This window comes from Mustela nivalis (genome assembly GCF_964662115.1).
Source record: "Mustela nivalis genome assembly, chromosome: 9".
NCBI classification, from domain to species: domain Eukaryota; kingdom Metazoa; phylum Chordata; class Mammalia; order Carnivora; family Mustelidae; genus Mustela; species Mustela nivalis.
In genome coordinates, this window is record NC_139028.1 from 99,775,801 (window position 1) to 100,019,593 (window position 243,793).

Sequence of the window (243,793 nt, forward strand, 5' to 3'; positions counted from 1 at the left end):
CAAAAACAAAATCAGAACATGCCCTCATATACTGGGGAGAGGAACGTCAGACAAATCTTGTTGGTTAAAAGAAAAAAAAAAGCTAAAAGGGATATGGCAGAATCATATAGAGGGAAGGATTAGAAAATAGTTCTATGAAAAGAAATTTGGGGGAGAAATAGTATAATTAATATTCACTTCCCCCTTCTGGTCTTGAAAAGAGTAGATTCTGACATGCCATTCAGGGAAAATGTAAAGAATCTGAAATTTTTCTAAGCAGAAATAATTTTTCTTTGGAGAGAAGGAATGTGAGCTAATGAATGTAAACCTGTATTAAAATGGAAATAAAATTATGAGCAGAAAGAGGGAGAGGGAGGAGCACAACAGTTGTTTTTAAACATTCAGTCTAAGTCTTACTCAGTCTTAAAGTATTTATCGTTTCTGTTTTAGGGTATGTCACATGTTAAATATCTCTTTTTGGGGAAATTGATTTGACGCTAGAAAAGCCTTTGAAAATTACGAAGTTTAAGATTTGAACTTTTTTCTCTCGTATGTTTGGAAACTTGGGCTATAGAAGCTATGTGTAAAACAGGCATTATTACGTATTAGAAAACATCTTAAAACATATTAGGATAGTTAATGACAAATACATGAAAAAAGCATTAAAACTATTGAGTCATAAATAAGAACCATATGATATGTCAGTACCAGAAAAAAATGCGGGACAACTAAGTATAAGAAACCATTATCATGTGAGAGTTCTATGGTAAAATCTAAAATTTAAATGAGGATGATTTTTTAATTGGCACCACTGATTTAATTTAATTATATTTAAGCCTTGCTGTCCAAAATTAGGACTCAAAAAATGCAAATATCCATCATCCTATTAGGGGTTTTTAGAGTGATCATAATCATTAACCTGTATCTTTTCTTATTTCTATAGGAAATTGTCAAATTTTATCTTCGGAAGAAACTTGGAGACTTTTTTAAAGGTGAAATTTTCATCTTTAGGTAAGGAAACGTTTTCTATTGTTTATGCATCTGTTGAAAAGAGAGCATTTCGATTAGAGAAAAGAAGAAACATGAACTTAAGCATTGCTTATGATAACTGATATAAAATATAATGAAGATGATAGAAAGCTGGGTTTTTAAGTTAAGTAAAACAAATTGTTGAAAATTTTTCATTTAAAAAATCAGTTTGTTGGGGAAAAAAAGAGGCACCTTTTTTGCACTTTCTAATAGACAGGCATTATAATAGGATTCCCATTATCATCTTTTCTAAGTATTTAGGACATAACAAAATTAAAATTATATTTTTCAAAATCTAGAGACACCTAGAGTATCCCTAAACATAAATATAGATGTATATAATAATAAAAAATAGAATATTTTGAAAAGCTGGCAAGACTGGTCACTGCTTTAAAAGCAGGCTAGTGAAATAAAGTTATTTAAGGTTTGGACTGTAACAAAGAAGCTTAAACTCTAGGATCTATTCACATGCTAGGAAAATATTGCTTTGTAGGGTCATAATGTAAATATAAACAGTTTGTTTAATCAAGCAAGAACCTGTCCTTTGTGTGTGACCTCTTTTCAGTTTTTATTTGTGTCATACTGGTAACGTATGAAAAGGAAAGACAGATTAACTTTTTGAGCATATTAAAATATTAGCAACTCATTCTATTTTTGGCAATAATTCTATTAGTGCAGTTTACTTGCATGAACAGTATAAACACATATATGAAAATCAGATGTTTTAAAGCAGATAAACTAAAAATGCAGTTAAAACGTCTAAACAATCATCATACTACAATGCTTTGAAGTATTTTATGAAGCTAAAAGAATGAAAGAAATAGTTAGAGAAATGATACATAGAATCTGTTATAAAATATCCAAATTTGTACATTCCAGCTTTCTCACCAATACCACATTTGGAAAAAGAAATAAATTGCAATGTTTGTCTTTTATTAACATATATTCTGAAGATTAAACAAGACTTCTCCTAATTTTAAATATATAAAACAGTTACATATAAATATTTTTAAAAATTATAGAATAGAGGTTTCGGTCTTTAAGAAATGCATGTAAAAATTCATATGGTTAAATAAAATCTAAAAACGTTGGGAGAAAAGTACTAAGTTTTTTTAATACATGGATTTGAAGAATTCATTTCTAGAATGTATTTTTCTCCTAATAAAGACATCCATATTAATATTAAGTATATAGGATGAGACTTACTTAAATTACTTAATTAGGTTATACTAAACTTCTAAGTTATTTTTGAAAGAAGAATTTTGTTAATCTGAAAAAGATTCTAACATTATTTCTAATGTACTCTTTAAATAAGTCTTTAATAGGTCAGTTTTTAAATCTTATATTTTAAAAGATAAAAAATAGAAAAACCTAGCCTTCTAATGGAAAATATAATTTAATAGCACTGAGAAAAGAGTTGTAAGCATGTTATAAATATACGAGGAGATCAGTTTTGTTTCTGACTTGTTTTTGAAACTTTCTTATGAATCATATGTTTTAACATCAGAAGAATAATATATAAAATATGCATTACATTTTTATGGTCTAGCAGATATTAAAAAATAGAGAGTAAAAATGCAACTTTGCCTAGCTAAGTCCTAACTAAGATGTTAAGTTAAAATTAGAAAAATACAAAAGCTAAAATAGTCTAATGAACTAAAATTTTAAAGCATATTTATGTATATATTTTATGTCTTGGCATATAGCATTTACCTTAATTGTAAATGAAACTATATACTGTAATATGAATGAAAAAAAAATTAATGCTGTAGAAGTATTTTTTCATTGTAGTTTGCTAGATCAAAAAATTTACTAATAAGCTAAATGTATTATTAAGGGTCATGTTTAAAATAAGATTTTGTAGAGTTTTGCTGAAGACGTATCTTTCCCAAAGGGCTTTGGGGTTTTTGTGTGTGTGTGTTAGGATTTCTGAGTTTTGTGATTTGAAATTCATGATACATTTTGAGTGCCCTTTCATCTGGCAAAATGTTTCCAAGGAAAAATCAGACATTATGTACATTTTGTTTTATATTTTGGTGTGAGAAAAATAGCAGATACTATAGGAGAAATCTAGTTGTTGTTTTGGTGCATGCATCAAATACTGAAGCATTATTTTGTCTGTCAGTCAGTTACACGTCTGAGCAAGTTACAATTTGTGTAAGTACATCTTACACATTTAATTTATATTGATGATACAGTGATCTCTACATGTGATTGTCGTATTTACTGAAATTATGGGCAATGTATTTAAAAGAAATGCATTTTGAAACTTGTTTTTAATTAAAATGAGGAACTTTAAAGGAGTTCTTTCATTAGCAAAATAGGTGATTGTGCAGTTTTCTGAAAGAATGAACTCTTGGTTTTCTTTTCAAATTATATGAAAATGTTTCCTGGCTAGTTATTTGTTATTTTTTAAAGTCAGAAAGGAATAAAGTAGTAGTATATGCTATTTCTGATTATCTTTCTATCAATAGAGAGAAAAAGGGAAAATAAAGTATGTTGACACAATAGTTCTCCCTTTAAAAAAAAAAAAAAAGATCTTGAAATCGAAAAGATATATATCGCCTATATCTAATTTTTCTTATTAGGACTTATTTAGAGTTGCATGAATTTTTTGAGGAAGTGTATCTTACAAAAAGCAGAGATTGAGACTATTATAGCCAGCTATAGGATAGTCCTTCTCTATTGTTGGTTCCCAGATTTTAGAAAACAATTTTTAAATTAATAATGTTGAGTACCAAAATATCTGTGTTACAAGAAGTTAGAAAAATGCCAGAAAATTATAAAGGCAAAAGGAAAGATTGATTGAAGTTAAATGTACCCCTATAAATGAGAAGTATTTAGCAGTGTGAAGAGTGCTCTGGGGATAACAAGTAGTACTCTGTCAGGGATAATTTTCTGGGCAGCTGAGGGGGTTTGAGTGATAAAGGAAGGCAGGGAAACAGCAGAACTGGAACTGTTTGACAGAATTTGCAAAGTTAGCTTTGGATTGTGAGGGAGAAAGTTGGTGCAACAATTGGGTTCTGTCACGGGGAGGGGTGAAGGGCTCGCCAGCTCCGGCGCCACGACAGGGTTAACGGCAGCGGCGCCCGGTGCACTCTGGGAGTTGTAGGCCGCGGGTATTGTGGGAGTTGTCGTAAAAGTTCGTTCTTTTGGTGTGATGGCCGCCGCCAGGGCAGGAATTGGGGGATTCTGTTATTCCGGACGGCTTGGGGGGCTCTCTGTACCATCAGAAGGCCACCGACAGCCCCCAGGTTACCGAGGGCCTGTTAATTGTGTGCCAGGGAGGTGGGGAGCGGTGTGTTGGGTTAAGCTTGGGGCCTGGTGTCGCTAGATCGGCCTGGGGGCCTCTGGCAGCTAAGGGCTAGATGAGGGGCTCCAGCCTGCCAGACCCTAGCCGTCTGGGCTTTCAGCCTTCAAAATATCTGGGTGGCCAGCGCCTAAGCATTTTGGAGCATGCCTTGTTTTGTTGTGGTCTGTATCCTGCACCTCTCCCACTTTTCTTACAGTGTTGCACTGTGTTCCTGTAGTCGTTGATGCTCAGGACCCTATTTGAGGTTAGGTTGGGCTTGTTTTCTTGGGTCTGGTGGGATCTGTGCAACAGGTGAAATTTTGGGAAGTCTGAAGGGCACTATCCTGAGTGTTGTCTGTCTTGTTTTCGGTGTGAGAAACTGCGTGAGTGGTGAACGTGCCCCTGAACGTGTGCTTCACCTTCTCTTGCGTGTGGTGAACCTTGCCCCTGTTTCCTAATGCCCACAGGCCGTGCTCCGCAGTTCCTCCTTATGAAATGCCTTTCTGTTAACGTGGATGTGTTCTTAAACCTTTGTGAGCCTCTGGAAGACTGCTTTGCAGTTGGTCGTAGAACAGTATTGTAGAACAGTATTGCAAAAAGTGAATGTGAAACAAATACCCTTAGTTCTAGGGAGCAAGCCCTAGAACTAGAACTAGAACTAGAACTAGAACTGTGGGGTGATTTGGGTACTTAAGGGAATCAGATTTGCTTTTAGATGCCTTACCTTACTCTTGGCTCCCAGGGTTCCTCTGCCTGTTGGTACACTTTGATCTTACTTGTTTTTCCATACTCTCTCAGCTTGAGTCAAAATGGGACACTGTGTACTGACATGTAACTGCATGTATCAGAATCTCTGGATAACACCAAATTGCCAAGCAGGTCAGTACCTGTCTTAACACCCCTGCACACCCTCACTATTTCTGCCATCAGGTGCTGCTCCATAAAATTCTGCCTTATTTAGATAGTCTGGTTGTTGTTTATATGACTTAAGGCCTAACTGGCCATGAAAAGCTATTTCTCAGACAATATTATATAAAAGCTTTTTACTCCCACAAATAGTACTGGTGTCTAGAAAGTTTTTTCATTCAAGGTTGGTGAAAGAGGGGATTTAAAATAAGGTACCGCGTGGTTTTGGAAATCAGCTACCAATTTTTAGTTTGGGGGACAGGCCATGTAACAGAAATGATTTATAGCGAGAGGGAAAAAACTGTTCTTTTTCTTGATATTTTAGAGCCTATAAAACCTGTTTCTGTGTCATTTTATTGGACTGCTTTCATATACCATTAAAAAACCCTTCGATGTGTTGTGTATGAGTTTTCTTGATGTATCTGTATGGGTTTTCATAATTACCCTTTTGTCTGAGTTTGCTTAGTACTTGAATATTTGAAAATATAGTAGTGGTATAGAAGGGAGCAAAGTGGATGGGTTTGTATACATACTTCTGTTGAATATGATTTTGGGTACAGATTGATAGACTAATACTGTTGGCTTGCTAGTCAGGTCTCAGGATGTATTTCCTTCACTCTGACCTGAAGCCAGTGTATCTTCAAATATTAATTAACTTGCCAATGGAAAAAGATTGGGAAACTTAATTTTTAAGTACTATACTGTTCATATTGTTGTTGTTTGGTAATATGGTAAAATACTGGTGAGTTGGTTTTGTATCTTAGGAAAACTGTATCTTAGGAATGGATAGAATTTGTAGATTTGTAGAATCATAAAATCATTCAAAACCAATGACAACCACAGTTTGCTTTGAAAGTGGATGCACACCTTTTTTTTTTTTTTTTTTTTAAGGTTTTATTTGAGGGAGAGAGTGAGCACAAGTTGGGTGAAGTGTAGGGGGAGAAGCAGGGTCTCTCATGAGCAGGGAGCCCAATGTGGGGCTTGATCCTGGGTCTCTGGGATCCTAATCTAAACCGAAGGCAGACACTTAACTGTTGGAGTCACCCAGGCACCCCAAGAGGCATACGTTTTTAATTGCCAAGTTACCTATGACTCAGGTCCTCAACAAATGGTTCATTTGAAGGTGCTTGGAATAGGTAGGTACTTACTTTGAAAAGTTTAGAAATAAATGTATCTCTGTATTTTCAGAGAGCCCTTCTGGACATTTGTGAGTAGACACATCTCCAAGAAATGGTGAGATTTTACACCCAAACATTTTAACATTTAATCCCTGAGGCCTTTGTTTTGTACTCTGCTTTCTACCAACATCATTTCAATTCTGCTGGTGTGAAATGTTTTTTGAAATACAAGGTCAGTTATGCTTCCAGAAAAAAATGTGGTAATAACCACTACCTTCTGGAGAACATGATTCCTAAGGTTGTGCATATGTATTTGATAAATGTGTCAAAGGTGATCATTTTGAAACTTAGGCTTTGTATGGTTTTGACAAAACTCCTTTCAGTGAGCTATAATAGCACCAAAGGGTAACTGGTAGCATTCTTTTTGTTGTTGTTGTTTAATTAATTCTTTTTAAAATTAGCCTCCCCACCTAACATGGGACTTGAACTCATGATCCGTAGATCATGAGTCACATGCTTTATCAACTGAGCCAGCCAGCGCCCCACTGGTAATGTTCTCGATGTAGGTGTTATAAATGAAAGCCTTTGGTTCTGCTGTTCATTCAAAAATAAATACAAACTTACTTCCAAATAATACAGTGTAGAAGATAACAAAAAAATAAAGTTTTTATTTTAGTTTGTAACCAAAATTTGGAAACACGGGTGGGGAGGGATTGAGTGGGAATATCTGTTTGAGCCCTTTATGTAAAACCTTTCTAATTTCATTTCCCTATACAATACTGATCACATTGCTGAAAACACACATTTTTATTAATGTACTTCGGCATCTGTGAACATTTGTGTGTGGGAAAACTGCATGTACAAGACAACAAAACCACCCATTCAGAATTTGGCCCTTAGTTTTCCTTTATAGTATTTGAAGTGGAAGAATTGTTGGTTGTACTTTGTGCACTTGTTTATATATTTTGTTTTCAAATAACAATACTCTTAAACATGGAGTGCATCTCCACCCACTCACTCCACCTTTTTTGTAGGATAATTAGGTGTCTGAAAGAAAGAGGAAAAAGTTTTAAATTTTTTTCATGCCTTTCACTGAATCTTATTTTCTGCTCTTCCTACATATATTTCCAGGACAGGATACATTATTTCTGCTCTGCTGGATATTATTTCTTGAAGACAGATTATTAATCGTAGGATTTTTCTAGACAAGACACAACACACCAATGGTTACAGCAAAAGGTTGTATCTAGGTTAAAAGATATTACTTTGTTTCCTATTGGAAAGAAAGCAAGATCATAGGCATATATTCCAAAACTTAAAGGATTTTTTTTTTTAAGATTTTATTTATTTGAGAGAGAAAGAGTGAATGAGAGAGAGGAGGAGGTGGAGGGGGAGACAGAGAAGCAGACTCCCTCCTGATCAGAGAACCCGACCTGGAGCTTGATCCCAGGATCATGACCTAAGCTGAATGCAGACACTTAACAAACTGAGCTACCTATGCACCCCAGATTCTCTCTAGATCTTAGAAATTCAAGAGCCCTGAAGAGATTATTTTGCTTTGTCCTCAACTTTTCCTTGTTTTTCATTTTGTTTAACTTACTCCCTCAGTGTGTTTGTTTGGCTCTAGAACTTAAATGGCATTTTTGTTTATTTTGGTACTTTTTTACAAATTATTTGCTTCAATTTTTAAAAACCATTTTTCCTCTAAAATATCGATAATATTCATTCTAAATATCCATTCTTCAAGGAATCAAGAAGAATATTCTTGAAAAAAAAAAAGAGGAGTCTCAGCAGAGAGATGATATTTGTGTGTGTGTGTGTGTGTGTGTAACAAAATGTTAGGACTCAAATATACAATAACCAAAATAAAACCCCAAATTCCCTGGAGGTCCTCAATTGCAGTATGGAGATGATGAAGAAAAGAGTCCGTGAACTTGAACCTAGAGCAATAGAAATTATCCAGTCTGATGAACAGAGAGGAAAATGATAGAAAAGGTAAATGAACAGAGCCAATGGGACAATATCACAAGGTCTAATACTCATTTTATCAGAATCCCAAAAGGAGAACAGGAAGAGTAGAGTGCAAAAAACAACTGAAGAAACAGTAGCGGAAAACATCCCAATTTTGGTGAAAGATACGTGCTTAGAATTTCAAGAAAGTCAGTGAATCTCAACATTGATATTCAAAAAAACCATACTGGACGTATTACGGACAAATAATTATTTTAATGAAGTATTACTGTTACATAATATTTTTTTAAAGATACATTTATTTATTTATTTGAGAAAGAATTTACACAAACAGGGGGAAGGGCAGAGGATTCTCGAGCAGACTCCCTGCTGAGCGCAGAGGCCAACTCAGGGCTGGATCCTGCAACCTTGAGATCACAGCCTAAGCCGAAATCAAGAGTTGGATGCTTATGGTCTGAGCCACCCAGGCTCCCCTTGTCACATTACATTTATATAATTAAAATGCTATATATGCTAGGTTTCTATATTCTGGGGAAAAAAGAATTAATGATTTCTTTAAACCTCAGCACCAAGTTCCAGAATGTGGCCTGTGAAAACATCTAGGGTGTATGGCTTTAGTCTCCTTTTCTATTATTAACAGTCTTTAGTTAATGAAGATCAGCATGATTTTTCATTTTCAGACAAGTTTTACTTGAAGACAGTATTACACTCATGAGATGCAGATTTGTGAAATTTTTATGAAGACCGTATAAGAAGATATTTTTAAATTGATCTCAAAGAATAGAAGTTATGTATATTTACTAATCTAAAAAAAATATTTATAAACCACTTTCATTTTTTTTAACTCCATGTTTTTGGATTTTAAATTGTTTTTCAAGAAGTTTTGTTTTTGTTTTTGTTTTTTCCCAAAGGGATAGGAACCATACTTTCAGTGAAGGTGTATTAAAGGAGTGGTCAGCTTTTTCCTTTATATTTTAGTATTAATCGAAGATACAGAATTTGTACAGTTTATAAGAGGGAAAGAAAAGACCCATTGCATTAGTTAAAATGAAGACATCTGTGATTTTAAGCTTTTCTGTACTATTTGTTATAATTAAGGAATTTGAACTTATAATATGGAGTTAATTTTAAGATATTTGTGAAATGACTTATTAATTCTATAAAATATCATTTTTTTGAGATACACAGATTTAAGTAAAGTTTTCTTTTCTTTCTTTCTTTTTTTTCTTTTAAGACAGTGCCAGAGCACTTGAACAGGGTTGGGGAGGAACAGAGAGAGTGGGAGAGAGAGAATCTTAAGCAGGATCCATGTGCATCATGGAGCCCAGTGCAGGGCTTGAGATCATGACCTGAGCTGAATCAAGAGTTGGGTGCTCAATGGACTGAACCTCCCAGATCTCCCCAGTTTTTTTCATTCTAACACAAGATTTAAAAAAGAAAACTAATGGTAAAGTAAATGAAACTGACTTGTAGTCTTCTACCTGAAGAGGAAAACTTGGAAAGAACATAATTTATAGAAATGTAAAAGTTTGAGATATGTAATTTTGAGTTTTATCAATCAGTAAGAGAAGATAGAAAGGCTAAGCTATGGTTTGACAAAAGAAAAAACAATAATGTCATTGCATAACGTAGCAGATTATGTTTTCCAAAGATGACCACAGCAATATCTCCCAGCTGACATGTTCTTCTGCAGTGTGATTGATGTCACTCTGTCATCAAAACGTGGCATCTCTCCACTTCTTTAATTTTGAGTAGGCTTTTTGACTGCTTAGACCAAAAGAACATGGTAGAATGGATGATATCCTAGTTACAGGTGTTGTTCTTACCTCACCTGGCAATTTCTTCCTGCCTTTTGGAACCCACCCACTAAGTAAGAGATGTAATTACCTTCAAATTACTATGTTCTAAGAAGGCCAAAGTCATCTAATGAACTCCTGGAGGATAAAACATCTGGAGAGGCCAAGGAGCATTGAGGAACCAGACATGTAAGTGAAGAAGCCATTTTGGAAATGGATCCTCCAGCCCCACCTGCCATTGACTGTTGCTTTGTAAATCAGATGAACCACCCAGGAGAGCCCTTCTCAGTTTTTGGCCCACAAAATCATGAGCAAAATAAAATGGTTTCTTTTAAACTTATGAGGTTTTGGGTGCTTTGTTATGCGTCAATGATACCTGTAAAAAAATACTGGGGTAGAAAAGATTTCATCATTTTTATAAGAGATGGCAGTATAGGGGAATATGTCTACATGTATCTACAGTGTAACGGAATGCCTAAATAATCAAAAAAAACAAGAGCCTCAGTAGAAAAGTGTACCAAGGATATTAAATAGGCGAATGACAGAAAGGTATGCTCAAACTCATTAGTAATGAGAGAGGGTCAGATTAAAGCCACAAGAAAATTTCTCTTAGTACCCAACAGACTAACAAAAAGTGGAAAGATGGATGGATAATGTCATGTGTCGATGGCGATGGGGGTGAATAGGAACCCTTATGCACTGTTGCTTAGTGTAAAGTGGTGGAGCTGTTCTGGAGAGCAGTCTGGAAAAATTTAATATAGATATTAATAAATCGTCCTGGATACATGTCCTCAAGAAGTCTTACACAGGTCTTTAAGGGTACAAATATGAAAATAATAATTATATTGGGCTTTTTGGTGACAAATTCCAAGTCAATATAGGTTGTTTTTTTTTTTTTTTTTTAAGATTTTATTTATTTGAGAGAGGGTATACACAAGCAAAGGAGGGAAGGAGCAGTGGGGAGGGAGGGAGACAAGCAAACTTCATGCTGAACACAGAGCCCAATGCAGAGCAAGCCAAAATCGTGTTGGATGCTGAACCAACTGAGCCACCAAAGTGCCCTACCGATCTAGGTTTCTTAATCACTGAGAGAGCTAGTTAAAACTTGGTGAAGGCTCACATATACAGTCGTGCGTTAGAAGCAAAGGACTGCATATATCCTCCACATCTGCATATGTTTTAAAGATGCAGTTTAGTGAAAGTAATAAACAATGGAGTCTATAAATACCATTTGTATAAATTTAAAACAGGGAAATAAAAATATCCTGTAAGAAAATATTAAAAAACCTACATCAAACACGTTGGAATGGTTTCCTAAGAACAAGAAAAAAGTCGCCCATAGAGGGAGGAGTGGGGAATGAGGTAAAAGAAATTAAAGTCCAGTAGTGATGGTGTGCTGTGAACCATTGTGTATGAGCAAATGTTCTGTGCCTGAGGTCCAGCAATGAACTCCTCTGTTCAAGAGAAGATTATAATTCTTCAGGAGTCCAAAAAAGCAAATTGAAAGGATAGAACTATTTGCCAAATCTGCCGTGCTTGGGGGTTTTAAATGAGAGCCGTACTTACAAAAGTGTGGTCAAGGGGTGCCTAGGTGGTGTGGTCAGTTAAGCCTCTGACTCTTGGTTTCAGCTCAGGTCATTCTGTCGAGGTTGTGAGATCAAGTCCCACATCGGCTCTGTGCTCAGCATGGAGTCTGCTTGAGATTCCCTCTCCCACTCCCTCTGCCTCTACTTGTGCTCTCTCTTTCTCTCTTTCTCAAAACTTTAAAAAAGAAGTGTGCTCAAACAGGCAATCTCATATTTTTTGGATATATAATCTGGTATGACCTTTATATATGACAATATTAATGAAGAGCCTTAAAAAAATGCTCATGTCCTAGCCAAAACAAAAAACAAACAGAAACTATAGAATGAAATTTAGAAAACAAACCATTTAAATAGCAACAGCAAACAGGAAATACTTAGAGATTTATTTAACAAAGTATGTGTAAGGAAACTATATGGAATGTATATGGAAACTATAGAACACTGCAGAGAGAAACTAAAGAAGACCAAACTAATGGGACAGATACCGTGTTCATGGATTGGAAGACTCAATATTGTTAAGATTTCACCTCTCTAAAGATTGATCTATAGATCCAAAAAAAATTCCAGTCAAAATACCAGTAGGATTTTGAACTATTTTTATAGAATTCAGCAGGCTAAATTTATATGGAAATGCAAAGGCTCTAGAGTAGGTAAGTCCAAAAAGGTGCACTATTTGATTTCAAGACTTTATAGTAATCTAGAGAGTGTAATTTTAATGATGATAGATATATAAATCAATGGGACAAAACAAAGTGGAGGTATATAAATATATCATCAAGTGATTTTCAACAAAAGTTCTGAGGTGAAATCAGTAAGGAAAAATTTTTCAACAAATGATGTAGGAACAGTTGGATATCATTGGCAAAATGATGGACTTTGTTTCTGGTCTCACACTATATACAAGGATTAACTTGAAATGGATCCATAAACCCAAACACAAGAGATAAAACTTATAGATAAAAACAGGAGGAAGATCTTGAAGATCTTTGTAATCTTGGGTAATGCAACGATTTTTTAGATAAGCCACAGAAAGTAAGAAGCATTAAAAAAAGTTAATAGGATGCCTGGCTGGGTCAGAGGTAGAGCCTATGACTCTTAATCTCAGGGTTGAGTTTGAGCCCCATGTTGGGTGTAGAGATTACTTAAAATCTTTTTTAAAAAGTTAATAAATTGGGTTTTACTAAAATAAACATCTTTATCAAAATACACTGTTAAGAAATAAAAAGATAAGGCATAGACTGGGAAAAAATATTTGTAACACATCTGATGAAGGATTCCTCTTCAGGAAATATAAAGAAATTTTAGTACTCAGTAATAATAAGACAGGCAACCTAATTAAAACAGAGCAAAACTTTGTTAAGTAAGTGAGGCAAAGATCATCTTTGTGTATTGGCTGCAAGTTTATTTCTTGTTTAAAATATTTTATTAATTTATTTTTCAGAGAGAGAGAGAAAGTGCACAAGCAGGAGGAGCAGCAGGCAGAGGGAGAAGCAGGCTCCCCATGGAGCAAAGAGCCCGACATGGGACTGGATCCCAGGACTCTGGGATAATAACCTGAGCCAAAGGCAGATGCTGACCCAACTGAGCCACCTAGGTGTTCCTCCAAGTTTATTTCCTTTTGACAGTCTGAAAGCTTTTAGCTATAAAAGCCCACCAGTGCCAAACTCAAATTTTTATACATTCCATTATTTACAAAATAGTCCGAACAGGTGGATTTTTAGAATCTGCCTGCTTTGCATACTCCAGGAAACCAACCTCCACATCTGCTGGCAGTCAATAAGATAAATCCTGGGGGCTCTGGGTGGCTCAGTGGGTTGGGCACCTGCCTTAGGCTCATCACAATCTCAGGGTTCTGGCATCAAGCCTCACTTTGGGCTCCCTTATTGGTAGGGAGTCTGCTTCTCCCCCCTGCTTGTGCTCGCTCACTCATGTGCTTTCTCCCAAGTAAATAAATAAAATCTTTAAAAAGAAAAAAAAAGATAAGCTCTGGGCCCATAAAGTCCCCAAGCCTTTGGTGCTGCCTTTTTAAAGCTCTGACACAGAAACACTCTACCATGCTGCTAGAGCACATCACCTGGACATGTAATCCTCCTGTCTGATTGCCCTCTCCTCCAGGAGTTCCCTTGCCCTCCTCCCTTTTTGGGCAGTGACACCCTCATTGTCAGCCTCCAGTCTCGTGCTCTGAGGGACTTCGTGCAACCCTGAAAACTCCTGTAACTCTACGTACTGCCCAGTACGTGTGTTCTGATCTTGATCGATCCCCAAATCCCCAACAAGACTTTGATAGACATTTTACCAAAAAAAGGAATGACTGTCCAATAAGCACATACAAAGATGCTCATCATCTTTATTCTTCAGGGAGATGCTAGTTAAAGCCACATTGGGTTACCACTATATACCCACTAAGTGAAAAAGACTGACACTACCAAGTGTGGTGAAGACATGGTACAAAACGATACAGCTGCTTTGGAAAGCAGTTTGTCAATTTCTTATAAAATTAAACAGTTACCATTTAATCTGTAATTCCACTTCTCATTATTATTTAGTCAAGGAAAATAAAAGCATTTGTCCACATGAAGACTTGTATGTAAACATTCATATTTGTTTTATTCATACAGTGAAAAATCGTAAAGTCGAATGTTCATCAACTGAAGAATGGATAACCAAATGGAATACTACTAAGGAACGAGAAGGGATAGACTACCAATACTGACACCATGGATTAATCTCAAGGATGTCATGCTAATGGAGAAGCAAGACAGAAAAGATTATATACTGTATGATTCCATTTATCTGCATTTCTAGAAAAGGCAAAATGAGAGAGTGAAAACAACTATTGGTCACGATGGATGAAGGATCAGGGAGGGAACTGACTATAAAGCATGAGGAAATACTAATCTTGATCATGGTAGTTATGCAAATTTACAAATTTATCAAAAACCATCAAACACTTAAAATTCATGAATCGTATTTTCAGTTATCTCTCAATAAGGTGGACTGAGGAAAAAACAAAGTACTCATGCTTTTTAACACAGCATTGCATTACTTTTCATAAGTTTTTTTTAAACTTATCTAAGTAATCTCTACACCTTGAATTTACAACCCTGAAGTCGTGAGTGATGTGCTCTACCAACTGAGCCAGCCAGGCACCCCAAAATTGCATACCTAAGAATTTAGTATAAAGAAATCATAAGAGATGTGTTTGAAACAGAGAGTGTTCATTTCAACATTATTTATAATAGCTAACTTGAAACAACTGAAATGCCCAGCAGTAGAATATTGTTTAGATCTGTCTATGATACATTTATACAGGGAATTTGTCAAGCTATTAACAATTACATAGAAAATAGGAGTTGGAGAAATGTGTGCCACTTTAAGTAAAAAGGCAGATTAAAATACAGTATGTGTCTAGTTTTTTACTTGAGTTTTTATTTTAAAACCAGAAGTTAATAGAGTACAATATTTTTACTATGTCATTGATAAATGAGGGGCGAGAGGGATTTTCATGATATTATGCAAATAAGATCTGAAAATCTGCTACCTCCATATATATTTTTTTCTTCCAATGGGAAATGAAAGAGATTAACATTCAGACCAATGTTCTTTTGCAACAAGATAGGCCAAGTTCATTATTACTTTTTACAATAAAATAGGGATTTATATGCACCCTGAAGGATATTGACTAATATTTACAAATCCTCAAGGTGATACCCCTAGCTTTGACTTTATTTTAAAAGCTCCCTCAATTAACTTAAGAGAACACTTATCCATCTGTATCTAAAAATCAGAAGAGAGTTGAAATGAACTTAATTAGACATGGACACACAGTACATTTCCTGGGGTATGTTAGGGATCAGAATATCTCATCCCGTCTAAAGTCTGCAGGTAAAATGTCCCTTATACTGGCTGAGCAGGATCCTGGTCAGGAACACTTGGACTATTCAATATTCCCACCCTGGGTCAGGAAAGGTAAAACAGGTAAATGAAAGGTGTTTGAATATACATTCAATAGTGAATAAAAGGCCTGTGAAATTCCTTGATTAGTCTCTCTCTTGGTATCCTGAGATTTCCATTGCATGATTGAAAGACAGAATCGATTAACTCTGAGATCTCCAGTTTTGTATCTCTAATTTTTACAGACTCTAGAACATTAAGGAAATATCCAAAATTGGACATATTTTGCAATGCCTGACTGGTTCACTTGGTAGAGGTTGCAACTCTTGATCTCAGTCAGCATTGTTAAGTTCAAGCCCCACACAGGGTGTAGAGATTACTTAAATAAAAAATCTTTAAAAACTAAAATAAAATTGGTTATATTTTTAGTAGCCATTATTTTTTTGAAAGTAAATTGGAAAAATGTTTATGGCAGTATTCGATTTTTTTTTTTTAAGGGGGAAAGGGGAGAGGAGAGGGCAGAAGAAAGAGGGAGTGAATCTTAAGCAGGCTTCATGCCCAGTGTGGAGCCTGAGGCAGGGCTCAGTCTCACAACACTGAGATATTGACCCGAGCCAAATCAAGATTTGGATGCTTAATTGGCTGAGTCACCCAGGCGTCCCATCCCCTAAATTTATTTTTATTTTTTTGAAGATTTAATGAATTTATTCCGAGAGAGAATGAGAGAGAGCACAAGCAGGGGGAGCAATAGGCAGAGGGAGAAGCAGGCTCCCTTCCCAGCGAGGAGCCCAATTCAGGACTTGATCCCAGGACCCTGGGATCATAAGCTGAGCCCAAGGCAGGTGCTTAATTGACTGAGCCACCCAGGTGCCCCTTCCCTGAGCAATTTAAATCATGTTTTCTATACACTTGGAAACCTGTAATCAAAAATTATAATCTTGTTCACAGATTGGTTTTTTTTTTATCTGTAAGTTTGCAATTAATTGGATTTCTATAAACAGGGTCTTCTTTTATGTTCAGCCCAGTTCACTAAAAATTATGTGTAAATAAGAAATATTCTTGGTTTTGGAAAGCAATTTTTTTTAACATTGCCATGCAAATCGTTGAGTAGTTTATTTATGAGGAATGTGTGAAAATATTAAAAGTGGGTCTTTGGTCTCTCTACAAATCCAGACCCAAAAAAGAGCCATATTAAGGCACTTACAGAAAGAATGTTCACTCAAACGTCTTCAATAAACACACATGTATAGACAGAGAATAAAATGAGATATAAATAAGGCAATTCTCATGAAGACATATCTAAGACAAAGTGTGGATTGGGAAGAGAAAACAGAAAACCTTGGGACTGCTTGTGTGTTGCAAAAAGGTTGTTTCTCCCTAGTTAAAACCAGTGTCAACGTTTTATTCCCAGATGACTGGTGTCAGAGAGCTATTGTCATTTATACCCATACATTTTGTTTCTTTCTGAATTTCACCTAACAAAGGTATACCAGAGCCAGGAGAAGCTGTTTACATTGCATCCAACTATAAATCAAGACCACAAGCGTTGTGCTCTGAGAAGGAATCTATTTCACCTTTACTGTATTCACATACTCTCTCTCTTTCTCGCTCTCTCTCCCTTTGCCTTTGGTATTCAGAAAATGGAATGCTGTTACCCAATTAGACTATTTATACATGTTTCTGGTGATTATTTGTGGTGAGTCTAATTACTGATTTTACATCTGTTTTTAGCAACTCACTTTTCGGTAGTTCTTAGTTTTTAGCAACTCCATTTCAGTTAACCTAACTACCTATTTTCACAGCTTACTGAAACACTTTTTTTTTTTTTCGTTAATCCCACTTTCTTGCTAGCTTTTCCTGTCCATCCTAATGTTCTCAACTTGATGCATCTTCCATGTGTGTCAACTTTAAAAAAATAAAATGGTCAGTTATTTTTTAGCAAAATGAGTTTATTTGGGAATAGCAGAGGAATTGTGATTTAGGACGAGTAAACTGGAAAAACCATAGGCAAGTCCAAAGAGACAAAGGGAAGGTAAGCCTTTATTAGTTTTCAGGGGAGGGTTGTTTCACACAAAAGTTCGTTATACGTGGTGGTGGTTTCTCACTGGCTGCAAGTGTTGCTGCTGGGGCAGAAAGAGATCTTCTTCTTGCCTGCTGTGTAGGCTGCAACCAGGGGTATGCATGTGAGCGCGCCCCCTTTAGGGCTTCCTAACTCCATTTTCAATGCTGTTTCCTTCACTACTTTTCATAGAAATGAAAGTATGCTGGAAACTTTGGAAGAGGAAGAAAAAGTATGTAGTGTGTGATCACAGGGATATTTGATTTAGATGTGCTTCAAACAAAAGCACATTAGTCATATCAACAATTGCAAAGAGACCATTAAATAAAAAAGACACTAATAAGGCAAAAAGTTGGGACTATCTGATGGTAAGAATCCTGTTAATTTTTTTTCGGTGGGATAATGGTATTTTGTTTTCAAAAAAGAGTCCTTTATAATTTTACAGGTACATGCAGAAATAACTACAGATAAAATGATTATATTTTCTGTAATTGGCTTCAAAATAATTCAGGAGAGGGGCACCTGGCTGGTTCAGTCAGTGGAGTGTGCAAATCTTGATCTTGGGGCCATGAATTTGAATCCCACGTTGGGCCTAGAGATTATTCTTTTAAAAACTGTAGGAAAGGAGAAGTGGATAGTTGTATAAACAAGATTGGGCATGAGCTGATAGTTATGAAAATTCATTATACGTGGGAGTTCATTATATTATCTTGCCTACCTTTTCATATGTTTGAAATTATCCATAACAAAATGGTAAATGCATTTCTATTAGGGTTAATAGGGGCACCTGTGTGGATCAGTGGGTTAAATATCCCACTCTTGATTTTGGCTCAGTTTGTGATCTCAGGGTTGTGGGATCAAGCCCCACATCAGGCTCCACACTTAGCGTGGAGTCTGCTTGGGGTTCTCCCTCTCCCTCTCCCCCTCCCCTTGCTGCCATGAGTGCTCTCTCTCTCTCAAAATAAGTAAAAATAAAATAAGCAAGTAAATAAACAAAAGGGTTAATAAGCCCATACAAATAACCTTGTAAAACCTTTAACAAATCATTAGGAAAAAGAGAAATATGCCAAGTGAGCAAAAGATATGAAGAGGTAGTGTGCAAAAGAAGTAATAAACGGTAAATAAGCATATGAAGAGAACTTCAGTCTCAAAAACATGCAAATTAGGACAATGTGTGATATTGTGATTTATAGTGAGAAACATATTTGGTCTTCATCCACTCTTACTGGCTTGCAACTCTCCAAACCTTTGGAATTTCCTAATGAAAAAAAGCAATGGGAGTATCTTTTTCATAATATTTAGCCTTGTATAATGGATTCCTGAAATAGCTGCATAGCCATAAGGCTGGAAGGAGTGTATTGTTATTCATAACAGGCCCCGTTCAATCACACCTAAATTAATGTTAATGTGATGAGTTTCGGAAAACTTCTAAGGATGGGGGCAAACCAGCACTGGAGGGTTGGAACTTTCAGTCCCATTCCTCACCCTATATCCAGAAAGACGAAAGGGTCTGGAGGTTGAATCAATTGCCAATGGCCGATGATTTAATCAATCGTGTCTATGTGATGAACCCTCCATAATAACCCAACAGTGTGGGGTTCAGGGATTTTCCAGGTTGCTAAACATGGGGGTGTGCTGGGAGGTGGCATGTCTGGAGGGCACTAGACTGCCATGTCCCTTCCCATATCACTTATCTTCCCCTCTGCATCTTTTCCATTGGGCTCTTACTGAATTGTATCCTTTTCTAATAAACTGGTAACCTAGTAATGTAAACTGTTTTCCCAAGTTCTATGAGCCACTCTACACATAACAGAAGCCAAGCAGGATGTTGTGGAAACCTGCAGGGACAGCCAGCAGGTCAGGAAAGCAGGCAACAACCTGGGCCTGTAACTGGTATCTGACGTGGGGACAGTCTTGTGAAACTAAGCTTGTGGGATCTCATGCTATCACCAGGGAACAACCAAACGGAATTAATTTAACTTCTTGGTGGTGTTGGAAAGCACATTCAGAAAGGAGATACTTTTTTTTCACCTGTAGAATTGACAAAACAGTTTAATGAGAACTACTGTTGATGAGAATGAGGTAAAGCAAATAGTCTATCTACCGCTAGTGGGACAGTAAATTCAGTAGGTCCCTAAGCGTTCCTGGTTGTCATCTCTATCTTCTCCAAAAGAGTGGGCATCATTTGCCATTGCCATTTGATATGTGAGCTAACTAAATACCAGAATTATCCAAGGTCACACAACTGAGGGCTTGTTTTTTTCCTCCTACCCCTGGAAAAGAAGAATCTGTTGATGAAATATTTTGCAATATATATGATAATGAGTTCTCTAGAGTTATTTTCTGACCTAGGTGATCTCAGATGATTGAGAAACCGAGCAGACGTAAGCCCAGCCCATGGCCAGGAGCAAAGCTCTGCTCTTAGCAGCCTGTGTCAGCCAAACCCTAGTCTACCCACAGACAAGGGAGAGAGAAGTAAATGTAGCTCATTGTACACCAAGGAGGTTTTGCAGTTGCCAGCAGCTACCTGAGGACTCGCCTCCTTTCTCTTCCTACTGCGCTTACACTCTAGTCCTACTCTTGCTCCCTCCCCGAGTGCTTTAGTCTTACAGGCATCAGATCCCTCAATACTGGGATGCTAAGAAAGGTGGGTTATTTCTCCATTGTCTGTACCTTGTTTCAAAGATTTGAGGAGGCTTATTAAAATTCTCATAATGCAAAGTAAAGAAAGATAGAAGGGAGCTAGAAATAGGAAAATCTTTTTAGATCCCCTATATAGATAAAGGGAACCTAGTTCACTAATGATACCTACTTCACAGAAGCATAACCACTATTCTGATTTTTCAACGTCCTATACACGGGGTAACGTGAGACAGCAAAGTGGCCACGAAGTTGGAGACTTGCCAGATGGCCCACCGAGGAGGCCAAAGAGTAACCACATAACTGTGCCCTGTTTTTAAGAGCTTGTTTTTCTCACCTGAGACAGCAAATGAACTGGTTGTGGGTAGGTGAGACCATAAAACGTGACTCTTAACATCATCACCCCATTTCGGTTTTTGGTTCTATACAGGAAGAATTCATGTGTTATGACTGAAGAGGAAAATAGAGCTGAGAGACAAACCAAATAATTTTTAAGATGTGACCGATTTTATTTTTCCACTGGAAGTTATCTCTCCTTGTCACTAATTTTTACCCTTTCCTTCAGCAATACTAATCCATTCGTTCGTTTAATGAGTGTGTATCGAGTGGTTACTGTTTCCCAGGGCTGTGTCGGTGAATGGAACAGACCTTTATGGAACTTAAAGTACGGTTGCTGTAGGATGAACTTCGGTGCTTTTGAAGACTATGGGGGAGGCTCTTATGGCTTGAATACAATAAACAAGAGAGGAGGGTGGGGCCTGATTCAGGTGTGCTTCCTTAGGACACACACACACACACACACACACACACACACACGCAGGGTATTAGTGTTCTATTGTTGCTCCTATAAATTCCCACAAATTAGTGGCTTAAAGCAACACACACTTATTATCTGACAGTTCTATAGGTTAGAATTACAAGATGGGACTCACTGGACTGAAGTCAAAGTGTTCCTTTCAGAGGGTCTCAGGAAGGGTTTGTCTCCTTGCTGCTTTTCAGCCTCTAGAGGCTGCCTCCGTTCCTTGGCTCAAGGACCCCTTCCTCCATCCCCCCAGCCAGCATCAGCGCCCCTCTCTGACCATTCTTCCATACTTTCATCTCCTTCTCTGACCAAATCTGAGGCAGGTTCTCCAATTTTAAGGACCCATGTGACATAGATTAGCCTCACTTGAATAATCTTCCCATCTTGAGTCCTTAACTTAGTCATATTATCACAATATACTGTTTGATACGGTAACATTTGCAGGTTCTTGTGGTTAGGATATGCATCTCTTTAAGTGTGGGGAGGATCATTATTTTGCCTAATACACACTTACACAAACAAAGGTAGTTATGGCATGAATATTAAAATTTATATAGAACTTTTTCTCAAAAATATAACTAAATAAAATAAAGGAACATACACAAAAAAACTGCACCCCCAAATAGAGGCATGATCATTTTGGAAAAAGTTTTTCATGTATATATTATTCATGAATGTCTCTGATGAGATATTGCCATTGATAGTGAAGAAGAAAGAAACGGAGAGGTACCTCTACAGTAAATGACGTAAATAATTCTAAGAAACGTGGTGTTAAGTAAAAAAGCAAGTCTCAGAAGACTCCCCAAGTAAAAGGCTTAGGTTTACACATGAGTTTCCTCAGAACTACTATAACAGATTGATAAAAACTAGGCAGCTTTAAAGAACAAAAAATTATTCTCTCGAAGTTTTTTTTGGCTAGAAGTCCAAAACCATGGTATGGGCAGGGCCCTCTGATGGCCTTCGGGAAGAATCCTTCCTTGCTCTTCGAGTTTCTGCTGGGTGTTGGCAATCCTTAACATTTTTTATTTTGTGTCTGCACAACTGCATTCTCCAGCTCACAGGGCCTTCGTTCCTCTGTCTCCCTGCGCAACTCCAAATCTCCCTTTATAAGGACCCAGTCATTGAATTCAAGGCCCACCCTAGTCCCGTCCAACCTTGTCTTAATTTGATTACATCTGCAAAACCCCTGTTTCTAAACACGGCCACATTCATACGTTGGTGGCGTAGGGAGAGTTAGGATTTCAACATATCTTTTGGGGGACACAATTCAAGCCATACAGTCAGAATTGCAGCATCTGTAAGGGAGTGAGGGAAGCAGGATTAAGCTGACAGAGCCGTTGAGCTGTGATGCAGGTCTAACAGAAGCCTGGGCTGAGCCCACAGGGAGCTCCACAGTTAGGATGGCCTCACAGATGTCCATAATTGAGGCCAGTAGCCAGGCATGTTTCTTCCTGCAGTATCTAGGCATTGGATGCAGGTAACCCATGGGGGCGGGGCAAAGCAACGCCCTTCGACCAAGAACAGTTCCCATGTGGGGGGGGGTGGACACACAACTGGGAGCCCTCAGCAACTAGCACTCTCTGCAAATGAATGTCTTGGTCGTGGAGAGGATATCAGAGTTGCATACTCCAGCATCCACTATATTATGGTTTTCAATAGATCTCAAAAAATAAGCCAAAGTGTACAATATATTATTATTTAATATACAATTGTGATAGAGTATTTACATACATGTATATGTATATATATATTTATTTATATGTACATAAGTATTTATTATATACACCTAAAAGCTGTAGAATGATACAGAACATTTAGGACTGTAGGGATAGGAAGGTTCCTGGTTTTTTGGTTCTTAAGTTGGGTGGTGGGTTTATAGTTTTTCACTGTATTATGATTTATAACTAGCTTATGTATTTCATGTAATCTTTTGTATGTATCAAATAAGTATTCTCTACACCCAATGTGGAACTCGAACTCATGACCCCAAGATCAAAAATCGCATGCTCTATGGACTGAGCCAGCCAGGCGCCCCTGCATCAAATATATTTATAAAAATAATAAAAAGAAGAAAGAAAACTAGGCAAAAGTCATAGCAGTTAAAGTATAGAACTTTAGAAAAAATATGAGTAGATAGAGCAAATCCAGATTTGCAAATCCTCTGCTACAGTAGGCATTCAGATGAAGAAATACTTCCCTGAAATTCCCTAATGTTACTTACTTTAGTTTGCTTGCATAACCATCCTGAAATTTTGTTATTTTTGGCTGGAAGTATGATGTTGATAAAAATATATTGTTTACTTTCACTTTTGCCTAGTTTTTTTTTTTTAAAGATTTTATTTATTTATTTGAGAATGAGAGAGAGAGAGAGAGCATGAGAAGTGGGAGGGTCAGAGAGAGAAGCAGACTCCCTGTAAAGCAGAAAGCCTAATGCGGGACTTGATCCCAGGACTCCAGGATCATGACCTGAGTGGAAGGCAGTTGCTTCACCAACTGAGCCACCCAGGCATCCCTCACCTAGTTTTAAATTGATTTGTTCATCATGGCACTAATTTTTTTTTTTTTTAAGTGAAAGAGTATTTTGGGTAAGGTTGTTGGAATGCTTAATAGATCTGTTGGTGCAATAAAAAAATCTGGTTCATGCACAATATTGACATGTCAAGTTTTCACCATGATATTTTTTAAGTGTATTCATTTATAATTTAAATAATCTCTACCCAATGTGGGGATCAAACTCACAGCCTTGAGATCAAGAGTCTCATGCTCTGGGGTGCCTGGGTGGCTCAGTGGGTTAAGCCTCTGCCTTTAGCTCGAATCATGGTCTCAGGGTCCTGGGATCGAGCCCTCATTCGGCTCCCTGCTCAGCGAGGAGCCTGCTTCCCCCTCTTCCTCTGCCTCCCTCTCTGCCTACTTGTGATCTCTGTCTGTCAAATAAATAAGTAAAATCCTAAAAAAAAAAAAGTCTCATGATCTTCCAACTGAGCAGGCCAGCCACTATTCACAATGGTATTTTTAATGGTACATTGAGTGGAGAAAGAGAGCTGTTGGATTATGTTTTATGATCACAGTTTTTACTTTTTTTTTAAAAAAAGGGTATATTGTCTATATTGTGCAGCTTTATATTTACATAGAAAAAGAAATGGAAGAAGGCACTCCAAGTAGCCAACTGCCGTTTGTGGGAATCAGAAATAGGGTGTGATACTTTTTCACTTTATATACCTCTGAGATCCTTTGAAACTAAAAAAAAAGTAAAATATTAAAACATATTTTTTGACCACTTTTTTCAAAACAACTGGTTTGAGTTTTCTTAGTTCAAGAGTCTGTTTCCATGTTGGAAAAATGGGAGTGCTACTCAGACCTCGGAATGGAATATTGTATTTGAAGTCAATTTCGGACACGCTAATGCAATAACAAAGCATAGTAAATGCTAATGTGCGTGCCTTATGGTGATATTGTCTGTGAAAGAAATTAAATGGTAATAATGTTTGTTAAAGAAGTATTAACTTTTTGGAAACCTCCTGATTTCTTTCTATTTTTTCTTTTTTCTTTTTAAAGATTTTTATTTATTTATTTTTGCAAGAGAGAGAAAGAAAAAGAGCACACAGGAGCCAGGGGGGTGGGGTGGTGGAGGGGCAGAGGGTGAAGCACACTCCCTGATGTAGAACTCGATCCCAGGACCCTGGATTCATGAAGGCAGAAGGCAGACGCCTAACTTACTGGGCCACCCAGGCTCTCATGGAAACCTGATTTCTCATGCCAAAAATTTCAATTTCTTTTAAACCTGGTTGTTAACCATGGCTCTCTCTTTCTCTCTCTCTCTTTTAAATCCAGGACTGAACTCCTTCTCAACTGAACTTAATGGAGAGATTAAGTGCCTTGCTTTGTGAGCTATGTTTAAATGAAGATGAGCTAGAAGACAGAACTGTTAAAAATATGTAAGTTTTATTATATAGCCAAATGAAGGATTCGGCTCTCTTGTAATGGTATTCTGAAAAATTCCTAGCTTCTGTGAAATTCCCTAATTATGGAATTTTCTTTCATGATATGGAGCTACTCCTGATTTCATCATGAGAATCTGATCTGAAACTCAATTTACGGAAATACTGAAAATGAATTTCAAATTAAATGAGACCATCTGTATACTAATATGATGCAATACTGTTGATTCACATTTTTCCATATTAAAGACTGTTCTGAACTCTAAATCTTTTAAATAAATGAGACTGAAATTTAATGTTGTTGTGTCTGAGTATGTTACTTGTATAACAACCAGCTACTTGCAGGAACTCTTCACCTCTCTGTTAATCATTTTTTTATGTTGCCTTTCTGAGCTACTTATCAAGATATGATTTCATAACCACACCTTGGTAGCTGAAATTCCAGTTCTGCCACTTAATCTCTATGTGTTAGATATTTTAGGCTTCGTTTTTCTCACTGAATACGTAATGCTTTTCTGCCAATCACTGATAAATGCTTATATAGTATTGTCCAATTTTACTGTTGTAAAATTTGAATGCTTAGTAGCTAAAGTCATACACAGTCATACAGCTAATAAGAGGTAGAGTTGAAGTCTGGTTCCAGATTTACCTGATACCAAAGCCCAAAGTTTTAGAGTATTGCTTCCTCTTTGGAGAGTTAATGTTTTCATATGTTTGGTAGAATACCTGCCCATCTTTGGGAACCCGGGTCTGTATGTTAAATTTTAGCATAGAATAGTGCTGAATAGGAGTAGACCATCATTGTAGGTTCCTGTATGCATTAGAAGTTTTAAAAAAAATTGTTTAAAAAATATTTTTAAGAAAGATTTTATTTATTTGACAGAGACAGACACAGTGAGAGAGGGAACATAAGCAGGGGGAGTGGGAGAGGGACAAGCAGACTCCCCGCTGAGCAGGAAGCCCAATGTAGGGCTCAATCCCAGGACCCCGGGATCATGACCTGAGCCCAATGACTGAGCCACCCAGATGTCCCTTTAAAAATTTTTTTAGAAAGACTTTTTTTTTTTTTTTTTTGAGAAGCTCAAGTTGGGGTAGGGACATGAGAAGAGGGAAAGATAGAAGCAGACTCCCCACTGAGCAGGGAGCCCAATGTGGGTCTCGGTCCCAGGACCCTGAGATGAAGTCAGACACTTAAGTGATGTGGGCCTTGAACTCCAAAGCTAAGGTATGAGCAGGGCCCTCTGAAGCCAGACACTTAACCAACTTAATCCAGGTACCCCTGCATTAGAGGAATTTTTTTTTTAAGGTTTTATTTATTTATTTGACACAGAGAGAGAGAGAGAGAGATCACAAGCAGGCAGAGAGAGAGGGAGAGAGAGGGAGAAGCAGGCTCCCCACTGAGCAGAGAACCCGATTCAGGGTTTGATTCCAGGATGCTGAGATCACGACCTGAGCCAAAGGCGGAGGCTTAACCCACTGAGCCACCCAGGTGTCCCTGCATTAGAGTTTTTAAGTGGTTTATAAAATTTATCTGTAGACAAAGATTCCTATTCAATTCCAAAAGTATATAGCCCTCTGGACCTCAAAGGAATTTCTTTGACACAGATCACTTCACTCTGTGATGCCACTTTTTTTTTCTTTTAGTAAATATATGTGTGCACTCTTAATAAAGATTATTCCTGTTAATTGCAAGAGTACTGCTCATACCTTATAGGAAAAAATGGGCACCCAACTGAGGTGGATTCAATCAACATTCCTTGAGTAAAAATACCATGCTCAATATGAATTCTAAGAACAGTAGAAATTGCATTTCCATGGTGCCTGTCCTTATTCATTAAAAAAAATCCCAAATCATCAATTATTTTTTGTTGCCTGTTTATTTTTTTTTAAAGATTTTATTCATTTATTTGACAGACAGAGATCACAAGTAGGCAGAGAGGCAGAGAGGCAGGCAGAGAGAGAGAGGAAGGGAAGCAGCCTCCCTGCTGAGCAGAGAGCCCGATGTGGGGCTCTAACCCAGAACCCTGTGATCATGACCTGAGCCGAAGGCAGAGGCTTTAACCCACTGAGCCACCCAGGCGTCCCTGCCTGTTTATTTTTATGTCAGATGCTGTCGTAGGTGCTAGAGGCACATGTGTGTGTATGCGTGTGTATTCTTCAGAATCACAACAAAACCCTCAGTGGGTATCTGTTGCGCTCTCCTTTCCTCTACCCCATCCTACTCCACCAGATTCATTTCTACTTTGCCTTAGATCCCAGCCCAAAGGTCACTCCCTTAGAAAAGCCTTTCAGGGCAGTCCCCTCTTCTCATCTAAATTAGGTCTTCCCATTTCTTTGTACTCATGACAATTTTTATCATATCACTAGTTCGATATCCTTAAGGTCTGCCTCTCTAGCTAGACCATTTCCATGCAGTCATCATTCATTCATTCAATGGGTATTTTTTGCAGACCTACTAAGTGTCAGTTATTCTTCGGTGTACATCTTAGGTGAAGATACCATGGTGAGCAAGAAAAGGTCACTGTCCTCATGAACTTACATTCTATTGGGAAGATGGACAAAAACCAAAATAATCAGACAATTTGAAGGCATTAAGTGTTATAAGGAACGTAAAGTACGGTGAAAGTATAAGTGGTGACAGGGCAAAGGAGAGGAGGTGATTTGGTCTATTTATGTTGGTCCATCAGAGAAAACCACTCTAAGGGGAAGAATGTGTGCACAGAAGCCCAAATAATATAAAGCAGTGAGCCTTGGGAGACCGAGGGCGAGAGGTTCTGGAAAGGAAACAGGATATAGAACTGCTCTGAGACTGGAAGGAACTTGACTTATTTTAGAAACTGCAAGACATGTGGCTGGAATCAGGTGAGCCCAGGAGAGCATCACTGATGCTGTTGGAGAGGTCAGGGAAGAAATAACTAGTCTTGGAGGATTTTGTTCTTAATCTGATTTGTAAAGTCCTTGAAGGGATTTGAGCAGAAGAAATGATATCTAATTTACTTAAAAACAAAAACAAAAATGAACACAACACTGCAGTTGCTTCGTGGAGAACAAACCCCAAGACAGTTTCAGGGACACCAGTGAGGACGCTGTTGCCATATTCCAGGCAAGAAATGCTTGTGATTTGGATTAGGTTGGTAGTAGTAGTATTGGAGGTAGTGTGAACAAGACTGCTGAAGTACTGAATATGGGAATGTAATAGGAAGAAACAAATCAAGGCTGACAGCTAGGTTTTAAACCTTAGAATGCCGGTAAATAATGATATCGTTAACAGATTGGAAGAAAAGAAGTGTCTCTGTGTGTGTGTTGAGTCTGTTTTGAACACCTTTCAGTTGAGATGTTTATTTTTATTTTACCTCTTAATGGAGATGTTGAGTAGGCATAGAGATTATGTGTTTATGCATACCTCTGAGCAGATGTTCAGCCTGGCCAGAGATATTTCGACTTCATTAACTTACAGTTGATATTTAAAATCAAGGGATTACATAAAATCACGTAGGGAGATTGTGTAGAGAAGTACAAAGAACAGAGGTCTGAGCCCAAAGGCATAGGATCATGTAGAGGCCAGCATTAGTGACGGGCCCTGAAGGACTCTGGGAAGGAGCTGGTAAGGAAAACAGAGGCCACTCCTTATTGAATGGTAGAATAGGATGAGGATGAAGAATTGACCATTTTGCTCACTATTGTTATTATATCCAGTACCTACCTAGCTCAGTTTCTGGTACATACTTACAGCACAGTAGCATTTGTTAAATGAATGAATCTTCACTCCCATTTCTTTCTCAGATGTTTATTGAGGTCTCACGGTTCCAGGCACTGTTCTAGGTCCTACAGATTCACAGCATAGTGTTCCCAATAATCGTAAGTTCTAGTGTGGGTCATGGACATACATACAAAGGCAACACGAACACATATTATTTGTTTAGTTACTTTTAAAGATTCTATTCATTTTTTAAAGACTTATTTATTTATTAGAGAGAGCCAGTGGGGGAAGGACAGAGGGAGAGAGAGAATCCCTAAGCAGACTCCCTGCTAAGCGTGGAGTCGTTGTTTTCGCAGGGCGCATCCCACCACCCAACATCATGACCTAAGCTGAAATCAAGAGCCTCCCACTTAACGGACAGAGTCATATAGGCATCCCTAAGATTTTATTTGGAAGTAATCTCTACATCCAATGTGGGGCTCAAATTTACACCCCTCAAGAGTCACCCGTTCCACTGACCAAGCCAACAGGCATCCTTGTATTATTGGTTTATAATAGCTCTCTTCTCCTTCTTGCCTATTCTAAGGCGCATGGATATCTTGAGGGCCCTTAGTTGGTGAGCAATGTTGAACCGGGATATATGCATTTGGAGCTCCACTGCAGGTGAAGACTTTGGCTAGAGGGAGATGTTGAGAGAGAGAGAGGAGTGGTGGGATTTCATTGAATTGGACAGACAGCCTCAGTTAAGGGGATCAAATTCAATTAAAACAAAATGTACCTGCTCAACTCACATGACTGAATTCTGCTAGACAGCTGACAGTTTATAAAGAACAGTATCAGCCTTAGGGGTTATACTCAATCTGATAAGATGGTGGAAAAAGAGTAGGGGGTTGGGCAGGGAGAGATAAGGTTCTGGAGCTACATATTAGAAAATTACTACATTATCTTCAAGATCTGTTGTTGATCCTTAAAATTATTACCCTTAAATTCCTGCCTTTTAAAAAGGCCTCAAGTTTCGAATCAGGAGTCCCTACTGGCTAAGAAAAATTTCAGGTGTTTTATACAAGTTCATGCCAGAAAAGGAAACCAAAACTCTTGGTGGATGCAAGAGTAAGTGTGAAGCACTCTATTGCATTACACAGTCTCTCATGCTTACCTTGGGGAACTCTGCAGAGGTAGTTTTCTTATCTCTACCAGCATCACATACTTTTGTGTTCCTTCACACCCCACCTCTACCCCCCCCCCCGCCTCCGAAAATGTAAATTAAAAAAAGAGTAAAACAAAAAGTCTCTACTGTCCTTTAAGGTCCAGTTAAACATGGAGTCCCTTCCTCAAACTGCTTATTCATCAAGCTGAGTTCCCTCTATTTTGCATTCGTCTTACAGCTCTTATGCCGCTGTGTATTATAGTTTTTTGAGTCCATGAAGTTATTCGCCTTGAACTCCAAGACCTTGGGAGCAATGCTGTTTAATGCTCAGAACGAGAGGGAGGGTTTAGAAGCTCCATAATAAGTGCATGTAACGGGAGAAGATGCTCCGGGAAGGAGACATAGAAAGGGGAAAGGGGAGATGCAAGCCTTTATTCGGAAAAGTTTATGGGAACAGTGACAGCATATTTAACAATGATATAGATGTGTCTAATACAGAGGGGAAAATAAAACTACGACTCCGCGCCCACCTTTTACTATACCATCTTCCCATTCACAACCGGCTTCTCAGACCCCATTCCCTCCTAAATACAGAGCTCTAACGAGGCTGGGTCTCCCTGGCCAATCGGAGCGCACTCTTCCGCAGTCGTGAGGACCGCTGCAGCCAATGAGAGACGTGGGCGATTTGGTGGGGTGAGACAAGCCGCCCTCTGGTGGAACCCTGGGGGCGTGGTGACGCGTTGGGCGGGACTGAGGTTTGATTGGCAGGGGAGAGATCTGCCGGCTCCGAACAGAGACCAGGCCCGGTGTGCGCGAGGGGGAGGACATGGGCGGGGTAGCGAAACTGGAGTCAGCCAATAGCTGACGCACTACTCACAGAGGGACCGCTAGATCACCAATGGCGGCACGGATATGGCGCCGTGGGCGGGGTTTAGGCCAAAAGAGGCGCAGGAGCCGCGCCTGTTAGTGTCGTCCTCACCGTCACGGCGGGCGTCTCTTCCTGGATTCATTCATTCGTTTTTCCATTCACGAAGGTAGTAAGGCCTAGTTGAAAGCCATGGAGAGCGCTCTTCCTGCCGCCGGCTTCTTGTACTGGGTCGGCGCAGGCACCGTGGCCTACGTGGCCCTGCGCATCTCGTACTCGCTCTTCACGGCCCTTCGGGTCTGGGGTTTGAGTCACGAGGCAGGGGTCGGACCGAGGCTCGGAGAATGGGCAGGTGAGTGCAGTCCAGCGCCGCCGGTCTCCTCGCTCCCGCGGCGGCTCGCGCGGCTTCCGGCCGGAGTCTGGCCGGTGCTGCCCAAGTCCGGGCCCAGCGCCTGGCCTTCCGCTTTCCAAGTCCCCTCTCCCTCCTGAGGCTCCTGCGTCCCTTGGACCCGCCTGGCCCCTAGCCTTGGGGCCCCAAGCCCTGGCTTGCCTGGACTTGCGAGTTTTTAAATAGGAAAGACGTTGTTGGCCCAACTCCGCGAATCTCACATGCCACTTGGTGGGTGCGGGGACAATTTGCTTGAACCCGCAGGGGCTGGTGTCCTTTAAGCCATTTCGGGTGCTTGGCCGGGAGTCAGTCACCTTGCTGCCTCCTCAGTCACACTCTGCCTACCTAGGTTCGCCCCGTATTGAGTGTTTTTAAAATAAAGGTTTTCGCTTGATTGGAATAGTGGTCCCCTGCTAAGGATGAAAGGCATTCTGTTGACTTTGGGGGGGGGGCGAGGATGAAGGGAGAGGACATAGAATTTCCGAAGTCTTTCTGCTTTTTAGAAACTTGGCTCTCTCCTGTTACTTGGATTCGGCCGAGTTCATTTCAAGATATACAAGGTTTTTGTTTTGGTTTGTTTTTAAATTCTCCTTAAACTTTTCTGGAGGCCTGATGGGTAACGTAATTATTGCTTCTGCAGAACGGTAACTCTCCGCGTAGCAATCAGAAATACTTTTGGTAGAAGGACGCTTATAGGAAAAAGTATTCCCCCCAAAGAGTGAGCTAAGCCTGTGGATCTTGTTTCATTTTGTTGGAGGATTTGAGAAAGGTCAGTTTGGAGAAGTTGGGAGAATTACCTGCAGGGAAGTTTTGTGCTTGCTGTTTTTCTTTTTTGTTGCTTTTCTTTACTTTTCGTTTCTTTTTCTTTTCTTTCTTTCTTTCTTTCTTTCTTCTTCTTTTTTTTTTTTTTTTTTTAACCAAGGGGTGTGCTGTGATCGTTCTCTGTGATTATTTATTCTGCTATTTCATGATTGAATGTACACTTCACCAAGCATTTCAGTGAATTTTGGGATGGTTAGGGGTTGCTTTCAGACTAGGTTCAACTAAGGTACACAAATAATGGGACTCTGTATTCTTCACTTTATTCACTCAAAATCATTTAAAGAACTTAGTAGGAAAAACATAAATTAACTTTTGGGGACAGCAGTGTGAAGAGAACACATCTCAAGTAGGAAGGGATATGTAAGAACTTTGTGATGTGAAGCAACTGTTCACATTATAATGCTTGTTTTTATTTTTTTAAAGATTTTACTTATTTATTTGACAGATACAGATCACAAGTAGGCAAAGAGGCAGGCAGAGAGAGAGAGAGGAGGAAGCAGCTCCCCCGCCCCAGCAGAGAGTCCCATGTGGGGCTGATCCCAGGATCCGGGGAACATGACCCAAGCCAAAGGCAGAGGCTTTAACCAACTGAGCCACCCAGGTGCGCCCAATACTTATTTTTAAAAATCACTTGGTGTTTTCTGATATTCCTTAAAAAACAAGTGAAGTGCTCAACTTGATTGTAATAAAGTTTATGATTTCACAACTGACTTGCCCAAATTCTTGATTGTCACATCTGGAAAACTTGCTAATGAACTTTTGAGATAGTTGCACAAGATTCTGGTGCATTACGAAATCCTGTAGCAAGATGAAGTGTTGTGATTTGTAAGCAGAGTCATGTTAGTAACTTTTAGAAAACTGAAATAGACTGTAGACTAATAACTCAGATGGTCCAAATCACTATTGAAAAGATTTGTCCCAGAGGAGGGATCCTTGCTAAATTGAAAGAAATGTTTAAAAGATTTAGAAATGAAATTTGAACCAAACACTGGGAAGTCATAAAGTGACATTGTGATTGTTGAGTTCGGTCTACCCTGGATTGTTAGGAAAATCTCTTTTTTAAGTACTTAAGCAGAAGTAATGATCAAGTTGTTATTTGTAACATGACATATATGTGGTAGCCTGAATCTTAAAATATTTCCTTTACTTTTCCAAATTCAGGGAATCTTTGAAAAACAAAATTAAGAGTACTTCATCTTAAACAGCTTCTTTGTTGGAGGGATGAACTGAAATAATTTGACAAAGCAGCAGCGATGATACTTGAATAATTAGGGCTAAATGTGATTAAAATTAGGTAAATGATTTGTTCAATCGAAGTTAGGATTATTAGAATTAATTTTTGTGTATAAATAGCACTAGTAAGTTTTCTGCCCCATAAAATTGGTATCTTCTTTCTGTGCAGTTTTCTTTGAATAAATGGTGGTAGCCGGCAGTTTTAGGGAGACATTTTTTACTCTCTACTACTAACATTTAACATCTTCCTCTCCATAACCAATTAAATGTTTTAAGTATAATATAGTAATGTGCATTGAATTGATAATGTTTTTATTGTTATTCTTAAGTCTCTTCATGTGAGTATGTTTAATTTCTCCTCAGATTTTAGAATCTGAAGGGGAGGGAGTGTGATTCCCCATTTTTTTCCTATTCCCACAGTAACTAGTGTATTGATCAGATTTAAGTGCTTCTAAATTTAAAAACAAAAGCTTGGAAAAATAAATAAGTTATGGGACATAATGTACAATATGGCAACTGTAGTTGATAATACTTTACTACAAATTTGCAAGTTGCCAAGAGATGAAATCTTAAAAATTCTCATCACAAGGGGTGTCTGGCTGGTTTGGTCGATGGAGCATGTGACCCTTGATCTTGGGGTCATGAGTTCAGGCCCCACACTGGGCAGGAAAAAATTCACAAGAAAAAAATTCTGTAAATATGTATGGTGATGGGTATTACCTAGAGTTACTGTGGTTCATTTCACAATATATACAACTATCAAATCGTTATGTTGTACACCTGAAACTAGTATAATGTTGTATGTCATATTATCTCAACAAACAAAACCCTCAAAGCTTGTCAAAACATGAAAATAGGTATGCTTTGTAGTCAATAAAAATATTTCAGACCACATATTCCTTAATCTAGTTAGGGTTTTAAGATCATAAATTACTTGACGCATACTCTAGTTTATCTCCTTCTTGTAATCCAGAGTTGAGTCATCTCTTCCCTAATTCTCTCCAGTACCATTCCCACTCAAGTGAGTTACACCGATTTCATCAGGTCCCTAGCAGATGGGTTTTGCCAGTTTTGCCTGACATCCTGTCATCGTTAGGGGATACTTCCCGTATTTCTTAGGAGAACAAAGAGCTCCTATGGAACTGGAGCTTTACTTGCTTGAAGGTCACTGTAGCAAGTAATCAGAAGAAGAGTGCTAACAAAAGTGGTCAGTTTGTACTCAATAAAGGGGAGAACAGTCATTACTGTGGAACAATAAAGAATGTAATCTGTAGGCTTTGATTTGAGCATAGATAAATTTTGCATTTATTTGAGCAGTTTCCATCATTGCAATTCATCCAAAATGATTGATACTGAACTACTGTGGAGGTGACAGATGGAAAGGCAAGGTAAGTAGACTTCTAAAGCCAAGATACTTTATAACTTTAAAGCCAGGACAGCACTCTGAGTTCTTATTTTTAGATTTTAAAGGAGGGGATATTGCTCCAGGTGGCAAAGAATAAAGGATCCACGAAGCAGTTGGATTTTAAAAATAGCCTTGTTGAGATAGAATGTATACACCATATAATTTACCCATTTAAAATATACAGTTTACAGAGTGCCTGGGTGGCTCAGATGGTTAAGTGACTTCCTTCAGCTCAGGTCATGATCTCCAGGTCCTGGGATGGAGCCCCATGTTCTGCTCCCAGCTCAGCGGGGAGTCTGCTTCTCCCTCTTCCTCTCTGTGCTCTTCCCCTGTGCTCTCTCTGACTCTCGCTGTCTCTCTCTCACGTGAATAAGTAAAATCTTAAAAAAAAAAATTGTACAGTTCCAAGATTTTTATTATACTCCCAGGGTTGTGCAACCATTATAGTCTAATTTTGGAACATTTTCATCTTTCTTAAAACAAGCCCTGTACCCATTAGCTGTCACTCCTCAACCCCCACACCCTCAATCCCTAGTCAACCACTAATCTACTTTTGGTCTATATGTATACATTATATATATGCCTATTCTGAGTATTTCCTATATATGGGATCTTATAATGTGAAGTATTTTATGACTGGCTTTCATTGAGCACAATATTCCCAAGGTTTCCCCACGTTGTAACGTGTTTTAGTGCTTCATTTCTCTTTATTGCGGAATAGTATTCCATTCTGTGGAGTGAGTGTAGATTTTGTAAAGGGTCTTTACCTCTGCATTTTGCTGTCTGCCCATCTGTATTCGCAGCTCCCTGAGATTTTGCAGCTTTGGATGCTGATGGAACTCATTTGGCCCTGTAGTATTCCAAGACAATGAACACTTAGAAAGGTCATAGGGTAGTGGTGGGGTTCTTTTGTAGAAAAGCTATCCATCAAAATGGCTTTGCTTAGCCAAGCTCCAAGAGTCAAAGGATTCTCAGAATCGAGTGTGGCGCATCATTTCTGTTTTTACTTCGGATAACTCCTCAAGATTGGTCTAGGTCTCCAGTGGCTAAGGGCTGCTTGAGTAACCAGGGGCCATTGGCAATAGGTCCCTTTCTTTCACTGGGCTTTGAGGAATCACATGATTTGAGGAATTATTTATGAAATGTTAATAATTTAAATTGGCAAGCCCAGAAGTCATATGAAGAACTGCCGTTTATTGAATGCTTGAAGTATTCTAGGCACTTGACAGATATTATCTTTAATCAGTCTTTGAGCGCTGACTTATTATCCCCATTGTGTAGAAGAAGAAATAGAGGCTTAGGGTAAATGACTTCCTTTGTCTGTGGTTTCTCAGCTAGTGAGTTGATAGATGAGGATTTGAAGCCAAGTTGTCCATTTTGCAATATGTATGTCTTATATGTTGGTGATTGGTTTATAGACTGCATGGGTACTTGGGGGGTGGATTCCTTTATATCTTAGGAACATACTGCTTTATTTTATTTTTTATTTTTTAAGCTTTTATTTTTTTAATTTTTAAATTTTTTAAAAAGCGATTTTATTTATTTATTTGACCAGCAGAGATCACAAGTAGGCAGAGAGGCACGCAGAGAGAGAGGGAAGCAGGCTCCCTGCTGAGCAGAGAGCTGAATGCGGGGCTCGATTCCAGGACCTCGGATCATGACCTGAGCCGAAGGCAGAGGCTTAACACACTGAGACACCCAGGCATCCCTTTAAATTATTTTTTTAAAATTTTATTTACTTGAGAGAGAGAGCGTCGGAGAGAGAGAGAGCACAAGCCAGGGGAGGGGCAGAGGGAGAGGGAGAAGTAGGCTTCCCACTGAGCAGGGAGCCCTACCAGGCCCATCCCAGGACCCTGAGATCATGACCTGAGCCAAGTCAGATGTTTAAGCTTTTATTTTTCCGTAACCTCTACCCCCAACATGGAGCTTGAACTCAAAACCCTGAGATCAAGAGTCACGTGCTCTACCAGACAAGCCAGCCAGGTACCCCTGGAACATTCAGCTTTTTAATCGAAGGCACACTTTCAAATTTGCGCATGCTTGATGCTTCCAGAAGCATCGTGGATTGGTAGCACATGTTTGAATCTAGTAGCTCGGGATTGGTCTGAGAGAGCCGCCCTGCGGGAGCAGTGACTGAAGGGAAAGGAGGAGGCTGGACATGGGAGGGCTCTCTCGAAATAGGGCCTGAGTGACTAGAGCCAGGAAGGGGTGGGCATGATGTAAACTGAGAGTGGAGTGGGGGGAAGGAGCCAGGAAGCAGGGCTGTTTAATCTGTCCCAAGAACAGGGAAGACAATAGAAGGGATTTTAATCAGAAGGGTGATGCAATTGAGTTGCAACTTTAAATAGAATTCTTTGTTTCTCTGATCTTCCCCAGGTCGTTGCGTGACCTCAGAGATGGACCAGTGCAAGTTATTCAGATAATCTCAATCAAAATTGCCTTAAAAAACGCCAAACAACCCCAAATGCAAATTCATACTGTAGAGTATGGGAGGCCACTTTTGTGTTATTGTCTTTCAGAGACCATTTCTCCCTGGGGGGGAAAAATGTAATCCTTGCGATGTGGGAGGTTATACTCTTACCAGGGACTGGGTGATAGGGTTGTTGCATGAACCCTGAAACTGGGTTACTGCATGAAACCATCCATGGTGTGGTAGTTGAGAAGCCTGCCCCAAAGCCCGGATCAGAGGGAACACTTTGTTTTATTTACACACTTTGTCTAGCAAAACAATGGGTTTGCCCGTCTCAGAGGGGCGGTTCCAGGGAGACTATCCAGTTCCTTTAAAGTTATCTTTAGCACCTTTAAGTGAAGTTATTTTCTATTTAAATGATGAAGCCAGTGGGGTAAAGGAAGAAAGGCTACCAAATTTAAGATTTAGAACAATTACCTTTTCTCAAGAGTGTTGAATTACATCAGTTAACAATAGTGATAATGGCTTTGGCTTTGGAGTCAGCCACAAGGGTGAGCTTTGCTATTGGAGAAAATGTTTGTCGTTGGGCAAAGATAGTTAACCTCTGAGAATAACTTTCTTCCTCTATCAAATGGGGCTTATACTTTTCAGGAGCATTGTGGCAACGAAAAGAGGTGTAAATAAGGCTCTAGTGTAGTCTTTTGTGTGTTTTATGGGTACTGAGTAAATATTTAAGGACTTTTTTTGTTTGTATACATTACTCTTATTTGATGAAGAGGAATTGTTGAAACTAAGAATAATGTACGTCACTCAGCTGATAAACTATTAGAAATTTGAAGTTATGAACATATCAAGTAAGAGGTAATTAGTGTTACTTGAAGATTTCTTGCTTTTGTGAGAAGATTGATGAAATGCTTCCCTGAAATATGGCTCCCCTTAGTGAACCTAAGATATGAAGGTTTTAGGAAAATTTGGTTATGTGCAACTTTTCAATTAAATTTGTAAAAACCTTGGAATTATCTTTGACTCTTTTCTCACCCTCTATACAGTCTATTAGGAAATCCCATTGTCTCTAACTTCAGAATATTCAGAATCCAGTCCCTTCTGCACTGGTGTAAGCCACTGAAATCTCTTGGCTTGATATAATGGCAAGATTAAAGTTTCAGCAAAACCTTGCTAATTGGTAAAGTTGAGTGAATGAATGAAAAAAATAAATTCTAGGATCTGTTGACCAAAATATAGTTTGGTTATTTTGAAAGCCTGATAAAATATGCCCACGCCTTCTAAACCTTTAGACTTTTTGAATTGTTGGAGACATTGAACCAAATTTCCTGGAAAATCTTTTGGGTGGGAAAGCCATTGACTGGTAAATGTATGTAGCCAATAACTTCTAGAAAGTTAACTGTAGAGCGCTGGATATGTAGTTTATTTGCCTCATGGAAAGAAATGAATACAACAATTGGTTGATGATTTTTACAAAACTTTAGTCAGTCATTTTTGTGAGAAACTTAAGAAAATTGAAATGTTGGGGTGCCTGGGTGGCTCAGTCGGTTAATAGTCTGCCTTTGGCTCAGGTCATGATCCCAGGACCCTGAGATCGAGCCCCACATTGGGCTCCCTGCTCAGTGGGAAGCCTGCTTCTCCCTCTCCCCTCCCCCTGCTTGTATTCCCTCTCTTGATGTATCTCTCTCCCTCTGTCAAATAAATAAATAAAATCTTCAAAAAAAAAAAAAAAGAAGAAGAAGAAGAAGAAGAAAATTGTAATGTCATTAGGAAGCAGAAAAGAACAGTGACGGAGTAATGAAACCAGAAGAGCTTTGGGTGACCTCTTCAGTTGAACTATTAGGGAAATACGCTGCAAGATCATGCATCCAGTTAGAGAATGGCCAGGTAAGGCGGGTCACTGGGAAAGCCAGAAAATGGTGGATGCCTCTGTGGTAGACTGAGTAAAAGCAGTGGTGGGAGTGTTGAGCATCAGGTTCTGACGTAAAGGAGAAGAGACATGTCAGGGCGATCAGTGGTAACACTGAGGATGCCGGCAGAACTGGACATGGTTATGTACCACTGCAGCTGGTATGGGATAAAAACAGTCCTCCCTTCTAGAAGAACTGACATGCATTTCTAGCCATGGAGGGTACCGTTAATGCCATGTTCTCGGTACACCCCTTCGCAGACATTAAGACTTTTTCATTGTATACAGTGAATTTTTTCATTGTATACAGGGACCTTTTTCATTGTATACAGTGGTATAAACTAAGTGAGTTGATCTAGTATCTCTTACCTACTGTCTCAGCTGTGCTTATCCCCCCCAACTATGGATTATGTTGATGACTGAATTGCCAAAGAAATAGTGTATTGTTTTAGTATGTGCTCCTCAAGGTGGCCAGGAAAGGCTACAGTATCTTTTAGAAGTTTAAATGCCAGTTTTAGTGCTCCCTTAACATTTCTAGTATGTAGAAAACTCATTTTCCAGATTGGTTTTACTGTAATGACTAGCATTAACTGCGCACGACCAAGCTAACTCCAGTAGAAATATTGCCAAGCTTGCTTTAATGATAGCTGAACCTCCCGACTTGTCACATAAACAGAGCTGATACAGTAAACAAGCTTTCCTAATCTTGCACATTCAGTCTAATAATTTTGCCAGGGAACAGGGAGCTGCTGCTTATCTGTGTTTTCCAATACCTCTCATTGCCTGTCATGTGAAAGGAGGTGATGATCTCTTTATAGATAATGTGAAAAAAAAAACAAGCAAACAAACCACAGTTGGTTAGACAATGGTGTTCACACACTCTGAATTAGAGGAGGCTGAATTAATGAAGTTTTACTGTAATGATGACATATTAATATGCAAAGTGATTTTGCAAGCATTCTCAAATGATTTCCACAACGACCTGTGAAGCAGGTTAGGGTTGGGTTTGTTCTTTCTTTCTTTTTTTTTTTTTTTAAAGATTTTTTTATTTATTTGTCAGAGACAGAGGGAGAGAGAGTGAGCAAGCACAGGCAGACAGAGAGGCAGGCAGAGGCAGAGGGAGAAGCAGGCTCTCTGCCGAGCAAGGAGCCTGATGTGGGACTTGATCCCAGGACCCTGGGATCATGACCTGAGCCGAAGGCAGCTGCTTAACCAACTGAGCCACCCAGGCATCCCGGGTTTGTTCTTTCTATGTAACATGCCTGCACCAGAGGGAGAGACAGTGGCTGGCGGAAGGGTTACAGCCAGTGCCAGAAGAAATCAAATCCAGGTTTTTGGACTCCAAGCTCCACGTTCTTTCTACTTTCCTGCCAAAGTTCCTGGTAATGATTTTTAAGGCCGTTTGGAATACCCATACAAGAGCTTCTAAACTGGAGGTTTCCTCAAATGTTGCCTGGAACTAAAAGGTCTATTTATGCTGTGGCAATATCCAAACTCACATGGTTCATAAAAATAACTGGATGTGCTTGTTAAAAACACAGAGTCTAAGGCTTCGCCATAGACCTACTAAATCAAAATCTCTAAGAAAAGAATGTGGGCAAGTGTATTTTTAGCAAATAAGATGATTCTTAAGATCACACTTTTTGGGAAACACCGGACTATGGTCAAGATAGCCCTAGAAGAAGACAGGGGACTAACATGTGCAGACTTTCTAGCTGGGTGTCTTTTCTTGGTTGCAGGGCTTGATTTATAATAGTGTTAAAACTCCCAGTGATTTCTGTACTAAATATTATAATTTTGACAGTGAAATAGAGATTCTATTTTAGGCTAGTTCTGTGTTTCCATATTTGAAATAGATTGGGGGAAAGAAAACCCCAACCACTTGGAACTTAAGTGTGTTGCTGTAGAATAAGAACTGTAGGCAGCACATCCAGTATTTCCCAGGCTTTACTAATTGGAGATTGGGGTGACACTAGGGGTCTCAATAAGAGTGATATTTTAGTAGATGCAAATAATAGAAGCTTACTTTAAGTAAGACCATAGAAGGAGAGCTGAAGACTTTGGAAGCTTAAGTAAAAAGAATTGAATATTTTCTTATTTTCTGTTTGTGATACTATTTTTTTGGTGGCTTTTTTTTTTTTTTTTTTAGTTTATTACATTTAGCAGAAAGGAAGCTTTAAGTCTGATTCCCTTCTTTATAGGTGGATTTTAAAAAATTATCTTTTTTGTGAAATTAATGTAAGTGATACATACTGGTGATTCTTTTTGGGGGGGAGATTTTATTTATTTATTTGAAAGAGAGAGAGTATGTGAGCATGAGCAGGGGAGGGGCAGAAGGAGAGAGAGAAGCAGACTCTCCGCCAATCAGGGAGCCCAGTGCGGGCTCCTTCCATCCTGAAACCAGGACTCTGGGCCCATGACGTGAGCGAAAAGCAAATGTTTAATGGATGGAGCCACCTAGGTGCCCCTGTACTGATGATTCTTACAGGCCAAGAAACTAGAGAAAATGTTCTAATTATTTTTTTGTTTTTTAAAAAATGTTAAGTCTTCCAAATGATGAAGAAAGAAAATGGTCCTAGGTTTAATCAGAAGAAATTTTCCTTTTAGTTGGCTGTATGCCATACTCAGTACTGAGTATAGGAATATAGTAGTGAGTAAGAAAGCCATAGTCTCTGTCTCCATTGTTCTAGCAGAGGACACAGATCTTTATATAAGCAGCTCTGGAAAGTGTAATATGACCAGCTTTGGGGACACTGACCTGGTTCAGGGGCTTAGAGAAAGTTTTCTAGAAGAAATAACATTTAATCCAAAGTATGGAAGAAAAGGAGAAGAGGGAAGAAGATGATAATGTTAATAATGGTAATAAGATGTAATATTTATAAAAAAGCTAACCATGTACCAGATACTTTTCTAAATACCTCAGTGAATTTACTTAATTCTCACATAATCCAATAAGGTAGGGCTTATTAATTTCCCCTTTTTACTCAAAGAAAGCTGAGTTAATAGAGAAGGCAAATGGTTTGATCAAAGTCATATAGCTAGTAAGTGGAGGAGGACCTCGGATTTGAACTCTGTCTCCCGAGCTTCCTGCTAACCACTGCAAATTACACTGATGAGTTAAAGATGCGCAGATAAGGGGAGTTGGAGGACAGGGGAGTACTTTGAGTAGAGGGACTGAACATTCAGGAACTTTGGGCTGAGAGTCCTGGAGGTGAGAAGCAAGATGTTAAGGCAGAGAAGTAGGGGTGAGGGAGTGTGGGCGGGTGGTCATAAAGGGCCTTGAGGCTCTGATGAGAGTTTTATTTATCCTAAGGGCATTGGGAAGTCACTGAAAGATTTTAAGCAGTTGAGGGTCATGATCAAATTTATATTTTGGACAACCAAGACATTGGAGAATGGATGTGAAGAGAGCAACTCAGGAGAAAGGAGATCAGAGGAGGGTGGCGGTGGTGGCCGCCGTGGGAAGCCAGGCATTGGGAGATTGTGGCTTGGGTCAAGATAATGAGGGCAGGCACTGAGGAAGGGAGTCAGACGAGAGAGAAGAGGTTCAAGTTGCAAACCTTTGTCATAAATAGGTCATGGGGATGAAGGGGATCACAAAGTCAAGAAGGACGGTGGATTGTCTGGACTCTGGGCAGATGATGACACTTGTCACGGCCGTTGGAAACACAAAGGGAAGGAGCAGGCTCGGGGAGGGAAATAATGAGGTTGATCTCCGATAGGTTCTGTGTGGATGTCAGTCAGCCTTTCAAGAGATTAGCACCAGACTGAGTCTACTGTTCCAAGTTCTTTACCAAAGGCCTTTGGTTCAGCAGTTGTTTATAGTTGTCATAAAGTATATGTTATAGGAAAGTTTGGAGCCTCAGCATGTAATATTTTAGGAAAGGGACAGTAGTATTTTTGAATGGCTTGAATCGAGTGTATCCCATGTAGCACTTTGTGCCTTAGTTCAGTCACTCTTTGCTGTTTCCTTTTAGGCAGAAAAGCAGGGAAGTATGGTGGAAAGTATACAGAACTTACCAGAAGACCTGAGTTCATATTCCATGTTCTCACTTTGACACTTATTAGCTGTGAAGTCTTTGGTCAGCCACACTGTTTATTTCATCTTTCAAATATGTCTAAAGATACCCATTTCATCTTCAGAGATGTAAGAGACTGAATCCTCTTTGTAGACAATACAAAGCATTTTACACTCATTAGACATTGGGCCTTTTTTTCCCTTTCCATTTTCAGTTAGAAATCTAGAAATAGAATTGCCCCAGGAGTTGATTAAATTGTTTATGTGCGATTTAATTTGCTTCAGAGATTTATTTTGAGATCTGTTGTAACTTTGTCGTGATCAACACCTGAGTTTTCTCTGATGTGATTATCTAATACATGTCAATTTTAGAATGTACCTAAAATAAAAAAAATTTTTTTTACAACTTTGTGAATGTAACCTGGGTTTCTGTATTAAAAGTGAAGCTAATTTAACCACAAATTGTGTTAGTTTTAAAGAAGTGCCTTAAACTTCAACTTTATTCTTAATATATACCAAAGCTATGGTTAGGTATAGTGGATTAACGATATCGTTAAAATATTGGCAGCAAAATGTTATTTCAACTGTAATATAATTGGATGACTTTCAAACTTGACATAACTGTTTAAAGTCCCATTATTGTATTACAAGCATTATTATAAAAGGTGATTATAAGTTCCCATCATTTCTTACTCAGTACCTCACTGTTCCTGTCTCAGGCTTAAAGATATTTAGAGTTCTTTCTTTAGTGAAAGATTTTCTATTGTTCTCATCTTGGTTTCAGCTAGATTCTTATGATTTATAAGGTTGATGACAAAGCAGTACCTTTTAGATCTCTATAGCAAAGGTATTATCTTGGAAATGAGGGGATATTTTTTTTAGAATGTACTTGAAATCTAATTTTTTAAAATTTAGCAAAGTTGAGGACTATATGTAAAACCCAAATCTTTTAATAATATTTGCTTCAAAGTACATTACTTCTTTGGAATTCACGAGTTAATTTTTTTTTTCTGGGGGGGGGCAATTTATTTGTTACTATTACTGCAACTGGAAACGTGTTTTTCTCTCCTTTTGCATTCCTGTATTTGGGTTGTCCCAGAAGCAAATGTTAAAGGACACGGACTCAGGTGCTGTCAGTTTATTTGGAAGGTGATCCTAAGAAACACCAGGAGGGAGTGAAGCAGGGAAGGGAACACAGCCAGTACAGGAGGCATTATCAAGCGCATTGGTCAACTAAAACTTGATCCCACTGCGGAACTCTAGAGCTAGTGCAGGGCACACATTGCAGAGTTATCTAACCTGCAGGTCCGGGAAGCTCAGATAATTATATACCAAGAGCCATTAAGCGTTGGTGAGGGCTGTTGGTGGGAAGGAACATTAATTTGATAGAATTTCTGTCTGCCATGCACTTGGGTGTTGCTGGCTTCAGCCACCAAAATCCTTGGGGAAAGCCATGCATTTGAAATGTGGGCTCCAATGGTATTGCCAGAGCGGAGGGTGGAGCACCAGCTTAGCTGTATTTCCAGTCTCAGTACTTGTGCACGGTCTCTTTTTCTTTCAACAAAACAAAATAAGCCCATGGGGGGAAAAAAAATGGAACTAAGTTCTGGCAAAAAGTAAAGAAATCTAGTAGATTTGAGGCAGTTGGGAGGGTGGTGGTAGAGGTTCTACCACATCTCAGGGTTGATGTATTGACCTATATTCAGTATTTTAACATTAGAAAAATACAGGTGACTGATTCAATATTGAATGATTAAATAATTAAATAATAATTATATAAATAAATAATAATTAAATAATGAAACCTTATGAGTTTGTTTGTGTTATACTGTGAGTTAATCTCTTCCTCTTCATAATTTACTTCTGATCTACCAAATGGGAGGTGATTTCCATGATCAGTAGACAGTGAGTACAGCATTTGGGGAAGCTGGCAAATGTGGTTGGTTGCTTGTTGACGGAATCCCAATTTTGTGTGAGTACTGATGACCATGTACCTCAGGGGAGGTTGGCTTACTCCTCAGTCCCAGGGGCCCAGTCTTGGGTAGTTTAAGCTTATCTTGGTGATTCTTTTTCCCTTGCCGGAGGTTGGTTTAGGAATGGGCATGTATCACAGTTCCTGGCCATGAGACGGGAGAGGTGATCTGCCAGAGGAAGGGCTTCTTCTTCTTCTTCTTTTTTTTTTTTAAAGATTTTATTTATTTATTTGACAGACAGAGATCACAAGTAGGCAGAGAAGCAGGTAGAGAGAGAGAGGAGGAAGCAGGCTCCCTGCTGAGCAGAGATCCTGATGTGGGGCTCGATCCCAGGACCCTGAGATCATGACCTGAGCTGAAGACAGAGGCTTAACCCACTGAGCCACCCAGGTGCCCCAGAGGGAGGGCTTCTGAGGAGCCTTTTCTCCTCAGTAAAAAGAGAGAAGGAAAAGTGTTAGGTGACAATGTGATGGCCTGCAGCCATCCTTGGGACCGGAGGGTACAAACTGGGGGAAGAACCAATACACTGAGGACTGCAGAACAGAGAGATGAAAAGCACCTGGGACTTGATGCTGTCACATACTTCGGAATGTATTTACATTGGAGGTGCCTTATACTTCCTGTTATTAATATATTAATATTAATATTAATAAATCCCCCTCTTTTTAAAATTAACATATAATGTATTATTTGTTTCAGGGGAACAGGTCTGAGAATCATCATTCTTACACAATTTACAGCACTCATCATAGCATATCCCCTCCCAAATCCCTCCCACCCCCCTCCCCTCCGGCGTCCCTTAGTTTGTTTCGCGTGATTAAGAGTCTCTCTCTCTCTTTTTTTAAAGATTTTATTTATTTATTTGACAGTCAGAGATCACAAGTAGGCAAAGAGGCAGGCAGAGAGAGGGGAAGGGAAGCAGGCTTCCCGCTGAGCAGGGAGCCCAAGGTGGGGCTTGATACCAGGACCCTGGGATCATGACCTGGGCCGAAGGCAGAGGCTTTAACCCACTGAGCCACCCAGGTGCCCCCCATGATTAAGAGTCTCTTATGGTTTATCTCCCTCCCTGGTCCTATCTTGTTTCATTTTCCCCTCCCTTCCCCCCATGTACCCCTACCCTGCCTCTCAGATTCCTCATATTAGAGAGATCATATGATAATTGTCTTTCTCTGATTGACTTATTTTGCCCAGCATAATACCCTCTCGTTTCATCTACGTCATTGCAAATGGCAAGATTTCGGGGTTTTGATGGCTGCATAGTATTCCATATTTGTGTGTGTGTGTGTGTGTGTGTGTGGGTGGATGGGTGTGTTGTGTATACATACACACAACACACCCACACACACCATATCTTCTTTATCCATTCATCTATTGGCTATTGTGGACATTGCTGCTAAACATTCGGGTGCACGTGCTCCTTTGGATCACTACATCTGTATCTTTGGGGTAAAAACCCAGTAGTGTGATCGCTGGGTCATAGGGTAGCTCTATTTTCAACTTTTTGAGGACCCTCCACACTGTTTTCCAGAATGGCTGCACCAGCTTGCATTCCCACCAATGCAAGGTGGGAGGAGGGTTCCCCTTTTTCCGCATCTTCACCAACACCTGTCATTTCCTAACTGGTTAATTTTAGCCATTCTGCCTGGTGTGAGGTGGTATCTCACTGTGATTTTGAATAAATCCATTTTTTCTTTAAGCTATTTCTGTTACTTGCAGCAGAAAGCACCCCAGTCTATAGCTTCATTAGAAAAGGGGGGAAATTTCTTGTTCTGAATAACGATTTATAATTAAAATCCTGTAGATTTGGGTGAATGTAATTTGTTGCTGTTCATTTTCTTTTGAATATGGTTGACACTGTTGCTGTTCATTTGAAAACTGAAATGAATGAAAGGAGGCCAGCTTTGGTATGCGATCTGATTGCAGATCCCATTAAATAAAATTTCATTTCTGATTATGCTGGTTGTTGAATATTGGGCTTTTATTTTTATTTATTTATTTGTTGCAAAGATTTATTTATTTGAGAGAGTATGCGCAAAAGCTGGGGGAGGAGCAGAGGGTGAGAGAGAGAATCCTCAGGCAGTCTCCCTGCTGAGCGTGGAGCCTGATGAGGGGCTCCATCCTAGACGCCGAGATCATGACCTGAGCCAAAACCAAGAGTTGGACACTTAACCAACTGAGCCAGCCAGTCACCCTTGAGTGTTGGGCTTTTAAATTATTTAGTGCCTAGGTCTACAGTTTATAAATCCCAAGAGAATATGTGCATAAGGATTGTCTTATTGTCATTTTTGAGAACTGTTACCAAAGGATTTAGGAATATTGGGCATTCATTTAGCTTGAAGTAAATTTCTCAGTATGGTCTACTTTAAGTTAGTTTAAGTAACTCTTTATTTTTAGGGAGTACCTGGTAATCCGGGGACCTTGGCCCTGTATAGTTTGATGGAATTAGAAAAAGGTGAGGACTATGTATGAAGAGGTTGAAGGTGGTGTGGGCATGTGTATGTGTGGGTCTGTGTCTGGTACAATCCTGAGTGCGTATTTCTCTCCAGTACATTCCAAAGCCAATAAGAAGTCAGTAGTGTTCATTATCTTGTTAAATTTTTAGCTCCACCATTTCCCCATATAAATATATTATTAAATAAAAACTTGTGAAATCTGTTTCAATGATTCCTGGTTTGGGAAGATAATCAAGTGTAAAATTAGAGATTCAGTGTTACTTAAATTCCCTTAGTTTTAAAGTCCAAATGATGGGGGAAATGTGCCATATGGGTCACTTGAAAGCTGGAGCCAAGATATATGGAACTTGGGGACATGTACTCTGCTTTGTGTACCATGTGGGGATATGGCCTTACTGATGCTGAGTTTGTTACATGAACCAGGAGAGCCTGATGTGTGTTTATAATATATGATATATATAATAAATATACATATTTATTATATATAAAAATAATGTATAATAAAACAATATTGTTTTAAAGAGAATGTAGAGATTGTTTATCTTGAATACCAGTAATACAATGCCCAAGTCTTAAAGGACTATAGTGCAATAAGAAATCAAGATTTTCAGGTCTGTCAGGATGGACTGGCTGTGTACTTGGCCATGTACTATCAAAGGAAGCTGTACTTCTTTGTGTGGTACTGTCCCTTCTGATAAGAAAGATTTGCCCTGTGAATGAAGGTGTGCAAGTGTGTGTATGTGCATTCTTTGTGCGTTCTTTTCCTGCCTTCCTCTTTTACATATGAAACACTCATTGGCCTTGGAGAGATGACTGTTCTTGTATTTAAGGAACAAGTCTTAATTAAGGTAAGGTACTGTTGATTAATAAAAGAACGTGATTCTTTGATAACAGACAGCTCTTTTGTTATGTTCTTATATTACTATCACTTCTCTCCCTTTTATTAACTGGTACGTCATACTGGGCATGTGACCTATATTGTGGATATATCATCAAGGATAAGATATCATCAATGAGATTGTATCCTCTATTCTTGAGCTTTTTCAATACTCCCATAATTATCCCTTCATGTATGGATTTTTTTTAATTTTAATTTTTTATAAACATATATTTTTATCCCCAGGGGTACAAGTTTGTGAATCGCCAGGTTTACACACTTCACAGCACTCACCAAAGCACATACGCTCCCCAATGTCCATAATCCCACCCCCTTCTCCCAACCACCCTCCCCCCAGCAACCCTCAGTTTGTTTTTTGAGATTAAGAGTCACTTATGGTTTGTCAAAAATATGGAACGCTTCACGAATTTGCGTGTCATCCTTGCGCGGGGCCATGCTAATCTTCTCTGTATCGTTCCAATTTTAGCATATGTGCTACTGAAGCGAGCACCATGTATGGATTTTTGATCCCCTTTTTTGTGTCAGAGACTTGGCAATGTGCTGGGGGTACAGCAGTGAACAACATGGGCAGAGTCTTGGCTCTCCTGGAGCTTGCATATGAGTAGGGAAAGAGGAACAATAAGCAAACAAATGAATATTTGGTAAGTCTGGTGATGAGATGCACCAAGAAGAAAAATGAAGCAAGGTAGATAATAGACGATAACTGAGGAGGTTGGAGGGAAGATTGTATTCTGCAAAGTTGCATAAGACCATTGGGCAAGATTTTCCCATTAAGTTGACGTTTGAACTCAGATCTGAATGGAATTTTCTGTCTTCACTTCAACCGTACTGGCCTCTGTGTTGTTCCTTGTGCATCTACAGCACAGACTTTGTACTAACTTATCCTTCTGCCTAGAATACTCTTACAGGTAGTGATGATTTAAATAAATAGGAAGAAGGATTGGGAATGATCAATTGTGTTATCAGGCATTTGGAATTCCTTCTCTTAGAATGGCAGAGGTGGGTCTGTCTGCTACTGGATTATGTTGAAGATCCTAGCTGGGACTTTTTTTTTTTAAGTGAATCACTTTTATTTATTTATTTGTTTGTTTGTTTATATATTTTTCACCATGAAAGTGGTTTTACTGTCAGTAGAGTTGAACGTACAAAAAAAATTTCTCAGCTGGATGGGACCAGGCAGTCCCAGTTATAGACAATACCAGGAGTGAGGAAAAGTAAAGGACTCGCAAGAGGTCCACATCATCTAGAGCATCCAGGCCCCAGTATTCTACAGTGGCCCATGGGTGTCCTCAGACTATCCTGTGATAGTAGAAGAGGAAGAGGTAAGAGGGGAGGACAGTTGAGGGTCCCTGAAAGGGAGCTTGAAGAGGGCAAGAAAGCTTGGACATCTTAGCTCATCTCACCTGTTCAAAGGGAGTGAACAGAAATAATTTCTTATTTCTTTTAACAGAAAATAACAGAAATAAGTTGTTTAAAAATCCATGATATTTAGATGGTCTTTTTGGTTTCTTTTAAAGATTTATTTATTTGAGAGAGAGATTGCACATGTGTGGGTGTGGAGGGAGGGCAGAGGGAGAGAGAGAGAATCTCCAGCAGACCCCCTGCTGAGCGAGGAGCCTAACTAACCTAACCCTAGGATTATGACCCCAGTGGAAATGAAGAGTCAGATGCTTAACCAACTGAGCCACCCAGGTGCCCCTCAAAAACAATTTTTAAAACAACAAAAGACCGAAGTTTTATAAGTTCCTCTGAAAACCATACATTTATTGACTTTATCTAGAAGTGCGGTGTTTACATATCTCTTTACTAATCTTTTTTTCTAAATATATTAAAACTATTTTGCACTGCACCTTAGGATTGCTTAGGTTTATAAAGAAAAGGGAACTGCGAATGGATTGCCAAATAGCATCTCCTGTTGGCTTATCTCTAAAAGAATAATGCAAAAATAGAAAATAAAAACAAGTATTTTTGCCAAGTGTATGATTTATGTCATAGCAAAAGTGCAGTTTAACACCGCATTTTCATGGAGATGCCTTGCATTTTCATGGAGCTGTCGAGACTAGTAGCTGTGTATACTCTTGTTGACGAGGACAATTTCCGTTTGCATTTATTCTTCAGGTTATTCTGGACCTAGAGTCATTCATTCATTTGCACTTTTTAAAAAAACGATTCTTTGCTTTCCATCTTCTTCTTCTTCTTCTTCTTCTTTTTTTTTTTTTTTTTTTTTTAATAGGTGTGGGTGTTTAGAACAAAGGTTTTTGTTGTTGTTGGGGTTTGTTTGTTTGGTCTTAGCTGTTAGCTAATTAGTGGTTCTCTTTTATAATGGTTTTCAAGAGCAGGGATGAAATTCAGATACATTACTGAAAGATCCTTTCTGATAGCAGCTTAACCTCTTCTCACCATACAACACTTTTTCTGGAACTGTAGGACCAAATTAGGTTTCACCAAATTTTCTTTTAGCTAACTGTGCCCTCCAGTGGAGAAAACACAGGGCGGTCGAGTAGCCGAAGTGTAAAAGTAGCAGGGAGGAGAGGACATAATGTATCCAGGTAAGATCCGAGCTGCATAAGTATTTTCTACAAAAAGAGGTTGTTTTCACCCATTGCAAGCAAGAATATTATGCATGAGTACTCTGAGTTTGCTGAAGATTCAAAGAAGGATTTATTAGCAGTGCTTTGACATAATCGCCTTTCACCGAGTAGCTGATTCGGTGGGTTGCTGTGTTTTGTCCCCTCAGTGATGACGTATTCGGCAAGTCTAGTAAGAGTTGAGGGTAGGAAGTATTGGATTCGCTGCCCCTGCCCCAACCCTCCCGTCCCCCTCAACGAACTCAGTTGATGACTTTTTATTTTTTTTTAATTTTTGAAGACAAAAAAATACCCCCAATTAATTTAGTGAGTATAAACAAGAAACATTTGCTGCAGCACCTGTGTATGACCACAGCACTCAGAAAATAGTGAATTGACCACCACTGTCCTCTTTTCTAACTAGAAAGGGCTGCTCTCTTGCGCCATGACTCCTGGCCTGAATTTTGGTCACTTGGTGTCTGTGGGAATGATGACTGCCCATGCCTGAGCTCCTGAGAGCCCTGCAGTGGCTCATGCTTGCAACACCGGCTGGTACAGGAGCAGGGCCAGACTGGGCACCTGAACCAGACCCAGCGGGGGGGCTGAATTTTGCTGCATGATGATGTGCTCATTGTGCCTGCAGACTTCCTCCGTCTCTGCTAGGGGGAGGGAGGGAGAACCAGATAACTTAGTTGAAGCAGAAACAGAAAAGATTTGATAGTTTGGTGTTCGGTACAAACTGGAGGTATGCTTCACTGAAATAATTTAGTGAGTAATATCTGAGAAATGGTAAACACAGGCTTTCTTCTTCTTGACTCTTACAAAACTTGGGCCATTTGTCCTTTCAATGAATTGTCATTTGATTTTTTTTATATGTCCAAGAAATAGAAGCTTCCTTCTTAATCTTATTTTAAGTGACTATGTATTAAATAGACCTTTTTACATTTAGAGTGATTCTTAAAATTTAGGCATGTGGAGGACAATTAGAAATAAAAATACCTGAATAAAAACCTTGAATTTGTAAGTGTTTAAGCAAGGATCTTTGCATAATAAAGTTTAAACAGCATAGTATCTTTCATTTGAACTGTCTTCCAGCACAACATACATTTTTTTTAAAGTTTATCTGAGAGATAAAAAATTATCTGAGAGAGAGACAGTGAGAGAGAGCATGAGCGAGGACAAGGTCAGAGGGAGAAGCAGACTCCCCATGGAGCTTGGAGCCTGATGCGGGACTCGATCCCGGGACTCCGGGATCATGACCTGAGCCAAAGGCAGTCGTCCAACCAACTGAACCACCCAGGCGGCCCACAACATAAATTTCTTTCTTTCTTTCTTTCTTTTTTTTTTTTTTTTTAAATATTTTTTTATTTGTCAGAGAGAGGGAGAGAGAGCGAGCACAGGCAGACAGAATGGCAGGCAGAGGCAGAGGGAGAAGCAGGCTCCCTGCCGAGCAAGGAGCCCGATGTGAGACTCCATCCCAGGACGCTGGGATCACGACCCGAGCCGAAGGCAGCTGCTTAACCAACTGAGCCACCCAGGCGTCCCCACAACATAAATTTTCTTAAAGAGATCCTGCCAAACTGAACTCATTAAAATAGCATGATATGTGGACTTTTAGAGGGGGATTTTGAAATTTTTGAAGGAAAGTGATAATATGAGTGTGATTTATGTTTCTTAAGAATTCTTTACCTTTATCACTTTTATTTTAAATAATGAATTACTATGTTTAAAGATCTGCAGTCACTTCAATAACTGAACTCTAGAGGGCGCTGATGAGCACCAGACACTTTCTGCAAGTTTGTATTGAAGGTGATTTTTTTTTTTTTTTTTAAGATTTTATTTATTTATTTGACAGAGAGAGATCACAAGTAGGCAGAGAGGCAGGCAGAGAGAGAGGAGGAAGCAGGCTCCCTGCCGAGCAGAGAGCCCGATGCGGGACTCGATCCCAGGACCTGAGATCATGACCTGAGCCGAAGGCAGCAGCCCAACCCACTGAGCCACCCAGGCGCCCGAAGGTGATTTTTATTAGTGAAGCTTCCTCTGGGTTTTCATATAGTTCTTGAGTGTAAACACACAGCTTGCCTCCCAGCAGATGCCAAAGCAAAGATACTTTGTTGTTGTTGTTTTTAATTGGGTAAATAACTTACCATTGCACTTTGAAATTCTTTGAAAATTCCGTTGAATTTGTGCACTTTCTCTAAACCATCTTTGGATCCCACTTTTGTTTAATATTTCAAAAAGAAGAGACCTAATTCATGGCTCTAAAATGTAAGTCTTAGTACTGGATAAATTTGTCTTTTTTTTGTTTGTATGTTCTTTAGAAAGGAAGGGAGAGAGAGAGAGAGACCGAGAGAGACCGGGGAGAAGGCAGAGAGAATCTTAAGCATTCTCCATGCCCAGCTTGGAGCCCCATGCAGGGCTCGATCTCATGACCCTGAGATCATGATCTGAGCTGAAACCAAGAGTCAGACACTTAAACAAGTGTCCCAGTTTGTCTCTTTTAAATTCAGGTAAGTTTGGGGACATTTGGGTAGCTCAGTTGGTTTAGCATCTGACTTCGGTCATAATCTCAGGGTCCTGGGATCGAGCCCTATGTCTGGGCTCCCTGCTCATCAGGGAGTCTGCTTCTCTCCCTCTGCCTCTGCCCCTCCCCCTGCTTGTGCTCTCTCTGTGTCTCAAATAAATAAATAAATAAATACAATCTTAAAAAGATTTAAATTCAAGTTCAGGTAAGTTTTGAAGAGATGTTTATTTTATCTTTAGAAAGGAGCCATTTTAAAGTGTACACTAAAGTTATGTTTTAGAGAATTAACATTTAGCTCTTAGAGTCCCAAATAACATATGCCTTGTATGTCTTAGCAGGCCTACTACTTTAAAACCATAGTGTGATACACCAATTTGTAGAAAATTATCAGAGTTTTAGGATGAGAAAGCTCTAAGATAATCGCTCCCTTATTTCAAATTCTAGAGGTGGTGATGTTGATGTAGGTGAAGAGAATGGTCTACATTACAAGGAGAGTTGATACGCTAAACAAAATGAATTGTCTTTAATTAGAATATTAGTCATGTCAAAAGATGAATTTTAATGTAAACTTTTTGCATCCTATCAACCTATGAAAAAATGATGTACTTCCTTTTCCTCAGACAGTGCCCCCCTGTTTAACATTTCTTTTGAAATAATGCACTGTTTTCATTGCTACTGGCTGAAAGTCATATTGGAAGACTTCTCTCAGCAATCTGATTTTAAACTGTTTTTTTCATTTAAAGCTGTCGTCCAGTAGAACTTTCTTTTTTTTTTTTAAGATTTTATTTCTTTATTTGACATAGAGAGAGCATGAGCAGGGAGAAGCGTCAAAGGGAGGGGGGAAGTGGGTTCCCTGCCTAGCAGGGAACCAGATGCTGAACTTGATCCCAGGACCCTGGGAACATGACCTGAGCCCAAGGCAGACACTTAATCCACTGAGCCACTCAGGCGCCCCCAGTATCACTTTTTATGCATTTTTAATAATATTTTCTGAAACACTATAATATTTTCGATCCCACGACCCCAAGATCCTGACCTGAGCCAAAGGCAGAGGCTTAACCTACTGAGCAACCCAGGTGTCCATGCCTTATTTTCAAATATCAACATTTAGTGAAAAGAAGAGGAATTGTGTCCTGAAAACTAAGTTACTAAGTCTAAATGGACCTAAGTAGGTCTAAAATCCTTTGATTCTTAAAACCGACCTGTTTGGTGTTTTTGCCTGTTTGGTGTGTCTCAAGCCCCGAGGGTTTTCTTTGGTGCTTTTGGATTAAAATACAGATATACAGGAGAGAATAGGTGGCCGCAAAATGGAGTGGCTTGATTTAAAAAAAGAGAGAGAGAAACAACAAACCAGAATTATATGTACCTGTGTAGGAACTTTATTTGGGAGTTGATATGCTTTTCTGAATGTCCTCAAGTTAACAAGTCTTCCTATTTTGAGAGCAAACTTAAGTATTAGAATGAGGAAATTTGTACTCATGTCTGGCAAATAATGATAAAAAGTTTGATTAATGCTTTATAGTTTCCTAGGTATTTGTAGTTTCATCTTCTGCTTGAATTACTTGACCCCCTGCCCTTTTTAATTTTTATTTTTTTTAAGGATTTTCTTTCTTTCTTTGACACAGAGAGCAGGGGGAGCATGAGGCAAAGGGAGAGGGAGAAACAGACTCCTTGCTGAGCAGGGAGCCTGATGTGGGGCTTAATCCCAGGACCCAGAGATCATGACCTGAGCCGAAGGCAGCTGGGTTAACTGAGCTACCCAGGCGCCCCTACTTGCCCCTTTTTATAAAGGCGAGAACCATGATTTCATGAAAGTTGAAACATTCATTCATTCAACAGATATTTGTCGCTAACTATTACATATAAGTTTCGAGGTTGAGAATGGAAGAAAAGTCACTTCCCTCGAGGAACAGGGAATCTGTAGCAGGCAATTAAACAGAAGACCAAGAAATTGTAATAAGGTATGCCCAATACTGTGTGATATGATAGTGTAATGTTTCTGTGGTTTCAGTTACCTGTGATTAGCCTTGGTTCTGGAAGCGGATGATTCTCCTTTTGATATAATTGTTATTCACTTCATCTCATTGTGTAGGCATTTTATCATCCAATATTATCAGAAGACGGATGAGTATAGTACAGTCAGCTATTTTGAGAGACTACGTTCACATAACTTGTCATAGTACATTGTTATAATTGTTCCATCTTCATATTAATTATTGTTGTTAATCTCCCAATGTGCCCAATTTACAAATTAAACTTTATCATAGGTATGTATGTATAGAAAAAAAACGTAGTATGTATAAGGTCTGGTACTGTGTGTGGTTTCAGGCATCTGCTGGGGCTCTAGTGTGTGTGTGTTGGGGGACTCCTACATGTACTCACAGGATGCAGTGGGAGAGCAGAGGCACCTGGTGTGGGAGGTGATTGATGAGGGAGGCAGGAGTCCTCCAGGTGAAGAAGGGAGGGGAAGGGCACTTCAGGAAGAGGAGACAGCAGGGGCAAAGGTGTGAAAGTGCTAATGTTCTAAATCAGGGAATAAATTTAGTACATTAAAGATATCTGAAAATTCAGGTGCACAAAATTTATTCGTGTTCTTATATCATCTTGACCTTGTTTTTCTTCTAGTTCAGTCGGAAGAAGGACTGGGCTAAAAATAGCTTCTGGTACAGTGATAAAACATCCAAGTAACAATTTCAAGGAGAAAGTTAAAACTAGATTTAGTTATTTGGCAAACACTTACTTAAAATATTGATGGGCTAATTAAAAATCACTTTATTTATTAAAGCAGATCCCCGAAGGCTTCCCCTTGTTCTTACTAAGCTTTACAGGGCTTTAATTCATGGCTCTTTTTCCCGGGCCTCAAACAGTACCTGGCACATATTAGATGCTCAGTAAATATTTGGTGAATGAAGAAATGAGTCCTACATTTTTATTTTAAAAGTCACTGTGAATGTTTAAAAGCATTAAAAAATGTGTTTTTTTTGAAATTAAAACATTTAGACATTTCCATATTCAGATTGGCCTTTCCTCCATTGTTTCAGTTACTTATTGCTATGTAACAAGCTGTCCTAAACTCAGTGGCTTAGAAGAACAACCAAACATACTACTGCTAATGATTTGTGAATCAGACATTTGGGCAGGGCTCAGTGGAGACAGCTTTTCTCTATTTTGCAAGGTGTTGGCTGAGACAGATACACTAGGGCTGGAGAAATCAAGATGACCTCAACTCCCTGTGTGGGGCCTTGGTACTGGTTACTGACTGGGGAACCTTAGTTCTCCATGTGGCTTCTCCATAGGGTCTGTCATCATTTACTACACTCAGCTATTCTTACAGACACTGAGATTGTTCCAAGGAAGTAAAAACAGAAATTGCATGATATCTTAAAGCTTTGACCTGGAAGTTATATAGTGACATTCCCGTGGCCAAAACAAGTCACAGAACCCATCCAGAATCAGGCAGAGGAGAAAAAATTCCACCTTGTGATGGAAGAATGGCCTATTCCCATTGCACAGTGGCATAAGATGGGAGGTGGTGTTGCAGCCATTTTTGGAAACGCTCCACTACAGCCAGCCCTCTGAGCATAACAAGTCACGTCGCTTCCACCCGCAGAATACACTTCTAAATCTCAGAAGTTTTCTCTTATTATGGCATCAACTTAAAGTCCAGGATCTTATCATTTAAGTAAAGGCCAAAGTACATGAAGTTTCTCAGGCACAGCTGCTTTGGTGTGGCTTCTGATCTGGAAGTCTGTGAGCTAAAAAGACAAAGTTACCTACCCTTCTACCTTACCTGCCCATACCCAGCATACTGTGGTGAGATGGGGACAGGAAAACTGCAGTAAATACTCCCATTCAAAAAGAGAAAGAAAGTGAAGAACCTAGCCATCACTGGTCCATAGCAATTTTGAAATCAATCTGTGCACATGTTGCCAGCTCTCTTACTACACACACTGAGGATCATGAGAGTACTGCTCCTTTCATTTATTTCCTAATATATTTGTTTTTGAGGCTATTAGTTGTACCCTCTGCTCTTGGCTTTCTTCTCTGCTGCTTTTTTTTCCCCCATAAGAAATGAATTCTATTTGCTTTTCAACCCACTTCTCCTCTGTGTGAAGTTGTGAACCCTCAGAGTCTTTTTTTCTTTTCTTTTCTTTTTTAATAGTTTCTGTCTCTTTTAATCCAACCTGGTGGGAGTTTTAGTACTTTAGTTTTATTAAAAACCTTGAGAGTTTTCTATGAATTTTATTGGTTCTAAGCCCCAAAAACCACATCCATAAGTCCTTTCCAACGTAGACTTCTCAATGCTTTGGAGTGATTAGACTATATATATAAGATAAAATTCTCAAGATTCTTAGAAGTAACTTTGTATAGGCGAGAAGGTTTTGTTAGGCAATACTTAAACCTTTCCAAGGTCTCAACAAAAAATTTTGAGGACAAACTCTTAATTTGCTATTTAGCCTGAGGCCATTTCTTAATTTGAGAATCTTATGTTGGTTGGCAAGACTGTCCTGTGCCTTTAAATTCTGTACCTTTAAATTCTGTGTCTTTAAGTTTAGCTTGAAAATTAAACAGGTCTTTATTTCTCTCTTCCTATATCTTATCACAGGCAGTTGAAAGAAGCCGGTTGGCACTTTTAATGTTCTACCTGGAAATATCTTTATCCAGAGCCACCAGTTTATTAAATAGTCTAGCTTTTAGATTATTGTGGGCAACATCCTTGTCAGACATCCCACCACTATATAACCTGGCTTGCTTTTTCTCCAGCCTCTAATAGCAATTTTCTAATGGCACCTCTGGCCTTTGCTAACATTTTGCTTGTCACTTTCCAGCCTCTACCTTCCCCTCAGTCCCAAGCAAATGCCACGTTTTAGGTTTTTGTTTTTGGCATCTTACTTTTGGGTATCAGTTTCAATCTCAATTCTCTATTACTGAGAAACATGCTACCACAAAAATATAATTGCTTAAAACAATAGTCATTTCATTCCTTACCATTCTGTGGGTCAGAAATTTGGGCAGGTCTGGCTGGGATGGCTCACTTTGGTACCATGTGGAGTCAGCGAAGATGACTTTGCTGGGGCAGGTTCAAGATTACATCCTCACATGTCTGGATGCCTAGTGCTGGTTTTGGAGTATTGATGGGAACCCAGAGGATCTCAGATGGCCTCCCTCCATCTTTGGGGTCTTGGATCTCCACAGGCCCTCTCATCATTCAGTGGTTATAGCTGGACTCCCTTACATGACTGCAAAGCCTCCCAAAGGCCTAGGTCAGAAGACACAAAGCAAGGCAATCAAACTAAGTCATATATCCAAGGGGAGGGGAAAATAAATTCCCTCTCCTGAGAAGAGGAATGAGAGTTGAATATTGTCAAAGGGCATGCAGAATGCGAGGGGCTGTTGTAGTCATCTTTAGCATAATATTTCATACCTACTAAGTCTAAATTTAGTCTAATTTTACTATAGGGGAGAAATTAACAAGTGGTGGCCTGTGTATATATCTAGTTTACAGATATGGTTTATTTGGCAGTATTTGATACAGAGTTTTAATTTTTAGAAAAAGCACAATAAGTTGTCAACATTAGACAATTAGATGATTTCATTTAGAAAGTTGTATATCTGACCTCTGTTGAGAAATAGTAAGCAATAGTATTAGGCTTGCCTTTTCACATTAGCTGGAAATTACCTCTTCACTCACACCACCTGTCTTGATTCTATAGGTATTTGACTTTGTATTCTCTGTTGCTGTAGGTGACAGTTCTGTAAGACAGAGAACTTTAAGTAGGGAGAGATTGACAATAATCAACTAGGCCCATAAAGAATATAATCACTGATGGTGATATGTGCTCTAATGGAATAAAGCAAGGTAAAGAGGATAGAGAGTAACTGTTGTATGAGTTAGAGTAGTTGGGGAGACCTTTTTGAAGACATATTGAGTGGAGACCTTATTGATGAGAAGGAGCCAGTTTTCTGAAGCACTGGGGGCAAGAGTGTTTTAGACGGGGAAAAGCAAGTAAAAAGAGCCATGGTAGGACTGGGCTTGATGTGTTTGAGAAAAAGGAAAGACCTTTGGCTGAGCTACATAAATAGGAAGAGAGTATACAAGGGAAAGATGGTAGTAGAGGAGGTGAGCATGGATGAAATCATGAAAGATCCTGTAGGATTTGGGAAGAACTTTGGACTTTATTCTGAGTAATGGAAAGTCACTGGAGGAATTCAAGAGGGGTAATGATGTAATGTCATTTGCTTTTTATAAAGATGACTTTGGCTGCTCTGCGGTGAATAGTGGCCAATGATGGAAGTCGGATGGACATTAATGAGCCTCAGTAATGTAGGTTAGATACAAATGATGGAACCTTGAACCTAGGGAGTGGTGCTTTAGGGAATGAGAAGTGCTTATATATGATATGTATTTGGGAGAGAGTAGCCAGGTCTTGTGGATGATTAGACACAGAATGGGGAAGAAGGGACTCAAAGCTGACTAGTAGGCTTTTGGGTTAGTCAGTGGAATGAACGGATGGTCCCAGGGGGAATTCTGACAGAGGAACAAGCTTGAAATCAGAATTAAGAGTTTTATTTTGACCATTATTAAGTTTGTGATGCCAACTCTGAAGATAGATCAGTGATCATCAAAACTCCTAAAGTTGAAATTGCTTTTATCTTACGGTTCTTTATACATGTATTTTTTTCATTAAGAAACTTTTCTGTTGTTTAGATTGAGATGTGAGCTGCAGTGGAAGGAGTATATGGATGAGCATGAAAGGATATAGTTATTTAATGTGTATTTACTGTGCAATGAGTAGCACAACTGAATACCATTAAGAATTTGGTGGTACTGGTATTGTGTTGTGAAAATGTCATTGGTCCCTGAAATGTTGATCTGTTTTCTTTAACTTTCTATTTATTCCAGCTGGGTGTGTGTGGTCATAAAGAATCGAGTGTGGATATTATTTGTGTTATATTATTAGGAAGAATTAATTCATCTTTACTATTAAAAATGGTGGTATGGTAGTAATCAAAATGTTCTGGGAGAGCTTCCTGGAGGTTTATAACTCTTAGAGTTGAAATTACCATTTAGTTAAGACCAGAATCTTAGTGCGTAAGGCAGGATTGAATAAGGTGAATGGATTTGATGAATTAAAGTGCTGCCCGTAAAGGATAGAAATTCGCTTTTGCATTTTAGCCAACAGCTTTTTATTGTAGAGTTTAACTGCAAAATGAGGTAATAGGTTTTCACCCCATCTCCAGAGACATTTGGACATATCATTTTGACTAGATCTGCCATTCAAATCAGCATGGCTTAGAAACAATTTATAATTTTATTTTTAGATCGCAATTTTAGGATATTACCACGAGATGGTCATAATACTACTCTGTTTTACTGTAATTGGCTTGGGAGAAAGATCTCTTAAGATGAGTTAACAGTTTATTGTTATTACCATTTATTTTATCTTTTTTAGTAAATATATACAAATATATATTGTATAGAGAACATAACTGATTTGAAACCATGTAAAATATCTTCTCTTGCTAGCAAAACGTTCAGTTTTTCTTTCTTTGTGAAACCTTGAGTCAAGATGTACTAGGGAGTGAGTGTTTGTATTCCGGTGGTGTAGCTGAGCCAGACAGGTCTGCGGCACAGTGGGTTATTTTTAGACACTGGGTTGCCATTTTTATCCTGCAAAAATATTCATCAGTGCCTTGCTGACAGGCCATCAGTTTTTATAAATGTGTCACACAGACCAGATTTTGTTCTTTGTCTCATTCTCTTTCCAACTTTTGTCTTTTCCTTTTGATTTGTTCTTACGACTCTTTGGAGGAGGAAAACGTTTTTTATTTCGGTTCATGTATGTATTAGATACTTCAATTCACAGATTTTCAGCGTCACACAATTCATTCATCTGTCTGCAGCTGCTTACACCTCTCTCCTTATTGTCTTTCATGGGAAACTGCTACAGATCACTGAGTTGAATGGGGGGAAAAGAGAAATGTGTGCGTTGCAAGCTCTCTTTATGGGTCCATTCAGTTTTTGGCTCTCTATCTTCTCCAAATAAGTTGTTTTATATGTGTGTGCGTGTGTGTTTCCTTGTCTCACCCCGCTAGGGACTGATATTATTTTGTATGAGCAATGGCTGCCTAAAGGCCTGGGGGTTACCATATGTGGCATACAGCCTACTGGTTTGCACTGAAAATAAAGCCATCAAATCCATCATTATCTCTAAATGTGTACAACACTAATCATTTAATTCATTAGGAGACCTTTTTTTTTTTTTTCTTATAGACCCTTGAGTGGCAAATACAGTCCAAACAGGAAGATTCCTACAATAATGAGAAAACAAAGGGAAAGTCATACATATAGTAAATAATTTTTAAACAATGTATATTCTTGTCTCATTTTTAAAAAGCTTTAATTTCCAAAGCAGGCTTGGTATTCACTTTTCCGTCTTTCTAATGAATGTTTACAGAGTAGATATTTAAGGGGCTAACACATTCATTGCTTTGGTGGATACCATGGCTTGGATAATAGGATTTCAAAGCTTTAGAGCTTAATTATTTTAAGGAGAGAAGACTTCTTTATATATATTTTACAGACTTGGCAGTGTTGTACATTAGGTCAAAGTATACGCACTGGAGCCAGGAACTTGGGTTTACAACTTGTCCTAGTTATTTCCTATTTGTGTTACCTTGGGTAAGCTGTTTTAGCTTCCCTGAGCCTCAGTTTCTTCATCTGTAAAATTGGTGTGTACCTCACAAGTTACTATTATGTAGCAATATGCTAAAAATATGGAATGTCATATCCAGAACATAGTAAGCACATACAAATACTAGTTAATTCATGATAATAACAGTAATAACTCTAGCAGGGATAATAACAAATATTTTACCAGTATTCTATGGTGCTTTAATAGTCGGGAATGTATTCAGCTGTAAGCAACAGAACACCTCAGTGTGGCGGTTCAAACAGATTTATCTAATAAGCCTGGGGTAGGCCAGAGTGCGCAGTCAGCATTCAACAATATTTATTGAAAATATATTTGCCAGGTACTATTCTAGGCACAAGGATTCATCCATAAATAAAGTATAACAAGCTCCATCCTCATGAATCTTATATTCTAATTGGGGAGCGAGGCAAATAAACAAAAGGAAAGTGCAAGTTATTAATATATTAGATGGTGGGCCTCAGAAAGGAGGGGCCATTTAAATTAGCCCACAAGAGAACGACTGAGTTTCAGTAAACAAAGGCTTAAGAGAAAGGCACAGCAGAGGTAGAGATGTGAGAAAGGGTGGAGGTGTCACCCTCAAAATGGACTTTTGGATGAGAGTGCTGTTAGTCAGCAAGTAGTCGGGAACCATGAATATAAGATTTGTGTAAGATTTCTTTTTTTTTTTTTTAAAGATTTTATTTATTTGTTAGAGAGAGAGAGACAGAACACAGGCACAGGCAGACAGAGTGGCAGGCTAGAAGCAGAGGGAGAAGCAGGCTCCCTGCCGAGCAAGGAGCCTTATGTGGGACTTGATCCCAGAACGCTGAGATCATGACCTGAGCCGAAGGCAGCCGCTTAACCAACTGAGCCACCCAGGCATCCCAAGATTTCTAAATTTTAAAAATTTCACATGTTCTTATTACTGTTCTCACTGTCTATGACGACGAGCAACCAGATACTTAAAACAAGTAATGACACTAATATATGGTGCTGTTATATCAAACATTGCTCTAAACAGCAGAAATTATATATATATATATATATATATATATATATATATATATATTAGGTCTCCTAATGAATTATATATATATATATATATATATATATATATGTATGTATGTATGTATGTATGTATATATATGGGCTGATGCTTCATGTCAGTCTAATTGTGTGTCAGGAACTGTTACAAGATTTGCTATCCATACTCCTACCCCAGTCTCTGAGTTAAGTACTTCTACTGTGGCCATTTTATGGATGAGTGAACTGAGCTAGTTAAGTACCTCAGACCAGAGTTATTTGTGAGGACAAGTAGAAGGGGTGGGGTAGGTGAGAGTAATGCTGATGAAGTGTAAGTAGGTTGACTCCCAGGAGCCTGAGCAGAGGAAGAAAGGAGAAATTGAGGGTGTGTGTCGGGCTGAGATGGCTCATATAAACAGTTACCCCAATTTCTGTAGCTCTGCCTGAGACCTACCTTTGGTTATGATTTGGTCCAGAGCTCTGTCCTACTTCAGAGACATGCTTCCTAGAGTCAGGCCCCAGGACTATACCTTTACTCAACAGTTACCTTTAGAATCTTTCGCTCATGGAAAGAGTGTCTTTTTGTTTGTTTGATTCTCCACTTGATTGAATGAAAGGAATTTCCCAACTTCATTATTGGCCTTCTAATGGACTGAGCTTCCAAAATTAAATACCTTCAGGTAGTATCTGAAAAACTCTTATAATAACAAACGTTATGACATGGCCTATTAAAATTTCCATCTGGTTTCTTGTACACATTCTGTCCCAAATTAGAAGCTGCCAGCCTGTCAGGATACAGGTGTGGTCCACTCTTAAGAAAACCTGGTATAAGAAAATATAAATTTACAAAAATAGCTGAAGTGTGGGGTGTGTGCATTCCCAAAAGATTCTTAAGACTTCTATTAAGTTAATTGGGGAGAGTTGCTTTGCATAATGATTCAAGAATAGATTTCATTTATATAGTTTATAAATGCAAAGCTACAGCTATTGAAGGGTAAACTTATTAAATATACTTTATATTAAGGACTTGTCAGTATATAATATGCTCATTCTCATTGATGGGGACAGATCGTATATGACAGAGAGGACTGTGGCCTCTTACAGGCCAAGAGGTCGGCTGAAGCTGAGGGTAGCCTTGTTGGTTCTCTTAGATTGAGTAATGTTAGAAGGAATAAGTAGACTTTATCAGACAACAAATTCAATGTAAAATATTACAGCAGCTCTCATTATTTTCAGTAGCTATTTCCCTGAGTATTCTTTTTTTTTTTTTTTAAAGTAGACTCCATGTCCAGTGTGGAGTTCAATGTGGGGCCTAAACCCAAACCCCAAGTTCAAGACCTAAACTGAGATCAAGAGTCGGAGGCTTAGCCAACTAAGCCACCCATGTGGCTCTTCCTGAGTGTTCTTATGTAGTATCTGCTCACTTGCTCAGAATAGCCCTGTCATATTTAAATAAAACCCGAGTAGAAGGGTCTATGAAGACCCAGTTTAGAAAGAACTTTATATGAACTTTGAGATTATTTGAATCTTCAGTATGCTAGAGGAGTAGCTCATGATTATAAGACACTTTGTGGTATAAATTACCCCCAGAGAACATACCCCCATCTCCTAATGCTGTTTTACAATTCTTTCTTCAAGTACTTGCTATTAGGGTAAAGCCATAGAAACTCACAAAAATCCCCCTCTCTGATCAGTCCTGTTTCTCTCAGGCAATGTTTCTCAACAGGCAATGTTGTACCTCTTGGTCTCAGGCCAGGAGAGGTGGACTTGAAGCAGGCAGTTGGTGCATAGTGGGCAGTGGCTGCCCACTTTTCCAGAAGTGGCAGAATAGGTCCAGTGCCTTTTATTGGTTTCATTTCTGGAAAGCCTGAGTTTATTAAGTGCTATTCTGTCCTAGGCTTTAAATGTTAATTAAACAGACCATCTCACTGTGGCAATAACCATATAGGGGCTTCCACAGTGTAATTCTGCTTAAGTTAGCATTTGCAGAATATAATTTTATACTTTAAAAAAAATTATCCAAGAAATGCCTTTAGTTATTATTTAGAAAAATAGGAAGTGCTGCTAAATAAATTAAAAGAAAAAGTACTTAACAGTCCTCTGAGGTAATTCCCATCAACTCCTTGGTCTATGTATGACCTTTTAGATTTGTTTAGACCTTCTCCAGTGTACACACAAACATACATGCTTGTGTGCATATAAATCTTTTTTTATATAAAAGATGGTAACTGGACTTGCTACTTCTGTTGCACCTGGGAATTGGCTTATTTATAAGCAAGATCATTGGTAAACTTCTTTTGGCTCATCATTAGATAGTGGTCATTGGAAATTCCAGCTAAGGGGATGGGGGGATGAGGGTAAATGGGTGATGAGCAGTGGGTGTTACATGCAACTGATGAATCACTAAATTCTACCCCTGCAATTAATGCTACACTATATTAACTAACTAGAATTTTCATAAAATCTTTTGAAAAAAAAAAAAAGTGAAACAAATTCTAACTAAGGGTCTTCAAGAGAAATATTGTTAAAACAAATATGGTCAGTTTTGCTCTACACAATTTTGCTCTAATTTGTCCTCACTGAATAGTTATTATATACACCTTTTACTGCCAATTACTATTCTTTGGTGCTATAATTTTTGATAGATGCACTGTGTTTCCATTGTATTGATATCCTATATATAATATAGATATGAGTATATTCTACATTACTATATATGCCATAATATTATACCATATTCACTATATATAAACTATATATACATTGTGTATATACACTATATGTATTTTTTAATTATATATTATAATTTATTTAGTGGTTCTTTAGCATTAAATGGTCTCAATTTTACTATTGCAAACATTGCTGCAATGTATCAGCATCTTAAAGGTCATGTTCATTCTGAAAAACTGAAAAGGAAAGGCAGTGGAGCATTAAGTTAGTAAGGACCAGCAGATGGCATGGAAAGGTGTGTAACATTTAAAGAATTGCTTCAGATGCTCTTGTATCCTAAGGATCAATGACCAATTAAGAAAAGCATGGGACATTTTACGTCTGATAGAATCCAGTAGAACACTGAATTTATAAATTTAGCACTGTCTTAATCTTATGAGGAATCGAAGGTGTTTTTAAAACATTAAATAAGAGGTAATTTTATCCTTCCATCATACCTTCAAGGTAGAGGAGTAGATCAGTAAACAAGACAACTTTTAACTTAAGGCATCAGAGATCTTTCTCTTTAAGTTAGTCTGGTTCCAGTAATGAAACTCTGTTAAATCATTTGCATTTGAAAAAGAGAGAGCCTGAAAGTAACAGACCAGAAAGGAACAGAGACCATATACAGTAACAGTCACTTTACAGGTAGTACAATGGCACTAAATTCATATCTTTCAATAATTACTTTAAATGTAAATGGACTAAACGCCCCAGTCACAGGACACGGGGTATCAGATTGGATAAAAAAGCAAGACCCGTTGATATGCTGTCTGCAAGAGACTCATTTTAGACCCAATGACAGATTTAAAGTGAGGGCTTGGAAAACAATTTATCATGCTAATGGACATCAAAAGAAAGCTGGGCAGGGTAGGGGGCAATCCTTGTAGCAGACAAATTAGATTTTAAACCAAAGACTGTAATAAGAGATGAGGAAGGACACTATATTATAATTAAAGGGTCCATCCAACAAGAAGATCTAATAATTATAAATATTTTTGCCCCTAACATGGGAACAGCCAATTATATAAACCAACTAATAATAAAATTAAAGAAACACATCGAAAATAATACAATTAGGGACGCCTGGGTGGCTCATTTCGTTAAGCGGCTGCCTTCGGCTCAGGTCATGATCCCAGGGTCCTTGGATCGAGTCCCCTATCTGGCTTCTGGCTCAACAGAGAGCTTGCTTCTCCCTCCCACTCTGCCTGCTGCTCTCCCTGCTTGTATTCTCCCTTCCTGTTAAATGAATAAATAAAACCTTAAAAAAAATTCTTAAAAAAAAAAAAAGAAAATAATACAATTATAGTAGGAGACTTTTAACACCCCACTCCCAGCAATGGACAGATCATCTAAGTAGAAGATCAGCAAGGAAACAAAAACTTTGAATGACACACTGGACCAGATGGACTTCACAGATATATTCAGAGCATTCCATCCTAAAACAACAGAATACACATTTTCTCGAGTGCACATGGAACATTCTCCAGAATAGATCACATACTGGGTCACAAATCAGGGCTCAACTGGTACCAAAACATTGGGGTCATTCCCTGCACATTTTCAGACCACAATGCTTTGAAACTGGAACTCAATCAGAAGAGGAAATTTGGAAAGAACTAAAATACATGGAGGCTAAAGAGCATCCTACTAAAGAATGAATCAACTGGGAAATGAAGGAAAAATTTTAAAAGCTCATTAAAAAATGAAAATGAAACACAACTTTCAAAACCTTTAGGATGCAGCAAAGGCAGTTCTGGGGTGGGGGGTAGTATATAGCAGTACAAGCCTTTCTCAAGAAATAAGAAAAGTCTCAAATACGCAGCCTAACCTTACACCTAAAGCAGATGGAGATAGAACAGCCAGTAAAGCCTACATCCAGGAGGAGAAGAGAGTTACTAAAGATTAGGTCAGAAATCAGTGAAATAGAAACTGAAAGAACAGTAGAACAGATCAACCAAACTGGGAGCTGGTTCTTTGAACGAATTAATAAGATTGACAAGAACATGAATGGAAAAGGAAAGATCACAACCAACATCAAATAAATCCAAACAATTATAAGAACATATTATAAGCAACTATATGCCAAGAAATTAAGCAATCTGGAAGAAATGGGTGTATTCCTAGAGACATGTAAACTACCAAAACTGAAACAGGAAGAAATAGAAAACCTGAACAGACCCATAACCAGCAAGGAAATGGAAGCAGTAATCAAAAATCTGGCAACAAACAAGAGCCCAGAGATGGCTTCCCAGAGGAATTCTACCAAACATTTAAAGAAGAATTAATACCTATTCCTCTGAAACTGTTTCAGAAATCAGAATGGAAGGTAAACTTCCAAACTCTTTCTATGAGGCCAGCATTACCTTGATCCCCAGACCAGATAAAGACCCCACCAAAAGGGAGAATTACAGACCAATATCCCTGATGAACATGGATGCAATAATTCTCACCTTTAGGTTCCAACAGTACATTAAAAGGATTATTCACCACGGCCAAGTGGGATATATTCCTGGGCTGCAAGGGTGATTCCACATCTGCAAATCAATCATTGTGATACATGACATAAATAAAAGTAAGGACAAGAACCATATGATCCTCTCAATAGTTGTAGAAAAAACATTGGACAGAGTACAGCATCCTTTCTTGACTAAAACTTCCCAGGGTAGGGATAGAGGGTACATACTTCAATATCATTAAGGCCATCTGCAAAAAGCCCACAGTGAATATCAGTGGATATCAATCTCAATGGGGAAAAACTGAGAGCTTTTCTCCTAAGGTCAGGAACACAGCAGGGATGTCCACTCTCACCGCTGTGGTTCAGCATAGTACTAGAAGTCCTAACCTCAGCAACTGGACAACAAAAAGAAACAAAAGACATCTGAATTAACAAAGAAGAAGTCAAACTCTCACTCTTCACAGATGACATGCTAGTCTATGTGGAAAACTTAAAAGACTCCACCCCAACATTGCTAGAACTCTTAGAGGAATTCAGCAAAGTGGCAGGATATAAAATAAATGAGACAGAAGAAAGAGAAATTAAAGAGTCAATCCCATTTATAATTGCACCTAATACCATAAGACACATAGGAATAAACCTAACCAAAGTGACAAAGGGATCTGTACTTGAAAACTACAGAACACGAAACAAACTTGAGGAAGACACAAAGAAATGGAAAAGGTTCCATGCTCATGGATTGGAAGAACAAATATGTGAAAATGCCTATGCTACCTAGAGCAGTCTACACATTGAATCCAACCTCTATCCAAATCCATCAACTTTTTTCACAAAGCTGGAACAAATAAACCTAAAATTTGTACAGAACCAGAAAAGGTCATAAATAGCCAAAGGAATGTTGAAAAAGAAAACCAAAGCTGGTGGCATCACAATTCTGGACTTCAAGCTCTACTACAAAGCTGTAATCATCAAGACAGTATGGTACTTCCACAAAGGCAGACACATAGATCAATGGAACACAATAGAGAACCCAGAAATGGATCCTCAACTCTATGGTCAACTAATCTTCAACAAAGCAGGAAAGAATATCCAATGGAAGAAGGACAGTCTCTTCAACAAATGGTGTTGGAAAAATTGGACAGCCACATGCAGAAGAATGAAACTGGACCACTTCTTTACTCCACACACAAAAATAGACTCAAAACGGATGAAAGACTTCAATGTGAGACCGGAATCTATCAGCGTAGAGCACAGGCAGCAACCTCCTTGACCTCTGCTGCAGCAATTTCTTGCTAGACACGTCTCCAAAGGCAAGGGAAACAAAGGCAAAAATGAACTATTGGGGCTTCATCCAGATAAAAAGCTCCTGCACAACAAAGGAAAACAGGTAGCAAAATTAAAAGGCAAGCCACGGAATGGGAGATATTTGAAAATGTCTTATCAGATAAAGGGCTGGTATCCAAAATCTATAAAGAACTTAACAAACTCACCACCCCAAAACCAAATAATCCAGTCAAGAAATGGGCAGAAGATATGAACAGACATTTCTCCAGAGAAAACCTACAAATAGCCAAAAGACACATGAAAAAATGCTCAATATCTCTTGGCATTAGGGAAATACAAATCAAAATCACAATGGGATACCGCCTCATACCAGTCAGAATGGCTAAAATTAACCAGTCAGGAAATGATAGATGTTAGTGAAGATACAGAGAAAGGGGAACCCTCTTACAGTGGGGATGCAGGCTGATGCAGCCACTCAGGAAAACAAAACATGGTGGTTCCTCAGATAGTTGCAGATAGAGCTACCCTACAACCCCATAATTGTACTGCTGGGGATTTACCCCAAAGAAGAAATGTAGTGATCCACCTGCACCCCAGGGTGTCTAGCAGAAGTGTCCACAATAACCAAATTATGGGAAGAACCCAGATGTTCATCAACAGATGAATGGATAAAGAAGAAGTTATACACACACACACACACACACGCAGTGGGATACTCCTCAGCCATCAAAAAAACGAAATCTTGCCATTGCAGTGACATGGATGGAACTAGAGGTTATTATGCTAAGCAAAATAAGTCAACCAGAGAAAGACAATTATCGCATCATGTCACTCATTTATGGAATGTAAGAAACAAAACAGGATCTTAAAGGAAGAGAGGAAAAAAATAAGATGAAATCAGAGAGGGAGACAAACCATAAGAGACTCTTAATCATAGGAAACAGTATTGCTGGAGGAGAGGGGGTTTAAGGGATGGGATAGATGGATAATGGACGTTAAGGAGGGCATGTGATGTAATGAGCACTGGGTGTTATCTAAGACTGATGAATCACTGACTTCTACCTCTGAAATCAGTAATGCATTATATGTTAATTAATTGAATTTAAATTAAAAAATGTTAATTACTGGGCCAGAGACACTTAGCAGAGCCAGGACTAGAGCATAGGTTTCCCCCGACTTCTGGTCAACTCACAGCTATTTTTTGTACAATACAGTCTCTGGAACTCAGAAAAATAGTGTTGGATTACATGAAGTTCCTTTAAAAGATTCTGTTGGAAATATATCTCGTTGAGTGCTCATTTTGAAAAGTGTGATAGTTGTTGAGTTGCTTAGCATAATTGCATTGGCAGTCCTGGGTTTTCCTAAAAAGTAGAATGAGGATCTAGCCAGATGTTGTCTGACAGGCGGGAATTGTGCTTCCTTGGTTTTGGCTCTTCAGGGATGAGGGGGGGAAAAAACTTGGAGAGAATAGATTAGATTTCTTTATTTCCTACCTCACATTTGTTGTTGAGGGGAGCCTGGCTGGCTCAGTTGATAGAGCATGTGACTTTTGATCTTGAAATTGTGAGTTAAAGCCCCACCTTGAGCAAAGAGCTGACTAAAATTAAAAAATAAATAAATTAATTTAAAACCTCTTTAAAAGATTTTTGTTGTTGATACATTATTTATCTCAGTCTTCAAGGTATATATCATAAATTGTTTATCAGACTATCTTTTGGGGAGGATTTTTAAAGTTCTTGATCAGACATGAGTCCGGCAGGACAGCAGATGAAGTTGCTTTCTCCTAGGTAAAAAGTACCTAGGGATATGGTGAGGTCTCTTCGACTAAATCATTAACATTTGACTTTTCAGGGAACTCTCTATTCCTTGAGGAAGAAATTGTTCACTAGGATATTCTGGCTCTAACTATGACTTTATTGTAGTGTTACTGTGGTAAACCTAGTGGTTTAAAAGCAGATTGGCGTCTTAGTGCAGAGGGAGGGATTTACTTCTCAGAGTAACGGAAATCCAAGGTCTCTTTGTTTTGGAGGATTTTACCCACTTAGCTGAAGAATATTGTTAAAAGCTTAAACTGGATGAGTTAAGTTGGAACAAGCCACATAATTTATACTAAACTCTGTCTGGATATTTATCTACCTTGGTGTACATGAATTTGGGCCATTCAGTAAAAGTTAATTATTGGAATTACCAAGTAGATCTCCTTACAACTCTCAATTTTATCAGGCCTGAATTGTATATTTTAAGGAAACTCAAGTAGTAAGCACTATGGACTAATTAGTGTGTTTGCCTAATGTTTATAAGTTAAGGAAATGTTTGATTTAGTTATTACTCTGCCGGTTAAATGTGTACAACCATAAGATATGTCAAAAGCTGCTATTTTTTTTTTTAAAGAAGATTTTATTTATTTTAATGAAAGAGAGAGAGAGAGAATGAGCAGGAGGGGCAGAGGGAGAGGGATGGAGGATCTCAAACAGACTCCACACTGAGCGTTGAACCCAACCTGGGTTTTGATCCCAAAACCCTGAGATCATGATTTGAGCTGAAACCAAGAGATGGAGGCTCAACTGACTGAGCCACCCAAAAGCTCATATTTCTTATTTTGAGCTACAGGACTGTTTCAATTTGGACCTGTTTAAGTGAATTCAAGCCTGTAGGCATTTATGAGATATAGATATCTTACATAGAAGTAAAAGAAATGTGATAATTTATGTTGAACGTAAAACAGTTGCATAGATGGGACAGTTATCATTTGAATGTTAACCACTCTGTCTACATTAAAAAAAAAAAAAAAAAAGCCACAGGGCATCTAGGTGGCTCAGTCGGTTAAGCATCTGGATCTTGGTTTAGTTTCATGGCATGATCTCATGGGTCATGGGATCAAGCGCCGCCTTGGGCTCTGTGCTTCAGCACGGAATCTGCTTGTACCTCTCCCTTTGCTCTTCCCCACTCGTGCTCTCTTTCTCTTTAATACCCACACTTTCTCTCATAAATAAATAAATAAATAAATAAATAAATTCTTCAAAAAAGAAAAAGCCAGGATTATAGAACATTGGAGATAAGCATCTCATAACTCTAGCGCCAACTCTTTTTCCTTACTATGTTTCATGACCTAATTAATCATTAGGATTAAGAGCCAGACAAAAAGTCAGGAATGGTTTTGTTTCTTTGCTTCCAGTTATCTTGAACTTATACACATTCTTTAGCTTGCTGATTGCAAGGTGGCTGATGGCCACCTTGGGGAGTGAAGAGAAATGCCACTTTTAATATAAGGATTGAGTTGGGCACACAATGGAGCCGATTGCCTAATATGTTATATTTGGGAAACACCGGACAGACTGCCTTGGGCTAAGAGGCTGGTTAAGGAATAGTGAAAAAGTCAGATTCTGCATTATGGGACTAATGAGGAAGGGACTCGATATTTGTGTATGCAACATGCATTATTGCTAATGAGTATTGTAGATTGTTCCAAGTTTGTAGCTCGTGTTCTGTTGTGTGGAGGATTAATGTTCTGACATTTAGGTTGATATGACCATTGGCAAGTCACTTAACCTCTCTTGAGATGGTTTTTTTATTTGTAAATCTAGATGCTATAGCCTTTTATTTTCTGGGACCCTCGTTTAGTTTTGGGGCAGCTACTAATCATGCCTAATAGAGTGTGGGGACAGTTAAGACAGTTAAGACAGCGTCTGTAAAGTACTTGCCATCCTGTGTTTGGCACAAAATAAGTTCTCAGTATTAGATAGATGAAAAGAGACCGTTCTGCCCATAGGGGCAGTCCAAACTTAGGTTCCTCTGTATTCTGTTGTGTAAATTGAATGATGTATTGATTGGATTTTTGCTTCCTAAATTCAAGGGACAATGCAGCAAAATTCAATGGATGATGCAGCAAGAGAAATAGCAATTTCTTTTCCTTTTTTGCTCTAGCCCTTGGTAAAAAGCTAATCTTTACTAACTTTTGAAAGAGTTTTTTTTTAATTGAGGTAAAATTCTTATAACATAAAATGAACCATAAACCATTTTAAAGTGTACAATTCAGTGAGATTTAGTAGCTTCACAGTGTTGTGCAACCATCACTTCTGTCCAGTTCCAGCACATTCTTATCACATCAGAAGGAAACAGCATATCCATTGAAGCAGTCACTCCTCATCCCTTTCTCCCCAGCTCCTGGCAATCACTAATCTTTTCTTTCTCTGTGGATTTTCCTATTCTGGGTGCTGTATAAATGGAATCATACAGCTTGTGATCTTTGTATCTGGCATCTTTCAGTTAGCATAATTTCATACCGATGGTTCATTTGTATTTTGAAACGTGTCAGTACTTCATTCCTTATCATGGCTGAGTAATATTCCACTGTATGGATAAACCACATTTTGTTTATCCATTCATCAGTTGATAGGCATTTGGTCATTTCCACCATCTGGCTGTTGTGAATAGTCCTGCTAACAAACATTCATGGACTATTTTCTGTTTGGATACTTGTTTTCTGTTCTTTTGAGTATATAGGTAGGAGTAGAATTAATGCGTCACATCGTAATTCTGTGTTTATCCTTGTGAAGAACAGCTGAACTGTTTACATCAGCAACTGCACCATTTTACATTCCTACCAGCAGTGTACTAGGGCTCCATTCTCTCCACATCCTTACCAACACTTGTTATTTTCCATTTTCTTGCTTAAAAAATTGTGGCCAAACTAGTTTGTCATTGTACTTTTGGTTTGCATTTCTCTAATGATACTGAACATTTTTTCCTGTGCTTTTTGGCCATTTGTTTACTTTCTCTGGATAAATATCTCTGGAAGTCCTTTGCCTATTTTAATATTGAGTTGTCTTTTTATTTTTGAGGTATTAGGAGTCTTTTATATATTCTGAATCTGGACTCTTATTAAAACTATGATTTACAAATATTTTCTGCTATCCTTTGGTTTGTCTTTTCAGTCTCTTGATGTTCAAGAAGGTTCAGGTTTTTCCTTTTTTGTTTTTAGGATTTTATTTTTAGGTAATCTCTACCCCCAATGTGGGGCTCAAACTCATGACCCCGAGATCGAGTCGTATGCTCCACTGACTGAGCCAGCTGGGCACTTGCAAGAAGTTTTAGTTTTGATTAGCTCCAACTTGCCTATTTTTTCTTTTGTTGTTTGTACTTTTGGTATCATATCTAACCTTAGTAGCTCTTTTATTTTTCTTTCTATACCCCTGTCACTTTCTAGTGTTGTCTATTGCTAACATTTATTGGAAATTTACTACTTGTCAAGTTGTGTGCTAAGTACATTGTATTATATACATTGTCCCGTTTAATTCTCAAGTAATCCTGAATGCTGAATATTGTTATTAACATTATCTTATGGAATTTTTACAATGACTGTGGGATGCATAGTATTATCTTCACTTTGCAGATAAATCAAGATACTAGCGGTTAACCAGCCTCTGATAGATGGCAGAGTTGGAATTTGAACCTGGACTTGAACTTTGCTGGTCTGATTTTTCCACCCATATTCTTTTTTTTTTTTTTTTTTTAAGATTTTTATTTATTTATTTGACAGGCAGAGATCATAAAGAGAGTCAGGCAAAGAGAGAGAGGAAGGGAAGTGCACTCCCTGCTGACCAGAGAGCCCAATGCGGGGCTCCATCCCAGGACCCTGGGATCATGACCTGAGCTGAAAGCAGAGGCTTTAACCCACTGAGCCACACAGGTGCCCCTCCACCCATATTCTTAACCACTTCACATACTGATTTTTGTACCAAAATAGCAGAAGCCCAAAGTCCTTGCACTGTAGGGAAGGAAAAATTTTTCTTCTACCCTTCAAGGTCTTCCAGCTGAGCTAACAATTACATTTACATGAGACAGGTTAACAGGAGGGAAAAAACCCAGCATTTTATCTGCACCTGGAGGCCCAATATTGAAATTGAGACCCAAGGAAAAGACCAAGGCAGACAGTTTTTATACTTTTTGGCCAAGATACAGTACATTTTTGAGGAATTGATGGGATGAAGAGAACATGTTTGGGAGCTTTGAGGAGTAAGGAATTCTAAGCAGAATTGGGGCTGAGATAGTTAAAAAGTTACCTTTTAACAGATAGTTAAAAAGTAACAGGTTTGTTTCTACAGCTTTCTTGGTTCCTGTCTTTAGAAAGAAGCCTTTCTAAAGTTCCTGTCTCCCGTGATAAGGATGTCTTTTTATTTCTTAGCATAGGGAGGGTACCTTTCATGTGAGAGATTTATTTCTTGCTCTCAGAGGGACAGAGGAGGGTCTGAGTGCCCTTGGAATTAGGTAACTTCTTTCAAAACAATCAGTATGCCAGAGTGGCACATTTTGGGGTAGGCTGCTCTTGGCCTCTAAACTACTGTGGTGTATTCCTAGGTTTGTGATGCAGAGTAGTAACTTCTTTGTTCCGGTCAGAATTCCTACACGCATTCCAAATTTCCCCCTGGTTTTGGCTATCCCCAAAGGAGACCACAAAGCAGTCTGAATCCACCAAATCACCAAGGCGCAGGGCTTGATAGCCTTTCAATTCTTTTACAATGGTTTGAATTTTTACAGAGGATGTGGCAGTCACTGAAATGAATCCTTAGCTGGAAAAGTTTTCAGTTAGCCAAGCAAAGTGACAAAGTCAAGCAGAAGGTCTTTTTGGGGTGTGGTGCCAGCAGAAGATGAAAGGCCTTGCCCGGAAGACCGTCCCCAGGATTGGCTGCCTCAAGAGGGTGCTGCTTGCAGTTCCTCCTCCCCCTGTCCTGAACCTAGGTGCTTTGAATGGTGTTTTGGTTTGATTTTTCGGTTGGTTAGTTTTTGAAGTGATAAACTCTACCTGTCTGCAGTGTCTGGTTGGGTCCAGAGAAGAGGAAGGGGGAGGTGAGAAAGGGCCCGCTGGGTGGGGAAACCTCATGGGCAAACTTGAGTGGGAAAAGGGACCTCGCTGTTGGGACAGCACATTTGGAAGCTGGGCATTTTCTTTCTCTCTAGTAATGTATCGTGCTTGAAAAAAGGCGTGTATTTTTCCAAACCATGGGGTTGTGGGAAATGCCCACACTGTCTGGGCTTATGCATAATCTGATTTAATTTTCCCTGTAAAATTACTTTTTGATCAAAATATGATTAGGAGAATAAGTGATAGTTGTCTTATTTTGTATCCCTTTCACTGCCTTTCTCAGATAAAAATGCAGGAAGTTGCTGCTGTTTTATTAACTTGCAGCCTGCATGCTTCTCTTTGTTCTTTGTTAAATATGAGCTGGCATGTGTTAAGACTACGTTAGCATTTGCTCTTTGGGACTTCAGTGGTTTCTAAATTCAGCACTGCTAAGCCGCTTCCCTGTTTGCTTGAATCAATTGAGGCTGCTATTTTTAGCAACAAAAGGGAATTGAAATAGCAATTTTTTTTTCATGTAATAGATCCCCAGGAGGAATACTGATGCAAGCTCTCTGTCATTTTCTATTCTCCCCATCCCCCAAAAGCACTCAGAGGAAAGGCAGCTGTCATGGTTTGCGGCAGTATTAATCTTTAATCAATCGAGTGTTTTCTGCATTCAGGTGTTCAGGGAGGGAAAAAAAAGGGACAGAAGAAGGAACCTGCCTAGAATAACTAAGCTCTTATGCATGGGCTCTGCAGTCAGAATTTGGTGGGTAGTGGCAGGAAAGAGTCAGAAGAGCTAAAAATAGCATATTTGCTTCCAGTGTTTCTCTAGTCTATTTTTGATGTTTGATTTTGATAAGGTTGATTGGGTGCTTACTAAAAATATCTGTTCTTAGCAAGTTGAGGACAAAAAGAGTAGAATATTTTTAACCTACACAAACTAAAGTATTTTTGTTGACTGTATAAGATCTGGAAGCTAAGCCCTGGTCAGTTGCCAGTATTTTATATAATCTGTAACAAGCTAGACACTTCTGGATGCCAAGTTGGGATATTCTTTATAGTTGTCAGTTTTCATCTTCACAAAGGCTTGCAAATTCGGGTTCTGCTGTTATATTTATACATGAAGACAGAGGCCTTTTTTTTTTTTTTTTTTTTAACCTCCCTTTTCCCCCTCCCTTTATTCACTTCCTCTACCTCAGTTCTGCCCCTGGCCATCTTACCTACCCTCAAAGCCAGTAGGGATGGGGTGGTGCCTGTAGCTTCTTTCTGTGTATTGTTGAAAACTACCTTACTTACCTGCTTACTCCATAACAAAATGAAATCTGAGAATACTCAGTGTCAATGGAGGAAGCAAATCTTAATGACAAGAACAATGAACTGTCACTACATTGGTAATTTGGCATGCTTTCCTGAACCAGAATGGTTCATCTCCCCTTCCCCTTAATTCTGCTTTGGATTTGTTCACTTCATAGCCACACAGGCACATTATGAATGAAGTAGCTCCCTAACACTGGAAACAATCTCTTTTTAAAGATAGCCTCAGATTCATCTACAGAAAATGTGTTTCTGCAGATTCATCATAAAGTTAAACTTCTCTTTGTTAAATTTCTTAAATTTCATTTTAGATAACTACTTGATGTTGAGAGAGGCCGAGAGATATATGGGGTTCTGTATAGTAGGTGACTGGACATTATTACAAGGAAAAAAAAAAGCTGACAAAATAGTGGGTAGTATCCTAAGAGGCTAGTTTTCCATTCATAATCTTTTTTCATTCATTTACTCATTCATTCATCCACTCATTAATCATCGACTTTTTGCAAGGCACTGTGCTAGCAGTTAGACTGTGGTGACCCCGGCAGACCCTTATATAAACCTTTGTGATTAATGTCATGAAGGGAGGGGGAGTATGGAGCACTGTGGGGGCAGAGAGCTAGGAGATTCTGTTTGTCAGAGCTCAAGGAAGCCTTAATGGGAGAGGAGATGTTCAAGTGAAGACCTCAAGGATGGGACAGAGACACTGGTTGGAGTGAAACTGGGACTAGAACAAGACTTGTGAAGAGAGAACTTGTTACCTTGTTGGTAATTTCAGCGTGTCCGGGGAAGTGAGTGGTAGGAGGAACTTGATGGGTGTAAGGTAAGCTCATGGAAGACTTCGTGAAGAGTAAGGGTAGTGGGAAGCCATTGACTAGTTTTAGGCAGGGAAGTGATGTCAGATTTGCCTTTTGGAGGGATCATTTCAGCTGCAGTGAATTGGAGAGGAACAGGGTGGGAGCAGGCGAATGACTGAGTGGCTGTTGGGGTAGTTATTGTGGGAGATGAATGATGGTAGCCCCGGGTGGTGCAGCCGGGAGAAGTGAATGGATTTGTGTTTCAGGTTTTATGTAACTGGCAAGAGAGAAACACTGTCACTTCTTGACAGAAGAATGAGATCATAAAAATGGTGTTTGAGAAAGATAATTCTTAACTATGTAGCCCATGAACTAAGTGAGAAAGGACAAGCCTGTGTATGTTGGGATGATAGCTTAGGTTGGGGTGTTAGCTATTATGAGAATTAACTGGATGATATGAATGAGGTACCTTGAGCAAATATTCTTGTAGTCATGTGAGTTGTAAATATTTTGTTTTAATAATCGACTTTATTGACAGCTTACTCTTGCTTTTCTGGGCCTATAGTCATGACTTTAACAAGAGAGAAGTTTACTTTTCACCCAGCTTAAAGAAAACTAGAATATGTTTGATTCTCTGTGGTAAGCAGTAAAAAAGGAAACGATTAATTAAAAAAACATGGTAATTCCATGGAGTCCTCAGGAACCTTGATTCCTGTGAGTATGCACCTTCCCTTTAGCCTGTGGCTTCTACCCTCAAGGTTACTTGTGGTTCAAGACCGCCAGACTTCTGCCATCACTTTTGAATTGGCTAGATGAAGGTCAAAAAGGGGCCTCTCCCTGCTCAGTCAGCTTCCTGGCTGTGAGCAGCCATTCACTGTAATTTGAGGGGCTTATATTACCGCTTGGATTTTATTTCCAGAATCGAATACCAGCCACACCTGGCTGCTGAGGAGTTTGGGAAACAGAGTCTATATTCCAGGCCACAGTTGCTGGAAAGAAGGAAGGGAAGACAGTTGCCAACTGGGCTCTGGCCCAGATGTGCATAGAACATGAGAAGGAGTCGTCCCCGGGGGTATTTCAGTACTTGGCACCTTATTTCATTTTGGCTGACTGCTTAATTTTTTCATTTTAAGAAACCAACAGAAAAACAAGCAGTACTTCTAGTATGAATGATGTGGGAGCTGCTGGTCTTTGCTTCATTGGTTCCCATTGCAAGGTGGTAGGCATTTCAGAGTTAGATCAAGTATTTCCCAGAGCAGAAGATGATCTTAGGTACTGCATTGACGAATTTTAAAAATTTAAAACTTTTTTCCCTTTAAGTTTTCATTTATTTATTTGTGAGAGAGAGAGCACAAGCAGGCAGAGGCAGAGGGAGAAACAGGCTCCCCACTGAGCAAGGAGCCTGATGGAGGACTCCATCTTAGGACCTTAGGATCATGACCTGAGCTGGAGGCAGACGCTTAACCGACTAAGCCACCCAGGCGTCCCGAATTTTAAAAATTTTAATGGTTACATATATACATACACATTTTACACTAATATTCTATTTAATGGTAATTAAAACTGGTGGTCTTTTACAATAATCAAATAATTCAGTAAATAGTAGTCAAGTAAGTTTTCTGTTAAATTTTATTTTTAAGAACTCTGTTTTAGGGGCGCCTGGGTGGCTCAGTGGGTTAAGCCACTGCCTTCGGCTCAGGTCATGATCTCAGGGTCCTGGGATCAAGAGTCCCACATCGGGCTCTCTGCTCAGCAGGGAGCCTGCTTCTCGCTCTCTCTCTCTCTCTGCCAGTCTCTCTACCTACCTGCGGTCTCTCTCTGTCAAATAAATAAATAAAATCTTAAAAAAAAAAAAAAGAACTCTGTTTTAAGAAAATGTTAAGTGACCTTGAGAAACAGGGGATTAAGCAGTGCTACACTGATTTTTGGGAAAGTGGAATAGATAAAAGAGTCTGCCGGCTCAGTTTGTACCATCTTTCTATTCGTGGTAGGAAAGGACTTCTTTGTTAGAAAGGCAGAATACGCACATGGGTAAAAAATATCAACAGTAGGAAGGATAAAAAATAGTAATCTATTTCATGTCTTTTCCCAATGTCCCAGAAGCAACATTAAAAGACTTTTGATTTAAGATATGGTATGGTTTGATTAGCTTCCTAAAATTAATAATGGTAGTTGACTCCCCAGACAATATGGCATCATCTTAATAGAGAGAATCACACTATTATTTTATGAAAATAAAAAATTAATGAACTCGATTAGGAGATTTTTCTATCCAACTACCAGCTGCTATATCTGCTACCACTTTAGGAATATTTGTGGCTTTAAAGCAGAGAATGGATCTTGTAAAGCAAAAGCAGTAGGACAATCCTTGTCTCCATTGTCTGTGTCTTAAATAAATAAATTAAAATTCTTTTTTTACATCAAATGAGACTTTTCTGATTGACTGAAGTTTGACCGATCACTTGGTCATGTTTTTACGTTATTGCAAACACCTACAGTATGACATAGAGAACTAAAGAATTTGTCACTTCCTTTGATGGAGAAGGGGTAGTTGATCCCCCATTGTGTGGCCATTGTGTAGGTGACTGATTATTGTAGAACTGCAGTGGTGCTTACAGAGATGACTAAGGAAGCCTCTGAGTTTCCAGTTTTATTTTTAAATAAAAAATACACAAAGAAATACTTTGTGTCCATAAAAATAATTTTTATACTTTTCTGTTTTCTTAGGGAAAAAATGTACTTGTGAGGTAATATTTGGCTCATCTATAACTATGCAATGCTGGATTTGATTTTGAGACTTAGAATATAGGAAAATGATATATTTTTTAAAGACTTATTCATTTTAGAGAGAAAGAGTGCACGAGAGCACGTGCAGGGCAGAGGGCGAGGGGAAAGAAGTAGACGCCCCGTTGAGTGTAGAACCCTACACTGGGCTTGATCCCAGGACCCTGAGACTGTGACCTGAGCTGAAATCAAGAGCTGGGTGCTCAGCTGAGCCACCCAGGAGCCCCTAGAAAAATGATATTTTTATCTATCTAAAAAGATCAGGCTAAATTTTTAATATTTATATCTGTTTAAAAGTCAGATTGTTTATGCTTAATATTTAAAGTCCTAACCAGAGGATAGGTGATTTATAGAATACCTGATATCCAGAATGGATCTCATACGTCGTTGTAGTCTCTAAAGTTGTGCACATAATAGTTTCTAAAAACTGTTCATTTGATTTAGATTTGATAGTTGATAGCAGGAGATGATAGGAAGAAGTGTTCTTGCTGGGAGTATAAAATCAGTTTTTTTTGAGTAGTGTGTTTAGTATCTCATTCTCAACTAAAGTTAGTCTACTTTAGTATAATGTGTTTCAGAGGAAACTTGGGGAACTTCCCAGTTTTAAAATGATCAAATAACTGTATTTCTAGCCTCTTATATTTTGGAAATCCTCTCTAAAATTAGAACAGTGAGAAACAGGAAGCTCCAGTTTGATGAGACTAGGGGACTTCTGAAATCCCTTATTCCCCAATAAGAGCAAATGTAGGTGGAAGAGTGGTCCCTCACTTCAGAGAGCAGACACCAGAGTGCTCACAGACTGTCCACCATTGGGAAGCACACAGCTTTGCTTTTGGATCTCAGAAAAGCACAACTGGAAGTGTCAGGTACTTCAATGGACAGGAGTGGGGAAGGCCACGGAGCCAGATGTGCTTGAGACTCGGGGAAATCGGGCACGGAAGAAGGCAGAGGTGAGACACCTGACTGAGAGCAGGGGTTGAGGAAAAAGTCTGCAGACTAACAGCTGCTCACCTACCCAGCAGCCAAAAGATTGAAATGGGGAAATGCTTCTTAAGAGATAGTGAAGGGTCTCAGAGAAAAGATACTGACTTTTGTGGAATCTCTAATAAAAAAGCTGGTTTGGGGGCGCCTGGGTGGCTCAGTGGGTTAAGCCGCTGCCTTCGGCTCAGGTCATGATCTCAGGGTCCTGGGATCGAGTCCCGCATCGGGCTCTCTGCTTAGCAGGGAGCCTGCTTCCTCCTCTCTCTCTCTCTGCCTGCCTCTCTGCCTACTTGTAGTCTCTCTCTGTCAAATAAATAAATAAATCTTAAAAAAAAAAAAAAAAAAAGCTGGTTTGCTCACTGGTTACCCTAGAGTGAGGTTCACATTGCAGTCACCCCACGTATGCACACGAATTGCCATATTGATGCTTCCAAGATGATATGGACCAAATCAGTCAAAAGGAATATAGAGGAAAGAGAATGTAAGGAGAAGAAAATGTTAATACAGTTGACCCTTGAACAACATGGGGATTAGGGAAATCCACGCAGTGCAGTGGAAAGCCTGCATTTTGGCTCCCCAGAAACTTAACTACAAATGGCTATTGCTGATTGGAAGCCCTACTGATACCAAGAGTTGATAACATATATTTTATATTTTATGGATTAGCTGCCTGTATTCTTACACTGTGCTAGAGAAAAGAAAAGGTTATTTAGAAAATCATAAGGAAAACAAAATACATTTATAGTACTGTACTGTATTTATAAAAATCTGTGTATAGGTGGACCCATGCAGTTCAAGTCCCTTTTGTTCAAGGGTCAACTGTATATAAATAAAGTCTAGTTAATATCCTCAGAGATAAGAGAAGATAAGAGGCCTATAATAAGAACAAGATACTCCTTTAAAAAAAGAAAGAAAGAAAGAAAGAAAGAGCAATCAGAATAAAGGAGAGCTCTTCAAACTTAAAAATTTGACAGCCTAAAATTTAAAAGTCAATAGAAAGTTTGGAAGGTAAAGTTGAAGAAACTTCCAGGAAAGTAGAACAAAAAGAAAAATATGATTAATAGAGAAACTGTTATATCTAAATTCTGATTGATAAGAATTAGAGAGAAAAGTATGGGGAAGAAATTGTCAAAGAATCAATATAAGGAAACTGCCAGAATCAAAGATCATGGATTTTAAGGCCCGTCAGTGCCTAGCACCAATGAATAGAAGAAAACCACTGAAAAGTATATTATTGTGACAGATTGTTAAAGATTGAATGATAATCCTAAAAGCTCCGGTGACAAAAAAGCAGGTCACTTATAAATGGTCTGAACTCAGAATGGTGAAACACTTTTTGAACAGTACTGGTGCTAGAAGACAGTAGAGAGTTGTCTTCAATTTTTTGTTGTTGTTAAAAATTATTTCCTACTTAGAATTTTAACCTAGTTAAACTATTATGTATGAGGTTAGCATATAGACTTTCTAAAAAAAAAAAAAAAGGTATACACAATCAAAAAAGTATCTCTTAAACTATCAAAAAAAAAGTTTCTCTTAAGCTGTCACATGAATTTAATAGGATATTCTGGATGTTATATTAGAATAGAAGGACATTCAGTAACAAGAAAATCTGAAAAAATCTTTTGTTGAAAATACAGTAGTTCCCTCTTTTATCTGAGGTTGTGCTCACTGTAGTTTCATTTAGCTGCAGTCAGCTGTGGTCCAGAAGCAGATGATCCTCCTTCTGACATCTTGTTAGAAGGTCACTAGTAGCCTAACACTACATCATGATGCCTACATCATTCACCTCAGTTCATTTCATCGTGTGGACATTTTATCTAACATCATCCCAAGAAGGCTGAATATAGTACAATAGGGTTTTGTGAGAGAGACCATATTCACCTAACTTTTATTATAGTACATTAGAATTGTTCTATTTTATTATTAACATTGTTAATCTCTTACAATGCCTAACATAAATTGAACTTTATCATAGGTATGTATGTCTAGGAAAAACCATAGTGTATATAAGGCGTGGTGCTCTCCATAGTTTCAAGCATCACAAGCGGTCTTGGAATGTATCCCCCATGGAAAAGAGGGGACTACTATAATATACCAATATTCGTTCATGAATTGTGACAAATATTAGATGTTAGTAATAGGAAAACCCGACTCGAAATATAGAGATCCCCCTGTATTCTATTCACATTTTTTGGTTAAGTCTAAAAAACTATTCTAAAATAAAAAGTTTATTTTAAAAAACTGTTTACAAAACTGTGTCTTTGTGCATCTGTCCTTGGGAAGCTATTGGTGGATGTGATCCCTAATGAGGGAGTAGAATAAGATCTAGAAATAAGATATTCAACAGAAGAGGGAGGCCAAAGGAATTCCCATGGTTATGTTCTAGAACAACAGCTGTGCAGCACAGTAGCCATTCCAGGGAGGAGCAGGATAAAAGCTGGAGGGAACCAGGAAGTAATCTCTATGGGGGGGAAAAAAAAGGAAAAAAAAAAATCATGGGATTGACTCTGTGGAAAATTGTACTGAGAGGCTGTTAGGGAATGGGAGATTTAAAAAGAAACCTTTGCAAATGGAAGAAAAGGCAATTTGACTATAGGAAAATAAAAATGTTGACCAAGAAAGGAAATGTAATTATACTATATTATTTGATTCACTAGTGAGTAATATATTTATCTAGCCACAATAATTGTTGTATGATAAGGAATTTGACTGGCCTTCATCCCTGGTCCTGGTGGGGAGAATCTAAATCCTTGGAATTTCCTGAGTGACAGGATTGTCTTTATTATTCATGGTGGGCCCCGATACTTTGACAGGACTCATAGTGGGATCCTGGATAGCTTCAAGATGGGGGCTGGTCATGCCATAAAAACCAACCATGTGATTAGAAGATTGGAGGTCTGAGCCATGTGACATCAGCTCAATCTTTCAACCTCTGGGAGGGAAGGGGGGATTGGGGGTTGAGGTCAGTGATACAGTCAACCATGCCTTTGTAATGGAGCCCATTAAAAATGCTGAATATTGAAGCTTGATGTGGCTTCCTAGTTGGTGAACATACTGGTGTTCTGTGAGGGTGAAGTGCCCTGATTCAGAGAGGGCACAGAAACTCTGCATTTAGGACCTTCTTAGACCTTGCTCCTTGTGGCTGTTCACTTGGTTGGTCCTGATTTGTATTTTTTTTTTTTAAAAACTGTAATCACAAATTTTTTTTTTTTAAGATTTTATTTATTTATTTGTCAGAGACAGAGAGAGAGAGAGTGAGTGAGCACAGGCAGGCAGAGGCAGAGGGAGAAGCAGGCTCCCTGCCAAGGAAGGAGCCCGATGTGGGACTCAATCCCAGGACCCTGGGATCATGACCTGAGCCGAAGGCAGCTGCTTAACCAACTGAGCCACCCAGGCGTCCCTGTAATCACAAATTTTTAAGTCCTGAGTCCTGTGACTTATTTAGTGAATTGCTGAACCCGAGGAGTTGCAGGAACCCTGAATTTTGCAGTCAGTCAGCGTAGATGCCTGTCAGGACCTCTGAATTTGCAACTAATGCCTGGTACATGGACAGTTGCGGGGGCCCATGTCCTAAGGCTAGTGTTAGAATTGAGTTACATTATTATAATAATGTACACACTGAGTATTGACAGAGCACGCTCTCCCGCCCCCCACAGAGCACGCTCTCTCGCCCCCCCAACCCTAAAAGCACAAATATCACTGTTCTGCAACATCTAATGAACTTCTGTATCTCAGTGGTTAACAGTGGCTGCTAATAAAACAACAAAGACAGATAACCAGACATGTGCCTCCTGATGTAAATATGTGTCATTGCTTGTGAAGTATTCTTACCAAAAACATCAAACTTGAATTTGATCAAGTATTGATAGGTAACCACTAGGGGACAGAAGAACATGTTATATGACATCAGGGGAATGTAATCAGTAAATGCCATGCTGGGAAAGTAATAGGACCCAGTATCTTCAGCAAGTAGTAGGGAAGTTGGGGGTTGGGGGAGGAAGGGGAGAGAGAGGGAGTAGAAGCAGAGGAGAAAGAGATGGGAGATTGAATAAATAGATACAGAAAGGTAGATGGATAGATAGACCTATAGTCTAAAAGTAGACATTAACCAATTTTAAGTATGGAAGTTATTTAATCCTGATTTGACCAAATTATTAGAAGTTTTCTGGAACACTTGGGGGAATTTACATACTGATTAGATAACTGATGTTTGATTTGAGATTAGATAATTTAATTAGGACTTATTATTTACAGTTTAGGAATGTGATAATGGTATTGTGGCTATTTTAAATAACATATAATGAAGTTCTTATGAAGTCATATGATGTTAGTGATTTACTTAATCTGAGGTGGGAGGAAGTGGGTGGGGGTATATAGTTGAAACAACATTATTTAAAATCAAGTTGATAGTCTTTGAAGCTGGGTTATGGGTACATAGGAGTTTGTTATACTGTTTTTATTTTTTGATATGTTTGCCCGTGTGTAATTTGGAAAAAGTGTTTTTAGTACAAATACAAGAAAATCCTACTTTACTCCATAACTTGTTTTCCATAATTTGTAAATGGCTTGGAAAATCTCAGAGAAGTTTGAGGCACATCCCTAACAATTTGGAGGGGATAGCTATGCTCTGAATTTGTAACAAGAGTCATTCCAGTATTTCAGAGATAAGGTACCATAATGAAGCCTGACCCATTATATTTTCAAATGTTTCTGCTACATAAGATTTTTGAGGGGCACCTGGGTGTTTCAGTTGGTTAAGCATATGCCTTTGGCTTGGGTCCTGATCCCAGGGTCCTGGGATGGAGCCCCACATCAGGCTCTCTGCTCAGTGGCATGTCTGCTTCTTCCTCTCCCTTTGTGCTCTTCTTACTTTCTCTCTCTCTCTCGGTAAATAAAATCTTTAAAAAAAAGAAAAAGGTTTTTGAGCTTGTAAGATAAATATACTTTCCTATAGAATAAATCATACTCTATTTCTTTTTATTGCCCATAATTTCAAAAAATTAAGTTTATTGAAGTATAACAGATATATACATAAATATGCATTTTTAAAGTGAATTCTTTCAGACTTTTATACCCAAATCAAGATAAAGGATATACATCCTCTACCCCAGAGATCCCTTAATGTCCCTTCCTTGTCATCTACCCCCTCACCCAGAGGTAATCAATATTCTGATTTCCGTCATTGTAGATTAGTTTCACCTTTTTTTGGGGCGGGGGAGACCTTCATAAATGGAATCATAGTTTGCATGCTTTTATGTCAGGCTTTTTTCACTTGGCATAATGTCTGGGAGATTAGTGCATGTTTTGAATATATCAGTAGTTCTTTTTTATTGCTATATAGTATTCCATTATATGAATATACCTCCATTTACTTATTCTCTTGTAGATCAGTGTTTGGGCCTGTTTACCTATTATGCATAAATAAAGCTACCATGGACATTCTTTTGGTAGACATGATCCGTTCATACTTCTTGGAAATTGCTAGATCACAGGGTATGCCCCTGTTTAGTTCTGGACCTAATGCCAAATAGCTTTTTTTCAAAGTGATTGTATCAAATTTACTGTGCCACCAGCAATGTATGAAAGTTCCAGTTCCTCCACAACCTTGTCAAGACATGGTGTTACAGCCCTTTAAATTTTAGTTCTTATGGTGGGTATTCTGTCTTAAATTTGAATCACTAGTGTTCCTTCATCTTTTACGTTCAAGTATTACACAGGTCCTCTGGTGTATAACTGGTGGGTCCTATCCTATGATTGGTTCTTCATTATAGTTCTTAACCTAAGCTGTTTTTTTCTTTTCTCAGTTGTCACAGGTAGTACTGATGGAATTGGAAAATCATATGCAGAAGAGGTAGGTAATTTTCAAGACCTTCTTGGTATAAAAATAAAACAACAAATACAGGATGATCTCTTACAGTTGCTTTGATTTTTGAAGTTAAAAACAAATATACTGTTTTATAGCACAATAGATATGCTTTATTTCTCATCAGAAACCCCACACTTGCTCAAAGACAATTTTAATAAATTTTTGTGCAAAAATGAGTATAAAACTTTCTGTTCCAGTAAGTTGGAATTGGGGAAAATGTAGCATAATTTTATTTTATATTGTGTAATTATGGACAGTCCTTCGTCAGTTTTGAACTCTTTTCCGAAAGGAGGTTATGTTATTAGGCAATAGTTATATTTCCAGGCTAGTCCATGGCATCGTTTCTATATAAGGAAGACTAAGATTGATGAAAAGATATTGACAGACATGGACAAAGGGTTCAAGGTCTCTGTAATGTCATGAAAGGATAGGGACCGTGGTAATTTGAGGGCCATTGTACAAAGCAGTAGTGTTGGTAGTACTCTTTGAAGGCAAGCTTCCCTGCCCTCTGGTTCTGCAGAGGCATCACAGCTTATGATACTGCCCAATTCTGATGACAGTCTTGGCAGATCTTTTTTAAAGCTTTTACGGGCGCCTGGGTGGCTCAGCCTGTTAAGCCACTGCCTTCAGCTCAGGTCATGATCCCAAGGTCCTAGGATCTTGCCCCGCATCAGGCTCCCTGCTCAGTGGGGAGTCTGGTTCTCCCTCTCCTTGTGCTCTCTCTCTCAAATAAATAAACAAATTAAAAAAAAAAAATAACCTGACTTTTAAATTATAGAAGTAGTAGGTACTATTTATTTATTTATTTTTGGAAAATTATTTATTTTAGAGGGAGATTGTGAGCATGAGTGGGAGGGGCGGAGAGAGAAGAAGAGAGACTCTCAAGCCGACTCTGCATGTAGGGCTTGAGCTCCCTAAGATCATGACTTGAGCCCAAACTGAGAGGCATTTAACCCGCCACAACACCCAGATGCCCCAGTACTTATGATTTTAAAAACTAAAGCAGTGTAGATGGGTGTAAAGTGAAAAGTAAAAGTTTTATTCTTTCTGAAATCCTTTGACATTTGTATACTAGCTTGATTCAAAAAGACAGCCCTTTGGAAGACTCCTTTATAAAGTCTTCATTTTGAATTGACCATTCATTACTACTTAAGTTTATTTATTTATTTTTTTGTTGGGTTTATCATATTATCAGATTCTTAAAATGAGAGTTTATCTGATTTCTGTTTTTTAATGATATGTACAGGTGTGATTCAACTGCTTGGTGTTTTTTATTGTTTCAGTTAGCAAAACATGGAATGAAGGTTGTCCTTATCAGCAGATCACAGGATAAACTGAATCAAGTTTCCAGTGAAATAAGTAAGTTTTTCACCCTCTTCTTTCATATTTACAAAAGGAACACAGCTAATCTAAGTTGAATGTTTTCAAGTAGGTATCTAGCACTGACGTATTTATAGTTGAGAATGCTTCTTTCTTATGTTGTTAAAAGGTGTGCTTTAAAATGGGTCATCAACTTTTTTCAAATTAATATGGGACTGTTAAAATTTCCTTAAAATGTCTTTTCCTGACTCATTTAAGTTGTTTTTAGGAGTCAGCTTCTCTGATTATTTTTTCATGTTCTACTTAAACACCTGAATTCCTTTTCTGTTGCTTTATTTCAGTATTCTTGCATTTTTTTTTACTCTTTGACATCATTGCCTCTAAATTTTTTTTTATATATAATTGAAGAAAAATAGAGAAGGCAGCCTATATATATATATATATCTTTTGAGCTTTCTTCTTAGTCAGCTGTGCTGGAGACCTGAATTGCTATGTAGCAAAGATTCTTAACTCATGTCTAATTAACCAACCCGATGGGTAAAGTAGTCCTGTCCATTCCTTGGTAGAGCACACCACTGTTCCCAGGGTGCTGAACTGTTTGTGGCCGGTTGGCTTCTGAGTGTGAGGCTTTTGCACATTTCCCCCCACGAGTTAAGTTACTTGCTTTAAGAGTCAGCGCTGTGTGTTCCCAAACTTAGGCTGAATGCATTTATTATTTAATATTCCACACAGATGCAATATTTGTTTAAAAAGGGGGAGTTGTTTCTATGAAAACTAATTTGAGTGCTCTGAAAAGGGTGAGAAAAGCGAGTTCCTTCAGAAATCGGCTGTCAAATTAGGGGTGAACAAGACAAATGTAAACTAATTGGAAAAAATGATTAAAAGTAAGAAATTTGCTCTCGTTTCATATGTGTTGAAATTTTTGCTGCACTTTACAAGAACTGAAACTGCAATCATAAAGGATGCATTATGAGCGTGGGCGAGACAGGAGTCAGCAGACCTAAACTCTTATGGAAGGCAAGGGTCCTGCCTGGACGATTGGTGAATGAATTACATTTATGCAAGATTTAAATTAAATAAAATGGTTACAACGTGTATTTATCGTTTTCTAGGATTCCCGCTTTAACTTGTGTGAGTAGCCAACTAACAAACTGCTTCAATTCTTTCAGATGAGAGATTTCTTCTGTATTTTTTTTTCAGCGTTATTGAGATATAATTGATGTAGAACATTGTGTAAGTTTAAGGTGTACCACATACTGTATTTTATTATTAACATTACTACCTACCATTAGCATTCATATGGTGCTTTATTATTTATTTATTCCCTCACATGTATTATCCTTTTTAAGCTTTCAAACATCCTTGTGAGGTGAATATTTTTGTTATTGTTTCTTTCCAGATCATAACTGGTCCTGCTGGATAGATTATATATAAATGCACTTTTTTATGTAAAAAAAGATCTTTACAAATACCGATATTAAGTATGCTAAGTCTTGTTTTTTTTCTTAAAAAAATTTTTTTTAACCCTGTTATGGTCACAGATTTTTATATCTTTAGCATTTAAGGATTTTAACTTTCAAGTTTTGAATTATGTAAACACAGCTCTGAAGGTTCAAGACATATAGTATTTGGCAGTTTGTCTAAGGTGTGAATTTGACTTAAGCCATGGCACTGATGAGCCCCATGCAGTTAGCTTAGGTAGTTGAACTTTACATAGTGCCTGGATCTTAACACTGTTTCTTTCTTAGTTACTTGTGCTCATGTGTATAATTAACTCTTACAGTGATAAAAATGTTGTGTTGGTACATGTGTAGATGACCAACTGACTGTTAATGAAAGCATTTGCTCATGGCTGGAAGTTAAGGTTTATAGGTGAAAAATAGAACCTTTGATGAAATGGAATGTTGAATTTTGAAATGCTGTGATCTGAACGAATCCACCATCTACTTGATCCCAAGACAAGTAAAAGCTCCCTCATGACAGGCTTTGAGAAAGTGCTCCAGCCTGTACAAAAAATTGCTCAGCAGGCCAGAAGTATACTTTAATGATATTTGAGAATTTATTAGCTTGTGATATGAGGTGATATGCGACTATGGGCAGAGAGGTACGGTTCTGGATAAAGACAGGATCCTGTTCAAACATTTTCATGAAGGGACAGATGGTGATGCACTGAATTGACCTTTACTTTGTTTTCCTGGGTGTCGTATAAATTAAATGAGAAAGGTGGTATCAGCAGACCAGGTCGTCAGTTCTAAGCTGAAGAAATACAAAGAGGAGTTTATGTATACCTGTACAGGTTTTCGGCTCAGATGTAAATCATCTCTTTGTCAGGATAGTTTTTTCATGCACATCTCTATTCCAGGAGAAGGAGGGAGCACAATTTAATGTCGACGAAGACAGAATAACTCTGTTTATGCCTTTAGCACATCTTTATTGAATGCCTGTGTACCAGGCTTTGTGCTAGCTGGTCAGTGTACAGTGGTGAGTGTGGCAGAAGCTTTTCTTGCTTTCATGGAACTTCTATGCTGGTGGAGGAGACAGAGGAAAATAGGTAAAAAAGCAAAAACAAAAAAACAAAGCAAAGCAAATCAGACAAATAAATAATTGCAGTTTGTAATAGTGCCATGAAAGAAACAAACAAGGAGAGAACATGGAGAGGTTCTCATTTTGTAGCATTGTGAATTTTATGACTGACCGGGTGTTAAAGGCCAGACTAATAGCCTCTTGCCCATATAGTGCCACTCCGGTTATGCAGCTGGAGCCTTAGGTGCCAAGAACATGCACTGGGCCCTCTTAGGGGGTATAGTGCGGAGGGGTTGTATGTGCAAGCTGCACACGATAAATCCGCTCCAGCGTTCCTCTTTTCTTAAGCCTTTGAATCCCTGCCTCTACATTATGCCAACAAAGTTGTAGCCTCCCAGTCTTACTAGACGGAAGGCCGTCATGGAGTCCCAAGTTGCAGTTAGCCACCCAAGTCAACTCTTGGAGCGCCTTCCAGTTGTATGAGCTAACAGTTAAGTCCTAAATCTCTGGTGATTCCTGTCTTAAAAAAAATATCCCAGTCTGGTATTGGATTATGTTTTCCTTGGCCTAACACTCTTCAAATCATTCTCACCCAGATTTCCTAGCCATCTCCCAGTACAAATGAGCACACTTGTGCAGTTATTTTTGTGTGTCAGCCACGACTTTATGGATCTGACTTTATCCTTGTTCCTCAAAGAATGCTTGTGATCTTACCCTGTTACGAGTAGCAGTAGGGGGATCGTCTGGTTGGGTCGTGAGGAGAAGAATTCTCTTGCAAGGAAACTGCCTTAAAGTTATCGTGAGGTACTGCAGGTTCTTCTGTCCAGGGAAAACGAATCTCTTCCAACACAGGAGAGAAGGATGTTTCTCTTTGCATTGGCAAGGGAGGCTCAGAATGGCTTAGGGGTTCAAGCTCCTTGGCTTCAGTTGAGCCCACCCAGATATCCCATCCCGAGTCTTCTTCAGTGTTCTCACTTCCATACATGAGACGTGGTGAGTCTGGGAGCGCAGCTTACACACTGTAATTCTGCCCCTGGCTCAGTTAAAGCCGATGTTAGCAAGGGGAAGCCTGTGGCTGTAAAACATGAGGGTTTTTCCTAGGGCTGCCATAGAAGGCCTCTGCTTCTCTGCTCAGCAATGGGACTGAAAGCTTAAAGGCCCAAGCTGGTCATTTGAGATGAAGCTGTGCCATACTACAATCTCTGTGTTCATCACTTCTGCCCAACTCAAATATGACGGCCACTTGGTCCCTTAAGGCGCTTCTTCAGAGGACATGGTATTATAATTGGCAGCCAGTATTCATTTGATTAGTGGCGATGCGACTGCATTATGGATCAAATCAGACCAATACCAGAAAATCCTTTGAGGTCTGTTTTTGGGGATCCCACTCCTGATACCAGTTTCTGTATCAGTCAGACTTGAGTCAAGAAACAGAAGTCAGGCAAGTTAGTTTAACTAGGCTAACTTGTCTTTTCTAGTCCAGCCCTCACATTCACTCCAGGAGGTTAAACTCCTCCCTCCTTTCCTACGTGACGTGACGGAAAGAAGAAAAGAGGAAAGGAGGGGATTGAAAAAGAAACCACATGCCAACTGAGAAAAACCAGGACTCTTCTGGGCTCCTGTCACCTTCTGACTCTCCATTATGTAAACTTGGGGATTCTATTTCTTTAGAAGCAATTTCTTGTGAGTGTGGAGGACAACCTACTTACAAAAGTTCTTCAGGAGAATTTTTAAAGGATTATATATAGTTTAGTAGGGAACTAAATGTTTTGCCAACAATGGATAAGTGCCTTCTCGGGATCAACTGCTTTGATGAATTTTCGCTTCTTTTTGAGGATAACTGTCACCTGTTGAATTAATACAAGCTGAGAGTCAACACCTATATAATAAGCTTCTTTTATTATCTTTGTTAGCCAGGATTATTAATATATTTAGTATTTGGTCAATTTTGATTTGTCAAAGCAAAACCCTCCTAGATAATGTTTGAACTCTGAACTATATTTTTACTTGCAAAAAGCACAATGCAAAGACTAGCTTTTAGAACAACTTATTGGCTCACAGAATAGAGAGATGGTGATATTTACAGTTCATATTAGTACATGGCAGTTGGTAATTCTGATTGCATTCACTTTAATCAGCTTTGATTAAAAAGAATACAAATTCTGTTTTTGATTAAAACAAATAAAACAAGGGGTGTTTGGCTTAGTCAGAAGCGTTTGACTCTTGATCTCTGGTCAGGTCAAGAGTCTAAGCCCCATGTTGTAGAGTTTACTTGAATTAAAAAACAAACAAACAAACAAGGTGTTTGTTTTTTTAATTACTAAAATTAGAAAACAAACAAACAAACAAACAAGGTGTTTCTCTCTTTTTGTTAATTATCTTAGGGTGTAAAGCTCTGGGATGACCCTGTAATTCCATGGTCTCTTAAGAAATGCTTTTAGAAATGTAAATCTTACTAGTCAGGTAGTCAATAGAGGGATAGGGTTAGGTTAAAAAAGAATCACTTTCATTTTTTCAAATCTTACCTCTGATCAAATCTTTGTAGTTAGGTATAGATTTGACCAAATAAGTTTGTTTCACCATTTTCTGATGCACTCTCAGTATCATTAATGTGATGCCTTGTTTTATTTAGCCTGTTTCATTTACATAAGGACAACAAGGTAATAGTGAACCATTTTACTTTCATGTTTAATGAAACTAGAACCACATGATGTCAGGGTCAGAGAGTTGACCATGCAGCCCCTAGAATCTCAAATGTTTTTCTGGCACTTCTGTAGTTATTGGAAACATTTTTATTGCCCTTGCAGTTCCCATATTCTAAAGTAATGAACTACCAGGAACCAACAGCCTCCCATTTTGTCTGTGGTGCCTCTGATTGTAGAGGTATCCTCTTACTCCAAGATCCCCAGATTTGTCAACGTTTCCAGAAAGTAACATTCTGTACCACCCATGAGACCAAGGTCCCAGAAGATCCTGGCTACCACATAGGTGCCAGGACAGTTTCTTTGAAGCATTGTTTCTACATATTGGAGTGGAATTATTGTTCCTTACTAGTGGGCTTGTCATGCCTAATTAAATGAGATTTACTGTTAAATGAAACGTTTCTGGCATGGTCATGGTTACAAATTTGTTTTATCTAATTATATCCCGGTAGGAGGAAGGATAGATTCTTATTGAGCCTATGCAAGTAATTACATTGCCATGTAAGGTGAAGAACTCTGTAAGGGCCTGTATGCCATCTAACCATCATTCTGATTAGTTTTGCAGACAAGGCCAATCAATATGTCTTATATTTTCTATACAGTTTCCATCTTGAGATTTGCCTAAACAATTGAATAGTTTATGTTCTAGTTGCTATTGCTGCATAACAACCACCCCAAACTTACCAATGTGAAATAAAACTGTGTTAGTTGCTCAGAAATTCTGCTGATCGGGAGTTTCGTCAGGACTCGGGGAAATGATTCTTTGGCTTCTCATGGCATTACCAAGTTCCCTAACTTTGACACTCAGTAGAGGAGAGGCTGGTTCAAAAGATTTAAGATGGCTTCTCTCACAGGGCTGGTGCCATGGTTGCGAATGACCGGAAAGCTGGACAGAGCTGGAACTGTTGGCCATGGTGCCTTTGCATAGCCTGCCTAGCATGGCCAGATCTGGGGAGCTGGACTCCTCATACGGTCACTGCATCCCTCACAGTGGATGTTGCAGGACAACAAATCACACGCTGATGTCTTTTTGTGGCCTGCCCTCAGAACTCACACAGCATTACTTTTGTCATATTCTTTTGGTCAAAGCAGACACGAGCCTGCCCAGATCCCAGGTGAAAAGAATAGACTCCACCTCTTGATGGAGGAGTGACTTGGTTAACATTGGAAAAGAGCGTGTGGGAAGGGAGATATTTTTGGAAAATAAAATCTGGATCTGGAGAATACAATCTGCCACAGTTTATAAGCTATATTTTTTCTCGATTTCTGGGGGATCAGTTGGAGCAACACACCATTCCAAGAGTGCTTTGCTCCAGTTTGCCTAAGGACAGTCAGCCACGAAGGAAGGATGCGGGGGAGTAAAAAATTAAGAAAAAAATGTTTTCTTAAAACCACTATTAAAGTTTCTTCATTGACCTCATTCAGTTGCAAAATTAATTCTTATTCCATTGGATCTTGGGGCAAGAGCATTAAAGAGTCCTATAGATACTGACTCAGTTTCCTGGTATATCTGTCCCATAGTCTGAGCTTGGTGGCAGTGTCAGATTATGCTGGGAAGGAAGTCTTAATTAAACAGGAGTTGACTCTTTACAGCATCCCTGGAGGTCGAGAGTACTACAGCAGGCCTCCATCTACCGAGGCTGTTATTTTTTGGGTGTTCTTCCTAAAGACTCAGTTCTCTGACCTCCAGATTATGGGCCTCTAGCTTTTGGCAAACTTGAAGGAAAAGTAGGAATCCACCTGGTTAATAAGAGTGATGGTCTCTGGTTTACTTATTATAATAATTAACAGTGTCAGAAGAGAATACCCAATTCTGGTATAATAAAGAGCTAATTAATGATTTAGTGATTTTTCTCAGGGCATGTGCCTTATGGTGGACACTAAAGGCATTGAAAAAGCTCCAGAGACTTCTATAAAGTATTTTTTAAAATTGTCACCATTTAACCATAATCTTAGATATCGTTTTGTTCATAGCTGTGTGCCAGGCTGTGCACACGAGCATGAATCTGTTTCTGTCCATCCTGAAAAGTATACACATATTGAACGATATTCATTATTAGTCAGACCATGGCTCTCGTTGAGCTAATTAAAGATACAGAAAATATACTACATGTCTAGTTTTTTTCCTAATATCCTCTCTGCTCAGTAGTGCTCTAGTGGCCATCTGGGAAATACCAATGATGGTTTGGCTATAACATACACTTTAATCAATTTCATTATTTTTAATTTTATGGCCCAAATATGTGAAGGCAGTAGCATGAAGAGTTGCCAGGAGACTAGTGATTATAGCAAAATATAAGCATAAATCACAGGTGCCCAAGACAAGAAATGATTAGAGTGGTGGTTTAAGTGACAGTCCGTAAAATAAAACCTAGCCTTAAGAAACAATAATTATTAGGAAATCCAGCTTTTTTAGAATCGAGAAACTTTTGTTAAACAATGATTCAAGGGCATGACAAAAGTCAACAGAGAAGCTTAAAAAGTTAACAGGCTGTTAGAAAGTGAGAGTGTTTTGGGGAGATAAGGAACCTTTGTTGGCCAGGCTGGACACTGGTGATACAGAATAATTTTTTTTTACAGCTTTCTCATTAAGAGAAGACTATATTATCAAAGATCAAGTTTCTTTTCAACAACTTGTTTCAAATTATTTAATTCATAAGCTTTCTTTGTGGATTTTAATGTATTTTATATACTTACTTATACATATATTTAGATAAGTTAACATTTTCCCCTGAAGCTTAAAATGCATTAACTTTATGTGCTGCTATTACTTTGTAAGAAAACTCACCTATCACGGTGACTTTGCCACCTGAATTGGGGCTTTCTTTAAGATGCCTCCTTCTTTAACTCACTGTGATATTAATATAGAATCTTAAGGTCAGTTAAGGATCATAGAAGTTATATTTAAGTTGACAGTGTGGAGCAATACAGTCATTATTGATACCAAGTTTGTCCAAAAGATGACATTTGCAAATTTTACACAGAGGACAGGAAGAGTAATTAACGTCAGTGATTTGCAGTATTGTCTAAAGTTTTAGAAGAGGTTATCCTTTCATGAAGATACCAACGGTCATAACTTGAAATAGTTTGTGGAAGCTGGGATAGCAAAGCTAACTGAGAAAACCTATGTAGAAAATTTAAAAGTTCAAAGAATGAATGAAATGTTGCAATGGCATTAAATTCCAGACTGTGATATGATCAGAAAGAAGAGATATAGCTGCTTTTAAAATTAAAATGGTCAAACCAGTTCTAATTTGGCCGTTTTACCTTAATTAGGACTTACGTGTATATCTTAGATTCTTATGTAATTCTTTGTTTATATACCAATTAATAAAAATACTTCAAAAGTTTATTAGTACATTTAAAAAAACTACTAGTTGCTAGCCAAATATCTGTTTGAATTTTTTACTGTCCTTTCTCAAGCTGGCCATTTCTGTGAGGATGATTTTTCTCAAATCTCTAGTACATTTTGAAGCATTAGAAGTTTTGTTCTTGTCTGGTCATTCTTGAATTTTCTCTTCTCAGATTTAAGGGAACAGTGATTAATCTCTATAAGCCACTCAGAAGAGGCTTTTAAAAATACAAAATAGTTGATTGACGGTATTGTTCAAGTCTCCTGTATCTTCATTGATTTTTCTGTGTACTTGCTGTGGGGAGGATGTTGAAATCCCCAACTATAATTATGGATTTGTCTGTTTCTTTGTGTCTATTTTTTTGTTATTAGATGCATTAACATTTAGGGGTGATATGTTTTCTTGATGAATTCATTCCTTTATCATTATGAAATGAACTTTTTTATTCTTGGTAATATTCTTTGCACTGAAATCAGCTTTGTTTATCTTTCTTTTGGTTGGTGTTAGCATGGTATATAAATTTTTTCTGTCTTTTCTTTTAACCTATATGTGCCTTATATTCATTTATTTATTTTTTATTATTTTTAAAAATTTTTATTGTGTTATGTTAGTCACCATAAAATACATCATTTGTTTTTTATTGTGCTTTATATTTAAAGCATAATCTTTAAATAAATCTTTAAATCTTAAAATTTAAACAGCATAGATTTGGTCATTTTTTAAAAAAATTCAGTTTAATGACTTCTGCCTTTTAACTGGGGTTCTCAGACCATTTACACTTAATGTTATTGTTGATAGGATTGGGTTAAGATCTACCCATTTACTCTGTTTTTTGTTCATCTCATCTGTTCTTTGTTCCCTTGTTTGTTTTTTCTGCCTATGTTTGGATTAATAACATGTTTTTAATCATTCTTTATTATTGGGGCACTTGGGTGGTTCAGTTGTTAAGTGTTTGCCTTCAGCTCAGATCATGATCGCAGGGTCCTGGGATCTGGCCCCACATGGGGCTCTCTGCTCAGCAGGAAGCCTGCTTCTCCCCCTCCCACTCCTCCTGCTTATATTCTCTCTCTCGCTATGTCTTTCTCTGTCAAATAAAATGAAATAAAATAAGATAAAATTAGATAAGATAAAATAAAATAAATCATTCCTTATTTCCTTCCTTGGCTATTGACTGTACATATTTTTCTTTGTTTTTAGTGATTGCTTTAGATTTAGCAATGTTTACCTTGTCACAGGCTACTACTACTTGATGTAGAGCACAAGAATGTGATGACAGTATACTCCCATTCCCCACTGTTTTATTTATTTCTATATATGTTATGAATTGTATAACATTTTTGCCATAGTCAACTATATTTTAGAGAGAAACTTATTTTTTATTTTTTTAAGTGTTCTTTATTTACACACATTATTTCTGATGCTATTCATTCCTTTTTATGGGTACATAATTCAGTCAGGAATCTTATTTTTTTTCTTACCGGTCTGAAAAACTTCCTTTTATATCTCTTAAAGTGCTGGTCAGCTACTGATGAATTTTTTTTTTTTTTTTTTTTTTGTAAGTCTGAACAAAAACATTTAGCTTTGAATGTATTTTCTCTGGGTATAAAATTTTACGATGACAGATTCTTTCTTCCCCTTTCACTACTTTACTTTGCTTCATTGTGTTCTGGTCTATAGTGTTTTTGAGAGGTCTGCTGTTATTTCTTTTTTCTTTCTTTTTTCTTCTTTCTTTTTTAACTACATTGTGTAAGTCACTTTTTTTTTTCTTCTCTGGTTACTTTTAAGATTTATCTTTTTATTAGCAGCTTTAAGGAATTTGAGTATTTTGCCCCATGGTGTACTTTTCTTCATGTCTCTCCTACTTGGAAAAGATTGAGCTTAAATTTGTATGTTTGTAATTTTCATTATATTTGGGAAAATTGGGGTCATCAAATATTTTTCCTATCCTTCACTCTCTTTTTAGGATTCTAGGTATACATATATTGAATGGATTGAAGTTGACTCTCAACTTACTGATGTTGTCTTCTTTCCTTTTCTTTTTGGGGGAGGGATCTCTTTTCTCTGTGTTTCATTTTAGAGAGTGTCTATTGCTGTCCCTTTACATTCATTAATCTTTCTTTCTCTAGTTTCTAATCTAATGTCTAGTTTCTTAATCCTGTTAGTGTATTTTTTTTTAATTCAGATATTTTATTTTTCTCTCAAAGTTTTAGGTCATTTTTATATCTTCTTTATCTCTTTTAAAGATGTTTGCCCTTTCCATTTTTGAACATACACCAGCCCTTATATGTGGGGGATGTGTTCCAAGACCCACCCCCCCACGCCTGAAACTGTGGGTAGTACTGAGCCCTGCACATACTTTGGTTTTTTTTTTTTTTTTTTTTTTTTTGCATATCTGCACTTAGGATAAAGCTTAATTTATAATTAGACGCAATAAGAAAATAACAACAAAATAATAGAATAATTACAATATACTGTAATAAAAATTATATGAATGTTAGTCTCTCAAAATATTGTACTGTCCTCACCCTTCTTGTGGTGATTGGAGATGACAAAATGCCTACGTGATGAGATGAAGGACATAGGCATTGTGACCTCGCATTGGGCTACTGTTGACCTGCTGACGATTCATCAAAAGGGGAAACATCTGCTTCCAGACGGTAGCTGATTGTGGCTAACTAAAACCTTGGAAAACAATACTGTGAATAAGGGAGGATTACTGTATATAGTGTGCTCTTGCTCTTGTTTTATCCTTGTCTTTCTCTTGCTGTTAGTCTCACTCATGCTCTCTCTGTCCACTGTCTGGTAATTCTAGAGGCTCTGTCTTACCCACATGCTTAAGGCTCTTTCCTCAACTCGGGGGAACTGCTGCTCTCTATTTGAGTCCCTGCATTCTAGTCTAAAAAATCTGTAGGCAGTAAGTTAGGGCAGCTGCAGGGCTCACCTCATTTGTTTCCCTTCTTGTGGATATCAGTGTCCTGAACTGTCTATCTTGCACTGACTGAAATCCATTGTTTCACATATTTTGTCCAGTTTTTTTCAATTTAAGGTCATGGGGTAAATCTAGTCTGTTATGCCATCGTGGCTGGAAACAGAAGAGCCTCATATCCTCCTCCCTTTTACCCTTACAGATCCTTATAGATTTCCTGGTAAATATAATTATCTTTGCACATGTCTATAAATATTTGGTCTGCATTAGGCTTTTTTTTTTTTTAAGAGTGCATTTATTTGTCAGAGAGAGAGAGAGAGAGAGAGAGAGAGAGAGAGAGAGCATAAGCAGGGTAAAATGGAGCCTGATGCAGGACTCGATCCCAAGACCCTGCAATCATGACCTGAGCTGAAGGCAGATGCTTAACTGACTGAGCCACCCAGGCGTCCCTGCATTAGGCTTTAAGGAAAGAACAGGACTAAATGTTTGTGCACGTTTTCCCTGGGCTTGGTATGGTTAAGGGGGATGGGTCCACTTCGCAAGTGTTGCAAGTGTTATTTTGGTGACCTAAGAACCCTTGTGAAACATTTTAGTATTCTTAATCTTGCACAGAAAGATACTTTTGAAATTTAGTTGATGTTCCAATTTTGGCACAAGTGGTTTTCAGAGCTAATGTGGGATCCTCTTGTAAACTGTCCAACTAAATCATTTCGCCAAGTGTACCTTATTGCCACTTCATTACTGTTTGTTACCAATCGTTTACCCTGCTAGAGAACAACATCTGTAATATGGGTGGATATTTTGTTAGAAATGTAGCCTACCTACCAATTAGTTGGCCCAGCCAAATGAGCATGTGTTGATCTGCATCTGCAATTAAGGCAGCTGCTTGAAATTCACTGTTCTACAGCTGGCATTAAGCGCGTGGGAGTGTACTGTGCTGTGGCCAGACGCGAACTATACCTCTTAATTAAGACATTTGCTTATGTTTGCATGGTTTCTTTAAAACAGCGAGTGGTCTTTCCAATTGGATTATTGATGGCTCGGTAACTTTTATGTAAAATAAAACTTTTTTTAGTTGAGGAAATATGGGGCCAAGGTGTTCTGAAATGAGTCCCATTTAAGTAGATGATTGGTGTTTCTCCTCCCACTTGAAAATTATTAGTTGTTATTCTAAGTGGATAATTGTAATTTGGGGTACAGACTTAAACTATAAAAGATTTCGTAGAAAAGCATACTCTTTGGGTGTATTTATAAAGTTCTTCAGGACTTTCATGTAAGGATTGCTTCTCTTTTCATCATGGAAAGAAAGTACTTTGAAAGTTTGATGGAAAAGGTTCACTTTAACTTGATTTTTCCATCCAATAAAGTTATATATTTTCTTGTCAATTATCCACCATTTTAATAGTTTTATACCATTACTACTTAAATGCCAAGTTTATGTTACATGCTACTCTTTATAAATCTTTAACTACCAAGTACTAATTTAAATGACTTAGTGCTAAATCTATACTAAAATGAAAGGGAAGATGAATCCATTAACACCAACAAGAAATTTCATAAATTTTGTATTCTTTTATTCCTTCACTGTTAAGAAAAATCTACAGAATTAATGTCTAATGACAAAAGGCTAATAGTATTAAAGAATGTTGATGTCTTATCAGCTTTCATTGTGTTTCCCTTCTGTTTAATGCTGTAGTGATGTGTAAAATCTTAAATGTAATCATCCTTCAATAACTGATAAAAATATTAAGCCACAAAATGTAAGTATATTCATTTTGGGGGAACACTGAGTGGAATCACATTTAGGTATGTGTACTTTAGAAAATGTACCCCGCATGATTTTAAAGGTTATTCCTGTTTAGGAACTACTGATAGACTAAACCCCTTTTTAAATATGGAAACTAAGTCTGAGAAACCAAGTCTTACTTAGCTAATGACCGAAATGGGCAGAATCTTTGGCTTCTTGTGCTATATTTTCCATTACCCCTCTGCTCTTAATTTGTGCTTTAAATGTTGTAGCTGGGGAACTAAGTGACAATTTGGGGGAAGTAAATATTGCCCAAACATAGTGTCATGGTTACATAGCATCACGAGTTTAAAAAAGCAATCTAAACTCAAATTGTATCATGACTGTGTTGAATTACAGTTAATTACAGTCAGTTGTTATCATTGGGTCAATTTTAGGATTGTGAGCATTTTTATTAAAATGGACGTATTTATTCCTTTCCATTTTAAAAAAATTTTTGAATGATTTTTTAGATGACGTGCAATGTTATATCAGTTTCAAGTGTAAAACAATGATTCATATCTCTATACATTACAGTATGCTTACCACAAGTGTAGCTTCCTTCTGTCACCATACAACACTATTACAATATCATGGACTGTATTCCCTATGCTGTACCTTTAATCCCATGATTTATTCATCTCATAACCAGAAGCCTGTATCTCCCACTCCCTTTTACTCATTTGCCCATTCTCCTACAACCCTTCCTTCTGGCAACCATCAGTTTGTTGTCTATAAGGCAGATTCTACTTTTTGTTTATTCCTTTGCTTTTTTTTTTTTTTTTTTTTTTTAGATTCCACATATGAGTGAAATCACATAGTACTTTTCTTTCTCAGTCTGACTTATTTCATTTAGTATAGTATCCTCCCCCCACCAAGAATGGTCTTTTTATTTATTTTTAAAATTTTTTATTTTTTGTTAACACATAATATATTATTAGCCCCAGGGTGCAGGTCTGTGAATCGCCGGGTTTATACACTTCACAGCACTCACCATAGCATATACCCTCCCCAATGTCCATAACCCAAAAGTATAATATCCTTAGGTCCATCCACGTTGCAGTCTGAGGGAGAAGCAGGCTCCCTGCTGAGCAAGGAGGCAGATATGGGGCTCGATCCCAGGACCCTAGGATCATGACCTGAGCCGAAAACAGGTGCTTAACCAACTGAGCCACCCAGGTATCCCTCCATTCATCCTTTTTTTTTTTTTTTTTTTTTTTTGACAGACAGAGATCAGAAGTAGGCATAGAGGCAGGCAAAGAGAGAGGAGGAAGCAGGCTCCCTGCCGAGCAGAGAGCCCGATGTGGGGCTCGATCCCAGGACCCTGGGATCATGCATGACCCGAGCCGAAGGCAGAGGCTTTAACCACCCAGGTGCCCCTCTCCTTTCATCTTTTGATGAATTCTTAAGTTGCTTCCATATCTTCTTGGCTAATGTAAATAATGCTGCAATAAACATAGGGATGCATATATCCCTTTGAATTAGTGTTTTCATATTCTTTGGGTAAATACCCAGAGATATAATTACCAGATTGTATGGTAGTTCTATTTTTAATTCTTTGAGGAGCCTCCATATTGTTTTTTACAGTGGCTACAACTATTTACGTTCCCACTAATAATGCACAAAGGTTCCTTTAACGCTTGCTATTTCTTGTCTTTTTGATTCTAGCTATTCTGACAGGTATAAGGTAGTATCTCATTGTGGTTTGGATTTGCATTTCTCTGATGATTAGTGATGCCAAACAACTCTCCATGTACCTATTGGCCATCTGTGTATCTTCTTTGGAAAAATATCTATTCAGGTCCTCTGCTCATTTTTTTAATTTAAATTTTAGGTGGCTAACATGCAGAGCACTACTGGTTTCTGTAGTCGAATTCAGTATTTCATCACTTACATCCCAATACAGTGCTTATCCCAACAAGTGTCCTCCATAATACCTGTCACCTATCTAGCCCATCCCCCACCCACATCCCTCCATCAACCCTCAGCTTGCTCTATATTGTTAAGAGGCTCTTATGGCTTGTTTCTCTCCTTTTTTTTTTTCTTTTCCCCCTCCCTATATATTTATCTGTTTTCTTTCTTAAATTCCTCCTATGAATGAGAGTATGTGGTGTTTGTCTTTCTCTGACTTATTTCACTTAGCATAATACACTTTAGCACCATCCATGTCACTGCAAATGGCAAGATTTTCTTCTTTTTGATGGTGGAGTAATATTCCTGTGTGTGTCCGTGTGTGTGTGTCTATGTCACATCTTTATCCATTCATCAGTGGGTAGACATTTTGGCTTTCCCCATAGTTTGGTTATTGTTGATAATGCTGCTATAAACATGGTGCATGTGTCCTTTCAAATCTGTATTTTTGTATCCTTTCGGTAAATATCTAGAAGTGCAATTGCTGGGTCATAGGGTAGTTTTATTTTTAATATTTTGAGGAACCTCCATACTGTTCTCCAGAGTGGCTGCACCAGTTTACATTCCTACCAACAGTGAAAGAGGGTTCTCCCTTTCTCTGCATCCTCGCCAACACCTGTTGCATTGTATACGGTAATAACAGGACAGCAGAAAAAGAAATCAAGGAATCGATCACATTTGCAATTGCACCAAAAACAATAAGATACTAAGGAATAAATCTAATGGAAGAAGTAAAAGATCTGTACTCTGAAAACTATAGAATACTTATTAAAGAAATTGAAGAGTACACAAAGATATGGAAAAGCATTCATTCTCATGGATTGGAAGAACATTGTTAAAATGTCTATACTACCGAAAGCCATCTATACATCTAATGCAGTTCCCATCAAAATACCACCATCATTTTTCATAGAACAAACGATCCTAAAAGTTGTATGGAACCACAAAAGATCCTGAATAGCCAAAGCAATTCTGAAAAAGAAAAACAAAACTGGAGGCATAACAATTTTGGTTTTCAAGGTATTACAAAGCTGTAGTCATCAAGACAGTATGGTACTGGCAAAAACAAACACAAAGATCAATGGAACAGAAAAAAGAATCCAGAAATGCACTCACTTTGAAAAAAGCCTTTTCAACAGTGTTGGGAAAACTAGAGAGCAACATGCAGAAGAATGATACTGGACCACTTTCTTACACCATACACAAAGATAAATTCAAAATGGATGAAAGACCTTAATGTGAGACAGGAAATCATGAAAATCCTAGAGGAGAACACAGGCTGCAACTCTTCAACCTTGGCCATAGCAGCTTCTTACTAGGCCCGTCTTTGGAGGCAAAGGAAACAAAAGCAAAAATGAACTATTGGGACTTCATCAAGATAAAAAACTTCTGCACAGCGGAGAAAACCGTCAACGAAACTAAAAGGAAGCCTACAGAATGGGAGAAAATATTTGCCAATGACATATCTGATAAAGGGTCTCCAAAATCTACAAAGAACTTACCAAACTCAACACCAAGTAAACAAATAACCCAATTGAGAAATGGGCAGGAGACTTGAATAGACACTTTTCAAAGAAGACGTCCAGGTGGCTAATAGACACATGAAGCAATCTCAACATCACTCATCATCAGGGAAACACAAATCAAAAGCATGTTGAGATACCATCTCACACCTGTCAGGATGGTTAAAAGTCCTTTTCATTTTTTAAGACACAGCCGTGTCCAACTGGTTATTTAAGGATGTTTTTGAATTAGTAACACTCTAACGTAACTGCATAAAATGGTTAACTTTACTAAAATGAGCTTTGATTAAAAACAAGTGTTCCAGTAATATTTGAGAGGTTTCCTGTAATAAGTGGTGAGATAAGCATCCATGTCGATCCTTAGAACAAGTATGAGGACAAGCTGGCGAGGTTCCCCAAGATCCTGCAGTAGGCTGTAATGCTGATCTTCAATTGGAGGCGTCAAGTGCACATCTACTTCTGCTTTCACTGCTACGTGGTATTTCTTGTGTTCTTTCTAACTATTCATCTTCCTCTCCCCCAGTTTATCCTTTATGGTATTAATCCAGAACCCAAGGTGCCTTGAAAATGTGCCTTGTTTTCCGGCCTTGAATTGCTCAGAATTGCTCTGAACTGCATGGGGGATGGAAAACTCTGGAAAGCCTCTATTCATCCTGTGTGTGTCTTTTAGTAGTGGCTTGTGAGGCTGGATGTTGGACTGCCAGCAAGGTAGACGATGCCCTCGGAGGTGGACGCCAGCTTTCCTCCTGCTACAGGGTTGGCCACTCTGCTTCGATCGGTTTTATACATTGAGTTTTGCATCCTTTTGATAAAAGTGTCTGTTGCAGCGAAGTTTGAGAACCATTGCTATAGATAACTCCCCACACCTTCCTGGTCAGTCCTTCAATTGTGTCCTTCTAACAAAGGCCCTGTTTTACCAAGTATGTGTCTCTATACACCTAGCCTTTCATCTTCCTCTCAAAAAGAAATATCTTCTCTAGGAGCCAACCTTTTGCTGGTGTCTTGCTTACTAACCTCTTACTGGTTCCTTAAGGACTTGTTCCCACAGCATTCCTCTCCTCTGATGTCTCTAACAGATATCCCTGAGACAGGTTTTTTGGGGCCTGATTTTTGTTTTAATGATCAGCAGATTTCACTTAATCACATAAATCTTACTTTTTATGTTTTCTTTTGAAAATCCAAATGATCTGTTAACTCTGGGCCTAGCATTCCTGTAGGGCAGCAATCCGTTGGCATTGAGAACCAGTTGCCATTTAGGTGGGTCCTGCCCTGTCAAGTTTGTCCCAGCCCATCCCTGCTCACACAGTGCCTACGCATATGCTTTTATGGGACTTTCTTCACAAACTTGAGTAACATGCTTGGCCTGAAGGACATTACAGTTTGTGACCTTTGTTACCCTTTCTAAGCGCATCTAGAGAGAAATTCTATTTCATTTGTGTCATTGTTAGTGAAATAGCATTCTTCTTGTATGGTATACTTATGCTTTATAAATATTCTCCATTAATTTTGCTTTTGTCTCCTAACAGAAGCATAACTATAAATGTTAATATTAAAAACGATATAAACTCAGGATGTAAGAAAACTGTGCACATACAGGTTAGGAAGTGATCACAAAATTCTGGGAATCACATGCTTCCTCCTAATTATTTACTGCTCCTTCTTTCCTCTCCTGAGTTTCTTAATTTTAATTAAACTTCTAACATTATCTAATATTAATTAATTTCTAATACTATCATTAATCTTTACTTCTTTGGTTTTTATATACATCACATAATACACTAGGTATTCTATTGAGTTTTGGCTTTTTCAGTTCAGCGTATAATGTATAGATGCAACACGTGCATTCACGTGTATTCCGAGGGCATGCCCAGGATTGTTCCCAGGATTGTTTCTGATAATAGCAAAAAAAATGTAGTTCATTTATTTTCAACCCTTGTGAATATACTACAATTTAGTTATCTATTCCATTGTTGATGGACATTCGGGTTGTTTCCCATTTTTGACTATTTTGGATCTGTCCTTGTAAGAGGACTTACATTCTTGAGACATACTGAGAGTTTCTTTGTCATACCTGAAACATTGCTTTTTCCATCAAATACATTGCTTAAGATAACGTTGTAAATACAGTAGCAGACTTGGAGTTAGTACCTAGACCTTAAATCCTTCTGTGGACTGACACACAAAACAAAAAAAAAACACCAAAGAAGATTGCATGATTATAAAAGAGGAGAAACTCCACATATACCAGTGAAGTATGCAAAATAAGCCCCCATCCAGGGCAGGGTCACATGTCGTCAAGCCTACCTTGAGGAAAGGTCTGGGGAAGAATCTGAGAATGCCTCTACCACAGGCAACAAAGGTATAAAGTCATAAAGGAGAGAATTTGAGGAATCTTAAAGAGCCATACTGAGCCAAAGCATTCAAGAGTATTTATGGACACTGGTTACTATTTTACCCCCATAACTATGGTCAAACAGGTGATAGAGCATGTGGCTACAGTTTTAATCATCCATACCAAGATTTTGATTTTTATGTCTTAGCTCTTGGTATGCTTTATGAATTTTAAACTTAAATATATCCAAAGTTTGAAAGCAGAATAGCTAACCTTCTTACTTAACTGCTTTAAAAGTTTTTAACCTACAAAGATTTTTAAAGTCAGGGTGCCTGGATGGCTCATTCATTAAGTGTCTGCCTTTGGCTCAGGTCATGATTCCAGGGTCCTGGGATTGAGCTCCGTGTCAGCCTCCCTGCTCGGTGGAAGCCTGCTTCTCCCTCTCCTACACCTGCTGCTTGTGTTTCCTTTCTTGCTGTCCCTCTCTCTGCCAAATAAAGAAATAAAAATCTTTAAAAAAAAAAACCCACAACATTTTGTAAGTCATTTTTCCTGGCAGTTTGCCTTCTGTTGGCATGGTTCCAAGTGGTGAGTGGTTACCAGTGAGGAAATGTAAAGTACATTTTAAAGATCACGTTAAGGATGATGGAGGCTGAATATGCTGCAAATTATTGCATTAAATGGAAATAAACAGTTGTAAGACTCCCCCCAACCCATTCATTTTCTCTTAGAAGTTCATTCCTGAAAACGTGAAAATAGATATGTCTTTATGTAAGTTGTACCATCATAATCAAATCATGAATTAAAATATTTTTGTTATTTCTTTGGCTTTGTCCTCTTTCCATCACCCTTTCATACTCAGTGCTAAAGCGTTATTTTTCTTCTGGCGTGACTACACAAGAAGGGCTGAGTATTACTTCAGTCATCATTTTACATAGTAGCATTGCCTCTGGGACTTACATACAATGCAGCTGCTTGTGGTAGATGAAGGAAATCAAGTATTGTGCTACAGACTTTTAGGGATATTAACATATTTTTTGAAAGCAAGTGAAATACCCTATGTACTAGCTTGTGATCCCATATGAATGGAGACTCAATCCATAGGAGTGGTTACTTTTTCTTGAATGGAATGAGCATCGTGGGAATGTGTGCTGATCTCTTTTGTGACTTTTAAGTTGTTTGTGAATTTTAAGTTGTCAGATTCTTATGAATGATTTTGGGAGAAAGAAAATACTTTCAAGCCATTTTGGAGATGTTTTGAAAAAAGAGAACTTTGAGGGGAAATTTTTGTCTTACTAGATTTAAAAAATATTTCAGTGTACTTATTTATTTTTAAAAGTAAACTAGTTTTTAGAGCAGTTTTAGGTTCACAGCAAAACCAAGTGGAGGATATGGAGACTGACCATAGACGCACAGCGTCCCTTACTATCAAAATCCTGAGTACCTTTATTCCAATTGACCAACCTATGATCACATATCACTAGGACCCCAAAATCTGTAGTTCAGTGTAAGTTTTTCATGCTTTTGGAAGGAATAAATTTAAATCTCAAACTTTTGTTTTTACATGCTGCCTCCAAAATGTTTCTCTTTGATGTCTGCATTTGGATTCCTTAGCTTATTCTCCTTTGACTTTTAAAAAAAATGGCATGGGAAGTGCCTATTTGATTTTTCTTCCTTTTTACTTTTTAAACATTTAGTATTTTCAAAAAATACATTTTGCTACATGCCTGTCTTCTGTCTTTGTTTTGTACACAGGACATAGGCTGGAAGGGATCAGTTTAGATTTCTGGTCAGAAATACATATGCTTATAGAGACCAGGCAGTTACAGAAATGAATCAGGTGGGCTGGAGTGCGGCAAGAAGACGTAGTGAGGCCTGGAGAACTGAAGAACCCTCCCCATGTAATGGTGGCAGCTCCCCCTTATTGTTCGTGTGGCTGTGCAAGCCCTGGGTGCCACATTTTTCCAGTTATATTAAAAGAATTTAAAAAGGAAACTAGATAACTTGTGAAAGACTTTGCAATTTTATATCACCTTAGCCTTAATTGGGGCCAGACAAAGTTGAGGACCCACCATCTCATGGGCCACTATTTTCATTATTTATTTTTTGTTGAGCCATTATTTCTATAACTATTATGTGGGCTCTGAGAGCTCTGTAGAACTCAACTCCTTGAACCATTGAACTGCTTTCTGAGATTGATACTTCTGTTATCCCCATTGGAGAGAGGATACAAGTAAGATATGGAGGGGTAATTGTCTGTGGTATGCAGAATTCTAAGATAGTCTTAAAGATTCCTGCCCCATGGTGTATACATCCCGTGTAATCCCCCTCTTTTGAGGGAATGGCAGGTGACCTCTAGGAGATGGATTCCCAATTTTACAATTGCAAGGAATAAAATCCTGTAGGACTGGTAGATATAGTGGATGACATTCTTGTGATTAGGTTACATTATATGGCAAAGGTGAAGTGAGCTTGCAGATACATGGTCTCATCAGTTGACTTCGAGTTAATCAAAAGGGAAATTATCTTTGGTGGGCCTGACCTAGTCAGGTGACCACTTAAAAAGCCTACTCAAGTCTTCCCTATGGTTAGAGATTTAAAGCACCAGAAATGCTCTTCTTTTGGTCTTGTTGAAGCACACTGCTGTGTGTGAGGAGGACCATGTGGCAGGGAATGGCAGGTGACCTCTAGGAGATGGATCCCAGTTTTATAATTGCAAGGAATAGAATCCTGTCAACAAACAAGGGCTGAGCTTGAGAGTAGAGCCTGAGCCTCAGAGGAGGTCACAACCTTCTGAGCAAAGGACCCGGGCATACCATGGCTGCATTCTTAACCTGCAGAAACTGAGTTAAGGAACATGTGTTATTTTAAACAGCTAAGTTCATGGTAATGTATGATGCAGTCATCGAAAACTAATAGAGTCACATTGCGGAGGAGTAGCAGAACTGGGGTTTGGCTCAAGCAGCCCAGCTACAGAGTACACTGCCTTGTATGATCACTCCTAGCCAGACAGCTCTTTGAGTAATAAGTGTAAAAATGTTTCTGAAAGCTTCTCTTATGTCCTGCATAACCACAACCCCAAGTGTGAATTCTGCTATGATCTGCTTCATAAATCCACTTTTATGGGCAACTCAGATTAATTTCTTCAAGTTTTCTTTTCATCTTTTCCCCTAAATTAAAAAGCTGATAGGGACACACATGCACAAACACAGTTATATACATGGTTCACAATTACTTACATATTGTATATTAAAATTTGCTTTATTAAAAAGCCAGATTTATTTTTGGTATTGTGAACCAATATTAATGTTCTCTTTCTAATCTCTTTGGTATAAAATTGTAAAGATGAAGCATTTTAGAATATGTAAATTATTTGCTGAAAGATCTGTTAGGTATTGTGGAAGGTTTATTTTCCTTGATTCAATTTGAAAATGATGGTGGAATATTTTAACCCAGTTGTTCAATTAATGACATTCATCTTGAACTTTTGACCTTCAGAATTTATAATTTACCTTACATTTCAGAATCATGAACTGGAATTTATCATTTTTCACTTTACCTTCATCTACTTTTAAATATGTGGGTGGTAAAGAGACCCACTCAATGCCATGCAGACAACGTAGAAGGAGTATATATAATCTGTGTGAGCAGTAAACACTTTAAGGAGAACCTAATAGGCATTTGTCATTTATTAATAATTAATGGATCTGCATGATTAAGAATTATCCACCTTCAATGGGCTGGAATCCAGACCTTTTAAAAAAAAAAAAAAGTTCCATGTTGAACTATGAAATAAACTGATGACATTGCTTTTATCTAGATTACACTATTTAAATACCGAGAATTGTTACCAGAGCTTGATGCTGTGAGCAGGAATTAGTTAGTGGGTGACCTGGATCCATCTGGATCCTTCCATCGAGGATCGCTGTTACCCAAGACACCTGGTTGTCTGTTGTACTTTGTGCAAGACAGGTATATTCCTGTCTGTGACGTTGATAATATCGGCTGTATACAACTTAGCGGATTGTTGTAAATATTGAGCAAGATAATATACTTGAGACATTCTTGAGTGTAGGGGAAAGCTGAACTTTCAGTCTTTGCCTTTGCAGTTTTATATGTTAATTGCTTTCTTGGGGCAGAAGGAGAAATTTAACTGCTTTTTACCCAGGGCGGTCTACCAGATGTCTTCTCCATGATCCCCTACTGCTTTCCCTGTGGGCAGGATGCTTGAGGCGACTTACTGAATTTTGTTCATCTTTCTGTTTTTCATCATCTTGGCCTCTAATACCTACTGATAAAGAAAACTTGCCACAGCTTTTCCCATTTCTGATCCTAACTAGCTGCCCCTTCAAAAATTGTTAGAATACATTGACATTTGCAAAATAATTTTGCTGACTCAGATATTTGAGAGAATAATAAAGGTTAGCATCTCCTTAATTTCCTGGGAGAGATTGAGCTCCCTAATTTCATGGGAGCAGAATCTAGGTGATCGCCTCCCTACTCCCTTTTCTCTGTGTTTTATTTCCACACATACTGTCTGCTGTGCAAGATAGCATCTCATACGCATGCTGTTCTTTTTTTCTTTTTTTGGCTTAATTTTTTTTTTTTAAATTTATTCATTTGAGAGAGATACAGAAGCAGAGAGAGCACAAGCAGGGGGAGAGGCAGAGGAAGAGGGAGAAGCAGACTCCCTGCTGAGCTGGGAGCCCAACATGGGGCTCGATCCCAGAACCTGGAGATCATGACCTGAGCTGAAGGCAAATGCTTAACCATCTGAGCCACCCAGGCATACGTCCTCTCACCTTTTTGAAAAAGATTTCATTTTTAAGTAATCCCTACACCCAGCATGGGCTGGAGCATACAATCCTGAGATCAAGAGTTGCATGTTCCACTGACTGAGCCATCCAGGTGCCCTACACATGCTGTTCTTATAAATATGTGGCATTGCTACGTGTCATATGCGTGAGTGACATAGTCACACATAAGGATATCATGTCTTGTGTTGTTTTAGTCTTCCTCCAGAAGATATAGAAGCGTCTTTGCTGGTTTGTCTGTTTGTTTTTTAGAAGGGAGAGAAAGAGGGGAGGTTCAGAAGGAGAGGAGAGAATATCTTAAGCAGGCTCCATGCTCAGCACAGAGCCAACGGTGGTGGTGGTAGGGGGGGGCCTCAATCTCACAACCCTGACCTGAGCTGAAATCAGGGGTCTGATGCTTAACTTACTGAGCCACCAGGCACCCCTCTTACAAGTTTCTACTTAAATTCAATTTAGTTAATGTACAGTCTAATATTAGTCTCAGGTATACAATATAGTGATTCCACACTTACATACAACACCCATTGCTTTTTTTTTCATAAACAAAACTTCCGACAGTGAAGTGCTTTTCCTGACTTCCCAATGAAATGTGATGTACTTTCATAGCTCTTAATTCTTATCTGCTTGTGGCATTTGATGAGGAATAGGAGTGGGTAAAAGGGAGGAAAAAGACATTGGCCTTTACTTACTTTTCCAGGTGACTTTTCAAATAAATAAATACAATTTTAAAAATAAAAAAAAAATAAAAGCCCTTTTAAAAAAACATACGTACATACATACAGGATTTTAAAAGGTAAAAGGATATGTTACTGCAGAAGGCTGTTGGCTGAGAAACCAGTTCAGTGACCACCAGAAGTTGGCTGACAAACCCTGGGTGGGGGACAGAGAGAGAGCCCAAGTGCCCCGTTTCCAAGATTAAACACTTAAATTCCACACTATTCAGTTCAAAAGGGAACTCCTGGAGAACTAACCAAGATTTAGGAACTGGCATATAAATTTGCAGGCCCTGAAACCTGCTTTTGCTGGGAGACTCACGAGTGACTATGCCTTTTAAGGAAAAACTTGACTGAAATCAAGTTTAGTATGATGATAAGCAAAATTGAATGTCCAGGGTTTGTTGTTGTTGTTTGTTTGTTTTTAAAGAAGTGTAATGGTTGTGCAGGCTCTAATACTTACAGTGTAACTGCTTCCTGGTGACTGATGCATAAAGGAAGCCGACATAAAACCAGAGGCTCCCTGCGTAAGTGTGCCATCTATTGCCAGAAAGCGTGTGTGGTCAGGAGTGTCACGTGAAGAGCGTCTGGCATGTTTATGTCCATGATAGGAGCCGCCTTAAGGGGAGACCTAACCATCTGATGCCTCTGGCCAGTTCTGCAGCCTGTGCTTGGGTGAACATTTGTAAGACATGCCTCAATGACTCTCCTATTTCTTCTATCCACATCTCTCCAGCAACTCCTCTAGCTTCTAATGAACACTTTCTTTTTTCTATTTTATTCTCTCTAGCCTGGCTTTTTTGATAGTTCTTATAGGCCTGGGAGCCAATCTTGACCTGAGGAGGTACTTTTATTCTTTTAAAATGACAAAGGCATTACTTATTTCCTGAAATTAATCAACTAATTAATTCAAACTGTATAGAATTATAATAAGTGAAAGTTGGTTCCCTTTTTCTCCTGTTCTCGGTCTATAAACACACACACACACCTTTTGATCTATTCTACTTCTATACGTTTATTCTACAGAAAATCTCTGATAACTGTACAGAGACTTGTATGCAGGTATTCACTTACAGAATGTTGCTTATGGAAGTGAAAAATGAGAAGTTATGTGAATGTGTGTCAGCGGCTCCATATTCCAGTGTCCTCTTCGTGCAAAGACAGGGCCCAAGCCTCAATGGAGATAGAAAGAGCTAGATTACTCTGTGTTACCAGATCAGCTCATACACAGGACAATGAGAACGGGAGCTTCTATCTCTTCTTGGTCAGTGATTCCTTCCAGATCTTGGTATGGATGATTGAAACTGTAGCCGCGGAACCCCCTGGGTTGGTTAAGCATCTGTCTTCAGTACGTCATGATCCAGAGTCCTAGGATCGGGGCGCACAGTGGGCTCCCTGCTCGATGGGGCATCTCCTTTTCCCTCTCCCTCTGTTCCTTCCCCTGCTTGTGTTCTCTCGCTCGCTCACTTTCTCAAATCAATAAAATATTTTAAAAAAATAAAATAAACTGCAGCCATGTGATCTATCACCTGCTTGACCATAGTTACGGGGGTAAAATAGGGACCAGTGTCCACAAATACTCTTGAACGCTTTGGCTCAGTATGGCTCTTTAATGTATTCCTCAAATTCTCTCCTCTATGACTTTATGCCTTTGTTGCCTGTGGTACAGCCATTCTCAGATTCTTCCCCAGACCTTGTCTTGATTACATGTAACCCCCTCTTGGATTGGAACTTATTTTGCATATTTTATTTGTATATGTGGGATTTTTTCCTCTTTTTTTTTTTAATCATGTCTTCAGCATGGGGAGGGATCCCGGAAGAGAGGCAAGGGGCATATGTGAGGAGGTTAGCCTTAGCTGCGCCCCAAACTCTTTTTGGTCAAACCGCTTTTGGTGTTGGTGGTTAACGTGTAAACATTCTGTAGTTTCTCCATCCTTATTTTGTCTTTTTCATTGTTTTTCTAGATTTTATTTATTTGACAGAGAGAGACACAGCAAGAGACACAGCAACACAAGCAGGGGGAGTGGGTGAGAGAGAAGCAGGCTTCCTGATGAGCAGGGAGCCCGGTGTAGGACTTGATCCCAGGACCAGGACCAAAACCCTGGGATTATTACCTGAGCTGAAGGCAGACGCTTAAGGACTGAGCCAACCCTGTTTTTGTTTTTAATAAGGTCTTGGTGACCTATAAAAGTTCTCCTGAATTCATTGGCATTCTGTTTTTTTTTTTTTTTAACTTGCCATGATATATTCCCCTTCTCCAGTATAATAAATTCTTCCTTTGATCTTTGCTCATAATGTTTTGAATGATTGGTTAAATAAATTATGGACCAGCTATTCCGTATAATTAAAAAGGTCTATCTATATGAGGGTGCCTGGGTAGCTCAGTTGGTTAAGCGACTGCCTTTGGCTCAGGTCATGATCCCAGAGTCCTGGGATCGAGCCTCATGTTGGGCTCCCAGTTTAGCAGGGAGGCTGCTTCTCTATCTGCTTTCGCTTCTCCCCCGTGCTCGTGTTCTCCGCCCCTCTCTCTTCCCTGTCTCAAATCAATCAATCAGTCAGTCATTTTTAAAAGTCTCTTTGTAAAGCCATCTTTTTTATTTTTTTAAGATTTTATTTATTTGACAGAGAGAGAGAGCAAGGACAAGCGGGGGAGCCCCATGTGGGACTTGATCCCAGGATCCTGACCTGAGCCAAAGGCAGTCGCTTAACCAACTGAGCCACCCAGGTGTCCCGGAAGGCCATCTTTATTTAAAAAAAAAAAAAAAAATGCAAGTTACAAAGTAGCTTAATTCGAGAACTTCTGGTGTTCCTTTTGCAAAACAGCAGTAACAAAACCCCCAAATACTCAACTCATGAGCAAATTTTGTGTGTATGTAACATAGAACATATGTAGGTATGTATCAAAAAAGGTCTGGGAGTTTGTAGCCCAGACTGTTCAGAGTAGTTATTTCTGGGGAGTAGTTAGACCAAAAATTTTTACTCTTTTGAGGGTCCTAGAGCTTTTTTTGTGAATCAAAAAGATACAAAAATGTATCCCTATAAAAATATGTATGTTTACAGTTGGCCCATGAACGATGTGGGGCTTAGGGGTGCTGACCCCCCCCATTCAGTCAAAGATTCACGTGTAACTTCTGTCTCTTCAAAAATGTAACTACTGGGGCACCTGGGTGGCTCAGTGGGTTAAAGCCTCTGCTTTCGGCTCATGTCATGATCCCAGAGTCCTGGGATCGAGCCCCGCATCGGGTTCTCTGCTTGGCGGGAGCCTGCTTACTCCTCTCTCCTCTCTCTCTGCCTGCCTCTCTGCCTACTTGTGATCTCTGTCTGTCAAATAAATAAATAAGATCTTAAAAAAAAGTAACTACTAATAATCTATTGACAGGAAGCCTTCCCAATAACATAAAGTCCATTAACACATTTTTTTTGTGTGTGTGTTTTTTTAAAGATTTTATTTATTTATTTGACAGAGAGATTACAAGTAGGCAGAGAGGCAGGCAGAGAGAGAGAGGAGAAAGCAGGCTCCCTGCTGAGCAGAGAGCCCGATGCGGGACTCGATCCCAGGACCCTGAGATCATGACCTGAGCTGAAGGCAGAGGCTTAACCCACTGAGCCACCCAGGCGCCCCAACACATTTTATGTTTTATATCTATTATATACTCTTTCTTACAATAAAGTAAGCTAGAGAATAGAAAATGCTATTAAGAAAGTCAGAAAGTGGGGCACTGGGTGGCTCAGTAGGTGGCACATCTGCCTTTGTTGTTCAAGGGTCAATTTACACATAGAATATTTTGCCTGCAAATATTTTCCCCGGAATTCGGGGAGTCCTCTGATAACTGCTTTGATTCAGCTAATGTATATTGCCATTACGGCCTAGCATCAATCTTGGTTCATCTGTTTTTAAGTACTGAGGAAAGTTTTGCCTTCATTCTAATATCTGTTGAGCTTCTACTACAGGACTTTGAGGCAACCAGATGGGTAATGGAAATATTGCACCTGTCAGCTATAGAGAAATACGATTAATATGAAAGAAAGTTTAGCCTATATTTCACTGAGCTTCTTTTTTAAAGGCCCATACTGTCCAGATCATTCCCCTAAATTCTAAGAAGGCGGTTTTATTATATATTAAGATAAATGGGACTAACTAATGTGTTTTAAATAAATAAAATTATATACACTTTTATATATTGTAGGTCATATATATATATACACACACACACAGACACACATATATATTCACACACACACACACACACACATATATATACACATATACACATACATACACACACTTTATGGTAAATTGGGTCCTCAAGACAATCAGTATTTGGGACCACAGTTTTACTATTTTAAATTATAGAAGCTAATGGTATTGTATGTTTGTGTATTTATGGTATATTATTAGGCTTAGCTATGATTGATTTTAGTAACAGAAATTCCAATTGTAAAATTGTTTCTGTGGGCAGATGGGATTTACTTTTCAATATCTGTTTGGCACACTTTCTGGAAATGCTCTGGGCAAAGTATAGAGTTGCTTATATATGTTTAGCATGCAAAGAAGTAACCAAGAGCTTGTTTTGCTCCTACAAAGCTCAAATATTTATTTACATTTTTATCCACCAAGTAAAGGCCACAAAGCTATCTCTTCTGAAACTAAAGCCTAACTTACAGTATTTTATTGGCCTTTATTACTCAGTACTATCAAAACATTTGTGTGTTTAGCATGTAAGATGATTTACATTGTTCTGAACTCTGGAGGAGACCCCCAAGGCCTAACTACTGCATCTTTGGCTTCTCTGCAAAAGCATCTTCGGTGATGTGTCTTGGTTGCTGCTCTGTGGGACAGTCCCCAGTATATGCTTGTGTTGTGTCGAGGCAGTGTTGACACTGCCAATATTGGTTGCTAAGGCTTATAGTCCTTCCTGGGAGCAGGAACCACCCCAACTGCAATGAACAAACTCAGGACCCAGATTTTGGTTTTAGGTATGTTTTCTAATTAAGGATCCAGGGGCTCTTGGAGAAATGGCTAGTTCAGGACTGGGGCTGGGAGAATGGAAGATGAGTCTGGAATATCTCTTAAGAGTATACTTATCTTGATGAGCAGTGAGAAGTATATAGAATTGTTGAGCCATTATATTGTACACCTGAAACTAATATAACACTGCGTGTTAATTAGACTTAAATAAGAAAAAGAAAAAATGGGATTTTATATAGTCGCAAAGTATCCCCCTATAGAGTACCAAAATCCTTGTTGATTACAAAAGGAAAAATAGTGACTTTACAGGGGAGGAGCCTGACAGATACCTCCTTACTAGGAGATGAGAGTTATCTTTAGTCAGTAGTGGGACAGTTGAAACTTTGTGCCACCTGATAGGATGCAGTGAGAAGTACCACTTCTATGATAGTCCTGCCAAGGATGCATGACTTAAGTCTAATCATGCGGGAACACACACACACACACACACACACACACACACACACACAAACTCCTAAGTTGAGGGATGCTCTATAAAGTAATTGGCCTGTAATCTTCAAGTGTCAAAATCATAAAGGTCAAGAGAAGGCTGAAAAGTGGTTCCAAATTGGAAGAGGCTAAACAAAACATGGCAGCTAAATGTGTGTCTGGTGATTCTGATTTGGATCCTTTCTCTGTAAAGGACATTGTTGTGACATTTGGTGAAACTCGATCAGCCTCCGAGGACTAGAGGCAGTAATGCATCAGTGTTAATTTCCTGATTTTGAAGGCTATCTGAGTTTTCGAGACTATAGGAAATACATACTGAAGCAACATTCATAAACTTTTTAGTCTCAGGACCCCTTTACAGCTCTTAAAATACTGAGGACTCCAAAGAGCTTTGGTTTATGTGTGATACAGCTGTGAATGTTAATTATCTTAGAAATTCAAACTAATTAAAAAAATTTATTTAATTCATGTAAGAACAACAGTAAACCCATCGCATGTTCATATAACATTTTTTTGGCAGGAAAAACAACTATAGGTTCTGAAACAAAACAAATTCAGTGACAAGAGTGGCGGTTTCCATTTTTGCAAATCTATTTAATATCTGGCATGGTAGAAGACAGTTACATTTGCATATCTGCTTCTGCGTTTAGTCTGCTGTGATGTTATTTTGGTTGAAGTAGAAGAAAATCTGGCTTTACATGGTAGTGTAGTTGGAAAATAGCAAGTGATTTGATTTGAATGGCCTCCTCAGGTAATTGTGGATATTCTTCTTTGATACTACATCAAAACACCATAAGGGGAGATTTCTTAAAAGTTAGTTGCACTATGGAATGGGAAAATGTGTCAATGGATTTTCGTACTCAGTTACATTAAAATCCATTTGTCCACCTCGCACTTTGCACATGCTTTTTGTGCATTAAGATTTTGTTAACTGTGTGCCTTGGTCATCAGACAGTATTGTTTCCTGAGTTTTGCAGATCTCACAAATGTTAAAATGGCAAGCCCCGCCATCATGGTTATTAATATCACTCCAATCTTATCAGAAAAATCTTTTCTCTCAAGCACATGAAAGTAGCTGCAAGCATTCCAAAACTCTGATACTTACTTTAAAAGCTCAAATTTTCAGGTCATGATCTTAAGGTCCCGGGATCGAGCCCCGCATCGCACGCAGGGAGCCTGCTCCCCGTCAGACCCCCTCCCCCCGCTTTAAAAGCAGAAATTTTCTTCTGGACAATGAATACTGTTGGTTGTTTTTCTTAAAATGAGAGACTCCATTTTTAAAAATATGTCTGCTAGGGATGCCTGGGTGGCTCGGTTGGTTGGGCGGCTGCCTTCGGCTCGGGTCGTGGTCCCAGCATCCTGGGATCGAGTCCCACATGGGACTCTTGCTCAGCAGGGAGCCTGCTTCTTCCTCTGCCTCTGCCTGCCATTCTGTCTGCCTGTGCTCGCTCTCTCCCCCTCTCTCTCTCTGATAAATAAATAAAATCTTTAAAAAATATATATATGTCTGCTAAATATGAAGAAGCATGGTTTTTGTGCCCATTGTTCTTTCAAGTCAAAGGGCGCAGTGTGGGAACAGGGCCTAATGCCGCTTACATGACTCAGTTTCACGGATGTTTCTCCTCAGGACACCTGTCCTATTAGGTGCACAGAGAAAGTGCTTTATGCATACTTCCCATTGCCACACAGCACATGAAAAAGATGTGTCCTCAAGGGTACAATCATTAATAGAATTAATGATTTTACTGCTTCTTCAAGGGACATTTTTAAGTCAAAATGACTTGTTTTTCACTGCAAGTCTGTGAAGGATATAGTTAGGTGCTGCTGCTTGAATTCATGTTAAGGTTTTTACCTGCCATGCAGATAATGGTCATCTGAGTAATTTTGACTCTCAGCGACCCTCAAGTCATGGACCATGCTTTGCACTGAAGTATTTATGGCTGATGGATGACATCTTGTTAGCAGCTGACTCTGACATCATTCAGGAAAGAAAGTTCCTTGTAGAGTATTTGCAACTTTTCTTTGCTTGACATTACTTCACAATTAAAAAACAAATGAATAAATAATGGCCTTTTAAATATTGAAAACTAAAATTTATGGGAATAATCATTTGCAAGTTTCAGCAATATACCAGTAAGTTCTTATGGAGATTAAATGATGTAATGTCACTTCGTAGAGTTCTTGGCATCTAGTTGATGCTCAGTGTCTTGCTGATGCTCAGTAATCGATGACCATAATACTCCTGTTCAGTTGGTAGAATGTTAGCTGCAACTGTATGTGTTTTTTTACTTTGTACCTCTGGGTTCTTCAGGGCACCTTAGAGTCAGGATGATTTGTATCAAGTTCTTATTCTTACTTCTAAGAGTGCAGGAGAAAGAGACTCTAAATCAGTCATTCTTTTGCTTTTATTTTCGTTTGATATGTGAAAGCTATGCTCTTTTAACAATTTAAATGAAGAGGGCTTTTTTTTGTGTGCGTGTTGAACAGAAAGATGGTTCTACTCTTGGCAAAATGTTGTTAAACTATATTTATCTTCAAAGTGTTAATTGCCATAAAGTAAATATTCATTTCAATAGCTGATATTTTAAATTTTATGGTAATTTTTTCAAAAGTTCCTCTTTTTCTTTTTTTTTTTTTTTTTTAAGAAATAAAAGCAAGTGTTAAGCTTCCTTTTTCTAAATACCAAAATGAGAGACCCAGATCTTGAAAAGAATACTTTTTTCCTGTGGCAGGATTTCACAAAACCACAACAGAATCTTGTGAGAACAAAGTGACAGGTTAAAATAAAAAGTGGTTGCTTAAAAAAAAAAAAAAATAGCTCAATCAGAATTTTTAGAAGGTACCGTATGATATTTGACTTCTAATTAATTTTAGTTCTCTTTCGTTTTGAAAGATAAAGGGAGGAATATATGGATGTTTTTTAAAAAAATGTATCTTTTGCTTGCCAACTTGGTTTTTAGTTCATGATAATCCTGTCTGTAAAACTGGTCAACTCTGGGCCAAATCTCAGTGGTAGTAATTTCATTTTTTTAAGCCAACAAAGAGAGGGAAGCGAGCTACCTCAAGAAAAAACTCACTTTACTAAAAAAATAGCAAACTTTTTTGGGTGATTTTATTTTTAAAAAATTTTTAAAGATTTTATTGATTTATTTGAGAGACAGAAAGAAAAATTGGGAGAGACCACAAACAGCAGGGTGGGGAGAGGGAGAAGCAGGCTCCCCACTGAGCAGGGAGCTAGATGTGGGGCTCAATCCCAGGACCTCAGGATCATGACCAGAGCTCAAGGCTGATGCTTAACTGACTGAGCCACCCAAGAGTCCCCTTCTTTTTTTTTTTTTTAAAGAATTTTTTATGATTTTAAAAAACACTGAGATGTAAGTATACGAACATTGCCTCAGACGTAAAACTGTGAAGACTCTTGTGGCTCTAAGATATGATAGTTTATCTACCAGATTTCTAAACCAAAAGGATAAAACCATTGTGTCCTCTCTCCCTAACGCAGTGTATCTAATCAGACCCTAACTCAGAAGAGTCTCCTAGCCTGCCTGCCTCTCTCCTTGGGGCCCTCCTTTCTCATGGCACTAGAGCAGAAGCTGCTGGGTTCTGTCCTTTTTGCCCACCACTTTTCATAACAGGCCGTGTGTCCTTTCTTCTGCCACTAGCATTTTTTCCTAAAGTACAAGTGTGATCTTACACTTTCCAGTGGAGTGGCCTCATTATAGGGCTGCCGTCATAGGTGTGTGGCCTCTGCATTCCCACTTAGAAGGTCCCATACTTAGTTTGATGCTCTGCTGTGGTCATCTTGAAATTCATAATAATTTTTGAACAAGGGGCCCCACTTTTTTTTTTTTTTTAAAGATTTTATTTATTTGACAGACAGAGATCACAAGTAGGCAGAGAGGCAGGCAGATAGAGAGTGAGAGAAGGAAGCAGGCTCCCTGCTGAGCAGAGAGCCCGATGTGGGACTCGATCCCAGGACCCTGAGATCATGACCTGAGCTGAAGGCAGTGGCTTAACCCACTGAGCCACCCAGGGGCCCCACTTTTTATTTTGTTTGCATAGGCCCTGCCAATTATGTCTCTAGTCCTATTTATTATCTTGGCCCATAAAACCTCTGCCAGCTTCCTGCTACAGAATACTTTCTGTCCCGTCCTCCCTGTGCACTATATACTCTATCCACAGGAATTCTTAGAACATGATTTTCCTTTCCCCCACTTTCTGCCTCTGCTTACTTCTCCCCCTTCTCGGCATGGCCAATTTCCTACACAAAGACTCCACACAAATGTCAGCTCCTATTTAAAATCCCACTCTGCAGGTGTGAGTTGCTTTCTCTTTGCACTTTTCGTTCATATAAATGAGCAACAGTTGGGTTCATGCAGATCTCCTTCACCAAAATATGACCTCTTTGAGAATATCTGCTGTTCCACTCAGGTTGAAATCTGACAGGTGTGCACGATTCAGGGGGTACTTTTCGAATTTACTTAGTCAAAACATAGATACTGAACTCCTAAAGTGGAATCAGGGCCTATTGGGCTCTGAGTGTGTGGTGGCAGAGGAAGACCCAGACATGGACACTCCTCTCGTAGCTGACAGTTTAGAGAGTGAGATGCTTTGTTTGGTTTGCAAATGCCTGTGCCCCCCAGTAAATGAATGAGTGTACGCTGAGGCTTTCGGGTCTTAGTTTAGGATGGGAAATCTGCCTTCATGAAAAGTGGTGCTGGCGGGGTAGGCACCCGGAAAACCAGAAAATCTTGCATTTGGAAGCTGCCCTCACTTCGTTTTGTGACATTAAGGAGAAGGCTGGGTTGTCAGCAGAGTTCTCGGGTTCTTTCATCAAATCCGAGACATCAGTGATCATGAAACAATGAGGTAGCTTGTAAGCATTAAGAAAGAAAAGTCACCGGTTAAACTGGCATGGCATCAAGTGTATGGCATCCTGATTTCAGAGACAAAAAAGTGAGTAAAAATGTGCCTTTTGGAACCAATAAAACAGAGTAATTCAAAGGTTAATTACAGGCAGATTGAGTCAAAGAAATCCTTGGACACAAAAGGCATTTCTAAAAATAGCATAACATGACCATTGATTCCATGAATAATATAGTAATAAAGAAGTCACTTTTTAGAGTAGAGTTGGATGTGCTTATGCAGCTGATGCAAAGAGGAAAGAGTGAACGGTACAGAAAATTCGTGTGGCAGCCTGCGCTGTTGAGGACAGAAACAACTGTATGTGATGTGGTCCTCTTTTAGATGCTGACAGGTCTACGGAAAGCAAACATTTGTGTAAGACTTGACAGCTGCCTTCATACATTCTCACATACTCACAAGAACTCTGTAGGGTGGGCATTATTTCTTGCAGTAAGGGGATTCCTGCAGGTGAAAAGGCTTGAGTGAAGGGCCCTCAGCCAACAAGTGGCTGAGTTGACAGCCACGTCCAGGGTGTCTAATTGCATCCCACGCTTTTTTGAACAAACTCTGTTTGGGTCAGCTCAGGCTGCTGTAACAAAATGTCATGGTCCACCTATCTTAAAGAAGACACATTTATTTCTCACAGTTCTACAGGCTGGGAAGTCCCCGATCAGGGTTCTGGCAGATTCAGTTCCTGGTGAGGGCCCCTGTTAGATGGCTGCCTTCACACTGATGAGAAGATGGCCTTTCGTTGGTGCGTGCCTGTGAGGAGAGAGCTCTCTCTGTCTTCTTCTCAAGAGGACAATAATTCCATCAGGAGAACCTCATCCTCCTTACCTCATCAGAACCTAGTTACCTCCCCATGGTTCCACCTCCTGATACCATTGCTTGGGGGGTCGGGCTTCAACACATGAATTTGGAGGGACACAAACACTCTGCTTATTACATCATATTAATGACATCATCTTGGAATCTTTAGTAATGTTAGGAATACCTTTTGCATTTTTTCTCACCTCAGAACATAAAATTCAGATGTTTCCATTAGCAGACTTTTGTTATGTTTTGATAATTTATTCCCCAAGTTTAGAAAATAAACATTCTTATTTGAAAATTTTTTCGAAAGTGACTTGCCCACCTGAACTCAGTGTTGAACTCAGGCTTTCAAAAGAAAAGAATCTATTCATGTGCTCTCAATAGAACAAATTCACATCGTATATGGTTTTTATTTATTTCAGTTGTTGTTCTAGTTAAATAGCCTGTAATGAACAAAATATAATAACCTTGGCTTAAAATAAAGAAATAGTTGGTTTGGGATGGAGTCCTGGTGATAGTATTAATGGATTTTTTTTTTTTTTTTTTTGACTGGAAGTGGGTCTCTTCATATGAGATTAAAATGATCATGAGAGTGTTTTCAAGGGCAATGAAAAAAAGAAATGGACCATTATTTGTGTAGCATCTCTGATAATTATAATTAAATGGGTCTTTAAAAATGGAGTCAGATGAATTATTCCCTTCTAGGGCACAATCACCGTTTCTCCATAGCTACACAAGGGAGGCTTTCTCCATGGAGAGGTATCTCACCCTGAGGGGTAGGGGTGGAGGGAGATGGTAAGATCTCAGGGCCAAAAAGGAAAACAGCAAAAGGAGGGAAGTAGAGGGAATTTAGTTAGGGGACATTTTGTTCTTTGCTTTCCCCTTAAAATTAGAGAAAGTACAAAAGACTCATTGTGCTTTTTACGTTTGTAAATACTCTAAAACATTTTATGTGAAAACAGAGGGGTTTTTAAAACATGCAATATATTTTTATGGTTCTGAATTGCGTTTAATGAATTTAGATTTTAAAAGCCAAAATTGGTAGGTGTTGAGTATAGTGCCATTTCCCCAAGAGTCGCTCCTCTCCCCTAATTATCTTTTTCAGGACTGGGGTTAGGGAGAGTGGTCCTTGACTAAAATTATCTTCAACCTTCATCTCTGTGTCCTGTGTTAAGCTCCTAGAGTACTTTATTCACGAGACGGGATGGTTTTCTACAACTCTAAAATGTTTCCGCCTCTATGAGAATGATAGTCCAACCCATGCAGGGCAAATCGAGGGACTGAGATGTTTCTCAGTTTATCTTAATACTTTCAAATGCCTAATAGTAAGAACTTTATGTTTTTATGCCTCATAATGGACATCTATTACCAGCACATAGTTTTATTTCTGTAAGAAAGAGTTTAAGAAGTTCCTGAGAAGATGATTTTAATAAATTGGCTGTGTCAGCCTTGATGTATTTACTCACTCAGCAGACATTTGAGTGAGGCCTCAGCAGGCCTTGTGCTGGGTGCTGGATATACAAAGATGACAGAGAATGATCTGTGTTTGTTAGGAAATGGACTGTTGGCATAATATATTATGAGTTTACTAAGGATATATAGAAGGTCTCTAGGAACATAGCTTAGAGAGTAAGTAAGTAGTTTTATGTTGGAGGAAATGGGAATCCTGAAAAGACAGTCCACAGGGCTGGTGACATAACTTGAATCTTCAATGATGAAATTTATAGTATGGAAAAGATGGGGAAGAGTGAAATGTAGTAAGAATTTCATAATGGATAGCACCTGGAACTTAAGGGGAAAAGCAGATTGTTTATTTGGAACAGATGTAGGGACAAAGGAGAATTAATATTTTTTTGTTTTATTAATAGAAAAATTATTAATGATGCATGAGTTTATGTACATTAGGTCTCTTCTCTAACATTCTCAGGCCCCCCTTCCCCTAGGCACCAAGACGAAAAATGAGGAGTCTTCCTAAGACTTAAATAATTATTCTTAGGGGAAGACTGTTAAAGTTAAGAGATGTCAATTTTTTTGAGCAAAATAAAAATAATGATGATGGCCAGACCTAGAAGTATGTTAAACAAAAGGTTACTCTGAATATGTTTCAGAATATTTGTAGGCATGAACCTAAAGGTGTGTAAGTTTTAATACTGAGAGGTGTTAGCAACATCTTGAGGCTACTTATAAGTGCAGTCTCTTCTCTGTCCTTTCAATATTTGACCTTGAACTGATTTATAATCCTCTGAGTAAAAATCAGCCATGAGGCTGGAGGAGCAGGACATCCAGACTTGGAAGTGGTGGAGTGTCTTGGAGCTGGGAGGGTATTTGGTGTTATTAGCTCTATAGTTATAAATAATATTTCTTCCTCTTATTCTGCTATTGTAGTTGGGTAGCTTTCAGTGGACTAGTAGATACAAAGGAATAATGGTATCATCTCAGCTATTTCTTAGCTGTGTTCCCTTCAAGCCAGAGCTGATTATCTGCCTCCATTTCTGGTGAGTTGGCTGCCATGAACAGCTCGTACCACTCATCAGCTCTTTGCTTCTTAGGTTTTGGTCTTTGCCACTAGGTCGAGAAACAGTGGGCCAAGGCCATCTCAGAATCCCTTCAGTCTGCAAAAAGGGAGGAGGGCACAATTGTATTTGGCCACAATTGTAAATAGCAGGATGCCAGCCTATTCAATTTCAAATACCAAGCGGTTTGACGGTAGCAATAATCAACAGTGTTGAGTATCTTTGCAAAATGGTATGTAACGTTCTAATAGCATCCTTTAGTTCTTTAATTTCTTAAAGAATTTACAACCACAAGATTTTACCCTGAGACACTGAGTAAATGGTGAGCCTGGAGGGAATGCTACATTGTCATCCTTCATAAATTTAATTGAAATGTTTAATGTAACCCCAGTGAAAACAGACTAAACAAGTAAGGATAACCAATAAACTTTTGAAAGAATAATAATGAAGAAAATTGCACCACTAGAAATATTAAAACTTGTCTTAAAGCTAGAATAATTATAACCAGGGCATGATTAAAGTACAGAAAATAGGATAGTGAATAGACCATAATTTGGAATCAGAAACTGGCAGGTACAAGCTGTCCAATGGCTTTATACTCCCGCCTCGGTCAGTCATTGGATGTGGATGTTATGGGAGAGGCACGATCTGGGTCCGGGCAGCTCTCTGAAACCGAGGCAGTCCCCAAAGGGCCTGGCACCTGAACTCTGTCTGCGGATGACACTCTTGCAGCTGGGGCAACTAGAATTTCCTCAAAGGGACATTTGAGGGGCTGTGTCTTTCCATAGGAATACCCAAATTCATTGTTTGTCTTTCTCCTACACTTACAGTATATTTTATTTATTTAATTACAGCTGTCATGCCTTGTGCCTTTGTGGTGGGTAAGGATCAGAGTACTCAAAAGTAACCTCTCTAAGTCTTTGATCAAGTTCTTATTCTTCCCCATCAGTGGGTTGTTGCTGAGTGGTGTGGATTTATGGTTGTCTTAAGAAGAGCCAGGGTTTAGGGAGAGGGGGAAGGTGGCAATGAAAGCTGTATTATGGGTATCTCCTTGTGTTCCAGGTGCTTTGATACATCCTAAAATTAGAGGATGTTTGTTCGTCGTTCGTCTGCTTTGGCTTCTGCTGGCAGGGTCAGGTGAGGGCTGGTGGTTATGGGGAAGGAGGAGATGCCTGGATTTATTTCCTCCGTTCCCTAAAGAAGCCAGTTACCTCCCATCTCAGCTTTTTGGAACGCTCATCAGAATTCTCTCCTAATTGCCTGGACCCAGAGAGTGAAGTATGTCCTGTCCTGTCCTTCTGTACATGGTCTCACTCAACTCGGTGATGGTAGTGGGGAAAGTACTCGGAATTCGTGAAGCCCAGCTATGGACCAGGTCTCCTAATTCTGGGAAAGGAAATGTGAGGGGAGTTTGCTGGACTCTCTGGGGGAAGTTTTCCTCACTCTATAAAAGGGAAATATAAGAGGTTGTCCTATTTCTGCCATTGCACATTGCCATCTGTATGGGATACTTGGAAGGGCAGTGGCCCTCATGAAACCAGGATGGGGAGCCAGTCTAACGGAATAAGAGAGGAGGGAGGAAAGACCCTGGATCCTTTGTGATACTGTTGAACAACTGAATAAAATAGACCCAAGCTCTTGTCATCACAAAGCTTGATTCTGGTGGAGGCAGATAACAAACGCGCATGTGTTATTAAGAAGATGGTTAAGTGCCATGGAATGAAATAAAGCCGGGGCTGGGGGGTGGGGGCAAGGCATGCATGCTATGGAGGAGTAGAAAGCTTCCCTGAGGAGGTAACATTTGCGTTAAGACCCAACAGAAACAAGGGATATGGAAGAGCATTGCAGGCGGAGGGAACAGTAAGTGCAAAAGCCCTGAATGTGTTTGGGGGTTATTCTGAGTTTAAAGAATTGCTCAAGGGGCATCTGGGTGGCTTAGTTGTTAAGCACTGGACTCTTGATTTGGGCTTGGGTCATGCTCTCAAGGGTCCTGGGGTTGAGCCCTGCAAAGGGCTCTGCTTTCAGCGGGGAGTCTGCTTATCCCTCTTCCTCTCCTCCTTCCCCACACCCCCCATAACGTGTGCACATGCTCCCTCTCTCTCAAATAAATAAAATCTTAAAAAAAGAGAGAGAGAATGCTCAGGGCCTGTATGGCTAGAGCCCGGGACAGTGAGAAGAGTAGGGAGGTGGAGGTCAGTTCAGAGTGCTATTAGGCCATTGCCACAGACTGTGACTCTTACCAAAGCCAGCTGGAGCTCTGAGAGTGTGTGAGGGGCTTGGGGAGGTGATCAGACAGTCCTACATTGCAGAAGCAGCACCTCGTGCTGGAGGCTAGTGGCAAAAAGGTAGAAAAGCAGTGTTAACTGAACTAGGACATGATTCAGGGCAATCCAGGAGCAAGTTCAAAATTGGATTTATTTTGAAGAGCTTGCATCAGTAGCCATTTTGCTTATCCAAATGTGAGTACAAAGAGAAGCTTACTTGGGGGTTCTTATTAAATAAAATGACATTCTTTCCAAAAGGGCCTCTGAATATGTTTAGCAGCCTATCTATACAAGACTCTACATTATAAGTACCTCCACCAAATCCTGTGAGATTTAAAAGAGTAAATCTGATTCAGGAGTTGTGAGGTGGCTTTTATTACTAGAGAGAATTTTCTTAAATGTCAATCTATAGCACTTGTGTGGAAGCATACTTTGTTTATCTCAAAATATATAGATAAATTTATCTCATTTCATTCCTGAATGAAGTTTTACATTTAATAAAAGGTATCCTTCAGCCTTTTGATTTGGGTCTTTTTTTCCTTGAGAATCTGTGGCTCTAATAAGGGCAGTGTTCTCTACTTACTGGTGTTAAATCCTGGGAAGCATTTATAGTAAGACCTGTTGGATGAGCTATTGTGAAGTGACAGCCTAGTCTGTGGCTCCCCATTACATGAACATATACAGTAACTCATTTATTATGGAATTGTAGGCGTGTCTTTCTAAGATTTTATTTATTTATCTGAGAGAGCGTGAGTGTAAGAGAGGAGAGAAGGAAGAGGGCGGGACGGGGAGGGAGAGGGAGAAGCAGACTCCCCGCTGAGTGGGGAAGCCTGATGTAGGGCCTGATCTTTGGATGCTGGGATCGTGACCTGAGCCAAAGGCACATGGAGTCTCCTAGGCACCCCAACACCAGATACGGAATTTTCTAGGTTACATATTCTCCTCTCCAGTTAATTCATGGATTCCTACCTCAGGTCAGTTCTTCTCACTAAGACTAAGAACCAGAACTCTTGTGAACCAGCTCGGTTGTAGGCAGAACTCCTTTTAGATCAAGAACGGTAGCGTCCTATATGGAGTAACATTCCATACTCTGAGATGAGCCAACATCGACTTTGAATGAAGAAAAATTTATTTTTTGGAAGCAGGATTTTTAAATTAATTCTTTTGAATTCTCATCAAGTTCCAAAGAGTAAACATTTTTAGCCACCTGAACTGCACTAGGTGAAGTAAGTGTGGGGTTAGTGGAGGAGAGAGGAGACTTAACATTTATGGAGTGCCTTCTGTATACCACCAGATAATATTTGAGCCTTGGATCATGGGTTGGGTAGCATTACTTTCATTTTCATTTTCAGAGGATGCTGAGGCTCTTGGAGGATATGTGACTATTACTCAGTTATTTAGCAAATAGATATGAAAATAAAATTGGTACCCATGACTGGAAGACCTCACAGTTCATGCCTTCTCAAATGTGCTCACGAAAGAGAGTGAAAGTAACATTTGACATTACATCAATAAGTTGGTTTCTTCAGAGTCCCGTTTCTCAATGTGTGATTTCTATTAGCTCTGTGTGTACTTCCGTCGTCCTGAGCACAGCAGAACAACGAGGTCTATCTTCTGTCACTTTGTAGCTCTGTTCACTGTGCATTTTTTGTGGGTGTTTTTAATGTGGTGACCATTAACTATTAACCAAGGCGTTAAATTCCATGATGATCATATTCATTTTCTTTCCATTTTAATAAGATGGATTTTTATTTATCACTGTTTAAAACATTTTGCAACATAAACACTTCTGTCTGAAATTATGAAGTATCACTTTGTAATTAAAAGTCACAAAATCAGTGATATTTAAAGAGTATATAACATTATGGTATGAAACATGTTTTATTATTTGTACCTAAGGGTCTAAAAAGGAGTCATTATTGATTTATAGAAGGGGAACTGATTAAGGAACATTCAGCCAGCTCCAGAACAACATTGGAGTTTTTATTGTGGGATTATTGTGTTGACTCTGTCTCATCTCTTAGATGGTCTCATGATTGCTTAACATGATTCTGGTCTAAATTTCATATCAGACTGGGACGGGGGGAAGAGTTTGAATAGGTGGTGTCATAAAATGCTTTAATCTTAATTGCCATGTTATAATTTTCCTTCTCTCTATTTATGTTTTTTTTCTCTAGGAGAAAAATTCAAGGTGGAAACAAGAACCGTTGCTGTTGACTTTGCATCAGAAGATATTTATGATAAAATTAAAACAAGCTTGGCAGGTCTTAAAATTGGTGTTTTAGGTTTGTATCTTTGCCACATTTATAGCTTCATCTTGCACTTTCTTGTTTCACTTTTACTATGACTGTATGCTTTCTTTTTAGATCTTAGGTATCCAGTCAGTAAAATGAGTAGTGAGAAGAAAATTGTATTTTTATTACAATTGATTGTGAGATGACATTATATACATTTGGGTCTTTGTTTTTAGTTGTGTTTTAATGACTTTTTACAGTTTGGGTTATTTTCTCTGTCTGCTTTATTTTCTGTCTCTCATTCTCTTTTGTATAGATGTATGTATTTTTAAAGATTTGTTTATTTGAGAGACAGAGAGAGGAAGAGCGTGTGCATGCATGTGTGGGAGAGGGGCCGAGGTAGAGGGAGAGAATCTCAAGCAGAACTTCCCACAGAGCTCAGAGCACGATGGAGGGCTCGGTCCTGGGACCCTGAGATCATGACCTGAGCCAAAATCAAGAGCCGGCTGCTTAACTGACTGTGTCACCCAAGTGCCCCTCTTTTGTGTATATTTAGATATGGTTATAACATAATAATTATTTAAGGTGGGTGATGCTGACCCTTTTTGATAGTTGAAGAAATGAAGGCTAAGGGAAGTGTTTCTCAGCTTTCTGTTTGTTAACTACCCTCCTCTTATCGAAGGAGGCTTTTTCAACATTATTTTCCTCTCATCTTCCCTCTCATGAAATTTTTATTTTTAAGATTTTATTTATTTATTTGACACAGAGAGAGAGAGATCACAAGTAGGCAGAGAGGCAGGCAGGGGGGTGGTGTGTGAAGCAGGCTCCCCGCCGAGCAGAGAGTCTGACTCGGGGCTTGATCCCAGGACCCTGGGTTCAAGACCTGAGCCGAAGAGAGAGGCCTTAACGACTGAGCCACCCAGGCGCCCCCTCTCATGAAATTTTAGCACCACAGGTACACTGTACGCCTTCTCTCTGTGCTTTGACAGACAAAGCATAAGATCTCACACTGCCCACCCCTGAACCAGTTTTAGTACTCTGGCAATGAGCTCACCAAAGCTGCGAACACGTGGCCGAGAGACTTGTCTAAGGTCTCATGAGAACTGAGTGATACAGTTGGGGATTCTGTTTGTTTTTCCTAAGTCTGCTACTCCCTTTTGTTACACCTCAGCCATGTTTCTCTTTCTTTCATTATGAAAAACCAGTGCTTTTGCTGAGGTGGGACAAGTGTTGGAAATTATTATGGAAAAGATTCACCACATTTTAAGGGGAAATGGGGGCTTTGGAAAGTTACCCACCATTTTTTGAGTCCTTTCCAGAAAGAAACAGCATCTAGTTTGGAAAAAAGTTGCTTCTTCGCTAAATCTCTTTATCCCACTGGCTAAATTGGTGTTAACCTGGTAATTTGCCATCGTTTTCTTTTGAGGTATTATCAAAGGAGGAAAATAAAGAGAAAATATTTTTTTTAAAGTTTCCTAACATTTCTTTACCTCCCTTCTTCATTCTATAAAAGAATGGTCTTTTATGTAATTTCTGCCTAAGGCAAGAAAAGAAACGAGTTAAATGCACATAGCCTTCTTCCGTAACCTTGGACCTGCAGTTCCTCCTGACTTTGACACGCTGTCTGCTTCCGCTCCTGCCTGGTCTGTTTCACATAGCCCCATGCCCTTCCTACCCACACTGCTACTTTCCCGCTTCTGGGAGAGCCCGTGGCAAAAGGTGAATGGAGACACGGGTTTGATTTTTGCCTCTGTATCTACATGTTCTTCTCAAAATACATGTATTCCTGGACTCTTTTACAAGTTCTTCTTCTTTAGCCTAGTTCTAGCGAGGCTAGAGTAACATCTATAAAGCTCTTGACTTCTTAAAATTTCCTCATCAGTAGCAGCTGTAAGTCTATCCTCACCCCTTTCAAACTAGTCATGTGATGACAACTGGGGGATGAAGGCTGGCTTATGCATGGAGGTAGATTGCGGATCCCTAAGGAGAAGAAACGAGACTTATCTTGAACTTGTAATCTTGGAGAATGATTTTCTTTCAGAAATAGCTCATGATTGTTATAAGATTTGCATAACTTTTAGCTTCTTTTCACTGGGTAACTTTGAAACTGCGGATACTCTGGGACTGTGACATTGAAGATGGAAAATGTCAGGCATCTTTTTCCCAGAGGGCTGGAGGATTATAAAAGGCATTCTTCAGCTGGTCTTTTCCCGACTCAACGTGTAGAAAGTTTAGATCGTGTAGAAAGTAGAGATCTGTCAAGGATGAGAGTACAGGGCACATGGTTCCCAAGCACTTTTTCCCCACTTCTAGAATCCTAGGACTCGTATCAGCACATCCGCGCTGCATTGAGACTTGAAGACTGATGTTTTCCAGCCCTCATATACAAGTGGAACCATTGTTTTATAATTCAGCTCCTTAGTAAATTGTAACATGGGGCTAGCAGTTTGTACCCTCTTTACTCACTCACTCATTCATTCACTCATCCATTCGTGAAAAAACTAGAGACACAGCAATGAACAGGAAGGTGCCTGACCTCATGTAGTATGATGTCTAATAGGAAAGACAGCACTTCTGAGAAGGGCAGGGCAGGGTGTAATAAGAATGTAAAGGAAAGAGGGGATTGATACGGGGTAAGTGATGGTGACCTGGCCCAGTCACTGGGGTAGGAGAAAGGAGGAGTCCAGAAGTATTTAGGAAGTAAATGAAGTAGAATTTCACAAGAGATTGTGGGATGAAGGAGAAGAGAGAAGTCATGGGCAACTTTGAGGTTTGTGATTTGAGAACCTAGTTAATGGGGCCATTTACTGAAATGGGGACTCCTGGGACAATCTTTTTCGGAATGAGGATCATTTAAATTTGGGGTTCCTCCAGAATGTCTGAGTGGGATTGTTAAGTTGGTAGTGGATATATGGATCTAGGTTTTATTTATGTATTATAGGGATCTCTCTCTCTCTCTCTCTCTTTTTTAAGTTCATTTATTTTTACTTATCTCTGTAGCCACTGTGGGGCTCAGACTCACAACCCTAAGGGCAAGAGTCACATGCTCTACCAACTGAGCCAGCTAGGTGTCCTGGATCTAGGTATTAGTAGAGCTTTTAATAGGAGAGAGAGTTTGGAGAGTATCATTGAAGCATCGAGACTGGAGATCATCCAAGGGGAATATAAAGAAAACTGAGAACAGAGCTCTTTTAGTTCCCTTCCTTGTCATCAAAGGCTGCCTAGAATATATAGCATGAAGGAGGGATAGTTTTTTGCACAAGTTCAACACTGTCTGATTGAAATATAGAAGTACAACATGAGCCACGTGTGTAATTTGAGCTTCGAGTAGCCACGTTTTTCAAAATAAATAATAACATAATTTTAATAATGTATTTTATTTTAACCTGCTGTATTAAAATATCACTTTAGCATGTAATCCATATAAAATTATTTTTAAATTTGCATTATAGAGGTCCTGGAAGGAGAAGCATATAAAAATTTATTAAAATACTTTGCATTCATTTTCTCATACTAAGTCTTCTAATCTCATGTGTATTGTACGCTGACAGCATATCTCAATTAAGATTGGCCACATTTTAAGTGTTTAGTAGCCATATGTGCCCGGTGAGGGACATCTTTGCTCTAGGTCACATGGGCTGTCTTCTCATTCTCAATTTGTGTAGGAGAACCGTAATTTCTACATTTTTCTTATGCTTTAACCTGGTTTTCGGCCAGGAGCAGTTTTGCACTGTCTGGTCATGTCCAGAGACATTTCTAGCTGTCACTAATTGAGGGAGGAGGTGGGAGAAGTTTTGTTGGCCCCGAGTGGGTAAAGATCAGAGGTGCTGTTAAACACCCTGCAATGTATGGGGCAGACCCCACCCCCCAGCAAAGCCTCAGCCTGAAATCTCAATAGTGGTGAAGTTGAGAGACCCTGCATTCAAGTTTTACTATAATCAAACTGTTCTGATTGAATACTGATATTCTCTCTCTCTCTCTCTCTCTCTCTCTCACACACACACACACACACACACATACACACACAACTTTGTTTTAAATTTCTGTTTGGTGACAAATCAATAATAAAAATAATTGTAGGGAGGCCTGGGTGGCTCAGTTGTTAAGTGTCTGCCTTCGGCTTGGGTCCTGATCCCAAGGCCCTGGGATCTAACCCTACATTGAGCTCTCTGCTCAGTCGAGAACCCGTTTCTCCCGCTCCCTCTGCTGATCCCCCTGCTTGTGCTTGCTCTCTCTCTCTCTCTCACTGTCTGTTTCTCCATGTCAAATAAATAAATAAATAAAATCTTTTTAAAAAAATTGTATCTAATGTTTATATGATCCTTTTGAGTCTGTAGTTCTGTTTTCACATACGTTGCCTTATTAACTGGCTGTATGCTTACTTCTCTTCCTACTCTACCACAACTGTCTTCTTACTCATAAGGCGTACATAATTATTGACAATTATTAGCAGATACACTTATATTGTATCATAATTTTAATTTGTTAAGGTTTTTGAGGGATCTATTAAAGACACCTTAAATGTAAATATAAACACATTTATGAGCTTCGTTTTATCACCAGGCCATATTTGAACTCTAATCTTACAGTTCCTTCTCTATTCTGGACATAACACTATAGAACTCATCTGGGAGGGTGTGTCTAATATCTTTTTCTTAGGATTCCCTGGGTATATAGCTCCTCCACCTCCTCCTCCCCAGCCAGATCCCACATCCCTCCATCTCTGTCTCGTAAGGGGGAAATAATATTTCCATTTAATGCCAGTCTCACTTTTCTAACATTTTCTAAAATAGTAAACATGTAGATTGATTCCTAGTAAGACCTTGCAATCTATATGAAGGCATAGGAAGTTTTTTTTTCTACTGAGTATTAATGAAACCAGTAATGATAAAAGGAAAACTAAGTCACCAAGCTGTACTCTATTTGAATAACATTAACCACCGAAGTATATAGTCAGTGCTTAATAAAATGAGTATTGTCAGAATTACAAAGGGAAATGCTAAAGCCCTTTGTCATGAAAGAAACGTCAAGTTTTCAGTAAGATAAGTGGAGAGAAAATGTCTATGCACTGTCTGAATTTATACAGAAAGGTCACAGGAACTTGATAAGACCATAAATGCTAAAGGTGGAGAAGTTGGATTCTTGACTCTGTTAGTAAAATAAGTAAGCATCTGCTGTCTTCTTTCGGGCAAATGCCAAGAAACAGATTTGAGAAAGCTTAGAAAACTTGAACTATTTAGAGAAAATGACATCAATACTGCTTTGAGTAAGCAAACAATAGGTTAACAAAATGCGATTGCTATAATGTTGACTTGATTCCTCCGGAGAGAGTCTCCTGGGTGCTCCAAATGCGTTTGGAGGACTTCGCACAATACATTGCAGGAGGCGTAGTTTACCAAGGCCAAAAGAGTAGCCTTGGATTTGAAGTATGCCACAAACAGTACTTTGTCAAGTTCCCCTAGTATGACTTTTTAACCTTTAAAAAGTGACATTCTTTATTCTAGAAGAAAAATAAAAAGGTCCTCTTGGAAAAAATAGTTATTTAGTTTGTGATTCATTTAAAAAAAATCAATTATTGCTTTATTCAAACTCTTCATGCATCCTAGACCCAGATTTTCCACAGGGAATGGATAAAGCATACTGTCATGCTTGTGTCTGTTGCAAAATCAAGAGGATCCGTTGATACGGGCTGATGTGATGCTGGGCTGCCTTTACCGTATTCAGAACTGTCTGTTACCTAGTGACTTTTTTCTATCCGAACACAGTGCCATAATTTTATTAAGAGGCATCATTTTTTAAAAAGATTTTTATTTATTTGAGAGAGAGATAAGTAGGGAGCATGGCAGGGTGGGGGGTAGGGCAGAGGAAGAGGGACAAGCCACCTCCCCTCTGAGCAGGGAGCTGGACATGGGGCTCCATCCCAAGGACCCCAGGATCATGACCTGAACCCAAGGCAGACATTTAACTGACTAAGCCACCCAGGTGCCCAAAGAGGCATCATTTTAATAGTATAGTATTAACAAAAGTTTAGATATAGTATAGATAATAGCAATAGTATAGATAATAAAATAGTATAGATCTAACATAGTATAGATAATAAGAGTCAGTTCATTGTAAAAAAATGATTGATTATAAAAGCTGGACTAGAACTTACTATTCTCTTTCTTCCGATACCCTTTGTAATTGAATACTTGCTCCACTTACATATTTGATAGATTATTTTTTTATTAGTGTCCTTCCTTTTTCTTTGGTTAAATGCAATTTTTTTTTTTTTTAACATTTAGAATACAGAGATCTCTTCCTTATAGTTCAGTCCCCAGCATATCAAAGGAAGAGGTGTAGGTGTAGGCTGAGGAGACAGAGCCAAGCGGGGGGAGGAACCGAGTTGAGGAAGACTCTCCTGGGCTCTCTGGAAAGGAAGGAAATTGTTAGGAGTGATGCAGCTTCCTGGTCCCAGCTGATGAAGAAGTTACAGGTAGAAGAGTCTTGCTTCTTCAGCGGACTTAGAAATTTATAAAGCTGCTTGTTACCTCCTTGCTTTCCTCAGGAACTTTACTAATTAGAAATTAGCTCGCATGGTCACCTGGTTGGGTGGCTCAGTCCACTGAGGGTCTGACTCTTGATTCTGGCTCAGGTCATGATCCTCAGGATTATGAGATCAAGCTCCAGAATCTGCTTAAGATTCTTTCTCTCTCTTTAGCTCTGCCCCACAACCCCCACTCCCGGCTCTCACATGCTTTCTCTCTCTCTCTCTTTAAAAAAAAAAAAAGAAAGCTTTACGTTTGCTTTTTAAATGTCTCTGAAGCAGGCTCCTGGGTGTTTCATTTGGTTAAATGTCTCCCTTCAGCTCAGGTCATGATCCTGGGGTCCTGGGATTGAGCCCTGCATTGGGCACCCTGCTCAGCAAGGAGTCTGCTTCTCTCTCTCCCTCTGGTCCTCCCCCCTGCTTGTGCTCTCACTCTCTGTCTCTCAAATGAATAGATAAAATATCTTAAAAAAAAAAAAAAAAAGATAAAATGTCTCAAAAAGGGCCAGTGACATCTTCATTTACATCTTACTGGGATTATTACATTCGGTTTATTACTGGTTTACTTGCTGAATCAGTTCTGTGGAGGAAATGACTATTGTAGTTGGTGAAAGATGTGAAAAAATCATTTTGAAATGGAAAAGGAGAGACTTGCAGAGGAAACTGTCATGGTAAGTTGGTGGTCAGTGGGGTGCAGAGAAAGGGAGAAAGAATAGAAGGACAAAATAAAGTTAGTTGAGAGAGCACCAAAGATAAATTTTATGTGTTTAGAAATACGACCCACCTTTCCTCCTACCACTGCGCCCCTATAGCTCAGGTATAAAATGGCTCAGGCTCAATGTTAGGTGAGGTCTGCAGAAAAGGCTCGCAGGAGTGTGATGGGATGATAGTTTGCAGACAGGGTGGAACTTCTTATACCAGGATATGATTCTTGTGCCTTCTAGGAGTTTAAGACACATCCGAAACATCCCTTTTGTAATGCAATCAAATTTTAACCCTAACCACCTAGAGTTAGTATGGACTCCACAAGTTCAAGGGCACAGTCCCCAATAAGAGTGCCCCTACCTACTTTAGACACCTACAGCAAGTTCAGCAGTCCCTAGGCCACCTGTACTTCTGATCAGCTGGCTACCGATTTGGGGGTTCCCATGGCTCCTTCAGGTTTGATAATTTGCTAGAACATCTTCTAGAACTTGGGAAAGCACTATACTCACAACTTAACTATGAGGGATAGGAATTAATATTAGCTAAATATAGAGACACACAGGACAAGTTCTGAAAGAGTTCTGAACTCTGTGCTTGGTGGAGTTAGGATATATCACCCTCCCTGCACACTGATTGATGTTCACCAACCAAGAAACTCAAGAGTTTTTATTGGGGTTTCAATATGTAGACATGATTAATTGAATCACTGACTCTCTGTGATTGAACTTAGTTTCCAGTCCTCCTCCCTTTTCACAGGTTGGTCTGGCTCAAAGCCTTAATCTTCTATTCACATAGTTGGTCTTTTGGGTGACCAAACCCCATCTTGATTCATCTCGTTAACATAAACTCAAGTGTGGTCCAGAGGCCCACTATGAATAACAAAGAAACCCCTGTCATCCTGGAAATTGCAAGGGTTTAGAACCACCCCAGGGATCCAAGACAAATACTTCACACCTTTTTTGTTTCCTATTTGTCAACAGATTTCTGTGCCAGTTCATTGAACAAGTAAAATTCCAGAGATACAATAGTAAATAAAGCTGATACTATTTGTTTTCATGGAAGACAGCTTCTGAAGAAGCATTTGGGAATGTTTTGCAAATACCGAAAGACTGTTACTGAGGAAGTGGAGAGTGTCAGAGATGGTTTCTGGGAAGTATCATTTAAGTGGAGGCCTACAGGCTGATCAGCTCTGGGAGAAGAGATATGGGAAGGGTTCCCAGGCAGAAGAAAATCCTGAAGGCAAATGTGCTTGGCTGGTTGGAGGAACTGATGGAAGACCTGTAAATCTAGAGTGTGGACCATAAAAGGGGACAGTGGCCAGTCAGGAGACTGAGCAGGGCCAGATCATGAGAGGCTTAGAAAATCAGCTAATAAGTGCGGGCTTAATGGAAGGACAGTGTAGATACTGCCTACTTGTGCCTACTTCTAGCATCATACTAGAATTTTAGAGAGATTATTCTGACTTCCAAGTGGAAGTTGGCAAGAATTAATAAAAGGAGATCAATGAGCTTCTTTTAGCAACAAAACATAAGATGATGGTGGTAACTTCAGGATGTGGGTGATGGGAACAGTTAGAAGTAGATTGACTGCAGAGATGTTTAGGAAATAGAAACAGGACCAATGTCTACCGGGATGAGGGAGGGTCCTCATCAGTGCTTTTGTCTGATAGGAGTGACCAATAATGGTAGTAACAGTAGCCTCTGCTTGTTTTTCCCATCATTATTGCCAACATCCTCAACTTTTATATGTCAGCCTCCATGCTAATGAATCTCATGCAATCCTCAACAATACCGTAAGGTAGGCGTCTCTGTTTTTGTGCCCATTTTATGGACAAGAAACAGACTTAGGGAGGTTAAAAACATTGTCCAGGATTTGCAAGTAGTAATTAGCTACTTGCAGGTTCTGACTTGAACAACTGTATGCTGTTTGCCAAAGACAAGAAATCCTGGATCAGGAGCAAATTCCCTAAAGAATATGATGATTTCATTTTGGGATATGTTAAACTTGAGAGAGCGGTGGAAAAATCCAAGTGGAGATTCAAGTAGACCTTTGGATCTCTGGTGATTGCACACTCCTTCATGTTGAATGAGATTGAAGCCTGGTGTCACCAAACATGGCAAATGGAATTGATACATGGATTTTATTTTTTTAATTTTTTTTTAGACTAGGAAACTCATCCGGAACATTGTAAGGCTAAGCATTGTGCCTTCTAGTTCCGTTAGTAGACGTGTTGAATGAAATTGGATTTCTAGAGTGAGATTAAGGCATAGAGTTCAAATGTATCTCCTTTCACTAGAAAAGCACTAATGGTACTAATTAAGACAGAACCTTTGATTTAAAACCGGGTAATTAGCTGTGATCTCAGAAATGCAAATAGAACCGTAATTCAAGAAATTGATGAATGTTCCTCCTGTTCACTAAGATTTAACTACCAAACTGTCATTCTTCTTTCCTGCTCTCTTCCAAGTTTATGGAAGACAGATCTTACCTAGTTTTGTAATGAGGATCACATAGCAATTTATAATTAAGCAGTGGAAACGAAATGTTCTGTTGTGTTGCTTTCTACTCAGTCTTAACTTTTCAATTTCTGATTAAAGGCACTGCAAATTTAAAGCCTTGTAAACTCTCTTTTATTTAGAAATTGCTACTCACAAGTGTATGAAAACTGTAAAGTTTGCAAAATGTTTTACATGGTGTTCCAAATATCATCTGTCAGAGTATGAACATGTGCTAGCTACAGCAATATGTTAAGTAAGGCAAAGAAGGAACACTTTGCAAACCCTCTCTAGGCTGTCAGGCTAGATCCACTTGAAAGAAAGGAGAGAGGAACAACTGGTCTACCCTTAATCAGTATGAGCAGTTGCTCTGGCTAAACTGTGGCCTGGAGCGGGCTTTCTGTCTCTGCACTGTGCCACTGCTCACATCTGATGAAAGCAGGGACCTTGCCAGTCCTGCTGCATCCCAGCATCTAGGATAGTGTCGGCTACAGAGTAGGTCAATAACCACCTGTTGAAGAAATGACCACACAAAAATAACAACTCTCCTTCGTCCATTTACTGACATACTGATATGTTCCGGGCATGGATTAAAGATTTGATACATAGCATCTCATTTCCTTAAATTATTAGCCCTATTTTATATATAAGGACATTGAGAAAACTGAGGCTCATTGAGATAAATCACTTGCCTCTTGCAGGAGCTGGTTGTAGGAGAGTCAGGGCTGAAACCCGGGTCTGTTGGACTCCAAGATCCAGAACTTGTTAGTTCAAAAGCTTATGACAGGGACACCTGGGTGGCTCAGTGGGTTAAGCATCTGCCTTCGGCTCAGGTCATGATCTCAGGATCCTGGGATCAAGCCCCGCCGCATCTGGCTCTCTGCTCAACAGGGAGCCTGCTTCCTCTTCTCTCTTTCTGCCTGCCTTTCTGCCTACTTGTGATCTCTCCCTCTCTCTCTGTCAAATAAATAAGTAAAATCTTAAAAAAAAAAAAAAAAGTTTATGACAGGAGAGGTTCCCCCCTACTTTTAGCATATACACTATTCCTGAAGTCTACATATAAAAAATTCAGTCTGTTTTGAAATATAACAACATAGTGCATTTTTCCCCCTAAACCATTTTATTAATGAACTGTAATAGGTTTTCCATTTCTCTAGTCTTTAGTTTGAGTGCTAGAACGGGGTTAGTATATATCACTATAAATGTGACGAAATTATCTTAACATTTGTATTTTGATATGATGAGCCGGAAATTCAGAATACTATGCATTATTTGTCATGTATTGGGAAGCCCAACTATTAAGTGATGTACTTTTAAAGATCTTATTTATTTATTTGACAGACAGAGATCACAAGTAGGCAGAGAGGCGGCACAGAGAGAGGAGGAAGCAGGCTCCCTGCTGAGCAGACAGCCCCAATTCGGGGCCTGATCCCAGGACTCTGGGATCATGACCTGAGCCGAAGGCAGAGGGTTTAACCCACTGAGCCACCCAGGCACCCCAAGTGATGTACTTTTATGCCACCTTAATTTCTTAAGCCTCTGGTTAATCTGGAAAAAGCAGGTTAGAGGTGTTCTGTGGTGTGGTTGTTGCTTGCATCGGTTAGTATTGTGTTCAAGTGGATTTTTACTTTTTAGTAATTTATTGTTTGCCCTTCCCTCATGCCCAACCCAGACACCAAATATGTGATTTTCTAATGACATCATTGTCTCAAAAACAGCTCGTTTTGGTAAAGGGTTCTAAGTTCAATAAGGTCAGAAACAACAGCAAGTGAATTTAGAAGAAACAAATCTTTTTTTTTTTTAATATTTTATTTATTTATTTGACAGAGATCACAAGTAGGCAGAGAGGCAGGCAGAGAGAGAGGAAGGTAAGCAGGCTCCCTGCTGAGCAGAGAGCCCAGTGTGGGACCCTGGGATGATGACCTGACCCGAAGGCAGATGCTTAACCCACTGGGCCACCCAGGTGCCCTGTGAATGTTATTTTTAAGTAGGAGATGTGGAAATGGTTTTTAGCAGTAGTACGATACAGAATATTTATATAACATTTCAGAATTATTCTGGATTTTGAGTCTTTAGAATACAATACTTTATCAGTGTTGGTGTTTTCAGAAGTTCTGCATGGGGGTTTAGGGGGAGGCTGTGGAGGGCACTGCTGAGCTCAGTGCACTTGACAGTTCTTCCCAGTGAGGGCCCCTCTGTTAGGATTGTTGCTTTGCCCGCCGCCTCCTTCTTTTTCCACTTAACCTTGTCCTTATCCTTGGTCTGTCGTGACCTCTGCACTGTTTGCTTCATCTCTTCTGTTGGACTGTTCTTATCTTAGAACTCCAATGAGAAACTGATGGGAAACATTTTATATCTGCTCATGATCCTGTAGTCATTGTTCTCCAACAATTCTGGTTGGAATTCTGAGATTACATAGACATCCTTTGTTTTCGGAAAGACTCGGTGTCTTTCACATAAGTGAAAGGTTTTTGCGGGTCACCAAATAAAAAATTTTAAATCTGTCTCTGGTGTCTTACTTGAAGAATTAAAAAAATAAAATAAAAAAATCCTCACTACTAAATAGATATTTAATGCCAATTTAAATGGGTGCCATTTAGAAGGGATCTTCAACCATCTAAATATTGTTGGAACAACTTGTGACATTACTTGGTTTGGTGAATTCTATAATGAATCTTGTAATATATAAAGATGCATTGCATGCACCCATTCGTAAGGAGACGACATTTTAATAGAAATATTTCCATCCTTCACTCCCACCCAAAGCCTGTTTTCTTCCTTTTCCAGTTCCCTGAAAGCTTTCTGTCTGCCATTTGGTTATTGCTGCCACCTTATGTCTCAAAATAAAATTGCAATGGGATTGGCTTTTTCAAAAGATTTGCACTAGCAAGCAATTTATGGAAATAGCTACTTGAGAGCAACAGTTGTTTTTTTCTGCACTCTGAAGTGATGGCCAAGGGTGGAGAGATTCTAGGTAGTGTATATTTCACTAGCAAAACAGGAAGGGATTTAAGAAGCCTTCTCCCTAGCATAGGACAAATTGCCTGTGTGACCTTGGCATGCACTTCTCCCTCATAAAACTGGGCTTAATGCTCTCAAAGATCTATTCCAGCTTTAATGTTTTGGGTTTTTTTCTTCTTTCTGTGTGTAGTTTTGGATATAATAACATAGCCCTTATACATGATTCTGTTTATTTCTTTGGGCTAAAGTTCTCAGTGTTAAATGTGTTTTCCTTCAAAGAACTATGTTTAAGATTTTTTTTTTTTTTCTTTTTGACAGACAGAGATCACACGCAGGCAGAGAGGCAGGCAGAGAGAAGGGGGCGGGAAGCAGGCTCCCCGCCGAGCAGAGAGTCTGATGCGGGGTGTTCCCAGGACCCTAAGATCACAACCCAAGCAGAAGGCAGAGGCTTAACCCACTGAGCCACCCAGGAGCCCCTAGAACTTAGTTAAATAGATGTCTGTATTTTCATTGTGCAAGTAGGTAGTTTTGATAGCTCTCCTTTGCTTAATTAGAAACAGATCCGTTGTTAGTACAGCCTTAATCAGAGTGACATTTCCCTGCTTGCTTTGTTTTAGTGGGCTCTCTTGGCCCAACTTTGTAATTGCAGTGCATGTTAAGATGACAAAGTCAAGTGTGCTGGTTATAAAGTTCCCAGATTTAAAAAAAAAAAAAAATCCAAGTCTGGATTTTAAAAGAGATTACACTCTCCAGTTTTCTTCTGCATTTCAAAACAGAGTGTTAATATTTCCATTGGCTAGAAAGAAATATGAAGACAAAATTTTCTAGATCCAGGAGAGGGAAGGCAGATGGGGTTGGCTACAGATGATGGAATTTTTCTTCAGTCCTGAAGAATATTACAATTTGGCAAAGCATCTCCTGGAGGAGTCTGTTATTTTAAACTGACTTTGTAACAAATATTTTGTTTATTTGTAACATTTTAACAAATACTTTAGGTGTTTCTCTTAGTCACTCTGAGTTATTCATCCTTTATAATTCTGTCCATGGGTAAAGCGAAGTCAAGGGACCATAATGCCTCACCTTTGACTAATTTAGCCTTGTCAAAAGGTCTTTTATGGAATCCATTCCTTGAACTTCTGTTGGGTAGAGAACCTGCTGAATAAAATAAAAATGGATTTGGACCTGCAGTTATCAATTATGTTTAGATATAATCCCTGCTCAAAGGGGCATGAATCATAATTAAGTACAGTTTGCTTTGCCATTGTCCTTTGTTTTCAGATTTTCAAATAAGCTTCAGTGATGTTGTTCAGTCCATCATGACCAGGTTAGGTTGTGCAAGTAAAATCCTGAGACTCACAGCCTCAAGTGACTGGCTTACTGCTAAGTAGAGAACTCTTGCTGAGTTTTTTGAACTACCAATTTTGTTAGTCTGTTGAAAAAGTTAGTGTTACTATTGTCAGGTTTATTTGGCACAGCTCCTTCTAAATTTTGCAGACTGATCATAGTTTCACTTTCTTTTTGTTACTGAAATCTTTCTTTTCTAAAACTTTAGTTTTATTAAACATCGCTACCAGATTTCTGTTTATTATCCAATTATTACTTTTTCTTTTTTTCTCTGAACTAAGTACTGGGTGAAGACATGGCGGCTTTAATGTAGTGGAAAGAACCTAGCCTCTGAAGTCAAATTTCGAAGTCCTAGTCTTCTTTATTCTATGACCTTTGGCAAGTTATTTAACTGCTGTGAACTTTGGTTTCCTGCTATGTAGAAGGGAGATTATAATAGGAACTACCCAAAAGGATTGTTATGGTGAGTGAATGTAGATAAGGTTATCCATTTCATTATTAGAAATTCCAGGATATTTTATGTATTTTCTTGATTCCTGCAAACGGATCCTTATTTTGAGTTTGTCTTTCTGGAACTATGGAAAACCATAGAGTATCTGAGTATTAATCATATCTCTAAATAAATTTAGATAAACAAAGTATATAAATTTTTTCTTGGCTTCTCGATTGTCTTGTAGTTCCAGGCTTAGGGGAGGTGGCTGAGGAGGAAGATACAGAAAGACTAAAACATAGTGTTTCAGGGTTTATGATCTGGTGGGGATGGATGCTTCATTGGAGACATTTAGCCTTGCCCACTCTCTTGGCCTCCATGACAAAACCTTCCCTCACTTCCTCATTAAGTTCAGACACCCGTGGCACTCTGTATTTTGCAATGAAATAATTGTTTAATTCTCTTTCTTCAGTGCCTTTCTCTTTCTACAACATAGTATATTCCATGATACCAACAAACTGCCTTTTATTTCCTGGTGTTTCTTAGTTCCTAGTGCATGTCTTGTACACAGGTGTATGGCAAATATTTCTTTTTTTTTTTTTTTAAAGATTTTATTTATTTATCGGGGTGGGGAGAGAGCGAGCACCGGCAGACTGAGTGGCAGGCAGAGGCAGAGGGAGAAGCAGGCTCCCTGCCGAGCAAGGAGCCCGATGTGGGACTCGATCCCAGGACCCTGGGATCATGACCTGAGCCGAAGGCAGCTGCTCAACCAACTGAGCCACCCAGGCGTCCCATGGCAAATATTTCTTGAATGATTAAACAAGCTTTTGTGTTAGAGATGAAGGAACTGAGATGCCTCTCAGATATGACTTATCCCAAGTTACAGGCTTTCCATTTCTAGTAGAACTCGGATGTCTGGTCCCCGAAGCTGTAGTGCTCTTCGCTCTTTCTACTACATTATGAAAATGTGTGTCTAGGGGCGCCTGGGGGGCTCAGTGGGTTGAGCTGCTGCCTTCGGCTCAGGTCATGATCTCAGGGTCCTGGGATCGAGTCCCGCATCTGGCTCTCTGCTCAGCAGGGAGCCTGCTTCCTTCTCTCTCTCTGCCTGCCTCTCTGCCTGCTTGTGATCTCTGTCTGTCAAATAAATAAATAAAATCTTTAAAATAAATAAATAAATAAATAAAATCTTAAAAAAAAAAAAGAAAATGTGTGTCTAGAGGGGAGATAAACAATACTTACAGGTAACTTACAATAATACAAACAATACTTACAAATAAACAATACTCACAGAACAGAATGTACACACACTCCAAGGGGTTATAGAAATTGAAGCAAATAAAAAGTTCCTTTGTCAGGGGATGGATGGAAGGTACAGGAAGGCTTAACGAAGGAGAAGACATTTGAACTAGACATACACTGATAGATTTCAGATGGAAAGGTGTGAGAAAGTTCACTCCAGCCATACACAGTGTTTCATGCCTCTGTATGTATCATTTTAGTCTTGATATTATTAATCTCATTATTTTAATAAATCTGTAAAATAAAGTGTATGTCAGCCAGCTAACGATCTTGTTTAATTTCAGTGAACAATGTGGGAATGTCATATGAGTATCCTGAATACTTTTTGGATGTTCCTGACTTGGACAATGTAAGTCTGTTTCTGTATAGTACGATAACAAAAAGAATGCATGCGAGAATTGGCAAGGCAGTGTGGTATAATGATTCACACTGTGAGCGCCGGAGTCCAGCTGCCTGAGGTTCACATTCTTGCTCTTCTGCTTGTTCCCGAAGTTTACCCTGGGTATGATCCCAACCATGCTTAGGGTCCATTTTCATATCTATGAAGGAGGCAACTTCATAGGGATGTTAGAAGGACTGAATGAGAAAATGTTTGTAACCTCATTAGTATAATGCCAGGTTTGATAATAACTCATTATATTATTCTTATTTATATTTTTTATGATATCAATATAGCTTTGCTTTAAGTATCAGGATTCTAAACACCAATTTAGATATCATAAATCTGATGACATATAACAATATGGTTGATTCAAGTAAACCTACCAAAATGAAAGCTGTATTCTTGAGGCATGCATAGTTCTTTATAAAAATTAGAAAAGCAAGTCATTGGAAGAATATGTGAATTTTATTTTATTTATTTATTTTTATTTTTTAAAGATTTTATTTATTTATTTGACAGAGAGAAAGTCACAAGTAGGCAGAGAGGCAGGCAGAGAGGCAGGCAGAGAGAGAGAGAGGAGGAAGCAGGCTCCCTGCTGAGCAGAGAGCCCGATGCGGGACTCGATCCCAGGACCCTGAGATCATGACCTGAGCCAAAGGCAGCGGCTTAACCACTGAGCCACCCAGGCGCCCAGAATATGTGAATTTTAAAAAACTGTTGAGGATCTCAGATTCAATAATTTTTCCTTTTGATATTAGCAGAAGGAAAATAGCACATTTATTTTAGATTTAGTATCTTATGCTTCCAGATTTTACTTACTACATCTACCTTGAATTTTGCTTATTAACATGAGTTGCTGCTTTTGGTAGAAAAGTACTATAACATCAAAAGTAAATAAAATTTGCTTTTCTACCCCAACTCCTGTCATTTTCCAGTTCTCTATCTAGGGAAACATTCAGTGGTTCTCTAGATCACTTGCATATACATATAAAATATGGTTATTTTACATGATGATATGTGTATAAAATTATCAATATTTTCTTTTTTCAGACCATCAAGAAACTGATAAGTATTAATGTTCTTTCTGTTTGTAAGGTAAGTAGCTTCTTTATAAATATGTCTTCCTTTTTTGGTTTTGTTCTGTTTAAAAACATGATCAGTTCGTGCACTTCAGCCAGCTTCTGTTTCCATATGAGTATGTATTCTAGATGAAGGTGGTTATTTCCTTTTGTCTTTGGGAAGTAGAGAGAACTGAAAACCAAATAAGTGTGTAATTTTGCCTTTTAGCAACTGAACCTATGCAAACAGTGTGGCAGGTCCTGGGGCTACATAAACAACCTAGGCCGAAGATTGATTTTTACAAAGTTTTCCTCTACACATGGTCCTTCACTGATAAATTATTTCCATTTCGCATCCCCCATGACCATGTAAGTGGATGAATAAAATGTTGTGGTGAAAGCATTGTGCATATGGGGCTATACAGTAATGAGTGGTTTTTATTAGCCACGTGTAAACATCATTCTGATCAATTTTAGAATATAAGTCAGGTTCAGTGGGGTTGACTGTGGAGCCGATGACCAAGAAAGAATTCTGGTGATGTCTTTGGTGCAAAATAGTGGTTTATTTAAACATGGAGACAGGACCCGTGGGCAGAAAGAGCAGCTGCCTTGAGGTTGTGAGGGGTGTCTGATTTTATATATATATATTATATGGAGGAGGTAAGGAAAAAGGGAGGTTTCAAAAGAACTTTTATATGCTAAAGAGACCTATAAGATACCGGACACCAGAGGCCTTGCATTGTCAAGGGTTTCCCTCTAGTAAGGCATTAACCTCAAGATAGTTGGGAGAGGGCACCTGGGTGGCTCAGTGGGTTGAAGCCTCTGCCTTTAGCCCAGGTCATGATCCGAGCATCCTGGGATCGAGTCCCACATCGGGCTCTCTGCTCAGCAGGGAGCCTGCTTCCCCATCTCTCTCTGCCTGCCTCTCTGCCTACTTGTAATCTCTATCAAATAAATTTAAAAAATTAATTAATTAAAAATTTAAAAATTAAAAAAAAAAAGGTAGTTGGGAGACTCCTGGAAGAGTGTCCCATGTGTTTTACCCAGGAGTGAGGGGTGGGGGAAAGGTTGCAGGGTGTCCGCTTCTGCTTTGTCCTCAGCTTGCCTTCTGCTCCCTCATCAATTCTGGTTTCTAGTTGGTAGACACATTGCTTGTATGTGCTGACAGAAGATGCCACAGCTAATGACGTGCTAAAAGGAAGATTAGGCAGCAAATCTGAGCACCTGAGCACCACTTTTCCTTATGTGTTAGCAGTCACTCAGAGTAAGGCACCATACCTTGGTTATACATCCTAGCCCAGCAGCAAATATTGCCCAAGGCAGAATTTCCATAGGCAACGTCAAATACGTCAAATTTGAACCTACGGGAGTCCCCCCTTATCCACAGGGGATGCGCTCTGAGATTTCCCATAGATGCCTGAAACCACAGATACTACCAAGCCCTATGCATACTATGTGTTTTCCTATACCCGTGATGAAGTTTAATTTATAAATTAGGCTCAGTAAGAGATTAACAATAATAAAATAGAACAATTACAACAATATATTGTAATAAAGTTTATGGGAATGTGGGCTCTCTCTTTCTCAAAACATCTGATTGTATGTACTTGTTCGTGTTCGTGAACTGTTCTTGTGGTGATGGGAAATGATAAAATGCCTATGTGATGAGACGAAACAAGGAGAGGGACACAGGCGCTGTGCCGCTGCCGCTGACCTTATGATACAGGTCTGAAGGAGGATCCTCTTGACTGTGGGTAACTTGAAACCTTGGGAAGTGAAACCCCAGATAGTGAAGCCCTTGTACTGACAGAAAAGCCACATCTATTTTCAGTAACTCTTAAATGCTCTATTTAAGGAAATGAAAAAATATTGACCTCAAAACTATTAGAATTAATCAGATAAGTAGAAATAAGAACTTAATTAACTGATTTTCACTTGATGGCACGGTCTTGATCATTTCCTCTATTGTGAATGTCTGAAGAAAAATTCTCCTTGTGTCTTCAAGTCCTGAGAAATCATATCTAGTACATGCTTAATTTCAAGTGTGGGGACCCAAAAATCTTATGCCTTGTCCAACTTTTCAGGTAAGGCTGTGCTTAGTTCATTCAGTTTTTATGTGGTTTTGTACAGTTTTAGCACTATGTTGTTTCACATAAACCGGCCACTGGAACGAAAGCTTCATTGTGACTGTCTGCATACCATGTGGCATTTTATAGCTTGCTACTGAGAGGCCCCTTATCTGAATTATTTTGTAACATGACTGATAATTTTTTAAAAGAAATAATCACAGTATCTCTACTACTGTTGTTTTTAACTGGGTTTTTTTTTTACTTAGCATGAGATTTAGTTTAAGTGAGATAAACTGCTAACAAACGGATCCTTGATTATTTGGAACAAGACCCACACACAAAATGGAAGCTTTTAAAACGGGGTTTGTATGAATATATACATATAGTTTAAAAGGTATTTCCCTTGGCACACCTGTATAAATGTTAACATTCCTCAATAATCTGTGTGAGGTTTTAAGTTAATTAAATAACTCTACAATTTACTAGTTGTATGACCTTGAACAAATTACTTGCCCTCTGTGCTTCAGTTTTTCATCTGTAAATTGAGGGTGTTAATCTCTTTACCTCACAGAGGTGTTTTGGGAATTGAGCAAGGTAGTATGTGCAAATCACTTAGAAGAGGACTCAGATCATAGTAAGGGCCCTGAAGAATGTTACTATTGAAGAGTTTTAGTAAAAGTGTGAGTTTATTTTTTAGCAAGCAAAGTTTTTTGATCAAAATGAACATTCTGGTCTATAATTTGTATGTTTTATGGTTTTGAAATGACTGATGTGTACTATTATTTTGATAATCTTTTCTAGGTACATCTGGCCAAATGCCTAAAAATAATGAGTGTTAAAACTATGTACATGTGTTTCATAATATGTTTTAATGAGTTAATGATGAAAACTATGTTTAAGTGTTTAAATTTGATTTTATAGAACTGTTGATATTAGCTACAGATTTAGTCTTCTGATACATTTATCTCCTCTGATAAATTTAACTCCTCTGTGAGGTAAGCTGTGTAAAGTTTTACTCTCGATATGTTAGTATTTATTTTCTCCTGTAATGTCCTGCTTGTCAATACTTACATGTTTGTATTCCTTCATAATATAAAATGCTGACCTCCTCCGTCTCCCAGAACATGTGTTTTTGGCTGACAGTCTACAGAATACTAATGATAAAAGGCCAGGGCCTTGACCTTGACCTATGAGAGCCAGTCAGCTTGCTGTACTCCACAGCTGCACAGAGCAGGGTGTGCTGTTGGTGATCACCTCCTGTCCCTGCTTTGAAGATGAGTCATGTAAGGGGGGGAGCATTGCGGATAAAGCAGTATAGATACAACAGGTTTTTGACAATAATGAGATAAGAATGAGGCACCGGTCTTAAGATCTCGGCAGATCACAAAATGCTTCTCCCAATACTTCATTCTTCCTCTTCCACTTTCTCTTTTCATGTTGGCGTATTTATTGGTTCCCATGAAATGAGTTGGGGGGATGCACGCTGACTTATTAAACATGTCCTATCATATCAACTGTGAACCGTATGGGTGGCAAGTGTTACCACCAGAGGAGCTCGATATATGGGCTTCACATTTTTGTATGGAAGCCTGATTTTTACAAGTCAAGTCCCATTTACAAAGCACTAAGGGAGTTTATTATTTAAAGACTTCTACGTCAAGCTGAATAATCATCCTTTATCTTTAGTGTAAACACGAATATTCCTTTACCTGTGTGATGTGTACTTTTGGTGGAAAAACAGTTCAAAACTCTTGCTTGATTCGTTGTGGAGCTAAGACCATCTGCAGGACAGCCACATGGTCTTTGTTGGGCTATAGACAGGATCCGTGTGGTTGGCATCTTGGCCTCACAGTTGACTAGGGCGTGTTCAGGGGTGAGAATGTTTGACTCAAGCAACGGGAGGCGAGGGTTGTACAGTGGCTGACCAACCAGCGGTCAGAAAGGTGAGTGAGGACACAAGTGTGTAAGAGCTTGGGTGCTGGGCTCGAGAGGATGGAGAGAACCATAGGAAGCCTTAGAGCTGAGATAAGGTGTGATCTGATGTACATTTAGAAAGGCGGGTCTAGTGGCAGAGGGACATGGCGTTGTGTTTTATGGTCTCTCTGTTTATTTTCATTGTACTGAAAAAAGGGCATTCACCTTGATGCGGTTTTCTGTGCAAGGCTCCCAGGTTTAGTGTCCTTCGGTGCTGCTGTGATGTCCCCTCTGGTGTATTTTGATGAATTGTGCTTCAGTTGACTGTGTTATGTTGCCGCGGCCAGGGCTCCATTTTCTATAGAGATATAACTTCTGTTGAGAACCCTGGGGTAACTTAAAAGAAGATGAAAATTGGTCTGGCTCTAGAATCTTAGAAGATTTTATGGCGACTGGACATCAAGAGAGCTAGGGCATGGGTGTCTGCTGCCTAATGTCATAACACAAGTATTGAAAATGGGTTTAGACAAGAAAGAAAACAGCCTCTTCTCATCATCAATGCTGGCCCAAGTTTTATCTCCTCACCAAACCATACAGTAGGGCCGGCTGTCCGAGAAGCATGCCTAGAAAGATCAGAGAGATTAGTGCCCCCTTGTAACCTTGGGCTTCTTCCCCCAATCTGGAGATGGTTGATGGGGAAGGCCCCAGCATCTTGTTGGCGCTCCTGTGCCACTTGATGAGCACTGAATGACCTGAATCCCTCAGATCCAGGGTTATGGCTTGGGTCCATGTGCTCCTGTGTTAGGAGGTCAGAGGATTATAAAAAGTCACGTAAGTTCTACATTCCTCCAGAGGAATCATCAAAGTGAAATATCCTGACCAGAGAAATGATGAGTCCTCACCAGAGGAAGTGGTGGTGAGTGTTCCAAAAGAATATTGGGGAAGGAATAGTAATCCGAATAGTTTTGACATATCAATTAACCTTGATATGTTATCATAGAGTGCAGCTCGGCTCTCCCAGGCCATTGTCTGAGCCCCGCTTAATGAGACTTTCCCTTAGCAGACATAAAGCTGCAGGTCAGAGTAGCCCCAGGGGTATTTAAAAGCCTTGTTGCTTGCCTTACAGTTTTGCTCTCAGATCCTTCAGGGGTGGATTTCGTCTTGTTCTTGTGCTCTGCTGAGCAGTTAAGTGCCAAGCTGGAGAGAGGGGTGGTGTAGAAGTTCTCTGTAGTTGACCCATATGGGAGGTGAATCAGCCTTCACACTAGAAGAGAGGTCCTACTAGCCGGGGCTTTATTTCCTTATGATTTCAGATGCTCCATGACTGAAATCTAACGTAAGTCTTTTTCTCCTCAAGAACAGTGACCTTCAGACAAGATATGGTGGCGTTTAGAGATAATTAAGCCTCCAAATATTGACCCAGACTCTTCTAAAATAGCTGCGGTTTTATGCCTGGAGGGCTTGCTGTCTCAGAATACTGAGAGTTGGCAAAGGAGATTGTTGTACGACTGTTGATGACTATGGCAGAAATCGTGGGCAACGGAAGAAGTCCCACAACACCAGAGGCAGCTAAATACAGGTCTGGTTTCCAACAGGCAGGACACCGAGCTCCACACCACTTCAAAGACAAGTTCTAAAACTGATCTTGCTTGCATTGTTTGTTTCGGATTTGAGGTTGCTCGTTTAAACATCTGCCAAATTCAGAATTACCTTCCTTCTCTAGGCCTAATGGTTCTTAGATTCCTTTAATGACCGTTTTAGGACCTCAAGATACTACAGATTCTTCACTCCTTTTCAGATAAATACTACCCAAGCAATACCACCCAAACCACCTATAGTTCTTACCTAGGGCTGGGAAACCTGTTCCCTCTGATGGTCCTGGATCCTGAAGCTGCTACTGGCTTAGGGGGAGAAGGTGGATGCTTGGTAGTGGCCCTGCCTGTGCCTGAATTCCTCAGGAAACCTGCAGGCTCCCGTTCTGATAAATGGGGAGAGCCTTCCAGCCTTCTTCATTACGTCTCTCAGAGCAGGGAAGGAAGCAGGTGGGGCTGTGACCCAAGGTAAAAATTTATTAACCTCCAATTACACTGAAGTACACTGAGTTTTGTTTGTTTTATTTGGGACTGGGGAGGAGTCTTAAACAGGGGATCAGCATTTAGTTTTTCCTTCATCAGATGTGCAACCGAAGTGGGGGCTTGAAACCATGTCTTGTTAGGAGTGGCTGAAAAAACTAGATGTATTTAGCATGGAGAGAGGAAGCATGACATCACACCCAGACACATAGACGCACACACCCCTAATCAAGGCCAGTCAGTTCTACCTCCTTAGTATTTTGGAAGTCAGCTCACTTCTTTTCATCCCCCATGATTCCTTCCAAATTTGAAGACCTAAACTTCTCAGTGGGAACTGCTGGAACAGCCTAACCAGCCTTTTTACACCAACTTGTCTCCCTCCAGTGCAGTCTCTGTCCCCCAACCAAAGTGATCTTTTACATGTCATATCTCACTTTCCCGGGAGATCCCTTAAGGACTTCTTGCCCTCAAGTCCTCTCTCCTTCATATGACCTCTAAGGAAGGAGCTACCTGACAGGGCTGCTGCCCACCCATCCAGATCTCCCCTTGGCTCTGTGCCCCGCTACTTCTCTGCATCCAGGTCACGGCACCTTCACTCTCTTGAACCTTGTGCCCCCTCGGGCAGTGCCCTCTCTGGAAGCTCCCTTGTCTCCCACTTCACTCATGCCACTCCTCTTTCTGTTCTCAACTGATAGTCTTCTGTCCTTGGGGGCTGGTGGGGAGCCTTCCAGAGTCGCCCAGGTCTCTCAGCCCTGGAGTTTCGTCACACACAGCACGGCTTTCCTTCACTTGGCATTTCATGTTCGGTTTAGTGCCTGTCTCCAGACTGTAAGCCCCTTGAGTGCTGGTACCGTGTTCTTTTTGTTCTCTGCCATTCCCTAGCCCTGGGCCTCACCTATGGCAGCAGGCATACGACACATGATTTTGTTTTTGATTTATTTTGTTTTTATATTTTTAAAATTTATTTGCAAGAAACAGAGACGGGGGGGGTGCTGGGGGGGAAGCAGGCTCCCCTCAGAGCAGGAAGTCCAATGCGGGGCTGTATCCCAGGACCCCAGGATCACCACCTGAGCTGAAGGCAGATGCTTAACCAACTGAGACACCTAGGTACCCCCAACAAATGCTTTTGAATAAATAAATGAATGAATTTAAAAAAAAAACACAAAACAAAACCTGTGGGGCGCCTGGGTGGCTTAGTGGGTTAAGCCTCTGCCTTTGGCTCAGGTCATGATCCCAGGGTCCTGGGATCGAGCCCCACATCAGGCTCTTTGCTCAGCAGGGAGCCTGCTTCCCTCTCTTTCTCTGTGCCTGCCTCTCTGCCTACTTGTGATCTCTGTCTGTCAAATAAATAAATAAATAATCTTTTTTAAAAAAGATTAAAAAAAACCCTGAGAATCCTCTTTCTTTGGGAATAAGGAACCCACTTATTGTATGTGGCCCTAAAAGGCTGAGCTTAGGCCCATTGTTGGTATTTACACTCAAGGAAATTGTGAGAACTTTGTAATCTTTGGATCGGCCAGAAATGGGATGGGCCAAAGGTAAGTTCCCTTTCTGATTCTAGGCCAGAGTTTGCAAATCCAGAGTCTGGGTTGCGTGCACCCTATCAACATATCTCAGTTGGTTCAGGCAGTGTTTCCAGAAGTGGGACGTCCCACACTCAACTTCGCCTGGGGAAGATCTGAAAATGAGGGAACGCAGACCTGAACTGCTACATGCCAGGAAGGGGCAGGTGGGGCCACGGAGTCGTGAGGCCCTCCCTTTCCAGCTCACCGCAGTCCCCACTAACCCCTGCTGTCTGGCACGCTGTGCTCCTTTATGTCACCTGCCCGGGCCTGTCAGGCGTGTGGGTTTGCAGTCCCCTGTGCATTAAACGTCGGCCCTTCCGTGTACTCAAACTGCATAACTGCTTGATGAGTTGAAAGGTTAGAATGGTTTTAACCCAATCAGTCTCCCCTCTCCCTATTATTATCTGAAATCAAAGCACTTGGAGTGCATTGCATGATTTCGAGAAGCTATTTTTTTCCTACTCCCACTGCTGTGTGTTCATCGTATGTGGCTCAGCCAGAAGTGTGAATGCTATGCCTGGCCCGTGGCGTAGGTAATAAAGGTTTGGATGGATGAAAAGCCCAGGAGAAGCATTGGTTGCCTTTTTCTTGCCGGCATTTGCCTTTGGCATGTGACATGGTACCAGTAGAGGGAGCCCTCCAATAATCTGGAAATCCATGAGAAGAATCTCTGTTCATCCCTCTGATCGTATTTAATTTAGAGATTATGCTAAGAATGTATTCCTCCACGCTGCCCCAAGAATTTAAGTTAAGGACACTGGGAAGTTAATAAATTGTGGGAAAGGAGAGTATGACCATCAGCCCTCACGCCCACCTGGGACTTTTTAGATGAAGACATTCCAAGTTAGTCTCTAGAGTCTTTTTTAATCCTTTTTGAAAGCCGCTATCATTATGCTCCTAAAAATTTCCAAATAATTGGGTACATTTAGCCCTTAGGGTGTCATAGTAACAGGGCTTCCTCAGGCATAACTACAAAATGATGGGTTTGCCAGACGGCCTGGCAACCACTCTTTGCATAGCTTTCATCTGTGAAAAACGAGTGCTTGGAGATTGGTTCTAAAGTTCTTCCCAGCTCAAAGCAAAGCTAATTTATAATGCCTTATATATGGGTGAAAATGTAAGAATCTCTTTGAGAACTTCAGAAATTATTTTCTCCTCCTAAAATCTCTTTTGAGAAGTCAACTTATTTGGGGGAAAATTTAAGTAATGGAAATTCTTAGCATGTCATAATATGCCAAAGTTGGAAAGATGGTGATGGTGGTATATATGTTCTTTAATTTTTTGTTTAGAGGTAAAGATTATGGCTTTAGATTCAATATTATCCATTGGCATGCAGCCCTCTCTGTTCTGGAAAGTTCTTTTATTTTTCTTTAGTTCAATTATTTTAACATACATCAAAACAACTTATTATGAAAGGAAAAACTTTGTGTTTTTTTTATGTTATACTTAAAACATTATTAAAGAGGAAAATGAAATAATACTTGGAGATCTCAAAGCCCTCAAAAGTTTTTACCTGATTAAGCTTTTTACCCCCTGTGCAGTAAATATTGCTTTAGTCATACAGGTGACATTCTAAGAATTTCTAATGAAGTTGTATTCTTGGGACCACAGAGCTCAAATTACACAGTTTCTAAAGGAAATATGTGCTGTGCCATTCCAGCATGACTTCCAATGAGTCACCCTCTAATTTCTTCCAAACAGGCATGGTGTAACATCATTGTTACATAATTTATGTGATTCTTTTCACTATCAGACTATGATATTTTAAATCATTGTTAATGATTCCGATTGAAAACTTGTTTAAGGCATTTATATCTCCTTTCTTCTAATTTGTATGAGTTCATGTTTCAGTTGCTTGAATTCAGATCCTGTTTGCTCCAAGCAGATTTCTCTGGGCAAGAAGGCAGGGCAGATGTGGACAAAGTGGTGATTTGTGATGACCTAATTATTTATATAAATAGCCTGGATTCTTGGGGCTTTGCCCAGATTCTAGGGTTAAGTTGTTACACTTTAAATTCTATTTATATACAATGGTGATATAGGGGAAAATATTTGCTTCCTTGTTTTACCAAGTTACCTTGAATTTTAATCTTTCCTTTTGAGTTTTTGGTTGTCTTCTTGAGCATAATACAGACTATTTTCTATGTCCTAGTCTTTACAGAAACTGACCAAACACCAGAGGTTGCATGATACAAAAATAATTTGCTTATAAAATTAAATCACTTGCATGTAAAACAATTTGCATAATTTGTATAATTTGCTTGTACAAGTTTTCATAATAAACTAAAATGCAGAGAACCCTAAATTGGGTTCCAGGAATAAAATAAAATTCCTTCTATGAGCTCTTGATTACTGATATCAGAGAAGTGAAAGAAAAAAATTATTCATGTTAATTTCTTTCCGAAATAACACTATTTGTAGGGGCTTTTCTAATTATGAAAACAGTGCAAATAATTGCTCAAAAAATGCGAGAAATATTTAAGAATACTAAGATGGTTACATTTTAATATAACATTTTCAGAGTTTTTTTTTTAGGCCAGCCAATGCATTAAGTCAGGTATCTCAGCTAAATGATCTGATAATACTGATGTGATTTTTTTATGAGCTAAAGCAGCCTCTTATTCATTTTCCCAGCCCAAATATATTCAACTGTGGTAATAAATACCAGTAAATATTTTGCTCTTGAAATTGACTATGTGTATCCCCAGAAAGACTTCTAAATTAAGCTGTCCTTGCTAAAGACTTTCATTTATTTTTGTGTATTTGTATACAGTACGGCCAGCTTGCATACAAAGTGGTGCAATATAATGTGTATTGACCTTTCTCCCTTTTATTTTAGACTTCTGGAATGTTTTGTGGTGAGGATTGATGAAATGGTCACTAAAAAAAAAATATATATATATATATATATATATATATATATATATATATAAAACTAGGAAATATCTGGGGTTTTTTGGAGAGATTTGAAGCTCTCGTTGGAGGGGAACTACTGCAACAACTTTTATCACTTTTTAGGAAGTAACTAAAGTGTTTGCTCTACACTTTTGAAAACAACTTCGGGCACCTGGGTGGGTCAGTGAGTTAAAGTCTCTGCCTTCAGCTCAGGTCATGATCCCAGGATCCTGGGATTGAGGGCCACATCAGGCTCTCTGCTCAGTGGGAAGCCTGCTTCTCCCTCTCTTTCTATGCCTGCCTCTCTGCCTACTTGTGATCTCTGTCTGTCAAATAAATAAATAAAATCTTTAAAAAAGAAAAGAAAACAACGTCAACACGGGAAAAAACAAGTTAGAAACCATATTTACTGCTATTTTTCTAATATTCTTAGCCACTGAACTTATAAGTTATGGTAACCTTACTTTAGCAGTATCTTAAGAGGAACAAAAAATTTCCTGGTACAGCAATTATCACCTGCAGATGGCCTAAAATTAGCATATTGAGTTAACTCCAGAAACAGCTTGTGAGCTGTGAAATGGAGTTCAGATAGATAGTGAGATTTCACAGAAACACTTGGTATATGGTATAAATAACCAGATATCAAGATACCAATCGGTGCATACAAAGTAAAATGAGACTTCTAATAGCTTAGTTAAAATATCCTATGTAAAACTTGATGTCAAAGAGAATTTTTAAAAAATTTAATTTAATGTGAACATAGTGAAGCCTCTCTTTTGCTTATGCATAGAATTTTAAGAATTATTTGTATACACATATAAGAAAAAGGCTTGAAGTCAAATTTATGATGAATTAGGATCTGATTAGGAGAAAAGAGAATTTAAGAACAGATGAAGGCATTTATCAGGTTGATAAAAGCATGCAGATTTCAAGTTAACTTTTCTTAGGCTTTTTGGTGGTGTTATTATTTGGCAGATCAAAAAAAGATGTTCCCTTCTGTGACAAGGAGAAATAGTTTAGAGCCAGAATTTAAAAGGAGAAGCCAGTGAACAATGCAAAAGAATTTAATTTTTCATGAGAGGACTTGATGGATTATTTGGTCATTGGACATTCAACAAGTATTTCTGGCCCTTTAATAGCTAGGCATCAAAAATACTGCTTCTTCCTTCCTCTTTGTGTTAAGTCACTTAAACTTCTTGAGGGTTGGGTTTTTAAAAAATATTATTTATTTATTTGAGAGAGTGAGAGCGAGCAAGCACATGTGCACAAGAAGGAAGAAGAGCAGAGGGAGAGGGATGTGCTGGGTGTGGAGTCCAGTGTGGGGCTTGATCCCAGGAGCCTGAGATCATGACCTGAACCAAAATCAAGAGTTAGACGTTCAACTGACTGTGCCACCTAGGCGCCCCTAAACTTCTTGAGTTTTAATTTATGTGTATAAAGGATACATTTTGGTGCTGGTTTCAGCAGCACATACACTAAAATTGGAATGATATGGAGATTAGCATGGCCATATGCAAAGAGGACCAGAAATTCATTCACCGTTCTATAATTTTGATGTTAACTTACTGTGGTAATCCTTTGCAGTATATACATAATATCAAATCATTATGCTCTACAGCTTAAACTAATATAATGTCTTATGTCAGTTATTTCTTACTAAAACAGAGAGGGGAAAGGTATATTTTGAATATGTCCCCATACATCGAAGACCATCCAGAAAATATTTAATGTTTAGCTATTGATGTAGTTTTATAAGTAAGATTCTATCTTATGGGATGTTATTTTGTCTCTGATTGTGGATAATTTTTTGCCATTCAGAAAGGAAACATTTAATGTATGACATGCACACAGTATAAGGGAAAAAATAGCTCCCATGTATGCATTTCTATTTCTTCGATATCCCAGCTAATGTGATTTTTTTTTCTTTTTAAGATTTTATTTATTTATTTGACAGATAGAAAGATCACAAGTAGAGAGGCAGGCGGGGGGGGGGAAGCAGACTCCCTGCTGAGCAGAGAGCCCGATGCGGGGCTCGATCCCAGGACCCCGAGACCATGACCCGAGCCAAAGGCAGAGGCCTTAACCCACTGAGCCGCCCAGGCACCCCTCGTGTGGTATTTCTTAATGGATTATATTTAGGAGAGTAAGTTTATGTCTTGGAAAAAAAATCTGAATTAAACTTTACAACTCTGTGCAACCACTTGTTAATAGTCAAATAGTTCTGAGATCCCTGGTCAGAATAAAAGAATATAGACTTTGCTATATTCTTTTAAAGTCTAAGACTATAGACTTTGCTGGCTGTTTTCCAGGTTGATCATTGTCTACAAATCCCATCCTTTCTCTCTTTGTGTAGGAGGGCCAGTTGGCGGCTACCTTAGTGAACTGAAGAGTTAGCTACTCTTCAGTTAACAAGTCTCATTTCATGCACATGTGTACGTACATGCACAGATGCATGCACATGTTACGCACACGCAGGCACACCTCCCTGCCATTGGATGAGAATGTCTTTATTATCAATCTGCTAACCCTGTTTCTAGTGGTCTCAGGTCTTGGAGAACTGAATGCTCACTTCTCTCCATGGAGTGCTTGGGGACCTCCTACATTAGCTAACCATTATGGTCCCCTGAGGAAATGTGCTGAATAAAAAATGTTTTCAGATTTTGCTAGGAATGCATGTAATATATTCTTACAATAAAATACTCTATGATGGTTAATATGCTTGAAGTACGTCTGTTTGCACTAGCATGGGAAGCTGTCCGTGAAGTGGTACGATACGCAAATTGCGTGACATATAGATAACAGGATGCTCGTGAATTTCTTTATAAGCTCCGTTCAACAAAGGGTTTTCTCAGTGCATCATTTCTATGGCATATATTGTAGTTTCTTGCAGCTGTTTGCCTTTTTGTATTCTATTCCTTCTACTGGAATATTTTTTCCGCCTGATGAATTCCTATTTATTCTTTCAGAACTTAAATGAAATATAATCTGTGAAGCTCTAGACCTGATTCCCCAGACATAACAAGTTTTTCTCCAAAGCATTAGGGCCCTCTGTTCTCACCTCTGTTGTACCACTCATGGTATGTCTTGTAATGATTTGTTTATATGTACATGTATTCTCTGGCTAGGTAGTGAGCGCCTATCCACCAGCCCAGGTTTGAGTACATAACGTGGTCTCGACCAAACTGAAGAATGTCTCTTTTTATTGTTTTGTGTTTCTCAGGCCATAGTTGATATGCATAGAACATTTTGAAAGCTCTTTTTTCTCCTAGGTTTGAGAAAGTAACATCCTCTGTGTTTTGTGATTCCAGCTCTTCAACTCATTCATATGATTAAGATTTTTTTTTAAGATTTTATTTATTTATTTGACAGACAGAGATCACAAGTAGGCAGAGAGGCAGGGAGGCAGAGAGAGGGGAAGGGAAGCAGGCTCCCTGCTGAGCAGAGAGCCCAATGTGGGGCGCAATACCAGGACCCTGGGATCATGACCTGAGCCGAAGGCAGACGCTTTAACCCACTGAGCCACCCAGGCGCCCCTGGTTAAGATTTTTTTTAAATTTCATTCAGGGGCACCTGGGTGGCTCAGTGGGTGAAGCATCTGACTTGGGCTCAGATCATGATCCTGAGATCCTGGGACTGAGCTCTGCACCAGGCTCTCTGCTCAGCAGGGAGTCTCCCTTTGCCTCTCCCCCTGCCCGTGCTCTCTCTTTCTCTTTCTCTCTGCAATAAATAAGTAAAATCTTTAAAAAATATAAAAAAATAAAAAGGATAAAATTAAAAAAAGGATAATTTATAAACCATAAAATTCATCCACTTTGTGTATAATTAATAGGTAAATAAATTCAGAGTTGTGCAATCGTCACCAAATTCAATTTTAGAACAATTCCATTACCCCAAGAACATCCCAACTGAGGTATTTTTCAGTATTGGTGGAACTATCCAGAAACTTGTTGTCACTTGAACTTGATGACCTCAAACTTTGTCATTATTTTTGGCTCTATACTGCCGGACATGACATGGTTAAAGGAGGCCTACATACGTAGTAGCACTGCATCCTGAAACAATAGTGCCTCCTGGCAATAAGGGACACTAATTCCTCCTCAGAGGCTTGCTGTGTGACAAGCTCTGTGCTGAGTCCATTACAAACATTACCTCGTTTGAGATTCAGAATAGAATAATCTATATTGAAAATCTTTAAAAAAAAAAAAAAAAGAGGTGGGGGGGGGATGCCTGGGTGGCTCAGTTGGTTAAGCAGCTGCCTTCAGCCATGTCATGATCCCAGCGTCCTGGGATCGAGTCCCACATCGGGCTCCTTGCTCCGCAGGGAGACTGCTTCTCCCTCTGACTCTGCCTGCCACTCTGTCTGCCTGTGCTCGCTCGCTCTCGCTCTCTCTCTCTGACAAATAAATAAATAAAATCTTTAAAAAAAAAAAAAAGAATAATCTGTATTGTAGATGCCTTCTTTATATAATCCATATGTATGTTGCAGAGAAGGAAGTAACTCGAGATCACACTGCTAGTAAGTAGAATGGCTGGGATTTGAACTTGGACCTGACTGTGTCCCACATTTACCTGAACATACCGTGGCTATATATTGAGCAATTGCAGTGTGTTCCCATAAAAAGGCACATCTTAGGAAATGTGTAGGCAAGTTTGAAGAATTATTTCATCTGAAAAGGGAGGAGGTAACTATGGTGTTGAAAAGATCAGCCCTGAAATCAGCTTTTTCTCTCACTTGGCTCCATCCAGTTGGGTTTGAGGCCCTGGGGGCATATCCTGAATTGGGTCAGCAGACCTAGAAAAGAGAAGAAACAGGGGCATGTTGTAAAAAATTATAAAATACTGAGGCCATTTGGGTTATCAACATAATCTCTGATTAAGTGTGCTTTGGGAGTTATTTGATCTTTGAGTCTTAAAATGTTACCATCGCTTGGTTTTCGTCAACACAAATGGTCAATTTTATTAGTTAGAGTAGTGGTTTGGCTGCTGTAACAGAGACCTAGCAGTGGCTTAAATAAAATAGTATTTTTCTCTCATATAAAAAGCTGGGTAGGAAATCAAGGTTTGACATAGTAGTTCCCCAGTCATTAGGGATCCTGCCTCTTTCCCTCATTGCTCTGCCCCTATTATCACACAGCTCTCAGCTTGCGGTTCAGGTGGGTTGTTTTAGCTCCTTCCACCGCATCTATCCAGCCGTCAGGTGGAGGAATGTGGCAGGAGGAGGACACGTGTTTTTCTCTCCTTTCAGGCCATGATCGAGAACTTGCATGTGTAACTTCCAATCATATCTCCTGCTATAGAACACAGAGAGCATGTGCCCCTTGTTCTGTGAAGACGACTTTAATATGAAAAACATAGACCCGTATGTAAGAAGGAGGGAGATATGGAATGCTTTAGGCCAAACTCTTTCTCTTGATATCTTTTTTTTTTTTTTTTTTTTTAATCTGGGCCAGAAGATTCGGCCAAATCCAGAAACTTCTGTCAACATGATTCCCCTAGGCTTTGAAGACACTTCTTTGTTTCGAAGTTGGCAGTGTGTCAGTCTGTCTTTCATGCGGCAGTGTCAGTTTGAACTTGTTTTTCCTGGAAAAGTATATGCAGCAGCTCCCGGCTTGACATCTGGTTTGGGAGCACTGCATACCAGATTTTACCTTGTAAAGCTGAATATATTTTCTTTCTTCAAAATATTTCTAGGAAAAAAAATTATTTTCTCATCAGAGCACTGTTTTCATTAAGACATAGTATTCAAGAAAAAACACTTAAAATTCCTGTGTTTGGCATGCGTGCCAACTTTTCTGTGACAGAGCAGCAGCATTTGCTTCTTAGAAAATTGATGATACCTGCAAATCAAGAATTCGTGTTCTAACCTCAGTACTTAACTAAGACATGGCCCTGATTAAGCCAGTGGGTGTCTTAACTGTTCTTAGTTAATAATACCTTAAAACAGAATTTGGGAGTAGCCTCTCATCATATTATATGTATTTTTTTAAGATTTTATTTATTTGTTTGAGATAGTGAGAGAAAGCAGGAACGGGGGAGCAGAAGGAGAGAGAGAAGCAGACTCCCCACTGAGTAGGGAGCCCAACATGGGGTTTAATCCCAGGACACTGGGATCATGACCTGAGCTGAAGGCAGATGCTTAACCGACTGAGCCATCCTAGTGCCCTGCATTATATGTATTTAATCAACAATTCCAAGGCCCTTTGAAAATGCAGGTGTCATTTTTCTTTGTTGTTGGTTTCAAGATATCACAGATAACCTTAACTTTCTTGAAGGATGTGTTTTACTCACAGCTAGCTAGACCAACAAGGGTAATGAAATGTCAGGATACACTTAACATTTGCCAACCTGTCACTTTGGGGCATTCTTCTAAAGGCCTTTTTGGTAGGAAAAGATCGTTTGAGCACTTAAGATTAGGAATCTTAAGGGATCTTGGTTCACCGATACTCTCTTTGATAACGTATGTCCCTTTCCAGGAGTACATTTTGGGAGACTAGAGCTCACTGTTAAGTCCTTAATTATTTGAAGATCTCTGTGCCAGTATTGGGTTTCAGGCAAGGCCAAGTTTAGCCAAGTTTCCTGAAAGTATTCCCAGTGTTAACTCCAATGATTTCATCTGATTCCTTTTTATGCACTCTTTTTTTTTTTTTAAGATTTTATTTATTTATTTGACAGACAGAGATGACAAGTAGGCAGAGAGGCAGGCAGAGAGAGAGGAGGAAGCAGGCTCCCCGCTGAGCAGAGAGCCCGATGTGGGGCTCGATCTCAGGACCCTGGGACCATGACCTGAGCTGAAGGCAGAGGCTTTAACCCACTGAGCCACCCAGGCGCCCCCTTTTTATGCAATCTTGACACAGCCAAATTTTATAGAGTATATAAAATAAACTGCTGTCTATAGAGTGGTGAGTGGTTTCGTGATTCTCTTCTGTTTTGAGAATGGCTTTTCTCCACTGTTTATCTGATGCCTGCAACCTCAGCCATCATGAATGTTTTGTTTTCTCTTTTGCAGATGACACGATTGGTGCTGCCCGGTATGGTGGAAAGGTGAGTCACGAGCACACTCACAAACACTAGAGAGACAGAGCTCATGATTATTTATAGGGAGAATCCTTTCTTTGCAAAATTCAGTAGAGTGACTAATGAACCTATCCTCCATGTCTTAGCAACAGAGTAATGTGCCTGGCGAGTCACACGGTAGAGCATGAGTCATCTGGTGGCGGAGGCCTTTTCCACTTGATTCCCTTTTTATTTCCCTCTCCAGGGTTGTGGTGGTTCCTTTAGATCAGGATTAAAAAGTCTGCCTGAGTCACCATCACCAACTCAATTGCCTGCTATTCTGAGGGGGTGGACAGAGTTCCTGGGGTATTCCCGGGAATGCCTTCTTAAAGCTATATGCTCTCAGAACTAAAATCAGTGGAGTTTCACAAAGCAAGACCCCATCTTCTGGTTGTTTAGTTTTTAAGGGGTGAATGGATATATGAGGAACTTAGGTATGTTATAAAATGGTTATAAGATGTCAAACCTACCTTTGGAACAGAAACCCACACCGTGGAGCCCCCTTTGTGTTCTGGCTTGGGAGGGGTTCCCCTAGAATATGTTAGATGTCTTCATTTTCATTGAGAAATGTGTCGTAGAGTTTCTTCTTGAAATAGCACAAAGTGTAAAATTGTAATTAAGCTCTGTTTCTCCCTTGGAAAAGCCTGAATGATGCCTTGGCTTTCAAAAGAAACCTGTTGAAAAGATCTGGGCTTGCATCTTGAGTTAGCTTGATCGTTTGCTAAATTTAGGGCTTCACAGTCATCCTTCCTCTGCAAAACAGCTTTGAGTTTGGAGGAGATCCAAAAGAATCATAGCTTCGGAAAGGGCCTAGTCCAAAGACCCTACTTTGAAGAAACCTCTGTGACCAGCTACAGGCAAGGTTGACAGCTAATGTTTGTTGAGAACCTGTTACGTCCCAAGTGTTGTACTGAGGACTTGATGTGTGTTAACTCATTTAACTTCGATAGCCTCCCACCATTGTACAGAGGAGGAAGCGAGGTTAGGAATCCATTTTGTTTGGCATCTACAGAGATTGGTGGAAAAACTCCTTCTTTGCAGTTTTTGTTTGTGATTCCATTTTATATGAAGTTTGGTATATTTCAATTCCTGTAGTAAAATTTCCCTCTAAATACTCAGACTGCTTCGTGTTGGTCGACCGTGAGAGTGTGCCTCTGATGGTCAGATATGGAAGTGAACAGACAGTGGTCTAACCGGACAGAACCCTAGATTACAGAGAATTGGGGCCGACAGGGTAGAACCCTGGAGGGATGAAGTAAGTCATGGCCATCATCCTAATCCAGTTTCGCTATCTGCCAGTGACTCGGTATTAATTCAGGACAGTAAGTCCATCCATTAAAAATGAAATACTTAAAAACCACAGAAGCATTGGAAAAGGGATTTTTGAGTGTGTTGGTGAAAACCATATCAAAAAGAGATGATTGTTGTGAAGTAATCTTGCAGATCATAATGGATTTAAATAGTCATGGAATTCTCATACTGTAATTAGTTGAAACCAGTCCCACCCTTATTTGATAGAAAGTGAGTCCCAAAGAGATTGAGCACTATGAAGCTTCATGATTCGTTAGTAAATGATACAGACACAGAGTGCCAGGAACTTCACTCCTATCTTTAGAGACCTGGCAGCCTTGACTGCAGTTATAGCTAGAGCACCTAGATAAAAACCATGCAAAGAAGAGGAGCCATTCATTCAGCAGGCACTCACTGAGTAGAGTTTATCATGGAGCCATTCATTCAGCAGGCACTCACTGAGTAGAGTTTATCATGGAGTATACAGAAGACGAAGCCGATCTTTGCCTTTAGGAAATCAAGTTGATTTTAAACTAAATTTGAGAAATGATCTGGTGGAAAGCCGTCATAGGCTGTGGACTGAAGCTGACACCGTGAGGGTGATCGTGGCTCTTGCTAAGAACTGGTAAGAAATATAAGTGGACTTTATCCATCAGTACTTTTGGTCAGAAAAGGGAACAGCGAAGTCCACTCGAATTAAGAGTTACTGGTTCTATTAGTTAAAGTAAGCTAACTGCTGCAAGAGACCATCCCAAGATCTCCGTGGCTTGCCACTCTAAAGGCTGACTTTCTTCTTCTGGGTACATGGCCAGTGTGGATCAGTGGTTGAGGCTGTGCTCTACCCAGCCATTCAGGGATCTCAGACTCCTTCTGTGTAGGGGCTGTTCTTCCCTTGGATCTAGCAGCTCTCCGCTGCGTTTTCTGCATCCAGCTAGCAGGTGAGGGAAGAGCGAATAGGATGACATTATGGGAGGTTTCATTGGGCCAGGCCAGGCCTGGAAGGGGTATACATCACTTCTGCCAGCAGTTCGTTGTCTGGAACTCAGTCACAGGCTACCACTAACTGCACACGAGGCCAGAAATGTTGTTAGCTGTGTGCCCAAGAGGAGAGGAAAAACTCCAAGGTAACCGATCATCTGGAAGCCTTCTTCCTCGTACATATAAGTGATTTTATTATAGCCTGTCCTTAAACGGCATATTTCCTATGGTTGGTTTCCATAGGAGTCGAATTTCCATTGAGGCAAGCAGAGTCCTTTCTAAAGATCCTTTGTTGTTGTTGTCGTTGCTGCTTTTCCCCTTTCACTGATTCTATCTCTGATGTATGAGATTTTCCAAAACCCTCTAGAACGATAGCCTAAAGCCAACTCTCACTAAACAAGTACCTATAATTAAACTAAGGTATTATTACCACAGAAGTAGAAAGTGCATAATTACATTATAGAGGAAACTTGCTCTTTCCACTTCTCTGGAATTATAAACATTGTGTACAGCTGGAGCCAGGAGGTGGTTGCCATAACAACCATGGAAAAGCTAAAAATAGCCCCTTTCATACTGTATTGCTTAAGGTGGAATTATGACATGTTACCGTGTTTTAGGGCAGGCAGTCCTCTTTCATGTGGGAAATGTTTGCAAACTTCCTTCAGCAAAGCACGATTCGTATAATGTATTTGGATTGCCGGTTCTAATTATGTGTCTGACCCCTCTGTTCCACGATTCTTTTCTGACATAGAACTCTGTTTTGATACGTTTCTCAGTCTTCTGGAGAGTCTGCTGGAGAATTGTCTGGACCAATTTCAGTGTTATATTTAAGCTTTAAAAAAAAAAAAAAGTAAGGACCCTCCAGGAGCTCCCTTTTGAGCTCCTTGATAAGAAATGGAAATAGGGGGACGCCTGGGTGGCTCAGTTGGTTGAGCAGCTGCCTTCGGCTCAGGTCATGATCCCAGCATCCTGGGATCGAGTCCCACGTCGGGCTCCTTGCTCAGCCGGGAGCCTGCTTCTCCGTCTGACTCTGCCTTCCACTCTGTCTGCCTGTGCTCGCTCTCGCTCGCTCTGACAAATAAATAAAATCTTTCAAAAAAAAAAAAAAGAAATGGAAATAGGAAGCATCATCATGGAGTCTTTTCTGCACAATCTCCCTTACCTGCCATCAAACTCTGTATACAGTTAGCCGCCCGCATCAGAGTTGACCCTGTGTTCCAGTCCTCCATGGGAGCACTTATACCTTCCCACCTCTCTCCCCAGCATCACAGGGCAGTGCCGACCTTCCCGAGGAAGGCGGAGATCAGCGACTTATTCAAAGGAGACCTAACACTTCCTCTGTGACAGTAGTATTTTTACAGAGCTGTGGGCAAGGATACTGCAGCAGTCCGATAGCATGGTGGGGGCATTTATGGGAAAATAAAGGCCTGACAATTTTTTTATCCAGGTGACAGTTAAGGAGAGCATTAGGATAGGGTTTCTTTCCATAGGTCTGCGGGAATGCTACGAGAGAGCAGAGCTATGAGAAGCTATAAATACCAGATACTGAATTTTATAGGGTTGGATGAGTTTGACCTTTGGCTTGTAAAAGGGCTAGTAATTGAAGAGAATATGTTTCTATGAAAAGGCGCTTTCTTATCAGCAGTGGTGTCTTCTGTTTTGTTTTTGCAGCATTTTAGTTCTGGTAGATCCTCGGTAATTTGTACCACCGAGACACCATCGTGTGGCTGTTAGCAAGGAAGCAGTGTGATGAATTAAGAATGTTCTATCACAGAAAATATGACTTGACTTGTTTATTTGTCATAACAGGCTGGGAAGTGTGCCGAAGTAAGAGCAACACGCGTCTTCATTATGGAACTTGGGCACATATTGTTAATGTACCTTCCGATCTTAGAATTGTTCCCCCAAGTCCCCAGAAAATGAGAGATTAACTAAGGTTCGGTTTTCTGTTTGTTTTCGTGTGCAATTAAGCGCAGCCCATTTTGTCCTCCTGCTTGATATAACAGAGCTGTCGTGAGTCTGGCTCTGCCATGGAAACTGGTTTGACGTCACTAATTCTGCTTAGATGGAGGGATGGAGGATTAGAGACAGACAAAGTAGTTGATTTTAAAGACGAGCCCTTTGTGCCTCACAGTCCCAAATGTTCACCCCATCCCTGCATGGAGAATAGATACTGTATACAGTACAAGGATTAAGACAGCTCTACCAGTGTGTTGTTTATGATTCACATAAAACTAAGTTGAATATTATCATCCTTGGAGAGAAAGAGCATTCTGTGCTGTTGTGTGTGTGGGTGGGGAAGGAAGGTTTTTGCCAGACAAATTCGTGAGCTGCTTGTTGGCACAGAGTTTTCATGGAAGGGGTGTTTCTCTGCTGTCATTATGATACAATTATAAATGCTCTTCTTTTATTTCCTCAGGTTTAGTGCGTTCTTGCTTTAGACTTCGTTGGTCTTGGGTCTGTTTAATGTGGTCTTAGAGTACAGATACTTTGTTTGAAAACGTTCTCTCGAATTCTGACTTTTCACGAACAACCAACTCCTAGCTCCCAGGCATTTTAACTGGGGTAGAGTATTTGAGAAACGAAGATCTTAGTTGCGTCAAGGGGTAAACAATTAAAGGAGCACACGTGCATAATTGTGACGTATTTGATTATTGGTCTATTATTTTTGAAAATGGGAAAGAAGTTTTTATTGTCTTTAAATAAACTTTTTCTGTATTGAAATCATTGCTTTGGTGAGTGAAGTTAAAAGTGTGTTCTGTTTTGGTAAGATCAGAATTTCATTTTTAAAATGCATTTGAGGGGCACCTGGGTGGTTCAGTTGGTTAAGCAACTGCCTTTGGCTCAGGTCATGATCCCGGAGACCACGAATCGAGTCATGCATCAGACTCCCAGCTCCACGGGAAGTCTGCTTCTCCCTCTGACCCTCTCCCCTCTCATGCTCTCTCTCACCTTCTCTCTCTCAAATAAATAAATAAAATCTTTAAAAAAATGCATTTGATAACATTAAACTTTAATTTTGGAAGACTTGTAAATTGCATTTCATGTGTGAGGAATGAAATTAAAAATTTCATTTCATTTCAAAATTAAGATTTTTGTTCAAGGGCACATGTAACCACCCACCAATCTGAGTATAATGGAGCACACAAGCCAGCTGACAAAACCAGCCACGCTGTACCCCAGCTTCCATGAAGAACACGATCATCTAGAACTCCTCTAAACTAGCTTTTCTTCTTCATTTGCTCCGAACGATTGAGGCCATGGCAATTCCTGGTTACACCAGAAGAGGTTAAAATAAAATGCTAACCTAAAGTCACAGGAGTGCTTAAGGCTTAGACAGGGGTACAGCTTGTCAGGATTTAAGGTTACTTCTCAGAAAGCATTCTGTATTGTGGAAGACACCATAGCTCTCTCCTCTTTCCTGTGATTGAGGTCTGCTCTGAGCTTAAAAGTGACACCTTGTAATAGATCATAAATACGCTTCTCTCTCTCTTTGTCTTTTACAGGTTTGTTGAGATACATTTCACATACCATACAATCCATCCATTAAAGTGTACAATTTGGTGGTTTCTAGCATGTTCACAAAGCTGTGCAACCATCCCCACAATCTAATTTGAGAACATTTTCAACACCCTAAGAAGATAGGGATATTTTAAACATCGTTAATTAGTATTATTCTCTTAAAGGTCTCCAGTAACAAAAGTTGCCTTTTAGTCCACTTTGATCAGAGGAGTAAAGGGCACGAATTGCATGGAGCACTGGGTGTGGTGAAAAATAATGAATACTGTTATGCTGAAAATAAAAAATAAATTTAAAAAAAAAAAATCAAAATCTTAAATACTTATTCCTAATTACTAGTTTTTGCCTTAGAGTGATTGGGTTCTAACTCTTGATAGGCATTCTTACTCCCTTCTAGTATTTAAAAACAAAAGCCTTTTGGGGCACCTGGGTGGCTCAGTCGGTTAAGCCTCTGCTTTCAGCTCAGGTCATGATCTCAGAGTCCTGGGATCAAGCCCCGCATCAGGCTCTCTGCTCAGCAGGGAGCCTGCTTCCCCCTTTCTCTCTGCCTGCCTCTCTGCCTGCTTGTGATCTCTCTCTCTGTCAAATAAATAAAGTCTTAAAAAAAAAAGACTTTTTTTGGTCTCTGAGATACAAACAAAACATGCAAGAATCATATATCAGTGCATAGACTAAATATTTCCAACTTTCTTTAAAACCTCAATATAATACTTTTAAATTTGACATTTGATTTCAGTGACCAAAATATGAGTGGATTTCACTGTTTAGGAACATGTGTATTACTAGTAAAGACTTGGGTTCAAAAATGAAAACACAAGACGACAACTTGTTTCCAGGGACACAGTAAGCTAAGAGTCCAGACTTCCGTTTGATGGTTGAAGTGGCATCTCGCCTAGGGGCTGGCAGATGGACTCGGTGATTTTGGGGGGATTATTTCTTTTCAGATTTATGTCTAAAATAACGCAGATTCCATTTAATCATGTTTCTTTTATTATTTTGCATATTTTATTTTGCATGGGTCTATAGAGTTCTTTTTTAAAAAATGCTGAAAAAATAGGTCTTGGGGGAGGTAAATTCGGAAGAACAAGGGGAAGCTGAGTGGAAGGAAAGGAGCCTCCCCTGGAGGACAGGAGGTGGGTAGGGTTTGCTTGAAGTAGATGAAGGGGACTGACACCCCACCCACTACCCTGAGAAGAATGGATTTGTTGGGGGAAGAGTGGCTCTTAATTCTGTTGAAAATTCCTAAAGCCCTAATTCCAAACTAAACTGGATGTACTTGCTGGCCACTAGTGTATTTACAGCATTGCTTTCCTCCAATTATTGTTCATTTATTAATAAAATTAGTAATTCCTAGTAACTTTCTGACTTGGACCTTTCAGTAGTCTCTAGAAGTTACAGTAGAAATTGAGCTTTGCCTTTGGGCAAAGAATATGGTTTGATCTCCTATACAGTCGCATAATTTTATAGTCAACTCTTTGTTTTGTAACCAAGTAGCAACAGCCTGGAGGAAGAAGCAGGGCAGAACATAACCATTCGCTTATCACTGGGAGATTTTATTAAGCACCTGTTACATGCTCAGGACTGTGCAGGGGTGTTGGAGGAAATGTGTAAGGTAAGGGCTATGATGTGTAGAAACTTAGGATTTTGTCAAGGGAGAAAAGCATTTATACATATGCGATGATTAAATACTACAGCAAGGTAGTTTGTGCTACCAGGCCAGGATTATGAGAGTGTTTCTAAGAGCAAGGATTCTTGGTGATGTGGCCAGAGAAGACCTCTGACAGGAGAGATCAACCGGAGGAGATTGTCACTGATCTGGTCATGCCCCGGATTACTAAAGCAGAAATGAGCTAATCGCAGACAAGAGCTATTTTTAGTTGATTGAGTTATGCCTCATTCACTGACCAAGGATATCATGTGCTATGAAAGGCAAGGAGAGATGTCTGTTAGAAAAACAGTTATATTCTGTTTAAAGTAATTCTATGTCACGAACTGTAATTTACAAGCCATTGTGTCTGTGATTTCATTCTGTTTACTTGGTGCATTTTCCTTTTCAGATCTAAAGGGGCAATTCTGAACATCTCCTCTGCCAGTGGCATAGCCCCAGTTCCACTGTTGGCCATCTACTCTGCAACCAAGGTGAACAATTTTTTAGTCAATCATGTCAGGCTAAGAATGATGAGAAATAACTATAGAGGCTTCTTGGAGTTTTCAAATGGACTGGGAAGGAAAGGAATGAGGCACTAAGAGCTCAGATTCACAGATGCTTTATTCTCCTGGCAGTCAGCTGGTTTTAAAACCGATACAGGTGTACCTCTGAGTTACCAGAGGCTTGGTTCCAGACCCTCACAATAGCGCGAATATCACAGTAAAGCAAGACCAATGAGTGGTTTGTTTTCCCAGTGTATATAAAAGTTACGTTTACACTAGGGTCTGTGTGGAAAAAAAAAGTTATGTTTACACTACACCATAGTCTATTAAGTGTGCAATAGCATTATGTGTGCAATAGCATTATGTCTCGAAAAGCAATGTACCTATTTTAATTAAAAAATACTTTATTGCTAAAATTTGCTGTCCTCTGAGTCCTCAACATGTGGTAATCACTGAACACAGATCACCATAACAAATATAATAATAACGAAAAACTTGAAATATTACGAGAATTGCCAAAATATGATGCAGGGACAAGAAGTGAGCATATGCTGTTGGAAAAATGGTGTCAATAGACTTGCCTGATGCAGGGTTGCCACAAACCTTCCACTTTGTAAAGAACACAGTCTGTGTGATGTGCAGTAAGGCGAAATACAAGGAAACAAGGTATGCCTGATTTTGTGCTTTCCATGGCGAGCTGGCCTAGGCCAGTCAGCTCTGTTGATCAGAACATGTTGATGATGGCGGATTTGGCTCATGAATGAGTCAGCTTCCTCATCCAGCAAAAGTTTGAACTCTGCAGAGCTAAGTGAAAGAATTTGCACCAGTCAGGACATAAATATACATAGTAGGTATAAGACAGCCCGGATCAGAGTGTGAGTATTTTACATTATTCAGAATTCATAGGTATTTATTGTCACTTCTGGAGTGAGACAAGGATTTTCTAGAACTCTCTGTAAGATGTCATAGTTCTATACAATATCACCACTCACCTCTTCACATTACTAGGAGGAAAAATAATTTAGAATCCATTTCCGGCTGCCGACAGGTCCATGGTGTCTTCTTACCCATTGCTGAGGCATACGACACATCTCTGAAATGAAAGTGACCATTGAGATGCTGAAATTAAACAAGCTTTTAGGGGAAAATGAGCAAAGTATAGTAAGAACTTGCGATATGTTAGAGGAGGAAAAGAGCAAAATGTTTGCCTTCTTTTTCCCTTGGCTCCGTATCCACCGGAAAAACGTGAACAGTGACTACTGTTTTGAAAAAGCAAGGCACCACGCCCCCTCCTGCCATCTTCTTGCTTTCTGTATCTCTGAAATATACAGAAGGTGGGTTTAAGATGAACACCATGTTTCTTGAAGTGATTTTTGGACCCAAGCTTCTCACCCTGTTCTGCTCTGTGGGCATAAGACTATGATTAATTGGGACCCCAGCAGAGTCATTATTGATACATTATTTTAAGCCTGAGGTGGAGTCCATATTTGAAAAATGGGACATTATATTTTACAAATAGATTTAAAAGTATTCTATCAGAAGAAGATGGGCTGTCACATTCATCCCTACACTTCTTGGATCTTTCCATCCCCAAGGACCAAGAGGATGCTTGCTCTTTTCTTTACTGACAACAAAATCCCTATAGAGGAGAGTTGAACAGAATTCATATTGTGTTTCCGTTCGAATGGCAAGTGGGGAGGAGGAACCGGAGCCTTTGTTATATAATAAAACATTTCTTCTTGGAAAGTAATTTTCTGAAAAAAATGAAAGACCCTTTGCTGGTTAAGTCAAGATTTGATCTTGAGATTATATTTGGTAAGAGAATACTTAATTTAGTGGCAGATAAAAACAACTTGAGGTTTTGAGGGTGTTTTGTTTTTTTTAAGGTCTCTTCTGCATTGGAAATAAGAAGAATGATTAGGAACTCAGTGTTAAATGGTTAGTTTGTTATTTGTGTTGCCATGACTACTGATCAGACCCATTGATGCAATGTATGTGTTTCCTTCTCACTCCCACCCCATCCCAGGCTTTTGTGGATTTCTTCTCTCAGTGCCTCCATGAGGAATATAAGAGCAAGGGTATCTTTGTGCAGGTGAGTGGGGTTTGTCTCAGTTGCCTATCCCTGTTTTTGTGTGGTTTCCACAGCAACTGTTGCCGTCTTGGCAACGAAAGAAAATCACATTCCTAAAGAAGTGAGTGTGACGTTAGCACACCATTAAAGACATGATTTCTTTTTCTTTTATGCACTTAAGTCTAGATTTAAAAAAATTATCCCCTAGAATTCTGAAGTAGGGATACTTAAAGTAGGACCAAGTGCATGGTTTTATTTCTTAACAGTTTTATTTTGAGAAAATTGGGACTGTCAGTATCTCTTAGCTGCCAGGTGTGAAAGGTGTGCTGTGACTCCATTCCCAAAGCCACAGGGTAAGCATCGCAGGGGCAGGCGGAGGGCTGCATAAAGCCCTCTCTTTCCAGAGCAAGGCTATGACTCTGGGGTGGTAGCGAGTTTTCTTTTCTTTTTCTTTTTTTTTTAAATTGTGGTAAGAATACCTAACAGAAAACACCACTTAAATCACTTTTCAATATTGAGTTCAGTGGCATTAAGGACATTCACACTGTTGTGCTACCATCAGTACCATTCCTCTCCAGAACTTTCTCATCTTCCCAAACTGAAACACTGTATCTATTAAAGTAACTCCTCACTTCCCCCTCTCCCAGCCCTGGACACGCTCCATTCTATTTTCTGTGGCTCTGAACCTGGCTACTAGAGGGACCTCACATGGGTGGAATCCCCAGTCTTGGTCTTTCTGCGGCTGGCTCACTGCACTTCGTGTCACATCTTCAGGATTCGTCCATGTTGTTGGCTGTGTCGCACTTCCCTTTTGCTTGACGGCTGAATGGAATTCCGTCGTATATACACGCCGTGTTGTGTTTCTTCTTCGTTCATCAGCTGTTGGACATTTGGGTTGCTTTCACCTATTGGCTGCTGTGAATAGCGTTGCTGTGAACATAAGGTGTACACCTATCTTTTTGAGACTCTGCTTTCAGTTCTTTTGGACAGGTGCCCAGAAATGAAGTTGCTGGATCAGGTGGCAATTATTTACATGTGTGTGTGTGTATGTGTGTGTGTCTGTGTGTATGTATCTTTTCTTTGAACTGCCTTACCTTTTCTTTAGAAGCTTACCTATTTTTTATTCTCACAACATATCAGGATTCCAACTTTTCCATATCCTTACCAATACTTATTATTTTGTTGTGTTTTTGTTTTTAAATACTAGCTGTCCTAATGGGTAGGAGGTGGCCTGTCGTTGTGGTTTTGATTTGCGTCTCCCTCATTCGTGATGCTAAACACCTTTTCGGTGCCCTTTCAGCTGGTTATTGGTCATTTTGTATCTTCTTTGGAGAAATGTCAGTTCAGATTCGTTGCCCTTTTTTACTTGGGTCGTTAGCTCTTTATTGTTGAATTGTGGGAGTTCTTTATATATTCTGGATATTAACCCTTTATCAGGTATATGATTTGCAAATATTTTCTCCTGCTCTGTGGGTTGCCTTTTCATTCTGTGGTTGTGCCCTTGGATGCACAGAAGTTTTTAATTTGAATGTAGTCCGTTTCCTTTCGTTGCCTGTGCTTTTGGTGTCCTATGCAGCAAATCGTTGCCTAATCGAATGTTGTGAAGCTCTCTTCGTTTTCTTTCAAGAGTTTTTTGGTTTTAGCTTTTACATTTAGGCCTTTGATCCATTTTGATTTAATCTTTGTAGAGACCTTTGCTTTTATTATGTAGCTAACAGACACAATGCTGTGAAAGTATAATACCAAATATGAGAGGGAGCAAAGGTAGGGGGTTTTATGACTACCTGTCTCAGAGCAGCTCTCCTTGTTCAACACAAAGAAATAATGGCTCACGGTGTTTCCCTGCTTAGGCACATTTTTAATAGTATCTTAGGAGAAGTTGCAATGCACATCCCTTTCGTACTCCCACCCACGACCTGCCCCCACTTCTCTACACACCCTATTGTTCATCATGGCTCTCATTATTGCGAGCCTCATATTTCGGTTTTTGTGCCCTGAAGCCCCAGATGATCAGTCATCGTAATAGCTAATGTTTGAAGTGTTACTTTCCACGCACAGGGCTAAGTACTTTATATGTATCCATTTATTTCATTTTTATCTCGTAATGACTTCATAAGGTGGTGCGATTATCATCTTCTATAAATTTATGGAAATCAGGGTTAGAGAGGTTAAGCCACTTGTCCATGTTGAACCAGGCCTCAAATCCAAGGCCATTTGGCACCAAAGCCTTTGTTTTTAATCACTGGGCTCCTAACTTGAGGCCTTTAGGGCAGCGTTGAACACATTGCAGCTATCTATCTGTGCTTGGGCAGTTACGGACTCGGTTCCATTTCTTCCCTCATATCCTTGGATGGTCAAGGTGGCCCGAAGTGTGTCTGGATCTAGCTTCCAAGCCATTATATCCTATGGGTGGAAACCACAGCTAAGTCACCCACAGTGAGATGGCGTGGTAGGTAAGGGAAGAGTAGGGTCAATGTGTCCTCATCTTCCAGGGCCACCTAGAGTCTGCTTCCTGAGGTCTCGCCCCTGTGGTCCTTAAGTATCATAGCCCTTTGACGTTCTTCTGATTTGTAGCCTCCCATTAATACGCAGCATACATGGTGGGGGGGGAGACAGGTTTTCGAGAACCCTGAATTTTACACTGAACTACCACACTCCCCCTTCTTCCCCTGATCCTGTCATTTCAGTGCAAGTAGCTGAAGTCTGCCGTGTGGAACGTGGTGTATTTCAGCGACAAGGAGCTGATAAAGCACACGTGGAATGTAGGGTATCACGTGCCACACAGTGTCATGCCATTTCCTCATTCTGAGGAATCTGTTGTAATCAAGTTATTAATTTCATAATTTTTAAACACCTGCTGAGACTCAGTAGGATCTCACCGATCCGTCAGTGGGTGGCCTTGAGGCAGCATGGCCAGAAGCTGCCAGTGGCTGAATGACAAAAGGGAGTATTAGACTCTGTGAGCGCAGACGAGCGATTTCTGAAATTCTCTGAATAGATGAGACTGTCTCCTCCCTCATTCCCACAGCTTGTTTCCCTCAAAGATCTTTTCTCCATATTCTCTGCCTATTAGCCTGGCGTGATTAGAAGCTACTCCAAAAACAGTAACAGTTTGTTTTTTGAAATGTGTAACTTTGATAAACTTGTTTTTCCCCAATAATGAATTCTTAATTATGTCATTTCATTGATCATTGTCTTCCTTCAGAATGCATTCATTTGAGGTTTAAATGTAGCGTGAATTTGGCAAAAAAGAAATAAAAGCTCACATGTTTGGGAAGGAAAGTACAGCTGTCGTTTCTGTGTGAACGTACCAGAATGCTGAAGTAGAATAGAATGTCATACTAGTTCTGACCAAAGGGACAGAAATAGCTGGTCCAAATAAAGCTCAGAGTTAAAAATTATCGGTTTTTCTTTGGTGGTGGTTTATGTCTGCCTGTTTTTTGGACCGGGAGTTATTTACTGGCAATTTTTTTTTTTTCCACTCCACCCCACATACTGTTTCCCGGATGGTCTTGCTAGAAGCCAAGTCAGGTAAAATGGCTTTCCTGCCTAGTCCTCCAGCGGCTGCCTGCGGGGTTTGAGATTGAATTCTGACTCCAGAAGGCCATCGCCTCTCTTGCCACTCATCATCCCTCCCCGCGTCCGGCCAGAGTGGGCCTGTGGTGTCCAACACATACTCCGCTCTCGGCGGACTGGCTCCTTGGCCGTTGCGCCTTTCTCCTCTTCTCCCCGCTCCCTGTCTCCCCACTCCGTTCACGCTGGAGCCGATGACCCCTGTCCGTCTTTCAAGGCTCAGGCCACACTTCACCTGCCCTGGGAAACCAAATCTCAGCTACATGATATGATTTTCCTTCTGCTCTCCTCGTTCTGCTTACGACCTCGGCCCGATACTCTCTGGCTCCCCTGCCTTCGCCCACTTCAATATATCCTTGAGATCTGGATTTTTTCTTTTCTTTTTTTTTTTAATCTTGTCTGCGTCTGTGGTTGCTAGTGGCACATGTAATTTGGGGCACACTAGGGACCTGCCTATTGCTTGGTATCAGGGAAGACTCTGGTTATGCATGGCCGTGCTTCTCGGTACACAAACATTCATTTTAAAGGCCCTTTGAGCTTCTTCTCTTGCTCCCATAGGCTCTGGTCTTGAATTTTCAACCTCTGTATCTAGAGGGCTTCCAGGCTAATGCTGTGTTGCCATATTTCAGTTTCTTCTAATCCTTGGAAGGAAAGCTATCATTTTTAGGTCTTCCTCCATGTGAAGGTATATCAGATTGCTCTTTGGGGAGAGAAAGAGAGTATGTCTTTTTGAATTTAGGTTGTTTTGTATTAATTTCTTCTTAATATTTTTCCTTTGCTTTTCCCTTTCCATCTTTCCCTCAACTTCTTTTCCATAATTTTGTGAGGATATTTAAATTTTCCTTCATAGATTCAGATTTGTCATGAAATAAGCATTTTGTGGAAATGTAAATGAACAGTGGAGATAGCAAATGAAAAAAAGGTGAATTTTGGACCTGATAAATTCTGTCCATTATGTTTGAATTGAGAGTAAGAAGTTCTTTCTTGAGTAAGCCTTATCAAAAGTGTGCTGTTGGTATGTTGGTGAGGACTCTCTGTTCTCATTACTGCCTTATAATTAAAGCCTAGTCAGAATTACGCTTAACACTTTCAAGGGACAAAATCACAAGTGATGTGATTGGCTAGTGGGTGGCCTCCGTCCTGGCTCCTTCTATCTGCCAGGTACCAACTAGCCATGAATGAATGTATAAAGAGCTAAGACTAAGCCAACTTCCTGAGTCATACTTCTTGAACGCTTACTCTGTGAAACCTTCATAAGCTGCCTTGTTTTTTAAAAATGTCTTATTTGGAAATAATTTCAAATCTATAGAAAAGCTGTAAGAATAAGAATAATACAAAGAACATTCTAGACCCCTCTACCCGGATTCACTTAATGTTACGTAACTTACTCCATTTGCTCTATTACTGAAAGGTAAGTTGCATACATCATGGTTCTTTACCTCTAAATACTTCGGTGCGCACTGCCAAAGAATAAGGATATTCTCTTATATAACCACAACACACTTATCAACTTCAGAGTTAACATTGACATCATATTTTTATCTAATTTACCATCTGTGTTCTAGTTTTTGACTCCATAATATTCCTTATGGCATTTTTTATCCTCCAGTTAAGAATTCAGCCTAGGATCGGGTACTCCATAGTTGTCCCGTCCCTTTAGTTTACTTTAATCTGGAATAAATCCGCAGCTTTTTATTGTTTTTATGACATTGACATTTTTAAAGAGCAGAGTACGCGTCCTGCTCCTTTTGATTGAACACTGCTTATTTGGGGTTTATCTGATGCTTCCTCATAGTTAATATCACGTTATGCTTTTCTGGCCAAAATGGCACGCGTGGTTTTATATCTTTCTCGGGACATCGTATCCGGAGACACACGATAGCCCTCTGCCCTTCGTTGCTGCTGTTGATTTGGTTGCTTCACTCAAGGTTCCCCCCAGTTTCTCTGCTGTAGAGTTACTGTCTTTTCTTCTTGCACTGCTAAGCCGTCCGTGGGAAGGCACTATGAGACCAAGCAGATATCCTGTCTCCCTGTCAGTTTAGTGTTCCCTAGGTTTAGCATCCTCTGATGATTCCTCACCAACCTGTCTTAGGAAGAGGTTTTTGATGATAAAGAATTCATGAAGCCCTGCTTCATGAGTGGGTAGTTGGTCAGTTCTGTGCAAGAAGTCTCGGCTTCCTCAATCCAGACCATGGTTTTATGCAGACCGCATTTATCACTGGTATGCTTGGGGGCAGTGAGGAAGGGACACTGGGCTTGGCATCAGCAAACCCAGGTTTTACTTCTGATATCACCAGTCGGTGATCATCATCTGACCTACAGAAAGCCGCTTCCTTACTTTGAGCCCTAGTCTCCCCTTTTGGCAAGTGGGGACAAATAATGGGGCAGGTGTAAGAATGCCAGAAATGGAATTGATATCCAAGTGTGAAGAAGAGAGGAAAGAAACTTACATTTATTGAGTATGTACAATATGCTCCATGTTTTCCACTATTTTGTTATATTTCTTGAGATAGATAGACCTCAATCTAGTTCCATTTTACAGCTAGGAAACAAAGAAGCAATAGGAGTTGTGTCACTTGTGTAAGGTCCGTCTAGTGTGTCAGACCACAAATGCCTGCTACTTGCCAGGTCCTTGGGCAGGCAGGGAGGTAACGAAGTGAATAAGACACCATCCTTGTCCTCAAGGCACACAAAGAAAGAAAAGACAGGTATTTAAACACATTAGAAAGATAGTAAGTCCAAAACCAGAGGTATATATCGTGAGCCGCATTTCTTCGATGTAGACAAATTTAGAGGGTACCTGGTAGTCTGTACCTGGGGATACAATGGCAAAAAGACGGAGAGAGATGGATGTGGTAGAAACTTATGTTTAGTTGGGAGACCGACAGTAAACAGGTAAACAGATACAAGAATTCTCATTTACGACAGTATCCATGAGAGCGCTATGGAGAAATTAGAGGAGGGTGATGTGTTCACGAATGTGGGGAAGTGTGGGGAACTTGCCCATCTCTGGATTTTAACCTGGGTTTGAATAACTCCAAAGTCTGTGTTCTTTCTGTTTCTCATGGGGGTGTTTCTCTGCACCATATAGTTTTCTTCCTTGGAGCTGGGAAACCAAGTCTCTGGAAATGCTATCAACAAGGAGACCATTTGCTAACTGAAACCATCCCTTAGGGTTTAGTTTGTCTGACTCTTTACCAGAGGACAGACAAGGACACAGGTCGAGACCACGAAACCCAGAGAAGGTGGTTGTGGTTTCACCTGACCTGAAACTGAAATGGGTTTTCTCATTTTTAGCATGAGATTGCAGAAGAATACTCCGTTTAGATGTGAACTTACTGTAATGGGGACATTCACTGGGCCCCCTTCTCTTAAGTTACCGCCTTCCAGTGCTTTGGTAAACTCTTGGGTGATGAGAGTTGGTGGTTTCGTTAATTCATCTAAATGTAGTTTTTAATCAGAATAAATTTAGAAAATAAATAGGACACATTGAGATGAGGGAAAAACAAAATTCAATTTTTTTTAAATGAAAGAAGATAGTTCTCTTTTATATTTTGTTAAATATTTTATAGCTTTGAATAATCATGGAGATCTTTGGGGCTTCAAAGACCTAGGAAGCTAAATACTGAGAAGCGGCTATCAGGATTGAAAACCAAATTCTTCATCCATTCTTCTTGTTAATTGCCAAAGCCAATAAAAGAAGGCAATGGACTGTGTCTTTTCTGCTAGTGCAGATGGAATCTAAGTAGAACTATAAAGCAATATAATTCTCCCGAGAAATAATCGTATCTGCACCATAACTGCTCCAACTTTGAGAACTGGCTTAAGAATTGTAACTTCAGGGCGCCTGGGTGGCTCAGTGGGTTAAGCCGCTGTCTTCGGCTCAGGTCATGATCTCGGGGTCCTGGGATCGAGTCCCGCGTCGGGCTCTCTGCTCGGCAGGGAGCCTGCTTCCCTCTCTCTCTCTCTCTCTGCCTGCCTCTCCATCTACTTGTGATTTCTCTCTGTCAAATAAATAAATAAAATCTTAAAAAAAAAATTTAAAAAAAAAAAAAAAAAAGAATTGTAACTTCAGTCCCGTTGGAGGTCATCAGACTCTGATGCCTTCCAGCCACGTGAATCTCCATGTTTGTCATTGGTAACATCCACTTTGCTTGACTCTTTACAACAGTGGTGCATCACAAGAAATAAAACCTTAAGAGGTAATAATTATAAGGTGTCGGAGTAAGTCCAGAAAGAACTAACAGGTGGTTACCTCAGGAGTCACTCTATAAATACGGCGTTCTTCCACTTTTTACAAGATATAAAAATTCAGCCAAGTTTTTCTTTCTAAATTTATTCCGGAAAATATAAACATTATACACCTTAGAAAATACCAGAGTTCAAACCCCACACACTTTCACTGACAGTATTTTATTTAATCCTCATAGTAGTAAAGTAAGAAGGATGCTATATCCCCCAGCTGCAGAGTAAAAAACTTAAAGCTCAGTATTTGGGTCAAGATCAGACAACTAGTAAGTGGTCAAGTCCACCTGATTTCAAAACTGACATTCCCCCACCTCATACCCTACTACCTCTTTCTCCCATACCCCAAATTCAGTGCATTGGGAAATCCTGTTGACTTCAGTATCCTTTAAACATAATCCACTATCTGACCACTTCCTGGGACCACCACTGCTACCGCTAATTTAAGCCATCGTGATTGTGTGCTCTGAATATTTTGCAGTACCTTCCTACCCAGCCTCCCCTCCTCCCATCCTTGCCTATAGTCCACCCAGTCTACTCCCAACAGTCGGAGTGATCTCTTTAAAGCTAAATCCAGGTCATTTCACTTTTCTTCTCAAAAATTCTCCTGTGCCCTTTAATTTCTTTCAGAGTTAAATCATGAGCTCTTATGACCTACTATGTTCTGATGTCACACATCCCACATTTTCTCATCCCCTGCTATTTTTCTGGCCTCCTTGCAGTTCCTCAAACATTTCAAACGCATGTCTGCCTCAGGACCTTTGCACTTCTGTTCTTTCATTGAAAAGGATCTTTACCAAGATAGACTTTTTGCTAGCTCTCTCCCCTCACTGAGATCTTTGCTTATATGTCACCACATCAGAGAGGCCTTTCTTAGTCACCTGCAGGAACAGCGCCTGTCACCCCTGTCCTTACTCTGTCCTTATTTTTCTTTTTTCCTTTTTATCATCACCTCCCAATGTAGTATCATGTTTTACTACTTGTTTATAGTCTTTGTGTCCCACCCCCGCCCCAGATTTAAGCTGTATAAGATTAGGGACTTTGCTTTTGTTCACAAATGTAGTCCACTGCTGACAACAGTGTCCTAGTAGGTGCTCAGGAAATGTTTGTTGTTAAGTAACCATTTTTTTTTTTCGTGCTTTACACAGTTTTTCCTTTTGTTATGTGAATGTTAACAAATAAATTCCACGTATTTGGAGGTAGGTCATTTGTGAGATTACCACCCAGCCAGTCTTTATCAAGGATTTTCTTTGTACAGAACATAGTACATTTTAACTCCTTCATTTGGGGCTTAGGCGTTAAGGTTTATATGTAATGTTACTGTGGGGCTGTTTGCTCAATGCCATGTAACCAGGGATCTCTGCCCCATCAGAGTGATGAGATAAGGAAGAGCCCTTTTGTGGAAATGCTCATCTCATGGCCTGCAAGTAAAGGAACACCAGCTCCCCAAACTGCATTCTGTGTACATAGTTATGGGTCTTCTGGAGGATCTCAGATCCTGAGATCCTGAAAGATGAACAGACACACATAAGGAGAAAAGGTTTCCTAAATGATGCCTCCGCAGAGCCACAGTTCTGCATGAAGAATGTGTGCTGGTCACACTGGTGAACTGATGCTCACAAAAGGCAGATCAGACATCGTGTCCAGAATTCTGTATTGTGCAAATGCCTGGAGTCCGGTGTCCTTTGGATCCACGTTTTCCAAAGCCCGGTTGTGAGTTGTTCTGGTCATTTTTAAATTCAAGAAGGCATGTTTAGTACAGGTACCAACATGAGAGATGCTTTACCACCTGAAATTATGATGTTCAGTATCTGATTCTTGAATGCCTGCCACGCAGTATTTCGTGTCCATCTTTTTTTTTTTTTTAAGATTTTATTTATTCATTTGATAGAGATCACAAGTGGGCAGAGAGGCAGGCAGGGGAAGGGTGGAGCAGGCTCCCTTGTGAGCAGGGGCTCGATCCCAGGACTCTGGGATCATGACCTGAGCCGCAGGCAGAAGCTTTGACCCACTGAGCCACCCAGGTGCCCTGTGGTGTCCATCTTTCCAGTATACAGTGATGCTATTATTAAGTAGCCTTCCTACTCTGAGTCAGGCCCCTAAATTGTTTTGTAAGGACCAGATTACCTAAGCAAGCTACTCCAGTAGGGGAGGAAAAAAAGATGCACGTTGTTTCCAGGGATTGTTGTTTAAAAAACACACTGGGGTGCACCTGGGTGGCTCAGTCGGTTAGATGTCTGCCTGCAGCTCACGTAGTGATCCCAGGGTTCTGGGATCAAGGCTCCCCCCGCAAACTCCCCACCTCCGCCCACCTGCCAATCAAGCTCCCTGCTTCTCCCTCTCCCTCTGTAGCTCCCTCTGCCTAGGTGCTCACTCTCTCTCAAATAAATAAAATATTTTAAAAAAAATAAATAAAATTTAAAAAGCAAGCTGAATAAGGACAAAACAACAGCTTTGCTTTCTGGCCTAATTATTTTCACGTTGGGATTCCAAACTGGAAGACCAGAGCACTTGCCTACACCTGTGGTTGTGAAGGTCCAGGTCGTTTCCAGGCGGGAATCTTTATAATGGCAAAGTTTTGAGCTTAAGCAACTTGTAAAATTTGTTCTGCCACAAAATACTTCCTGTAGAAGGGTGACTATATTCCCAACCTGTTCACTGTAATATTTCCATGAGTAGGGAGGAAAATGGATTAATTTAGTTATTGTTTACTGTGTTTTTGGTGACTTCTTTAAGGATGTATCTAGATGACACTTTGGGGTATTTCTTTACTTTGACACATACCTTAAAATACTCCTTTTTAAATTCTTGGAAAGTAGCTAGACCTGTAAGTTTGTCTTAGTTTAGATAGGTGATCTTGCTTAAGCTTCAGAATAATATCTAAAATTTTACACCATATTATATTGTGAACTTCCTGGCGTCATTAATTATCTGGACTGCAGCAGTGGAAGGGGGTCCTGATGCAATTCTTCAGTGCCGTGCACACTGAGGAGTTCTGTTACCAAGTCACGCAGCAGATCTGTGCGTCCCTCCTATGTGCTAGGAGCTCTGAGCTTTGGCCATATGATGGTGAATAAGACCATGGCTGCATAGAGCTGATACTCTAGAAATCACTACTGTCCCGTGATTGGGTTTAGTTTTCTGTTCCATTTAGCTTTCGTCCTGCCACTGCTCCATACATTTCTTTTTTTGCTTTTTAAGATTTTATTTATTTGTTTGACAGAGATCACAAGTAGGCAGAGAGGCAGGCAGAGAGAGAGAGAGAGAGGAGGAAGCAGGCTCCCCACTGAGCAGAGAGTCGGATGCAGGGCTTGATACCAGGACTCTGAGATCATGACCTGAGCTGCAGGCAGATGCTTAACCCACTGAGCCACCCAGGCGCCCTGTGCTTCACGCATTTCTGACTCCTGAACCATACTGAACAGCTTTGCAGTTGCCCGAGGACCTTGTGCTCTCTCTCTTTTTCTTTGTTCCCACTGTTCTCATTACCCAAAATGTTCTTCCTTTGTTTGTTTACCTGGCAAAGTCCTCCACTTTAACACTTCGCTCTAAAGTATTTCATCTTTGAATCCTTTGCATCCTCTGCTAGACCACATTAACTGCCTTGATTTTAAGCCATTGGTGGAAATAAAAAACCTTTCCAGAACAGAATTTAAGTTTCTTCATTGGAAAAACATAGCTCGACTTGGGATTCCTAGGCGTGTGTCTCTTGCCTCCACTTCCCGGAGCTAGGAGGTTCCCCAGGCTCTCTGGATGGTTTAGCTGAATGGTGAGTGAACTTATTGCACCATCAAGTGGTTCATCCGGGCAGTGCCACTTAATTCTTCTGCAGGATGCTAATAGTCCAACTTATGCCATGTATCTACAGGGAGAGGGAGGGTGATAATATCAAGATGTAATTGGAAGGTATAATTATCAGACCATCTTCATCCTGAGACACTCAGAACTTTACAGAACCCTCAGTGGCTCGTGATCCGTAGATGGAAATGGGGTTTTAAATCTTCACTTTTCTTATTAACCAGGAAATCTGAAACAGAGATGTGACACGGCTTGCTTGTGTTCCTTCATTATTTAAGATGGTGCATAGGCATATGCTTTCTTTTGTTTTGTTTGCCACTCAGCTTGGCAAACAGTTTTCACTCCTCACCCATTGTTAGAGTCTCAGGGAACTCTTCATGTCATACTGTATCCTGGCCACATGGCTTTAAAATTAAATACCTTTTTGACAAAGTATTTTTGCTCAGTTAAGTGGGGGGTTGCATGGATAGGGGTAAATTCTCAAAAACCAAGAATCACCTAATCAAAGGTAGCCCAGGTATTGAGGTCCTTGGGGGACATTAATTAACTTAGTGTGGGTTTGTGGCTGCCGGCACATAATAGAAAGATGGAGAAGGACTGTGTTTAGGCCCTTGGGCTCTTGGTTCTTACCAGGCAGGCTGGACTTTCAGCCCCCATGTTAATGAGGGTGGAATATATTCCTTGACTCAAAATTCAAAAACCTAAAAGCAAAAACCCCAACGAGACATGGGAACATTCCTTCCAGCTCTCAGCAGGAAGGAAACACCTCCTCTGGGACATATCTCAATTTTATTTCTACCTCTAGTGAAATTTTTTATTTTGACCACCAGGTATTAGATCCTCCTCTTTAACAGAAACATCACTGTCCTCAATACCCTTTCCTTTCCTGCACATGTGGGAAATGGAATACATTCACTCTTTGATGAATGATCGCCCAACCTACTTCAAACTGCAGAAGGAACCTCTTATGTCATGAGTCAGGACCCGTTGGAGTAGGGTCTCCTCGTGTTCTATGTTGAATCCTATCCAAATGTGTCAAGCCTGAGCACTAAAGAACTTGACACTAGTGAAGTCCTTCTGACAGGTCATGTTCCAATCTGTCCTCCCACGCCACTCCCCTCACGGGTCTCTTGGTTACCCAGGCTGTTTCCATGTGGTTTTAGGGTCTCTCCCCAGGGTGTGCTGGGGGAAGATCCTATCCTATCAAAGTTTATAAGATTCAGACACAATGGTAAGAAACTAGGAAAGGAAGAGTAGTAGCTAGACTCTTGAGAGGGGAAATGCTTATTTTTTAGAGGCACCAAAGCTGTTAGAACTATCTTAAGGAACCACAAATTAGAAGGAAAATGAGCATTATCTCTTTGGGAGGATAAAATGTCAAAAACCTTCATGGTGGTTTTGTAACAATATTCAGTTTAGTCAAGAATGGAAAGTGTATCCTTTCCAGAACCACCGCTCTCCAGGTTTGTTTAAGTGCCTTCTTTTTAAAAGGTACAAAAAGGTCTGTTTCTGCTTATGTTTAATACTTTCTAAGTCTCAAATTGTTTCATTGATAGATTGCCGTATTACAGTTGATTTTATGCCATCATGTACTCTCTCAAGCTGACTTTAGATCTCACCAAAATGTTTCTATGTTTCTGCCACTAAGAGCAATCAAGCAATTCTCAGTTTGTGGTCTAACTAATCAAGAGCATGTTTTTTGTTTTTGTTCTTGTGGTGGTGGTGATGGGCTGTTACCCTTCTAGAGTGTTCTGCCGTACTACGTAGCTACAAAGCTGTCGAAAATCCGAAAGCCAACTCTGGATAAACCGTCTGCGGAGACATATGTGAAGTCTGCACTGAAAACTGTGGGCTTGCAGTCCCGAACCACCGGATACCTGGTCCATTCTCTTATGGTATGTAGACTTGCAAGTCTCCAATCAGCTCTTTGGTTTGGAGTTTTCTTTCCTGCTAGGTCGCAAAATAGCATGTGGTGTGTTAGCATCTATATGTTGTCTAGACTTACTAATGAGGCATCTGTGTTTTATTTTAAACACCCAAGAACTTTAAACTTGACCAACGAAACAATAGAGTAAAACATAAGATCGGATGCTCTCAGTTAGCCCAAATTGTAGGCTGTCATGACATATCTCCCCATTTCTCTCCCTAGGACTCAGTAATTTCAATCATGCCTACCTGGCTATATTTTAAAATCACCATGAATTTGGGCAAGTCCACACGGGCTCGCTATATGAAGAAAAACAAGAAGAACTAAGCACTGGTAACTCGCTGAGTAGCTTGGCCCAGTGTGCCAGCCTACATGTGTTTACGGCAAGGCACCCACCCGTCTCCAAAGTCTGCGGTTGTCGTTTGATCAGTTACTAATAAGGCTAAATGTTGTCATAATTGGGACGAAAGCAGAAATTGTGTTCAGCAGTTCTGGACATACATTTTGAATACTGCCAGGAGTTATTTTGAAATTTAATGTAAATGCTCCTATCCAATGGACATAGAACTAATAATACTAACAAGAACAGTGTCATGGGAAGAAACATGATTTTGGCAAATCACGGAATGACAGAGTCAGACATAACACTTCAGTGGTTTGCTCTGGCCCGGATGGTGATGGTTCTTGTATTTTCTCTGAATTATAACTTAAAAAGTAATGGCGAGCTCCATTTTTTTTTTTTTTAAACACTTGAAGGGAGCGGAGATTAATTGATTCACTTATAGGAGGACACATTGTAATAAGCATTGCTATGAGGTTTTCTAAAAGTATGTCCCAATGTGTATATTTCTGTGGAACTTTTTGTTCTCAAAGGTAGCTAATGATGTAAAAATAATACAGGAAACATGAAGTTCCTTTTACATGCTTTCCTCTAATACATAGTTCTTCTCAGTTTAAATGCGTGTAAATACCGAAAGCTATATGGTATGATTTATAAAGGTAAATGGGCCAAAAAATACATTGAGATGAGCAGTCACCTATTGTGCCGCTAAAACCCTGACCCAGGATAGTGGCCTGCTTGGACCCCAGCCTCTTTTGTCTCTGCACTGCACCAGTCCTGTTCCCATGTGTGACCACAAGCTATTCCTAAAAGAGTAATGGTAACAGAGAAGTGACCTTAGACTTTGAAATCGATACCCTGTAGATAGCAGTCTGACTAGTTTTAATAAAAGATGATATAACCACAGTGATGATTGTAAATGTATTTCTTTGGTGCTTGAAATTAAGGCTGTTTTTACACCGGCTTACTATAAAGTAAGACTTACTTTTATCCTGCTCCATAACTTGAGGGAAATCACCAAGAGATAATTCAGTATTGTGAAACGTGTAACACAGAAGGTAGGTCTTTATGAAAGCTGTGGTTCCTAAGCTCTGAGTTTTAAGCACCAGGAGATTTGTTTTAAAAAAAAAGAAGTAATTGCCGTGTTTAGGTGTTAAGGTGTTTCTACGCTTTAGTTTTGCTAGCTAAGGATGTAAAACAAAAATAGGAAGAGCCAAAGTACGGTCTGCTCTTAGCATCATTACATAGGAGAAAAGACATTTTAGCACCCAAAAAAGTAAGAACATAATCTCAGAATCATTTAAACTGACTTTTGAATTATGATTTTGAAATGAAAATAAACTTAGTTTTATGAAAAACACATTGCCTTTTTCTTTCTCATTTTGTTGTTGAAATGGTGAAACCACAGTGACCTGAGCAATACTTTGTTTGCTTTCACACGTGGGCTCGTTGATTATTGTGGGTGGTCGTTTTCAGTGGGTTGGTAGCATGGGGAGGGATTGATGTGCAAGCATACACAGTATGTTCCCTTCCACCCAAGTTAGAAAGCAGTTGTATTCTGACCAAATCCTGTAGCAATCTCCAAACTTCTGAGCTCTAGCTTTTACTACTTCAACTTGGGTTGTGTCCTCTTATATTTGACACCTAAGACTGAAGATAATGGAATGAAACTCTGTTTCTAGGCACAGGGAAAAATTCATTGAAAAACAAAAACAAAAACAAAAACCCAGCGTACTCCAAACTTTCAAAATAGTGGAGCACAGTTTTTAGACTTCACTTTATATTAACTTGATGTTCTAGTCCTATGTGTGCTAGATAAGGTTGGAACCCAAGAGAGTAGAGTAAAAGAGAGACTGATTCATGTAGAATCAGCTCATTTCACAACACAGTGAGCTAGATTTTAATTTCTTGTTCTTTCATGGTAGTAGCATGGGGGGAACACACGTAATGACATTGCCATTCTGAGTTGTCTTTGTGCCGGTCCCCCATGCACTGGGAGTAAATACAGATGTTATGACTGTTTCTCAATTTCCTCAAATGTGGTCCTGCCCTAAATAGATGACTTCCTCTCATTGGATCATTTATTGCATTGAAATACGACAGAACTGAACTTTATATGGGGTGAACATCAGTGGTGACACCAGACAAATGGTGCTGATGCCATGTAGAAGAGATTTATTGTAATACCTTATGAGAATGCAATAAACTTAGGTTGTACTCTAATTTTTTAAACTCTGTTGATACCAAGTTATCTGAGATTTAGATGGTCCTGGATTCTGCTGCTTTGATCTGTAGTTACAGTGTCAGAGGAAATTGTCAAAGCTCTTTATTGAATATGTTGGAAACTAATCCAATTAAAAAATGTTAAAGGGCTCACTACTTTGTACTTTGATACGCACCTCATGATGAAAACTATACATGTGGACAGAATTTAAATTCCCTCTTGGAATGTAATTCTTTCTGTAGAGGTTTATGTAGAGATATCTAGAAATGAAACATTGTGTCCAGCACGAACACAAACATATTAAATGAATCCATGTTAACGTGATGATGGCATATTAAAACTTTGCCCTCTCCTTTTACCTGTATCTGAAAAGCCAGCGAAATGGGTACTACAAATGATAATCCTAAAAGGATATAAGGCAAACTTGTTTTCCTTACTACAAAAGTTTCTAGATATAGCATTGTGTACATTTATTGAGTGCTAACCACATGCTGTTTACTCTTCTGGGAAAGAAGAAGAAACTATAGTGAAAAAGGGACCAAAGATTTTGCCTCCGTAGAGCTTACATTTGAGCTGGGGAAAGGTGAGGCAAGCAAAGGAGGGAGACAGGTTAAAAAAGAAGAAAGAAAGAGTAACTTAGCATAAGTGCTTTATGATATGCAGTGAGGGGTGCGGAACGAAGCTAGGTAAGGAGGATGGGGAATCAATGTGTGTAGGCTTGTATACTCATAGTGGGTGTGGAGAGAGGTTTTGAATTGTCTTGGGGAAGCCTTTCGGCTTTGTGGGAGAAGGCAGACTAGCCTGAGCAAAGAACCCAAGGAGACTGCATGCCTGGTATATTCCAAAATGGCTATGAGTACATACATACTGAAGTACATACTGCATGAAGTCTAAAGATTTCAGAGATCTTGTTTAGTTTAGTTATGACTTTTTAGAATGAAATCACCTTACGTTGTTGGTCATATTTCACTATCTTTGTACTGCCGAATTCAATTTGCTGGTATTTTATTTGGAATTTTTGCATCTATATTTAGGAAATTGGTTTGCAATCTTTTTCATATTTGTCTGGCTTTCATATTAATATTATAACTTCATTAAAAGATCTGGGAATTGGGGTGCCTGGGTGGCTCAGTGGGTTAAGCCTCTGCCTTCAGCTCGGGTCATGATCTCAGGGTCCTGGGATCGAGCCCCACATCAGGCTCTCTGCTCAGCAGGGAGCCTGCTTCCCCCCTCTCTCTCTGCCTGCCTTTCTGCCTACTTGTGATCTTTCTCTCTCTGTCAAATAAAGAAAGAAAATCCTTAAGTTAAAAAAAAAAAGCAATTTTGGCTTTATCGATCCTTTTGGCCCTTCTCATTATATGTTCTCCTGATTTCTGGCAGTTTATTCTGTTATTTTTCTTATTTCACAAACTGAACATTTCATCCATGTTTTAACATTTTTTCTATTCTGACATAAACATTTATTGCTCCAAGTTTAATTATCTTTCACTACATCCCACAATTCAGGAGTGTGTGTGTGTGTGTGTGTGTGTGTGTGTACATAAACGTGCATACACACATTCTTTTTCAGTGCTAATATTTAAAAATTTATGACTTTGACCTCTGACCTGTTTAAAAATATTTTTTTAAAGGACAAATTCAAATTTTGATAAATGCTATTTCCTTTTAAAAATGCTTGTGTTGGGGCAACTGGGTGGCTCAGTGGGTTAAGCCTGTGCCTTCAGCTCAGGTCATGATCTCAGCGTCTTGGGATCGAGCCCCACATCGGGCTGTCTGCTCAGCGGGGAGCCCGTTTCCTGCCCCCCTCTGCCTACCTCTCTGCCTACTTGTAATCTCTTTCTGTGTCAAATAAATAAATAAAATCTTAAAAAATAAAATAAAATGCTTGTGTTGGTATCACCATTAATGAGGCAATTTTATATTTTGTATATTGTGTTATCGTGGACTGAAGATACAATATCAATTATGTAGTATTCCTCCCAAAAATGTATAATCTGAACCTAATCACACTTGATCTTTGCCAAAAGGCCAAGAAGCAATAATATGAACCTAATCAAAAAGAAATATCAGAAAAATCTAAATTGAAAGACACCCTACCAAGATAACCAACTTAAATTTGTCAAAAGTTTCAGATTAAAGAAAACTAAAGAAATGTGACAAGTAAATGTTACATAATCTCAGATTGAATCTTGATTAAAAAATGGGATTTTTGAGACAATAGGTAAGATTTGAGTAAGGTCTGTAGGTTAGATAATAGCATCATATCCATGTTAATTTCCTGAGTTTGATCATTGTACTGTGGTTATTTAAGAAAAAGCTCTTGAATTTTGGGAAATACACACTAGAGTATTTAGGGATAATGGGACATTATCTATGCAACTTAATCTCAAAAGCTTCAGAAAAAAATTATTTATACAGAAAAAGATAAAGCAAACGTGTTAAAATGTTAACATTGGAAGAATCTAGGTAAAAGTTGATATATGAGAACTCTGTGTGCTGCACTGTAGAATTCCCATAAATCTGAAATTTATTTGGAATAAAAAGTAAAATCTTTTGTTATTGATTTCTAAATAATTAGACGAGAACATGTGGGTGTGGCCCAGCTTGGGCAAGTTATAACCTTTCTCTGCCTCAGTTTTGCCTTCTGAAAAATGAGAATAACAACACCTGACTTGTAAACTGTTGGTGAGCAAAATTTCACATTTTTTAAGTACTCAGGATCTAGCCTGGCATAAAGTAAATATATATAAAAATGTTGTAGTAGCCTGAATAGTGACCCCCAAAGATACCAGATCCAGATCCCTGGAGCCTGTAAACACTACCTTAGGTGGAAAAAGGTCTTTGCAGGTGTGATTAAGTTAGAAGATCTTCAGATGAGATTACCTAAGTGGGCCCCAAATGGAATCACAAATATCCTTAATAAGAGGACAATTACACACAGAAAAGGAGAAAGCAGGGGGACCTCGGAGGCAGAGATTGGAGGGACGCAGCCACAAGTCAAGGAATGCAGGTGGCTACTGGGCACTGTTGGAGGCCAGCAACTGGATTATTTCCCAGAGTTTCCGGAGGATTGAGGACCCAACTGACACCTTGATTTTGGACTTCTGGCCTGTGATCTTGTTTTAAGCCACTGAGTTTATGGTAATGTTACAGCAGCCATAGGAAACTAATACAAATGTAAACCCTTTACTTTCACCAGTTCTTAGAAAGTTTTTAAGATGTATTTTATGTCTAGATATGGCCAACTTTTTAAAAAGTTTTTACTTAAATTCAATTTAATTAACATATACTGTATATTAGTTTCCGAGGTAGAAATCAGTGATTCATCAGTTGCATACAACACTCAGGCCTCATTCATCCTGTGCCCTCCTTAATACCCATCACCCACTTACCCCATCAACCCTCAGTTTGTTTCCTATGATTGAGTCTCTTATGATTTGCCTCCCTGTTTTTTAAAATGTACCATATGTGCTTAAGAAGAATGTTTATTTTCCAATTGTTATCTTCTATATATGTACATTAAGCTTATTAGTTCTTCAAATCTCCCGTCTTTACTAATGTTTGTTTGCCTGACCTGTCAATAATTGAGAGAAGTATTTTGAAATCTCTCACTATAATGATGGATTCAGATTCCCTGTTTTATCCGTTTTTGCTTTATATATTTGGAGACTATCTTGTTAGGCTAATAAAGTTTAGAATTATGCCTTCCTGGTGGGTTGAACTCTTTTTTTGGTCATGCAGTGACAGCCTTATTGCTAATGCTTTTTGCCTTAAAATCTGTTTTCTGCTATTCCAAACTAGCTATCTCTGCTTTATTTTGGTTAGCATATAGTAGTATATATTTTTCAATTGTTTTACTATCTATTTTTCTATGTATTTATGTTATTCTTTACTGTAAATTCCAATTGTTTATTGAAAAATCTACCTTTTTCACGTTTTCTTCTTTTCCTCAGTTTTTATAAATATTTATGAGTTGTTTTAAAGTTCTTCTCTGCTTAATCCTACATTTGGATCATCTGTAGATCTACTTATTTGGTTTTTTTTTTTTTTTCTCTTGATGCTTGGTCATATTTTTCTAACTCCTTGCATGTCCCATAATTTTCTTTAATTGTATGCCAGAAATTCTATATAAAAGAAACATAAAGACTAAAGTCAGGGCACCTGGGTGGCTCAGTGGGTTAAGCCTCTGCCTTTGGCTCAGGTCATGATCTCAGAGTCCTAGGATCGAGGCCCGTATTAGGCTCTCTGCTCAGCAGGATCCTGCTTCCCCCGCTCTCTCTGCCTGTCAATTTGCCTACTTGGGATCTCTCTCTCTGTGTTAAATAAATAAATAGATCTTTAAAAAACAAAAAAAGTCTAAAGTCAATGTTTTTATTCTCCAGAGAGGACTTGCCTCTTCCCTGTTGGATAGAGTAAGGACTAATCACTCCAGTCTAAACAGGTGTTCAGCTGAGTTAGGGCTGGGTAGCCACTTTTTCTTTTTCTTGTTTTTAAAGATTTTATTTATTTATTTGAGAGGGCATGAGCAGGAGGAGTGGCAGGCAGAAGGAGAGGGAGAAGCAGGCTCCCCACAGAGCAGGGAGCCTGATGTAGTGTTTGATCCCAGGAGTCTGGGAGCCTGAGCTGAAGGCAGATGCTTAACTGACTGCGCCACCCAGGCGCTCCAAGTTGCCACTTTTTTAGACTTGGTGCCCTATAGTTTCAAATGTCAGCAGAATGAAAGCTGTCATGTTTCTTGTGAACTCTTCTTTCTCAGAACCTTTTTTTTTTAAGCACTGTAAGACTATAAAAGCTTTCACCTTGTCTTCCCAGTCCAGCCCTCTCCCTTCTGTAGCCCTAGAAAGAGTGTCTAATGTTAATCATAGGGTTCATACCATATATAAACACTGACTACTTACTATGCCTCTCAAAGCCTGCATGGTCTGACTCCTCTCTACCCCATCTCGAAGAACCCCCTTAACTGCCTCTCTATTCCTACAGGAACCCTCTTTCAGTCTTTCCAATACACCTCTTCATTCAGTGTGGTTGAATGATTGCAAAAACAGCTCCCATACTCTACTCCTCCCAGTATCCAGACCCTTTGCACTGTGACTTTGCAACAAGTCCTGTCAAGAGGTGAAGTCTATTTCCCCACTCCTTGAACTTGGTTTAGCTTGCTCTGGCCAATAAATGAAGTGCTTTGTGCTACTTCTAAGCCTAGGTCTCCAGAGATGTATTTGTACATGCCTCCCCGGACACCACTAGTGAGCTCGTTCAAGGACAAGACGGCACATGGAGTCAAGGCTAGTCTACATCAGCCAGCCCCCAGCTGCTGATGCACCAGCTGAATCAAATACAAATCAGAACTCCCAACCAACACAAGACTCCACATACATTGTGGATACTACTCCACTAGGTTAGGTTCCCCCATGAGAGTCTCATACCAAATACGACAACTGTAATATTTATGTATTTTAAAAAATGTCTACCTCTCCTGCTAGACTGCAACTTCCATGAGGGCGGAAGCCGGATCTGTCTTTGATCACTACTTTGTCCTTAGTATCCAGCACAGTGCTGTCTACAGTCAGTACTTGTGACATTTGAATCAAGACTTGCCTGACATCCCAGTTCATATACTCGAAATAATGTGGTTTACGTGGCCTTGAGGACTTGGTGACTCCAGAGAAGAATGTGCTAAGCCATCTAGATAAAGCCATCAGGAAGGATTTATAACCTAGGGTCTGCCCAATCCTTCACTTTCAAAGTCTCTGAAAGAACCCAGCTATTAGGCCCCAGGAAATGGCGCCATCTATCATTCCAGGAATAGTCCTGTCTTTCCTAATTTGGCTTTGCATGTGCCACATATTTGCAGAGGAGGGCACGGTGGCCTCATGTAGCATCATGTTTTAGTTTTTTCCTTTGTAATTGGGATTAAGAAAATTGGATCAGTGTATGCATATAACTACAGCATTACTCGGCATGCTCTCAGGAAATGTTAATATCATGTGCTATTATTTAGAAATCAGATGCGTAAATGGTGCCTGCTCTTTTTAGGGGTGATGTGACTATCAATATCTTAGCCACCGAATGCTCCATACTGTTTAAAACTCTGACATAACTTCCTGTTTGTCGTATGCCTTCGCTGATGCCTGTAACCTCTAGTCACCTCTCTTGTCCTTGGTATTTGTCCGCTCTCCACAATTTCACATCCGATTATGCTGTTCTTTCATTGTTCCTCACAGTTGGTGCTATGGCTTACTGGCATATTTTATCTTGAGCAGCATCTGTAATTGTGCTGGGTGTTGAATGGGAGGAGTTCCTGTCTGGAGTCTTGGGGAAGCATCCTGTCTTCCTCGATGTTGGTTAGAGTTGGTGGAGACATGAAAGCATCCTTGCCCACCTGCGGCAGAGTTGGCGGTTTCCTGCCCTATTCTCCCCCCACTTCAAGCTGGGAACCGCTAAGCCTCTGGCAGTGAGACACGGGCTGGGAATTTCTCTGTGTAGTACCTTCACTGAAAGCTATTAGCAAGACGTGCCATTATTTTCCCTGGATTGGATTTTCTCCAGAATTCTCAGCGGGCACTCCACAAGCAGCATATGATCAAAACAGGCAAGGTTTGGCAAGAGTCTGGTGTGAAAATCAGCAACTGAAAATAAGCAGCAGTGTGTAGCTCATTCAGAATCCTTTTGGTAAAAGCTACCAGCACTTCGAAAGCATCTATCAGTTTTGCCATCCAAGGGATGGGGTATCTTTTGAGTGGGAAGTAGTCACCTACAGAAAGTAGGCAGCTAGAAAAGGTAGAAGTCTGGCAGGTTCTTGGAAGATAAACAAGGCACGGTCAAATATCCAAGTTGCTTGGCCCTGCCCCAGACCCACTAACCCAGACTCTCGATGGGCGGCCTGGAATGTTCATTTTTTACAAGCAATGCCCTAGGGATTCCCAATGCAGATAGTCTTCCAACCATAAGCTGAGAAATGCTGGTTTCAGAGTAGAGGCAAGGCAACCAGCTCAGCACAACTTTAAGAAGGCTGTCTTGGGTGAAGGAAAACAAGAGAGCAACACGAGAGCAAAGGGCCAGGGTTGACAGTGTCCAAATCAGAGCCAAACCGATTGCTCACAGTTTAAGGGCAACTCTGGGGCCAGCCACTTGCTAGCTATCGCTTCCGACCCCTGATATCACAATCACACTGTAAGAGTTAGGAATCAGAGTAGACCAAAATTAGTTTCAGGGGAAATAATCAATAACCATAATAGGGTATCACCTACAAGGGAAAAGTAAATTCTAAGAATACAGAAACAGCAGACAGAGGGAAGAGCCACTACCAGCATCTAGGTCCAGGCAGAGGCGTGCACACATTCACACACACACCACCACCACCACCACCAAGGAAGGAACAAATCTGGGGGTGCTCTCCCATCTGTTAGGAAGTTCAGAACTATGCTGTGCATTTCAAGTAATCTGCTCCAGGTGAGGGTTTCACAGAGTTTTCAAGCAAGGGGCTGCTCATGTCTTCAGACACAGGAGAGCAAGCTACTTCCATTGCCACGAGAAGTTCAGGGTGACTTGGGTGTCCAAGAGATGTCAGTTTCCTCTGGGTCCAAGCAGATGTCACTATTTCAAAATTTGGGTTCCCATTCCTTCCCAATCAATGCCTTAACTTCACAAGAGGAACTTAACAAGGCTGTCAGTGTCACTAATATTGCAATTCAGCCCACAGATAGATGCCAACCACTGCAGGCTGCTCGGCATAGCACAGACAGCTGAAAGGAGCACTTAAATCAGGAAGAACCCTTTCCTCCTCCAATGTCCCTCCAGCACCCTCTACTGATGACGTTTCACACTGGACCAAATGGCAAGGGAAAAATGTTCCAGTATTGCAAGCAGGGCAGTGGAGGATGGGTTTGGAGCTGAGAATCTGGCAAGATTTGGGCTGATAACTGACAAGACACCTCACTTTCATTCCCTATCCCACAGTCTCCACCACCACTCCCTGATAAAAACACAAACACTGCCTCTAGAAATGGAGAAACCCATGATATAAGACTCACAAAGAACATCTTTCTAATACTACGTACTAACATGTAGCTAGCATAACCAACCATGTCAGTTGCCCAGTTCTTTTTTGCCTTTAGCATTTGAAGTCCAATGTCCTGCAAGACCTCTCAGTACCAGACAAATGGGAATGATTTATAACCCTACAGGCATCCTGAAGATTTCTAAACTTTCTCTGCATCCAAATTACCCCGAACACTTGGTAAGAATGCAAGTGATTTTTGTTAAAAATGCAGTTATTTTGGATGCAAGCAAGCCATGGATGGATTTTTGAGAAATGTTCTACGTGGAGGCTGAAAAGGTGTTAATCACTACTTTTAGGGACTCCTCAATCCAAACTTCTTTGTCCTTGTTCCAAAACCATAATCACTGAAAAGAAAGAAATAACATCCTTTGGAAGACACAGCCAAGGTTCCTGAACCAGAAACAGACACTGACAAATGACTAGTTGATGGGGACAAAAAAAAAGGATAAAAATTATAGTCTGCCCTTACCACTTTTCTCTCCTTTCAGTTCTAGGATAAGTAATTTTCCTTCAGTGTCACAAAGGATAACAAAAGAATGATGAATGCTGTGAAAATTAGATTTGTGGGGTACACTGAGCTTTTGCAGGTAAGCAGTATATAATGCAAGACTTATTTTAAGGACTCCCGACAGTGACTGTTGTTTGGTAGATCTTAGAGAATAAGCTGCACAAAACAATCTATTCAGTGCTACTTTTTCTATTTTCACACTGTAAAATACATGGTTTAAGACGGCCATATTAAAGATGCTTCTCAGAAACTCGGAGGCGGTGAAAAGAAGACACTCTTTGACCCACTGGTCAAATTTATTTATTTTTAATTTTATGTTTAAAAAATATTTTATTTGACAAAGAGAGAAAGAGAGAGAGAGACAGAAAGCACAAGCAGGGGGAGCAGCAGAGGGAGAGGGAGAAGTAGACTCCCCACTGAGCAGGGAGCCTAATGTGTGGGGCTCCATCCCAGGATTCTGGGATCATGACCTAAGCCCAAGGGAGACGCTTACCTGTCTGATCACCCAGGTGCCCCAATTTATTTTATTTTTTATTTTTCAAGACACCCTTTTATTTTTTAAGGTTTTGTTTATTTTTTATTTGACAGAGATCACAAGTAGGCAGAGAGAGAGAGAGGAAAAAGCAGGCTCCCTGCTGAGCAGAGAGCCCGATGCGGGGCTCGATCCCAGCACCCTGAGATCATGACCTGAGCAGAAGGCAAAAGCTTTAACCCACTGAGCCACCCAGGCGCCCCTTTCAAGACACTCTTAATATTAACTGGATTTCTGTTGTGTTCCAAGGACCCTGCTACATTCTTCACATGCATTACCACATGTAACCCTCCCAACAAGAGCTATGCCCTTTTCCTAAAGAAGGGGAGTACCGGGACACCTGGGTGGGCTCAGTCAGTTCAGCGGCTGCCTGCAGCTCAGGTCATGATCCCAGAATCCTAGGATCGAGTCCCACTTCGGGCTCCTTGCTCAGCAGGAAGCCTGCTTCTCCCTCCGAATGCCGCTCTGCCTGCTTGTGATCTCTCTTTGGCTTTCTGACAAATAAATACATAAAATTAAATTAAATTAAAAAAAGAGAGAGAGAGAGAGAGAGAAAGAAGAAGCAGCAGCGGAGTACCTGCCCTAGGTCACACACCCAGTAAGTGGCGTCGTCCGGCTCAAGCCACACGTGGTTCAGCACCGGAGAGCGCGGAGGAGAAGGCGTGGTCCCGTGCCCCGCCGTGTTGCTGATGGAAAGACGCACGGGCTGCGGTGGGGACGCAAAGGAAGCGCCTGTGACCCCCTCCAGGGCTTCCAGGGTAAAATTCAGACCCTTTTACTTCGCACATCACGACCCGGTTTCCCACCCCCCTCGCCCATCCCCCAGCCCCGCTGGGACCCAGTCACTCTTAACGCAGAGACCAAGGTTGCCGGCACTTAGACGTCTCCGGCTTGGTTTGGGAGCGAGGCGGGGGGGGGGGGGGGTGGTTGGATTACGGCCCGAAGGACCTCGGCCTACCTAACGCGTCTTCGTTCCCACCTTCGCCATGTCCCGGCTCCCGACCCGGCTCCCACCGCACCTTCAGTCCGCGCTCCGCACCTATCCCGGCCCTTATCGGCACCTTCAGCAAGCCGGACCTCTCGCCTCAGGGAACAGGGAGCTGCCCGGACTCCAGCTAACGGCGCCGGAAGTAGTGGCGGCGGCGCGTGACGTCAGAGGAAATTCCTGACGCCGCGGCCTGTGGTTGCGAGCTGTCGGAATCGGTGTTCCACTCTTAAGGTTCCCCGACAGCCGGTGGCGGCGGGGGTCTGGGCCTGGGCCAGGGTTCGTTCCAGGACCTGGCGGGTTTGTACCCGCGCGGCGGGCTCCGCCGGCTGCGGTGGGGTCCCGGCTCCCCGCTGGGTGGCTGGGGCTTTGGGGACCGTCCCCTGAGGGCCGTCCCGCGTCGAACCTCCAGGACCGCGCGTCCCGGGGCTCGTGGAAGAGAAGACTCGAAAATAGGGCAAGTCGCTCGCGCTGCTTGAGGACCAGGCTTTTTCACCGCGAGGGTCTCCCGATGTGCGCTCCCGCCGCGAGAGAGGCCTTGGTTCCGCGCTTTACGGGGGACGAAACTCCGGCCGGGAAAGGTGAAGTCCGCGGACGGGCGGTGCGGCCGGGAGCTGCCGGATTGACATTCGGAGCGAGTCCGGCTGGCGCCCGAGCTGCCGGCGTTTGCCTTGTGCGGGGTTCTCGGGGTGGGAGGCGGGCCTGGTGGGCCGTTTCTGGGCCACAGAATCGGTTAGGTCTGGGGTGGGGGCTCCGAAATCTCTCGTCCCAGCAGCTGTGCCCTGGCCGGTGACAGCGTCCTGCTCCCCTGGGAACAGAGCGAGAACTACAGCGCAGGGTGTTCAGAGCTTTTGAGCCTCCCGTTGAGAGGAAATAAATGCAGGCTGTCGCGACACATCTTGTGGGTGTCGAGGGGTGGCATTGGACTCTGCCGTTAGCTCTTTTGGGGGCAGATGGCAGTCTCCGTCATCTCCCTGCCTGTTCAAGGAGAAGGAATTCTATGCTTCTCGCCTGGGGAAATGTGTTCAGTGCACAGATTCCTGGGCTCACCCCAGCTCAGAAGGTCTGGGGAAGGTCTGGAAATTGGAGTGCCAAATAAGCCATAAAACGAGCTCGTCACCTGCGAGGACTGGAAATGTGACACTTTCTTAGAGCAATAAAGAAAGGAATCATAGGTTCAGAACATGTGGCTTGGACCTCCCTGGGTTGGTCTCTTTAGTAGCTGGGCTCCTGTATTTGCTGTGAGCTCAAAATTTAATGGCAGAAATGCCAAATTAGTATACTGAGCATTAGGAGGTGGTTTTGTTTTGTTTTGTTTTGTTTTTTTCAGTTGACTGAAAACTGGAAGTTAATGAAGTTTGAATGTTACTCTACCTCCTGTTGACGTCCCAAGTGACTCTGGGTGAGCCGCTTAACCTTGTAGTCATCATCTGTGCTCCCTTCCCAACATCTCCTGCGATGCTTGTCGCAAAGAGGAACACTTGGATCCATTCTGAGATGGATCCATTCTGAGACAGACCGTGGGTATTTTTTTTTCCAGATTTATTTATTTATTTATTTATTCGACAAGGAGAGAGAGATCACAAGTAGACAGGTGGGCAGAGAAAGAGGGGGAGGCAGGCTCCCTGCCGAGCAGAGAGCCGGATGTGGGGCTCCATCCCAGGACCCTGAGATCATGACCTGAGCCAAAGGCAGAGGCTTAACCCACTGAGCCACCCAGGTGCCCCAACCATGGGTATCTTTTAATACGCTTCCAGGGAAGTTTGATATAGCCGGTTACAACGGAATATGGAAGTGCCCTTGGAAACGGAGTCTGAGCTATTTCTCAGTATCCGTATAGGTGAGAGAATATTACCGTTTCTTTGACACTACTAAGACTAATGTCGTTTATGATAGATCTTAGAGTTTCTTAACGTGTACTTTCTTGGGAAAGAAGCAAATGTCCTGTTAGGTCATTGGGACGCCTGGGTGGCTCAGTCTGACCCTCGATCTTGGCTCAGGTCATGATCTCAGGGTGGTGAGATCGAGCCCTGCATGGGCTCTGCACCAGGCGTGAAATCTGTTTAAGATTTTTCTCTCTCCACGGCAAACCCTCCTACACTGTTGGTGGGAAGGCAAGCTGGTGCAGCCACTCAGGAAAACAGTATGGAAATTTCTCAAAAAGTTGAAAATAGAACTACCGTCTGATCCAGCAATCGCACTACTGGATATTTACCCTAAAGACACAAGCGTAGTGATCTGAAAGGGCCCAGGCACCCAAATGTTTATAGCAGCAATGTCCACAATAACCAAACTATGGAAAGAACCTAGATGTCCATCAAGAGATGAATGGATAAAGAAGATGTGGTGTATATATACAATGGAATACTATGCAGCCATCAAAACCCTCAAAATCTTAATATTTGCAACAATGTGGATGGAACTAGAGGGTATTATGCTAAGCAAAATAAGTCAATCAGGGAAAGACAGTTATCATATGATCTCACTGATAGGAAGAATTTGAGAAACAAGACAGAGGATCATAGGGGAAGGGGTGGGAAGAATGATGATGAAACCAGAGAAGGAGACAAACCTAAGAGACTTAATCTCAGGAAACAAACTGAGGGCTGCTGGAGGGGCAGGGGGTGAGGGATGGGGTGGCTGGGTGATGGACATTGGGGAGGTTATGTGCTATGGTGAAGGAAAAAAAAAGAATTTCTTTTCTACCCCACTGCCAATGCACGCTCATTCTCTCTTGGGGAAAAAAAAAACGTTCTATAAGATTGCAAAAATGAACGTTAAAACCTGCAGTTCTAAGTGACTTAGTAGGCTCCTTGATTGAGATGTTGTGATGACAGAAATTAATTTTGTATAGAATCTCCGATTGCATTGAGCTTGAAAGGATTATAAGGACTTCCTTAGGTGGTTCACACTCACAATCCTAACTAAAAGCACTTTTTTTTTCCCCCCAAACAGATACCCTCGTGTGGTTTTAATCAGGAATGAAATCTGAAAGCTAAGAACAGAAGCGTTTTTGGTCAATATGGAGGACAAAAGACGCCGAGCCCGAGTGCAGGGAGCCTGGGCTGGTCCCCCTAAGAGCCAGGCCCCTGCTCAGCCAGGCAAGAACTCGTGGGGATCTTGTGTGAATGTACTTGCATTTCAGTTGATGTTAAGAAGTTATTTAAAGTGTAGCTGATGCCTTGATTTTCTTGATGATCATCATTTTTTTTTTAAGATTTTATTTATTTATTAGAGAGAGAGATCACCAGTAGGCAGAGGCAGGCAGAGTGGGGGAAGCAGGCTCCCTGCAGGGCTTGATCCCAGGTTGATCCCAGCTCGATCATGACCTGGGCCAAAGGCAGACGCTAACTGTCGGAGCCCCAGGTGCCCCACTGGTGGTCATCTTTTATTGGCGGTTGAGGTATAGTGTTCCTCGTATTTTATCACAGCTCTCACACCTTTCAGTGTGTGTAGCGGGATCTCCGACAGACTTTACTAATTAATTTCTAGGTGTCATATCGGTTATCTTCAACTAGATTTTATTGCCCTTGCTCCCTAGAGCAGACTTTTTGAGTCTGGTTCACGTCTCTTCTTGCTCGTTTCAGCCACTGCTGCTAAGAGCCATCTCCACCAGAGACCTGGTCAGACATGGATGAACAAGGAGCATCATCTTGCAGACAGACAGTTTGTGTTCAAAGAACCCCAGCAAGTAAGTTCTTAGTTCTCCTACAGTACTAACAGATTTGCTTGTAAGAGCTATATTCACATAGTAGACACTCCAATAGTGACTGAATAAATTCACTAATAAAAGGAATGTGAAAGGCCTTTACTTATAATGGAATGTGGCATATCAATTCCTTAGTATGTCTGAAGATTCTTTATAGTCTGCTCCCAGCTGATGGGCAAGTATAATTCCCATTTTGGGGGGAAGGAGGTTATATCGTGATTAGCACTTGCATTCGCTTTCTGATTTCTAACATGGTTCTAACAAACCATGCTGTCTTAAGTGCTAGTGTAGCAGATGTCTCCGGATTGGGTTGAAATTTTCAGCTACTACAATGCCTGATATTTTAGCCTTTTTTTCCCCCCGTGGGGAAAAATTGTAAGAAACAGTGAAGATTCACTGTTGTTAATAACATGGAAAAAGCTAAAAATTAGTCATCTTGCTGTAATAGTGATTGTGTAAATAATGATTAAAACTTACTTCTTAGTTTATCTTGTATTTTATTTTTTAAAAATCTTAATTTAATTAATTAATTTGAGAGAGAGAGCATGCATGTGCATGACTCAGCAGAGGGAGAGGGAGAATCTTTGAGGCCGACTCTGTGCTGAGCACGGAGCCCAAGCAGGGCTCAGTCTTACAACCCTGAGATCATGACCTAAGCCGAAATCAAGAGTCTGATGCTCAACCAACTGTGCCACCTAGGCACCCCAGTATGTCTTCTATTTTAAAAAGTCTCCTGGAAAAATAATTAAATAAATAAATAGTTGCCTGGAAAGAAGGTTTTTCCAGAATTACTGGCTGCTCTGAAAGTGGATTAATTCCACTTTTATTATTTTTTCTTGCCCGCTAGTAACTGTGAAATAGTTCTAAGGAAAGCAGACAAGGGTCTCTGGTAGGATTGTAAAAGCTTAAAGTAAAAAAAAAGGGATAGTTTTTAAACTTGACTTACTTTTATCAGAAATGAGAAGATGTGGTAGTCCTCCACATAAGCGTTTCTGAGGATTAGGGATCACACCAGAAGTAAAATCTGCCTGTTTCCTTGCAGGTAATACGCAGAGCTCCAGAGCCACGAGTAATTGAGTAAGTAATTTGTTGCCTTTCTGTATTTGTTGCCCACAGGAAAATGGAGAGCCCAGATCTTTCCCTCATGGGGTTTTCCATCTGAAAGAGATAAGGGCCCAGTTACTGTATTAATTTTAGGCTGGGATAGTTGTCTCTTAGATGTCTTTAAACTTGGTCTTTTGGGAAGCCTTGCTCAATTTGCTGATGGTGTGGAAAATGCAAGAAGATACTTGTATCTTAAACTGTGATTCTGGTGTGGATTTCTTGACCCTGATCATTAAAATATCTGCAGACAGTAAGCTAAAAATATCTCCTAGGTAAAGACAGAGTGGGATTTTTCCTGAGTCATTGAAATACGGCGTTTTTTGTTTTTGTTTTTTTAAGATTTATTTATTTATTTATTTTAGAGAGCATGCACAGGGAGGGGCAGAGGGAGAAGGAGAGAGAAACTTTAGCAGACTCCTTACTGAGCTTAGAGTTCCACACCGAGCTTGATCTCAAGACCCTGAGCTCATGACCTGAGCTAAAACTAAGAGTCGGATATTCAGCTGACTTTGCCACCTAGGTGCCCTGAAACTGGCCTTTTTTTTTTTTAAATAGATTTTATTTATTTATTTGACATAGAGATCACAAGTAGGCAGAGAGGCAGGCAGAGAGAGAGGGGGAAGCAGGCAGCTCTCAGCTGAGCAGAGCGCCTGATGCGGGGCTTCAGTCCTGTATTAATTTTAGGCTGGGATAGTTGTCTCTTAGATGTCTTTAAACTTTTAACTTTTGGGAAGCCTTGCTCAATTTGCTGATGGTGTGGAAAATGCAAGAAGATACTTGTATCTTAAACTGTGATTCTGGTGTGGATTTCTTGACCCTGATCATTAAAATATCTGCAGACAGTAAGCTAAAATATCTCCTAGGACTCAGGACTCTGAGATCATGACCTGAGCTGAAGGCAGCAGCTTAACCCACTGAGCCACTCAGGCGCCCCTGAAACTGGCCTTTTGAGAGGACTTTCATCAGGTACTGTTTTACTAGCAACACTTAACGAAAGCTGCTGGAAATCTAGAGGGCCTTAAATTCTCATATAATTGTTCCAGAGCAATTTCATTTCCTCTTATGTTGATCTATATATAAAATGTCATCTTTAATTTATAATTCCTCTTACATTGATCTGTATATATAATACTCTTTTCCAAAATTAATGAAAGATGCTTTGTGGGGTGCCTGAGTGGCTCAGTCAGTGAAGTGGCCAACTTTGGATTTCCGCTCAGGTCATGATCTTAGGGTGGTGAGATTGAGCCCCACATCAGGCTCTGTGCTCAGTGGGGAGTTGGAGCCTACGAGATTTTCTCCCTTTCTTCCTGCCTAGGAATAGTCTATTAGGCTGCTTGGCTGTTTCCAGGTTGACTTGTAAGCCCAGGAAAAATTTGAAACAGGAATGTCATCGTACTTTTTTATTTTTATTTTAATTTTTAAATTTAAATTTAAATTTATTTATTTGACAGACAGAGATCACAAATAGGCAGAGGCAGGCAGAGAGAGAGAGGAGGAAGCAGGCTCCCCTGCTCAGCAGAGAGCCCAATGCGGGGCTCAATCCCAGGACCCTGGGATCATGACCTGAGCTGAAGGCAGAGGCTTTAACCCACTGAGCCACCCAGGTGCCCCAGGAGTGTCATCATACTTTCAAAAAGGGTATATAGTTGTGGCCTGGCCACTATTTAGCTATGTAATTAGTCCTTAGGTACATTAAGGCCATCTCTCTGAACTTTAGTTTCTTTGTCTGTAACATTAAAGGTTTGTACTATAGGATCATTTAAGCAGAGTCTAGTGGCTCTAACAGTCTTGAATTCGTTTGTGAACACCATGTGACATTACCTCCATTGGTGATAAAGAGAATAAAAAAAACATGAAACTTATTACTAGGTACAGATGGGACATTCAGGCTGAAAAAATGGGCAGTTGTGAATATTCAGGTCAGAGCAAAATGACAGAACTTCTGGTTTGACCCCAAGGTTTTTTATTCTGGTTATCTAAAGTTAGCTCCTTAGATTTTTATTTAATAGCCAAAAATGTCACCCATGTTTAAAGTGAGCCAATTTCTAAACATGGCCCAAAACATATCACACTGAAACATTGTAATTATAATTTACAGTTGCAGTTAAACATTGTAATTTACACTCCGGGGGAGACCATCTAGAGATGTGATAAATGTATATGACAATAACACTGCCCACATTTTTGCTCGGAGGCACTCTCACATTTGCCCAAGAGCCCAGCTCACAGATCACAAACTACTAACTCTCATGGCAGAGGGTGATGTGAAAACTGTCCCTTTATGTTCTCTGTAACTGAGCTCTGTCCAAGAAGGGTCTGACTGTTATCCTGGTACAGGAACCTGTGCAGTCTGGATCAGTTTTCTCACTGTGGACCTGGCCATGCTGCACTTCTGGAACAGTTTTGTACTTTTTCACATTTGATTAAATTCTGAGCTTTTACTGCCCATCTACAATGTGCAAGGCACTGGGAAACACAACAGTAACCTATTCCTTGCCCCTTAGTAACCCACAGTTTAGTAAATGAAATAGACATGTAATAAGAAATTGCAGTCATGTATGTTGTAGAAACAGTAGAATTATAGTAAGGTCTAGTGGTAGCACAGAGGATGAGATAGTTAACATTATTTGGGTGGATTAGAGGTCAGGAAAGCATTACAGAAGGCAAGGCTGAACTGCGATGTTGAGGAATGAATTAGAATTTTCCCCCAGACTAAAGCTCAGGTGGGTGGGATTGGGGGTGCTGGATGGCAGGGAAGCATTTCAGCTTGTAGGAAAGCAGGATTAGAAATACCGTGGTGGGGCGCCGGGGTGGCTCAGTGGGTTAAAGCCTCTGTCTTCGGCTCAGGTCATGGTCCCAGGGTCCTGGGATCAAGCCCCGCATCTGGCTCTCTGCTCAGCAGGGAGCTTGCTTGCTCCTCTCTCTCTGCCTGCCTCTCTGCCTACTTGTGATCTCTCTCTCTGTCAAATAAATAAATAAAATCTTGAAAAAAAAGAAAAAAGAAATATTGTGGTGTGGAGGGTCAGGGTGGGCTCATTCACTTAAGTGTCTTTCTTTGGTTCAGGTCATGATCCTGGAGTCCTGGGATCAAGTCCCACGTTGGGCTCCCAGCTCAGAGGGAGTCTGCTTCTCCCTTTGTCCCTCCCCCTGCTAGTGCTTGCTTGCTCTCGAATAAATAAAATAAAATAAAATAAAATAAAATAAAATAAAATAAACTTAAAAACAATACTGTGGTGTATTCAGGAGATTGCAGACAGCAGTGGAGGATCATGAGTGAGTGGGAGCGGTCAGGAAGTGGAGCTACATCATGGGGACCTTGAATACAATGCTGAAAAGTTGGTGGGGAGCCTTTGAAGGATGTTAATTAATCAGAGCGGGAACCTCATTAGGCATGTATCTGAAAGCAGCAGCAGCTCAGAGCTCTGAGATGTATTTGCCATATGTAAATGCACCTATTCCAGAGTCTCCAAAGAGATGCTCTGTTTGGTACCCCTTTATGATAGATCTCTGGACCCTATCAGCCTAAATTATGGGTGAAATATAAAGGGGTAGAATCGGGATTCATTTTATCCCTGTCTTTGTCTCCATGGCCTGATCCCCTCAGGATTCAGTTCCCAGTGACATCGGTAATCTGCCACCGTCTTGCCCTTCATCTCAGTAGTGGAGGAGGTGGGGATGTGCGTCCCTCACAGTGCATGTTCATTCTGAAGTGGTGTAGGTGACTGCAAGTTTGGAGAGCTGCAAAGCACAGCTCTCCCACTGGAGGGAGTGTAGTATTTGCCTGGTACTAACGAGTCTGTTTTCTTAATTTCTGTAGCAAAGAGGGTGTGTATGAAATCAGCATGTCACCCACAGGCATATCTAGGTAAGTGCATTCTCCCTAGAAAGTGACTATAATTTCAATTGAGTTATAGTCTCTTAAAATATTCTGTTCCCTGACTTGAAATAGGTAACTTCTGCCTCTGAAATTCTTTGGTGTGTAATACCTCTTTTTATATAGCACTTCTAACTTTAGAACATTTTCAAAGTCTGTCTGTCAGGTATGGTAACTATTACTTCTGTAACTTTTTAGATGAGGAAATGCAGGCCAAGGAGATTGAGGACTTTTTCCTAGTGCCACATAGTAACTTAAAACTCACGTTGATCTAGCCTTCACTTCTGTGCTCTGGGTGCTACATTTTATTATGTTACATTATATGTATTACTACATTCATTATCGTATTAATCATATTACTGCATATATCTATATGCAACATATTAGGTTATGTTAACCCTTAATCTACATGAGTGGATCAGTATTTCAGTCTACATTAAGATAAGTTTCAGTAAAGGTAAAGCATATACAACTTAGGGTATAGATGGCATTAATCATTATTAAAAGCATTTTGAGATGTACCTGGGTGGCTCAGTTGGTTAAGTGTCCACCTCTTGGTTTTGGCTCAGATGGTGATCTCAGGGTTGCTGGGTCAGGTTCAGCATGTAGTCAGCTTGAGCTTTTTTCTCCCTCCCCCTCTGCTCTTTCCTCTGCTTGCACATGCTCTCTCTTTGTCTCTCTCAAATAAATAGATATAATCTTAAAAAAAATTTTTAAACGTTCCCTTAATTCAAGAATATACTTATTGTCACTATAAAATAATGAAGCATTTCAAATAAATGTATCTGAACTTGCATATCTGAATGCATTACTTAGGAAGAGCTTCAGAACCTCCGTTTCAAAACCAGTTTAACAGTCACGCGAGAAACCCAGTTGCATTATTTTGGTCATATCTCATTGTTAACCAGAGGTCGCTTCAGGTGAGCTTTGGCTCTTTCAAAAAATCAGACACACCCTCAGAGAGTGAAGTTCAGCAGAATGTTCCAAGGGCTTTGAGAATATTTTTCTTTCTTCCTTCCTTCCTTCCTTCCTTTCTTTTTTTAAGATTTTATTTATTTATTTGACAGAGATCACAAGTAGGCAGAGAGGCAGGGAGAGAGAGAGGAGGAAGCAGGCTCCCTGTTGAGCAGAGAGCCCGATGCGGGGCTTGATCTCAGGACTCTGGGATCATGACCTGAGTGGAAGGCATAGGCTTTAATCCACTGAGCCACTCAGGCACCCCGAGAACATTTCTTAAGAAGGATATCCAAAATGATTTTGAGCTGACTTGGCATTATTGAAATAAGTGTATATTCAGTGAGAAAAAGAACCCTCATTTGGAAATGTTTATTTTGATAGAGTCATAAATGATCCTTTTCCCTACTTGGCTTAGTCTCAGAAGACAACCAATTGTTAAAATAACACAGGGTCAGGCATTTTATTAATTACTCTGCGTTCCAGAGTGAGCCTATGAGGTGGATATCATTTTTGTGTTACAGATAAGAAAAACCAAAGTTCAGAGAGGTTAAGTAATTTGCCCAAGGTTTCACAGCAGGTGGTGGTAGAGCAGTATTTGAATCCTGTCTCTAAAAGCCCTCATGCATTATTTTTCCTTTATTGCCTCTTTTATTTGTCCTAACGTGACCGTTTATTTCACAATTAGAACATCATGACCTGGTGATAATTAGGTTCTTCCATGAGAGATGTAAGATGATTTCACCTACCCATGAGGAAACATCCAGATTAACTTCCTTCACTAATGGTTAGAGACTAGCTCATCTTCTCTGTGTGTTTTTTTTAAGGTTTTTATTTATTTAAAAAAAAAAAAGATTTTTATTTCTTTTGAGTGAGAGAGAGTGTGCATGAGCAGGGGGAGAAGCAGAGGGTGAGAGGGAATCTCAGGCAGACTCCACACTGAGCACTGAGCCCCTGATGGGGGGGCTGGATCCCAGAACCCCGAGATCATGACCTGAGCCGAAATCAAGAATCGGATGCTTAACTGACTGAGGCACCCAGGCTCCCCTCTTTTCTGTATTCTTCAGTTAATAATGCTTTAGTTATTCAGTTATATTCAATTGTAATTATTTATATATTTATATAAATATTTATATGTATTTAGTTATATTTTAGTTATATTTAGTCATAATAATGACTTAGTTAATAATGGTTCTTTCTGCATCAAGGGTGTGTTTGTATCCTGGCTTTATTAACTTAAAAGAAGCTGACTGGGTATTGGAACAGCTTTGTGAGGTCGTTCCCTGGAAACAGAGGACTGGCATCAGAGACGGTAAGTAGATGTCTGAGATCGTACTTGTTGCTGCCTGGTCTCCCTTTCTAGAATGTTTCCTGATGCCATTGCCTTTTTCACTATGCCCAGTCTTACGTAAACAGATTTAAAACCTAACAGAGGTCCTAAAGATGAGTAGGGATTTGTCAATCAAAAGGGACAAGGAAGAGTATTCTAGGCAGAAGAAACGGCAGACAGCAGGCTCAGAGATCAGAGTGAACAGGGCAGGGGCATGGAGGTGGGATTCAAGCAACCAAAGGATGTTTGGTTTGGCTGAACCGTGGTTGATATCTCTCTTTTTGAGTTTGTTCATTACCTCTATTACTTTAAATAGTGACAGTTTTCCTCTTTCTTCATAGAAACTTCCAGAGCTTCTCTTTTTCTGATTCCATTTGGCATATGTTCTTTTATGATCCTTATTACTGGCTTTTTGTTCTCATTTTCATTTCATTAGAGGAGTCCAGTGTCCTTTAGTTTCAGCATTTGTGCTCTGGGAGTTTGTAAAGATTGCCTGGCTTGGAACCTGCTCCTTTGTGGGCATCCACAAGCCAACAGTATCTGCTGTACCAGAGGTGGCCACTGGAGGACGTTTGTGCTCTAACATAAAATTTCCTTTCTGGCACATTGAACGAATTCAAATTTTCTGTAAAGAAAGAGGCAAAGTATACAGACTTCATTTTTGTGACTCAGACATCAGAATAGGAATCCACTTTTTCTCCTGACTCCCAGAGTTTCCACAGGAGGGCTTTGGTGGCCAGCTTGGCGTTGATTGCTGGCCTTGCCATGCAAAGTAATTGTTGATTTTAAGCAAGTTCTAGTTAAGTAGTTTTCCGATTCTTGGTTTTCTGATCTGTAAAATGGTCTAATAATAATACCTATCTCGTTAAGGGTGTTGTGATAATTAAATGAGATACAGCATGATAAGTGCTTAGCAGAATGACTGGTACATAGTAAGCCTTTGGTGAATGTTAGCTACCTTTATCATTATTGTTCTTATTATAGCAGTTGATTTCATTTGTGGGGAAAAACAGCAGATCTATGAATAATTCCCTTCTCGATAAATTAGACATCAGAAACTTCTGACTACTATCAGCTTTGTGCTGTGGTTGGTCAGAGCCCTTTTTTCTTAAAATCAAAAGGTAGCACATGGATGAACAGTATGTCGTGTTTTGTGTGGATGTTGGTGCCACAGATTCCTGCCTACTAGGGTTCAGACTCCATAACCTGCATTTTTAGACCCTCTCTAATCTGAACTGTTCTGCAGTGTGACTCCACTCTTTTTTTTTTTTTTTTAATTTTCTTTATTTATTAGCGAGAGAAAGAGAGATCATGAGAAGGGAGAGGGTCAGAGGGAGAAGGAGACTCCTTGTGCAGGGAGCCCAATGTGGAACTCAATCCTGGGGCTCCCGGATCATGACCTGGGCCAAAGGCTGTTGCTTAACCAGCTGAGCCACCCAGGTGCCCCTGATCCACTCTTACTTACGTCCTCACTGACACAAACAAGTCATGTATACTCTCACCTCAGAGCTTTGCTGCTATGGTTTGTGCCAGCATACCTTCTCTTGTCTTCTTTCTTTGATCTCGTGAGTCTCTCTACTCCTGAAATCTCCTGTCTTCTAAATGTGTGGAACCCTGAGTCACAGCTCATCTTTACTCTGCCTTTGTATTTCTCGCAGTTTCTTGCACATTGCATGGCACTCAGGAGGCACACCTTAAATAGCATTAAACCGTTTCAAAGGCCCTGTATTTTCTTTCTTAGATGTAACTTACAAGCAACCAAGACTTACAGCATGGTATGGAGAACTTCCTTACACTTATTCAAGAATCACTATGGAACCAAATCCTCACGTATGTTGGAATATTGCTGTTGGTATGGTTTTATAGACTATGTGCTATAAATGTAGAGTACTGTAAAATAATAGTACATTATTTTGCAGAGTTGCATGATGGTTCCTAGTACCAAAAATCCTCTGGGTTCAAACACTGCGTCTTTGTGCTTATCATTCTTCCTGTGTTTTTTGATCTAGAGATGAACTCTGACAATGAGAAAAAAATTGGAGCTAGAATAAACAGGAACTGGGCTTTAGGATTTCAGAAAAATGAGCCATTTCTTCAAATCTTCCCCTTTCGCCTGCTTTTCTGGCCATAACCTTCTGTGTACACCCTGGTACACGTTTGCTCTGGAACCAGATTCTGGCCAGTGAGGTCAGAACATCTCTTTCCATTTCTCAGGCTCTTTTGCCACTTGTGAAAAAAAGCTGGTGTTTTTCTTGTTGACTTTGTATTCATTCTGTGGCTGCAGTTCTTAGACTTTGGAAATCTTATCGTGGGTTTGGCTTATTTCTACTGTTTCTTTTGTTTTTAAAAATTTCCATGACAGTAGACAAGGAGATTCTAGTATATAAATTAAGATTGTCCAAAGGATAGAGTTAAGATCCAAGAAATAGCTCCCTGTTTGGTTCCTGGAATCTTGCCTTTGGCAAATAATCTTATGCTTTACTGAACGAGACTTTGAAGAAAATGGAGTTTTGCTTATGACATTGGGATAAACAGAAGTATGACACATTTTAGAGCTTCTAGTAATTTGTAATAATAAACTCCCACTTGACTAAAATGTTCAGGACCAAAACATTGATGGGAGTGGGAGTGGGGACATGGCTTTTTCACATGAAAAGATAGCTGCATGCTTTTGTTTGTTGGGCTGCGTTTAGAATGTGACCCAGGGAAGTGCTGAGACCCTTTATAGCTGAGGTTGATTTGGAAACATGAAGAGAATTGAATTAGACCAATCCAACAGATGGCTGGCCATGTTTCTGTCAGAATTAATTTACCTTCTTGTCAACAGTCATAACAGAGAAGTTGAGGATTAAACAGGCTCTAGGGAAGAAGTTCTTTCCCATCATTTTAGTTAATCTTTTAGAACGGGATTTCTCAACCTTGATATTAGTGGTTTTTGGGCTGGGCAATTCCTTGTTGTTGGGGCTGTCCTGTATATTTTAGGATGTTTAACAGTATCCATGACTTGTACCCAGTAGATGCCAGACATTTGCTAGGGAGCAGAACTGCCCTTGGCTAAAAACCACTGCTTTATAATAAATGTAAGGCACATCAGATATGCTAAGTAGTAGGGCCTCTTATGCTTTGAGGACATATTGACAACTCTTCAAAAGAATTTTTTAATGACAATCTTTTTCTTATAATGTATGTAATATGAACTTATTTTTTAAAATTTTAGAAACTACAGATAAGCCTGAAGAATATTAAAATTTTGGGTAATTCTTCCACCTAATGTTTGGGTCTAGTCTTTTTATTTTTATTTATTTATTTATTTTAAAGGTTTTATTTATTTGACAGAGAGAGACACAGTGAGAGAGGGAGCACAAGCAGGGGAAGTGGGAGAGGGAGAAGCAGGCTTCCCACTGAGCAGAGAGCCTTATGCGGGGCTCAATCCCAGAACGTTGGGATCATGACCTGAGCTGAGGGCAGATGCTTAACGACTGAGCCACCCAGGTGCCCCTAGTCTTTTTATTTTTTAAAGCAGACTCCATGCCCTACATGGGGTTTGAACTCATGACTCTGAGATCCAGAGTCACATGCTCTACCAACTGATCCAGCCAGGCGCACCTCCCTTCCCCCCCTTTTTTTCATTTTAAGGAAATAAACAGAGAACTTGTCTATAAAAATACCAATTATGTATACTACATTTCATTTGACTGTATCATTACCATGTCTTAGTATCATTAAGTATTCTTTTAAATCATATCTAATAGCTGTGTAGTAGTCCATAACCTGTATGTACAGAGCATAATTTATTCAAACAAGCTTTTTTGTTGGATATGAAGGTTGTCAGAATTCTTTTATTTGAATTTGGCTGGCTCATAACTTTGTATTCCTTGGTTAAAGATTTAGTTTGTTTTTATGGCACTGTGAACAAAATCAAAAGAAATGCCTCTTAGACTTTTTAAAGGTATATATGTGTGTTGGGGTTCTTGCTTAATTTTAACTTGTTTAATTTTGAAATTATTACCTCAAGCTTAATAACCCAAAGCACAGGAGCAAATTCAGTCAGAGGTTATTAAACTTCTTTTAGTCTTTTTTGAACTAAATCTTATATGAACCCAGTGTATGAAAATAAAGAAAAGTGCCTTGACTAGCTGGGAGTCCCACCAGCTTGACCTCTCCTTTCTCCTACTGAATTTCCAGAGATACCTTTGTGGTACCTAAGACTCTACAAAACACTTTTTGAAATCCACTGAATAGGTCCTTTTACTTTTGTGATTCATATTTTCTCATACTCTTTTCCTCAAATGTCTTTTAAGGATAGAATGTCTTCACTGAACAGTGAGATGATGCTGAATTTTAATTTAGACATTCAGTTCTGAGGGATCTGTATATAGAGTATTGGTTGGAGAGTCTAAATTAATCCTCTAGTTCATTATCCCCTTTTTTTCTCCTTACTTCACCACCAAAAATAACCAGTAAAAATATATACCCACTTAGAAACATAAAGCAAACTTGGAGTTATCACAGTACTCAGTCCCTAAGCAAGTCAGGGAAGTGCTAATTAGTTTTTCAGTCATATTGCAAAAAAGCTATCTTCCTCTTTTACATTCTTGTTTTTCTTGCTAAGTGTATAATTCTAGCATCTGATCTTTATCTCCATGAAGATAAGCTTAAAGCCATAAAATAAATAGGAAATACAGCTTGCTAACATTATTAGGAAAGTTCCCTTTGAAATTTATTCTCTAGAACATAGGTTACTTTAATAACATTTCTGTTTTACTGATCTAAGTTTGGTTTGTTTTTGTCATTGTTTATTTTAAAAAAATTCTCTGCTTAGAATGTAATGCTAGTATCCGTAATAAGGAATCCCAGCTTACCACGATTGCTACATCACAGCAAAGCTGAGTGATTCCCACATATGCTTTCTTGGCAGTTTTACCTGACAGTAGCTGTGGGATATACTGAAAATATTATGTTTTCCTTTGCTGAACATCTATTCCTTCACTAGCATACATAGAACCTGATTTTGAAGGTGTTCTGTCAGGTGGGGTTTTTTAAATAGAATCAGTGGATACCTGGAGGGGTCCATGAAGTCGTTTTGGGAAGTGCACAGGTCAAAACTATTTATATCATACTTGGTGAGGGTGACGTTTTCACTCTGTTGAATTTTCACTGATTATGCTAAAGTAATCGTGGGTAAAACTTCTGATGCTTGAGCATCGATCAGGTCTTTGTCATCAAACTTTATTAGTAATCATGGTATTCTTCACCACCATTCACTTCCGGTTTAAAAAAAAAAAGGCTGGTTTCATTTAGGAACATTCCTCAAAGCAATAAACATTATTAGTTTTATTAAATCTCAGTGTTTGGGTTCATGTCTCTCTAATAGTTTGATGAAATGGAAAGTATGCATATAGCAGTCCTGCTACAAGCCAAGTGTGATGGCTGTCAAGGCACAGAACACTTGTGTGATTCTTCACGCTATAGCTGAACTGCCCACTTCTACCATGGACCATTTTTGTTTGGAAGAGCAACTAGCAGACTAATTAATAAACTGTAGTTATTCCGGCTTGAGTATTTGGTTGCCATTTTCTCATAAATGAGTGAAGTGAGTGTCCCTTGAGGGAAAACAATGGATAGGTTTTGTTACTTATAAAAGTTGAATTTTCAAGAGAATCAGAGTTTTGGAAAAAGTCATAACCGCCACTTTGATCCTGACCTCTTTCTATTACTTAGTCTTTTCTGATGAGATCAGTGCTGATATTAATGGATATGATTTTTTAAGACTGTACAATGAAATGTGTCAACAGTAATGTCTGTCTGTATTACTCATTGGATCATTATTTTCCACATGACCAATGATTGATGTTATAGAATCATGAAAGATTAAAAGACTCATTTGAAGTGCAAGCTGGACTAGTAGATTTAAATGTAATTGTTGGTGTGGTTTCCAGTTCCACACTGCAGCTGACCTTTAGGAAATCAGTATATGTTGAGTTTTTGTGTAATAGCAAAGAATATCCACAATTACTTGGAAAGGCTGGAAAATACTTCTGCCCTTTTCTGATTACATATTCATGTGAAGCCAATTTTCTTCACATACTTAGCAAAAGCAACATATTGTAACAGACTGAATGCAGAAGTAGATGTGAGAATCACCTCTCTTCGGTGAAGCCAAACAGTAAAGAAATTTGCAAAACAGTGCCACTCTCTTTGTGCCAGTTTTTGTATTGGAAAATAGAGTTATTTTTTGTAATATAACGTTCATGTTAACATGTCATGGGTTTGTGTTTTTTTAAATGAATTAATCAATAGTTTAACTTTTTTAGGTTTTAGTTTTTAATGTGATAAACATCATAGCTGTAACTCATATGAACAGAAGTTCTTTGAGGTCCTCAATTTTTGATAGGGGTGTGAGAACAACTGTTGTAAAAGGAAGTTTTATTTAAAAAAAAAAAAAAAGCAAGTTCTATAAAGTACTTGAGGTTTTGTGGCAGGAAGACAGAATTCTAACAAGAATTAATACAAGCTATGCTGATTGTAGCTCCCAGCTACAGCCTAAGGTCGGGGGTCATAGTTTCCTGTAGTACATGTGGCAAGACATGAGTCTGAGAGACAAACCACACGAGTGGCCTGGGTGCTCAGGAGGCAGGGCTGTGGCATCTGTGTAAACTGTCTATAGCTCATGGCCCAGGTGTTTATAAGGCCCTGTCATAATTCTATTCTGTAGAATGTTTTTTTCCCTTAGGTTCTATTTTTAGGAAGTTAGCCACTCTGGAAATACTGAATATCTTTTTTTAAAAGCAATTCTGTCATTCGTGATAAAATAGGAGTCGAATGAAGAGGGCCACCCAGCAGGAAAGTTGTTTCCCTCCTCAGACTTCAGTCTGTATCTGCCAATATCCCGGCAGCCCGTCGGCTGCGGCGGCAGGCCGGGCTCCGCGCTCCGCTTACCTCCTTACTGACTGACCATGATGACAGTTGCTGCTTTGTGACGGTCATGAATTTCGCATGGACAGAAAGGATGAGATGGGAAGAGAGGGTTGGTCCTCATGACGTTGCTATACCAAGTTTAGTACCTTAATAAAATCGTGGAGGTCAGCTTGCATCGAAGTAGAAATAACAGGCGGGAATCGACTCCTCTTGCCTGTGGCTGTCACATTCCCTGCGTTTTGCTTACTCCATGCCCCTGTTCGTAGCATGACCAGTTTTACCCTGCCTTCCATTTTACCTGGGGCTGCCACCTTGTGTCTGACGGGAGCCATCTCTGCCCTTTCTCTTGGCCTCCCGATTGCAGTGGCATCCTGTGCTGCGCACACTGAAGGACCAAATCGAAGAAAACACTGGCCACACCTTCAACTCCTTGCTCTGCAATCTGTACCGAAACGAGAAGGACAGTGTCGACTGGCACAGCGACGATGAACCTTCGCTAGGGAGATGCCCCGTCATCGCTTCACTGAGCTTCGGCGCCACACGCACTTTTGAGATGAGAAGGAAACCCCCGCCAGTGAGTATTCGCTTTAGGTTTTTCCTGCCTTCTAATACTTTGTGAAAAACGTAACGCCCTGTAAAGCTCCCGTGTACAGATTTAGAGAATGGGAGTACGTGTTTCATTGTTGAAATGTTTTCAACTGATCGCCTACCCCATGGTTAACATTAGACTCCCTCCCTCCCTTCATTCATTCGTCATCTTACCCAGCAGAAACTGCTTGCCTTTCGCCAGGTGCCAGGGTTCCGTTTCCACTGGGTGGAACCATACACAATCCCCGTCCTCATGGACATAGGGGATATTGAAATAATTAGAATTATGATAAATGCTGTGAAGGAGAGCTTATAAAGGGAAGGCTCAAGCTAGTAGATGCGAGACGGGAAAGGAAGAGGGTGTGAGGAAGATGCCCCCGGGACCTTGTCGTACGGAAGTCCTCTGCATAGCCGTGTTGCCTCTTTTCTGTGAGGGAACATTGAAAGCATCCTCCTTGCCGCCTTAGCCATCTTCTAACATACAGATGAACCTGTAATTCTTTCAGAAAATAGATACTCAAGCCAAATTATCAGAGGTGGTGGTCTGTCCAAGTTTGGAGAAGCAGGGACTAAACTGTGTAATGACTTGTTTTCCGTCCCCGCTTTTACCTAATGACCATGACATTTGAGGGACATGAAGACCGTTAATTTTTTCTTAAATCCAAAAATTATAGGACCTTAGAACTAAGATAGATAGAAGAATAGTAGGAACTCAAAAGAGCAAACCTCTACCAGATTATCTTACTATCTTTGTGTCTTTTTCTTACCAGGCTTCCCGATCATTTAGCTTATCACGTTAAAGCAGACCCAGTCCGTGCAGAAGGGCTTATAAGGCTGTGTTTAGAATATGACCTAATCCAGACCAAGTAGTTAGTGTGTCAGGGCTCATGTCTGTTCTTCATCAGATATGCTGCTTCTAAGAACATAGTTAATGGGCCGGGCTATTTTCCTGGCATGTATTTCAGTTTCCAAGCATGGTATTTTGAAGCATATTGTGTTATTTGCATTTACGCCATTAAGCAGCTTTTGTTGGTGTAATTTCCATCGATTAGGTTTCCTTTGGTCTGAGTCAGCAGGGGGCTTGACAGTTGCCAGTGAGTTACAGGGTGAACTGGCTCCTCAGGGCTTAGAATAGACTTCACAGTTCCTTGGGTGATTAGCCTTCTCACAAACCAGGAGTACCACTTGAGAAGCAGACAACCCTACCTTTGCCATATTCTCTTCGGGTATGGCTGTGCTTTATATGTAGCCTTCCACTCAGTTAAAACCCAGTTAAATTATGTGAATAATTCATCCTGCCCTTGGGAAGATTCGTGTTGTGTGAACGGCAGAGGAACACCCTGTGTCTCACCTCATGTTCAGGTCCTCTTCTCAAGCCGGGCCTAAGGAACACCGACTTTTTGTCAGGCATGGTCTTGGGAGCTGGGGCAGTAGCAGCGATTGAGTGAGGTAAAGTCCCCCTTTCCCTCCTGGAGCTTATGATCTAGCACATGCTCGTGCTGTGCCTTCCTATGGGAGTTCTCCTGTAAGCTGTGCTAGATGCAGTATAATGTTTGCTGTAATCCTAGCCTCTCGTTCTTGGTGGTTTTTTCTTTGTTGCCAGGTATTTTAAGTGCTCAGTTACTGTTTCGTTACACATATCCATTCACCACCACCACGCCCCTTTTAAAAACATTTTGACCTATTTATAGATTTGAAGCCTAAGGATTCCCAAAGCATGCTTTCTGGATAATTAGTTTTACTGTAGAAGCAGTTTCCAGCCATTAAGCATTAGCAGTGTTCTGATGCCCAGCATACACCCCATTCCATTTCCTCTCGAGGCAGCCGAAGGTCTTCATTTTCTCATATAAAAACATTAGTCATGGTGACCAAGAGCTCTTTCTTGGTTATACCTGATGTCTGTTAAAGGTTAATGAGTGGATGGATAATACAACTACCACACAGCCTTGAAGGTAACCATTTGGAGGAAAATCTCAGTTTAAGAGGGAGACTGCCCATACTGAAGCTTTATCTTCTCAAGGCTTCTTATAGTTTAGTTTGATGAGTATAGTGAACGCACAGGCCATGAAATACTAAAAAATGTGGTACTGTCCCTTTAATTATCTGCCAGTAGCCAGGGAATCTGTAATATACCTGTGATGGCTGATTTAATAAAAATACAGACCTCCTAAGTAAGAAAATTCACCTGAGATCTTGAAACAAAGTTGGCTGAGGACCCAGATTTGGGAGGAAGTATGAAGGTGTCAGTACCGTACCTCCGGCTATTGACTCCAGTAAGTCTTGGCTTCCTGCATAATCTAAACTATGACTGAGTTTGATATAATTGTATATCTCTTCAGTTCTGGGTTTTGTTTAAGATGGGAAAATTGAAGGTTAATATATTGGAAATTATCATCATGCATTACTGAATATAGTTTAAAAATGCCCCCCCCCCCCCGCCAGAAGCTGTAATTCCATTCTTGGGTAAACAAGACCCAAGTTTAAACTTTTGGAAGGATTCATTTAGGTTTCTTTAACAGATTCCAAAATCTAGGGCTGCACAAATGTAGCTAAAGCAGAAGCACAGAAGCCTTTCTTAGAGTTGACAGCATTAGGCATGTGTGTTAAGAGTACATCAGCTCTGTCTTATTATAATGATCCCTTTTCTGAAGGATTGAAAGGAAGTGGTTTTTGCAAATCTGTGTCTACTTTTCTTTCTAAACTCCAGTGAGGGCTCTGAGAACATGACTCATGATTCATACAACTCAAGGTAAAAGCATAAATTAAAAAAGTATAAATTATGTTAGTCTTCTGTGCAGAATTTGTAGGAGTCTGACTTTCTGTCAGGAAACTCTTAGGAACCGAGCTTAGTATGCCACCATAGGCTGTAATTTTCATGTCTGTCACCAAGACATTCAGAGTATGTTAGAGGTTGTAGGAGGGAATCTCTTTCAAAATCTGGTTCGTTTTTACCTATCAGAAGAGAAGCTAAATACCTGTTTGACTTGAGTCAAAGTTTCTCATCTGAAAGTGACATAGATTTCTGTGTACTTTATTCAGGTATGCAGTTTTGAGACCGAAAAGCATCTGTTTGGGGCCACTTTGTTGTTGTTGTTGCTTCCTGCCATCCCCTCCAGCGTGCAGCAGGTGTTTATTGTGCCGTCTGGCACCTTCGGCCGCTCTCTGTAGCTGCTGATCTTCTGAAAGCTGCCCCAGTTCTACACACGGCATTCCTCACTGTTCTCCCTGCGCTGAGAGGGCAAGGAGGTCTTTGTTTCCGAAGTCCAAGTGCCCTCTGATTCATGCAGTTGGCTCAGTGGGCCTCGTGCAGGCCTCGTCCCTGGGGTAAACGTTTCACCCCTCCAAGCTGCGAATCTTGCTTCAGTGTCCTCTAGTCCAACCCAGTCTACTCCTGCCCATTCATTTTGATTTTAGAGTAAATTACCATTTCCTTTAATGATAACAAGGTACTCGGTGGCCGAGGAAACTTGCCCGATCTTGCCGTTCCGTTCACCCCGTTCCTTCTTTTGTTAATTCAGTTAAAGACGGAGTGAATAGCACCATATCTGTCTACTGGCCAGTGTCAGGATATACTCTCTCAAGACAAAAGTAAAGCTTACCAAATATACTTCGGTGGACACTTTTTTAGAAACCAAGACCCTTTTTTTATTCCTTCAAGCTGAGCTCATTAAAGTTTGTCTATACTCCTTGTCCCAGACCCAGTTGTACTTTCCAAAATGCGTCGTGTCCCTGCTGTAAAGATTAGTCTGGTTCTTTTCCCAGCTAGCTTTAATTCTATACTGAAAAACAAGCTGGAAAAGGAACTACAAAAGCCATTTGGCAGGCTGCTATTTCTCTGTCGGTTACCATGGAAACAGTGATGGCTGAGTTGGGGGGATATTAGATAATAGCAGGAAGTTTGTGATGTGCTGGAGGTTTAGATGCCAGAAGCCTTGTTCTTCTAGCACATTACCCATGGATAAGCTCTGTCCTTCATCAGCTGAATCCTGAAAATGTGAAGGGCTTCTGTCCACCTCAGGCTAGTGAGTTGAGGCAAGTTCAGCATTTCTCAAGCCGCTTCTCTCTCTAGCACCTTCTGAAGAACGTGAACGCTGTTCATAGGACCAGAAGAGGTGGTTGTAAAACCACTTCCAATGGTGGAAGCTCTGAGAGCTCCCAGTGACTTGGAGTTCCTAGTACCTCTTTTGCTCATTGGTTTTTTTGTCTGCTTTGGAAAGAGTGGAGTATGAAAAGGTCAGTTTGATCATAAATACTGGTATTTTTTCAGGACTTAGAAGAAATGAGGATATCAGAATCCAAAATGCTGTAATACTGACTAGCTTAAATTTGAAAGCTGGGTAAGCTACATGGGGCAATATTTCATGGAGTAATGACTGACCCTCTGCCTCAGCCAGCACCCCACTGCTGCTGGTTGGTCATCCAAATCTCTTAATCAGCCCCGCTTCTGATTACAGCGTCTGTTCTGAGAAGTTACAGGAAATACCAGAAAAAAATTGTTGATGACCATCATATTTTTAATACATCCCTAAATGAAGTCTAGAAAATCATTTTCATTTCCTGTTTCTGTTACTGATATTGGCAAAAAGCACCTATCCACCTCATTTACATTTTCTTCTTTGTTTGTACATGGGGTAATAATTTGTAGCTACTTTATGAGAGCAGAGGTACTGGAATAATCCGTGAATTTTTAAGCTGTTAAAATTGCTAGATGCCACAGTGACTTTTCAGATTTGGAAATTGGAAAAGGACGTGAAAGGCAGTGAAGCCAAAACCCCAAGATTCCTTTGGCCTCTGAAATGGCATTCATTGAGGGAGTGGAAGGGAGACTTGGGGAGGGTGACACGTGGCCTGTGGACCAGGAATCTTTGAGCTCCTATCTCTAGGGCCATTTAATGGTTTGGAGAATGTGAGGCAGTGGATGGGTAAATGAAAATGCACATGTTTGAGCCCATAAAGCTGAGTAGTTCTGGGAGGACTTGAATTATCCTCAGAAGTGAAATCCTGTGGGAGCTGGAATCATCCTTTGCTGCCTTGGGGCCTTGTCTAAGCCGAATCCATGCCCTGACTGCCACTGGGAAGAATTAATTTTTGCCACGGATGGCCCAGTTTTGTAGTGCTCTGGCAGTCCTTCTAATCTTGGAAGAACAACCTTTTCCAAAGTGATTCATCGTATTTGCATGTGCCGTGATTAGGAATGGGGTCGGCTTCCAAACTTGACTTTTTTTAAAAAAAACATATAATGTATTATTTGCCCCAGGGGTACAGATCTGTGAATCATTATGCTTACACATTGCACAGTACATGCCCCCTGCAACATCCATAACCCCACCACCCTCTCCCTACCCTGCCGTCCCCCAGCAACCCTCAGTTTGTTTCATGAGGTAAAGAGTCTCTTATGCTTTGTCTCCCTCCCAATCCCATCTTGTTTCATTTTTTCCCTTCCTGCCCCCCATGACCCCCCACCCTGCCTCTCAAACTCCTCACATCAGAGAGATCATATGATAATTGTCTTTCTCTGACTTAATTTGCTTAGCATAATAACCTCTAGTTCCATCCATGTTGTTGCAAATGGCTAGATTTTGTTTCTTTTAATGGCTGCATAGTATTCCATTGTGTGTATATACCTCATCTTCTTTATCTCTTCATCTGTTGATGGACATCTAGGTTCTTTCCATAGTTTGGCTATTGTGGATGTGGTGGCTGCTGTAAACATTTGGGTACACGTGCCCCTTCGGATCCCTATATTTGTATCTTTAGGGTAAATACCCAGTAGCGTGATTGCTGGGTTGTATGGTAGCTCTACTTTCAACTTTTTGAGGAACCTCCATGATGTTTTCCAGAGTGGTTGCACCAGCTTGCATTCCCACCAACAGTGTAGGAGGGTTCCCCTTTCTCTGCATCCTCGCCAACATCTGTTGTTTCCTGACTTGTTAATTTTAGCCATTCTGACTGGTGTGAGGTTGTATCTCACTGTGGTTTTGATTTGTATTTCCCTGATGTTGAGTACTTTATCATGTTTCTGTTGGATGTCTTTTTTTTTTTTTTTTTTTTTTTTGAAAGATTTCTATCCATTTATTTGACAGAGACCACAAGTAGGCAGAGAGGCAGGCTGGGGTGGGGGTGGGAAGCAGGCTCCCCACTGAGCAGAGAGCCCGATGCGGGGCTCGATACCAGGACCCTGAGATCACAACCTGAGCCAAAGGCAGAGCCTCCGAGCCACTGAGCCACTCAGGCGCCCCTGGATGTCTTCTTTGCAGGAATGTCTGTTCATGTCCTCTGCCCATTTCTTGATTGTTCTTTGGATGTTGAGTTTGATAAGTTCTTTATGGATTTTGGATACTAGCTCTTTATCTGATACATCATTTGTGAATATCTTCTCCCAGTCTGTCAGTTGTCTTTTGGTTTTGTTGACTGTTTGCTGTGCAAAAGCTTTTGATCTTGATGGAGTCGCAGTAGTTCATTTTTGCCCTTGCTTCCCTTGCCTTTGGCGATGTTTCTAGGAAGAAGTTGCTGTGGCTAAGGTCGAAGAGGTTGCTGCCTGTAAAACTTGACTTTTTAAAATTGTATCCCAGTGGTAGAAATTTTTTCTCCCCTTGCCATACCCATAAGAACTATTCCTAAGGCTTGTGGTGATGGTCTCCTCTTTCCCAAGCGCTGCTTTCATGGTAGATGACTGCTTGGCTGGGGCAGAAGAGGGCTAAGTGAGTTTGAGGAAGGAGAAGCAGACCCCACACCAGAGTATAGTGCGCAGTGGAGCCCCAGAGCAGGTGATGAGGTGGGGGGAGTGGGCAGGGGCCAGATCATGCAGAGGCTTCATGAGCCTCAGGAAGGAGCAGATTTTAAGCCCAATAAGAAGCACTGAAATGTGTGAGGCAGAAGAGTGACATGATCTGATGGATAATTTTACAAAGTCATTTGCTGCCGTGTGGAACCTGGACTAGAGAGGAGCAAGAGCGGAAGCCAAGGGACCAATTAAGAGCTTGTTATACCTCGTGCGTACCAAGGCCAAGAAGGACAGAGGTGAACAGATTCAATGACATGAGCTCAGAGGAGCAGGGATTTGTAAGAGAGGCCTGGGAATAATGGTCTGAAAGTGTTAATACGGAGTATCTCCTGGCTGGCTGGATGTGAGAGACATGATCACTTTCCATGTGAGAGGGCTTTAGGCATTTGGAATCCTGGAGATAGCAAGGCTTCAATTAGGGCATGCAAGTCTAGGGAACCTTCAGACACATGAGGTTGGGGAACTAGGGGTGCTCGCTCATCACTGAATTGGAATTCCAGAGGACACAGAGGAAGGATATAGGAGGGGAGATCAGGTCTGATCAGGTCACGTCTGGGAACAGTTTGGGAATGAGTTTTGTGCATTTGATGGATGACTGGAGAACCCTGCACTTCTGCTGGGGGCTGGGGTCATCTGGATGTCAGACATGGCTGACCTTTGTTTCTGGTGCTGCAGTGTTGCTGGCGAGCTCTTTCAAGATAGCAGTTCCTTTAAGTTGCATTTCTTAGAAATATATTGCCAAAAATGGAATCATTATTACATGAAGCCTTCTGGTTTCAAATGTGTATTCAATGTTGCTAGAAGGACTGTAACAGTGAGGGTAAAGCCACGTTTATTTTTGCTGAAATTCAGTAACTTCTTACTCCCACACTGCCCCTGGCACTATGTTGACAAGTCTGAACAATAGACACTGTCAGCAGTATTTCGCTCTGTTTGCCTTTCCACGTGTTTCCATCCAGAAGGAAAGGCAGGAGTTCTCATGCTAGTCTGGTCCCTAGTGCCAAGTTTTCGCTGCTTACAGAGAGAGCCTTTGTTGCACTGAACAACTGCCAGACCTCCCAGGCAAGACCTTGGTGAGGTTCTGACTTACTGAACTATGGAGGTCACTGGGCATCCCTGGTATAGGATGACCAATCACCAGGGCCAGTCCTCATGCCTCCTTAGTGTCCTCACTCATCTCACCAGAACCTTCCATGCCAAACATCAGGAAAGAGTTGGATAAAAATGCAAAGATTTGTTGTGGCAAATGAGCTTACACCTGTTTTGGACAGATAACCTCAGTGATTTCAAATCTGTATTTTTCCAGCCAGCCTTTTTCTTTAGCAGATCTCATTTCAGAAACAGCTGCTTCTCTTTTTAAAGTAATGTATTTCAGATCGATATTGAGGATACAGTCATTTAAAGTGTGGATTGAGTCAGCAGAATAATAAGTAGAGATGACATTGTGGGGTCCTAGCTTTATTCTCTTTTTGTAATTTCCATAAGTAATGTATTTTGTTTATGTCAGATTTAAAAAAAAAAACCATGTTAGCACTATGAAGAGTAAGTCCAGCTGTGCTCTTCCTCGGCGCTGTAGGAACAACGTTGCAGTCCACATATAGCCACAAGCATACATGATCCATGAAGCCCTCCAGAAGCCAGCCAGCCAGTTCTCAAGGGCAAGGGAACCCCACATTCTGATTGTGAAAGCAAGCTGAAAAAAATTAAAAAAAAAAAAAAAAGCAGGTTGGGCGGGGCGCCTGGATGGCTCATTCCTTTAAGTGTCTGACTTGATACCGACTCAGGTCTTGATTTCAGGGTTGTGAGATTGAGCCTTGTGTCGGGCTCCACACTTATTGGGGAGCTTGCTTAAAGATTCTCTCTCTGTGCTTCTCCCCCACAATCCCCACCCCCCATGCACATGCATGTGCGCTCTCTCGCTGTCTCCCTCTCAAATAAATCCTTTAAAAAAAAAAAAAAGGCAGAGAGGGCGACATTATTGGCATAATCATAAGTTGGAAGGTAGGGCAAGTAGAGGGACAGGTGGCCCTCAGCAGGTTACGTAGTGGTGCCCTGGGCTAACATTCAATTTTCAGTGATCATTTCAGTCTGCAAAAAGCCATGACTGTACTTGCCAAGCGCTCCACCATGAATCTGGTCCTTGGACCGGAGAGCTAGGGAAATCCCTTTATATCTGTTACCATCTTGAGAAAATCTTTTCCTGGACTCTTACTAATATCTGGGGTGTTTTTTTCTTTGCTTGCTTGCTTTTGAGGCACAAATTCTGGAGTAAGTTTTCTCTGTCTGCAGTTTCCCTTTCCTTACAACTGAACTCTTGAAGCCCCTGCCCCGTAGGTCCATCCCCACCGCTTTGCTAATATCCAGATGCCATTGTATGGAATATCCAGATGCCATTGTATGGAAGAACCTTTCCTTGATCATCATTCCGTTCTTCCTTGTAATATTGGTCCCCAGTATTGGTCTCCGTATCCATCTCCTCTCTGCTTGAAACTCAACCATCTCTTTCTTCTCTTTGTCCTGTTGGCTGGGATACTGTGTTACTTTAGCTACTCTCAGACTTTTCTCACTGCTATTGCCCTCCCTCCTTTTAGGATTTTTCCTTTACATTCACCCCTACAACGTGGATATTCAAGATTACTTTTGATTCTGTTGTCTTTGTTTAAATTAGTTCTTAGGAGATTATAAAGTGGCTATAGATTGTAAGTGCCATATGGGCAAGGTCCATTTTTGTCTTACTGTGTCCCCATCATTTAGCACTATGTGTGTGTGTGTGTATGTGTATTTTGGTTGAATAAGTTAATAACCATGGCTTCAGCTGTTCCTTCTTAAGGTGGAGTGACTTCTGAATCTCTTATCTCCAGCCTTGACTTTTATCTCAAGTTCAAGTCATCAGTCGTATGTGTTCAGGGGACATTTCCACTTATTTATTTGTGGCAGGGGGACACTTCCACTTATAACAGCACATGCGACTTCTGACCTGAAAGTATAAAATCAGCTTTATTATTGTTCTCTCAAAAAACTCCACAATTCCACCTGCTGGTAAGTCCATTTATGTTCATGATATCACTGTTCTTGGTCAGGTTCACACATAAATTATTTTATTATTATTATTATTATTTAAGATTTATTTATTTATTTCAGTGGGGGAGGGGCAGAGGGAAGTCCAGGCAGACTCCCCGCCGAACATAGAGCCCAGTGCAGGACTTGATTTCATGACCCTGAGATAATGACCTGAGCCAAAGTCAAGAGTCATACACCCAGCTGACTGAGCCACCCAGGTGCTGCACATGTAAGTTTTTTTTTAGTTCTTCCCTGTTCTCTTAATTATTTCAATTTCCAAATCTTCTTAATTTGTTCTTGAAATGGCTGAAGAATTCATCCCACAACTAGTGACCATCTTTATCCCAGGCTCTATTTGCCACATGTCTAAAATACTAACATGTCTTTAACTCCCATCTTTTCTCTCTCATTTCTCTCTGAGACCCAGATGCCAGATATTTTCAGGAAGAGGTAGATCTCTCTCCCTCTCCTCTCTTCTCTGTCTCTGTCCCGCAAATACTAACTGCCCACTTACTGTATGTCAGGTGCTGTGCTCAACTCTGAGCAGACACCAGTGAAAGTGGCAAACGGGGGGCCCACCGGCATGGAGGTCTTAGGAGCTAGACAGTAATCCAGTGAACAGAGAAAGAATTATAACTTGTAGTTAGAGCTCTGAGTTTGGCTTTTATTCTGAGTCCAGCAGGAATAAATGAGGTTATGACATGATCTGGTTTGTATCTGGAAGGATCGCTCCGGCTGCTGTGTGGGGAATAGTCTGAGGAGCGGCAAGAGCAGAAGACTAAGTAGAGGGGGGAGAGCCGGTGCTGGGCTGCCGGTTTGGACTAAGGTGGTGGCAGTGGGATGAAGAGAAGTGGATGAACTTGAGGTGTGTTTTTGAGGGTGCAGCCGTAGAAGTTGCCACTAACATCTTAGATACAAGGGTAAGAATCAAGAATGACTCCCAGGTTTCTGGCCGAGTAGCGGTTGGGTAGACGTGTTATTCACTCAGATGGGGGAGGAGCCGGGATTTTTGCTTTCAACTGTGGCCGTGTTTACAGAGGATTTGTAGATGGAATCAAGAGTTCTTTCCACGTGCTAGATTGGAGATGCCGGAGACTTCTGTGGGGGAAGTAGGCCGCTGGCTGTTGAGGTCTGTGGGTCAGATGACCGGCTTGTGCTAGAAAGATTATTTGGGGAATTGTCAGAATAACAACAGTAAAGTGATGATGATAAATAACAAATGTGCGGACTCTGTGCCTGGCCCTGTTCTGAGAGCATTACGTTCCGCCCTCCAGTAATCCCGCAACGTCTGTACAGCCATTACCCCTGTTGTACAGAGGAGGTGGCCGAAGCACCCTGTTAAACCACTTGGGTAGCGTGTCCCCAGTAACTGCTCGCTGAGCCGAGTTCGAACTCATCATGGAGGTGATACGGGAAGCTCTGCGGTCGCACATCATCACTCAGAGCAGGAGCGTAGCTTGGGGCGCCTGCGTGGCTCAGTCAGTCATGCATCTGCCTTCAGCTCAGGTCATGATCCCAGGCTCCAGGGATCGAGCCCCACGTCGGGCTCTTTGCTCAGCAGGCAGCCTGCTTTTCCCTCTGCCTGTGTTTCTCTCTCTCTCTCTCTCTGACAAATAAATAAATAAATAAAATCTTTTTAAAAAGAAAGAAGAGCTAAAGAGGAGCAGAGAGCCAAGATTGAGCTCACTGCTTTCATCACTTTGTTTTCCAACTCAGAAGCCTTTATTTGCTTCTCCTGGAACAAAAGATAAAATAAAATGTCAGTTCCTTAGACTGTCAAATCTTTACATAATCTATGCCCAACCTCCTTTAGTGTCTTGCTGTTCCCTGTGTGCTTGCACCATTCCATGAGATCATCTCTGCTCTCCCTTCCGCTCGCTCGCCACCTTCGTGTTCACGTAAGTCCTCTCCAGGATTCAGGGACTCACTCACTGTAGTCTTGAAGCCTTCCCTTATGCCTCCAGTGCAGAAACTAATCACAGTTACTGCATGTCAAGTGCTTCTGGAGAGCTCAGGAAATGAGAAATACATAGCATGCTCCTACTTTGTTCTTTCTGCTCATTTGTGTTTTGTTTTCATCAACATCTTCTTAGTAAAATGATGGAATTTTTAAAAATAAGTAGCTCATCTACTTTTCAGAGGATCAGAGATGACTTGGAGAATCAGATGTCTCACTGTAAATTGAGATCATTAATTTGGAAGTATATTTTGCTTCGAACAGCCTTTTTTGCTTGAGTTGGGTCAGAGATTAAGAATATATACTTGAAATTGCATGAGCTTTTCTGAACTTTCTATCAGGTACTACTATTTGGAATGGCAAAGCAGGATCAGAGGAGCCAGGCAGATTACAACTGGCCTTGACTGGGAGCTTCCAGGCCAGATAGGATGACGAGATGTGGGCATAAAAGGAGTCCTATGCTGGGTCCATCAGCAGCACAGGTGGGCGGCTCTTGTGAATTTGGTCCTCAGACTTGTTTATACTGCTTAGCATTTTTAACAAAATTTGATTATTTGGCAAAATTTATTAACTCAGGAGATTTCACATAAAAATCCCATTTATCAGCTTCCCTGGAAAATCTTGAAAATCAGACAGCCCTGAGGGAGCAATGAGCCAGAGCTACACCTGTCTGCACACCCCATGCTCTCTGGTTCCCCATGGTCTTCACTCCCTACTGCACTGAATCCTGCCCTCACTCTTCGTTTATGCTGCTTGCTGGTGTTTGTGACCCTTAACGGATCAGTCAGGGTACCATGGGATTTGGACAGGAAATGTGATGGGATTTCAGAAGGAATGGAGATCACTTGGAGAGCACAGTGGACTGGAAAGAATATAAGCTTTAGTGCTAGACAGATCTAGTCCAAATACTAGCCCTGCCTTCCTCCTGCCAGCCTTCTGCCTTAGAGATATGCTTTCCCTGCAGCTCCCTTTGCTTGTGATAAAATGGAAAATAGCACTGCCCTTCCAGGGTTGTGGTGAGCATTAGCGGTGATGTACATGTAGTTCCTAACATGCTTGGCATCTGGGCAGCATACATTAGTTGATCCTGTCCAAAAAGTCTGGCAGGGTGCCTTGGTTTAAGTATTTGGAAAATGTTACAAAAAGAAGCCTCGGGGTGAGGAGGAAGCCAAATACCAGGTAGATGAAAGAGTTAAGTCTAAAAAAGCGTCTACTTTTTTTTGTTAACCAAAAATTTGGAAATGCAGTTGTATATTTAACTTCCCCCAGGATGAGAAAAGACTTGCTAAGCATAAAAACCATGAAAGAGAACCAAAGAAAGGTCAGAGTTGACTCAAAGTTTTTGGGCTTCTCTGTGTTAAACATCAACATAGTTAAAGGACAAATAGCAAATGAGAAAAAAGTATTTGCACAAAGTACAACAAAGGGCAAGTATCTTAGGGTCTGTGGTTATAGGTCAATAAGAAAAAATGCTAACATCCTGTAGAACAATGGGCAAAGAATGTGAAGAGAGAGTTCACAACAGAATTAATGCAAATAGCAAATAGGCATGTGAAAAAATGTTGAATGGGGTTAGTAAAGAACTCCCTGTTTGAATAATGGATTGTGAGTTTTCCCTCAATTTTTTTTTTCATCATTGTTAGTTGGTAATGTTCAGTATCAGTGATGTGACCAGAAAGTAGGTGCTGTAGTATTTTCCTGATGGAATAATAAATTGCTATAACCTTCTTAAGAAAGCAGTTTGCTAGTATAAGTCAGATTGCTTTAAAGTTTATATCCTTGGATCCCATCATTCCATTTTTGAAAATTTATCCTTAGAAAAATACTCAGAAATGTTTTGCCTGGGATCTACTTGCAGTAGCCTTTCTTTCTTTCTTTCTCTCTCTTCCTTTCTTTTCTTCTTCTTCTTCTTCTTTTTTTTTTTTTTTTTTTTTTTTTGGCAGTACCGGTGTATTAAAATCTCAGTGTCCAAGAGTGAGTGCCTTGTTGCCATATTCTTAACATTAGCACAGTGACTGACATATACAGTGGTCGAAAAATATTTGCGAGTGTAAAGAAGGAAAGATATATAAAGGAATATTATGTAACTCCATTTCTGAAATACCATACATTTGAGGCATAAAAACATGCTCACAATATAATGTTCAAAATGTAAAGTACATGATTGTGTATATAGAACGTTTCCTCTACATGCATTGCATGAATTCTGGATGATAGGATTATATTTTCTCGATGCTCTTCCTCATTCAGCACATACATACTGATGTGTGTAATAGGTGCTGAGCATGTTTTGAAAGGGTAAGACAACACTCTCTTCACGGAGTTTTTATCAGAGAGGAGGAAGGCAGGCAGCAAGCCGGTAATTTCCATGTGTCATTTACTTTAGTGAGGTTGTGTCACTTTTATTCTGTAGAGAGAAAAACTCTGCTGCTACTGATTTTCAAGTATCAATTGTTGGTTGTAATTCCTAAGGCACATTCTTGGGACAGGAAAGGAGCAATTACATGAAGAACCTACGTAGAGCTTGTGAAGCATTAAGTTACTTTTCCAGTGAAAAGAAACATGTTTAGGTTTCCTGTCTTTTGAGTGGTTAGTAATGACAGAACGACAAATACACCCAGACTTTTCCCCTAAATACCATTTTCCTAACGGAAACCAAATAGGCTGAGGCGGGAGTATAGAATTCAGGAAGGCCCAGAGCTCCTTGGGAATCATAATTGTGTATTCAAATGAACTGGCTGTGCTTGGGGAGGGGGGGACAGTGTGTTGGTCAGCATTAATATAAAGTATGTATTTTTTGCATTTTTTCATCTGCTTGTGAAATTTTGTGTGGAACACCAAATCATCAATAACAAAACCCACCCTACAGACTGACTGTGATCCTGAAAAGCCTTTTTTGTTTTTTTTAAAGTAAGCTCTATGCCCAGCGTGGGGCTTGAACTCATAGCTCTGAGACAAAGAGTCACATACTCTACTGACTGAGCCAGGCAGGCGCCCCTGAAAAGCCTCTCTTAACTGGGATCATGGATGGAAAATTTTATCCCAAGCAATGTTTTTTTTAGGGGTGTGTTCTGTTTTGTTTTGAAGAAAGACCTGAGTAAATCAGAAGGGTCACAGAGCCCTGTTTTGATAACTTAACCATGCTTAATGGCTGTGAATGCACTCCTCTAAACAGTCTGACCCTTGCTTCCAGCATGGCTTATCCATTTATCAATTTGAGTCTTTATGCACAGCCACGTGAGCTCTGTCGGCCTTTTATCTCCTTCCTGAGTGGAAAAAGTCTCCCTGTGTCTTGGTTAAGTTGAAGGGTAGCTCTGGGCTCTGTTGGCACTCTGGCCTCAAGACCAGAAGGAAGCATTTGTGAGCTCTGTGTTGCCTCAGTAGAATCCCTTGCCCTCTTTTCTGTCTCCTTCTGCAGATTAGAATGTGCTCTCTGAGCCCAGGGTGTTGGAAGGGACAGATAGCAAGCAGCAGAGTGATGACATCACCTCGTGCAGTGGGTGCCCTGGGCATCGGCGACTCTTTCAGGGACTGATCAGGAGTAGCTCTCTCCCAAGTGAAGGGTCTCCCTCTTTTGCTTTTAGGTACAACTAAGTACAACGTTATACTGGATGTAGTATGTATAAAAGCAACCCGAGGCTTTCTGTCATTGGAAAATGCAGATCTTAGGAACGTAAAGTGGGGCATGGCGCTGTGGAACGTCATTTTCCATTGGGGCTGGTATTTCCCCTTTGCATGTGGAACTCTCTCTCACTTGCTGGCTCCGTTCCTGCTTCATGTTTCCAGGCAGAACTACAGTGCTTACCCCTTCTCTTCCATTGGCGTTGGCGCCCCCTCCTTCCCAGGAATGCTTTTACTGTTCAAAGAGATCTTCGTCGCAGGCTTGGCTTCATGTCTGGGTAGCACGTTTCCTCTCTACTTTCTTTGGCGTCCCTGCCCTCATGTCTGTGCTTGAGCAGGTCCCACTGCACTCCCAGAGTATGCAGTGTGCAGAGGGCAGGAGAACCATCTGCTTCTCCCTATGTTGAACCTTGATCTGGTAGCTGACTTTACAGCTTAAATCAGGGACCCTTGAGCCCTCTAAGTCTCATGGACGATGCACTCCCTTCTGTCTCTTTTCTCCAGTAGGACGTGCATCTCCTCTGGTTGGAGTCCTTTCTTTCATAGAGCCTCCTCTTGCTTCTCTGGATGCAGCAGGGCCACCCAAGGACAGGGTCACCTTCCCACCACTCTCTGGTTGGCTGAGGGGTCATTGGTTAATGCTGCAGTGCTTACTTGCTACTGGAAAAGAAAAGGTGGCAGGCACAATTGAAATCAGTCAAGGAGGGGCGCCTGGGTGGCTCAGTGGGTTAAGCCTCTGCCTTCCGCTCAGGTCATGATCTCAGGGTCCTGGGATCAAGCCCTGCATCAGGCTCTCTGCTTGGCAGGGAGCCTGCTTCCTCCTCTCTCTGCCTGCCTCTCTGCCTACTTGTGATCTCTGTCTGTCAAATAAATAAAATCTTTAAAAAAAAAAAAAATCAGTCAAGGAAACCAAAAGTTGTTTCAAACATTGCTTTTATCTTCTGCCTGTTAAAGTTATGACTGTGCTCCACGAAGTCCCTGCCAAGGGCTGGGACCTGGAACTTAAACTGTTTATGCAAGTTCATTATTGTGATGATTTTGTTTTTCCTGAGGGAAATCATTGTAAATAATTATGTTCTCAGAAGCACCCCTACAATAATAAATATAAACACAGTATTGCAGGGAAATCAATCCTGCAGTAACCCAGATGCAGTCCCTTGCATCAGAAGTGAAGTAGACGGATGCGTGGATCTGCCCAGAATGGAAGTGGAAAGATCAGGAAGCGTGGGCCTCGACTCTTGACAGGCTCTTTGAACTCACCCCTTTGTCGGCTGCAAAGGAGGAACGACCCTCACGTACTGGCTGTTTTGCAGGCTGGGCCTGAAGCTTCCTTAGAGCACTGGACATGAATGAACTTGGAGCTCTCTGGAAGAGGGGGTGATGTAAATACAAGGCATTTCTGTGTGAAGTGGTCAGGAGTTGTGGTCTGTGCTCCCAGGCTTCAATGGCTAGTCTCAGTTTGCAGCATTGTTCTGGGCAAGCCAGAACTTCCTTCTTCAAGAAAGTCTTGCTGTTGACTGTTCTGAAAGAAACAAGGTTATATCTCCTAGACACCAGAGGAGCTATAGGAAGAGTTGTAACCAGTTTTAACATAGGCTCCGGTTAGTGAATTAGCAGAAATTGTAAAAAGGCAATGAGAACTCACTACACCGTGTCTTATTTAAAAGCCCGTTTTTTCCACACAGACCGTGGCAAAACACAGAGCACAGCATAAAGCAGGTGTGAAGAGTTCTTGTATAAATAACTTAATTCCTTCACAGGCCAGAATGAGCTCTTCTGCATTTTAGATGCGGATGACAGTATCTGGCACTTAACGCTGCACTTAGTGTGCGCCGGTCCCCAGGTGACCAACGCAGACTGCATCAGTGGAGGCGCACAGCAGCCCTGTGTGGCAGGTCCTGTTGCCATCCCCAAACTAAGGTACAGAGTGGTGATACAACTTGCCCAAGGCCAGATGGCTGCTGCGGACGGAGCCAGTAGATGAGCCCCGACTGTGTTGCTGAGGAGAGGTTTGCACTTCTAGACCACTGCCAGGTGCCATTGCATCTTGATCACACAAGCAAAAAACATAGTGCAATGAATGCTGTTTTCTAGGAAGAGAACGGAGACTACACGTATGTGGAAAGAGTGAAGATACCCTTGGGTCATGGGACCTTGTTAATCATGGAAGGAGCGACACAAGCTGACTGGCAGGTGAGAACATGTATGGAACTTGGATTCACGTGGAGGCGGTGCCCTGACGGCTTCTGTTTATTTCTCTAGTAAATGTGAAAAGTAAGTTGCTTTTATCATGAGCAAGAGGTGGTACAGTGACACCATTTTCCAAGAGTTTTGATTCTGACAGTCAAAATGGACCTCTGCAGCAGTGGCATCCAGTAGAACTTTCTGTGACAGCGGAAACATTCTGCATGTTCTGAGGCTCCATGTTGTAGCCACTGGACACACACAGCTATTATTGGTCTTCTGAAATGTGGCTAGTGTGTCGAAGGACTGAATTTTTAATTTAATTTAAGTTCATTACAATAGCTTCGGGTGGCCAGTGGGTGGCTACTGGGCGGCACAGCTTCTCACCTTAGGCCGGGCTCTCTTAAAACCGGGTCATCTTTAAGGTGTGCAAGTTCATGAAAGAACACTTAGCTTGGGAGCAGAATCGCATGTCTGTCTTTGGTCTCAGTGATTTATGTGTTGCCTTGTGAGATTTGGGAACATGGCAGGAAGCTGCGAGGAAGAACAGCAATTAGAAAAGATAAAAACAATACCTCAGTGTGAGGGCGCTGGCTTATTGGAGTGATGGGGGTGGGGGAGGATTTGCTTCAGAGAAGAAAACCTTTCTCCACAAGACTTCAGAGAGCTTGCTGATGCTTGTGGGGGGTGGAGGGGGGATGAAGTCAAAATATGTCCCATGTCCTCATAAATGTGTTTATGTCAGAATTATTTATATTTCCGTTTAGCATCGAGTGCCCAAAGAGTACCACTCTAGAGAACCGAGAATAAACCTGACCTTTCGGACAGTTTATCCAGACCCTGGAGGGGCGCACTGGTGATATGAGAGCTTTGAGAGAGAAACTGTGCTGAGACCGAACAAATCCTCCGCCGTGAAGAAACTTCCAGAGGCTGGTCTGGCTGATCTCGCAGGGAGGCTGTTCAGAAGACAAGGGTGGGATTTGCTTCCTGGCTTCGGAGTCGTATTAAATGAGAGCCAGCGGGTCACATTTATACTGTGTTTACTGTGGGAACAGTACCCCTAATCACATCTTAAAATCACAGAGCTTCTTTAGGCAAATTAAAAACTGCTATGGCTGTACTCTCGGTAGGTTTGTCCGTAAGCTGTTTCTCTCCTGCCCCTCCTGCTTCATTTAAGGCACTGTGAATGGGCTTTGCCTCCATGGTAAAGGCGCACGTGTTTGTTCCTTGTGCCTTTGTGAAGTAGGATATAAACATGTGTCAGTGACCCTGGAGGCCTCCGCAGGCAGACAGCTGCCGAAACCCAAACAGAGGGGGCCTCACAGAGCCTTGTGGAAGTCTGCCTTGACTGCTCAACATCTTGGCTTCAGTGCTTTCGTAATGGAAAGCTGCATATTCTAGAAGCACTTTATTTAACCGAGTCTCCTTCCTGGGACAGATCCAGACAGGTTACAGGCCTCTGAACAAAGAGTGGAAGCGGTGTCTTGTAACCCAGCCATCTTTAGGCAGCAGTTTGGATACTTGTAATACGAGAGGAAACCGTCCCCTCTGAGACAGAAGTAATCAAGTGATGTCATGAGAAATTTAGGCTGAAGAGCAGCAAATGCCCTGCTAGTGACAGCTGTCCCACATAGATGAGTTTCCCCTAGAGAGTGACTTGAGTCATTTAAACCCAAGCCAGTGAGAAGAGGGAGCAGCCCTCTGGGGTTAGACTCGGTTACCTAATAGTTGTCTTTACCTTAAGTTCCGGGAGCCGTGTGACGAAAGCTTTCTTCTGACTCAGTGCTCTCTTAGACATGAGCTCCTGAGATTCAGCAGTCCATGATGTCACCAAGGTTCCCAAAACAGAACAGAGTGGCTGCCCTTTCTTGCCTCATAAAAATCACGTGTCGTCTTGACCTCTTGACTTAGGAGTACTGGGCTGGATTGATTCCAAACCGAGATAGGGAAAACTCAAGAGAAAGAAAATGGAATCAAATGGATGAAAACAGGACAAGAGAGTTAGAGTTTCCATAGCTGCCTGCTGGGAAAACCTACAGAGCCTTCTTGCTTTCGATCTTGTTTCCATTCTGTTCTGGAAGACAGATCGGCTTTGGCGATGGTGGTAGAGTGCCAAAAACTGGCCAGGCTCTTCCCCGGAAGTCAGATTAACACCAGGCCTGGAAGGCCCTGCTTTCTGACAAACTTCCTGGCTTTTTGCATTGGGGTTCCCCCCTCCCCCTGCCACTTTTTTTTTTTTAATGTTTTACATGTGGATGGCTCCTTTCTGTAAGAAATATGAAATGCTTTATAAAATCTGAGCGTCATACCAAGCCTTTCAGTGAGGGCAATGCAAATCATCATAAAAGCCAAATAAAACCTCTAATTCCTAGCTGTTTTCCTGTTAAACAAAACCTGGCCAGGGTGGTACAGCCGGCTTCAGTGGTGAGTTTGATGCACGACATTGGGAAATTCTTCTTCCGCTCCCATAGACGAAAGAACTGGCAGATGGTTCCCAGTGTCCCGGCATCCCTCCTAATGTAGGGTCACGGCCTCCCCTGGTGTCAGCTGCACATTTGATCTCTTCAGTCATCACTGCCATGGCTGTCGGGGAAATGAGTTCCTACTTGACAGCCGACAGCCTGAGCCATGCGGGCTTCTTTAGCTGAGAGCAGCGGTCTTGGCTTTTGTTCTTGCTGCCCAATGCTAGATCTACCCCTTATACACACAAATCTTTTTTTTTTTTTTTAAACCACGAAGATAATGTCCCTTTTGAAATGACTAGTAGGTACTTGTCATAGAGTTAAAGTACAGGGTTTAGGACTGCACAGGGATTTTCAGAACCTAGCAAAGGATGCCCCGGGGCCGCACTGACCTGTTGCTGTGTTTTACTGGCCTTAGATCCTTCCTAAGAATTAGGGGCTGAGCTGCTTTGCCAACATTACTTGTAAAGCAGAGGAAGCAAATATAACAATGTAGCATGAAGAAAAACAGATTTAGTTTTGCTTTTTTTGAGCTTTAATAACCTACCAGGAACTGTCCTGGGAGCTTTTTCTATGTAATCCCTTATCTTCCCCAAAGCTCGGCAGGAAAGAGGTGTTCTTCCCATTGTAGAGACCAGGCAGCTGAGGCCCCCACAAGAAGGGCCGAATGATTTAATAGGACTTCCAGGCAGCAGAACCAGAACTCAAACCACAGGTGAATCCTTAAACTGCGGGCTTCTTCCTCTGCCTTGATGAATTTAGGCAGAATGGTTGACTGGGCGTCCCTGCCCAGCTCACCCCTGGACCCCATTGGCAGAGCGGACCACCCGCCGCCTTGTTTGTCCTCTGGCTTTTCTTTGTCCTCAGGCATCTGCATCTCCTCTCTTCCTGATCAGCGTTAGCAGCTCCTAGTCAGAAACCAGACTGCCAACTGGACTCCTAGTCAGCCACTTAACTAAGGAAGCTTATTTTGTGGGGAGAGAATGCAGTTTCAGGCAAGTTAGACAAATTCTCATCCAACCTTCCTGTGACCCAGAACAATGTTTCTGATCGTATCCCAGCTAACTCTCAGGGTGGTTGCGCGATCCCTTCCTCTCGATGCTCATCTGTGAGTCCCTCTGGGGGCTCTGAGTGACACCCAAACTCAGCATCAGGCTTCTTCGTGACACTTAACGACAGCACTGTTGCAGTCAGCACACAGCCCAAAGAACACAGGTCCGCTTGTACCCTAAAGAGGTCTTGACGACAGGCGGCTTGCCTCAGGACAGTGCGCAGCCGGTATCCGATTGTATCCTCCATACTGAAATCCCGATTCACGTTGTTGACTAAACCACTCGCTCTGGTGGCTTGGACAGTTCATGTTAAATTTGGAGTTATGCAAGCTCATAAACCTGACATCACCTGTGGCACTCCATCTCTGCAGCCTCTGTGGCTGATAATGACCTTGCCCTAGTGCCTGGTAGGTCTACCTGGACCACAAGTGGCCAGGTCTCCTGAATCGTGTCATGGCAGCCCCACTAGAGGGAAGCGGGTCCTGTGCTGAGCAGAACACTCCCATCGGGGAACTGTAGAGAAATCCTCGACACGTGACGGGTCCCTGCCCTGCTGGGAATACTTCTTCCTTGAATTCTGGCAGCTTTTACTTGGCTGCAGAATATCCAAGACCCACTTTGCCTTTTCTGGTCATAAACACTTGTAAAGTGTTGAATCTGAAGTCTTGATTGCTTTATTTTTCTGAACGATGCTTTTGAAAAAGCTGAATGTTTCCACAGCAGTGCATTCTGTTTGTTTAAATCTTTACTTCTGCGTGGTTCCACCCATTCGCTCTCCTCAGAAGGACCTGGTCTACAACTGTCCCCTTCCCACCACCCCATCTTCTCCTTGGAAGGAACCGTCGTGGGAGAGCCCGGTCAGTTTTGTGCTGCTGGAATCCAGTCTCAGATATGGCGATTCCTGAGTCTGAGGGTCAACAGGGAATGACGTTGATGTTTGTTTATTAGAGTGGAACACAGACTGACGGTGCCTTTTCCCGCTGGCTTAGTACTGCTGCCTGTGAACAGAGCCCCTTCTTGGGCTGGACTATCTTTTAGGGCTAAAGCTGGCCAAGGGGCC

At 40.1% G+C, this 243,793-nt stretch overlaps 2 protein-coding genes and 3 long non-coding RNA genes across 12 annotated transcripts; 3 read left to right on the plus strand and 2 right to left on the minus strand.

Annotated features, from left to right (window-relative positions):
• The first annotated feature begins 4,150 nt into the window (after nt 1-4,150).
• On the plus strand, nt 4,151-25,306 carry LOC309841168. 2 transcript variants are annotated; one of them, XR_014298997.1, is made up of 4 exons: nt 4,151-4,262; nt 5,099-5,179; nt 6,395-6,439; nt 24,904-25,306. It is a non-coding gene; the product is annotated as an uncharacterized lncRNA (long non-coding RNA). The 2 variants fall into 2 exon arrangements; XR_014298998.1 differs by lacking the exon at nt 24,904-25,306 and adding an exon at nt 9,530-10,587.
• A 5,326-nt stretch (nt 25,307-30,632) lies between these two features.
• HSD17B12 (hydroxysteroid 17-beta dehydrogenase 12) lies at nt 30,633-192,188 on the plus strand. Its single transcript, XM_082684042.1, has 11 exons — nt 30,633-31,074; nt 88,017-88,063; nt 89,362-89,437; nt 132,112-132,219; nt 148,213-148,277; nt 149,361-149,405; nt 166,890-166,924; nt 174,781-174,862; nt 176,901-176,966; nt 190,307-190,456; nt 190,711-192,188. Exons 1-11 carry the CDS (start codon nt 30,915-30,917, stop codon nt 190,813-190,815), a joined length of 939 nt encoding a protein of 312 aa, XP_082540168.1. The 5' UTR covers nt 30,633-30,914; the 3' UTR covers nt 190,816-192,188.
• A 9,786-nt stretch (nt 192,189-201,974) lies between these two features.
• Nucleotides 201,975-203,258, minus strand: LOC309841170. The gene is made up of 3 exons (XR_014299000.1): nt 203,110-203,258; nt 202,729-202,857; nt 201,975-202,645 (listed from the first exon to the last, which is right to left on the minus strand). It is a non-coding gene; the product is annotated as an uncharacterized lncRNA (long non-coding RNA).
• Nucleotides 203,259-203,305: 47 nt separating this feature from the next.
• Nucleotides 203,306-240,339, plus strand: ALKBH3 (alkB homolog 3, alpha-ketoglutarate dependent dioxygenase). 7 transcript variants are annotated; one of them, XM_082684043.1, is made up of 11 exons: nt 203,306-203,717; nt 204,467-204,656; nt 206,092-206,237; nt 206,724-206,827; nt 207,888-207,922; nt 211,767-211,814; nt 213,986-214,089; nt 215,849-215,937; nt 221,390-221,599; nt 239,130-239,228; nt 239,987-240,339. In XM_082684043.1, the coding sequence occupies exons 3-11, from the start codon at nt 206,159-206,161 to the stop codon at nt 240,077-240,079; spliced, it is 861 nt and encodes a 286-aa protein (XP_082540169.1). In that variant the 5' UTR covers nt 203,306-203,717; nt 204,467-204,656; nt 206,092-206,158; the 3' UTR covers nt 240,080-240,339. The 7 variants fall into 7 exon arrangements, 5 of the variants coding, with proteins under 5 accessions (XP_082540169.1, XP_082540173.1, XP_082540170.1 ...); XR_014298976.1 differs by lacking the exon at nt 239,987-240,339 and adding an exon at nt 233,756-233,896 and having other exon boundaries at nt 203,307-203,717; XR_014298977.1 differs by lacking the exons at nt 239,130-239,228; nt 239,987-240,339 and adding exons at nt 231,335-231,436; nt 231,539-231,861 and having other exon boundaries at nt 203,307-203,717.
• On the minus strand, nt 203,641-206,083 carry LOC309841176. Its single transcript, XR_014299006.1, has 2 exons — nt 205,443-206,083; nt 203,641-204,375 (listed from the first exon to the last, which is right to left on the minus strand). It is a non-coding gene; the product is annotated as an uncharacterized lncRNA (long non-coding RNA).
• Nucleotides 240,340-243,793: the final 3,454 nt, after the last annotated feature.

Bases quoted from the DNA above. Each gene is read 5' to 3' on its own strand.
- HSD17B12 (XM_082684042.1), top strand. From the start codon at position 30,915: ATGGAGAGCGCTCTTCCTGCCGCCGGCTTCTTGTACTGGGTCGGCGCA. The intron at 31,075-88,016 runs GTGAGTGCAGTC...TTCTTTTCTCAG, and splicing joins GAGGCTCGGAGAATGGGCAG to TTGTCACAGGTAGTACTGAT. The intron at 88,064-89,361 runs GTAGGTAATTTT...TTATTGTTTCAG, and splicing joins GAAAATCATATGCAGAAGAG to TTAGCAAAACATGGAATGAA.
- ALKBH3 (XM_082684043.1), top strand. From the start codon at position 206,159: ATGGAGGACAAAAGACGCCGAGCCCGAGTGCAGGGAGCCTGGGCTGGT. The intron at 214,090-215,848 runs GTAAGTAGATGT...TTTCTTTCTTAG, and splicing joins GAGGACTGGCATCAGAGACG to ATGTAACTTACAAGCAACCA. The intron at 239,229-239,986 runs GTGAGAACATGT...ATTTCCGTTTAG, and splicing joins CGACACAAGCTGACTGGCAG to CATCGAGTGCCCAAAGAGTA.